Source organism: Citrus sinensis, chromosome 6, assembly GCF_022201045.2.
Source record: "Citrus sinensis cultivar Valencia sweet orange chromosome 6, DVS_A1.0, whole genome shotgun sequence".
NCBI lineage: Eukaryota > Viridiplantae > Streptophyta > Magnoliopsida > Sapindales > Rutaceae > Citrus > Citrus sinensis.
Genome location: NC_068561.1, coordinates 17,169,272 through 17,422,721, shown reverse-complemented (window position 1 = coordinate 17,422,721; position 253,450 = coordinate 17,169,272). Strand labels below are relative to the sequence as shown.

Here is a 253,450-nt window from a genome sequence, read left to right as displayed (position 1 = left end):
TTTACTCGCATGGTGTACACCCACACACGTCTAGAGAAATCATCAATAAATGTAACAAAATAATGACTTCCACCAATTGATACAGTCTTGGTTGGTCCTCATACATCACTATGAACATATTCAAAGATCTCACGAGTATCGTGATTAGCTGTACCAAACTTGACCCTTGTTTTCTTGTCTACTACACAATGCTCACAAAAATTTAATTTACAAGTTTTGGTACCTTTTAAGAGTCCATGCCTCATTAGAGTTTGCAAAGATTTCTCTCCAGTATGTCTCAGTCGTACATGTCATAACTTGGTGGTGTCACTGTGCGCATCAACAACACTTGCTTCATCAGTTGTACCTCCCTTCAAATAGTACAGATTGTGACGTCGAACCCCTTACAGAATCACCATAGCCCCATGTGTAAACTTCATTATACCATCTTCAATGATAACCTTGTAGCCTTTAATTTCCAAAGCACCCACAGAAATTAGATTTTTCTTTAAAACTGGAATAAATCTAAGCTCTTTGAGTTCTCTAACTATTCCATCAAACATTTTGAGCTGAATTGTTCGTATCCCCATTGTGCGACAAGGTTAATCATTCCCCATCACAACTGCACCGAATTTCAGATTATGAAAATCTATAAACCATTCCTTAATAAGACACAAATGATAGGTTGCTCCAGTATCAAGTATCCACTCGTTCAAACTAGCCACGTATGCTGCAGGAGTAATACTTAGTGAATAATCAGAATCTTCATCTGTCCGTGTCATGTTTGCTGTTGCTGGTTTCTTTTTATCTCTCTTTTGAGCCTTTGGACAATCTTTCCTCCAATGACCCTTTTCATGACAAAAGGCACACTCGTCTCGAGCTATATTTCTGCTTCTCGATTTGGATCGAGAATTCTTTCCACCACGCTTTTTCTTTTTCTTCATCGCCCCAATCTCTGCTCACCAAAGCTTCAGACGATGCTCGTTCAGAATTTTTATTATTATTCCGAATCTCCAAGTTAGTCAATGCTGTGCAAACATCTTTGAAGATGATCACGCTTTTCCCATATATCAAGGTAGTCACAAAATGGCTATATTCCTCTGATAGTAAGTGTAACATAATCATAGCCTTTGACTTCATCCTTAATATCTTCATCAAGATTCTTCAAATCAGCAAGTAACTTTTCAAATCTTGAGACATGATTGTGCATTGACACCCCAGGCTTCATTCGAAAGCCATATACTTGGCTCATTGCATGAAGGCGATTTTCAGGACTTTTTAGCAAGTACTTCTCCTCCAATGTATGCCACAAAGTCATCGCACACTCTTCATCTTTCACCAAGTATTTCACCTCCTTGGTCAAATAAGATCTGATCTGACCACAAGTTTTTTCATTCATACGATCCCAAATTTCTTCATCATACAAGTGTCTTTTATTTTTCAGAACAACATCGAGATCGATTTGAATAAGGGTATCCATAACTTCGCACCTCCACATGCTAAAATTGATTTTCCCATCAAACTTTTCACCATCAATCTTCTGGCCTCCTATAACAGGTGTTGAATAGCGATTTGACAAATCTCGCTTTCCACCTGAAGTGTCTCCTGAAATAGTCTCGGTAGATCTCTCCCCAATTCTGGAAGTTTCACATTTTACTATTTTCTCAACAAAATATTTCCATTTGAAAAATAATCTCTATGATGTTAATTTCGCGTGAATAAATGCACCAGGAAAGTTTCCAGGAGACTGAACGGGAACTCGGTCCTAATTAAAAACAAAAATCCTTAGACTTTTATCGCCTTTGTTGACAGAACTTTCTTAGACATACAAAAATACACACTACTTACAATAGACTGTCTCCCAAGTACAAATGGTTGTCTCCATCGTATTCGTGAATAGTACTGTATGTGAACAGTACCGTATACGTGAATAGTTGTTGTGCGCGGAATGCGGAATCAAGCGCACCAAATATTTATAGAAAAATAAAGGACACAAGAATTACGTGGTTCGGTAGTTAAACCTACATCCACGAAGGCAAGAAAGAATAATTGTTTATTTAACAATTAATAGAGTACAATATTTGAGTAACGAATCTCACTTTCCAGAAACCCAAATATACCCAGTACTCTCACACTCTACAGGAAAGATAAATTCTCCAGACACACTTCTCTCACTTCTCTCAAAACTTAGAAACTTATAAGCTTAACAATTTCAGGATGCTTAACAAATGAAAAACTTCCTCTATTTATAGGAAGTATTTTGCACTATTACAAATTCGGCCTCCACCAACAATTTGCCAAATTGTCAAAGTTGTTGTGAATTTGTCAAACTGTCAAAGTTGTTGTGAATTTGTCAAACTGTCACATGCTTCACCAACTCCTTTGGCTTCAATTTCCACGATTCCAACCACATGCTTCATCTAAATTTCTAAGGGTTTGTGCCAACTTTTCAAGCTTTGCATGCTTAGCCACATGCATGTGTTAAATTTCCAAGGTCGGTGCCAACTTTGGCCAATTTGTCACCAAGTTTTGTCAACTTTTCAACACCGTGACTATGGCAAGCTTTGGGGTCTGTATCAAGGCTTAATCCTTGCCTAGAATGCTGGCATAAGACGTCTCTTGGTGGAAGTGGATAGCCTCTGTGTTACTCAGATGATCTCTAAGCAAGTGGTTGTACTTAATGCTTTCTATGCTTTAGTTGTTGCTAATCGTGATTTATTAAACAGAAACTGACAGATTTATATCACTCACATCTATCGTGAAGCAAATTCAGCTGCGGACTTCGTGGCTAATATGGATAACTCAATTCCTTATAGTTTACATTTATTCTCTAGCCAGCAGTGTTTATTCTATTATTTCGCAAGATATGTTTGGGGTCTTTCAACCCCGTTATGATGAGCCCCTTTTAATAATTAAAAAAAAAAACTGCCAACTATCTTGAGATGCATGGCCAACATATTATAATGCTTGGGGTTTCCCTTAGGAGTTTGCCGACGGGAGGACAAAAACAACAAAAGCCATGACTTAAAATAAGCTCAGGTTTTTCAAAAAGGCATCACTTTTGGTGCCCGCTTCTGGAACTTCACTCACAAGTACAAAAACTGTTCCATATGCCGTGCTCATTAAGCAACTGTTAACGAAGAAGAGAGAACAAGGCGGCCTAGCTCTGAGTTAGGAGCTTCATATCAGTTAAAATTTCCAGGATGATAGATATCAGTTAAAATGAAGAGGAGAGAGCAAGGCGGCCCACCCCATCATATATTACAAAGATGATAGGTGTCGTATGGGCAGAGCTCAGAGATGTAAGTGCTTACTAGCATCTGTCAAACAAAAGTAACCTGCACCCCTAAAGACTGGGGAAGTAAATGAAAAGCTCTTGCGAAAAAAGAAACTAAAACAATCGGAAACAACACTTGTGTGCGATGGCAATGATATGTTTTTCCTTTGGTTATCGGACCCACCAATTTTTGTCTCTCTAGTGGTTCACAAAACCAATTAACATTCTTCGGTTGTACTTGTGCCTCCATAGACATTTCTAATTTGCCAATTTACGTGCACCATGAGGAAGAAAAGTATTGGTAGAGAAGGGTAGAAACAATTTTGTGATAACCCAAAAAAAAAAAAAAAAGAAGAATGAAATGTATGGTTATTGAACAAATTAAAGAGGAGCTATAGAGAAAAGTACGGAGTGATCAGAAATTAATCTAGCTAAATGAATAATTTGATCAAAGATATGGTATTTTGTCATTTGGCTGTTATTGTGAGGATCTTTTTGGTGTAGATTCAGTTACACTTGAAATCAAAACTTAAGGCCAGATCTATGCACCATGACTGATTAAACTTATTGTTTGATACTTTTAAATAAGAATTTCAATGTATTTTGAATTGAAATTCACAATAATTTTTTTTTAATTGTAAATTAATAACTTTATGAAATAAAAAAATTAATTCTTGAATTATTGTAATATACATCGATATTCTTGAGCCCGAAACATTGTTTTAAAATTAAAAACTTAAAATTTGTGTTAAAATTTTCAGAGAGATTAATATTTTCTCCTACATGTATGATATATATATATATTTTAGCTCATAAGTTATTCATCACTATTTTCATTATACCTTATAATTCCTTAATTAAGCATAAAATCTTAACATAATGAAGAGGTAAGTAAACAAGTGATACAACCCAAAAGCCTTAGGAAGGAAATTGCCATTTGTCCCTAAATTTTAACGGTGACTTTTGGCTTTCACATGACAGGAGCTTCCCTAGCAAGTTCAAACAGGTCTTGTCCAGTAACAAATCATTGATCTCGGCTTTATTTTTGGCAATTCGAGCCACACAAAAAATTAAGCATATTTCTATTCTCCTCGGTTAATAAAACCATACTTTCAGTTGCTTATCAAATTCTTTTTTTCTTTACCATTTTCCTTCAGCAATTGGCAAATTAACAATGGCTTCTCCGACATCAGCGAAAAATTTCACTGTTTGCCAACCATTTGCAACGATGGTGTGGGGAAGTGTAGGATTCGGATCTGAACAACCAAATTTCAATATTCCAAATTTGATTATTCCGATTACTTCAGTTACTATATTATCAGCAATTTTTTGGCTCATTCTCAGGCCTCTCGGAAATCATACCTTTGTTTCACAAATGCTAGTAAGCTCTTACATTTCTATAATTTTTATACAAAATAATCTGAAATGCAAGCGTCTACACTTTATAAAATACAAATTAAAACAGTGACTAAATTGCCGTAATTTGTATTTAAAAAAATGTGAACATTGGTAAGAGAGCGAGGAGTAATTTTAGTTTCTTTATTTATCTATTTTTTGGTTAGATATGATGAATCAAATTCTTTTCGTTTGTATGACCTGTCGTGGATGCAATAACAGGCTGGAATTTTAATGGGTCCTTCGTTTCTTGAACGTGTGAATGAAAAATTCAGCAACAAAATATTCACGCCAAAGACTATGACGGTGCTTAATGTCTTTGAATCATTAGGCATCATTTACATGGTTTTCCTGCTGAGTGTGCGGATAGATATAAGAATCATCCAAAAATCCGGTAGACTAGCAATTGTTATAGGCGTTGGATCTTTTGTGCTATCAATGATAGCAACAATACTTGCATCTTCCTTTGTAAAGGGGGCCATTCAATTAGAAGAAAATCTTGGCAATTCTCTCAAAACAGTTGCGGCACTAGAATCAACAATATCTATTCATGTGATTCTCGCCCTTTTGAGCGATCTGAAGCTTCTTAACTCAGAGCTCGGCCGCCTTGCTGTGTCTTCATCACTGATCAGTAGCGCAGTAAATTGTTTCGCTGTCACATTTACTGGCAATTCGAGCGGCCAGGCCGCACAAGCACCACCACCAGGCAGGTTTAAACATGCCGCCTTGTTGATGTTCCTGAGCCTTACATTCATTGTTGTTCTGATTGTTTTTGGCCTCCGACCCACAATGTTTTGGATGATGAGGAAAACTCCAGGTGGAAAATCACCCAAGAGGGGGCATTTATGGTTTGTAAATATAATGTTGCTTGGCTGTTCACTCCTTGCGGAAATCACAGGATTGCATGGCTATTTTGGAGCTGTAATCTTGGGAATCAACACACCTGCAACCCCTCCAATGGGAGCAAGTTTGGTTGATAAAATTGAATCGATTATTTGGGCTGTATTCATGCCCTGTTTTTTGATAAATGTTGGCAGAAGAGTCAATTTCTTTTCTGTAGGACTTAAAACTTTCTTGACTGTGGAGTTAATTATAGTAGTTGCCACATTGGTGAAATTTGTTGCAATTATAATCCCTTCACTCTATTACAAACTTCCCTTTAGAGATGCTGTCTCGCTTGGCCTTCTTTTGAACTGCCGCGGCCTCTATGATGTTCAAATTTTCAGCCGTGCGATTCAGCAACAGGTACTGTGCAATCCTAATTCACTATATAGAAAAAAGCTAATCATGATCTAAATCCTTAACCAAATAATTGGTTTTATCCAATGAGCAGATGATCACAGATGAGAGCTTTGCCATCATGGTCGCTTCGTCAGTTTTGAAGTCTGCCATCATTATACCATTAGTGAGAGTTGTTTATGATTCATCAAGAAGATATGTAGCATATAGAAGACACACTATCCAACACAATGGACGCAACTCTGAGCTTCGTATCCTTGCATGTATTAATGACCCAGACAATGTAGCAACCATTCTTAACATCATTCAAACTTCCAATTCCCCGCAAAGTCCGATAGCAGTATGTTTTATGAACTTAGAGGAGTACGTTGGACGTTACACGCCGGTTGTCATCCAACATAGATTAGACAGTTTAGAACCTTCTTCTTCTAAACCTAGCAAAATTGATCCTATGATTAACGCCTTGCGACGTTACAAGCATTACCAAAAAGGCCTTAAATCTGTGCACTGCTTCACAGCTGTTGCTCCTTTTGCTTCCATGCATGATGACATTTGTTTGATGGCATTTGAGAAGTGTACTGCTCTAGTGATTTTACCATTCAAGAGAGCAGATAGTCCTCAAATTAGGACAGTGACCAAAAATGTAATCAAATTGGCCCCATGCTCCGTAGGAATCTTGTATTATCGCGGGCTATTCATGGATCCTAAGCCAATTTTTTCACGACAATTGACGATATCTGTGTGCGTGCTCTTTATAGGAGGGCCTGATGATCGCGAGGCTCTGGCATATGGCGCGCGCATGGTAGAGAACCATAGCATCATGCTTACAATTATCCGGTTCATTGCTATGAATCATACTACAAATGACAATTTGATAGAAGAAAGTTGTGATTTAAACATGATTAATGGTTTCAGGATGACCTGTATTAACAACAGCAATGTTGAATACATAACGCGGAGTATAAAAGATGGAGCTGAGACAGCGGGAGTACTTAATGCTATTGGCGATGATTTTGACCTCATACTGGTTGGAAGAAGACACGATCGCCACTCACAAGTATTATTAGGACTATCAGAATGGAGTGAGATCGAGGAATTAGGTGTGGTTGGTGATATTTTGGCTTCTTCACATTGTGCGAGCAGGGCATCAATTATGGTGATACAACAGCAAGCTTCAATTGTAGAAGGAATGACTGGGAACTCAAAATACACTTACAATAACAACCGAATTCCATAGACGATAATGAATCCGCAGTTAGGTCCAAGTTTATGCACATGCACTTGGTGGCCACAGAAAAAGGGTGACTGGCTATCAATTTTTTGAGAGAAGTATAAATATTGGATTGAATTGGAGCATTATATTCTTATTACTTGCTGCAATGTTTCAAAAATCATATGCTTCTCTTTCAAGATCCTGTTAAATTGGAAATTGCACAACTTTTTGTGGTATTGGAGGCTATATTTTCAGCATAGTGGCTTAATTGTTATCTATATATGATCTTTCTGAATATGTGACGCCACTACAAATTAATATCCTTCAAATTTGAACAATTGTATTTACATTCACAGGAAAGCAAGCTTTTTGTACGGGATTGAATTCTGTTAATAATGAGATTAATGATGTGTTCGTAACTGTTGTGCTTCAAATTAAATTTGAAAAATACAATGTTAAAATGTTTGATTAAGACTGACACCCACTTTTATCTTTGTAATTCTTGGGGTTCTGTGTAATTTTAAAAATACAACTTTTAGAATGTCACTTTTACTTTATAGCTAATGTAATGCAACTGTCCCCTCCTATTATTCCATAATTCATGCTTCTCCAACAGATAATCATCTACCATATAAAAGTTACAAGGAAAAAAAAAAGTGTTGGCCCTCTCAATCAAATTTCAACAATAAACTATCAAATTTGTTTTTCTTAACTGACTTAGAGCACTTTAGAAATAGAATGATTTGGTTCAAGGTAAGAGAGTAGTACATGGAGATTTTCAGAGCTATGCTGCCTTAGCAATGGCGATAAAACACCAAACTTAAAAAGCGACAAAAATGGGTTATTTTTATTCATAATCATAATTCATTTGCAGAACATCACATGTTCTGTGCAACCTGGAAGAGCAAGCAATTAGTCCTCATGGTCCCAAAGATCAGCCACGCACCTGAAGGGCCCTGCGCTGCTGTTTACAAAGAGTATTTCACCATGCAATAGCCGTTTCTGAAATCATCACAACAACAATATCATATCAATCAATCTCACACTCAGGCACAGACTATAGCTATATATATAGATGCATGCACTTTTGCACAATGAGAACATTACCTGGTCAGTCATACTGCAAAGAGTTTGGAAATCGTGCTCTGGTATTTCCCAACCAAAGGCCTTAATATTCTCCTTGATCCTGTCAGGATGTGTAGATTTTGGGATCACACTTGTCCCTCTGTGAATCCCCCATTTCAGCAGAATCTGGCCGGGGCTTTTGTTCAGCTTCTTTGCTATTCTCTCCACCGTTGGATCATGGATCAGATCTCTGCCTGCTCCTTGTGAGCCCAATGGAGAGTATGCCTGCAAAAGATTCAAAATCCAAATGATCCACCAAAATTAAATATGAATAATGCGAATTATTATTTGGTCTTACAGTGACATGGATGCCATTTTTCTTGCAGGCCTCAAGTATTTTATCATTTCTCCATCCGGGATGCATTTCCATCTGAAGCCAAAAGCACCCACTAAAGGGATATCACATAATAGCTGTTAACAATTTTGTAATGACTAATAAATCTGATTCTGACCTGACAGACAGAAGGCTTTGTCTTAGCAAAGTTAAGTAGTTTATTGAGCTTCTTCAGAGTAAAATTGCAAACACCAACATCCCTAACAAGACCATCCTTCACAAGCTTCTCCATTTCTCTCCAAACACCTTCCATATCAAACTCCAAAACCTCTCCATCTTTCGGAGGTCTGCTGGCTCCTTCTTTTAGCCTAAATGGCCAATGAATCTGTAACCAACAAGAAGTGCAATTTGAAAGACACATACGTTGCTCCATTACTCGTACGCGAAAATTTTAATGAATGAGAAACAAGAACATATATAATATGCAATTACCAGATAAAGATCAAGGTAATCAAGTTGGAGTTCTTGAAGGGTATTGTTCAATGCACTCCGAACTCTATCTGGAGACAAATCTGCGCACCTATAGATTTTCTCCATGAAATATGAAAAGATATTACAACATTTGAAATTATTATATCTTACAAAGTACAAACTATTCACATTATAATCAACGTCTCCACGTAGCTCGAAAATGTGCGTCTAAAATATTGTTATAGTCTTCAACATACTTGTAGTTTTTTCAGGTTAAAATTTTGAGTCCCATTGAAATTCAAACTAAGAGTATGTTACCACCTGGTCAATGGCCTAAGCGGTGACCAGCATTAATAATTTGGTCACTTATTGATCATTAATGTGTTGTGATGTATTACCATAGCTTAGATGTGACAAAGAGATCCTTTCTCTGGATCCCTGTTTGCATGGCCTCCTTGAGTGCCAGCCCTATCTGCAAGAAAATGGAAAAATAAAATAAAATAACTTTTTTAATGGTGAATCTTGCAATATGTGAAGAGATCAAGAGTGTGAGAGACATTTTCTTGAACACCATACTGCTTGGCAGTGTCAATGTGTCTGTAGCCACCCTGCATCGAAATCAAAAGCACTTGTAACTTGAAATATTTTATAATGTAATGTGAGCAAAATATGAAATAAAATGTGATAGTACCTCAACAATGGCAGTGAATACAGACTTGAAGGCTTCATCTCCACTTTTCCAAGTGCCCAATCCAACAGCTGGAATTGTGTGGCCACTCAAAAGCTTAAACGACTCGGCTTTATGATTAGTCGGTTCGATATTTGACTGAGCCATTCTTGTTCTTGTCTTTGCAATTGTAATTTTTGTCGGTAACACTGAAGCTGTTGAATCTTATATTAGATTTATTGCAAGAATTACACAAGGGACTATAGGGACTCTGAATTAGTACATGGCTTCTTGCTTGGGAGACACGTACTGACAAAACAGTTAAAGAGGCATCCGTGCCTTACTGCTTTCTATTTCAAAGAAAATGTCAGCAAGTTTTTAGATTTGAAATTTGGCTAATTTTGGATGGGCTAAATGAATAGACTTGAGGCTTCATTTTGAGCTGTTGGTGCCATAATGGCCGAAGTATGTGTGAGCTTAAAATGAGGAATGCGTGTAACATCAGCACCATAAATTGAAACCGAATTCCCTATGTAAGAGAGAGTTTTAGCCAAAAGTTTCTCCATAATTGGATTTCTAGATTTGACTTGCCACAGTAATTCACTGTTTGTGCAATTAATGTACTAAAAATGAAATTTCCTCTATCCATTTGATCAGTGGTGTCAATCACTTGATATGATAATACGATTACACAACAGCGCAACACAACACCAAATGCAAGCCATTTTTGCATTGTCAAATAGGTTTAATTAAATACAGAGTACTGCTAAATGTAGAGATGGTAAAACCCCGGGCCGGGTTCGGGTATTGTCATGACCGGACCCTAACCGGATGTAACCGGTTTGGGTCCGGGTCTGGGCCGGGTTTTAATTCGGGTACCCGAATTTTATATTTTTTAATATTTTATTTGTATATATTTTTTATTTTTTGGTAACTTTATAAGTTTTAAATTTATTTCAATAAAATTTGACATGAAAATATAAACTTTAAGTGTTTAAAATTATATATATATATATATAATAAATGAGTCAAATAAATATAAAATATTTAAAATAATATATATTTTATAATTTTTTTAATAAAATCCGGGTTTCAGGTTTATCAAGTGATGCCCAAGACCGACCCGGCTTCATACCCGGGCCGGGTATTACCCGGCCCGCAATGCCCGGGTACGGTCCGGGTCCAGACCGGGCGGGTATTTTTGCCATCTCTAGCTAAATGGCCGTGCCCTTCTCTCTCTTGTAGCCTACAATAATTATTAAAATAATAATTCAAAAATGAGCCAACAGTAATGTTTTTAACATTATCCCCAAGCACGAGATCTGCATCGGAGCCGACGACGAGATCTGTATTCGGTGCTGACGATGAGCACTCCAACAATACGGGCAGCTTTGCAGTTAATGAAATTGTTATGGTTCATTGATAACTTTCTCTCTTCCTATTATATTCAAATAAAATTAATTTCTAGATGAGTTTTATATATTTAAATTGTTAGAATTTTTTTAATTTAAATTATTAAAATGTTAATGAATTAAATTTTTACTGAACAAAAATATAAAAAAAATAATTCAGTTACTTATTACTAATACACATGGAGAATTTAGAAAATGAGCATGCATTTGAAAAATTACAAGAAACACGGACCAACAATATAGTTAAAAATGTGCAACCGAAACAATATGAGTTAACTCTTAAAATGTTATTTAGTAATCATAAAGAAATGTTTGCATTTTACAAAGTCTATGGTAAACAAGTGAGGTTTCTTATGAAGGTGAAACTAGTATACAAGGGAGTGATGAATTGTAAAATATGCAAAATTTACATGTGACCGTAGCGCCAACCGGAAAAGTAAATTTGAATTGAAGATGAAAAATAGGTTATTTGAATTTTAAACCTTCAACACAACCAAGGATTCAGTCCAGGCAAAGCTGGATATTTCTCTTGCGATAGCAAAATTAGTGCAAGTACAAAAAATATATTAAAATGAATGATTGTGCAAGAATTATAATAGTCCAAAATTTCAATTTTATTGTTATTAAAGCTAGTGGGTATGAAAATGTCTCATTCTCATAAAAAGATTGCATAAATCTTGTTGACAAAGCAAGGCAATTACAACTTGAAGAAGGATATACTATGGTGATTTAAAGTACTTCTAGAAAAAGCAAGTAAAATGTAAGGAGTTTTTTAGCATTGATTTGGACTAGCAGGATTGATTAAAGAATGTATTGTGGGCAAATCCAAGGAGTAAAACAGCTCACAAATATTTTAGAGACGTCATAATATTTAACACTACATATCTTACCAATAAGTATGACATGTCATTTGCTCCATTTGTCAGAGTTAATTGGCCAATATTTCGTTAGGATGTGAATTGATTTCACACAAAGATATGGAGACATTTATGTAGTTATTATGTATAAATTGATCAACCTAAAGCTTAAATATTCACATATTCTTCTATTTCTAATCATTTCAAAATATAATATAAACTTTTTATTTGTTTTATTCACAGCATTTAAATTAAACATGTTACAAATAATGGAATTTATACATCAAAGGAAAGCTTTTTTCTATAGATGATATGAGAATGACAGGTTGATTGTCATTCTGAAACTACCTTACCCTTGTTGACAAAACAATGCGATTACAACTTGGAGAATGAGATGGTATGACAATTTTAAAGTACTTCCAAAAAAAGCAAGTAGAATGTAAGGAGTTTTTTTAGCATTAATTTGGACGAGCATGATTGATTGAAGAATGTATTATGGGTAAATTCGAGGAGTAAGGCAGCCCACAAATATTTTAGAGACGTCATCACATTTAACACTACATATCTTACCAATAAGTATGACATGTCATTTGCTCCCTTTGTTAGGGTTAATCATAATGGTCAGTATTTTGTTAGAATGCGGATTGATTTTACAGGAGAATATGGAGACATTTATGTGGTTATTATGTATAAATTGATCAATCTAGAACTCAAATATTCACATATTCTTCTATTTCTAATCATTTCAAAATTTAATATAAACTTTTTATTTGTTTTATTCACAGCATTTAAATTAAAATGTTACAAGTAATGAAATTTATACACCAAAGGAAAGCTTCTTATATAGATGATATGAGAATGGTGGGTTGATTGTCATTGCGAAACTACCTTACAATTGCAACATGCGAACACTGTCAAACTTAAAGTTATAAAAATTCATGGACCCATCCATATGCTTTTCTAATTATTCTATGGAGAAGGCTAAAGTTTAACGAGTGATTCTCATATTCATTGTCGCGTGATTTGAACATTTCAATGAACACTTAATTTTTCTTTTTGACAAAGCACAATAATAACTCAAAGATGTTGCAATATTGCATTCATCATTGATATTCTAAGCCAAAATTGATATTTGCATTCCTAATTATAAAGTATTGCATCAGTACAAAAAGGTAACATGTATGCAAAAATGTAAAACTGACGGGAATATGGAACTAAGGAGTGAGATAGGAAATAATTAGAGCTCATAAAAATTAAAGCATATACAAAACAAAACAAAACAAAATTAGAGACAAGATGGAAAGTGGAGAGCCAAAAATTTGGTGCATTTGAGAGTCGAAAAATGAAATACTTTTACAATTTGCAAAATTATCAAGCTTTACAATTTGGGTCAAGGCCATTAGCAAGCTTCTACAATTTGCTTTGTTACGCATCAATATAGTATTTTCCAAATCAAGTTATCATTAAAAAATTATCACAAATCACATAATTGAAATTTTTATAGACTTATCATAAATCACAGAACTATCATAAAACAAGTACAATATATTAGAACTTATTTAACTATTTATGCCTCAATGATTCCAAAAATTATCACAAATCACATAATTAATTTTTTTAAAATTATTTGACAAAAAAATTGATTATGTACACGAATGCGAGAGAGAGAGTTAAATTGGACGTTTGACAATGTTGGAATGATGGCAGTGGCTTTGTTGGCTCCGTGATACGTAGGTGTGGTGGCGGTGGCTTTGTTGACTCTGTTATAAGCCGGGGTGGTGGCAGCGGCTCTATTGACTGCAAGGTTATGACTTTTGTTTCTTCTTTTTTTTAAGAGATCGTTAACAGTAGACTGTTGGCGGACAAAATGACCCTTTTTTTTCAACAGAACGGATGTGTAAGTCTTTAGGAGAGGAGAGCTACTAAATGAAAAGAATAATGTTTAACAATAAAACTAAACAGGCTCGGTTCACTACCCATTAGTCTGGTTTTCATTATCAATCCAATAAGGTTCCTCCTAATAATGACTCCAGTTAGACTTCTTCTATGATGTTTATGAAGATAAGCATTCGGTATCCTTCCTTTATCTAGGCGGGTAGGTTAGTCAAGGTAGGCGCATTCACAGATTCTGCATGAAAGAAAGGGGCAGCCCTGGTTCCACTTGAATAAGGCAAAAACTCGTAGGTGGGACTCTGTTATTGTGGGTCACAAGTAAAAGAGAGAAGGGCACATGAAGCGACAATATTGTTCCTTCCCTCATCTTTTTGGCCATTTAGCATTTACCTCAAATACATGGGTTTTAGAGGTGTTTCAAAGTCATTTTGTTTTCAAAAACAATCTTTGTAAAAGTGATGCAAGTTCTTAAGGAATGTTTAGAGGGTTGGTCCGCATATCAATAGAGGAACAATTGACGGTTCGATAAATATTGAAAAATAATTAACAACATTCATATTCGTACCCAAAAACCGAAAGAAACAAACCAGCAGGTTGTCGAAGAAATTCAATTTCTTCAAGCCCATCATGTTACATGTGACACCACGCCCCTTCCTACCATTAACACCCCTTTCACACGTTAACATTTGTTCTGTTCTAACTTCCAACACCCGTGACAACTGTTGGATTCTCCAAATTTGCAAGATTAAAAATCCAACTCAAAACACTTACCAAATCCCTCATCATCTGCACAAAATCTTTCTCCTACTTCAGCTATTTTTTAGTTTTTTTTTTTTGCCCTCTTATTGATAAATCCAACACCCAATAATAATAATAAGGCCAAAAATAAAATAAAAGACGCCGTGACCATTAAGTAGTCCCTTTCAAATTCCAGACACATAAAAGTGACCTGCCTGTAAGGTTGATTCCAGCAGGCATCTCTCTTCTTTCAAGAGCGACACAAACGCAGTCTAAATAAAGTTAAAAGAAAAGAAAAAAAGGCTTATTACGAGTAAAACACATTGCTTCGCTTTTGTCTCATATCCACTACTGTAATTCTGAAAACTGAAGCCCAATTTCAAAAACCACTCGAGTAATCAGGACCCAATTTCAAAACAAAGTTGAAATCTTCGTTTCTTCTACTATATACTATATGAAGCCATTAGCCATACAAAGAGGCACAGAAATGCTGATACTCATCATCTGTTTTTCATTACATTACAACTACTTAATTAGACTAATAATAAGGTTCACAGCCATTACTTAATTAATCTCTCAAAAGCAGAAAAACAGAAACAAAGAGACCAAAATACCCTTTTAATATCTAGTCATCATTATTTTTGGTATTACACCTAAACCAGGGAGGATTTGCGGACAATGTAACGATAAGCAGCGACCTTTCTTCTCCGGGAAGAAGAGTTATCGACGGAAAGAACCAATTTGCCTGCTTCTTTCGATGTAAAGGAGTTGCGAATTGCTTCTTCAGAGGGTGAAATTTTTCTGGGTTTTTCAACAGCAATTGTGTAGCTGCCTTCAGCATTTGGCACAAATTCTGCACTGTACTCCAAGTCCCAGCCTCCAACAACAATGTCCCATGTAATTGTTGCACCAGCCTAATTGATTGATTACACAACATAAACCACAAGCAAAATTAGCACAAAACAAAGATTAATCAAGAAAACTAAGCAGTTAAAAAACTTCATAATTTTTATTAATGAACCTCAATGCCCTCAATCTGTATGTTAACTTTCTCTCCTCCTTTGACAGTGAACTCAGAAGCTGGTTTAGGGGGACCATGGTTTAAATCACTGGGTCGACTCAGTCCACCATACTGTACGGGAATGTCCTCTGGCCTTACAAATCTAAATCATCAGAAACACCAAATCCAGTCTCATCAGACCAACTAGAAATGACAAAGATCTCAAAGTTTAGATGTCAACAAACTCAAACCCATTCAAATAAATTGTCAAAATAAAATAAGATCCAAAAATTATATTAGAGATTATGCGAAAAGTTGCCCCCAAAAAAAAAAAAAAAATCATCCATGAAGAACGAAAAGAGCTAAAAGACTTACTTGTAAAGCGTCTCAGCAACATTCCCTTCCTTAGAAATCACAAACTTGCTCTTAGTTCGCTGAGTTAAGAATGGACTGAACATTGAATACAGCATGCTGAAGTACCATGGCACATTGATAAAAATCTAAACTCAAAACCCACCCAAAAAAACCCACAAATTAGAAAATGAAACTCTCATAATATTATCAGATTAAAGTGAAAAATTGAAGAAACGAAAAGCAAAAATATACCTTCCGGGCAACCATTTCAGGATAATTATCTTGAAAAAGAGAGAGGATCTGATTAGAGGCAACCCTAAGCTCTCTCTTGGGCATGTCTTTAAGATCAGTGACTTGAATAATGGAATTAACACCTCCAGGCTTAAAATGCAAGAGATTGATGCCTCTTTCCAAAACCTGAACTCTCCATCTCAAAAATTTTTTGAGCTTCTCATCGTCCCCAAAGATCCTTTCATACATATCCTTGTCTCTAAAGACCCCATAAGCATTGTAACACACAGGGTGGCCTTCTCTGTCGTAACCCTGCATATAAGCCACCACGCCTTCGAGTTCCTTGAACCCCAAGTCCTCCTCAACGATGCCGTCTGCTCCAAACTCTTTTCTCCAAGCCAAGCATTTCTCCAGCATGTTGAAAGAATCTAGAACCCTGAAGTCCCTTGCTCTCAGAAACTTGAGCAGAATCACATCGGCTCTTTCGTCACCGGTACCCAGAAGGGGAATCCCCCACATGGAGCATTCGTTCTCACTAGAGCCGTTGTGGGAGTCGGCAAGCCTGTTCTTGAGCTCTTGTAAGGCCTTCTTTTCGGAGGATTTGAGTTGAGAGACGAAGTAAGAGTCTTCTTTGAAGGAAGGAGAGCGAAGAGTGGCGGCTTCCATCAGAGAAGCGACGAAGGATTTCTTGGTACTGGTGTACGGTTTAGGTGAGGCCTCTGGGGGTGGGGTTTTGGGTTGTTGAAGGGACATGGGTGAGGGTGATGACTCTGGTACTGTTACTGCTTCCATTAATGGGTGCTTTGAGTGAGACCCAGATGGAATCTCTCTCTATCTCTCTGCGACTGTATGCTTTGTATGTGTTGGTAATAACAACAAAAGTGAAGCAATGCCGAAGAGAAGCGAAGTTCGTCAAAGAGAAAAAGACTAATATTCACTCTTTTGTGGTACTGAGGAAACAGAGACACTGTTTTTTTTTAAAAAAAATAATAATAGTACTGAACTTAAGAGAGATGAAGAAGTAGTGAGAGAGGAAGAGAGAGATGAGCCGCGATTTTGGTTTGAACAAACCACAGTGGCTTAAAAAGAACCGAGGTACCAAATTTGAATGTGTGGCAAGTGCAGCCACGCACTATGCAGGGCGCGTGTTGTTACGATAAACATTTGTGCCCTCAGTTTTCATTTAATAACAAATAAGCCATAGTTTGTCTTTTTGTTTCATCACAAAATTTTAATGAATCTAAAATTTAATTGACATCATACTAGCCACTCGGCCAACCCATTGCCCTCACTGTGAAGACAGTAATTCGAGATATTATGTACTCAAATTTTTTAATTAAATATTATTGAATGAAATTATTTTATAACATTTTTTTTACAAAATATAAGTGGAGAAGAGATATCCCTCGCTTGTGAAGGTCATAAAATTTAATGTAATATTATAGTCCTAGTTATATTTTTTTATTATAAATATCAATGTAATTATTTACTGTAATAGTAATTATAAATATTTGATGTAATATCAGTAATCTAATGTGTAATCAGTATTTTAAAAAAATTGATATCATAATAGTAATTGAATTGTGAGAAATATAAAAGTAAGTTACAGTTAGTCTATATAATTTTTTTAAAGTACAGTCGTTGATATAATTATTTTTATAAAATAAAGTAACTAAGAAATATGTTAAAAAATAATATCTTACTTAAATAAATATATACTAAAATTTTTTTGTAATATATGATAAAAATTATGAATAATTTTTAAGTGATTTTATATTTCAATTGATATGTTATTTATCCATTGAATAGTGAAATTATTAAATAAGTAATTTCATGTTGTTATGAAATTTCACTATCCAATGGATAACTGATAATTGAAAACATGTGAATATTTAGAAAATATAATTATAATTTAGACTTGGAACTAAAAACACAAACAACCATTGATTTGTTTCAAATTCTTTTTAAGAAAATAGCAGAAAAACTATTAATATAATTAACAAATTTGACAAATAAATTGCATAAAAATACAAATCATATCTTTATACGTAATGTTTCTGAAATGTAAGGACCAAAATATTATTATCCGAAACAAATGAAGTCAAGCTGAAAACTGAAGCCTGTACGGAGGGGAGGGGAGCGGTGGCGGTGGCTTGTAGAAGCGGTGATAATAATTGATGAATTCAGAGCTGAAACCGGGGCACGGGTTTGTTGGGTCTTTGGAGAACGGGGACCCACAAAAGCTTAAAAAGTGGTATTTTTTTCTCCTCCGTGGGGCCCAGTGTCCGTTCCCAAGCTCGAATTTCGGGAGCCGCGACCAGCAAACAAATGGTACTTTTCTTCTTGTGAAACAATTTCAAAATTGTCATTTTATTGTATCTTTGGTTGTTAGGTAATTTAATCAACGTAAAACCCAAGTAATTAACCATAATTAAGCTGGCGTACTAAATTAACTTAATACAGCAGGCGTTTGTTAAGTCAAGTGCTTTCTGGACTAGTGCTTTCTGGCCAAAGTGCTGTGTGTGGTCCTCTAAAGCAGCAGATTTGTTGTCCAAGTTTTGGGCGACTAATGACTTTTCTTCTTCTACTTTCATAATTTAGTGACTGATTTTTGGTTCAGGCCTTGATAATTAGAATCCAAGAAACAAATCATGAAAGGTGAAGGTATTTCTACCGAGCTATATAATGTGCCTTGCCGTATACAGCATCATTGGGTCAATGGGGGCACGAGTAATTAGTCAATACACAAATCATGAGTGTAAGTTTGCGACAATTGAACATCCGACGAAGCAAAAGTAAATATGGAGGAAACATCATTTGAATTTTGAAAATAGAAGATTTCATGGTTAAGACTTAAGACCTAAAATAACTTAAAATTGTTGAAATAGGTAAATATAGATGACTGGATCTCAAGATCCAGAGGTTACTGACGACTACTCATACACTGGGAGTAGGTTTTTGAACTCGTACCCGATTGATTTGTGTGTTATATGTATAATATAAATAAAGAAAAACACATTTATGTAACGCATAAAATTTAATGGACATCACAGCGATGTTAATTTCTTCAGAATATTATATAATGAATACATCCTAAATACTTACCGTGTATACATCATTTTCTCTTAAACAATAAACAATATATCACTTGACAAGAATCTAACAAATAAATCTAATAAGAGCTTACAATGAGAGAAGTCTTGCGCTTACAATGTTGAGTGTAAATGTTTGAATTTCCATAAGAGATTTATGGAGATTAATTTTAGTACTCCCTTAATTATCAACATAATTGAGTGGAGTAGGCACCCCTCGAATATTAAAGAGAATTTAAAATATATGGGCAAGTACTTCAGTGTGTCAATGTATGACGGTGGTCTCAGTTATATAGTATGATTGTAAATTTAATTATAATATCTGATGTAATGTCAGTAATATCTGTATATACAAGACTTCAACAAGAAAAGAAAAAAGAAATCTAATACACCAAAAAACAAATAAGATTTTGTTTTTCGTATATGGGATAAGCTCAACATATGCCCATATAAGAAATTCATGCTAATAATAAAATATAAAGCTAAGGAGTAATTTTGTAAATACTATAAAATAATAATAATAATTAAAAAAAAAACTAGACTGCTTCAATAGACTAGGCGTATGACTTATGGATTTCTTGCTGGATTGCCCACCTCTATATTATTGAAACAATGCAAGAAAAATAATTTTAGCTCATTATGAGACATCGTTTTCGAAGCCCTACCACCTTGCCTCCATCATTGATGCTTCAATCTAGGTGTTGAAAACGATTAGCCTGAGTTATGTCATGTCAATTTCCATTGGATCACAAGTTACAAAAATGAATTTTGCACATTATGTTTTTCGGAGGAACGATTTATTATTACGCAAAATGGCGTACATGAACATAAATTCTTTTTATATTTATTTAGCTTCTGATTTTTTCAATATTCAATCAGTAAGCAAGGCCAGCTTAAAAGTTATTAATGACCTCTATTAATGACCTTATTAGTGATTTTGGATTCCAAGGATAATCCCACATTGTCCCACTAAAGTTTATATACGTGACAACAAAAATATTTGAAAATTCAGCCAGTGTGCGATTACTCATTGGTTAGACTAAGACCCATAAAAATATTAATAAAAATATTCTTTCAAATTCAAGATTCAACTTTATATTATTTGGATATTCAATTTTCCATAAAGAAATCGATTAATTTCCCTTCAAGTTGTACTTTATTCACAGAGAACATTGGCCTTTTTCACTACGACCTTTGTATGGGCTTGTGAAAACATGAGATTGGATTAAAACGGAGATGTTTGGGCCCACTTTCGAGGGAAATTAAGGTGGAATTTTATCATCGGATTCTAAAAAGAAAAAGCCATTTATTTAGTAGGAAAGAGGGAGAATTTTAATGTGAATTTTTAGGGATCCGATTAGGTAATTAAGCTTAGGCATTGCTATTTCATTTTTCGCTTTGGACCCATTGATCATTTACCCAACCAAGTAGCCTTTAGCTTTCCACTCTCAAATTCAAAAAAAAGGGGTCTACTTTGACAAACAAGAAGGGTAGAGTGACACGTAACCATAAGATTGTCAAAAACCCTGAATCTTTATCCATATTTCATCATTTCGGGTACAGAAATATTCCTCCTTCATTTAGGAGATTAAGGCTACGTTTAGCATTAGAAAAGAAAGCTAATGGCCTATATTATGTGTACTCATTGCTGTCCATTACGCCCAGCTCTTGAAAAGGAGCTCCTCAAATCAGGAAAATTTGAAGTACAGATAAGTTTAAGGTCGCTTATACATGGGAACTCGTGAAAGGTTAATGGTAAATTCAAAATTATACAAAAGTACTCCTTTCTCCTTTAACTTTTTCTTGTTTGCACCAAAATCACTTTTGACTTGTGCATAAGCCGCACTTTTATTAATCATACCCTTTAATCATCACTCATTAGCGTCCGAAAAGTTCACTAGTGTCCTAATTTCTATTACCTAATTTTTTACTGTTATTATCATTTCACTACTTTAAAAATTATCAAATATTAAATGACTAAAATAAATATTATCTCGTATTATTTTTTTATTATATTTTTATAAAAATATCATTTAATTATTTTTTCGTTATAACCGATAGTTGACCAACAAAATACTAATTTCACCGTTCATGATTAAAAAAAATATTTAAAACTTATTTACAAAATAAACTTATAATATATTTATTAAAATGGATATAAAATACCAACATAATTCTTTTTGCTGAAATTATGATATATTGATGACAAATTTATCTTATTATTTTTTTAATCATGAAGGGTACAATTGATATTTTGTTAGTCAACTAACTGGTCAATTAACGGGTCAACTAACGACTGTAACAAAAAAGTAGTAAAATAATATTTATTGTAACGAAAAAGTAATAAAATGATATTTTTATAAAGATATAGTAGGAAAATAATATGAGACAATACTTATTGCAGTCATTTGATATTTGATAATTTTTAAAATAGTGAAATAACAATAACCCAATTTTTTAAATTAAGTAAAAAAAAAAAACCCCAAGCTTCTCAAATCAAAAACAAAATTGAGATATTTCTAGCCGAGCAACGGCTCCAATCTCTATTCATTTCATTTTTTTTTACCGAATATGTGATATTTAATTGTAATCGTTCAAACAACTAATGGTTGAATTTATTATAACACATTTCACGTCATATTTTTAACTCGTATGTATTATTTAATTATAACTGTTAAAACAATCACCTATTAGATCTAATGGCTATAACAATTACTCTTAGTATATGCTTCAACTTAACTAAACCCTTCTTGCTACCAGAAAAGCACTTTTTCCCCCCCTGTTGTGTTCAATTAAAAATCTGCAAATAGCAGATGCAATGTTGCAGCAGTTTTTGTTCTCGTATAGTCATGTTCTTACATTACTATTGGAAGCATGTGAAGCCACATTAATATAATTATTTCTTGAAATTTATATAGACGACAGCCAGTAAACCAGGTGCTTGAAAGAGAATTTCTTCTTATTTATCATGAAATGTTGTGATGCAAGCGCAAAAGAATACTAATTTTGTTTGTTTATAAATACAAAAGATCAATTTGTTGCATCTAGTGTATCTGGGGAAGATGAGTGAGCCAAAATTTCAGCTGCTAAAAGTTGTGGGTATGCTTTTAGGCCAAAAAAAAAACAGATACTCTGGCACCTGAAAAGAATATCTTCTCTGCTTAATCAAATGAAATTTTTAGAATTAACCCACATATATTCTGATCAAGATTCTTCCAAAACATGATCTTTTAATTCTTTATGTCCCACCATAACGACTTTAACTGATTAAAAGAAAAAAAAGAATAAGGATTACAGCTCATGTAGGATCCAAATTTCAACAATTAGACAAGAAAACAGGAAAGCAAACTAAGGTGTTTTTTCTTGATCATGAATATGATGGTCATTATTAAACTAGAAAACAGCAATTAACTACGTGCCATTATTTTATCAAGTTGTTTCATTTAACCATCCAACTAAGTTATTCAATTTTTATGTTTATGCCTCCGCTCTTCCCTGGCTTGAGCTTGTTTGATTAACAAGTAACCAGTATGGCTCAAACAAAAGAAACATGAACAGAGTCAAACAAACAGCTATTGAGAATCCACTGGCAGGTCAAATATGATTGTTCATTTATCATATGATCACTCTTCTTTTACTGCAAAAATTGCAGGCCCCTGTTGGGTCTTCTGAACCTTTTGATCCAATACATGCTCGCAGCCCATAACTCAATAAGACCCATATTACTATTACTCAACAGTTACCAGATTTGCTGAATTTTGCCGTGTGAGTGATTCAAACGCAGAGTCCGCTGGAATCTCTTAACATGCTTAATGAGTTATGGGGCTTTGTTTTCCAGGCAATTTCACAATCCAAAATTTGGTTTTTTTATTGCCTTGTTGTTGGCTACTTTGAAAGCATTTGGCAAAAACATGGCTGATTCTTGGGTTGCCCACGACATCTTCCATAGTTCCATTGCCTATCAGAGGGACCAAACAGTGAAGATCGGTCTACTTTCTCTAGACAAATGCAGCAGTCCTTGGACCTACTCACCTACAACCTCTGGTACCATTGCACACATTATGGCCAAATAAATAAATAAAAACTGTTTGTGTTCTTCCGTTTCTTAGGGTAAATTTTAATTCATGTACATAAAATGATAATTTTTAATTTATTTTTAGGCATTGATGATTTTTTTTATTTTCTTAACAATAAATAGAGTAAATTATTATTTTCATCTATTAAAAAATAGATTAAAGGTTATCATTCTAAACAAAAGATAAACTAAAATTTACCCTTTAAACTAGGGTTTGCTGCCAAACAGTAAATTTTTTTTAAAAATAAGATATTACAGTAATGTAGACTAATATTAAAATAAGTAAAGATAAAAAAAATGGAATTAAGCGGATGAATAAATAAATTTTGACGAACCGTAAATTAAAAAAAAAAAAAAAAATTGTAGCTCGGAGAGAACTCAGAGCTATTGCGTGTTCAGAGATGCACAATTCAGGAGATTAAATCTGATTATATTAGTCTTGTCTTAGCAGCAAAATAATTGATTGATTGATTGATTGATTTGATTGGTGAGGGGAGGCCTGCCGCCCCTGCTACAGCCAGGTCGCCTGTTTCTTTGTACAATTGCAAATTCCTTAGACGACCCACCCTCACATGCTCAGTCCTAACTCATCAACCGCTAATGCAGCTTTTCTGTTTATTAGGGCTTTTGAAAAAAAATGTACAAGGAAAGACATGCTTGAAGGGATCATCATGGAGTCATGCTACAATGTGTTCAATAAAATATGGTAAAGCACTCACCCACAAAAACAAACAAACAAACAAACAGTCATTTAAAGCAAAATGGAAACTCGAAAAAGTAAAGCAAGATTAAAGCAGCAGTTGCGGCGGACAGGAACAGGGTAGCCGCCGATTTGTTGCGGTGTGTTTGTCTGTAGCATAATCGAACAAAAAGCTCTCTATGCCATTGGGTTTGGGTGCGATCTCGGCAGGTCCAAAACATGTTTGTTCGCTTCTTTCTTTCTGAGACACAACTCTGAATGATCATTGAATAATTTGGCCAATTACTAGTGAAGGGCCCTTTTCATTAAGGATGCAAATTCAATAAGTGGGTTCACTGAGGAGTAGCCCTTTTGGCAATCCTCAAAACTCCTTGGAAAACTCGTTTCTAATTAAAATAACTTAAATTATCATATATAATTTTATTATTTTATTTTTTAAATGAAAATTTGATTAAATATTTAAATAAATTATTATCTTAGCAAAATTTGTACACCCACCCCGTTTCATTATTAAAATTTTAATAAAAATATTTTTTTAGAGAAAATCATATGATTTTAGGATTATAAAAATATAAATTATATAATAAGAAGAAAATAATTTAAGATTTTAAGATTTAAATATATTTTATAAATAAAAATCTTAATAATAAATTTTTTAGGGTAAAAAATTATGAAAAGATTATTATTTTTAATATATGAATTTGTATTTTATAAATTAAACTAAAAATAGTTTAAGAATAAAATTCAAGAAGTGTGTTATAAGGATTTTTGAGGGGTGTCAAAAGGTTAAAAGCTCCACTCTTGACTAAACTCTTTATTAAAAAGTTTCCATTATTATAATGGTGCGTTTACTAAATGAAAATCAGAACGGGTTGGAATCAGAATGAACAAGAATAAGAATGAGCTGGAATATGAATAAGAATAAATTGTTTACTTGAGTTATAAGAATCGGAATTGGAATTGGAATTGGAATGTTATTCATTTCCATTGTTGTATTTACTTTATCCTGGAATCTAAATATATTATTATTATTATTAAATGAATCGAGCCATAGTATAATTTCGAGAAGTACTTTTGGGGCCAAATTTTTATTTCAAAAAATTATGAATCAATTCCATAAAGTTAGCGGCTAACCGCTAATCTTTAAGCAGCTAACCAGCTATACAATAGTTTTGGAATATTGATTCCAAAGAGTTAGCAGTCAACTAAGTATTCCAAGCGACCAACCGCCTGTGATGCATTTCTGGCTATCAATTCCAAAGAGTTACCGGCTAACAGGCTGCGTGCCAGATTTTGAAAATCTCTCTAACAGTAACATAAGTGGCAAATCGGTAACATAATAATAGTAATAATTAATAATAATAATAATGACATTAATAAATAAATAAATTGAAGTAAAAACAAAAGAATACTTAAAATGCATATATAAATTCGAAACGATTTTCAATACAACACAAGTTCCAACAATGCTAATAAAAACATAAAAATTAAAAATCCTTACATAATACAACCAGGCAATTTTGGTTCCCAACGTAGCAACACAAGTACAAAAGTTTTGACATTATCATCGGACTACATCCCGCGATGAAGCATTTTGATGACATATCCTTTCTTAAGATGATTAAGCAAGGTAAAGAATACACATAACAAATCATATTTCGTAGCCAATATACTAGTCGCATAGATATTTCTTCATCACCCGATCCTTCAATTTTGCTCATTTCTTCATATAATTTAACTTGCAAATCAACTATATCCTAATTAAAAGTAGAAAACACATTAATCAACCTATCAAGCCTAGGTACTATTGCCACCACCAACTCAACCATTGCCCCAATATTTGAGCACACTTGATCAAATGTTTTGTCTTTACTTTTTCTTTTCCTAGACTTGTTTGTCAAACTACTTGGAGTAGAATCTAATTGCTGAAGAACAACATTCGAATCTGGAGTAGTTGACATACCATGAACAAAATCTTTAGTAAAAGGTCCATTAACTGACTCACCTTTTAAATTCACACTAATATCATCACCTTCACGTACCTCTGCTCCATAATCATCTACATTGCCAGCATTAGCTCCTATTGCTCTATCTCGACCATAAATGTCAAACAAAAGTGTAATAATGAGGAAATAGTTTGTTGAATAACTCAACTACCTCTTTTTTCTATAAAAATAATAGCAATAATAATGTGTTAATAATACAAATCCAAATTAAGTAATAAAAATAAAATCATACGATTCAAAACTTTACCTTGACATACTCATCAAAAACATTTTTTTTTTCACATATTATCAATATCCCAACCAAACCCATTAAGAGATAACATATTTGACATAGCACACTATTTTTGCTTGAACCATGTAAATCTAGACTCAATGTGAGGAGGGGATGCTTTCAGATGACATCCTGGAAATTTTACTTCCAACATATTTTTCAATTGTTGTAAATGTTGGTTAAAAAATCAGTTTTTTCAAAACAAAAACTTTTAAGACTGATCTTATACAATACATAAGAATCCGTAATCTAGAAAATCATATCTTGACAATCCGACTTTGCTTTTTCACTAAAGTAATCTAGGCTCTCAGATCCCGATCTGTTACCACCACTCTTGTTTGATCACGATCCATTACCACCAATCTTATTAGATTACGATCCGTCACCAATGATCTTCTAGGTTATAACTCAAGTTTGATATGCACTTGACGTGTGAGCGTCTTTATCACCACTAAAAGCAACTAGCAAGATAAAAATATTTCTCTCAAAATTAGAGATAAAATATTATTTTTCTCTGACCTGTATATTGTGGCTCTTCACCATTTTAGAGAAAATAAACCCTTTTTATATATCTATTTGGTGGAAACCCTAGGCTCTATATTTATATACTTTTTAATTCTATTAAATCAAATTTGATTTAAATTAAAAAACAATAAAACCAAAAGTAGCGTTACTTGTTCTTTGTTATAGGGGTCCACCTTGTAAAATAATATAAGGCCTCTTACACACAAGTATATTAAATAGAGTCTCTCACTAAATAATATATTTAGGCTTTTAACCCAAATAACTAGTTATCTTGCTTATTAATCAAGTAGCGGTGCAGTCAATTAAATGAGTTAACCCAGGGATCATACGGGTACATACAATAGTGACTAAAATAATTAGGTCTGTAATTAAACTAGCCCAATTATTTAATTCTAAATATACTCCACTAAAAGATTGGAACTGGCCTTACATAATTGTATGCTATCTAGGATAGTGTTCTTGAATAATAATTCAACCCATGCTACATTGATTTCTTTACTTCATAATCATTTGTACTACATCGTTAATTAAATCGACATCTCATCTATCCAATCAATTTAATTACATTTGTTCCTTGATACTTACTGATATTCTCTAATGATAATTTTCAACATACTAAATATGTTGACACACTCTGACTAGAGAATTCTATGATCAACTGCCGAAAACTCATCAAGAGATGTGTCGTACAAATTCTATATTGTTAATCTATAACTTCAATACTCACAATTGCTCCCATCAAGATACCGGGTAATCTTGACTATAAGTGTGTCGTGCCCATTAGTAACTCAAATAAAATAACAATTACAGTCATGAAATTATAACTAACTCAATATTAAGATTACAGTAAAATCAATGCCTATGAGATTTAATAAGTCTGTCGTTTATTACAAAGTTAATTAAATCTCATATGTGATCTTGTTCAATGTAGTCGTACTACATCAATAAATTCATACATTATTAAGACAAATCATTCATGGTGTGTTTAGTTGTGGGTTTAGGGAATGTGAATGAAACTTATGTTTACTTGACAAAATGTAATTTGGGAATGAGAATAAAATATGTGGGTCCCACGCAATTTGGGAATAAGGAATGAGAATCTCATTCCCATAGGGGGGTTGGGAATAAAAATGTAGGAATGGGAATTAAAGATAAATTTACTTTTCTATCCTTCTAATTTTTTCATATTTCCTAAATTACCCTTGTTCAAATCACAAATAATTTTATTATTTTAAATGTCATTAATAATAATAATAATAATAATTATTATTATTATTATTAAATTTTATTAACTTTATTATTTTAGTTATTATTAATTATTATTATTTTCATTAATATTATCATTATAAATAATAAAAATAGTGATAAAAATAATAATAACAATAATTAATAATAAAGTTAATAAAATTTAATCATAATAATAAATGTTAATAGTGATAATATTAAAAAAATAATATTAACAATAATTAATAATAACTAAAATAATAACAACAACAACAACAAAAACAATAATGATAATATTGTTAATAATGATAAATTAATTATTTTATTAATTACTAATACTATGTGTATTTTGGTAAATTGATTCCCATTCCCATTATTCATTCTTATTTATTTTGCCAAGTAAACACATCAATGGCATTCCAGCACATTTTCATTCCCATTTATTTTTGCCAAGTAAACATTGAAATCTCATTCTCATTCCAACTCATTCACATTCCCAGCCCATTCTCATTCCACCACATTCTCATTCCCATGAAGTAGACACACTATCAATGAATTTATTACAGTATATACCTAAATAAAATGCTCAATTTTATCTATCAATTACAAACTTAATTTATTTAATCATAATATAACTTGTATTTTATATCTTCTGTGAATCCACATGGTGATCACATAAATACATATAATATAATTAAATTGACTTTACTCAAAATATTAATGTAACTAAGATACTTAAATAAAATACCTCATTTATTTTATTAATAAAAAATTATTTATTACAATTAAATAAACACTATGCTTTTAAAGAGCATATTTTCCCAACAATAAATACCAATTTTTGAAACCACAATCTACCCGCCACATGGGATTTTGACTCAATTTCGATAATGTTTCAATCAATGCATTATCTTGAGCTGTTGTCCAGTAGTGTTGTTCATAACCCGACCTCTGATAGTTGGAGTTAGAATGGAACTCATCATATTTATTCAACTAATAGTACAATATAAAATGTTAAAGAATAATATAATATCAAATGTTAAAGAACAATACAACATCCAAATTCAAATAATATTATAGTATCTAATGGTAAATAACAATACAATATCTGAATTTAAATAACACTACAGTATCAAATGCCAAATAAATATACAACATCTAAATTCAAGTAACAATGCAGAATCCAATGCAAATAACAGTACAACAATAAATATCAAATAATAATACAACATACAATGTTAAATAAACTGAATTCCAAAAGTGCATAAACAAAGTCTTCATGAATTTCTACTTACTTGCCATGTGTTCCACATATCTTGGGCCAAATTTTGTCTATAAATATTCCACTCATTTGAAGGCTCAATGGTATCAATTACTACCGAGTCAAAATCAATATCTGGAGTGAGCTCATCAATCATTTCTATTTCTATTTCACCGAAAGGCATTTCCCTTCTTATGAAGTTATGTAGCATGCAACAAACAAATATTATATGCATTTGTGTTTTTATATTACAAAAGGTAGGACTTCTCAGTATATCCTGTCTTTCCTTCAATAACCCAAAACATCGTTCAATCTCATTGTGAGCACTAGAGTGCTTCATATTAAACAACTATTCTAGAGTAGTAGGTTGGTGTCCATCCCTAAAGTCACCCAAATTGTAACATTGACCTCTAAATGGAGAAAAAAAAAACTCATTTCATTGGTGTAGCCACAATCAACCAAGTAATGATAGAGTATTGACAGAAAAAATCATAAATAAAAGTCACAAAATCAATTACACAATCTTAAAATCTAAAGATAATTGGTTAAATTATTACCATGGGGGTTTTTTAAAAAATTTCTTCTATTTACGACATCTTTTAGTACCCATATATCATGAATTGATCTTGTGTTTTATAAATAAATTGCATATCTTGTGAACAAACCCCCAAGACATTTGTTACAATGTCACTTTTCCTAGTTCTATATCTTGGTTTATTGGCTTCTATATATATATATATATATATAATCTAATGCTCCCAAAAAATTCTAAAATATTAGATAAAATTGTGAGTCAATGTATATAACTATATAAATGAACATAGTGTGTCACTGCAATATTATATGTACCTTAAACCATTTCCATGTTGGGTTCGTTGAATTCTCTAACACAAGCTCAAGTTTTTTTCCAAAACTCTTTTTAGCATCTAATTATTGCCTTTGAACACTCATGGAAAACATTTACTAACTATCCAGCCGGATCTTTTAAAATTGAAGCTAATCACTCGATTCTTCAAATGGTGTGCTAAAATATACAAAAAAACATTGCAAGCATTTCCTCGGGCGACACATTTCTAGTGCCAACTAAACCCCTTTTCTCACAAAGAAGTATACATAATTTTTAAAAGATTTATCTATCCATTCTTAATTGTGACAAACATTTCATATCACTTTCAAAAACTAAACTATACAAAAAGTTTAGTTGTTGATAAACTCTATAGTGTGACTTAGGACTTTTCAATCTTCATTGATAAGTTAGACAAAGATGGGAACACATAGTAGCACACACAACTATAACCATTTACAACATCAGCTCCAAATTGTGTATGACTACCAAGACTTTCCTCTTTTTTGCTAATAAATGAGTAATATCTCAACAACACAAATTAAGTCAATCAGTAATAATCAAATTTCATAATCGAAAGCAAATTACGCTCACAGGATTATTGTGTATGACTACCAAGACTTTCCTCTTTCTTGCTAATAAATGAGTGATATCTCAACATCACAAATTAAGTCAATCAGGAATAATCAAATTTCATAATCGAAAGCAAATTAAGCTCACAGGTTGTAAAATCATAATCTTCACAACTATTATTAAACAACATATAAGCAAACAATGAAGATTATTAAAAAAATCATGCTAAAACATATGTTATAATTATAAAATAGAATACAAATAATGCAAATTATAATCAAACTTTGTCTATCCCAACCTTTTCAAAAATAATTTTTACTTATACCAAAAAAATTAGTTCAATTCTCAGAGTTATATATATTTGTTTTAGAAATAAATATATGGTGGTGGGGTTTTGATTGAATGATGTGTGTGTGTGTGTGTGTGTGTTTTTTTTTATCAATTAATTGCTTCATTTTCTTGTAGGCAATGATTTTGACGAAAGTAGAATCCACGGGGACTTATGCATTCAAAAAAGGAGAGCTCAAAATAATAACATGACGTGAATTTGGTTAGTATTAGAATTATTTTGGGATCAAAAGTTTTAGAAAAAAATGACGTGAATTTGGTTAGTATTAGAATTATTTTGGGATCAAAAGTTTTAGAAAAAAAATATATATATGGTGGTGGAGTTTTGATTTTATGTGCACTCTACGGATGTGCATATACATGGGCTGTTTTAGTTTGGAAAAAGGTCAAATTTCAAATTGAATTTTTCCATTTAGCAAAGTCCAGCAAAATGACTCAACCAAGAAGCAAAAGCAGAAAGAAACCCCCAGTTTAATGGGTTGCACGAATGAGCATAAATTAAATCGATAGAAAAGTGAAAACATACGTGATGATCAGAGACGCTAGAAGGTGATGACATAATCGAATGGTAATGGGGTGCAGTCAACATCGAATCCGATCAGTGATTGATGCAAGATTGATGTGAAATTCTAGTTATGTAACCCAAGAGGGGGGGTGAATTAGAATTCTAAAAATTATTCAATTTATAAAGAAAAGATTAATGCAAATATAAACCAAATTCAAAGCAATAACAAATAAGGTGATCACAATACAAAAAGATAAGGGAAGAGAGATTCAAACACAGAGATTTTTACGTGGTTCGGCCAACCTCGCCTACGTCCACGCCTCCAAGCTTTCCGGGCTTGAGGATTCTACTAAGCAAGCCTCCAAGGCTTCAAATACTTACACTTGACTTCTAATGTGTCAATAACCTTTACAACAAGAGATTATCTCAATCTCTTTAACCCAAGTGTATCCCAACACTTACAATCACTCAAAACAAAAGATTACAAATTTATTTTGCCTCTTACAATATTTAAGATTACACAATGATGCCCAATATGTGAATAGATGAAGCAAGAATGTGTTCAAAGCTCTATAAAGGTTGCATTCTCGAGTATAAGCTCAATAGTCCTGTTGTAATCAATCTTGTTCGAATTTGAATGAGCTTATTTATATTTGGAGCTGAAAAACTAGCCGTTACAAACTGTCGGTCCGAAAACGGTTCGTCGTTAACCATTAACGGTTAACTGTTTAGGCTGGTCAAAAGTTACCGTTGAGCCAAGTTTCAAATAAACGGTTTGCCGTTTAGCCTTACCCTTTCGCCATTAAATTCCAGAGACCTGCAAGATGAACATCAGTTATCCATTTACATTAAACGGTTAAGGATTTGCATGAAGTGACCTCTTTGGATAGTATCGGTTAACCGTTTGTAATAAACGGTTCGTCGTTTGTTTCCAGTAACCTGCAAAACAATTTAGTCTTATCCAATTTTGTTGAACTGTGCCAGAAGAGTACAACCTTCTATTCTGGATGTTATCGGTTAACCGTTTAAATAAACGGTTCACCGTTAAATTCCAGTAGCCTTCCCAGCCTTTTGTGTTTTCCGTTTTTCTTAATCAGTTAGAGCTTAGGCAATATGTAGCTCTCTGGTTTTAATCGATTAACCGTTTGAAGGAAAACGATTCACCGTTTATTTCCAGAATCACATTTTAAACCAGATTTTGCAGATAGTCATTTTCTAATTTGAAAGTCCATCTTTTATTAATATGATTGGAATGATTATAAGGCTTTCATTTATTAAGGAATAACTCCAACATTTTAATAAAAAACCATTTAAAGTTTCTTATTATCAAAATTAATATTATTAACATATTCATGTTAACAATCTCCTTTTTTTTTATGATGACAAACTTCATTCAATATTTTGCTCACCCTTAATATATGTTCCCTTTAAATGTATGGCCAAATTAAGAAATGTCCAATAAAAAGATTTTTGCTCAAGAAAATATTTTTAAAATCATTTTAAATCTCCCCATAATTATCTCCTCCTTCATCATCAAAAAGAAAAGAGAGAAAGGAAAACTGCAAATCCGTTAAAGAAGTTACCCGATTTGGCGAGCGAAAATTTGGGCAGAGTTTCCCCTTAAAAAGGAGCAAAACCACTAATACAAAAGGAGATGAAAACACTTCCAAAATATAATAACAACAACTCCATCATCCAACAAACCAACAACGCCATGAACAAACAAACCAACAATTTCATCAACCAATATCAAGTCATCCAAAATCAAGAACATCACACAAACATATCATCAAAATCTATAAAGAGCATATAGAGGTGGCAGTGTATATAAAAATATAAATGGCAACACACAAACAACCACAATATGAAATGTATGTGCGAAACTAGAACTCAAAAACTACGGAGGTGGAGAAGATGTGCTCTCTGGATCATAGCCGAAATAGTGGAGAAGAGTGCGTTGTCCAGCGATAAGCTTAAGCTGCTGATCAATGCTCTACTGCTGGAAGGTCTGAAAGTCAGAACGTAGCTGTTGGTGGTCACGGGAAAAAGTGTCCAACCGATCAAGAATCAGCTGCTGGTGCTCCGAAATCCGGTGAACATCAGCAATCAACTGCTGCACAACGTCTGAAGTAGGGGGCTGAACTGGAGCTGGAGGTGGCACAGAGGCAGATGGCTGCTCAGGGACAGCAGATGGCTTAGGAGCAGGAGGTTGCTCGGGAGCTAGAGGTGGCTCGGAAGAGGAGGGAATGTCAGCATCCATCGCATGCTCCTTAGAGTCAGAGTCAGCTGGAGGTCGGGGGACAAAACGGCGACGCGGAGGATGAGGATGAGCTCTTAATCGAAAATCTGAAAGCTTATCAGGAGGATAGACATCGTTGAGCATCCGATCGTCCTCCAGAGCAATCAAGGTATCCCGATTTTTGGAGTTTTTGGTCTTTATCCACTCTTCATTCTTCCTAGAAAAGCTGATACTAGTCATGGCCTCAGGACCAATCCGTTTAGTCTCTATATAACCGGTATCGAGAAGAGGCACCTCAAAGCGTCGCAGTATCTTAGTAATGATACTGCCATATGGAAGCAAGCGGTGGCTAACCGCGTGAGTACTCAACATGTGCCACACAATAACATAGCTGATAACATAGCCGAGGTTAATGGGACGGCCTGAAATAAGACTATCTAAGAGGCCAACGTCCAACCTCATAACCTCATCCGAGTGACGCTTTCTATGTGTCACTATGTGCTGTAAGATAGAGTGAATAATGCAAACTTGGAGAGGTAAAAGTTGAGACCGAAAAGGTAGAAAACAGATCTCATCAGACAAGTCTCGACGACGACAAATATTACGGACTCCATCAGTATGACAAAAACTGTCAAAGTGAAGGGTTTTCTTAGAGGTGTAAATATCATGACCCTCACTAGAAATACCAAGAAAATACTCGCACTAAGTTGGGATAAACTCGGTCATCAAAATTAATGGCAGACTCCCAAGGCTGAAGTATATCCCTAATGCTTCTACCACATACAACTAAAGTACTAAAATCATCTATTTCAACATAGGAAGAGTCAAGTACCTTTCTACCATTGAAGCGATCCTCGAACCGCTTTGCCAAGGAAGGCATGGGGAAATGAATTCTTACGAATTCAGAGACTTCCCGTAGTGGTATAGGGTTCCTTGGAGGCACAGATTTTCACCTGAGATTTCTCCGAGGGGGTTCAGCCATGGTGAAGCATAACAGAGTGTGAAAATTGCGGGAGAGATGTGATGAAAAGAAGATTAACTGATTATGTGCTTAGGAATAAATAAATGATGTGATTTTAAGGCTCAATTGAGTTGAAGAATGGCAAGAATCAGGTTAAAAAGGAAGAAAACCGAACGACTGCAGTTAGGGTTTAGATTTGGGATTTGTCAATTTTGGGCTTGATTTGATGATTTAAATCGGTGAAAGTGTTCTAAATGTGATAAGAAATGATGTTGTAGGTTTGATTTGGCAAGAAAAGCAAGAAAAATGAATGTTTGAGGACAGAGGAACCTTCAGTTGCGCAACAATGGCCGAAACGGTGAAAGGGCAACTGGAGAAGGAGAAGAAAAACCTGTGATGAACAATTTTATAATCACCAAAACGGTTAACCGTTTATTTAAACGGTTAAGGGGTAACTTCTAGAGGCTAAAGAATGAGAAACGGCGAAAGCTTAAGCTCTTAACGGCTAAGGAGTAACTGTTAGAGGACTCTCTGTTTTTAAACGGTTTACTGATTGCATCAAACGGTGAAAGAGTAAAAAAAACAGACATATAATCTAGTTTCTGGAATAAAACGGTTCACCGTTTATTGGAAACGGTTATCCGTTTATTTTATCTATGATTTCGCACATTTGATTTAATTTTTGGCCAACAAATAATACATTCCAAGATCATTTAATTGATCTAAAAATATTTTATGAGCCATTTTAATGCATGATTCATGAACATGTATTCAAGCAATTAATTCATATAATCAATCAAGAATTAACAAAGCAAATACATCATTTGAATATCAAGCTTAAGCATTTCATAAATATTAAATCACCAATAAGTCAATCAATTCAGTACACTCAATAACATGAATAGAGACGTTAATGTGAAAATTTCATCATCCCAAGTTCATGCCGAATTTTTGAAAATTGTTCTTCGCCAAGGGGTTTGGTAAAAATATCGGCGAGTTTTTTTTCTGTAGAAATAAACTCTAATGCAATATCTTCCTTTTGAACCTGATCTCTTAAGAAATGATGTATTATTTCTATATGCTTGGTTCTAGAGTGTTGAATGGGATTCTTTGAAAGATTTATAGCACTAGTATTATCACACTTAATAGGAATTTGTTCTAGGTTAATACCAAAATCTCTAAGTGTTTGTTTCATCCAAAGAGCTTGTGCACAACAATTTCTTGCAGCTATATATTCAGCCTCGATAATTGAGAGTGCAACAGAATTTTGTTTCTTGCTAAACCATGAAACAAGAGAGTGACCTAGGATATAGTATGTTCCACTAGTGCTTTTCCTATCAACTTTATAACCGGCAAAATCCGCATCCGAATAACATGTTAAATCTATATAAGTTCCCCTAGGATACCAAAGGCCAATATCTATGGTTCCACTCAAATAACGAAAAATTCTTTTAACAGCAAGCAAATGAGATTCCTTGGGACAAGATTGAAATCTTGCGCACAAGCATACACTAAACATGATATCGGGTCTACTTGCAGTTAAATAAAGTAAAGATCTGATCATACCTCGATACATTTTGATATCCACTTCCTTGCCTTTTTCATCTTTGTCAAGTTTGGTTGTTGTGCTCATTGGAGTGTTTTTGGTCTTTGAGTCATCAATGCCGAACATTTTGAGTAAATCTTTTACATACTTGGCTTGATTTATGAAAATTCCTTCCTCATTTTGTTTTATTTGCAGCCCAAGGAAGTACTTCAACTCTCCCATCATACTCATTTCAAATTCATTACTCATGCAAAATGAAAATTCTTTACACAACAATTCATTAGTAGAACCAAAAATAATATCATCAACATAAATTTGAACAAGTATGTCTTTGTCCTTATGTTTGACAAATAGAGTAGTATTCGCTTTACCTATTGAAAAATTATTTTCTAACAAGAAATTCTTAAGTCTATCATACCATACTCTAGGTGCTTGTTTTAAGCCATACAAAACTTTAAATAACTTATACACATGATTTGAAAATCTTTCATTTTCAAAACCAGGGGGTTGTTTTACATACACTTCTTTCATTATAAAACCATTCAAAAATGCACTTTTCACATCCATTTGAAATAAAATAAAATCTTTATGACATGCAAATGCCAACAACATTCTAATTGATTCTAGTCTAGCTACGGGGTGCAAATATTTCATCAAAATCAATTCTTTCTTCTTAGTTGTAACCTTGAGCCACTAATCTAGCTTTATTCCTTACAACCACACCGGATTCATCCATCTTATTTCTAAATATCCATTTAGTACCTATGACGGATTGATGTTCCAGTTTAGGAACTAATTCTCATACATTGTTTCTTTCAAATTGATTTAACTCATCTTGCATTGCCATAATCCAAGATTCATCATTTTTCGCATCCGCAAAGGATTTTGGGTTCAATTTGAGAAATAAATGCATTATGCTCACAAGTATTTCTAAGAGATGATCTAGTTGTAACACCTCGTGAGGGATCTCCTAAAATTACATCCTTAGGGTGAGAAGAAACATGCCTCCACTCCTTGGGGAGTGATTAAGATGCACCTTCATTGTGCTCTACATTCATTTCTTCATGTTGCTCATCTTGATTCCCATGAGACGCATCCTTTTGGTTATCGTTTGATGATTCTTTTTGTAAGTCTTCATCTACATCATTATCAACAACAACTTTCTCCGTAGAGGATGGGTTAGACTCATCAAAGGTAACATGCATAGATTCTTCTACAACAAATGTATTTTTGTTATAAACTCTATAAGTTTTGCTTGAGTTTGAATATCCAACAAAAATACCAACATTAGATTTTGGATCAAATTTGTCAAGATTGTCTTTCGTGTTCAAAATAAAACATTTGCATCTAAACACTTTGAAATAACGAATGTTGGGTTTTCTATGTTTCCAAAGCTCATAGGGAGTTTTGTTAAGGTTAGGTCTAATCAATATAGTCCCAATGAATTTTCATTCAATATAGTCCTAGCCATTTCTTGAATGGATCTATTTTTTCTCTCAACAACTCCATTTTGTTGTGGAGTTTTAGGTGATGAAAATTGATACTCAATGCCAAAGTCATTACAAAAAATCTCAAATGCATGATTTTTAAACTCTCCTCCATGATCACTCCTAATGCATGTAATACCATACCCTTTTTTCATTTTGTATTTTCTTACAAAGCACTTTAAAGGCATCAAGAGCATCATCCTTATTGGCTAAGAATAATACCCAAGTATATCTAGAATAATCATCCACTATCACAAATGCATAATATTTGCCATTTAAACTAGCATATCTAGAGGGCCCAAATAAATATATGTGAAGAAGTTGAAGTGGTTTTGAAGTAGAAATATGATTTTTTATTTTGAAAGATGTTTTGATTTGTTTTCCAAATTGATAAGCTTCGCAAATCTTATCTTTTTAAAAACCAATTTTCGGAAGACCTTTAACTAAATCATTTTTCAAAATTTTTGAAATCAAATCCATACTTGCATGTCCTAACCTTCTATGCCATAACCAACTATCATCATGCAATGCCGAAAAACATTTATCAAGAGTAGATGCACATTCTATGTCAATTATATAAACATTACCACATCTATTCCCAACAAATAAAATCTTACCATCACATGAATTCTCAATAACATAACTAAATTTATCAAAGATAACTTTATAACATTTGTCACATAATTGACTATTACTAATTAAGTTGTGTTTCAAGTTCTCAACCAAACATACATTCTCAATTAGAGTTTATGAAACTTTGCCAACATTTCCAATTCCAAGAATTTTTCCTTTTGAGTTGTCTCCAAAAGATTCGTCTCCACCATTTTCACTTTTGGTGAAGCTTAAGAACGATGCATAATTTTCGGTCATGTGCCTTGAACAACCACTGTCCAAGTACCATTTATTTTTCTTCTTCTTTAAGCCCGACAAGGAAAATCTCAAGTTTTAAGTACCCAAAACTTTTTGGGTCCTTAAGAGTTAGCAACGGTTCCTTTTGGAACCCAAATACATTTGATACCATAATATACATTCTTTTTTACGGGACATCTATATTTCATGTGATCATTTTTATTACAATAATGGCAAACAATCTTATGATCACTTGTAAAGGTAGCTTTAACAAAATAATTCTTATAATACTTTTACTTCAAGTTAGGCTTGTACCCAAGTCCTCCTTTATCAAAAACACATTTTTGTGAGTTAAGCATATTATCCAACATCTTTTGCCTATTTGTAAATTTCAAAACAATCTCATTCAACTCATTGCTCTTTTTCTTAAGCATTTGGTTTTCATTTTTCAAATTATCTATATGTGATTTTAAATGCTCATGTGAGATGCTATGTTTCTCTTTTGATAATGTAATTTCATCATGCAATGTTTTGTTCTCTACTTCTAGGCATGGAATTCTTGCATTTAGAGATTCATTTTCATTTTTAAGCTTTGTCATTTCCTTTTTAAGACATACATTCTTTTTACCAATTTTCATCAACTCATTATGCAATTCTTTAAAAGCATCATACAATTCATCATAGGTGGGATCACTTACCTCATTGAGATCATCATCCCCTCATATTGCCATAAGCGCTAGGTTTGATACTTCTTGTGATCCTTCTTCATCACTTGAATCTTCCTCGCTATCATCCCAAGTTGCAACCATTGCTTTCTTCTTGAGTTTGTTGATAAGTGGGCACTCCGATCTTATATGGCCAGACTTCTTGCATTTATAACATGTGATTACCTCATTTTTCTCCCTATGGTTCTTGAAGTTTCTGAAATTTCTTCGCTCTCCGGTTTTCTTGAAGAATTTTCTGAACCTCCTTGCTATCATGACTAGCTCTTCATCATCCGGTTCACTCTCCCCATCACTCTCATATTTTGAAGCTTTGAGAGCAATGCTTTTCTTCTTCTCTTCATGCCCTTTTTCTGCTGCCAAATCTTCTTCATATGAAATGAGAGAACCAATTAAATCATCAAGAGGTAAAGTATTTAAATCTTTGGCCTCTTCAATAGCGGTTCTTTTTAGTCTCCATTCTTTCGCAAGTGACCTAATGATTTTCTTAACTTTTTTGCTATTTGAGAAGGTCTTTCCTAGGGCTCCTAGAGTGTTTACTATATCCGTAAATCTCGTATACATAGAGTACACACTCTCATTTTATTCCATTTGGAACAACTCATATTGTCGAGTGTACCTACTAATTTTCGACTCTTTCACTTGATTTGTGCCTTCATAAACTACTTCAAGTTTATGCCAAATTTCATTAGCACTTTCACAACTAGATACTCGATGAAATTCTTTCTTATCAAGTGCACAAAATAAAGCATTCATAGCTTTGGAGTTTAGAGAAGCTTTTCTCTTTTCCAATTCATTCCATTCCCTTGAAGGTTTTGTAATATCTTCCCCGAATTCATTTTTAGTTAGGGGCAAAAACGGACCATCACATACAACTTCCCAAATTTCATAATCTAAAGCTTGCAAATAGATTCTCACTCTAGTTTTCCAATATGCATAGTCATTACCGTCAAAGAATGGTGGTCTAGTTGTGGATTGCCCTTCTCTAAAGGTTGAGTCATTTAGGGTTGCCATGGATCTTTTACTCTAGACGATTAAGTCCTAATAAGAGAACTAAGCTCTGATACCAAATGAAATTCTAGTTATGCAACCCAAGAGATGGATGAATTGGAATTCTAAAAATTATTCAATCTATAAAGAAAAGCTTAATGCAAATATAAACCAAATTCAAAGTAATAACAAATAAGGTGATCACAATATAAAAAGATAAGGGAAGAGAGATTCAAACACAGAGATTTTTACGTGGTTCGGTCAACCTCGCCTACGTCCACGCCTTCAAGCTTTCCGGGCTTGAGGATTCCACTAAGCAAGCCTCCAAGGCTTCAAATGCTTACATTTGACTTCCAAGGTGTCAATAACCTTTACAACAAGAGATTATCACAATCTCTTTAACGTAAGTATATCACAACACTTACAATCACTCAAAATAAAAGATTACAAATTTGTTTTGCCTCTCACAATATTTAAGATTATACAATGATGCCCAATATGTGAATAGATGAAGCAAAATTGTGTTTAAAGCTCTATGAATATTGTATTCTCGAGTATAAGCTCAATAGTCGTGTTGTGATCAATCTTGTTCGAATTTGAATGAGCTTATTTATATTTGGAGCTGAAAAACTAGCCGTTATAAACTGTAGGTCCGAAAACGGTTCGCCATTAACCATTAACGGCTAACCGTTTAGGCTGGTCAAAAGTTACCGTTGGGCCAAGTTTCAAATAAATAATTTACCGTTTAGTCTTACCCTTTCGCCGTTAAATTTCAGAGACCTGCAAGATGAACATCAATTATCCGTTTACATTAAACGGTTAAGGATTTGCATGAAGTGACCTCTCTGGATAGTATCGGTTAACCGTTTGTAATAAACGGTTCGCCGTTTGTTTCCAGTAACCTGCAAAATAATTTAGCCTTATCCGATTTTGTTGAACGGTGCCAGAAGAGTACAACCTTTTATTCTGGGTGTTATCGGTTAACCGTTTAAATAAACGGTTCACCGTTAAATTCCAGTAGCCTTCTCAACCTTTTGTGTTTTTCGTTTTTCTTAATCAGTTAGAGCTTAGGCAATATGTAGCTCTCTGGTTTTAATCGGTTAACTGTTTGAAGGAAAACGGTTTACCGTTTATTTCCAGAATCATATTTTAAACCAGATTTTGCAGAGAGTCATTTTCTAATTTGAAAGTCCATCTTTTATGAATATGATTGGAATGATTACAAGACTATCATTTATTAAGGAATAGTTCCAACATTTTAATAAAAAATCATTTAAAGTTTGTTATCATCAAAATCAATATTATTAACATATTCATGTTAACATGATGATGAGCGGTGAAATCAAGTGGTGAGCTTTTGTTTGTAGGTGGGAGAGATGAGATGGAACGATTGCTTATATTAGGAATTTTTATTTTTATTTTTGTTTTTAATTTATATTTTTCTATAACATAAGGGGCACTTTCGAAAAAAAAATTAATGAGGACATTTTTGTTATGGGGGAATGGGATTATGATTCCCAGCCCCCCCTGGATTCACATCCTGGTATTCATTCCTTAATGTTGTGTGGGTCCAATGCATTCCATTCCCATTACTATCTTTAATGTAGCAAGTAAAAATATTTTTTTTTTTGATTACTTGATTTCGATTCCCACTTCAAAAATATAAACACACCATAAGTATGGTGTAAGTTTGGTGGATCTTTCAACACCCTCCTAGTGCTTTTAAATTTTCTTTCCTAAAATTTAATTTAAAAAACTTCACCTATCGCACAAAGTTGGAGCTCTTTCTTAAAAAGTGTCCATCACCATATAAGAGAGGTGAAGCTTTCAACACCCCTCTAAAATTCTTAGAAAAACACTTTTAAATTTTCTTTCCTAGAATTTAATTTAGAAAACTTAACCTATTGCAGAAAGTGGAGCCGTTGTATTTAAATCCAAAGACCACGGTCCGAATCCTAAACTTTAATTAAAATCAGAGACTATATATAATTGCTAGTTTGCTATAGATAATGACTATAGAAATCAAATCTTGCCATTACATGTTCTTTCATCTCAGTACTGGTAGACCAACGCAGGATTCAATGGGATTATTAGTGATTAGTGAAAGGTTCCCTATTTTCTCCATTTGAGAACGATTTCAGATCTCTTTCATCATTATTTTACATTTATTTCATCAATTATATATATTATAATAGAGAATTCTCAAGTTTCGACATATGTACATTGTAAATTTTGATTTGATGCGCCTGTATATAAACGTCGTACACAAATGTTTAGGTAAATTCTGAACTTATTTTCTTGAAAACAAATAAAAATAAAAATCTATTTATGTGAGCTTGTTACTGATATTGGCAATGTAGGGTCAAGGCATAATTCTCTTATTATAATTATTATTAATATTTTATGCACAACTTTGTAAAAGTTCATACCAAGAGCAGATGTTGATTCATTTTGTGTAATATATAAATGCAAGCATGCATACTTCAGTTAAAGGACTCTAAATATCATATTAAATTTAATTCACTCCACTTTGCAAACTCCTCCCATCATTTAGTGCGATTTTATAATAATTAAAAAAAAGAATTTATTAAAAAAATACATCGTATCATAACATGTGTATCCTTGATCACTAGATGTTTACTATTCTATCTAATAATTTCTTATGAATTAAGTAATAATAATTAAAAATACTTCTTAATTTATTATGTATCTGTTTATGGGATCAAGATGTAAATTTTTTATCCCAATATGGAGTAGTTTGATGCGTTTAAAACTTTACTAAAATTGGATATTTGGAGTTATAATTGATAAATTGCTTGGTCCAAACGTCTATTCATGTTCCATTTAAAGGTGGCCAATGGGCCAGATGGCACGAGGCACGGCACGGGCACGTTTCGGTAGAGCACGCGGCACGGCACGGCACGCACGTGGGCCGTGCCGGGCTTAGATTTTAGGCACACAGGCCTTAAAAGCACGGCATGCGAAAAAATACGCAATAAGCACGTTTCATTTTTTAATAAAAGTAAACTTAAAATTTTATGATTTTATAAATAACTTGAAATTGAATCTTTTAATATCTTTTATTGGTTCAAGTTTTTTAAATTTATTTAATTCTTAGTTTCAAAAAAATTATAATTGATTTATGTTTATAATTTATTAAATAAATAATTGATATCATGATTTTAATAAATAAAATTATAAATATAATGATTTTATAAATATGTATTAATATTATTATAAATTATGATATATGACTCTACGTAATTCCAAGTTAACAATTAAGTTAACCCTTAAAAAAAATTATTATTATTCTTATTGTTATGTGCTAAAAAAGAATTCTAATACCATAGAGTCAAACTTAGCAACTAATATTATATTCTCTTATTATTATTAATTTATTATTATTGAATATGGACTTGAGTTTTGAATTTTTTATTTTATTAAATTAAAATAAAGGCATATGGATCCAAAAAAAATACATAAGCTTGAAAAAAATAAGACAACAACTTGGCATACGCTCTTAAAAAAAGAAAAAAAAACGCTTAGTGGGCTATTTTTCCTAGGCACGGCACGAGTGGGCACGAGCACGAGCACGAGCACGTGTGGGCACGGCACGTGTGCTGGGTTGGCACGACACGGCACGGCATGAAATGAATAGTGAGCATGGCACGACACGAGCACGAGCACGCGTGAGCTTCCTTTGATGGGCCTAGGCCGGCACGGCACGGCACGACACGAAATGAATAGTGAGCACGGCACAAGCACGAGCATGCATGAGCTTCCTTTGATGGGCCTGGGCTGGCACGACATGGCACGAAATGAATAATGAGCACGGCACGAGCACGAGCACGCGTGAGCTTCCTTTGATGGGCCTGGGCCGACATGGCACGGCCCGTTGGCCATCTCTAGTTCCATTATAAATACCCACTCTCAATTACATTTATTGCTTTTTCTTTGTTTGTGTATCTATAACGCAAAAGCAAGGAGATGCTGTGATTGGAAGTGGAAGTGCAAATTGCTTTTTTATTTTATTTATTTTATTTTTTTCAAAACTTTATACAAGACGACATAGTTTTAAATTTCTAAAAAGAAACACAAATATGAGAATTTTTTAAAATTAAAATAGATTAATGAAGTGCTTTTTTTTTTTTTAATAACAAACTTATATGAGTTATCACGTTGTAAATGGTCCATACCGCACTAAAATTAGTTAATTATAAAAAAACTTGGACCACATGCATCCTTTACTGTTTTTTTCTTTGGCAGGTAACCCTTTCTCTTCTTTCTAAATCGAATTTGGAATGTAGCAAATTGAATCGTTGGATCCAATTGTGAAGGGAAGTGGGCTCAATTGGCTCCTTGTTCAAATGCGCCTATTACTATAAATGTAATTTGCTGTCACTCTCAACTCTATGCTGGATGCAAAAACATTTGTTACATTCATTGTTTTGGGATAAAATACCACGCTCATTTAATTTTAACTTTCATTATTTTTTTTTTATGATACACCCATATACATTCATTCAATAAGTATCTAACTCAATTTCACATGATTTATCTACATTTTCACAAACGTTGAAGAATTGAACGATCACATTTGATCTTATCGTATGCTTCAGTAACTCACTCACAATTCACATGACATTTCTGCCATGGGCCACTTGCTAACCTCTCTGCATCACACACTCCGAACGATTTGAAAGTTTGAACCTTTGTACAATGACACATAAGTCCATGTCTTAAACATGGCGGTTTAGTCTAATTTTCATCAAGAATTTTTACAAGCTTAGAAAGGTAAAATTGAGACGAGATAAAATGAGTCATGGTGCTTGGATTCCCCTCCCCCCCAAAAAAGAAAAAAAAAATCTCTAAACAGAAGCCTTTTGTTTATATACGCTGATAGTGTACAACTAAGATTTGCTAATTTAGTCATTAAAAAAAGAAAAAGAAAAAGAGAGAGATTCTGTTAATTTAAGAAATCACGCATTTATTAATTTTAAACAATACGCATTTTTTTAATATATTTCAGCCACTAAAATGCGCGCGGTGTGCAGCCTCACAATTACCCTATTTTGATACAATTAAAAGGCCATTTAGAATTTACTATTTTTAAGAAACAGGCAATTTTATTATTAAAAAAAAAAAAGGAAAACAGCCAATTTCACATCATCAGTGTATCAACCATCAACGCGGTCCTGGTGTAATAGAACTGGTTCTTTTTTTAATTTAAAATGAAGAAAGCATTTTACATTTCGATCGACCACTAGCACGCGTCTATGGAGAGAGAGTCTCCGATTTTTTCCCATTTGGGAAAAAAAACATATTATTTTCAATTTTAGTGAATTGCTAAAATGCGCCCCACGTGCAGCGTCCCACTATCACTCTGATTTTGCTCCACTTCGCGCTTCTTGTGACTGTACTCGCCATTGCCTCTCCGTTTCCCTTCTCATAAATAAACCCCTCCCCCCGTCCCTCTCTCTCTCTCTCTCTCGTCTTCATCTTTAATCTCTTTTCATTTGTTTCTTTTCACTAAAAACCAAATATATGCACGCACACACGCACAAAATCACAAACACGAAGCACTAAGTGGCTCACACGAACCGTTTGATTCCATTAGAGCGATTTTGATGACTTTGATTCGATCAAGTTCACTGATGACTTAAGATTCTAGACATTCAGTTCATTCGGTGGCGTTAGAATTTCAAATTGATTCTGCAATGTCGGTTTGCTTTCAACTTTATTGTCATCATCATCTTTCTACTTCGAACTAGCCCTGTGTTTGCTTTTATTTTATTACTTAAATCTTTTGTCTCTGTTTTTAATCTCTGAACCGTAATCTTCTTCTTCCTCTAGGTTTGGTATCATTGTGTTTTGTCATATTTGGTTGGATAATTTTGTGACGATGTTATTATGCTGCTCTTTTAAATCACATACATTATATCTTACGGTGTTGTATTTTTATTTATTTTTAGCTATTATTCCTCTTTTGGTTTGTTAGATGGTAACTGTGAATTTCCCTTCAGATCTTAGAAGTGTAGCTATAAACGTTTATGTGTATGACTATGAGCGTGTTTGTGATTCAATTTTGCTTCTGAAATAACAGTCTGCCGTGTTTGATGTTTGTGTTGATTAACAATGCCTAGTTCTCCAACCATTTATTTTATGTTCTTGTCTTTCTAATGTTTGCTGTGATACACTGTTATCGTCAATTGAACATGCTTTTTTTATGAATTTGTTGTTTCTTGTTTATATTGTTTGTTTACTTATTTGCAGTTTTAAGATTTCGTTTGAAATTCATGATTATGAAGTTTTATGTAGTTTTTTTTCCCTGTTTTCCGATGACAGAAATGGCTGTGAGTAATAGTCATGTTTCTTCTAGAAACCTGCAAAAGAGCTACCTTGGTGGTGTCATATTTGGTTGCAAGAAGAGTACCATCAAAGAATGTTTGGCTAAACAACTATTTGGTCAGTTATTCGTGTATCCTGTGAATTTGTTTCTAGCAGTGTTTCAATTGTTGGTTTTGCATTTGTTGCTAGTATCTTGACCAATAACTTACGGGTTTTGTGTTGAATTTCAACAGGCTTACCTGCTCAACACTTCTTATACGTGAGGAAAGTTGATCCTGGCCTACCGCTGTTTCTATTCAACTACACTGATAGAAAACTTCATGGAATATTTGAAGCTGCTAGCCCCGGCATGATGAACATTAATCCATATGGTTGGACTGATGGTTCAGAGAGAACATCATACCCGGCACAGGTACTACATAAAGTTTTCTTTTCCAATCTTCCTGTTTTGTATGGTTATTTCTAACTGTCTAAGACATAATGTTTCATCAAGAGAGGTTCTTGTGCTGATATTATGCTACTTTGTTTATAAAGGTTCAGATTCGTGTGCGGATGCAGTGCCAACCTTTGAATGAAGAAAAGTTCAAACCAATAATTGCTGCTAATTATTACACTCCTCATCATTTCTGGTTCGAGCTAGATCATTCTCAAGCAAGCAAGCTGATCGCCCTTTTGTCATCTATGGCCATTGCACCAAGAGCTTGTGTACCACAGAATAGAGAAAACCAGAGAACAATTTTCTTACCTCTTCTGAAAAGGAACAGAATGGAGGAAGATAATAGGTTTAAGCTGCTTGGTTCAGAGGATGAGCTTGCTAAGCTCTCTAGTTGCACTTCAAATTCTTCGGATTCTGCTTTATCTGTAAATGGAGAAAGAGAGGAAGATGAATGGCATAGGCCATCTGCTTTGGAAATTGGGCAGTCTAATCATGGGAGTAGTAAGTCAGTTTCTAGAGATTCTGGTAGCTTAGATGGAGACGACCGACCATTGGAATCTCATTTAGATATGAAGGATGTTGATCAAGATGAGAAAAGCCTCATACTCATGGCACTTAAAGAATTGGCAATTAACCATGAACATCAAGACTTTTCTTCAACTGATTATGAAAATGAACTTGCTACTGGGGGCGATAGGCACTGTAGTTTTATTGGTGAACAGATGAGCTCAGAAGAGAAGATTGAAACTTGCTCGTCTTCTCGTTGTCAGTCCATCATAAATGAGGTAGTTGATGATATCCACCTTTATATGTCCTTTAACTTCCCATCAAAAGTCTTTTTTTATTTATTAATATTATATATCTGGTCTTAACAACATTGTCTGTTACTTTATCTAGTTGATCAAAGAGGTGGCAGAACTGAAGGCATTTAAAACAGAACAAACTCTGAAGATGAAAGAGTTGGAGCAGAAGCTGGTATTCCTTTGCCATTTCCTCAGACTTTGATCTCTGCGATCTTCCCAACTGTTTCATCCATCTTTTATAAATCATTTAAGCCATTACCAATTAGCATTTTCTTTTCACCTCATCTCTTTTTGCTGTATGTAACAGTATGCATTTACCATATGTTGGTCATCCTATGGAAATTGAATGGCTATATGTGGCTTTAATTTAAGTTTGAAGGAACAAAACCATTGTATGTGGGCTGTTTAAGTCCTTGGTGTCATCAAATTAAGTTTGGGTACAGATTCTGCTGGCAGACTTATGAAAGATGGCTTTGATTGTCGTTGCAATAGGTGATGATGCCTGGAATTTTTTTTTTTTTTTAATAATGCCCATTGTATAGACTGATATATTCAAACATATTGGAGCTATATAGTTTCCTCTGGATGTTTAAAGGATTTTGTTTTCATCATTAAAAGATATTCTTGATGTAATCCAATTTTTTTTTTTTTTTCCCTTTTTTTACCATTGAGAATTGTAAATGGTAGTGTATGATTCTTCAATGATAAATCCCATAAAATAATAAAGAAATATCTACAGGAGTCTGAGTAATGCATAGCAGAACACCTATAGTGATAAGCAATATCGAATTCAGGCCTATGAAAATTTTAGTGAGTCACCATAGGAGTGATGGTCAAAATATCATAGTCATAGATGCTTTGGTAAGGTTGATTATAAGTGGAAAGCAATAGAAACAATTGTCTGAGCAGTTGAATGATCCTTTCTTAATTCCACCCTCCCTTTTTTTCTAGGAAAATGACAAAATAAAATTCTGCGCTTCTCCATTTTTTATTTAGAGGGTTAAGTGTATGCCATTACTAATTCTTTGAACGCAATCAGTGTCATTGTAAAATCGAAGCTATTATGTATTTCTCTAATGATAAATTACAAAGGTCCTTTGCTCTTTTCTTCATTGAAGATTGATTTATTCGTTTTCTTCATGGAAGAATTCTGCAGTTAATTACTGTGTAAACAAACCTTTTGTCAATTGCCCTGTGCTTCAGTTTTGCTTTTCATCCTTTGAATATATTTTGGTGCACCTACAGTTTGTGGGAAACAGTGCATAGATTGTTTTTCATTTCTCTACTCGATGCAATTAAATGAATAAAATTGATCCTGACATTTCAGGTTGATGCAGAAGCTGAAATCCAGCGGTTGAAAGAACATTGTTTGATGGTACAATCTCCAAATAGTGATACCAAGGAGTGCATGTATGAAAAGCTTCTTGAGTCCTCAGATGAGCTGCATTTAGATCCTTCTGAGTCAATATATCTGGTAGGTGGATGTGATGGTGACTCATGGCTATCAACATTAGAGTTATATCTTCCCTCATGTGATGTGATAAAAACTTTGAAGCCAATGAGCTCTGCACGTTCATATGCTTCAGCTGCTATGTTAAATGGTGAGCTTTACATCTTTGGTGGTGGAGATGGGAATTCATGGCATAATACAGGTATTAAGTCTTACTAAACTCCTGAAAAGAGTATGGTTAGCAGGATTAATTAATCACTAATATTTTTATTATATTTTTTGTAAGTTGAATCATACAGCCCGGCGAATGATGAATGGACCTCACGCCCTTCATTGAATGGGACTAAGGGAAGCTTAGCTGGAGCTACTATAGATAACAAAATATTTGCAATTGGTGGTGGAAATGGATTAGAGTGCTTTTCGGATGTTGAAATGCTTGATTTGGACATTGGTAAATGGATTCGTACACGGTCAATGCTTCAAAAGGTAAAATTTTTTGCTTGCTTTGTATCTATCAAGTGAATCCACTTTTAAGGTTACAGTGGCTTGTGGAGGGGAAATTAATTTACATGTTGAGAGCCTCTCTTGAGTTTTTTTTCATAAAGCTGTTCCTGTTTCTGTTGGCTTTTATGTTATGCCACCTTGTGAGGTGTACATCACATGTGGGGTTACTAACACCAAGTCCATGATGTCCTTCATTTGTCTTTCAGCGATTTGCCCTTGCTGCAGCGGAACTTAATGGCGTGCTTTATGCTACCGGGGGTTATGATGGAAATGAATATATGAAGTAAGATACCTGCCATTTTGTACTCTTATGTATCTTTTCTTTATCTTTTTAGATGCAACATAGTTGCATGCACAATTAAATTTGTATGTGTCATCTGAAGAACTGGAAAAGAATTCAAAATATAGGATTATCACTTATTATAGTTTTTGGCATCTCGATATGCCTAATAGATATGATTCTGCAGACATATACATTTTTAATTATACACATGCATACCTATTTGAATAAATACGTTTGTTTATGTACAAGGAAAGATTTGACATTTTTAAATATGTTTGTTTATGAATAAATACCTATATGAATAAAAGTATGCACAAGCTCAAACTTTTTCCATGATTTTTAAGGAAATCATAGATCTTGGTGATATTTAAGCCTAGAATGGACTTGGATAGCACTTAATACCTAGACCCAGTGGTGCTGATTTTTTCATCCCTTAAGCTTTTTCGGACAAATGTTAAACTTACAGAACATAAGAGCCATCATCTGATACTAACAGAAGTCAGAAATAGTTGCTGCACGGTTGGTTTGATAGTATAGCTGATTTTACTGGCATGATACTTTTGATGATACCTTTTATTTTTCTGCTACCTCAGTTCTGCAGAAAGATTTGACCCCAGAGAGCATTATTGGACCAAAATTGCAAACATGAACAGAAGACGGGGATGCCACTCTTTGGCTGTTCTTAATGGAAAGCTGTAAGTTCATTTATTGATTTGTCTCATTTTTCCACTTCAATGTCACTTATATGACTTGTGCATGCTATCATAGAATGAGTACGATATGGTCCGTAAATTACATGTCATATATTCATTTTGATACTAGAATATCCAATATTAGGTGCATTTTCAAGTTTTATGTCTAGGAACTTGTATGGATAATTTAAGTTTTTCATGTGAAGACAGTGTTGCAATATGATCAAAGTTTAGCATAAGTCACAACGGACGAGCACAACCCTCTCCCCTACTCTTTCTCCCCCCGTGCACAATATTGGATGTGACCTAAAATTTTTGCACAAGTAAAGATGAATCTTTTTTTTTAAGTGGAGCTTCAGATTGACATGGTAATGACTGAGGGGACTAGCACAAGATTCCATTTCTTATGCTTATTTCTAACATCCAGATTCTATGCATTTATGAAGTACTTAATTTGAATTTACTTTGTAGATATGCACTGGGTGGTTTTGATGGTAGTGCAATGGTTCCAAGCATCGAGGTTTATGATCCACGTCTTGGATCGTGGATGAGTGGGGAACCAATGAAACTCTCCAGGGGCTATTTGGGTGCTGCTGTTGTCAAAGAGGCCATATATGTGATTGGTGGGGTGAAAAATGGTTCTGAGATTGTAGACACGGTACCTTATCTTTTGCCACAGTTCCCTCTTGGTGTAAAATTTAGGGGCATCAGGCTTACTCATCAATTATATGATAACAGGTGGAACGTTTTAAGGAGGGCCAAGGCTGGGAAGAAATTAACTCAAGAGCGATCGGGAAAAGATGCTTCATGTCGGTGGTGACCGTATAGTCATGGAAAGCGACTTTGATGAAGGTATGTACAGGCTGGGATGTGAATGTTTAATCTTAATCAACTAACAACTGGATAGCGAGCAAGTGAAATTTTGAAAAAAAGTTTGGTCTTAAATCGCACAGCCTTGACTAGTTATAGCTCTGTATAGAGTACGAGCCATTTTGCAGTACATTTCTGGACAAAACTCACCCTTGCAAATTTTGCTACAAGTTCTTATATTTTGATGTGGAGTGACGGTTGAGTAGGCGATCCTGGAGCAACAGGTTCTTTTTTCTTTTTTTTTTTTTGAAAAGAAAGTACTCCTTTCATTGCCTCAAGAAGAGAACAAATACAAGATTTCAACTGGAAATTCATCCAGCCATATACATGATTCCGACTTCCTAAGAGCTAACTTAGCTAGGTCATGAGCTAAATTATTACAAGTCCTCCCTACATGCTGAGCTTTGAAATTCTGGAAGCTCTTCTTGGCTTCTAGAATGTCGAAGAGCAACAGGTTCTTATTTTCTAAGAAGACGGCTTTATTTCAGCCATGTATTTAAGCAATTAAACGCACCGTTTTAACTCAAGGGCAGATCTGAGATCAAAATGCTAATTTTTATAATAATTATGCTACATTTCCGATATATAATTATCATAAGTATATTAAAAATTCTGTACGCTGTCTTTGCATCCAAAATCATCGCATGTAGTTAACTTTAAATGAGTTTTGCATGATGTAAATCAAAGGTTTACGGGTTTACTTTCATTGCTTTACGGAAAGTTATTACAATTGCAATTTCTTAAAAATTTTATTGTACTAAAATCACATGTTTCATATTCTGTCGAGTCTTGGATGGTTCAAACCTTGTTCATGGATTTGGTGGAAGCCGGGTAATAACAAAAATGGATGCGTACAAATTTGTGCTTATTTTTTATTCATTTAAAAAAGTATGCACATGATAGAGATATGATAACATATACTTGAATCTTATCATATGCAATCGTCATACAAGTTTATTTGAAGAAGAATTAGTGAAGGACGGAGGAAGTATTATTAGGCAACTCCACTTGATTAAAAAAAACAAAAAACACTAAAATTATATCTATTATTTAAGTTGCCGTCTTGTGAATTTAATTTAAATACTTCTATAGATTCATGAGTTCAAGAGTTGTAGTTCTTATTTTTATAGGCTTAATTAAAATGTCTCTCAAATTAAAGTTGTGATATTTTATTTTGAATTTATTATGAAGTTGTTCCCTCTAAACTTAATTTTGTAACCCCCTCTCTAAGAGTTACAAATAAAGTAATAAGGAAAACAGAAAAAAAAAAAAAACGAAAAGAAGGTTGTAGCAAAACTAACTAGTTCATCCGAAAAGTTTAATAAAGTGGTTGAAAAGTATATATTCAAGAAAGCTATATTTTACTAACCACTAGGAACTTTAAAAAAAAAAAAGAAGTTGAATTTTATTAATTTAAGAACAATAACCATTTAAAAGTGTAGCTACTAATTAGTGTAACATTATATGGTTAAAATTACTACCAATTCATTAAAATGGTGTTTCTTTTTAATTATAATTGTATTTTTTTTCCAACCTGAAAAATGATTTTTCAGTTGGTGTCTTGGTGATTTAATTTTGTAGCCATAAAAAGATTGGCCCTATTTTGATAATTTACAAAACATCACCATCTGCAGCCAGGCTCCACGTTGTTGTGGAATGAACGTGGGCTGCTGTGGCTGTTTTTTGTTACTTTTTTTTTTTCCATCATATTATTATTTGAACAAAAAATATTACGTTATTTGTTTCAAACAATGCTTTGATTTTGATCAAATGAGAAACGTAAGCTGAATTCAGAACGGTTGTTTTTTGGCCATTCATGAAAAATTGAAAACATGTCAAATGCGTGTTTTCACACCGTACAAGAAACAAAAAATTGACACGCCAAGAATTCTTAAAATACAGAAAAAATTCTTTTTTTTTTTTTTTGGCATGTGGTAAATCCTTTTAATTTTTAACGTTATTAGGAGGCAAAGTAGTCGTGGCTCTCCTGCAAATCTAGAACGCGTAGTTTTTTATAATCAATATATTGAAAGTCAATAATTTTGTTTATACTGCGCATATGGCTTTAGGGTTTTGGTTTCATATTTTGCAAAAGGGTGGGGTTATATGCACTCTAAAAAATATTTTGAACACTCGTAATTTTACAAAAAAATTTATATTACAAATATACCCATAATGTCATTTACTAATAAGGACAATTTAGTATAAATAAATAAAAAATTAATCTAGACAAACATATAATGCAACCCATGCAATATGTACTGTGACTATAATATTTTAAATCCTATTTTTTATTCACAACAAATGCCTTCCATCACATAAATTTATTAATTTTTAACTAGTGTTAATATTTAAAACTCAATCAAATCACTCGCCACTCTTGTCAAGGAAATCATGACTCGCAAGTTCTCCACTTTTATGATGTAGTAGAAATCATACTAATCATATTTTCTCTCTAACTCAATTTAAATTATGCCACTTAATTTCATAGTAATGTGGCATATTTATATTAAATCAATTATTAAACCCAGTTATTGGTTATTGTTTGCTAAAGGCCTGACATAAATTGCTTATTGTTTTGAATCTGAAAAGAAAAAAAAAGTGGTTTTTTGTTGTTCAAGATCTAAAAATGATAATATGCATAATTTGCAGCTCGGACAAGAATTACTGTACAATGGGTAGAGCTTTTATGAACCACAGTTAAACTAAAATTGAAAGCATATAAGAAATTCTTGACTTGGGTGTTTTAATGCTATGAATGTATGAAAAAACAACAAAGAGGAAGCTTTAAAGGTATGTTTGGAATTTTAAGAGTGTACAAAGTAAAAATATGAGTGTTCTAAGTAAATAAGTGTTCAAAATATTTTTAGAGTGCAAATAGTCTCACCCTTTACAAAATTGTCAATGTTTGTATTATAGAGGGCACCCGCCACCCAGCCAGCCAGCATTTTGGTGTAATAGATTTTAATTCCTAGTTGTTGCGGAATATATGCCATTATCCGCTGAATAAGTGGATACTTGATAATCATTAGTAGCTTGCTGAAGTGGGTATTCTTAAAATAAATAAATAATATATAATTAGCATCAGGGTTAGTTTTAGAGTATTAACGGCCTTAAACGGATTATTTTATGAATTCCAACAATAATTTTTTTTATAAAGAGCTCAAAATTCATTTCATTTTTTATTCTTGAATTCCAACAATAATCAAGAGCATTGTAAAATATTTTAAAAATAGAACCTAAAAGTTAACTTCTATTAGAATTTTTACAAAAGTAAACAAATAAATAATTAAGAACAATATTATTTTTAAATAGAATATTTAATATGGTAATACATAAAAAGTTGAGATAATGAATTGATGATCACATAATAGATATGGATTTTCTATTTTAAGAAACTAATTTTTTTCTTTTTTAAAAAAACTAATGCATATTATTTTCTTTATAAAGAAGTGAGAAAGAAATTTTTTTCACCTATTATTTTTTACATTATAAGGTTTTTAATACAAATTAAAAGGAATACTCAAATTCAAAGATTTTAATATTAAATAATTAAGTTTTTTTTAAGAAACTAAAAAGGTAAAGAAATTATCTATTTTTCTCGCAAAAACTAATAATGAATGAATCAATGGTTAAACAATATCATTAATTATATCTCTTTAACAATAAGATTACCAGATGTAGATTTTCTTAAAAAATAACTCTTAATTATATGATAATTATTAATTAAAGAGTTGTTTAATAAGTTTTCTTACAATAAATAATTTAAAAAATATTTATTAATTAAATACTAAAAAAATGAGACGACGGCCTTAAAATGAAGTTTTAAGCGACCGTCTTATTTCAACTATTCTTAAAAGCCACCCTAATTAATCCCCTTAGTTTGAGTCAAACTAAAAGCTAAAAATCTAATTTTAAAGCCTACGTTGATATATCATTAGACCAAAATTGAGATATTTTCAATATATGTGAAAAATATTTAAGGGGGATTGCCACTTTCCCCCTTACAGTAATCAACATATACTAGTTATCTTCCTACTGTTTTTATAATGGCCAAAAACCCCCGTGACAGTATAAGTTTACAATACTACCCGTATTTTCAACTACTCTTTTATTTATATTTATTATAAATTAAATAAATTACATGAATAGAAACTAAAAAAAAATTAAGTACTAAAAATAAGAAATATATGTTTTGATATGAGAAAAAATTAATAATAATTTTTTTTAATTATTTATTTTGTGAATATTTTCTTATAATAAACATGGTGTAATATTTTAAAATTAAATGTAAAAAGTATAGGCAAAATGTTTTATTATTTATCTTATAATAAATATTTATTTGTCATTCAAATTTTCTTATAATAATTTTTTTATTATTTTATAATAATTTTCTTATATATTTATTATAAGAAAATTTTCACAAAATAAATAAGTATAAGAAAAAAATTTATTATTAATTTTTTTACTCATATCAAAACATATATTTCTTATTTTTAATGCTTATTTTTTTATTTAATTTTTATTCATGTGATTTATTTAATTTATAATAAATATAAATAAAATAATAATTAAAAATAAAAATAATATTATAAATTTATAATATCAAAAAAAATTTTGATCATTATAAAAACAACAAAAAATAAATTGTATATGTTAATTACTGCGTAAGTAAATCGACAATCTCCCGATATCTAATGTGACCTTACGGAAGATTTGCAGAGCGCAGACCCACATTTGAAAACGTGTCGCCGTCAACGCAACAAATTGTCTTGTCGGCCTGTTTTAATTACAGGCTGCAAGATGATGATGTCATCATCGACGCCAAATCAAGCCAAGTTGGACTTTGTCCATCACTGTTGGTGCGTTATATAGGCCCATTTAGGCTCCAAGATTGGCGATACAGCCGCACGCAGCATCTCTATCATTGGCTCATTGCTGCCTTCGAATCGAATTCGGTTTCCCACTACCCGCTTCACCTGGATCAATTATCATATAGAACCCCCCATCAGTTCCTGTCACCACTACTTTTGGCCAAGCTTTATTGTAACCGTTTCATTTATATCTCCATTAGTGATATTATCGATTCCAGTCATTTGAATTTTGATAGCAGAACAAAAGAAGAAGAAAGAAGAAAGAAGATGCCTTGCCTTTACATCTCCACAAACGTCGGCCTTGATGGAGTTGATGTTGATCCCATTTTCGCTGATGCCACCAGAGCTGTTGCTCAGATTATCGGAAGACCTGAACACGTACGTTAATCTTCTCTTTTCTTTTTTTCCACTCTTTCTGGTTTTTTTTTTTAATTTCCATGTATAAACTTAGTTTTGGAAGCTTAATTTCTTGATCAAGTCCTATAGACCTTTTCTAGATTTGAAGACCGATTTATTGCTTCTGTTTTTTTTTTTCTTTTTTATGTCCTCTTAAAATCAAAATAAGTATTGTATCATCCATCGTGGGAAGATATGAAGGAAATATATGGGAATTTGTATTATTTTTTCTTATATAAGAGCATCATTGATTTATGCAAAAAGATTACTAATATGCACTTTTTATTATTATTATTATTATTATTCTTCATGGCAAATGCATAGTAGTTTTGGAATTATCAGATTATCTATTTACTACTAGACAGCAAAGACATCTGGTTGTTTTTTCTTTTTATAATTTTGGTTTACTTTTTTAAATTGACATTAGATAGTTACTTTAAATAATATTAAACGCCCTTCAACTTGCCCCTAAAACGTTGTCGCATTCGGTGCATTTCAAAAAATCAGAATCTATTAAATATATTTGTCAAAATCATTCGTACCAAAAACGTGACCCGAACATGTGGCCATACGTTTGTGATTCTTATCTGCAACAAACATCAGGCTAGCTTTATTCCAATTCGAACACAAAGACATATGTGTTTATTATATTTTGGCCCCCATCAACCGTACAGATTTCGACATTTACCCCCCCCCCCTTTCACATAATGAATTTCCCTTTGAATTCTATGCAGTTAGTGATGGTGATTCTTAAGGGATCAGTGGCCATATCTTTCAACGGAAACAAAGAGCCAGCTGCATATGCTGAGATCGTGTCGATGGGTGGGATCAACAGAGAAGTGAAGAGGAATTTGATTGCCACAATCGGGTCCATTCTACAAGCCCGGCTGTGTATTCGCAAGGAAAGATTCTTCCTCAAAGTGTACGACACGACTGCAGGGCAAGCAAAAGCCGCTTCCAAACTATGATCACTTGAAATTATCCCCGTGTTACGTGCATAGAACTTATAATCCTCTCACATAAATAGTGAATGAACCCACATCACTCACTATTTATATAAAAAATTATAAGTTACATTTATACAACTTATCATTAACCCTTGAAATAAATATATATAGTGACAGAACGTGGGCCGGCTTGGTGTTAATAATAGGCGCGCGCGTTGTTATATTTGATCGAGTCGTAAAAGTCAATAATGTTCATTGTTCGCGCCTTCAACTCCGAGGGTTTGTTCTACTGCCAAAACGTGAAACCCATAAGGATTCGAGATCCAATCTTTCTCACAATTCATATCTTGTATCGGGATATTGTCTCGTTTGATTCTTGCATCTATTGTCTTATTATTTGACTTAAATACCAACCCCGTATATCCACTATAATTACAACCGTGCCCACTTTCAATTTACCACAGCCACAGGACCTGTTCAAAGTTTAAATAATATGCTTTTTGAACAAACTGCATTCGTGTGGCTTCTCTTAAAGATTGAGGAGAAACAATCCAGTGTTCAAGAAAATTTATAGTTGAATGAAGAGGTAATGTTGTAAAATTAAAATGTTATAGATGCAATTATTGTCAAAGTATTGGGTGATGTTTAAGTCAATTAAAATAATGATCCAAGAGACAAAAATAGACACCTGTCGAATCTAGAATAAGTGAGTGACAGTGAGGCAGAGTCCTCTCTCCTTGTTACTTGCAGTGTAGATGAGGCCGTGCCTTGTCATGTCTCGAACTTCAAAATTTGAAGGTCGTTTTGATTTTGGTCGCTTCGCATTACTGTATTTTCCCGTCATTTCACCATCACTTTTTCATCGCAAAGCTAATTGTCTGCCGTGTGCGCTCGTGTACCCTTGGGCTGAAATTCAATTGGGCCAACACCTTGGGCTTGTTCACTCTTCATTCCAAAGCAAACAAGGGTATTTTGGGAAATTCATCAATTATGTCGTTTTGACGGACCAGTTAAATAATCTTTTAACGATTGAATAAGTAAGCCTGTGGAGTTGGTGGATAGACGCCGACTATCAGTGAAAGAAAGAAAGAAAGAAAGCGAGTGGTTAGGGAAGCTACAAGAGTAGGGTTTTCCGTCGGAAGTTTCGAGAAGATGCCTTGCTTGAACATTTCAACTAACGTCAAACTCGATGGCGTTGACACGTCATCCATCCTCTCCGAGGCCACCTCCACTGTCGCCAACATCATCGGCAAACCCGAGGCCGTTAGTACACGCAACGCTCTCTATTTCATTTTCTTTTTTTATTTATTTCAAATTTTAGGTTAATTATTATATACCATTAGTTTGCCCAAGCTACTTTTTTTTTTTTTAAATAATAATCTCCAAAATAAGTGATTAGGATTGTTCAATCGTTAACTTTGGTTGCTGTGCTTTTAATAGTTACGAACATATTCTAAGTGATTAATAGCTTTTCAGGTTTGTAAATTGAGGCGTGTCTATACTTAATGGCTATTAGAGGAAGCAACGTGTAACTTACAAGATGATGATAATGTGAGCAAATTAAGAGGATATGTTAGTGCAGAGAATGCTTTATGGATTTTATGAACCTATATGTAGTTCGGCTGCTCGTAAGTCTTAACCATCACTTGGTGAATCTGTAGTTCTATTGTTAAGCTAAAGAGGAATTGTCTGTAGTTCTGTTTATGTTTTTTACTCAGTGTTGCCGTTGTTTCATTAGTCATTATCTGACTATTTCATGTTTGTTGGTTGATATGCAGTACGTGATGATTGTGTTGAAGGGATCGGTACCTATGTCGTTTGGTGGAACTGAGGATCCGGCAGCTTATGGTGAGTTGGTGTCCATTGGTGGCCTTAACCCTGATGTGAACAAGAAGCTGAGTGCTGCAATTTCTGCAATTCTTGAAAAGAAGCTGTCGGTACCCAAGTCACGATTCTTCATCAAGTTTTATGACACAAAGGCAAGCCATTTCAACTTCCTTGTTTGTCTCTGAGGATGATTGTTGCCATGCAGTCATGACTTGTTTCATCTCATTGCATTCTTCCTGTTTGTTTAGGCCCATCAAAGTCGAGAACATGCACAGTGTTTGCATGCTGTACACCAGCACTAGATCATGTAAATAAATCTTTACTGTTTATAACTGTGAAAATGGCTCTCGTCAACTTTTCTTGAGAATCAGACTTATGCTTGTTTTCTGTTCATTCGTATACCACTGGCCTTTTGTGGGAGTTGCTGCCACTCTAAAAATTGCTTATCCTTTGTTTATTTGGCAGGGTTCAAACTTTGGATGGAATGGATCCACCTTCTAGATATTATTCTCAAAGCATGGCGCCATGAACTCTGACAATTGTCTTATCTATATGGTGATTACAATCTTTAGAACTATGTTAATAATTGGCTGAATATTGTGTAATTTCTCCTATGATGTGTTTTCTTCTCGTTGGTGCTAGCCAACAATATTGTGGAATAGGAACTGTTTGGTTTATGGAGTAATATTGCATTTGTTATCTACTGTTTGATCATCCTAGGCTAGCAACTTATTGTCAGGTTAGAAATTTTTAATGCTGCTTCTCTTGGAGGTCAGTCAGCTAATAACCATTGGAAGTTAATGTAGAGGGATTTTTTGATGACATAAAATGTTACAAAAACATCTTGCTAAGTCCCTATATCATAACAAGTCAGTCTTATGAGCTACTTGGCACGCTCACTCCTCATTGGTTTTGTCCATTTGCATTTTACTTGCGTGGTAAGAGAAAATAATGCCATGGGTCATTGGGAGTTAGTGTGACCATATATGGCCACTTCATCAAGATTCATTCTGTTTGCTATCTCAGCCCTGTGCTCTCAAACCCAGTGCATTATACAGAGACTTAAAAGAGGCCTTCACCTCTACATATATCTATTGCACTTGAGAGTTTTTGGAAAACCATGTTCAAACAAACACATTGAGCAGCAGTTCTAGAAAGCATTTTTATTACCACTTCGTCTAGATCTCGGGTCTGATGTTTGTTATTATGTGGTCGATTCTAATGCAGGAGGAGCAGTACATTCTATAATCTGGTAGTCAGTTTAGTAAATAGATATTATGACATGATCCGGTGGATAATTGGATTAGCTGAACCACATTTCTCAAAATCTAAAAGAGTAACTGGTGTGGTAATCTTGTTTTGCATAATATTATGGGAAAAGGATACAGAGACCCCTAACGTTTGAATAAGGGACATAAAATCCCCTAATGTTTCAAAAAAGACACTCAGACCCCTATTTCTTAATAGTAAATTATAATTTTACCATTATACCCTTATAGCATATTAAAAAATAATTGTTCATTATCCAATTTATTTCTATATTATTAATAAAATTACGAATATAACTTCATTACTCAATTTTTTCATTTAATTTTTATCAAATTTTATCTTCAAACTAAATAAATTTAATCCATTGCTCAAAAATAAAAATAAATTAAATTGATTATTAATATAATAAAAATAACATATATTTAATATAAAAATAACATATATTAAATTAAAATAAATTTAATTTATATATGGAGAATTTTTATTTTTAAGAAATTATCAATTTAATTTATATATAAGAAATTATAAGAAATAACATATGGAGAATTGTTATTTTTATTATATTAATAATCAATGTAATTTATTTTTATTTTTGAGCAATGGATTAAATTTATTTAGTTTGAAGATAAAATTTGATAAAAATTAAATGGAAAAATTGGGTAATGAAGTTATATTCGTAATTTTATTAATAATATAAAAATAAATTGGATAATGAACAATTATTTTTTAATATGCTATAAGTGTATAATGGTAAAATTATAATTTACTATTAAGAAATAGGGGTCTGAGTGTCTTTTTTGAAACATTAGGGGGTTTTGTATCCCTTATTCAAACGTTAGGGGTCTCTGTGTCCTTTTCCCTAATATTATTGTAAAGTGATAGATTACTTGATCTAGTTATCTAAAATGCAACAAGTTCAAAATTTATGGGGCTAAAGAATGTTGAAAATAGTGGTTTCCAGTCCCCGTTTCTTGCAGAGGCCTTGGAACAAGATTAATATTATTGTGAAACACACTTTCCTAAGACGCTGTTATGTTTAAAATTTTTATTCACGTTTTAAAAAAAAAAATAGTTGAATCGGCACAAAATAAAGAAAAGGGAAGTTGATAAATAAAAGAAAATAATAAAAAGATAATTTATATAATAGGAAATAAATGTACTTAATAAGATTACTAATGAGAGAGAATATTATGGCGCCTGTTTGTATTATTGTTTCTGGAATTTCTACCTGTCACACAGTTATTGAAGGAGGATAGACATATTGTTAGGAAAAGAACTTTGAATCCAAGAGAAAATGCATCACGATTTTAATGGTTAGAGCGGCACACCAGATCCGAGAAGCCAGAAACCTGAGGGCAATATGTTTTGGAGCAAATTAGCATGACAAGTTGGGACCTAATAAGAGTGCCTTGACGGAAGAAAATTCATGTGAGTATGATCCCAAGGAAAAACACAATCACATAATTCAGGCAATTTCATCAGAACATGAAGCTGCCGACCAGCCCCTGATGTGAATCAGAAATAATCAAATAGATTTAAGAAACAAGGAATAAAAATTCCACCAACTCCTAGATTGAACAGTCGTCGCTTTAAATCTACTGAGAACTACATTACCCAAGTACTGCTATTATAAAGAAGTGGATATTCAAGGAGCGGCATAGTAGATATTATTTTATCACCTCGGCTTAGCCAATTAGGCCAGTTAACTAAGTGTCACCTAAGAAAGACATAGCTAATTAACTAAAACAGGCTAATTTCAATTGGTCAGGAACAGCCTATAAATAGGCTTGTGAAACTTTGTATTCAATACAATTTAAAATCAATTCAGAATTTCCCTCTTTAACTTGTGCATTTAACTTCCAGATTTTCTAGAATAAATATATTACTTACTTGAGTCTTCAATTATTTCCTGTCGACATCCGTAACTAAAAGGAAAAAATTAAAAAAAAAAGAAGAAGAAAAAAAGATAAATTAAAGTTATCTCATTTTACGCATAACCTTTTGGACTTTTTATTGGACCTCTGGGAATGGCCTGGGCTTAATTCACTAGTTGAATGTTGGGCTTCACTGATTATCCAGAAAAGGTTCATCTTTTATCAGCGTTTCTTCATATTTTAAAAAATAAAATAAAATAACCAAAAATTTTCTCTCAATGCATCCCATATTATCCTTAATTTATCTTTATTATCATTTTTATTCTTTTTCAAATATGATTATTTATTATTTTAAGAAAAATTGAGGGATCAAATATCACTACTAATTAAATGAGAGTAAATATCAACCAATTCGTAAGTTCTCTTTGTTAGTGTGATTTAGTAGTTGTAACTTAAAATCCATAGCACTAAACAGTTTAATACTATTAAAATTTGAATGGACACAAATTCAAGTAAATTTTGAATAAATATTTATTTTTCTTTTTCAATATCCGAATATAAATGTTAAGTTATTTATTTTTTAAAAAAATGAATATGATAATTTATTACATATACTCTTATATATATTATGAATACTTACATTGATAATTTGTTAACCTCTCGACAAATTCTAAATAAATTATTTTATTAGTACAAAAAATTGATAACTTATCGTTTTAATAAAAGATTAAAAAAAAAAATGTGTCCAACACATACTTTTCACTTTTAATATATGATACTTGTAATATTATACAGCACCTATGACCTAACGCCTAGTATCCATCATTTACGAGTAGGACTACTGGTGTATCTAATCCCATTCACTCCCTTAGCTATCTAATCCCATTCACTCCCTTAGCTTTTGTCTCTCAGTGTCAGTGGTTAGGACTACTGGGCTAATCCCATTCACTCCCTGAGCTTTTGTCTCTCAGTGTCAGTGTCGACCAGCAGAATGCTTTCGCCGTTGGTGTTCTTTCCGATCTCTAGGCATTTCAACGATTTCGTATATAGCCAGAGCGACCATCACAAATTGCAAATACTAATTTGTTAAGAATTAATCGGATTGAGGCTATAGCGTCATTGTTTGCTGGAATCAAAATATCTACGAGATCGGGGTCACAATTTGTATCGATTAAATAAATTGTTGGAATAAGAAAGAGTCGCTTGGTTTTATCCATAATTTGTTTATTCCTTATGCCTAGTAATTAGAACATTACTTGATTTTTCTTCTTGTTAATTGCATAAGCCAACAAAGAATTGTTTAATTATTTAAATTAAAATTAATGTATTAAATACATATAGGTGAGATTTTTAAGTTAATATTTTAACATAAATTTTGATTCATTGATCTCATATAATCCGATTAAACAATATTCAAAATCTATCATAAAAATAGTAATCATAAACACAAATAGATATATCTAAGATAAACTCATAAATCTAAGATAAACTCATTAATACTATCTCGTTCAGAAACAGCAGATAATCAACCGGAGATTTCAAGATTTAACTAAAGATAATAGATCCCAATTACTAATTAAATTGAGATTAAAAAAACAAATCTGAGAACTTTGTGCATTCAAAACATGCGAAATGGGAATTGAGAATAAATCTTCTTCATATATCATCATCTATTGTATAAAGAAAACGCGATATTACAATATGTATCATGTTAATTGCACTTTCAACAAAAAGAAATTAATAGATCCATACAAGTTTCATTGATATCCACGAAGTATATTTCCAAAAATGTCCAAATTGAAATTTATTCCGGCTTTCAACAACACCCCCCCCCCCCAAAAAAAAACTAGAAATCATTCAATTAACAAATCAAACCGCTACCTCAAACGCGTGCGGAAACGGCCGGTGCGGCGGCGGCGGCGGCATTCGAGGCGGCGCCACCGATGAAGGACAAGAATCCGGTGTTGGCAGAAGGCTCTTGTTCGTCCAAGAACAGATCTTCAGGAACCCTAAACGCACCGTGAGCACAAATCAGACCAGCCCCCACCATCACAGCCGAGATCAAGATCGATCCGACACTGGTGAGGAAAAAGACGAAGATGCTCAAAACGATCAAGACACCAAGCGTCTCGCGCTCGCTGAACGTGCGGCCGAATACAACGAGCGGCTGATCGGAGGGGCGGAAGAGGTAGAGGAAGATCCAGGAGGCGAGGAGTCCGACGAGCATGAGGAGAGAGAAAGGATTGGTGATGAGAGAGAAAGCAATGACGACAGCGACGACCGTGAGGTAATTGACTCGGAAATAGGAGTAGTTCTTGCGGATGCGGAGGGTGGCTTCGGAGAACGACTCCGGTTTGGAGAAGGCGGATCGGTCGGCGAGTTCGGCCCACGGGCGGCGCTGGGCGAAGCCGTAACGGAGTGAGTCGGAGATGTGGTTGATTAGGGCGCGGAAAGCCGGGGTCGCCACTGGTGGTTGGGATTGGACCGAGGAAGCGGAGGACGCCGTGGTGGTCGGTTGGGAGTTGGAGATTGGGAGGACTGGCGGCGATGCGGAGGTCATTTTGGGAATTTTATTATTGTTACCTTTTTCTTATCGTTCTTTGGTGGCTAATGAATTGAAAGATATTGAGGCAGGGTGGGATGAAGAGGAGCGAATATAGATTATAGCGTGTGGAGTGTGCACATGGAGAGAAGGAAAGAGATGGGGGAACGAGAGCGACATTTCACGACAGTTTCTTTAGCCGGTAATAACATTCGTATCCCTGGTTTTAAATATTTTACGAACCGAGCACACAGTTTGCTCATTTGCATTAAAAATGTCCCTGACCTCTTTAGAAACGATAAAATATTTGATTACCTTAGGGAGTTTTGAATTTTGACTTTTGATAATGTGGCTATGTTATTCAACAATAAGAAGGGTATTTGTGTTATTTAGATAGATCTAGGGATTTATTTAATAATAATGAATAATTTCTGACTATTAAGTAGTTTAATGATAAATTGATATTTCCATTAATGTTAAAGATATTAATTTGACATCTATACTTTTTTTCTCGTTGTTTTTTAAACTAATTTTTATTTATTTTTAAATTATATTATAAAATATATATATTTAGAGTTCTAGCGGACCATAAATAAATTATAACACATTTTGCAGATTGTAACTGTTAAAAAGTGGATAATTTGTGTCCTTATTTGAAAAAAAAAATTGAAAAATTAGGAACCCCGGTGTAATACTCTAAATATCTTTTATTTTGTTTTTGTTTAATTTACTTCGTGGCTACGGAAGCGTGTCGCCAACAATTGGAACGTAACGTAAAAATTACAAAGGCTCAAATAATAGAGGATTTCCAGGTAACTTCCATCTTGTGACCAATTAGATTGTGGCACGTCTTCTTTCTGGATACCACGAAGTACCCAATACGTCCATTGCGGGCTACATAATTCTCTAAACTTGCATGATCGACGCGTACGGTTATAATAATAGATCAATCAAATTTGAGATTTTGCTTTCATTTTTATTTAATAACGAACTGTTGTGACCTGCAGTTTTTTTTTTTTTTAAATTAACGTTGTGGCCTGCATTTGATCACGCACCACTGCCTATTTTATACAAAATCAGATTATTCAGAGAGTATTTTTAAGAAGGAAATTATGAAAATCGATAAAATAAATAGAAGAATGTCGTTAGTGTAAAATTACCTCGGTTTATTTTGTTTATATATAAATTTTTCTTTTCCTCGAAAACAACATTGCTCTTAAAGTCAGGCAGTCCAAATAATTCAAGCAGTCAGAGCGAACCATAAATCGCCACTACTACTCTCAAAGAAATTATCAACGGAAAGAAAAAAGTTGGCCACGTGGCTTGACTGATGCTCCCCGAATAGATAATACCGTGCATGTAGCCCTACGAAAAATAGCCGTTAGCAAAACGACCGCGCTTTGGAGTTGAGACGTGGAGGCCTGACCCGGATTCTTCATAACCGTTTTTCAAGACCAGGTGTGCTCAAGTAAAACTAGCCGTTACAATTATGTAAAGTATGACGTCTCTGATACCAAACCCATGCTGACTCTGTCTCCCTTCCATAAACAAAAACAAAACAAGAGCAGCTCTACATGCCTCACTGAATCATTTTCTCTTCCTTCTTATTTAGCTTCTCTCTCTCTCACAATCTTCAACACTTAGCACTTTTCTTCTCTGAAAAACAAGAACCCAAAAAGTAGAGAAGAAGATAAACAGAAAAGAAATATCATTTACTAGCTCTTCTTCATCCTTCCCATTTCTTTCTTTCTTTCTCTTTTCTTTTTTTTTCTCTCTTCTGTTTCATCTATTTTGTGTTCATGGAAAATACTTATCGTTATCTGTACCCATTTCATAACTACAAGCATTTTTTTCTATATACACACTTGTTTTTGTGTTTGGTACTTGCTTTTACATCTCAATTTGTTGCAGGTCACTCATGGGATGGGGTAATTGTTACTCAGGCAGATTATCAGTCGCTTCGAGCAATCAAACATGATCTGATAGACCCCCATGGATTTTTGCGGAGTTGGAATGACAGTGGTGTCGGAGCTTGCTCAGGTGGGTGGGCAGGAATCAAGTGTGTTAAGGGACAGGTCATCGCTATTCAGCTTCCATGGAGGGGACTAGGAGGACGAATCTCCGAGAAAATTAGTCAGCTTCACGCTTTAAGAAAGCTTAGCCTTCACGATAATCTTCTTGCTGGACCTGTCCCATGGTCACTTGGCTTCCTTCCAAATCTCAGAGGTGTTTATCTCTTTAATAACCGGCTTTCTGGTTCTATTCCTCCCTCAATTGGTAACTGTCCTAATCTTCAAACTCTTGATCTGAGTAACAATGCACTTATTGGTGCGATTCCTCCTAGTCTTGCAAACTCCACCCGGTTATATAGACTTAATTTGAGCTATAATTCGCTTTTGGGTTCCATCCCACCGAGTCTCACTAGGCTACCTTCTCTTTCTGTCCTTGCTCTTCAACACAACAATTTATCTGGTTCTGTTCCAAATAATTGGGGTGTTTTAGCTGGAAACAAATCTTACCAACTTCAGTTCTTGAACCTTGATCATAATCTTATCGCTGGAACAATTCCAGTTTCTCTTGGCAAGTTGGGTTTGCTTCAAGAGATTTCTCTGAGTCATAACAAAATTGTTGGCCCCATACCTGATGAGCTAGGGAAACTCTCTAAGCTCCAAAAATTAGATTTATCATACAATGCCATCGGTGGAAGCTTTCCTGTTACCTTTACCAACCTAACCTCTCTTGTGTCACTTAATCTTGAGAACAATCGCCTTGGTAATAAGATCCCAGAAGGATTAGAAAGGTTACAGAACCTCACAGTGCTCAACTTGAAGAATAATCAATTTAAAGGCCACATCCCAGAAACTATTGGCAACATCTCTGGCATCAACCAACTTGATTTATCCGAAAATGATTTCACTGGTGAAATCTCACCTTCACTTGCCAGCCTAGCAAATCTCACCTCTTTCAACGTTTCTTACAATAATCTTTCTGGTTCTGTTCCACCTCTCCTTTCCAAGAAGTTCAATTCAAGCTCTTTTGTTGGGAACCTGCAGCTATGTGGCTACAGCCCTTCCACTGCATGTCCCTCCCTTGCACCTATCAGTCTTCCTCCTCCACCAGTGGAGGCACCTAAACACCATCATCACCGCAAACTCAGCACCAAAGACATTATTCTCATAGGTGTTGGTGCTCTCCTGGCAGTTCTACTTATATTATGCTGTATTTTACTCTTTTGTTTGATGAGGAAAAGATCTGCTTCAAAGGAAAAGAATGGTAAATCTACCGCTCAGAAAGTTGTTGAGAGGGCAGCTCCAAAGGCTGGCACTGAAGTTGAATCTGGTGGCGAAATGGGTGGAAAATTAGTGCATTTTGATGGGCCATTTTTGTTTACTGCCGATGATCTATTGTGTGCAACTGCAGAAATAATGGGAAAGAGTACTTATGGGACAGCATACAAGGCAACTTTAGAAGATGGTAGTGAAGTTGCTGTGAAGAGGTTGAGAGAGAAGACAACTAAGGGACAGAAAGAGTTTGAAGCTGAGGCTGCTGCTATTGGGAAGATTCACCACCCAAATCTCTTAGCTCTCAGAGCATACTACTTGGGGCCAAAAGGGGAGAAGCTTCTTGTCTTTGATTTCATGCCTAAAGGAAGTCTTGCATCTTTCCTCCATGGTAAGTACATTCAAGCTTGAAAGTAGTTTTATCCCAGGAATTACTCTCAGCAAACTATTGAGAATCACCAGCTTTGTCGCTTGTAAGTGAGTGGTTCGTGATGTTGTGGCTATTGTATAGATTTTAATATGCATTTTTTACCTCATGCAGCTCGTGGTCCAGAAACTATTGTCAATTGGGCAACGAGGATGAGCATAGCCATAGGCATTGCTCGCGGATTAAACTACCTTCATGTTGAAGAAAACATGATACATGGGAATCTCACATCTAGCAACGTACTCCTGGACGAGAAAACTAATCCTCGCATTGCAGATTTTGGCCTCTCTCGTCTCATGACTGCCGCTGCCAACACCAATGTAATTGCCACTGCCGGGACACTAGGCTACCGTGCACCGGAGCTCTCGAAGCTCAAGAATGCCAATACAAAAACTGATGTGTACAGCCTAGGAGTGATCATATTGGAACTCTTAACAGGAAAATCCCCTGGCGAGCCAATGAATGGAATGGATTTGCCTCAATGGGTGGCCTCGATTGTTAAGGAAGAGTGGACTAACGAAGTCTTTGATTTGGAGCTTATGAGGGATAACACAATCATAGGTGATGAGTTACTTAACACATTGAAATTAGCTCTGCATTGTGTCGATCCTTCACCAGCCGCACGCCCAGAAGTCCTGCAGGTGCTGCAGCAACTAGAGGAAATTAAACCGGAGCTAGCAACTGGTTCTGGTGATGATGGAGCAAAAGTCCCAAGCACAACGGAATAGAGTTACTTAACACATTGAAATTAGCTCTGCATTGTGTCGATCCTTCACCAGCCGCACGCCCAGAAGTCCTGCAGGTGCTGCAGCAACTAGAGGAAATTAAACCGGAGCTAGCAACTGGTTCTGGTGATGATGGAGCAAAAGTCCCAAGCACAACGGAATAGAGTTACATTTATTGTCATCATCAACAAGAAGATCCGAAAATTTCATCAAATGGGTTTGGTTTGTAGGATTTACAGGAGAAGCCAAGTAGGATAGAGTCATCAAATTCTTTATTATTTATTATTGTGTATATACGTATTGGTGTTGTGAGAGGTTTATTAGAAAAAAAATATTCTTTTTGTCTATGCTAATAAATGTAATCTTTTTCAATTCATGTTTCTGTTTGTAAACAGAGAATCTCTAATAAAAAAAATTATGAAATTGCATTAGCCTTTTTCTATTTCTAGCTTTGCAATGCCGTTGGCGTTGGGCCATCATCAAACCTCTTTCTTTCTATGCTGAAATTTTGAGCAATTATTAAAGCTATCGAGACTGTAGTTTTTCGAGGCTGGTATTTGTGGGGTTGGAGAGTGATTCCTATTCAAACACTTTCATATCTTCGTAGCTCTCGCTTCAGTCCACCAGGGCCTTTGCAAATTCAATGGCTTAATTGTTTATCTTTACCATTATTAGTCTCGTATTTTTTGGGAGGACAAATATAAGAATTTGTAGTTCTTTTTATGTGGTGAAATGAGTTAGCTTCTATTCACAATAGTTTCCTAAAGGATTCATGGGTCTCCAAAAATAAAAAATAAAAAATAAACTCTCGTAACTCCTTTATATTTCTTTTACGAAAATGCTAGACATCACGAGTGGTGCCGTTTCGGGTATCTTCCCCCACATGATATCCAGCATTTGCTAAAATATTAAAAAAAAAAAAAAGACCATCACGAGGAAAGCAGCGCTTTTTCTTTTATGTAACTCTTTTATTTTCCCTTCAATAAAATTTTCTATATTCATATTTTTTAAAAAAATCTTAAATCCAAATAAAATATAAGTTATAATATTTTTTTTTATAAGAAAATATAAACTTCTTATGTAGTGTTTACTTTCTGGAGTGAGAGTGTGGAGTGCGGATTCCTCCCACTCCAGTGTTTACTTATCTTGAAAAAGAGAAAGTAGGAGTGGGAATCCGTGGGTCCCACTTAATTTTGGAGTGGGGAGTGGGATTCCCACTCCCATGGGGGAAGGTGGGAGTGGGAATCCACTCCCCCCTCTTCTCATTTTATCCTTATAAAAATAAATAAATAAATAATATCATATTTATTAAAAATAATAATTATATCATATTTATTTTATTAAATTTAATAAAATAAAAATAAATAAATATTATATTTAAATTAATAATATTAAACATTAATTTTAATAAATATTAATTATTTATTTAATTAATAATAATAAATATTTTATTCTAAAAAATATTAATTTTGTACTATATTATCAATAACAATATTTTATTTGTGTTGCTATTATTAATAATTTTTATTCACATAATTTAAATTAAAATTAATAAAAAATTATTATTTACATAATTAAGAATATTAGTAATTATTATTAATTTATAAATATAATAAAATATTTATTTGATTTTTTAAATATATTTTTTATTAATTTTTTAATTACAAATTATAATTCTGTACATAAAGATAAAATTGTAATTTAAAATAATTTACTCCCAATCCAAGATAAAGTAAACAAATAATTAGAATTCTGATTGATAATCCATACTTTCATTTAATCTAAATAAATACGCTACTCTCATTCTCACTCCATACTCCTAATCCAAGGATCCCCACTCCTCAAAATTATCACTCAAATTCAAAAAGTAAACGCTGCATTAATTGTTATCTCGCCACATAAAGATTAAAGCGCGTTTTGAGAGTTTTTACCAAAATAAAGATTTGAGACTTGAGAGCATCTCAAACGTCGTCGTTTCAAGGCGAGGCAAATGCACGAAAAGAGATTTCGTAATTCCTCGGTTCATCGGCTGAGCTCATTCTCCTGCGATTCGCGCAAATGGAAGACCTTCAGTTACAAAAAATAGCGATATCAGGTCCGACACTAGCCTCAATGATCCAACGGTTCTCGTCATCACTAGGTGACGTGGACGGATTCATATTCGGTCACGTCACTCATATCACTCCCTCTACTCTCTCTGATGACTCCGCCTCCGCCTCCACCGACTCTCATCTCGTCGCCACCATCACCGGCTTCATCTGCTCCGGCGTCCCTCTCTCCTTCTACGACTCGCTTGGCCGAGTCGACTCACTCAAAATCCCCCCTCTCCAACACCACCACCAGCAACTCCTCGGCTGGTTCTCCGGTCGCCGTCACTCTCCTCTACGCCCCTCATTGCGCGAATTCTCCGTCACCGATTCCCTCTCCAAAATCCTCCAATTCCATTTCCCCGTCAAAACCCAAACCCGAACCCTAACTCTAATGCCGTGTGTTTTCATTCTCTTTACAACGCCTTTAGCCGACCAACTCATCCACACGCACCAGTACCGCGCGTACCAGTTCAACACTTTTAATCGCTCGTTCCATCCGAAGACGATCGACGTAATCAACATTGGTCCTGCATTTCGGGGCCATTACGGTAGTTTCGCTCCCAATTGCGCGCTGCCGTTTATGAACTGCTCGTCGGCGGCGATGGAGGAGGAGAGTTTGAGTGCCAAGAAAGAGAAAGTGAGCGATCAAGAGCAGTTAGATTTGTGTGCGGAAGGGTTTCAAGTTGAGAGCTTGAAACGATTAGTGGGACCAGATGCGGCCAGTTATACAGCTGGCTTGGAGGATTTGTATGAGAAAATGCTGGCTAAAGTTGAGAGCTTGGCTCGGCTGGTTGAATCCAGTTCGGCTCAGGTTCTTGAGCTGGTGAGTTTCGGTCTGATGAAAACGAAAATCTTTGCAAATTGTCGGGTGAATTGTTTTTAATGTTGTTTGTTTGTTTGGCAGGAAAATAACAATAGAAAGTTGAGGTACAAGGTTGCTAGGTCTACTGGATTAGAGTAAACGATTGTTGGTTTGTGTTCAATTGCTGGTTGATTAAAAGGTAATGTTTATAGTGTATGTTGTTTTACTTCGAATCTTACCATGTTTGGCTTATTGTTTTCTTAATAAAGGCAACCATTAATGTTCAATGATTCTTAGAATGTTAATTCATTTTTCTTTTAGGTTTTATAGTCCAAATGAGTCATTTAACTCATTGTTTTATGGAAGTGCAAGCATATTGGTCTAATTGTATTCACCTTGCTTATGGAAAGGGCTGGATGGTAGTGCAAAAGGGACTAGAAGCAATATAGGCATGAGTGTGTAATCTGAAACACGTGGGTCGTCTTGATTCTAGGAGATTATATGCCTTGGAAATATTTGCAAGTCATTGTTCAAGATTTGCTAAAGCGCAACGATATATGTGACATGCTAAGCCTGAAATTTGGTGAAACAGCGCCACTTCATTGCATTTTGTATTTGTTGAGACAAGCACCAAATGATAAAAATTGGAGTGTTTAAAATGCACATGTAAATTAGCAATTTTTTGGGGTTGGTGTTGGGTTTGCGTGGGCCATATATCATTGCTCATTATTTAGGTTCATCACTCATTCCTTGAAAGTCCCAAGCTGTTGGATGGTGTCAGCCTCTCATGTCTAGTTTGTTGACACAGAAACCTTGTCAACAGAGAAAATAACGAGTGGGGGTGATATAATATATGCGACAAAAGGAATTAATGTGGTTTGGCATTTGGCTTATGTTCATGGGTAGAGAAAATAAGCTCCTGTATTGAAAAAGCAATTGATATCAAGCTTCTATGTTTTTTTTTTTTGCCGCCTGCTCATCGTACTCAGTACCTATTCCTTTGGTAGAATTTCATGCCTACTGCTCTTCTTTTCTCCTTTTTCTTTGTCATTTTGATTTCTCATCAACCAATGCCAATTGATGAAATTGATGAGAAAGATACATGTGTGAATTGCTACAATTATTAGTATTGGTGGCATCATATTCAGGATTCCAACCATATTTAGGATTCCAAGAGCTATCATAGGGGGCTGATTTATTTGATTGCTCCTCATCTCTCTTGAGAGCGCATATACAACTGAATTTAAGATCATTATTTTGATGGTTTAACTTTTAAGGGGAAATAGATGCTTTTTATGCAGTACTTTTTGGATAACTCAAATCTTAGATAAAACTTCTTCTGATAATTTTTATCATTTGGGTTCAAAACTTTATCTTTAATCAACGCTTATCTCTTTCTCAAGTTCATATTGAGTTTTTGGATTCTTCTATTTCTATTTCTATAGCGTTGGACTTATTATTCTTATATAAACTTCCAACAGTTTTTATTTCTATAGCAGCTGGACTTATTTATCTTATATAAACTTCCAGCAGTTGGGTCTTTAACAGTTGAACTTATTTGACTTATTTAAGCTTCTAATATTTGGGTCTCCAGTAATTGAACTTATTTGACTTATCTAAGGTTTCTAGCAGCGTGAGTTATTTGACTTGTAGTAGACTTCAGCAGCTGAAACAACATCGTCCTTTTTATTTTATTCCACTGTCTATTACTTTTATTACTTTTACTTTTGTGTTAGAGCAGCTGCCTTCTAGTTCTTGAATTTGGATTATTAGAAGTTGAAAGAACTAGGATTATTTCTCTCCCATTCCCCTATAAAGGCAGATGTAAGCAGGCGTGAAGGAGATCCATGGCTCAATAAAGGGAAGGGGTTATTAATGTAATGCCCAATTCTAAATGTATTTTAGTCACTTCATTAAGTCAAAGACATTTTAGTTTTATCCCAACCTTTAACTAACCCTAGCTCTAAGTGGTATAAAGAGAAAAGTATGCCATCTCTATTTTACAAAAGAGAGATCGGCAAAGAGATGAGGAAAGAAGAAGAAAACAGAGAAGAATAAAGAAAGAAGAGGAAAGAGAGTTAAGCCATGAGTAAAATAGAAGAAAGAACCATGAGATCAAAGAGGTGAGTCTGTTTTGGTGTTTATGAATGAATACAAAAGCATGATTAGATACTAGTAGTAGAGATAATCTTAGATTTTGTAGGGAAAAATGCTGACAGTGGGTTGTTTTGAAAATCATAGTAATTTGTTCAAATTAATTTTGATTCTAGGCTTTTGTATACGGTCCTCTTCTTTCTTTCTTTTTTGTTTCTCTCTCTTTTCTTTTTCTTTCTTCATCTCTTTGCTGATCTCTCTCTTGTAAAATGAAGATGGCATATTTTTCTTTTACTAATTGCTATGCTTATCAGAATCCAATGTCTACTTCCGCTACTATATCTTATTTTTTAAGGGCTTACTCCACTCTCGACTGCATTGGCCTTCCTCTCTTTTCTAAGTGAATGAAAATATGACATAAGGTTGAGTTGATCGATCTACTGAGATAGTGTGATGGTGAATTATAGAGGAATCTGATGGTGAGTTATAGAAGAATGAGAGAAATAATCTTATCTCTTTTCAGTTTCTGATAAGTCAGCTTCAGGAGCTAAGAGGTAGCTATAGTACCATAAAAATAAAGGTAATAAACAGTGGAATGAAATAAAGTCTTGAAAGTGGGCTTTGGTCCAACTGCTGAAAGCCTTAGATAAGTCAAAGTAGTCCATTTGCTGGAGACTCAACTGTTGGAAGCTTAAATAAGTCAAATAAGTGCAGCTGCTTAGAAGCTTATAGAAGACAAATAAGTCCAGTTGCTAGAGAGATATATAGATCTAGAAGCTTAATATGAATTTGAGAAGGAAACAAGTATTGATTAGAGATAAAGTTTGGAATCTAAGTAATAAAGGTTATCAGTAAAAGTTACTTATCTTGAATTGGAGTTACCCCAAAAAGTAATATAAATAAAGTTTTTGTTTGTACTCAAAAGGAATAAGTCCTGATAGGTAGCCCAAAAGAGGGAAGAAAGGGGATACTTGATGATAATTGCTTTTATAATAGTGAAACTTATTTTTTGTAGCGATCGAGCTGCTGCAAGTTTTATTTAGCCCAGCTACTAGAAGCCTTAATTAAGCTGAGCAACCTTAATTAAGCCAGGCAGTTGGGAATCTAGCTACAGAGAGTTTTGTTTAAGTTCGAAATGTCTAGAAGCTTTTCCGAATTTGACACTGACTAGACTGATTAGAGATGAGGTTGTAAGCGTTAGTGATATCGGTTATTGGAATAATTTTTTTTTATCTAGGTTATGGGTTATCTAAAAGCACTTTATTTAGAGCGCCTCATTCTACACACACACACACTCTTTAAAAAAAAAAGAAAAAAAGGAGTACTGACAAGTAGCCAAAAAGAAAAAAATAGAAGCTCGATTGCAATTGCTATTTTTAATAGTGGAACTTATTTTTTCTTGCATGTAGATGTGGCCAAGTGCTAAACCACATTAATTTCTTGTGTTGCCGCTGTTTTTTTATTTTTTCGGTTGACCAAATTTCTGCGTCATCACAGTTGATAATCATAGTTGGTAGATAAAGATTTTAAAAATAATGCAAGATTTCAGTTAATTCTCCAAGAAGAACATTCTCCAAGAAACAGAACCTACTTTTCAGACCTAGCTCTAAATAATTAAATGTATTTTCCTTTCATATGTTGTTCAGTACAGGAATCTTATTAGAGAAATGAAGTACTTGCAGCATACTCTCTTACTGATGGACATAAATGTGGTTCATTAGAAAGGCAATCATATGCCTGTATGAGTATTTGAATGTCAAAATTTTGTTGATTTCTCTTTCAATTCTCTCTGTTGTTTATCTAGCTTAGACGTAGATAGATGTAAAATCTACTACAATCAACCTTTCTGGTTTATTATTAACCGTCTTAGTTATTTTCTGAATTTTCGATACAGAGATGTGCGCCCATCGTTTTAGCTGACATGTCAATGTTCGGGTATTCGTGAAATTTACTGTTGTAAAGATGACAGGAATCTTATTAGAGAAATGAAGTACTTGCAGCATACTCTCTTACTGATGCACATAAATGTGGTTCATTAGAAAGGCAATCATATGCCTGTATGAGTATTTGAATGTCAATATTTTGTTGATTTCTCTTTCAATTCTCTCTGTTGTTTATCTAGCTTAGACGTAGATAGATGTAAAATCTACTACAATCAACCTTTCTGGTTTATTATTAACCGTCTTAGTTATTTTCTGAATTTTCGATACAGAGATGTGCGCCCATCGTTTTAGCTGACATGTCAATGTTCGGGTATTCGTGAAATTTACTGTTGTAAAGATGACAATCCACTGTCCTCAAGACGATGTCAACGTTCTAGCTGCAAATTTTGGTGCCGTTTGAGCTCAGGCTCGGCTATTTTTCTGGAGCCCCTGATGATAATATAGGAGGCCATTGGAGCAAAGGCGAGGATCCTCCTACCTTGCTCCCAATTTGGGTATATGTACAGGACCCATATCGATCATGTTTTGTGTAGTATTGTAATATCTATTTTGTTCTGCTGCTGCTATTCAAAGTTCTAATCATTTTACAAACTCAACCTGGTTAGTAAGTCGAGAAATGAAATTGGATTGCATCAATTGGATGTTGTTTTAATCCCTTCCCCCCCTTCTCTTTTTTTATTACCTTCACAAACTCTATCTGGTTTGTACTTCAACAAATTAAATTGGATTTCATCAATTGAAAGTTGTTTTAGGTCCCAGATTTGTCTACTTTTGATTCTTTACTTTATAATACATTTCCTGATGTTGATGCTACGGATCCATACATCATTAGACAATGATGATTGTGTAAATGAACTTTCTCATCATGGCCAAATGCAGGATCCACTCTCAGCTACGACCGCAAAAAAACATCAACAATGTATGTGTAGAATGCGACAGACGGAAGAAGTTGGTGAAGCACTACTAAGTTCTAAACTACTAAACTCACCGCCAAATGCTATATTCAATAATCATTCTAACCTCATAGTTTAGCAGATAGACGACAACTTTTGTAGGCTGCTTCTGTCAACGAAAAAGCCTCTCACCAGTAATCCAAATACCCTTGATAGGATGTATCTTCAATTATGGCGGCACAAAATCTGTGCCTGGAGCACTTGTGGAGGTTGCTCTATTGGCGTTTAAACTCTTAAATACTTGAAGCACTTGGTTGTGCCATACGCTGGTGTGGCATTAAACAGTATGAGCACACGGTACAAATTCTATGCCAATAACTCTGCAACATTCATTCATCTAACTTCTCCATCTCAGACCACACCATTTTCCATGGTCCACTTTTTGTGCCCAACCTGCAGTGAATAATCATTTTAAGTGTTACTTAACGTCACCCAATTTTAACCACAAAATGCATGACTGCTTATTATTTCACTAATAGACAACCTATCACCAGTTAAATATGGTAATCAAACATTAACCTAACATTCTGAAACCTGAACTCAGCTTACCTCCAGATACCAAATAATACTCGCAAGGTCATGAAGAGAAATAGCCCTGCCCAGACTCCAGCAAGACCAAAGATGGGAGCAGTCACAAAAATGAATGCTGAAGAGGTAAGTCCAACTAGTACCTATCAATCACATATAAGCGACTGAGAAAAGAAATTGAAGTATTACACTATGCTATTGTATGATAGGAAAGAGAGGGAACCATAGAGTAGGCAGCATATTCAAAGTCAGAAACCCCGTAGTACAGCCCATCGAGGACAAATGCAAGAGCATTCATTGGTTGGGATCCAGCAACAAACTGCACAATAGAGTTAATGTCAGGTAAGCCTCAGAGATTTACGTCTACCATCACAAAGCTGCGACCGTGAATCACATGATGCGAGGGACATGAAAATGACTTCACTAATAACCTCCCAGATGAAGCATTTAATGCAATACATACCACAGGATTTATAAAGGAAAATGTATTGGTAATATAAAAAAGGACTAGACAAAAAGCCTATTCAACAGTAGAAAAGTCTTGAACTAGAAAACTGTTTACAGTGCAAGTCACTCACCAATAAGCCAGACCAGGCAATTGCCAGAACTTCAGAATCTGTGCTAAACAAGTGAGAGAATGGTCCAAATCCAAGGAATAATAAAGTAGCTAAACTAATTCCTGTTACTAAACCGATCTGCTTGCCAATCAAAATGAAATAACATGAAACTGAATCAGTTAAATGAAAAGAAACCAATCACAGGAAAGGCAAATATAGTAGTTAGGGATATTAAAAACCTGCAAGAGTCTGAAAACCACTTGGCGTGCTTGTTCATAATTTCCTTGGGAGTAACCAGCAGCAAGAAGAGCCTGTGAAAAAGACATCAAAGAATAATGTTGGAACCAAAAACGTTTGAAATAGAAAAACCAATTAGTTTCAGCATATATCTGTGTGATATGGATGCCTTCAGTTCAAACCAAGATACATAAAAGTTGCCAACATTGTCCCACCACTATCATACAGTATTTGATTGAACCCCATACATCCTAGTCGGCATTGGCATCTATAGTACATTAAACTAATATTTCCACTCTTGTTCCAAATTATCTATAAATTCTTCATCCAGATGGCCAGTGGCACAAGGACATGAAAAAAGTAAGAATGGCCTCAAACAGAAGTTAACTACGACATATATAATAGTCATGAATCACAGAAGATAGAAAACATCCCATGGTTTTTACTTTGAGTAACTCCACATAACTTCAGAAACCACTTAGTTGCTGAGTAGGTAGTGAACAAGGTACTTCTTGAAAACTTTTGGTCTATCCACTAATAAAAATTTGATATCACGTGTGAAACAACACAGCAGACTACAATGCTCAAAAGTTTTACCTGACCAGCCAATGCTAGAGCATCACTAAGCAAAGACAGTGTTAACCAAACTTCTACACAGATCTGATAACCAGCCATGGGTATTGGGCCCTCCCTCGCTGCCATGGATGTTGCTAATGTCATAGTTAGAAGCACTGCAATGGTCCTGCCAATCAGAAGACCGCCTGCAGACAAAATGAATACATCCTCTACTTAAGTGGATTGCATGCAATACACTGTTTAAGTATCAATAAGACAGATAACTTCCATTGGATTTTTCTGGTATAAAAACAAGACACCCTAAGGATTTCAACCTCTGGAACAATAAAATGTTAATTGGACAATATAAAAATAGTAAGCAAGGCATGTACCAGATTTTAGATAGTGGACAACTCTTCTCCCATCAATGTCTGGGGACATCAACAATACATTGTCACTCAATTTCCATATAAGGATAAAAGCAATCAAATATCTGTTGAAATTATACAGGGGAATCAACAAGGATTTAAACAATTGAACCAACTAATGCAATTGCAAAAATATCAGATGCAAAATACACGGACAATCAATGTTAAGTTTACCACATTAATGACGTACTCAGAAATCACAGTAGCAATTGCCGCACCGCCAATTCCGAAATGGAAGAAAAATATCAAAATTGGATCCAGTATAGCATTTATTAAGTTGCCAGCCCCTGATAATACAGAGTAGACAATTGTCACATGCACATATGACATAAGCTATCAGGAAAACAAGATAACCTTTGTGTTAAAAATCCTTTTTACCAGAGAGTTACATACAAAATTTAAGAAGGAATCATTTTATATATAAATATAATAAAACGCTTCTCTAACTCCATCCTCTCAATATATTTTCAATTAATGATGAGGTAGAGGTACTTTTGTAATAGAATTGATCAAAGATGATTACCTTGCTCATAAAAAGAGAGCACTGTAATGGGTTGGTTAGAGATACGATGCTACAGTACCTTCACTTCACAACTAGCTTGAGTGGTGGCGCACTCGGGCAAAGTTCGGGAACCTTGTGGGGACAAGGGGATTTTGGGCAAATGGGAAAGCCCGCGATTCCAGTCTCTAGTTGTATATGTGTCGATGCACGGTAAATTATTTGAATTATACGAATAATTAACTAATGGCAGGGTTAATAGTTATCGACCAATTAAAACTTAAGGTCCTGGAGCTATGGGGCTTTTAATATGCCTAGACTGATCAAAGTACCATCTCCACTAGTCAAAGAATCGAATATGAATTAAAGCCAGTACTGTTTTAGATTTACATTGGAGTAATTTTCAGAACATGAATGCTGTAAAAAAGATTCAATTGAGCATGTACATAAAACTAATCTGGACATACGATCCTGATTTGCATACAGAGAAATCCCAATGTGCATACAATTAAATTCAAAGATATAAATAGCTAGCTAGATTGATAGAGAGAAAAACAGATAAATATGAAGAGAAGAGGGTGCTGCAATACTTGCCAATAGCATATAAAGGTGTCTTTGTATCCATAAATCCACGAAAAGCACCTTGTGCAGCAAGTGCAATTACAATGGGTGGAGCACCAAAGGCCCTCAAGTTAAGAAAATTTTCAGCTGGCACTCTCATTGGTGAATCCTATAGCATGATAAATCTTATGTGATAAATCTTATATAAAGCTTCCAGAAAACATCCCCATGGAATATATGATAAGACTTAATGCGAAAGATGTAATCATAATGCATCCATGGAGTCACTGTAATATTCATGAAAGATGCCTCAAGCATGAAATGATGGTGTAAACTAGTAGAAATTCTCTTCCCAAATTTGCCATGCAAAGGTTGTATTAATTGATGTAGTGGTTGTAGTGTAGCATTCAAGAGTGGAATAATGCAAGCAACATCCTCATTAGTAGCACTTCTACATTCTAGTTCACCTGCAAACACACAACTGACACCTGATTGTTCCGCCCTGTCGTATGCATACAAGACACACTATACGAACCACAAATTACAATTGGGCACTGACTACATTTTTCATGGTTCATATACTTAAGATCAAGAAGTATGCTATTTCTGATGTACCAAAAAAAAAGTTTTGCCCTTTGCATTTATTTAAGTGACGATAGACCAAGACAAGACTTTGAAAACGATCTCTCCATACAGAAAAACCCAGAAAGATAAGCAAAATACTAAAGTGGTGAATGTATTAAAACTAGACGAGCAGGACGTACTGCAGGTATACCCATGATATTCATTAAGAAACCGGATCCAAAAGAGAGTGCCAGAGCTTCTGCAATGCCAATGCCAGCAGCAAGTGCTAAAGAAGTTGAGATTGAAGGAAGAAGTTTCTTGCCTTGTTGCTCAACTCCATGATCTTAATTGCAAGTACACAACCAAAAATTATCCAAGTAAATATAAAAGATAGTTGACAATAACACGGAAAATAAGTGCAGTAGCATTTTCATACAACAGCTTAATGCCATTACCAATTTGGCTAGAACCATCATCACTGCCCTGACTTTTCACTGCCTGCTCTTCAGCAACAAAGGATGTTGTTATGTTGAGCAAAGGAACATTGAACAATTTTGACACTAGATTAAACACAGAAACCGAAACCCCAACAGCTGCCAATTCAACAGATCCTACAAATAGAAAGGCAAATCCTTTTCGTAATTCAAAACCACCAAATAAATCATTAATCGCATCATCAACTACAATATCAGTATCACCAAGCAATGCGTTAATGGAGTAAACTTATTCGGCCTGGAAGTCAAATGCTGTTAAAACAACATCACCAACAGTTACAATATCCTAGTACGACATGCGCTTACTAGTTACAACGTATGATTCAATTATAATAAAAATCCTATGTTACAAGTTGAAACGCAGCCGTTTTTTGGTAAAATTAAGAGAAAAAAAGTTACCTAAATGACCAACAAAGGCCGTATCGATAAGTGAAGCGATAGGATCGGCAGCCAAAGCCAACGCAGCGGGCAATGCAATTGACCATATTTCCAATCCTAATTCATCAAACTTAAACCCGTCGCTACAACAAATAAATAATTATTAGTAAAAAAAAAAAACACTTTAAAACCAAATAAATAAAACAAACAAGAGTCTTAGTTTAGTTTAGTTAAATAGTACCTTAAACGGGCGATGATATTGATAAGAGAAAATGAACCGGACAAAGAGAACCGGCTCGGGTCGGGAGGTGAAGTTTGGAGTGATGTACTGGCGGTTTTTTTCTTGTGTGGTGCTGATTTTAAGCGAGCGGAGCAAGTCAAGTTTCTTCGGTTGAAAATTCTGAATTTACCCGGCGTCGACGACGATTTGGTTTGTTTAGAATTATAATAATAAGAAGAAGAAGAAGAGTGCATGCTGCAGAGAAGATGGCGCGAGAGATTAGTACTAGTACCAGCCATTGAATTGAATTTGTTTGTTAAAAAGTTATCCAAGATTCTGTTTCTGCTTCGAATCCTGGCGACGAAGCCCAACAGAAACGCAGAGCCGTTAGTTATGGTCTAGATTTCATTTGCATGCGTCTCGAAATATCTGCTTTCTCCTCATCGCGTGCGCGCATCGGTGGCATTTTTGTTGAATTTTGTTTTTGAATTTTTTGCTTCAGTTTGGATTTTTAGTCACGTGCAGGCGCGTGCGCATCCGCTGCCGCTTTTGGACCTCGGATTGTATTTAATTTGGGCTCTTATTGAGCTTGCCTGAAAAGCCCATTATAAAAAAGTGACCCAATAGAGCCCATTATTGAGCTTGCCATTTCTTTTTCGTTTTTTCCCCCCCCCCCCCCCCCCCCCCAAAAAAAAATATTTGATTTAATAAACAATTAAACATCCAATAATGCATAGCAAACCAGTACGGAAAAAAGGGATCTTTACCCTGTTGATTCCTTTTCAGATTAGATGTGAATAAAGTTAAAAGTAACAATTAGACAGCGACTAAATTGGAACATACGTAATTTTTCAATGTTGTAACAACCCAATCTTAAATAGATATTTTTCATGACGGGAAAATTTGATGTCAAAACTTCTCACACAACCACACATTTCATATACATTTACGGGTGTATTTAAATTCCGTTTTGAGCACATGACGAAAGATTTTTGTTAGCCCTCCACTTTCCTTAAAAACCTGACTAAAGAAAACCGAACTTCTTTTAATGTAGAGTCACAGACAAACAAAGCGTTCCGTCGAGAGAAAAATATTGCGCGAATTTGGAGACCTTCTGCTTGAATTGCGCCCCCTGCAACTGAAAATGTTTCCTCAACAGCCCCTGCTAAATCTGCAAGCTCGCTCTTTGTTTAAAGATTGTTTTGTAGACAATCTCTGCCTCCCAATTGCATTATATAATACCGCTCACAATTTGAAGTTTTTTTTTATTAATTGCCTTTGATATTTTTAAAGTCTGTACATAAAAAATTAAAATAAAAAGCTGGCATTATAAACTAAATACTAATGTATTATTATTCTTTATTCCAAGCTGAAATGGTTTAAATATAAAATTTTATAATTCCATATATAGAGGGTGCAGCCGTCTCACATGAACAATATTCGACTGTGGATCTCGCTTTTGCGAGAGTGCTGCACCTTAGTGATGTTGTAAGGTAGCAAGCTCCATCATTTATGATATATATGAGAGGACTTGTACTCACGTGCGCCTTGTAAGCAAATTCACCACCGGATAACTAAGTCCACTCTCTAGCTACATTTTTTCTTATGACTTTTATTTTACAATTTTAATGAAATAAAATTATCTATTTAGCAACAAGAAAATAATAATAATAATTTCACACTTAATACAAAACATTGTATTTGTAATTATTCACCAAGTATTATGAGTTTTTCAAGATTAAACTGAAGTATATAACAAACAGAATCTATATACAAATAATTATTTTATGTAATTCTTTGTTAAAGTTTTCCTTTATTATTATTATTATTATTAGCAGTAGGAGGAGATGATTTGGTTGAATAAACAGTGACTCGACCACTCTATCGCAGACAAAATATTTGGTCTGAAAAAGTAAGGTCATAGTTTACTCATCTTGGCTCACATAATTGGGTGAAGCCATAAATATGTTTGTCATACTCTTCCATATACGATATATAAAAATCAATTTTCAGGAGGAAATCATCTGCGTTTATAATTAAAATGTATAAAGAAAACAAAATTGGTAGGTCAATCAATACCCAATACCTACGAATAATGATATATATAATTTAGTGGAAGCAAGCAACGAAGCGTGGAAATACAGTCACCTGATAAGTGGAGAAAAAAAAAAAAAACAGAAACTCTTCAAAAATAAAATATCATAATTAGGTGATGTAGATTTTATGTTTTTTTTTTTTAATTTCTTATCATATTATGTATTTTTCGACTATGTTTCATAAAAATCTTTGAACTAAGTTAATCTTCAGGCTATGCTATAAAAAGAATAATTTACACTTTCAGACCCATGTTTATTTCTTTAAAAAAAAATCAAAAATCATGTGTATAAATTAGTAGTATTAATTAAAAAAAAACGTTTCAAGATATGTACTTCAAATTACTAAAACCAAAATGATACTTGTATTTTTAAGGAAATATATTTAAAAAAAAAAAAGGGGGTATGGGAGACCAACACGCAGTTGACCGTGCCTTGTTCATGAATTGGATAAGTCCCGCAATTAATATCTTTTATCTTTTTCTATAAGCTTTTGAGAGAAAAGAAAAATCAGAGGGCAAAAATCAAACGTAACTGTACGAAAAGAAAAGATAATAACTAAAGAGAAAAGAGAAAGAAAATGACCCCCAATAGAACTTATCAAAAATTGATAGAAGTTAATGAAGCAGAAAAAATGTTGAGAAGCGAAAACATTAAGTACCCAAATTAAGGAGAATCAAAAAATCAAACACCATGATCTTCTGAGCCGATCTCGAGAGAGAGAGAGTAAGAAGAAGCCATGAAACTCAGGATGGATAGCGCCAGTGCCCATTATTTATCATGAAACCCTAGATCATTCCCATATTCATGGCACCCATGGCGCTATCCCTCCTGAGCTTAACAGATTCTTCTTTACTTTTAGACAACAGTTTCTGGCAACAAAAAACCAAGAAACCGAACCAAACTAGATAGAAGACTTTGGAATTGAGTGAAATGTTTGGTTGGTTCTTCGTAATAAAGATGAACTCACAGCTGTATTTATAGCTGCTGAGGCCCCGAGTGAGAGAGAACGTGGGGATATACGGACAAACGTCACCTCTTCTGGAGCCATGAGAAAGCTTGACTCATTTTTTTTTTAATTTATTATTTTCTTTTCCTATTTTACAAATCAATTTTCTCTTATCATGCAGGGACGGATTTTATTTTGTTTGAATATTATCATTATTATTATTATTTTAAATCTTTTGTCATCATACGTACTGTCTTTTTAATTGGTGCCTCTGCCGACTACGGTACGAATTGAAGATTTTGGCTAAGAAAGTACTCTATTTTTTTTCACAAGTGCATGTGGCTTTTTCGTGTAAATTTTATACAATTTGGTGAGTGGTTATAGTTTTGAAATTTTGTTGAAAAAGAAATCCCTAATATTTTAATTTCCTCCCTTCATGATTACCACCCCTTTTCAGTTAATCTTCTCATTAATGATTACTATTAGTACATATTATGGTGTTTAAATCTCATAAGCTTAATTAAGGGTAAGGATTTGACAGGGAGTCCATATATTGGTTATAAATTTATAATAAACCCACCTACCACTTTGAGCAAATATTTTTTAATCATTAATACAGATTCTCTTATCGACTATTTATTTAAAATACCACTTAACCTACAAAAATCTAATAAAATGAAGAAGCATACACCGAGAACACTTAAGATTTTTTTTTTTAATTAGTGTCCGTGAAAATAAGAAATATTTTATTATTTTGACTACTTGAGCATAATAAAAATATTTTATTATTTTTTTCGTATTTTTCCTCTCTCAAACAAATCTTAAATCAGTTTATGTTTTGTTAATTTTGTGATAAAAGGTCACAAGTGAGATGATGTCTTGTTATTAAATATTAGAGGAGGTACATCATAATGAGCATATAGAAGAAATGAATATCGTGTAATGAGTATTCACCGTAACATTTCTCAAACTCGATGGGGTTTTCACGCCAAATGCAGAGATAATTGTATCTCCATTAAAGGGAAAAATGTGATCCCAAAGCAACAGTATTATGATGGGTGGCCCCATTTTTGCCCCAATTAAATTATTATCATGGAAAGTGATCTTTTTTCCCTAATTGTTTGGTATCGGTCTAAGGAGCTTTATTTGATTTTGGGAAGTTTCTTACTCTATGAAAATGACATTTACTTATAAAAAATAAAAAAAAAAGCTTAAATATTACCTTCTTGTACTTCCCACCATCACCACACCAAATACCAGCTCCATTTTTACAGATCATAATAACCAATATTATTAATTTATTTTGGTTGCTCCTGTTTTCAGTTGATCGTGACACATTCCTAATGTCAAAGTCTAAGCAAAAGATTAGGAGGTTTTCAGAAAAAGAAATCCCTACTTACGAATAAGTATTTCGATCATTTAAATGTAAATGATCTTATACTTTGAATATAAAAGATTGGTTAGACTTTTTTTGTAATTGAATTTTGGATTATCGTTGATACAATTAAGTGATGCTAAGGGTTCATTTGAGATTGTTTTAAGAGACTCAAGAGTGATGTAAAACATTAAAAGTTAATTTCAGTGTTTGGTGAATTTTTTTAAAAATTATTTTTGACAAAATCACCTCATCCTACAACATACTTAAAAAAGCAAGAAATGAGTAACTTTTTAAAATCTAATTTTGATAATAAGTTTTGTATTTAATATAATTTCATATATTTCCTCATATATATTATAAAAATTCAAAATTATCCATATTAATTAAAGAAATATAATTATTAACTTTACCGAGATTATCACTATTGCCAATTTTATTGAGATAATAAAATAAAAAATAAAATCAATATTATAAAATGTTTGTTCTAGCTATCGTTATTATATATACGAAATAAAAAATATTTTATAAACATATTTATAAATGTATAAATAAATTTTTTCAACAATATGTCCAATTCAGTCATTTATAATCTTACAATAGCTTAACTGTAAATTTACCAAACTCATGCGACTATTTTTAAAATTCAGAGCACTTTAAAAAAAAAACTACTAAACATTTAACAGATTCTGTTCAAAGTTGATTATTTATTTCTACCACATAATTAATAATTATTATTTTAAAAACTACAGCATCACTAAATTGGCCCTAAATGCGCGTAAAATGAAATAATTATCATAATTATTTTATGGAAGTTCATAAATCAAGATTTATTTTCTGCAGATGTGCGATATTGTTCTTAGGGTGTGTTTGGGATTAAGGTGCTGTAACTTTTAAGCTACAGCTGCTGTGAAAAAAATAAATTATAAGTATGAAATAAAAGTTAGTAATATGTAATAAATATAAATTTTAAATAATAATTTTAACAAAATTATTAAAGATATAATAAAATTTTTATTATACAACTGAAAAATCATATTAATATAACTTCTAAGTTACAGCAACTAGTGTTTACCAAACACCTTAGTGATGTAACTTTTAAGGTACAGCTACCCGACTTCAATCCTAAACGCACCTTTAATATCCCCATTCTCATCACATATATATCTGTAGTTTTGTTACTCAAATGTTATATACTTCAATGTTCATTTTCGACTAATACGAGATAAAATTAAAGAAAAAAAGAGATGATATAGACGTTGAACTTTTTTCTTTTTTCTTTTTTCGGGATTGTAATATTTGTAAGTAAAAAAAAAAAAAGAATAGTAAAACCAAGACAGACGGAGAAAGAGAGTTGTTTTGGGGGGGGGGGGGGGGGGGGGGGTGTAGTCGGGGGACTGTGAAGTGATACCACTTATGGAAAAATCCCAAAATGGGCCAAAGACCCGAGGCCACCACTGTCTCTGTTACCAAAAATAAAACCCTCCACTGACTCGGAGGGACGCCTCGGAAATTGCACCCGTTCTTTTTCTTTGTTTTTTTTCTCTTGGTCTTATTTATTATTATGCATTCGTACAATATTTTGCCCCGCCCTGCGTGGCCACACCCACTCAGTTCCCCGACTAGACACGCAGGCAGGCTTCCAGTTCCAGCTCCAGGGCCCCGGGGGCCACATTCATATCGCATTACCGTGAGAGACCACTTACGATTCCTGATTTTCTCCCCTCACTATCCACAGATGTCATATTCCTCAACTGCCCCTCCCATTTCCCTTATCCCAATCCTTAAATCAAGTGATAACCCGTAGTCATACTGTATCGACTGGCCCTGGTCTACAAGGATATTTTAGTCGGATTAACTCGTCGTGAATGATAAAGGTCTGAATCATGTGATGCGACGATGATAAAAATAATTATAGAATTATATAACATTATAAAATTATATAATTTTACAGTTGTTTTTTTTTTTTTTGGTCAAAGAGTTGTCATATTGGTCGATTCCAATATCCAGCATTCATAATAAAATATCCAAAGAGTCATGATGCCTTCGGACTAGAAATTTATGACTCGACCTGCCCACATTGCTTACCTGAGGGCTCTGCTTACCTGATGCAGAATTGAATTGAGAGCTGAGCTTGCAGCCTTGCAGGGCATTTTGAGAGGACTGAGCAGTCATGATCAGTGGACCTGTGACGCAGCAATTGCAAGGCATTTCCCCTCCGCGTGATCCAATTATAGGCTTACATCGAACGGCTCAAAAGGCATCCTGATCCTGTGTTTGCAGGTGTTTCAGTGATCATTCACTGCCCAGTCGTTCTAGATGGTGAAAAGAAACATCGCTGATCGAGTACGCAGAGTTAGCGAAGACTGGCTGGCTAGACGATTGACTCGGGACATTGTCGATCGACTATGCATACATGCCCCCACCACGTCAATACTGCTGCGCCCTCTAATAAATTTTTTTTTTTTTGGGGGTTAAATGTAAAATATAATTTGAGGAAATCTAATAGAAGACTCTGGAGCTATAAACATAAGTTTGAAAATCTTAACAAAATCAAATGATGAACTGTATAGCCATATTGGTTGCGCTGTAGTCTAATCCCTCCATTGTCTTACGACTTTACGATTTATTTTTTTTTTTAATTAACTCTTTTGAACACTACTTTATCGACATTGTTTGCCGACAGTTTGAGAAAATTATAATTATTTTAGATCTTAATATAGTCAGAAAAAAGGATGCATAAAATCAACTGGCCTGGGATATGCGTTATAGAGACTAGAATCAGCTTGTTCTGTATCTCTATTATAATAATAAAAAATCTTGCTTCTTGTCGTGTATCAACGTTGGTTTCTTTGGGTAGACTAGCTACTCGAGTTGACACTTGACAATCTTCTTTTCTCTGACTCTGACGCTTGATTAGAGCTCGATTTTGCTCAAATGTAGCAGAGGAGGGTAAGGCTGGGCGCCATTGTTATTGACATTCATTTATTTTACTTTATAAGAAGGGTTTGGTTACATGCATGTGAATTATTGGTATGGATAGAATTTTCATCAAATTAATTAGTTTGATATCTTATCTCTCACCGTCTTTATAATCTAATAAAAAAAAAAAAGTTAGTTTGACTGTAATTAAAACAAAAAGACGGGCTGATTTGTCAATGTTAATATACAAAAACTCAATTTTAGTAATTCATTAAACAAAAAAGAGACATGGAGAAAAAGGGGTTAAAAAAAGAGAGAGAGAGAAACAAAGACAAGATGTTTGTCCTTGCTTCCAACGTCGTAGTCATGTAATCTGAAACCTCAAAGAATCTGATAAATAATTTACACGAGAACGATAACATAAAATTTGTGACCATTAATGGAATGAAAGACAAAAACGGTCCTATGGGTCATCGTTGCATCAACAGTATGTATGTATGTATGTATGTATGTATGTATGTATATTTTACTTGATAAAGCTGCATGCGAAACACTGACAAAAATGATAACAATAATAATAATAAAATGGCACTAACGATAAATGATTCTCATTCTTTTTATTTCCCTTGGCTAGATGGAAATGCTACACAAAACAAAAACGCTGCTTCTCTTCAGAGACAAGTTAACAAGTTTAATTTGTTTACCACATGATTTTTGTTTGTTTGTATTTCGTTTTCTTTCAAAAGCTAGATTATAATAATAGATTATTAGGGTTATTAAAATATTCTCGAATTTGTCGATTGGGTGCATCCATATATCACAATCAAAGGAAAAATGAGGATTACTTACTATTGATTAAAGAAATTAAGTGGAATTTACTTAATATTTTAAAATACGTTTAAAGTCCCTACAATCACAGTGGTGTTACTTTTATATATTGTTTCACTATTTTAGGCAAAATGGCTTATCATACCCTTAATGATTAAATTAATTTAATAACAAATTGCAAAGTATGGAGAAAGCTACAAATTGAAAAAATGTCATAAGTACCCCTAATAATTGTACAAAGTTTTTATTTAAATGAATATAAACAATTCAATATATATTATTTATTTTTTAATCTGATACACAATCACTCGTTTTGTTGGAAATCCATAGGTTGGCCCATACCATGCACTTTTTGTTGCTTACCATCATTATTATCGTCACTTGCTTACTTGCTTATGCTAATTAAGCGATCTTAATTTACTATATATTATTTCTCATGAAATAGTAACAAGTGTATTTGATCTATTATTTGATCAGCAGTTGCTTATGTATCATATCGATCTTAATTTACTATATATTATTTCTCATGAAATAGTAACAAGTGTATTTGATCTATTATTTGATCAGCAGTTGCTTATGTATCATATCATAGAGTGATTTTTTCTCTTTTTAATTTACTATATATTATTTCACTTGTTGTGAATTGTGGGTGAACTTGTTGTGTTTAGTCCAATTATTTATTTAGCCTTTATTTGCTTGTATGTTTAGATATTTCCTTCACTTGGTTTATTTTATGTTTTGAGATATATACTTAAAATCTTAGGTTCCATACACTTATGACACGTTTTGGTACTCTACATTAGTTTATACAACTTTTAGGAATATTTATGACATTTCTTCTACTTGTAATTTTTCTTCATACTTAATAATTCGTTATTAAATTAATTTAGTCAGGGTATATAAATCATTTCCCTTAAAAAATTCTCAAAATACTTAAATTTTATAACTAACATCAAGATTATCAATAAAATAATATATATGATTAACACAGTTACAATTAAAATTTATGATAACTATCCACCAACCACCCAATATTTTGAACTTTTTCAAAAATAAACAAATCTTTTTTTTCCACTTTACAAAATTCCAGCTAAAGTTAGGCAATTGCTAAGTTACAACTACTATACCTTACACCAATTCCTGCATGATTCTTGTATGGGGTGTACGTTACAGTAGTGTAATTTAGCAATTGCCTAACTTTAGCTAGAATTTTGTAAAGAGAAAAAAAAAAGATTTGTGTATTTTTGAAATGTTATAAATATCCCTAATAATTGTATAAAGTATTTATTTAAATTAATATAAATAATTCAATATATTTTATTTATTTTTTTATCTGACACACAATCACTCGTTTAATTGGAAAAGCATAGGTTGGCCCGTACCATACACCTTTTGTTGCTTACCATCATTATTATTGTCGCTTGCTTACTTGCTTGTGCGAATTAAGCGATCTTAATTTACTATATATTATTTCTCATCAAATAGTACCAAGTGTATTTGATTATTATTTTATGAGTAGTTATTTATGTATCCCTATCATATAGTGATTTTTTCTCTTTTTAATTTACTATCTATTATTCACTCATAATTAATTGTGGGTGAACTTATTACGCTTAGTCCAATTATTTATTTAGCCTTTATTTGCTTGTATGTTTAGATATTTCCTTCACTTGTTTTATTTTATGTTTTGAGATATATATTTAAAAATCTTAGGTTCCACACACTTATGGCACATTTTGGTAATCTACGTTAGTTTATACAACTTCTAGTGATATTTATGGCATTTCTCATACTTCTAATTTTTCTTCATACTTTACAATATTATTAAATTATTTTAACTCAGGTATATAAATCATTTTGCTTAAAAAAATTTTCAAAATACATAAATTTTATAACTAACATGAAGATTATCAATAAAATAATATAGGGAAATTATCAGTCATATACCCTTAAATGACACCAGTATCAAACGTGTTACAACACTTTTCAAGTGTATCACTCGTATACCCTAAGTTGACAAAACACTTCTGCTGTCCACCGATCCGTTAACTGCCGTTTACGAGCGCTGACATCACAAGGGTAATTTAGTCTTTTTCTTAAAAACGACATGTCATCCCATTTACATAGTAAAAAATGACATGTCATATGATATATTTTGATAAAAATGACATGTCATCCCATTTACCTCATTTTGAGTTTAAAGGGTAAAATAGTCATTTTGCTCAAATTCTGTTAAGTTCTTAACAGTAGTAAACGGAAAGGTGGACGCCAGAACTCTTTTGTCAACTTAGGGTATACGAGTGATATAAGTGAAAATTGTTGTAGTATGTTTGATAACGGTGACATTTAAGGGTATACCGGTGATAATTTCCCAATAATATATAAGATTAACACAGTTACAATTAAAATTTGAGACAATTATCCATTGACCATCTAATATTTCAAATTTTTTAAAAGATACACAAATTTTTTTTTCTCTTTACAAATTTCCAGGTAAAGTTAAGCAATTATTAAGTTACAATTGTTGTAACTTACACCCATTCATGCATGATTTTTTAATGGGGTGTACGTTACAGCGGTTGTAACTTTGGCAAGAACCCTAAAGTTAACAAAATTTTCACTCATGCACCTTCCCGTTAACTTCGATAAAAAGCAAAGATGACGTCGTGCACACGGATTGAAAAGAAAAAGAAAAAAGAAAAATTGGCCAGCATTTTTTCAGTTCATCAAGCACGTCATTTTTTTCTCACCTTCGTGCCCACCCATCATTCATGAAAAAGCTTAACAATCCCACCATTTTTTTCTCCAATTTCCATCCATTTTGATCAACAAAATAAGCTTAAGTATCGAAACCTAGAAACCTGTGATTGTTGTTGAGAGTTCTTGTTGAAAAAATAGCATATCAATATGTTATTTTGAGGGCACATTTTGAGTGGGTCCCACTTAGTGAAAGTGGAAAATCTTGTGAGATTCGGATACTTCGAAAGTGTATATTTATTTACTCAAAATGGTGCTTAGGTGAATGAGAAATTATCTCTCAAAGTGCACCCTTGAAGTTGAAAATTTAAAAGGAAATGAGGTATATCCCACAAGGGAAAAATAAGCCAAGAGGTTTGTGTTTATATATAGACACTTACCCATGCATAAGCAAGAATTATAAGGATATAGGCTCTCTCCACATGCGCGTGTGCAGGGGTGTGCAAATCCAAGACCGATTTAGTTGAACTCGTGTGCGCCCGCGCGTCCTGCATACGCGAATGTCAGCCCAAAATTACCCAAGCTTGCATGGCACGTTTTTAATTTTCTTTTTAAAAAAATTTGTAACAATTTCACATTTTTAAATTCAAAGGATTTGTAACAGCTTCACAATTATTTTTGAGCTGTTATACAATTCAAATTTGAAATCAATTGACTGAATTGAATTTAAATAATTCAATTGGCTGTTATAACAATTAAATGGCATATATTGAATTCGGAAATTCAATACTATGTTGTTGTTACATCCTCATATGTGTATAAAAAGGCAGCTTCTTCTTCTGTTTTCACACACAAGAACAATCAGCACACAAAGAGCACTTCAAAATTTCTTTCCTCCTTTCTGATGTTCTGTTTTTTATCAAGCTTTGAACGCTGTTGTGGTTCGCCGGAATTATTTGTCAGTGCTTGACGGATAATTTGTACCCGTTGTATCCTGGGAAACAGTTACCAGCAAACCTAAAGCACTACAGTAGGTGGTAAATCTGTTTTAAGGAAACCGCCATGCAGGCCTCGAGTTTATTATCTTGTTCCGTTATTTTCTTTCCCCTACCTCTTCATTTCAAGTTGTTGTTCTCACTTTTTTTTTTTAAATTTCAGTTGTTGTTCTCCTATTGTTCTTAATTGTTAACTCATTGTTTTATTTGTTATTTTTTTTACAGTTCTAGCTAAAGGAGGAAAGCATGATCATAGTTGGGCACAATCGGTGAGCATTAAGTGCCACTAATAAGAACATGACCCTCATCTATCGTCGGAGGAGACTTGATTCTCTTCATTTTCTCTCCCTCTTAATCGCCAATTACAATCTTTCTCTTGCCTTTATTTTTTATAAAATCACTAAAAAAAATGGTCAATGCTGCGTCTGATATGGCTGTGCAAAATTAAAGTTTTTGGAGCTTCTAATTTTTTTCTCTTTCTGTTATCTTAAGGCTACGCTTTGATGGCCACTTGGCCAAAAGTCAAATGGTGAACCACTACCCTCAAAGTTAAGCATGATTGTGAGGGTAGTTGTTCGAGTCCCCATGGGCTCATCCTCCTCCAATTAAGTTTGACTGTGTAGAGTTTATTTATAATTCTTTTTTCTTTGCGAAACGCGAGTGGAGTTGAGACATCCCTCATCTATGAGGGTTATTTGTCTAAGCATATGCTTCATAAAATTTAATGTAATAATATAAGTCTCAATTATATATCTGATTGTAAATATTAATGTAAAGATCTGCTGTTATAACAGTTGTAAATATATGTGTAATATAGTAATCTGATGTCTAATCATAATAATAATAAAAAAAAGGGCTACGCTTTGATTGAACGCGAAGGAGTAGCTTTGAGTACAAGGGATTTTGAGGAGACAAAATAACGTGGTTCTGTTGACCATTTAAATATTAGGGGAGTAAATTAAGTTCTTCCTTTTTAATTATTAGCTAAAATATAACGGAAATGGGCAAAAAAAAAACTATTGGTTTATTGGTTCATTATTTTCAAGATCGAAGAGAAGCATAAACAAGTTGTCGTGGAGAAGCATGGTAAGCCAGCTCAAAGCTACGAGGATTTCAAATAAGGGCAAAATAGTCATTTTATGTTTCGAGACAAAAAGGTCATTTGATTGCTATTTCGTTAATTCTCCTAACCGTGTCAACGGAAAAGGGCAAAGAGTCATTAACATCAGGTGGAATACTGTTAAAAAAAAATTGTGCATTTAAAAAAAAGGGTTATTTTTAGAGACCTCCCCTGAGGTTTAGTGTATTAACACTTAGATAGAATGTATTGATATAATTACAGCAACCTCCCCTGTCATTAGTATAAAAATACGTATGGCATCAGTATAAAAGGGTAAATGTGTAAAATCATATTTAAAATTCAAAATATATTTTTACTAGATCAATGATATTTTGACCGACTAGCCCACTGTTGACCGAACTTAACCAGTTGGCCATGACTCCACCGGCAGCCAATAGCGGTGCTTTGCCACTGCCGGAGTCCCCTATTCACCCTGGCTACCAACCCCAGTCACGGAAGCCTCTGAATCAGCCGCATCTACCACCACGCATTAACCCCAAAAGATGGCTTTTGTCTCACAACAGCCCACACACCAACCTAGCCCCTTTGGCCATTACAGATGTCACCCAACCGCTATCACCCTTGAGCCATCCCGATACCATGCAGCAACCTTTGACATCCCAAAACTTAACCACACACAGCTCTCAAAACCATAGCTCACGGCTGGTCACGCCGCATACCACTGTCGTAATTTCTGCCATCAGTGATGGTTTCATTTCGTCGCCGTCTATCTCCTCAACCAACCCCCATGAAGTCCCGACCTCAATAAACATCTCAACAACCACAAAAACCCACGATTTTTTCATCCCACACTTGCAGCCACATTCAAACTCATGAGATCTCGTTGCCGCCATCTTGTCAAAGTCCGTTGATGGTCCTTCACTGCAAACAGAACCTCTTTAAGCCCAACACACCACCAATAGGCATTTGGTTGAACTGGGTTTTCAAACAATTTGTTGATTCTGACGCAGTTAATTGCTTTGTTGAACTGGGTTTTCAAACAATTTGTTAGAGTCCAAATCTAGCTATGGCTGCAAGACCGTGAAATCTCCTGAAAGCAAGAACAATTGACTGGCCTCGCATCTATTTGTCTTTTAGATAGGCACCAACTTTCAGATCCTTTGCAGCCAACTGATCAATTATTAAAAATAGTCAGAGACATAAGAAGGGAAGCCGTAAACATCTGGAGGACACGGGTTGGTTTCAAAAGCATAGAGCTGGGCAGCGGAGAAAGAAAGGAAGGGAACAAGGTAGAAAGAAAGACATGATGGCGTTGAAAGTGTATAAGCCAAGCCAAAGGACGGCGACAAGGAAGATGGCAGGCAGCAAAAGCAGTGGTTGAAGACCCGGTTAATCGGTGGAAGCAGCAGCCGGCCAAACCTATTACCCATAAATTCTCAAAACTACATTTAATAATTTATTATTTTGGTGAGAAGGATATTTTAGTAATTTTGACGGTCTACTAACAGTCAACTTAACGATTAATTAACGGTAGGGGAGGTTTCTGTAATTATATCAATACATTCTTTCTAAGTGTTAATACACTAAACTTCAGGGGAGGTCCTTAAAAATAACCCTTAAAAAAAATTAAAATATTGGGTAGTTGATAATTATCCTAAAATTTTAGATCAATTTCAAAATATGAAAAAGAAATCGTTCCACATAATCGAATCGGCTAGTGAGAGTCGGTGGTCACATCACAGCCTCCTTAATTCTGATTCGTTCCTTATGCACCACGTGGGAGCCACATCTTCACCACTGGCAGCTAGAGTGCCTGCTTTTAAAGTTTCGAGCCGTAATGTTTCGCTAACGTATTCGTTGTATCGAATAAACAAAAGAGTAGAAATAGCAATCACGTTTTAAAAAGCAACTGCTGCATTTTTGGAATTGGCACCTGCTTCACGCTTCCGCAACACGCCAGAATATAAAGATGAAAGTTTTCTTTTCTTTTCTTTTCTTTGCTATGAATTTGGTGACTAGAATAATGTGTAATAAATTAATGACAATTTTCGTATAATGTTACATTACTGGACATACAAAACTGGATATATCAAGTAATTTAAAATTGAAAATTTATTTTGTATGTATGTATACTCTAATATGCCATTTCCCATAATCTAACGTAGATTCGTGTATTTGAAGATGAGGACATTCTATCTATATCTGTTAAGGCCATGCTCGTATAAATAGCTAGAATTTTATTGTTCATTTGTTATTGAAAATGTGTGCAATTATTGTTTTGTGTAATAATAAGTATTCACACGTTTTATAGTGTAAATTTTATCCAATGCATCATTGCTTAGCACTTATACACACACAACTATTATTAGTTACTTTAAATTTTAGAAGGTAATAATATCCGCACATGATAATTTTCACTTATTTTAATTGATTATGATGTGAAATGGTCTAGTAGCTTCCCTCCTTGTCTATCTATTGCTTCCTTATCATGTATGTATGAGCATTCGTAATTTAGCGCGGTTAGTTGAAATATATACATAACAATAAATTAATTAAAAAAAAAGAGCAACACTATTAGATAGAGGTGGCACAATGGGTCACGACATAGATATGACACATTTTTTTTCATTTATTTTGATAAATATTGACACGATTAATAAATTGGTTAACACGACACAACACGATAAATAATCGTGTCGTATTCATGTTGGACCACCTCAACATAATTACACATTTATAACATAAATATTAATTAATATATAGTAATATTATTGAAAAATAAAAAAAATGTGTATATTGAACACTAAATTAATTGCTCATGGTATATCTATATTGAGTTATAAACTTATTCACCACATATTTATGTAATGCTAACTTATTTATATCTATTTTAAAGAATAATACTAACATATTTGTTACTTTTAAATTGATTATTAATTTTTTGCATTTAATATGTTAAACGAGTCAATGCAATTAACACAATTAATAAATAAGTCATATCCGTATTTTATTATTTTAACAAAATTTATAAATTAATTATAGTTATATTTTGATATTTGAACGTGATTAATAAATATGTCGTATTTATAATTTAATATTTAGACATAATTAATAAATGACATGTCATAAATAAAACAGGACACAAACATATCATAATTACACGGAGTGGACAGCCCTTCTATTCGAGAACCCCAGACATTTTCCGTAATAGGTTACACAATCCCTGCCTGCACTGGCTGCATAAACCGTGCCAAACTCACGAAAGGTCAAAAAGTCAAACCAAATAACCTGGAAGATATCACGTTAGAGCAGATACGTGATAATCATAGCGAACGTGGCCCACGTCTTGACATATCATATACTCGAGTAAAGTTTATTACTTTGATTTTGTCCTCATGTGAGTAATCCTCCGGGTGCACGCCCCGTCGTACATCCGAATTCATTTCCCCCGTAAATTATACGGCGCGGCTAGTGGCATTGAGGTTGACTACAGCTCATCACCGGCACCGTTCACGTGGCTTGTTACTTGTGGTATTTTTTGAAGGTTAATATTTTCTACTGATCTAATCATATTCTGAGTAAATAATTCAATTATTGATTGGTAATTAATAAATAAAAAAATAAAAAAAAATAAATTTTACTCATACACTATTATTAAAAAACACATGACAAAAAAATTTTAAAAATTCAGTAGAATTCAAATAAAGAGATGATTCTATTTCATATTTTGAAATTAGTCGATGATAAAAATGGTGGTAAGCTCTTCATGTTAATTTCTAGCAAGTCGTAATCTTAGGATCTTAGCCGTTGAATTTCGCAACCTAAGAGAAGGCCATCAATTTCGCAACCTAAGAGAAGGCCATTAATTTCGGTTTGTTCTTAACAAGGGGTTTGTTCATGAACGTAGTTCTCGATGCAAGAGAAGCCGTAACATGTTGTAATTTGTGATGTCTTTGTTAATGCTCATGCTTAATGTTGAAGTTATTCTTTGTCTTCTTCGCACATGGTAGAAGTTTTATTTTTTTGACGGTACAAACCATCGGGGCAATATATTTTATTGGGGGATGTATCAACGAGCCTCCATGTTCAAAGAATTGTACTTGCTTCGCATTATATTATATGCACTGGCAGTGCTTTTGGCCAACCCGCCAAAGGATTCGAAAGCTTTCTAGTCTCCATTCTCGAGAACAGAATGCAAGTCTTACACGAAACAAGAGTATATTTTGGCTCCACTTGTAAAAGATTTGAAGGTAAAAAAAGAAAAAAAAAAAAAAGGGAGAAACAAGGTAAGGAGGTTTGGCGAACTAGTGGATGATTTTCCTGTGCGGCGAGTTACTGTAAATATAATTTAGGGAGATTCATAATTATGTTAACAAGTAATTAATAATTATTCAATGCAATTATTCATTTCTCTCAAGTAAGGGCATAACAGTCTGGTCTCTGACCTCTATAGCTAAGCTTTCGAAAATCTATTTTTGAAGAAATGGTAAGCTACTTTGATTCTCATTCATGTGGTCCAGCAGGTGAGAATTTCAAACCTTCAACCACTCTTATGTATTAATTATTTTTTATTTCTTTAAATGTTGAAATATAAATTCAACCTAAAATGAGTCCAAGAGGTTCGGTGGATTCTCAAATTGTAAGTCCTAGTAAATTTTTCGTGTAAAATTTAAATAAAAAAAAAAAACACTAAAGGGACTTATTTGGTGCATTGGGCAAAACAAAACATTTCCCTAGATAATGAACAGAAAAATTCAGGGATTCAAACTTTATTACTCTTTTTATATCCGACCGAAAGTAATTGCGAATATAGAAATTGGGCTCGTAACAGCTTGGTCTCTCATACGAGCACAAAACAAGTAGGCCCATCTTGGCCCAAAACAAAATTATCCCACAAAAATGCTTTTTCCCATTTCAATTCCCCTCCATCCCTTTCAACTTTCCCGCCTTCTGAACAATAAAAAATTACCGAAAAATTAGGATGTTCCATTGATCCCAATTCAAGCGCTGAAAAGCGAAACCCTAACAATCATCACCGGAAATGTCCACGTGGCAGATATTCTCCGACGCCGATAACAATTTTAAATGGCAGGTATCCGGTAGGATACTCCAGCCGGAACCAAATGGTTCCTCAATTCAGCCGCACAGCTCGAGTTTCCGTCTCCCTTCCATGTCCGATCTCTTGCTTGAAGGTAAATTGCACTCACGAGCACGTGTATATCTATAACGTATAGTTTTTATGAATTTACATGGTTTTTATAGGGCACTCGAAGCTTCCAGAAAACGGAAACGAAGGAGCTGATAATGTTAGTACTCCGATGTTTAAAACCGGTTCGGGCAAAGTGGTGCCGTTGAAGCAGTCTTCGATTGAGAAAGCGTTATCTGTTCTCGGCACTGACAATGACTGTGGCATTTCGTTTGCTGGTGCGCTATCATTCGTTTAAATCTATTTGTTTGGTTGGTTTAACAACTTGCTAGTGAAAACATGATAGGTGGTGTTTCCGGTGCAATTGTAAAGTGCTTTTTCAGTAAAAGCATTTTTTGTAGATAGATTTTGTGCACTTTTAATTAAAATCCTATTAATTGCTTCTTCAAAATGCAATGAGAGTGCTTTCTTGCCATTTCAAAAAGTATCCATTGAGTACTTAAGCAATCACGAACATTCTTTTTCTAATTCTGAAGAAACAATTTTGTCTGTTTCCAACAAACACTGTAAATTTTCTATTAATCTTATAGACAGGATTAGAGTGTTTTTGATTCAAGATCAAGGAAATCAGTCAATTTGATGTTGACTTGGTTGAATTGATATTGTACTATAGCATAAACTACAATTTTTTTTCCACTAAATAATCAAACTTTGGTAAATGTTATAGGTGAAGAGCACCCGAGGGAAAATGGATTTGGCTTCTCCAATTCTCTTTTCCAGACAGGTTCTGGAAAAACTGTTAACATATCCTCTGCTGGTTTGGTTAGAGCAAAATCATTGTTGGGACTGGAAGAAGGGCGTAATGATTGGAGTTTTGAAGGCCTTCAACATACAAGGATGACATCAACTCCCCGTTTTGAAGTGAAAGAGGGAGTGAAGGGTAATGTATTTGAGAGTGATACATCAGTTCTAAGGCCTTCATCAATTAGTAAGGCTGGTTTTGCCGAAAGTAGATTCAAGAACAAGATAAGTTCAAACATGATGCAAACGGAAGGGCTTAATTCTGCACCCAAACCGCCTCAGATTAAGTTCCAAACTGCAGGAGGAAGATCTTTATCTGTCTCCAGTGATGCATTGCAGTATGCAAGGAACCTTCTTGGTGATCCTGAGTTAGGGACATTCTTTCACGAAGTAGATGTGGATCAATTGGATCTTACATCTTTTAAACACAGAAGATTTGATGATTCTTCTTCAAACAAGGAAAATGATGTTTTCACTTCCTTTTTCCGTCTAGGAACAGCAGGGACCAAAACAGCATCAAAAAATTTCACATCTCCTTTACGGTTGTTTTCAAACCCTGTGAGGTCGCGGATCAATTCAGAAAATATAAACACGTCTGCTAACTTGATTGAGAAATTTGATGCAGTTGACCATGATGGAGTCAGTGGGTTGAATGGTAAAATTCCTTCCGTAAAGAAGCCCATAAGAAGCACACATGGCCATAAAGCCATAATGGACAACTCAGTGGAAGATGATATTGGTTCAAAAATTAATTCACTTGGGAGGTCATCTGGTAAGCCTTTGGCTGATATTACAAATAGTACCAGCACAGCTTGTGCAAATATTAAGCAAACTTGTGAAAAGAAGAGACTATTGAGAAGTTCTATTTCTCCATTCAAGAGGCCCCGTATCTCCAAATTCTCCACCCCGTTGAGAACAAATCTTTCTTCACCTAATGGTAAATTTTTGGAGGTTTCTGAAATGACTTTCTGGTTGTTAATTATCATTCCTGGTGCTCCTTATTTAAGGTATATTTTCTGTCAGGTTTATCTACTTTATCATCAGAACAATCTGGTTGCAAAAAAAAAGTTCTCTCTAGATATCCATATCAGATTCCTAGAATGTCCATGAAGGAATATTTTGGAATGCCTCCATCAGCCCAAGGCATGGTACACAGGCTTTTGCAAGTTCTTCTTCTTCCTTTTTTTTTTTGTTTTGGCTTCATAGTGATTGATATCTTCTTACCACTGACACCCTTTTACATGCCTGAATCTAGTTGGATCATTTGCAAGATCAAGTAAGACAGATGAAATCTCATAATGCAGATAAATACATGTTTCATGATGCATCTGGCTTAAATTGCATTGGAGCAGAGGCTCTTTTCAATATGTTAGCGCAATCTGGAGCTTCTACGCAATATGCCTCTAAACTGTACACTTCTTAGCCTTGATCTGTTCTTCTTTTTTTTGCCCTCCTCAAAAATATGATTCTTGGAATTACATTGCTTCTGTATCTGCCGTATATTGTGTGGGTTGTGATAAGGATATTGGCATGTTAAAATTAACTTTTTATGATTGCTGGTTTAGAGATAGGCAGGAGCTTTAATTATTTCTATTTTGCTTGGTGACATGATATTCCTGTTAAAAGCATTTTGCATCATATTTATGGTTGAATAATGTGGATTGCGGATGTGCTACACTGACTCTAATATTTCAGTTCAGGTTCATGGTTTGGGTTCCAGTAATTTATACTGAATACTCTTTTTTTTTTCCCCTTAAAGAAAGCAAATAGTAACTTTGTATCCTTGTTTGCCTGCTTTTGACCCATTCCATTTATTTATCTTTCTAGATGGGTGTCAAATCACTATAAGTGGATAGTCTGGAAACTGGCATGCTATGAAAGATGCTACTTAGCCAAGTCTGCTGGCAAATTTTTGACTGTTTTCAATGTGCTTGAAGAATTGAAGTATAGGTAACGTAACTTTAAATTATTTGTTTAATCTTGGGTTTGTAAGACGTCCATGAGGCAACTTGTGGTCCTTTTGAACAGATATGAGAGAGAAGTAAATAATGGCCATCGATCTGCAATTAAGCGAATCCTGGAAGGGGATGCATTGCCTTCCTCAATGATGGTGCTATGCATTTCAGCCATTCACATGAATTGTGTACCGAAGATTGAGACTCATCCTGAGGCACAACATGGGGCTGAAAATAGCTATGCTGCAAAGCTGGAACTGACTGATGGGTGGTAAGGAATGTTCAAGTATTAATCCTTGCTTTACAAGCACATTTCTTTGGTATGAAATTGAATATTAGCTCTCAGGTATTCAGTTGATGCTTTTTTGGATGTATTGCTGTCGAAGCACCTTGCAGCTGGGAAACTTTTTGTGGGACAGAAACTCAGGGTAATATGTTAATATCTTTGTTTTTCATTCCTGCTTTCTGATTATATCATGTTAGGCTGCGTTGGCTTTCACTTACCGTTTAGATTTTTCTTATGAAGATCTGGGGAGCAATATTATGTGGTTGGGTTGGGCCTGTTTCTCCCCTCGAGGTTTGTGAGAGCCTTTGGTTTTCCAGTGAAGCTAAATTATTTGCATGTTATACCTTCTGTCATTAGAAGCTCTCTTCTCATATTTTGCTCAAATTTCAGGCTTCAGGATCTATTAGCTTACAGTTGAACATAAATGGGACATACAGAGCTCATTGGGCTGATCGATTGGGATTTTGTAAGCACTTTTAGTTTGTTTATCCTTTTTACCCCCTATTGATTTTTCATGCTTAGTTTTCGTATTTCCTACAGGCAAGGGTTTTGGTGCTCCTTTGGCATTTAGATGCATCAAGAGTAATGGAGGCCCAGTTCCAAGGACTTTAGTTGGGGTCACACGGATATATCCTGTTCTGTACAAGGAGAGGTCATTTGAACTATATCCTGTCTTATAATTTTTACTTGTTAAGTATCAAGTATAATATGCATGCAATTGACTTGCATTTTTTGTTTCTTTTTTGGGTTACTTTCATATAGGTTAAGTGATGGGAGATCTATTGTGAGATCAGAAAGGATGGAATGTAAAGTGATGCAATTATACCAGCACAGGTGTGCCTTTGCCTGCTTCATTTCTGCCTTTCTATTGTCCCTGTGAATAAATCAAATTACACCTTGCTGGAGTAATTGGTTGTTTTTCTTACCAGTCACAAATGAACAGTCTGAGGTGGTTGAAGTAACCTTCTATCTAGGATTCAAAGAATTGCATTGCAATTTGTTGAAAGCAGTTTGGCATATAAATGTATCACAGAAGATATGACTGCTTTCTTAATTATGGAGTAATCCAGAAGAAGTTTAGACCTCTTTGGATTTTATATTTACCAACCTGTACAGCTCTTAGTTCTATTGAGTAATTTCAGACAGTAGCACAGTATATATATATATATATATATATATATATATATATATATATATTTTGTGTCTCCCCCATCAAGTGCGCGTGCGTATCCTTTGTATTCATGTAAATTGTGCAAGTTATGATTTAATATTATTGATCATGTAACTTTAACATTAAATTCTGGAATCTGGTTGTTCTCATTCTTGATCATTTTTTATTTACTTTTTTGGGCTACAGGCAGTCTATGGTTGTAGAAGGAATTGTTTCTGAGTTCCAAAGGGGGAACAAAGATTCTCATATACTTAATGATAGCAACAGTGAAGGAGCAAAACTTTTCAAAATGCTTGAAACAGTAGCTGAACCAGAAGTTATTATGGCAGAAATGAGTCCAGAGCAACTAACTTCTTTTGCCACTTATCAAGCAAAATTAGAGGTGGAGTTTGGTTTCTTCGCTTGATATATTAGTCTATATTTAAAAAGTTATTTTAATCTTGCTATATTATCCTTAGGCAACAAGGCAATCAAATATGGAAAGATCAATTGAGAAGGCCTTGGAAAACGCTGGCTTAAGAGAGAGAGATGTCACACCATTTATGAGGGTGAGGGTGGTTGGATTAACTGGTAAAAATTATCAAGGAAAGGGCAGCTCTAGAGAAGGCATTATAACAATCTGGAACCCGGCAGAGAAACAGGTGAATCGTAGTATCTAATTGCAAGCTGTCTTTTGTCAGGTTGTGTTTGCACCTGTGTTTTATCAGGCATTTCAATTTCATGTCTTTTTGCCTGTCTATTGAATTTCTATCATAACTGATCCTTTTTTTTCCCCCTCCTGATAACTACTTATTTCTATCCAGCCTCATCTTAATCATTATGAAGACAATTTTAAATTTCTTACCACTGTTAAATTACATTTACTTGCTGTTGAACAGCAATGTGAACTGGTTGAGGGGCAGGCATATGCCATTCTAGGGCTTGTACCAATGAACTCTGATTCAAATACTCTTTATTTACAAGCAAGGGGATCTACTACAAAGTGGCAGCCTCTATCTCCTCTAGCAACTGAACATTTTAAGTAAGTCTCAGTTTGTCCTTTTTTTAGAAGTTAAATGCCCTTTTCTATGGGCTAAGCCAGCTACCTAAATCTGTCATTGCATGTAAAGTGAGGGGCCTTAATAGAATTTGAATACTGGTTTGGGTCCTTGCACAAGTTTATGTTTTTGGGAGTAGTGATTAGTCATCACCTTTTCGAGAGGTTAAAAGTCTCCATTGGGTTTTCCTCATTAACAAATTTAATCCAGTTCATACTTGTCTGTAGGCCTTTCTTCAGTCCCCGCAGATCAGTTCTAATTTCAAATTTGGGTGAAGTTCCACTTTCCAGGTGATTTGATATATCTGAACCTTTTTATATTTATACTTCTGATTTGTGCTTGCTAATGCTTGTTCTTTGATTATATAGTGAATTTGATATAGCTGCATTCGTGGTGCATGTGGGAGATGTTTATGAGGATTCTCAGCAAAAGAAACAATGGATTTTCGTCACAGATGGCTCCATGCTAGAGTTGCAATTGGAAGATCTATCAAAATCTTTACTTGCCATTAGCATCAGTTCACCATACATAGATGATGATTCATTTTCGCCAATTAACTATAACCTTGTTGGATCCACAGTGAGTATAATGTTGTTCCTTTAACTGTACCGAATTACTGATTTTATGAAAGCTACAAAACTGGAATAATGTAGAGCTCAATAGTTTTCAAAGCGAACTTCTAATTAACCATGGCTATTAATTGCAACTGAGGTACATATTATCTAATATATGGGGTTTTTGGGAAATTGACATAGTTTCTTTCTAGACAATCTAACTCTGATGAAGATATCACTTGGGGGATTATTTTGGTGAATAGACAGGCTTTTTGGTTGCTAATCTTTCATCTTTGCAGGTTGGCTTCTGTAATCTCATCAAGAGACCAAAAGACCACTTAAATCATATTTGGGTAGCAGAAGCAACTGAAAACTCATCATATTTTTTAAGTTTCGATTTCCCAACCTGTTCTCACCTTAGAAGTGCCGCTGCCTCTGCTCAAAGTTGGGCAAAGATCTCTAGCTTGGTATGACTAACTAACTAAAATCAACTTTGTCACTGTTTTTGGTTACTCATCCCTTGCTATTAAACTACATTTTCTCTTTGGTTCGATTCTCACAGATCATTGACAAGCTTAAGGAGAATGTTTTATTTATTATTGGGGATCGTAAATGTTAATTGATGAAGGGGGCTGCTATAAAAGTAACAAGTAAGCCTCAACCTCAAACCAACCTTTTGCCATTTTGATGACACATGCACAACAAATTATTAGCTGGTTAAAATTTCTGAGACATATTCCTCTTCTGGGTAGAATTTGGATCAAAAGCCAGTTAAATCACTTGGTGCTCAACGACTAGTGGGTGTTAGCAGCCTTATCCTCTGAAATGCTTAAAGCAGATTCAATTGGCAGTGGCATTTTCTCTGCAAGTCTTCTCTTTCTACTGAAAAGCTGATATTCTGATAAGAATCAGGACAAATGCATCCCATGCATTTAGGTTAGAAAGCAAAGTCACAAAAGCATCTTCACTGGAGCCAGGCACCCATTTTGGTGCCGTTTATAGACCACTTTGGATTACAGTTAAACAATTACAAAGGCGTGCACTTTAGCAACTCAACCATTTTAGAAAATGGTTCTTGTAATTTTTGTTTGGGAGTCTCTGGTGTTCTGATTTTTGTAAATAATGACTCGCAAAGAGAAAATTTTGTACAAATAATTAACGATCAAACGGTGATTGTATACGGTATGATAGCGTAAGCAGTAGAGAAGTTTTCAGTATCCAAAAGTCCTTCACCAAGCATATACGTTGTTTTTGGAATATTGGAAGCAAACTGCACGGCACGCCGTAGGTTATGGTCATACCTTCCAATGGGCAAAATCTGGCCGTTCATACATCCATTATTCCAAAAGACTTTGATCGAATATCATAAGGGCTGATTTTTTAAGGGTCTATGGAAACAATCATGAACTCTCCGCTCTGTTTCCTTCAAACAATTCGTGTCACGGCAATAAAAATAAGCCAAACTTTGAGATGTCTTCCTTTTCAAGAACATCTCGTATCACAATTTTTGTCCTAGATTGCACTTTAATCTGAAATCGAATCTCTGGCGTCGATCAGCTACTATTTGTAAGGATAGGGACAAGAAAGCCAATGTTAATCAAACGACAAAACTACCCTTACAATTGATGTGAACTGTCTTAAATTCGATGGATAAAATGGTCATATGATTATCATAGCAACTTCAACAAGTCACCACTCCCCACTTTGGTCGGTCCAAGGAGACAAGAACATTCCGAAATCTCAAGAAAAAGCTACTCTGAAAATCTGTCCTCCCTTTCAGTTTTCTCTATATCTCTCTTTCAGGAGCTTGCTACGGTACATTATCTCTTTCAAAGTTTAAAGAAAGCAAGAAAAGTGAAGGGAAAACATGGTGGATGGGAAGATAAAAAATGCGTTAAGTGGGTGCATAAAAACCACAAAGGGGCCTTGGAAAGTTCACAAAACAACAAAAGATGGAGCTAAAGTGACCAAGTATCGATTCCCAAGTGAAAAAGAGAGGCAAAGGAACAAGGAAAGGGAGCAAAGACGGCGAGCGGTGGCGAAGAATATATTTGCTGGCCTGCGGAAGTATGGCAACTACAAGCTTCCCAAGCATGCTGATAACAATGACTTATTGAAGGCTCTTTGTGTCGAAGCCGGTTGGCATGTTGAAGAAGATGGTACCACTTACAAGAAGGTACATATATATTGTTATGCATGTATTATAGCCTTCATAATTTTTATTTTTCCTGAAACACAACGAGTATCGTTTTTCACTTTTTTACAGCAGGAATTCGTGTCAGGATTGCCAAGCTTGATCAGCATTGAGTTGCCGTCTCGGACTCTGGTAACCATTGAAGATCAATCAGGAGATCAAGATTATTGTACTTGCAATAATCACATGGTTTCATTTGAAGAGTCTCAAGAAGGGTTTGGTGTTAACCTCTCACTGTACTTGCAATAATCACATGGTTTCATTTGAAGAGTCTCAAGAAGGGTTTGGTGTTAACCTCTCACTGTCATTGTCACTTGCGAGTTCATCAAGCAATCTTGTTTGAGGGAAAGTGGTCAATATGGGATTTGGCATGAGAAGAAAGGTGGTATATTCAAAAAAAAAAAGGAGAAAAAAAAGGAAAATGATAGTAGATACATATAGTGTTGTTCCTTGATGAATCTATCTTCACTTTTCAATTCTCTGTTACACCAAAATATAAATTAAAAGTTTGTGTGGAGAAATTGGGCAATATTATTTTCTCGATGCGTGTATCTGTCAAAGCACTTTGTAACTTTCAACAGCAAAGGAGAGGCCTCGGCCCTGGAGAGATTGGAGATGGCCTTCGTGCCCGAAGAGAATGATCCTTATTCGTTCAGCTGGTTTAGGCCCCTTGCATTTTCTGATTCTTTATGGGATGGGCCCAGTGCCAACCAAAAGTCCAGGATGGTTTAATTTATATTAATCTAACATTTGAAACCAATTTGTCCGAACAAACTAGCAACAATCCTCAGTTCAGTTTTTGACCCCAAAGGATTGAACATTATATTTATGATGTGTTTACTTATTAGAAATGAGAATGAGAATTAAGAAATAAAAATAATTGATGTGTTTACTTATTTAAATAAGAGTTAGAATTAACTATTGGGCTTTAACCAAGTAGTTAGAACCACTCTTGTGAGGGAAGTGGTTCAAACTCCCATAGAAGTATTGTGTGGGCTTAATTTAAATTTCCTTCCTTATCTTTTGAGTAAAAGTTGAAATCCCTCGAATATTAGAGATGATTTAAATATGAGTTGTGCTATATAAGAGTTGATATAAATTAATCACAGTTATTATGTGATTATAAATACCAGTTATAGTATCATGTAATATGTTGTATCTTGACTAACAGTCTCATGTATTAAAAAAAAAAAAGAGTTGGAGTCATAGTGGTGAGCCCCACCTAAAATTTAAAATGATTACTTAAAATTTCCACTCCCATAGAGGTGTGAATGAGATTTCCATTCCCTAAAATGATCTATTACCCCACTTAAATCTTAAAATTTTTATTTTATCCTTCCTACTACTACTATTATTATTATTATGATTTATAATTATCCATTTCAATTTCAAAATCAAATAAACACATTAATAGTAGTACAATTCATTACAATTCTGATTCCCACAACTAAAATAAATAATTTATTCTGATTCTTATTCCCCGTTCTGATTCCAATCTGATTCGATTCTAACCCATTCCAATTCGAATTACTAATTAGTTTTCAGTATCCACTGTTGTAAGATAAAAGCAGCACTAAAAGTTGAAACCTTCCACTAACACCGACATCAGCAGTAATACCATACGCTATTTGAACACCACTAACCTTAAATAAACTTTCCAATTTTCTATATGAAACCACTGAGAGACCTTTAATTGATACATTGGTTTCTAGTTTTCTACAAAAAATGAAATAGTAATTCATTCCATACGTCAGGTACACCAGGCAAACACCAATGAATGCAATCAGAGTAAGATGGCGGATTTGACAATTGTTGGGGCTTCAATGTTTCCCAGAATTTCCGGTAGATGGAAGGATGACCATCTTTTCGATACTCTGAAAGCTGAGTAATATTAAGAACTGTAACCTTTGAGCCCAACTTGCTGAGCACCTTATCCAACATGCGCATTGTAGGGAGGTCAGAACCGCTGCCCCAGTAGCCCTCCAGGTCTATGGGGATTTTTTCGTTGTAGCAGTTTCCTTCACTTCCTGGTTGCCACTCTCGACTCCTGGATAGGATAAATGTTCACATAAATCAACTGGAAGGATCACCAATCCATCAAGTAACAGAAGCACATCCCTTGTTCTGGTCTGTGAGAAACTTATCAATCATGGGGTTGCAGAATAAGTGATTGTTGATGCATATTTAATCAGTCCTTAGTTTGAATGATGCAAACAACTTTGCCAAAGGTGTTCATAAATTTTATTATAACAATCAAGATGAACAACTTGGCAATGAACAATGGTCTTTATTCTCATGTAATAAGGACATCAAGATGGGGTTCATGTCAGAAATGAGGCCAAACTGCAGAACCTAAAAGTTTGATGCTTAAAACTAACAATAAACAAGGAATTACTAAATCTGTGAACTTATTGGATGCGCAGAAAGCATTAGTTCTCAAATTACACAATTGAAGAAATGATTTTAATCAAAATTACCTACAATTTTCCATTAGTTCTCAATTTGATAATCCAAGCTGAGGATCAACAATTTCTAAATTGCACAACTAAGGTTGAATACTGACCAAGCTTGTGAAGTTGGTCACTCTATGCATAATAAAAGCCTTACCCCACATATCAACATTTCAACAAGTCTCATGGCCTTGGAACAAACTTTGCCGGCTTTTCAAGAATATATCTATATGGTAAGACAAAGAAGAATATTTCCGAGTAAGGAATATACTCACCAGAGATGTGTTGGCGACATGGTGACAAAAAATACTCGCTTCTTCAGAGGATTGAGTTTAGAAGCCACCCAGTCGGCCCAGGCACTCATTGCCAACTCCATGGCCCCCAGGCCATCTAATTCTTCACAAAGTCCATTTTCCTCAGAACTCCATCTGCAAAAAAGTTGCAGTTATAGTTATAACTATTTATAAATACCTATATAACCCATTTCTCCTAAACTAGAAACTGAATGCTAGAATACTTACAACAGCTTGACTGGGCCCTGTCTCCACCACAAGTAAGAGTTGAAAACCAGAATGTCAGCCTGTTCCCACTGTGATGAATGCTTAAGCACTGAATCCGGACAGATTATCCGCTCATCCAATCTGTGATTCACTGGATCATCAGAATTGGATTCTACAAGGAGTGGAGCCCACAAAAATTCCACAGTGGCATTGTACTCCTGTGGATGAAACAACAAAAAATAAATAAATAAATAAAACATGACAATTTCACAGATATAGTTATGTTCTATAAAGCACATAGTGGAAAGAAACAAAGTCACATTTTCCTCTAGATATTTAAGGATATTCATTTCAATTATAATTTGTACTCCAATTTCTGAGACAAGGGTTCCGGCTTACCTCTGCTCTAAAAATGGTAAGCTGCGCATTTGGCGTGATGGATCTCTTATTTTCAGGAATCACTGACTGTAACAGACACAACATCGATATCCATTGCCCCCTGTTTAGCGAATCCCCTACAAACATAAGCCTCTTCCCTCTCAACTTCTCCCACATTTCAGTTGCATTCCATCTACAGAACCATAACAACAAAATAAACACAAACACAAATGAATCCCTCAACAAGAAACTCCAAAATTTCCAAATTCATACACTCCAATATTTCCATGTTACTAGGACTGCATTTCTTCATCCACAATCAAACTTGATCACAATTTAAAAAGCTGTAGGATACATGTATCCTCATTTCACGTTAACAACTTTCGGCAAACCTCTAAAAGTAAAAATTAACACCAACATAACTAGCAATCAAGTAGCTTGGCAGAGTGCCAACCGCAAGCAAATATCAATCAAAATAACAGCATGGTTTCCCCAAAAATTCATTATTCATAGTTTTCCCGAAGAGTTTACCTCTTCAAATTGCAGTTATGGGGCTGCCATCTCCAGTACTGATACCGCACATCAGACCGTCCATGCTTGTGACATGCCAATTGGTCTGACATGTACGGACACTGAGACTCATTGTACAATGGATATGAGGCATTATCAAACACCCATTTGCCCGAAAACACATCACACCTCTCTGAACCCACCCTCCTCCGACCCGATTTCACTCTCGGGTCAGCCCACCCGATTTTCCACCCGCTGTACTCCCTCGTAGCATTGCATTTGCTAAATCTATCCAGCACCTCTAAAATCCGAAACAAAGCACAAAAATTAAACAGCCCGGATAACAAAAAAATAAAATTTAAAATTTAAAACAAATCAAGGAACAAGGCAAACTCTTTTACCTGATTTTCTATCAAAAAGATTTGGTTGAATGTAACGGACGGGAGCTTCTTGATGATCATGACGTGAGTCTTGATGGATTCGCTGAATGCTAAGTTCATTGTAGAGGATTGAACAGACTATAAAGACAAGAAAGAAAAGTGCAATCAAAGGAGAGTGGGTTCTTTTCCTGTTACATCTTTGACTTTGAGTCATGATTATTAGTTTATTTGAAGTGAAAACGGTGACTCGCGCGACTCAAGAGAAGAAGAGATACGCACGAGCACAGCTGCACAGCTGCACAGCTGCACAGTAACTGTGAGAGATGTGCAGCTGCAGCTTAGTTGTAACCTGTAATAAAAGCGGCGGGGATGTGATGATGATTTTAATCAGATTTAATTGATTAATAAATAAATAAATAAACAAAGTCGGTCAAATTATAGTTTTTTTTTTTAAAAGAACATAATTCTTAGCTGGAGTATTTTTGGTTTGACCAATCAGATTTTGCCTAAGATGGACCAATGTTGGAGGTTAGGGAGACCCTCGTCAGTCTTATTGACGAAAACAGATAATCATATAAATTTTTTCAAATATGCGGGTTGAGAGCAGTCCATCCTTGATCTTAAAAAATTTACAAGTACGGCTTCATTTTTTACAATTTTGTCACAAAGGTCCTTACCTTTGAAATCCGTTAATAGATCAACGGGAAAAGGACAAACACACCCCCAACGTTTAAGTAAAGGGACAAAAATCCTCCTAATATTTTAAAAAAGATATTTACACCATAATTTATTATAATTTTATTATTATACCCTTCTAGCATATAAAAAATTATTAGATTATCCAATTTATCTATATATTATTAATAAAATTATAAATATACCCTCATTGCCTCATTCCTCTATTTAAATTTTTATTAATAACCAATTTTCAAAAAATGCATCTACACACTTAAAAAAAATTATAAATAAATTATAATTTTAAAAATAAAATTGGTTATTAATACCATAATAAATAACATATAAAATTGGTTATAAATGTATAAGTTTAAATGATTGACATGTGGAGAATTATTAAATATATAAGTTTAAAGTTTAAATAAAATTGGTTATTAATAACTAATTTTATTTACAATTTTTTTAAGTGTATAGATGTCTTTTTTTAAAATTAGTTATTGATAAAAATTTAAATAGAGGAATTGGGCAATGAGGGTATATTTATAATTTTTTTATAATATCCAATTTGTCTATTTATAATTTTATTAACAATATATAGACAAATTAGATAATCTAATAATTTTTTTATATGTTAGAAGGGTATAATGATAAAATTATAATAAATTGGGGTGTAAATATTTTTTTTGAAATATTATAGAAGTTTTTGTCCCTTTACCTAAACGTTTGGGGTGTGTTTGTCATTTTCCCTAGATTAATAACAGACTCAAGGATATGGGGTACTTCATTGTTTCAAAATTTTAGAAATATTTCGGTCAAAAGGGTGTCTCTCATCTCTTCTTCTTCTTTTTTTAACCCTTTCTTTTAATCAAACTTGTTGAAAGGAACTTAAGTCTCTAAATTTAAAAAAATTTATGAATTAAAAACTATTCATTTCAAGTATTTTTTTTATTTACAAATTGTACTCATCATTCTTATATAAATTAAGATTTAAAGGTTATTTTTCATAAATTTTTAATTATAATACTGATAGATTGTACTATTACACTTTAAAAAAAAGTTAAATTATTATCTTTATTAGTAAGTGGCTCTCAACATAATATGATACGGCACATTCGGTTTGGCAGGCTTACCATTGTCGGGATGTGTATGAAAAGAAAACATAAACCATGTCATTGTCTGTGATTTCACTAAAAATTGGGTGTTTTAATATTTTTTTTTTTAAACTGGAAACTTCATTAAAATGCAAAGATTACAGAGAAGTAAATAACCAAGGAGGTGGAACATGACTCCACTCCTCAAAGCCTGACAAAGAACCCCTACCCGAGCGGTAACATGGGCGGCAGTGTTCGCAGACCTTCGAACAAAAGAGAACTCAATATCTCCTATAAACTTAGCTAAAGCTAGACAGTCATCAAGAATAAGACCATACCCATTCGGACAAGAATAGCTTGCTGTGAGAGCTTTAAAAACCTGAATGCAGTCCATTTCTACTACAACACAAGACAAATGCCGCTTCTTAATCGAGCTAAGGATCTCACGCACACCAAGCGCTTCAGCATCCCTTGTACCAAAACTACCCAGGACAGATGCACAACAAGCTGCCACAAAAAGCCCATCAGAGTTGCGAATGACCCCTCCATAACTTACTTTTCCCTGAGCTGAAAATGTTACGGCATTAACATTACACTTAAGCCAACCTAACTGAGGAGGTGTCCAGCAAATTGCCCCATGACAGCCTTGGAAACAAGTAGCATTATTGACATCAGATTTCTGCCTCGCAGTTTGCCATTGAAACAAATAATTTCCAGCAGAGTTGAGGACATGACGCACACTACAGACTTTGTTATTCCAAACTTTCTCATTCTTCCGGTACCAGATCCTCCAGCATATCATGGCAACAAGGTTACACATCTCTTTATTACAGCAAGAAAAAACAAGCTCCAACCAATTAAGAAAGGAAGGTTGAGGTCCAATTAAACCAAGAGAAGAAGTCAGCCAACAAGTCTGAGCAAAAACATAGTTCACCAAAGCATGCACAACAGTTTCTTTTTGCTGATTGCAAAGGGAACATATAGGCATTACCTCGACTCTCTTCCAAATAAGATTATCGGTGGTGGGAAGCACATTTTGCGCAGCTCGCCAAAGAAAAACCTTCACCTTACTAGGCACCTCCAAGCTCCAAATTTTTCTCCAAATACCAGAAGATGGGGCGTTGACATAGTTATTAAGCAGTCTATAACAACTCCGAATAGTATACAACCCATGGGGGTCAGCCATCCAGTACCAAACATCCTTGTCTCTTCGAGAACTCAGCGGGATTTGCAAAATGAGGTTTCAGTCTCAAGTGTCAAAGAGATTTGTCACTACATCATAGTCCTATCTACGCTGCCCATGGACCATCAAACTGCTAACTGGAGCTGAAGCTAAACTTTCATTTAAGCTAGTGGAAATAAACTCATTATCTACATCAGGAAGCCAAGGATCCGACCCGATGAGAGTGTTCTGACCACTGCCAACCTGGATCCTACTACTGCGAACAATAATATGCTTGGCTGCAAACAGAGATCTCCACACAAAACTTGGATTATGACCTAAGACAGCCTCTACAATAGATGTGCGAGGGAAATACCGAGCTTTGAAAATTTGGCCAATCAGAGATTCTGGATTCGTTAACAGCTTCCAAACTTGTTTCCCCAACATTGCCACATTGAAATCGTGAAGGTTTTTGAAGCCAATTCCTCCAGTGGTCTTTGGTTTACACAGCAAATTCCATTTCATCCAGCAAATACCACCTCGCCCCTCACGTCTGCTTCCCCACCAGAAAGAGTTCATCATGGTTTCTAATTCTTTGCAAAGGTCTAGAGGCAAAAGATAAACCTGCATAGCATAATTGGGAATAGCTTGAGCCACTATTTTTAACAGAATTTCCTTTCCAGCTCCTGACAAAAAATTCATACTCCAGCTGTGAAACTTCTGCCATACCCTATCTCGAATATAACTGAAGACTTCCTTTTTATTTCTGCCAATAAAAAATGGTAAGCCAAGATAAGTGCCATGGTTAGCAGTAGAGGTAACCTCTAAAATATGACAAAGCTGCTCCTTAACATCTTCTTTAACATTCGAACTAAAGGAAATTGAGGATTTGCTGAAGTTCACCATCTGGCCTGACCCCTGACCATACACCCCAAGAATACACTTAATCACATGAGCTTCACTGTTGGTAGCCTTGAAGAACAAAAAGCAGTCATCCGCAAAAAATAAATGAGATACAACATGAGCTCCTCTAGCTACCTTAACCCCATGGAGCAAACTATCACGCTCATTCTTACGGATTAAAGCACTTAAACCCTCCGCACAAAGGATGAATAAGTACGGCGACAAAGGGTCCCCTTGACGAAGCCCTCTACTAGGAACAATAAGACCAATCTCCTTCCCATCCCGAATAACATGATACCGAACTGTAAAAACACATAGCATAATCAAGGTCACCCATTTACCATCAAAACCTAGCCTAAGCAACATAGCTTCCAAGAAATCCCATTCAATACGGTCATAAGCTTTCGACATGTCGATTTTAAGAGTAGCTGCCCCAATCTTTCCCTGATGTTTCCTCTTTAAAAAATGCATGATTTCAGAGGATATAAGGATATTATCGGTGATGGCTCGACCTGGTATAAAAGCACTCTGAGATTCAGACACTACAGAGCCCAGAACAATTTCATACGATTTGAGAGCATTTTAGCGACAATTTTATATAGGACATTGCATAACGCAATAGGCCTCATGTCCGAATGAGACTCTGGTTTTGATTTCTTAGGGATCAGCACAATATATGTGTCATTTAAGCCCTCAGGAAATGAGCAAGTAGCAATGAAATTTAAACATGCCTCCGTCACATCCTCACCAACATGAAGCCAAAATTGCTGATAAAAGGCCAGGTTCATACCGTCGTGACTTGGCGATTTGTCCGGGTGCATTTCGAAAAGGGCCCCTTAACCTGAGCGGTTGAAAAAGGTTCGAGAAGCAAATTGTTCTGCTCAGCAGAAACTTTTATCTCGACACAATCTAAAGACTCTACGTTTAGACAACCATCAGAAGTAAATAAATTGGAGAAGTAGTCAGAGATCAAACCATCGATGTTAGCCGAGGTGGTACACCAGTGTCCTTGAGCATTGCGGAGAATCGTAATAGAATTCCTTCGCTTTCTTGCAGTTGCCGTAGCATAAAAGAATCGAGAATTCATATCCCCTTCCTTGAGCCAAAGCAATCTTGATCTCTGCTTCCAGAAAACCTCCTAGCTGTGGACGAGCTCATTAAACCGTTTCCTGACCTCCGAAAACTCCTCAAGACCAGCTGAATCACGACGCCCCCTCAAGAGAGTCATCCGCCTCCTACACTCGGAAATATGGTTTCTGAAGTCCTGAGCTAAGTGGCCTCCCCATTGAAGTAAAGCAGTCTCGCACTCTGAAATTTTTTGCTGAATTGGATACCCACGCGAGGAAGACCAGCTGGACCGAACCACCTCTGCACAGTTTGCCTCTCTCAGCCACATATTCTCAAACCGGAATCTTTTAAGCCTACGGGAAAGAGCTAAAGGCTTTGGGTCCATAAAAATAAGTAAATGATCTGAGGAAGAAGACTCCAAACTCCAAACCTGAGCTTCTTTGAACCGGCTTATCCACAGATCAGTGGCTAGAACTCTATCCAACCTTTCCTCCACCCAATTATCCATCCCCTGAGACCGCTCCCATGTAAATTGATAACCTTCCATGTCGATGTCAAGTAATCCGCTATCCGACACAGCTTGTTTAAAACCCTGCAGCTTTCAATTGGGATGCTTATGCGTTCCTCGCTTCTCGTTTGCACCTAAAAGGTCGTTAAAATCCCCAATGCACACCCAAGGAAGAGATGACACAGCAGATAAAGTGCGAAGGAGGTTCCAAGAATCACGCCGACGACTGGATTCCGGGAAACCATAGAAGCCCATCATCCTCCACTTACCAAGCTCCTGATACTCAACCTCCACATCTATGAAGTTTTTAGAGAACTTTATTAATCTCACTTTGCTGTTTGCTTTCCAAAAGAGGGCAATCCCTCCACTACGGCCCAAAGGCTCAACGACAAACAGCCCCTCATAGCCCAACTTCAATTTTAATCTTTCTAAAGTATTTCTATTACAAAGAGTTTCAATAAGGAAAATAAAAACTAGTTTCTTACATTTGGCCCATTCCTCCAGCATTTGAATTGTCCGTGGTTGGCCCAGCCCACAACAGTTCCAGCTTAAGACACTCATTGGTCTCGGTGGGCCTGATTTACAGGGCCCACCGCTGGTCCATTTTTTTATTCAAGAGGTAAAAGCAACACTTGGGAAGATGCCTCTCCTTCAGAGCCCGTTTTGCTGCACAATCCAGCATGTGACCTTCTCCTTTTGGAATAATTAACAATTATTCCTTCATCCATATCTTCCCTAGAATCCGAATTGGTATCAATTTCATTTATTGCCCCCGCAACTTGCTTTCCTTTCACACGTGATAGAGTCTTAGTAGACACTAAGCTGTCACCTTTCTTATTAACTACCATGCTTCCCACGTCCTCGTTCCCCTCGAGGTTCTTAAGGATGGCATACCCGGGATTTGCGGCAAGAATTCGGTCAATTGCCATGGTAACTGCAAAGTCTCCGTACCTTCATTTTTCCTCAGCAGCTTCCTCCGGTGGGATAGATCTCAGCCACCGATCGCCGGAGTTCATCGCATTTCTTCTATTTGGTGCCTTCATCCAGTGACCATAGGCTTTCACAATCTCCCCAGAAGTGCATTCATACAATTGAGGACACTGTTTTTCAGTATGGCCAAGTAATCCACAAATAAAGCAAAAGATGTTGAGGCGTTCGTATTTAAAATCCACCCAAATCCAGTCTCTGCCAGCCTTCTTTAGCTTCATCCTTAACTTCAAAGGTTTTTTAACATCGATAGCCACTCGGATGCGCATATAGTTTCGCCAAACCCCCATTAAGTTATGCTCATCGGATTCCAGAAAAGTGCCTACGTAGTTGCCAATGTCTTTTAAAATTTTCGCAGACATGAATCCTATTGGGAGGTTATAAACCTAGGTCCAAAATGAGGTAAAGTAAAGTGGAACATTCCTAGGTTGTTCGTTCTCCTCCAGCCGCTTAACAAGCAGAATATGTTGATCAAACGTCCAAGGTCCTGAGTCGAGAACCCTTTTCACATCCACTTCATGGAAGAATTGAAATAGAAAAAGCGAGGGGGATAAATCCTTAATGCAGACTCCCTTCCCTGGCCTCCATACCGAAGCCATTGTATTCTTCATGGCAGGGAAGTTAATAACTTTATCCGTAAGAAATCTGCCCACTAGACATAACTGAAAATCAATGCTCGCTGGACCACCCTCGTTGCCAACGTCTCCTTCAACAATGAGCCCCCTGTCCTCCTCCTCAGCCAAACTGATATGAGCATAACCATTATTAATCTCGATCTCCGGGTTTCCTTCAGACATCGCCACTGACGAATAGAGAGAAAGGCAAGAAAATTAGCTAGAAAATTTAAATTCTGCAGAGAAGAAACTTGTCATACAGACAAGACGAGACAAACTTGTACCAAGACAAGAAAAAAATTCTTTTTTCCTTCCTTTAAAAGTAAGAAAAAAAAAGTTTTGGTGTTTTAATATTATTATATTATTGAAAAATGATTTAATAAATAATAGATACTAAATATCAGTATATTCTAATACAATGGTTTGATTGAAATCATTTTTTAATCAAATGAAGTCATGATACCCATGTATCTTTGTTGGATTATCATCTAGACTCCATGCGAGGGAGTCAACAGATTATACATATTTTTCATAAAATATTTAAGGGAGGCATGAGAGTTATGATAATGAGTCTGGCTAATTTTGTCTTAGCATAAGAATTCCCATTTATATGAAGAGATGTAAGTGGATTTATTGATTACTCCCATTCTTTGGCATGAAAAATTTAACTTGTTTTAAAATGCTTAGTGGAATGTTTTAGCTTAGTTTACCATAAAATGATGGTGATCTTAAATTCTTAAATAAATGTATTAATCTGTTTTTATCCTCTTCAATCTGATTAGCAAACCAATTGTTACCAGTTTTAATTGTCTGACATGTGTAATATATTTAGCATAAATGCATAACAGAAGGGCCACGCGAATGTAGCTCAGATGGCCATGGATACCTTTGTGTTTGTAAGAGTATTTTGGGATCCGGATTTTCTTCTAGATATTTTCTCTCCTAATCCTCCAGTATAAGGTTTCGAAGGATCTATTAACATGTGTCATTAATAAAATTAAAAGATTAAGATTTTGTTTTAATTAATTTTTACTTAAATAAATATCTAAACTCGCGTGTGACTCTTGTTTATTTATTTTTTTAGTTATTTTTTGTAAATTCCAGATCCCACTTATAAAAACAATGCGGTTAAAGATTTTATTATTATTATTATTATTATTTATTTGTAGGGAAAGAAGAAATGCAGAACTTATTGGACGGATTATCCTTAGACCAGGTTCTAAGCCGATGAAACTTGATGAGATTCAAGCATACTTGCAAAAAGCTCGGCAGCCATCGAGAGCTTGGCACTTAATCCCATTGGTCAAAGGCTTCTTCGATATTCACTTCAATAATGAAAATGATAAGAGAAAGACTTGGGGTAGTGGAACATGTGTGCTGCCTCAAGGGCTTTTAGGTTGTATCAATGGCAAACAGAGCAATCGTTATCCTCAGCAAAACAATTAGCATCATCTTTTTAACAATTAGAAGGAAATCGGCGAGAGTTGAGAGAGAAAACATTTGTTGGAAAATTTTTGACAAGGGTCGCACATGGGTTTGAATGTCTTTTTAAGTAAAAATTAATTAAAACAAAATTTTAACAATTTAATTTTATTAATGAGACATGTCAATGGATCCTTGAAAGTTTAGGAGAATTATGAGAGAAAATGCCTAGGAGAGGATCCACATCCATTCAAGTAATATAATAAGAGATAAAAATTGGTATTTAGTGGATCAGATTACTTAATTTTATTCAAACTTTTTTTTTTTGAAAAAATTAATATTGAAACTAAAGTCTAACTTTAGTAGTAAGGAGCGGCCATATAATCTCCAAATTGGCTAGCTTTACCACTTAGGTCTGTGAAATTTTTTAAAAAAATTTACCTGAGAAGAAAATGAAACTATGATTCCTCCTGTGATATGAAAATGTGCAGATATATAAGAATTAATAAGCTTCAGTCCTATTTTGATTGAGACATGAACTTTGTTACACTTATATTTCAGTGATTTTAATTCCAACTTAGCTTCTCAATGCTGTAAAATGTAAGCATAAACAAGCTCATTCCACACATCAGGCACTCCAGGAAGGCACCAATGTATGCAATCTGCATAGCTGCTAGGGTTTGAAATTTGATCTTCTGTTAAAGCTTCCCATTGCTTTCTGTAAATCGATGGATGACCTTCTTTTCTGTACTCTGAGAGCTGAGTAATGTTAATTATTTGCACATTTAAGCCTCTTGTGATTAGTTCAGCCAGAACAGATTCAACTATGCCCATCATTTTTAAGTCTGTCTCTCTTCCCCAATATCCTTCTTGCACTATTTGTTCTGTTTCACCATAACAGTTCCCATTTTTAGCTCCTCCCCATTCTTCAGACCTATATTGGAATTGCACACATTAGAGTAGAACCCATTAGTAACCACGTTTCAGGTTAATTTTGTAAATAAACTTAAAAGGTATTAATATATATAGTTGACAAAAAGTAATTTCATTTCACTTTTACTTGACAGTTATTGATTTTATTTCACGACAATTGGGTTCAAGAATTAAGAGGATGAATGTATCGTGTATACCTTTGATGAGTAGGTGACATGCTAACAAAGAACAATTGGGTCTTGTTTCGATTGATGTTCACTTCCAGCCATTCTGACCAAGTTCTCAATGCCATCTCATAAACTCTAGGCATTAGTACATCTTTGTGAATTCCATCAGGGCTTCCAAAAGATCCCCACCTAATTAATCGTTTTGCATTACAAATATCAAATGATAGTTCAATTAATTGATTATAGTAATTTTGTAACAAGAGAAGAAGCAGAGTTAAAATAATGTTCTTACAAGACTTCCATTTGGGATCTTTTCCACCAAAGATAGGAGTTGAAAACAAGAATGTCTGCATCAGTCCAATATCTAGCATGCTTTTCAATTGCCTGAACCCTTACAATCCGATCTGGTAATCGGTGATTCACTGGATCATCTGAGTTTGATTCCACCAGCAGTGGTGTCCAGTAAAACTCAATGGTGGCATTGTATTCCTTCGATTTTATGAATCAATCATTAGAATTAAATGTGCAACATAACTTAAAATTACGAGCCAGTATTCTCTACTGAATTCAGAGATAATCACTTGAGCAAAATAATATCTGCAATTTATGGGCTGACAAAATAAATCATGACAAATAAATGGGTTTTGAGCATACTTGGGTGATTGAAGCATGGAAAGTGCTTCTGAAAAAAAACATTGAAATATCAGCCCAAGCCCATTTAGAGATTATGTTTTGTACTTGATAAGAATCCATATAAAAATGAAAATAAAGAAAATAGTTCACATCTGAACATATTCGTGCAATTAGTTGAGGTTACCTACAAAGAATAGCAATCGTACGACGATATTCAGAAACTAATATAAACTCACAGTGGCCTTGAAGATGATCAATGAGCCATTTTGCTTGTAATGCATAGATTTAAGCTTCGGAGGGATTGACGAATCGACCAAGCACACCATTGATACCCACTGACCTCTATTCAAAGAGTCTCCAACAAACACAAGCCGCTTGTTTCTCAGCTTCTCTAGCAATTTTGTGGCATTGAACCTAGCTTATTATCATAAACAACACAACACAGTCCCACAAAAACTCAAAAACACTGCAAAAACACAACCTTGATTAACTTCATCATTCACTTGTAATATCATATAATCAAAATATATTATAACTCTCAAGTTCGGACGTTTGAAGACTGATTCATTATTCATAGAAACTCCACGTGAATTAAGTTAATACGAAACATGAGTAACTGTACATTTCATAATATAAACATCCACGCCAGATACAGGTTGTATCTCTAGAGCGGACATCCGTATATTTTAAAATATAGATTTGAGGCTGAACAGACCTGGGGAGGTCACAGTGGTGAGGCTGCCACCTCCAAAACTGATAGTTCAAATCCTTTCTTCCGAATTTCTCACAAGCCAACTGATCCGACATGAACGTGCACTCCTTCTCTTTGTACAAAGGATAAGATTTGTTGTCGAACACCCATTTGCCTGAAAACAAGTTACACCGCGGCGGCGACGACAACAGCAAGTCGCGGGAACGTTTGCTTGTTATTAACCTATCTTCAACGAGCTGCACATTGTTTTGAGTTACATAAACGGCGGCAAAGAATAGGAGGGCAATGAGCAGCGCGACGAGGGATTGAAAGATGCTTCTGATTGCCCATGTTGCTGCTGGAACTATAAGCTGTCTTTTAGCTGCCATTGATATGATGATAAATGAAACTTCCTCTTTTGCTTTCGTTTGTATTCTGTTTCTTCCTTTTTGAAGTTTCGGTTGCAGTTGTCGGCTACTGTGTGTGTGAGAGCTTTTTTTTTTAATAATTTCGTTTTCAGGGATTAGGAGTAGTGGAAGTAACTGTAAGCTCTTGGTTGTTTACTGAAAGCAATTGACAGCACGAACTTGTCGTTGGTTGGGGCTGCTATGCTTTACCAAAACACTCTTTAAAATATTCGTTATATCCAATAGCTTATGAGGGTAGTTTTACGTGTATTTGCATCAAAGATACCGTACGTATTGCTTGGCCTCATGCTCACGATGATACGGCGGCTAAAAGTTAATTACTCGCAAGTGAATATAACATTTTATGAAAATAGTCTTTTTTTATCCCATTAAATATTTTATGCCAAGCGGGATATATATGGGCGTCTTTGAAGTTCTGTCAATTAAACCAATTCATAATAATATAGCGAAACAGTAATTAAACTGTTAGTATGGAATATATCAAACTAAGAGTGTTAATCATTTGTTTGTACTCCGTAAGGAGCGCAAGTGAGCGATCTATACTATAATACATATCCTGATCAATTGTATATCTACACATTTAATTAAGTTGTGAGTCTGGTAAAGTAATTATAGTAAAAAAAAAAAAAACTTAGTAATCAATATTAGAGTTCTTATTTGCTACTCCTTCGTCTTGAATTAGCTTCCTATAATGTAAAATCGAAGAGAAAGACAAGAAAAGCGTTAAAGAAAAGATATGTAAGTAATTAGAGAAGCCGACTTCAAATTAATTATGCTCCAATTCTCCAACATTATTTAGGAAGTAAAACCTCTAACGTGTGTATTGAGAATTTTAAACAAAGCTTAAAGTTGAATCTTATTGTTATTCATTTATATAATTCAGCAATTGAGGTCTTTGAGTGCCTTAAAGAATTTGGTCTAATGGATGATACGCAGTTTTACTTAATTTACTGGGTTACTTGAGTTTTAATTCTAAAGAGGTACTGAGGTAGGAGAATGAAAAAAAATCAATTTTAATATACTCCATCCACCTCCTATCCTTTTTTTTTTTTAAATGATAATAAATTGAGGTCTTTTAATTAGAGGCAATAGTTGGCAACTTAAATGAGAAAAACCGAGTCTGTTAGCTATGTATTTTTCAATATTTCAGTTATGCCTGAGCTGTTGTGATCAAATGAAATATCTGAAAATGAAAATTAGGTTAAGGTGGTTGAAATCTCCACATCCAAATATATACGTTATCGTTAAGATACCTCAAGATTTTCAAGGCTAGCTCCTCCTAGCCAGCCTTATCCGGAATTTTGATCTTTTGCCGTTTGTGTATGCAAAGCTTTTGAATGCTCATATGACCTTTCCTAATGATATAAGAAGATCGATGCACAGTCATGATCAGTAGCAACTAACAAGTCAAAATCGATGTCTATGGATAAACAGAATCTATATTGATTTAGATTTGCGAAGCACCATGAGACAGGCAAATATGTCACGAATTCAACATGTATTTTACCGGGGAAAAAACAGAAAGGATGGATATTTTATAGTGACGATACGAATTTAAGGATTAACTTTATTTTACTCTCACAAATATATAAAATTATGCCAAATCTCTAATTTTATTTGAAAACTTGTGGAGTTTTAAGTTTTTCTTACCAAAGTTAGCACGAGATATATATACACACATATATGATCATGTCATCATGACTACAATGGACCAAGATTAGGTCAATCCAAAGTATAAAACTAAAACGCAGGCTACATTTGGAATTTAAAGAATTATACAAACTTTTAATTCACATTTGGAGTTAAGGATGCTGCTATTGACGTGGAAAATCAAAGAGCAAGGCCATTATTTGTTATATATAAGAGATTTTGGTGGCAAGGTAGAGCAGCAGCTACAAACAGCTTCAAGTTTCATGAGAATGTGGCCTATGTACGTAGAAGCTGAAGCAATTGAGTGGAAAATTCAGGGAGCAAAAGATGTGGACTTATCATGTGCTATTATTCATGAAACAAATTGCCAAGAGGTTGTGGACTAGCTAAATACAGAAAGGGTAGCAAGACATATATTCTTTGATAGTTTCTCACATTCAAGATAGCAAGAAAGATTTTTAAATTGTTCAAATACAATACAATCCTAGAGTCTGTAATGTTAATGCCAATTTTTTGGCCAAGATGGCTTTAGAATTTAAAATTGATGGACAATATAGTATCAGAAGTTACATGTTTTATTTATTCTTTGAATCACTGAAACCATGACTTTTCTGCTAAAAAAAAAAATATTCACAATTGTTGTCCAATGTAATTAGTTACTCTCACGCATAAGAGACTGGGTGATTGACAAATATACCAACGAGGTATTGGTTCAGCTGGCGCCGGCTGAACCCCTTAGGTGGCTCAACTGGGTTTGCTCTCCAGTTCGAGTCCCCTGGGAGTCGTCCTCGTTGGGAGGACTTTATTGGCACCCGGCCCGAATCCGGAATGGTCAGGGTCCAATGTGGTCACCGGATATCGGATGGTTAAAGACAAAAAAAAAAGAGACTGGGTGATTGACAAATATTAAATATTTTTTAATTGTGTACAATATAATAATTGATAACTAAAATAAATATTTTATATTATTAATTTTAAATTTTATTTTGTTATCTTAATATAATTAGTAGTAATAGTAATAATAATAATAATGATTATGATGGTGATGATAATAACAATAATAATAATTTATTTAAAGTTATTGATTTTATTCTTTAATCAATAAGTATAATTTTAGATTTTTATAATATATATGGGAATATATATGAAATTGTATTAAATATAAAAGTGATTTTCAAAATTTGCAGCAGAATGGGTGATTTTACTAAAAATAATTTTTTAAAAAATTTATCAAACACAAATTTAAATTTTTAAAAACACTTTTTGAACTTCTGAAAAGGAATCCCAAACGGTCCCTTATTCCTATTCATTACATATACAATCTTTTGCCTTAGAGATGGAAAGTATTAAGTACTGCTTTTCATTAAATTTGGTTTCTCATATTCTCCTTTAGCAAATAACAGAAGAGATGTGAGATTCATATGGGCGTTGGCCCCCCAAGCTACTTGTTAGTTGTGATTATGGTCCTCGATCGAAGCCACACAAGTGACCAACTTTGGTGGATGAAGAGATAAATAATCATGCAGTCTTCTTTTTAAAGAATAAATAAACAAACAAAACGGAGTCACTGGCGCATTTAATCTTTTAGCCAATGAGCTTTGCTTTGCTTGAAGAATCAATTGATGCGATGCTCCCAACTTGGCTGAGTTTTCCAGTTAAGGTTAGATTGTGACCTGCTACCGTTTTCCTTTAGTCCAATTCAATCGACTGCTGATTATATGGGGGAGCCAGGGGGACCAAAGAAAGAATTGCTGCCCAATGAGATATTATGAGAATCGCCATCTTTCTTTTCTCGTTCAAGCCCCCATCAACATTTATGCAAAGGACTCCTCATTTTCTTTTAATTAATTTTCTCTGCGGTCTCATTTCAAGGACCCCTCCTCATCAACATTTTCTATGCAGTCTCATTTTCTTCCACAAGCCTATGGCCCATGTAGTGTCTCATTTTCATCCATGTAATGTTTGAGGAACACATGATTTTATGGGAATTCATACTTATTTCGTAATTCACGGCAGTGCTTTGTCTACCCTTACATCAAATTTCCTGTGAAAAGAAAAATTTTCAAAATATTCAAGAGCGGCTTATATTTACCAGATGGTTGCCCTCTCTCTTTAAATCCTTGTCGCTAGATAGCACCAGGATCTTAGGACAAGCTTTTGATCATGGATAAATATTTGTTGACACTGATCATACTCCAAAAGCGTTCGATCTATTTAAAAGAGAATTAATGCCCACTCTCTTTCTTTCTTTCTTTCTTTAGTTCACATACTGAATCTGTTCAGGTTCTTTAACTAGTGATCGTAGATTCATCGAAATTAAAATTAATACTATTATTATATATTGCCACTCTTTTTACTTTCTAGAAGCAGATTCTGGAACCAGTTGCAATATTTGTTTTGTTTCCCCAATTGCAAAGAAAAAGATAGGAAAGAAGAAGAAACCGGAATATATAAAAGAGCTTGGCTTTCAAATGGGAAAACCTTTGATTGAATTGATACGGTCTGGCCCTGTAACAGCATCTGCACGCACGTATAAGTTTTTTTTTCTAAATTAGTTATCCAGTCCATTTTTAATTAATTCTACACAGTAATTATAAAAATGAATTTATATTCATAATATTAATTGATGAGTGATGACGGTGCCCAAGTCGTTCGCTTCTATCTTTTTTTGCCCTTTTCAACACAAACAGTGGCCATTGAATTTAAAGGAGTCCTCGTCCCTGTTACAATTACATACATAAAGCAAACGGATTTCAACACAAACAATGGATTTCATAAGGCAAACGACATCCCGTCAAATCCGAGCTCCTTGACTTGGTGTGTCGGTTAAAGAATGAGAGTTAGAGCCGATAAAGCATTCAAAACAATTTATCAAACATTTTTATTCTAAATGAACTTGCATTTACCACGCAGCTAATGGTTCAGTTAAAATGACTCTACTCTTACATTTCGAGTGTATGTGATTTTCCCCCCCCCCCCCCCCCCCCCCCCGAAAAATAAAATAGTGGAGCTTAAATATGTCTGAAAATTTCAAAATTAGTAATAGAATCAGTAGCGACTCGACCTCTAGGCAACTTAAGCGGTTGCTTAGGGCCCTACTTTACATGAAGATCCTATAAGATGATTATTTTGTATATAACAAAGGAAAGTGAATTTAAAAGTCATTATTATGCATCTAATTTATTATTATTATTTTGTGATAATCTTTTCTCAAATAAACTACCGAGTTCCTATAAAGTTTATTTAATGTAGTACTTAATAGTTTTAATTCCTACAAAACCGATAAATTAATAGTTTCAATCCTATAAATTCGAGATTTCATTGTTAGAATTAATAATTTATAATTAAAAAGTTTTATATTCATTTTAAACCTCTATAAAAGCCCCACATTTTATTACTTATCCATTAAATTTTTCTTCTAACAATGAAGACACCATATGTTCTTCGTGTTTGAGAGAAAGAAAGAGAGAGAGGGAAAACAAAATCTTGCTTCCTCTACTTTCCACTCAAGAAAAAAAAGAAAAAATCTAATAGTTTTTTTTTTCTGTTCTCTATGGCTATTAGTCATTACTCAAATCTTCAAATAATTAATATAAAGATAAAGTTAATTTATGATTTCATCTCAAATTTCAGATTTTGTTATTCTCTTAATTAATTGTATTATTTATTTGTTCTTATTTCTTTTTAATATATTCTTTTATTCATCTACTATTTTTTTGTGTGCTTTTTTTTTCTATTTTGAAATAAATAACTATATCGAAAAACTTTAGAAAATATAAGAATAGAAAAATTAGTTTAATCTGGAAAAAAAGTAGTATAAAAGATGTAATTTGAGTTAAAAATAATATATAACTAATATACATATTTTTTGTCCTAAATTTTAAGAAGAACTAATTAAAATCATTTGCTTAAGGCCCCAAATATGGTTGAGCAGGCCGGCCCTTAATAGAATATAAAAGTACATGATAAATATTTAAATTAAAACTTGATAAAAGGTTGACAAAAACACACATGTTGTTTTTAGTGAGTTTAAATTTTTTTTTTTATTTTTTGGGAACAAATTCAAAACGACATCATTTTGGATGTATTTGCATTGGGATTTGGTTCTTCAATTATTTTTCTAATAGCAGATCTTCAAGATTGTGTGATTACATCACAACTTAACTTTTACAGTGATCGATTCCAATAGCTCTCTAGTTGAAATTTAAATTAATTAAATAAAAATAACATGGCCCTTATCAATTTGACGATGGTATGGTGTAAAAACATCCTCTTGAAAATTATGAATCATCCAAAAAGACTGGTGAGGTGGAGGTAACGCATCATATCTTTAACAAAATCTAAACGTATATGTGTTACTTTCTAACATGAATTAACTAATCAAAAAATTCACACAACACATATGTCATGAATTATTTCATTGCGGATGATATATCAAATGAAATCCCATTATATCATATTTACGCGGTAACTACAGGAAGCAAACGACATGTCATCTGGATGCAAGCCAGTACATAAACCAGCTGGTAAGCGTCGGTTAAAGAGCGAGGAAGAGGCGTACGTGACTGAGTAACCGTAACGTACGTTTTAATGGGCGGTGGTGGTGGTGGAATTATTAAAGAATATATATATTGAAGAGTCAAATTTGTAAAAAGTTAAAAAAAGAAACAAGAAGGCGGAAGCAAGAACCGCGTGCAGACGCAGACGCCAGAGCCAGAGCCGGAGACGAAGGAAGGAATGGTGAGGCAGCTTAGCCAGCGTGACACGGCGAAAGCATTCAAAAATAGACCAACAAACAAACACGCTTCACACGGGGATCATTAAAAGCCCACTTGCATTATTTTTCCCAACTTGCAACTTGCAAACCCCCCATCCCTTTTCCACTCTATTATTATTTTTATTCATTTCAAAGATCTCTTCCCCCAAAATAAAAAAAAAATAAAAAAAAAAACTGCAACTTGCACGTCTTTAACAGAAGAATAGATTATTAGGAGAAAGAGAAAGACACAAAACAGAAAAAAACAATTGCCCACTTGCACCAGCAATTGGCCATTCCGCGCTTCGCTTCTTTTCTCTTCTTTTAAAAATTACTAGCTGGCCTGGCTTTTATCAAAACCCACCAACTTGCAAGAAACCCACCAATCCATCACCTATTTGTATTGATTCCTCTATCTAAACCTCTCTTGTTTTTTTATTTTATTTTATGTGCACCATGTTTCCTGTCTCCTCAGTCTTCTCCCATCCAACAATTCCAAATCAGGACATTTCTTTTTACACCATACATACCCGGCGTCTCGAATCAAATGCACACGATACTACATACATATCCTTGTTGAATAAATTATCCACTAATTGATTTACCACACACACACTTGGTTTATTTACGTTTTAAGTATTTATTTATGGTAAGTCATTCAGTCACGTAACATTGCCTGACTAATTACAAGGCCACCACCCATCGGAATGCCGTGCGAACCACTTTGCACTAGTGGAATATTATTAGCTGAAAACAGAAAAACTTAAACCCCATGACGTCTCCTGAAGAATATTAATTAATTAATTGGTAACGTGCAACCCTTCTGCTTAATGTCGCTAATTAACTATTTATTTAAGCAAGTTTCTTTTTTTTTTGGGGGGGGGAGGGGCTAATTAAACAACCTTAATAGTAGTATAACTTTAAAAAATAATGAGTTGAAGATACCTTAGAAACCGGCTGTAATATTCCGATACATCTTCTCTTTCCCAGCAATTTGATATTATTTCTTTAATTTACAACCCAAAAAAAAAAAATTGCTTTTTGGTTGTGGAAAATTCTGATGGATTGACTGTTTCTAGATCTACTTTGTACTGAAGAAAAGCTAAATAACGGCCGCCTCAACTTGTGGATTATCAAAGAAGGCTCATTTTTTATCACATGCCAACATATCTTATAATTCTTATAGTAATATATATATATATATCCATTTAATTAACCTTCCAATTAAAATATTACAATATAAATATTGCCTATAACTCTCTACCACCGTACGATCAAAATTCAATCAACCCTATTTGTGTCATTTACCTCACTGTCACCCCGACAACTTGCATTTTTTTTTAAAATTTTTATCCTATTCTGACATTTCTTATTATAAAATACAAGAGTGTGTATTAAAAAAAACAGCAGATCGTCGGCGGTAATGACGATGATCTGATGGTGGAAGCTAACAACAGTTCCTTTTTTTTTTTTGTTTTATGGCCAATGCTGTAGGTCGACATTATTATTTATCAATTAAAAATATTTCACATTAATAATTTAAAAAAAAAAAGAAAAAAGAAAAATGCAGTAACCAAATGAACATGATGAAGTAGTAATTAACAGAAACGAGATGATTCTGTAGTTTCTTTAGGCAATCCACATCGGATACTCACAAAAACGACTGCGTATTACCAAAGACATCAACACTATTTTGTAATACTAGTAACTAGAACTATTCACTCGAGAACAGAACATGACCTGATCGGGCCGTTGTTGTTGCTGCTGATGCTGCTGTTGTTACTGCTGTGGTTGTTATTGTTTCGCCTGGTCAGATTCTCCGCGGTCTGCGCCAGCGACTGGAGGTTGCATTTAACGATGGTGTCGACGAACACGCAGGTGTCTTCGTTCGTGTTTCCGGGAGGCACGTCGACGACGTAAGACTCCACGACCACCGTCCCGTTGCCAGCGGGCGATGGGTGGAGAGTCGTCACCGACCTGTAATTCGCCAGCCTGTGGTCGCCCCCGATGACGCTGAAGCTTATGACGTGGCGCTCGTCGTCTAGGATCTCGAGCCTCTCCGTGCTGCGGCCGGCGGGGAGTCCGGAGATGACGTGGACCTCCCGGAGGGTGCCCACGTCGCCGTCGCCGTTAATGACGTGGCAGCTCTTGACGAAGTGCTTGTAAGCCTGGGGGTTGTCGAAGCGACGGACGACGGACCAGACGGTCGAGACGGGAGCGGCGATCTGCTGGACGACGGAGGAGCAGCACTGGTTGGGGCCAACGACGAGGGTGTGGTGGCGTGCCACGGCGTCGGGGACGGGGGTTGACCACGTTGCTGGGAAGCGCTTTTGGAACTGAAGCTGCTCTTTCTGGCAAAGCATGTTGGCTGTTGCTGTTGCGATCGTGTTGGTGGCTGTGTTTACGTTGTTGATTCTGTGCAGCAATAGAGATGATTTCGGTGGATTTACTGGCATTTTTTTTTTGCCCGGTTCTTTTGGACCTGAGGGTACTTCCACCTCAGGCTCTAGGGTTTCTTTTTGTATATTTTGTATGTGGTTTTTTTTTTTTTTTTTTTTTTTGGGGTTTATGTTTGTGTATACTTTATATGTTTGAGTTAGTCACTTTCTTCTTACAATCACAGAAGAATCTACTTATGGGTTATGTGAATGAAATGAATATATAGAGAAAGAGAGGAAGAAGAAAGGAGGTGGGTGGGTTGGATTTGTAAAGAAACAATAGAGAGAGAAAGAGAGAGAGAGAGAGAGAGACAGTTTTTGATGAAATTTCATGTGGAAGTATTAAAATAGCGCCCTCATGGTCTACCTCAAATGACCATCGTACCCCTTTCTTTTGAATCTTCCTTAATAGTAATGTAAAATATACCCTTTACTCTCTTAATTTAATCACAAAAGACTGATATTGTAATTAAAAAATAATTTATTAAATCAATTATATAACTATAACTTAAAAATCAAATCAAATTTTTTATATTTAATAAAAAAAGAATTTATTCTCATTTTTATACATTGATTGTTACAAGTAATTATTAATCATTAGTTTTTAGAGTTGAATTTGTGTTAATTAGTATAATATGCATTGAGGCATGACTATTGGTTGATTTAAATCTCCGCCGTAGTAGGTGTGATAGGAAAAATTAAATTGATATCAACCGTAATTTAAAAAAAAAAAAAATGCTTCCAAATCGTTTAAAATTGGTTGGTCCAATATTTGACAATTGACACTGATTTGTGGGAACAAAGATTTTCAACTCTGAATTAGAATGTGTGAAACAAAGTACAAGAAATAAATTTAAAATAAAAATAAAAATAAAACCAAAACAACAGAAAACATATAAATAGGACGGCGCAATTAATTAGTCTTCTGTAGACCCGGCGTACAAAGGGGCTGTAAAGTCATTTCGGAGGCATTACAATTTACAAGTTTACTTCGAAGAGCCTAGACTAGAGGCAGCTTGCATAAAACTGCTGTCAAGAAAAGACTGGGAGAAAGCAATCAAATGGACTCTCAACTTGTTGGAGAGTCGTAAGCCGAAGGATAAGATCAGTAAGCATTCAAAAAAAAAAAAAGTAAGCATTCAAAACTGACCCAACTGCAGACTGCAAATTCAGTTTAAAACTTTAAATTAAAAAAAAATTCTTAAAAAAAGAAAAAAGAAAAATACCCAATTCTTTATGGTTTTATTTTGAAAGAAATTAATTTGATTAGCAAGTAGCTTAATGTGGTTGCTGGGTAGCAACATTATCTGAGCGTTTACTCTTCAAAAAATTTAATTCCCCTTGAAAGCATGCGAGTCTTTATTGCGTCTTGGCTGCTTTAACGTGATTCGTTTCTTGTGTCTCGTTTTAACTTTTGGAGTGCCCTTGGACCCAAAACTTGGACCTTTTTTTTTTTTTTTTTCTCTAAATTTTGTTACGAGTTAGTAGACAACAACTTGGAGTCCGCGGGCACATGATTCTCAGGTACATTACATTTCAGCTGGCAGTTGGGTCCCAATATTCTTCATATATGACTTCCATTTTTAAGTTAAATTAATTATGAGGGGATAATTTTAAATCTCTCATCAGTTTCTTATTATCTTATATGAGATATATACAATTATTGCAACTGCTTAGCTACTTGCACTTTGTTTGTTACAAAAAGAAAAAAAGTTTTTTTTTTTTATGGGGACTTCATTAAATTAACGCATGATTTGCATATCTTGTAGATTGATTCTCTTCTTTCTCTTATCCTCTTAATAGCGGTTATAGAACGAAGAGAAAAAAAAAAAAAAAGTATAATATCACCGGCTTCCTGCAACTTGACATTTAAAACAAGCGCAACTATGGCCGTTGATTATCTAATCTTCATCGGGTAATTTTTAAAAATTTCCCCTGAAGTTTGGGCTTGTTGCAAGTAGATGGCGAAAATTTATTTATTTGTAAAAAACCTCCTACCGTCAGTTAACTTTAACATTGACCGTTAGTTGACTATGCAAAGACAATATTACCTTTAATAACAGTTTGTAGACCGAAATAACTAAAAATAAAATTGTTAGTTATTTTACCCTCTTTAAATTATTGATATTTTTTTAAAGTTCCTACAAGAAAGATAAAATTAAAATTTTGAAAAATTCTCTTTAAATTATTGATATTTTCTTAAAGTTCCTACAAAAAAGATAAAATTAAAAACTTGAAAATGAAATAGTTATAATCTTTACCTATGATAGTGTAAATCTTTGGAATTGACAAGGATAAAATTGTCAAAAAATAGGGTTTGTGCTTTTCGCGCCAATAATTTTAATTTTTTTTTTAGTTATTTTCGTCTACAAACTGTTGTTAAGGGTAATATTATCTTTACACAATCAACTAACGGTCAATATTAAAGTTAACTGACGGTAGAAAGTTTTTTACAAATAAACAAATTATCACTATCTATTTGTAACAAGTCCAAACCTCATGGGAGGTTTTTAAAAATTACTCAATCTTCATCGGCTCATATGTCTATTTTTATTGTGATAAGCATGGCCTATTTTTATGCTCTCCCACTCCCTACGGCTTATATAGACTGATATATATATATATATATTGCCAATTTGACCCGAATTCAATTGATTTTAGTACAACGTCTGTCAATGCCTATAAGCTAGCTCCATTCTAGCAAAGCCCTTGTGCCGAGGACAATAGGACATCAAATTCTATTGTCATTTTATTTTTGAAAATATGACTGTAAAAATCAGTAGGAGGAAGATTAGACTGGTCGACCGAATTTCATTCTCTTTATTTTCTTTTTCTTGTTCTTTTTTTCCCCCACGATGGCAATGCCGAAATAAAAGAAAAAGAAGAAAAATTAAGGTTTTCTTAATTTAGTGTATCTTTTGAAACAAAACTTATTTAAGTAGAATTTTTATAGGTAGAGTTTTTACTAAAAAAATATTTATTTGTTTGGTTGTAAAACTTTTTATAATAAACTGTAAAATTACTTTATAGGTGCATCTCTTAAAGTTATATTATGAAATAAACAAAATAAGATTTTCAAATAAGTAAATAAAATTTTAGACGTTGTAATACTTTTGAAAAACTTTTCAACATCTATTCAAAATGATAAAATTTGAGATTTTACTAATAGAGACAAAATAATTTATTTATACGTATTAAATAAGTTATACTAAATAGACACTAAGTGACGAATAGAAAAAGAGGGAATTGAATGTAGGAAAGTAATTTCTATACTTCAAAAAAAGGAAAAAAAAAATATAGTCGGAAGATGTACAAATATTTGTTGTTGTTTTTGGTTTGATATGTGTAATTATATATGCGAGTAATCCTGTTTAGCATTCAAGTGGACCACATTCTTGCCGACTTTACAGGAGAAAACATGTAACATATCTGTCATTTCTTTTTCTTATATTCAATCAAATCGATATTCAATTTTATTCTCCTCCTAAACGAAACACGAAAAAGAAGAAGAAGAAGCACATAAATATATGCTCGTAAGGTTAATTGCATTGTATCTAGCAGCAAAATAGAATTGCACGCCGGATTCAGAATCGAAGAATAAAGCTTAGTTTCTGTACACGACATAAATTGATGACGATCTTCTAATTAGATTCGTTGTGCATGCATGGCTTTTCTCGTATATAACTAACTGTGTGCTGCTGCGATACCATATATATACTAGCTTCTTCTTCTTCTTCTTCTTCTTCTTCTTATTATTATTTTATTTTTTTAATTGTTTTTTAATCTAAAGTGTAGCTTTTTGATCTTTCAGAAAATAAATAAATAAACGATTTGTTGGATCTCTGAAACTTGTTTAGTTGTTCCAAAGAAATTGCCTTTAAATCATAGAATGTGATGCAAGCGTGTGACCAAGTACGTATGGTGATGAACATTGACAATGTATTGGAAACCATTCTTCAATATTCATTTTATTTTCACTTTTTATTGATGATCAAATCGTACGGGCAATGTGACCTTTCGAGAATTGGAAGAGACATAGATCTTATAATGTACCTCCAAGAAGATTCAAAGTTTTGTTGTATTCATTATGTGTAGGCAAACAATTAATGGAAGCGTCTATTAAACTGAATTGAATGAGAATAGCCTGGAGTGGAAATAGGAAATAAAAATAAGAATGAGGTGTTTACTTAAACTGTAATAGTCGAAATCAAAATAAGTTGGATTATCATTAATGTGTCTACTTTATCTTAGAATCAAAATCGAAATGAGTAAGATTGTAACAAATTATCAAAAAGTAATTAATGAATTATTATCATAATTATTATTTTATATATTAATTAGAGCGATTATTTATTCAAAAATTATTATTATTAGTAATTATTGTCAATAATATATTAATAAATAGTAATAATTATATTAATTAATTATTATAATATATTAATGAATTATAAAATAAGGATAAAGTGTGTATTTTTAATTTTGGAAAAGGGCAAAATAGTTAATCTGTAGGATTCCTCATTCCCAAATTGTGGTGGGTCCTACAATTTCGATTTCCAACTCTATTTTACAAAATAAACGCTGTCAATGATTCCGATTCCCTAATTTGGGAAGTAAGCACACCATAACATTCAATTAGCAAAACCAACAAATTTATCACCTAAAGTCAAATTTCATCATTTGTATACTCTCTTAAATAAAGGTCTTCGATTAATTATTAATTATTGTTATTATTAAGCTACGATAAAAACTATAAAAATAGAATATGGTAATTTTTTGTTACAATTATTTAAAAAAATTATTTTTTTCTTACAGACCATATTAAAAAATTTAAGGGAATGAAAAAAAAGTTTTTGGTTCCGATGTTACTTGGAAGGAAAAAATTTGACAATAAAAAATGGCTGTGAAAGATATGCAATTTATCATTTTATCTTATATTACTTGCAGAGAGAAAAAAAAAAATGGCAGTTAAAACCGGCAGTAAAAAATATACAATAATTTGTATTTTATTTTGTTTTATTTATTTATTTATTTGGCGGGAAAATTTTTCAGTCATAAAGTATTTGCAGTACAAAATGTCAGCAAAAAGCTTGAGAGCTTTTGCAGAGTACTTATTGCGGACACCGTTATTCGGCCAGAAATACATAAATTTTAGTTGCAAAAGAGTATTTGCAGTCAAAACTGCCGTAGAGTACTTGAATATTAAATTTTTTATTTTAAATTTTATTTTAGATGATGTGTCATTTGGTAAATAATTAATAATTTTTTTTATAAAATTTAAATAAATAAATAATTTTATTTTCTAACTAATTGATGAATGACACGTCAATTAAGATAACTTTCTAGAATAAAAAATATAGAATGTGTAGTACTATTTATAGTTATATTTACATAAGTTTTTTGGGAGCCCCTATGTTACAATTAATGTAATATACACACTCAACAACAACCACACAAATGATGGACCCACACAATTTGTGTGGTTGTTGTTGAGTGTGTATGTTACATTAATTGTAACATAGCATTTGCCAAGTTTTTTTACTACAAAAGTAGGGGTGTTTAGAATCAAATATAATCCGTTAAATTCATCTGATCCGTAAAAATCTGATATGTACAAATTCAATCTATGAATTTGTGGATTTGATTGGATTGAAAATTTAAAAAACCGTAAAAATCCGTGAATCTGAAAATATATATATATATATAAATTGAAACTTGTTAACGTGGCGTTATTATTTACTAATAAATAAATAAGTTAAATTGTAGTTATATTAACACTATACATATCTTACCCAATAATAATATATAATAAACATAATTAAATAATGAAATAAACAAATACAACTTTCTAACACAGTTTGTTTTAGTTAATTTTTATAATTTTAGTTAATTTTCATGTATTGATTTAAACAAATGAGATTTTTTCTTTTCATTATGTTATATTTTGAGACTTTAAATGCATTATTTTAACTTTATTTAAACATTTAATTTATTTAAATCTTGTTCAATTTCGAACTTGATTGGTAATAAAATTATTTTTATATTAGATTCTTTTATCTAATTAGTTCATAGAATAAACATAATTATAAATTTTTAATCCATAAACCAATCCGTAAAATGATGAATTAGATATAGATTTGGTCAAATCCGCATCCAATCCGTAGATGTATAGATTAGATTTGGATTAAATTCGCCAATCGTGGATTAAATTGAATTGAAAATTTACAATCCGTAAAATTATAGATCGAATATTAATTAATGTCCAATCTATAAAATTCGATTCGTAAACACCCCTATACAAAAAGTGTCCTTTTTTTCTTTCAGTTAGATGTAGTTCATTTTATCTCTCATTCTATCTGAAATTTTCAAGTGCTTTAATTTGTGTAATATATAATTGATTAATATTAGAATTTCCAATCAACAATGTTTTTAATTTGTCATTAGTGCTTAGATGCCTTCTCGTTTTTCCTTTTTTTTTTTTTGTCATATTTTAAATTCTTGTGGATGGAGTTAATTATATAATTTTTTTTGGAAGCGAAATCTTGAGATTTCCAGTAAATTCTTGATTTTTTTAAGTAAAAATATGTGTGTGGACATCATTTGTACGTGTAATATCCATTAGCTCGATTGGAAAATGATGTCAAAAGTATTTTTCTTTTAAAATTTTCATTTTAATTTTAAATAATAGAGACATGATATCCCGGCATATGATTGATTGATTGGTTTGTTTGTTTAAGACAAAATTAATGGTTACTGAAGGTCAAAGGGTAAGGGATGACTTTTCTGATTGATTTTGCAAAGTACTGATTATCTTTCCATTCAGTTAAACAACAAGGATCGTATTTCAATTTACCCTTTAATAGTTTAATTTTCACCATTGTTGACATGGCATTCTCTCATTGGGCAAGATAATTATGGCCTTAGTCCAAGTAATCATACAGAATATTTTCCTCATTGACAGCAAAAATTCCACGGTCAGAATTTTAGAAAATTGTTTGTTTTGCTTTCTCTCTCTCTCTCTCTGTCCAAATTTTTATAAAATTTTGTCTTGAGAGAGGGATTTTGAAGAAACAATCCCGATGGATCAGATTATGAACAAGATGGGTTCTTATTGGATCGGCAAAAGAGCCAGCAAAGAGCTCGATTCAGTTGGTGATGATATCAACGTACGTGCGGTTTCTATCTTAAAGTTTGTTTTTTCCCCCATTGATCTGTTCATTGAGTTGCTTTCTTTATTATCAAGTCTTGATTTTTGAATGTGGGTATTGATTAATTTTGTTTAATTAGTAGATTTGGTTAAAATTTTGTTTCAATTTTGGAGTTTTGTAACGGTTTATTTGATTAATTATGATTTGTAGTGTCCATAAAAGCGTATATTAAGATACAGAAGATTATGTAATTTATTTGCAATGTGAAATTGGATGACGGGTTTTTGTTTTTAATTGTGCCATCACCATGTTTTAGACTGAATTAAATTTATAGATGGGGTAACAATAATGGACACATTTGTATAGGGACGAAGGAACACACATGCTTGACCATTTTATCTTGCTTTCGGAATTGACCTTGTTATGTGTTATAAGTAAGTCATGTTCCAAAAATATTAGTCTGAATGAGTGTATCCTCTAGAAAATATCTTACATTTAGCTCACATTTGGACAATTATTTTCAGTTATATTCTTTAGTGATTGATTGTAGATTGTACTATTCTATAATCCTAGACTAGAGAAGGTATTTTGAAGTTGCAGAACTTAATCTTGTGAAATTTCAGAAGTGAAATGTTCATTAGTTATTCATTTTCTAGTAAAATATGCATTATCATTCTGGTTTTGGGAATCACTTAAAACTGAGAGCTTATCATTTTAAGTTGTGGGTGTCTACATATGGCCGTTTGTGGATATTACCTTATGTTCACACTTAGTTGATTTCCTCTGACTAATTAACACTTTTTTTTTTTAACTGATATTTCCTTCTTTATAATCAGTCACTGGGAAGCAGTATTGAAGGAGGAACCAAATGGTTGGTTAACAAAATCAAAGGTTGGCTCAAAAACTTGAATCTAGCTATCCTACTGTAGTGATTGTTGCTGCTATAAGCATGAATCCTAGCATATGAAGTGGAAGTTTGTGGAGGAATCAAGAAAGTGTTGCTGTTATTGTGCAGTGGATTATTTATTCTGTGCTATAAACTGCACTCATGCTCTTTAGTTTCTTTTCTGAAGTAGATGCCACACATAGTGTTCTAAGAAGATTAATATCACATGTTTAGAATGATTGTTCTATCGTGAAAGCAGGCCTAATATGATTTTCCATCCTGCGACTTTTACTGGCTTGAGTTTTGAAGGCATCAGTTTCAGAAGTTAACTGGAGAATCATCACTGGAGTTACAAAGACTTGATGTCCTACAGTTTTGAGTGAAAGAAAATGAAATTCTGCTGCAAGGAAAGAAAACAGTCTGCTCTGGGACCCGTTTTGTCCGGAGAGTTTCTTTTTAACCTTTTTCCTGCGTTTTTGCTTATGTGTGCTTGTTATGTGTATTTACTTCAAATTTGAGTTTCTTCATTGCTAGCTCATCTTTCAAACTGTTGTTTTAATGTGGGCCACTGGATCTGTCATTGAGATTTGTTCATTTCTTACACTCAAAAATCAGTTTTAACAGTATCGTTGTTTCAGGAAAAATGCAAATGCCATTACCAGATCTTTTAAAGCAGTATGATTTGCCGGCAGGAATCTTCCCCCGTGATGCCACCAATTACGAGTTCAATGAAGAGACAAAAAAACTTACTGTCTTTATACCATCAATCTGTGAAGTGGGCTACAGGGACAAGTCCATATTGCGCTTTTCTACTACTGTCACTGGGTATCTGGAGAAAGGAAAGTTTGTTGATATAGTGGGTATCAAGACGAAATTTATGCTTTGGCTAAAAGTGACCACCATCGCATCTGAAGGAGCGAAGCTTCACTTCACAGTCGGAATGAGAAAGACCAGAGATAGGGCGGCTTATGAGGTACTTAGGGATGGACTAACCGTGGATAAATTCTGAAATGGTTTGAATGTTTGTGAGGTAAGTGTTAGATTGTCATGATCTGTAACTCTTATCATACCATGTGATTCCTTGTGCTAGCCTCTGTGATTAGTTGCTGTAAGTGCGCAGAACGGTTGATCAATTTATAAGTTTGGCCCTGTGAACTTTTGATTAGTTGCAATGAGGGGATTGCATATGTTGTATTGTTTGTTGCTCTTATAAACTTAATATGTTACCCTGGTGAGCATATTTCCCCTTACTGCTAATGATTTTGCAGTACTTGTATAGGTGGTTATGCCTTTGTGAATGGTGATGAATAGTGTTTGAGACTGGGAGTCTGGGAGATGGCATTGCTTGGTTGTATGGGTGGCAATTTGGATTGTGTGTTATGTTTATGCCATGACAAATTTTGGGCTGACATAGATCCAAGTCGGTCATTTGTCGTTCTTTTAACATATTTAGTAGATTTTCATATGCTTTTAACCTATTTAACATGTTTTACTAAAACATTTCTAATAATAACTATTCAAAATTCTCTTTAAGTTTAGTATAAATATATCTAAGCATTTTTAAAAAAAATTATGTAATCATGGATAACGTTGTGTAATGATAAAAAACCTTGCACCAGCCGGGAATCGAACCCGGGTCTGTACCGTGGCAGGGTACTATTCTACCACTAGACCACTGGTGCTTTTTGATAATACTAGTGGATCTTAACCTAATATGACAATTTTTTCTCGGGATCTTAAGTCAATATCGCAGTCTTTTCTCGGAATCATACATGTAATCCAAGTCCATTTTATGTTTTTATTTATTTTTCGAGAATAAATCCATTTATTTATTTTTTTTATCAATAATGGGCTCTAAAAGAGCTAAAGCACCACTAAACGGGAGGGGCAACCCCAGACATATCGTTATGAAGAATTCTCTGTAAATTAGGATGAGCAACAGTAAGTAACTGCAAGCCTAAAGGATAAGACAAACTAAAGGAGGCCAAAAAATCTGCCGCTTTTGCTTCTCGATAGATGTGGTTCACTTGCATGACCCAGTCCCTGCTGAGCAGCTCACGAATGGCAGGGATAAGAGAATGATGCTCATTAACAAGAGTGGTCGGATAAGTCCATTTATTTTTTAAAACTACTAACGAGATGCCCAGAAGGCCAGAAAACACACACTTACACCTCGAAATATCCTTGCAACTTTTCTTTCCTCCCCTCATTCATATTCCAGTAAATAAATTGGATAATATACATCATCAAACAGCCTCATTTCGCTAGCAGGCGTATTTTGAATGAGCTGACAGCAAGTTTGAGGCAATTGTTTTATTCCATTACTGCAGCTATGACCGGGAATTTCAACAAGAAATATCCAACAGGATTCAGCGGCCTGTAGCTAAAAGCTACAATTTTCATCAGAAATCCTGCTTGTTACTGTCATTGAGTCGTTGAAAGAAGGATTTTGATGCTTCGTATGTTGACCAGCAGATAGCGGCAGCCGGAGCATGAAACAGCATTCTGGGGATCCACCCTCTCATTAGCCCACGATATCCCTCTTTCCTCACGACGGTTTCAATGACATTCCCAATTGAACTGCTAGAAAATCTATCACAGCCACAGACACCCTGTACATGCAAAAACAGAGAAATATTCTGTTTGATAACGTTTGGTTTCAGCTTGCAGAAACCTCATTGGAAGCTCAATTTTGGGGAAAAAGCCATTTTCATCCATAGGTTTCATGTAATAGCTCATTTCATCCCTACTTTTTAAATAATAATTCAAAACATCCTTCTGCTAACTCATCATTGATTTTTTGCCATTAACTAACAATTCACTGAGGGCAAAATGGAATTTTTCATTAATTTGATACAAACAATATTAAAATAAAAATTTTACACAATTGAATTACACTACAAAATATGCAAAATTCATTAATTTATTCTTAAATGAAATTAACGATAAAATAGTTTGATATAACCACTAAATAATCATCATAAGTAATAAATTGTAACTAACACTATTTAAAATCTTTAAATCATTGGAAAAAAAACTCAAAACCACAACTAAATTTTGTGTGCTTGCATATGTTGAATATCTTCTTAATCTTCAACAAATTTTTATTTTGACCTTTACCGCTACTCTTCTTTGGCCATTATTGTCTCCCCAAGTCCTTCCCATTATCTGCTCAAGTCTGCTCATAGTGCAATTAGATAGTATACTTATACGAATATGAAAATTATAATTATTTTTTGTATTTAGATCTAGAGTTTATAGGACTGTTGTGCTGAAAAAATAGAGAAGAGTGTAAAACAATTGCTTGAAATATAAGTTTTTCATCTTTTCGGTATTTCCTGTTTAGTGGGATATTTCTTGTTTAGTGGGATTAGATCAAAATCATTTTTAGTTATATGTCAAATTTGATTTATTTTTTTTAATTTTCTCTTTAATGAAAATTTTTTTTTTTTAACCTCAATGAATTACTAACAAATGACATCTAACTAACGGTAAGTTAACAGAAAGATATTTTGGACTAAGAATAGAGTTAAAATAAACTATTGCATGAAACCCTAGAGATGATAAGGGTTTTTTTCCCCTCAATTTTGGGCTCAGTAAAAGACAGAATGTCAGTTACAGCATTGAAGAGCTAAATTTGGTACCATAACTGAAACGGCATCCACTAGAAACTGAAACAATAATATAATTGATGCTAAAATTGGCAAAAATTAACATTTGACACAGTCCTCACCTGGCACTGCAACTGGGTTTTAACAACATCAAGTGGCGTCGTCAAGGTAGCGGCCAGAGCTCCGGCAGCCGCACCGGCTGTTGCATGAACCACTAAACTCTCATCACTCCCACTGTTTGGGTCAAATTCCATCAAAGCTCTCTTTACTGCCTCATAAGTGGCGAAATGAACTGCTTGAAACGGCGCGTTCATGATCACCGTAGTCCTATATGAAGCGTAAAACGCGCCGATTCCTTCCTCAACTAACACTCTCTTGACACAGTCTGCGACTCCCTTGTACGGACTGCTCTTGAGCTGAAGCCTCTGCTTCACCATATCCATGGGCGTAATCACAGCATCACTCGCCACCGTCGAGAAGACACCCGACACAGCGTGAGCCATTGAGTTATTAGGGACCCCACCTGAGAAGAACTCTTTACAGAGCTCGTAAACCGAGAAGTAAACAGCGTGTGCGGGTCCTGCGCCGAGTCCCATAGCTGCAATTCCTCGGTAAAACCCTGCCGGGCCCTCCAGCTTGAGCACTGAGCTAAAGGCTTGACGGACGCCGGCGGGATGAAGCGGGCGAGACGCCCCTATGACTTGCATGCGGGTCTTGAGGGTGTCAACTGGGTACATGGCCATGTGCTCAACGGAGCCCGCGATGGACCCGGAAATCATGAACTGCCAGAACTCGAGGCCGTCGTGTATTGTTGTTTCTTTTGTTTTGGAGGGGTTTACCGAGATTTCGGGGTGGAAATCGGGGGTCCGATATTTGGGGGAGGCGTCAGTAGCCATAGTACTGGTGAAGTTTGTATAACGAGAAGTTGCTTGTGCTGTTAAGGTTTAATAGGAGTGGAGGATTTGGTGATTGGAGATCGTTTTCGGGTCGAATGGAGGTGACTTTGTCGCCATGCACTGAATTATTTTTGGCTGATAATTTTATGAAAGGAAGAATCTGAGAGTGTAGATATGGAAAAAGCAGCTTTATTGCTTTTTGTTTCTGCGATTGATGTGAAGAAAAATGATAAACCATTTGAGGAGATGCGGCGAAAAAATTATAATTATTAAATAAAAGTTAATATTACATAATAAATATAAATTTTAAAATAATAATTTTATTAAAAAAATTATAAGTTTTTTTATGTTGAAAGTATAAGATTGAATCAAGTTATTCTAAGTTATATTAATTAATATTTATTAAATATTTTAGTGTTACAATTTAAGAGTTATAGTTTCCTAATTCCAATATTAAACATAATTTTAAAAAATCAGCTTGAAGGAATATATTGTAAACAAAGGTTATATATATATTTTTAGAGTAACTTTTACATAAAAATTCTTATTCGCTATCTCCATTAATGAAAACGCTCTGTTTTAGTGCTATAAAAGTCACTTGTATTGATATAAAAAAAAATAAGTCTACATACTTTTTTACATTTACTCATAACCAATGTGCTACTTTAGCATTCTACATACTAGTGAGAAAATAGTTTGAGGGTTTAAAAATAACTTGTTTTAGATTACAAAACCCGATAAGAAAATCATGACCAGTATTCATTGACGAATCATTATTTTCACAACAATAAGAATTAGCCAGCAAATCTTGCACCCTAGCTTTTGTAGTGTGATGAATATCAGAATTCAGAAAGAATTGCCCTGTAATAAGTCCAGCTTTCGTGGGAAATGCTGATGAATAATACACCACAGAACATTGCTTCGTTTTTCAATTTTTTTTTCCCTTTACGGCTACAATTGGCGATCGATTGGACTTCATGAATTGGAGTTCAAGAGTGTCACGCAATAACAAAGGTCAAAACTGAAAGAGTTCATTTGCTTTCTCATATATAGAAGGTTTTTTTTTTTTTTAGCTTACTTTCTTTCATCCTTCAACTCTCAAGTAATTTTGAAACTTTGCTTTAATATGGAACCAATTGTCTTCATACTTTAAACAAAATGTAACCCATTTTATTATCTCCAATTGGTAATTCTGTCCCCAGTTGAAGAACAAAAAACAGAAAACTCCATTAATGGGGCACGAAAACAAATGGCAGAGAGAGGCCGTGTGTTATCCACAAGCCCCGTATCAATATGTAATACGCAGCCTATAGGTGGCAGTCTTTGCTGAAGTGAGGTTCGAAATTCCCATCACTGCTGTCGCAATTGAGACTTTCTATTCGACTACAAGATGAAAAGCAATGATAACATCCCACTCACAAGAAGATAACCAATTATGCAAACATCATGTGGCCCTCAACGACGCGTGGTATCCACAAGCCACACCGCCACATGCAGCATATATCTCTCGTCCAAAGCAGAAATTTTGTCGGCATCACTCACTCTCACGCACACATTTTCTTCATCTAAATCTATGTGTGTGTGTGTGTGTGTATATATATATATAGGACTACTCCCAAGTCCAATTCACGCCCCTTCGCTTGGCCATGAATAGATTCGTTGCGTACGCTGATTGAATCCCTTGCAAGTGATATGAAAAATTCCTTCACTTTCTTCTTTTTAATTATTAATTAATTTTTTTGTTTTACAATTAAAAAAAATTGTCAAAAAAAGAAAAATTCAAGAAACCATTTCACAAGATTAGAGAAGGAAATGAAAACTTCAAATTCACTCATAATTCGGATTCCTTCCCTCTCTTTAGGTTCAACATAGCCGGCCAACGAGGGCAAGCCACTTCACATATGCTGCACTAATCAAGATAAAAGTTACTTTATCATTGAGGATGAGGCCGAACCGCAGCCTTTTTTGTGTAAAGAAAATATCTTTGAGTTCATTTATGGAATTTACATCCCAAAAACAAAAAAAAACAAAAAAAAAATCTCTGTCATCTCTTTATCATGATTTGAACTTAATAGAATTTCAATGGACCTCGAATTACGTAACATACATATTTTATAATAATTACATAAATTGTGTGAGTTTATAATTTGTGTGGTTGTTATGGAGTGCGTATGTTACATGAAATGTAACATAGGAGTTCTCATTCGTGAAACATAATAAAAATTCGAATCATTAAAGGCGCATAAGAGAGTATATCATCAGGTAATCTTCCTAGAGTAATTTTTCAAAAGTTTTAGGACTCGAACAATACAAAATTTAATATAAACAAACACACAATTTAACATCAGCAGCTAGTGTCCATCGTCGACTAACAGCAGCTGGTGATGGCTGACAATTGTCGCTGGTGAAGTTTTTATTTTGTAACAATAAATTAAAGTATTAAATTATATGCTACAAGGCGGTATAAACAAAATATGATACTACACTAAAATCTTAATAAATTAATAATATCAATTAATTGAAACTAACTAATATACGTTAAGTTAATACGTTTTTCATGGTCTCAAAGTTATTAATTTATAGGGATGACAAATTGGTCCATTCAAATTGGATATCCATATATCTAATTCAATTGGATTGGATAATATCCATCCAAAATCTTTTTGAATATGGATGTGAATATTTTAAAAATTGTTCAATTAGATATGATATGGATATAGATATTTGATGGATATCCAAAATCCAATTCATTTATCCAATTTTAAGTTTAAAAAATTTATATTTTAAAACTGAAATGAAAAAAATAAAAATGAAAGTCATATATTATCATTTAGCAAACTCTCAGATTATCACCAGCCGCTCGTCGCTCGATGGTGCTCATTGTTCATCGGCCGCTCGTCTCTTCTCTTCTCTTTCTCTCTGTCACTGAGGAAAAGAACAAGCGGAGGCGAACCTGTAACTCAGATCTCTCTCTTTTGACATTTGTGTATGTAACTCAAATCTCACTCTTTTTCTTCACTTGCACTCCTTGAATTTTGTTTTATTTATCGTCTTTGATCTGTAGTAATAGCAGACTGCGCTTCTTTTTTTTAAAAAAAAAAAAAATCGCAACATTCATTTCTGGGAGAAGAAAAATATATGTATAATGGTAAATATTTGCCCCGTTTTCTCTGTTTATTTGTTCGGTTAACTTGTAGGGTCTTCATTATTAGTTTTTGTTTTTTCTTCTCTTTTCGTTTCTCTTCTTTCTCGGCAGCTCCCACAATGTCTCACCTTTAATTTTTCAATTGTAAGAATGTGTTCAACTTTGAGAGAGAAAAATATATGTATAATGGTAAATATTTGCCTTGTTTTCTCTGTTTATTTGCTATGTTAACTTGCAGGGTCTTCATTATTAGTTTTTATTTTTTTTTCTTCTCTCTCTTTACTTCTCTTCTTTCTTGGCAGCTCTCACAATGTCCCTCACCTTGAATTTTTCAATTGTAAATCTGTAAGAACGTGCTCAACTTGACTTGAAGCCAACAAAAATGGAAACAATTTCTCTTCTCCCCATGTGCTCATTAGTTTGTTTGTTTCCATCACTTTTTAGACCTTTTTAGATGTTTCACGGTCCATAAAAGCTGTCTTTCTCACTTTTTAGAATTACTTTTGCTCATTTTTTGTATTGAATTTTGAGGAAATTAATAAACTTCTTATGATTTATGGGTTCTGTTAATTGGGTAATTGTTTTTATTTGGTTTGTTTGATTAATCAACTTCTTTTTAATGATGAAAATTAATCAACTTCTTTTTCTGGTATGTGCCTGATGCTCGTCATGGTCATAAATAATACAAATTATTTACTTGTTTAATTCTTTATTTTAATTTGTAGATTAATGATGATGGTCAGGTTGGAGATTGAAAGCTTATAAGGTGTACAAGGCTTGTTAGAAAAATGAACTTTTTGTATTTAGTTTGAAATGAAGTTTTAATTTTGTATTATAATTTCTTTTTATGAATTTATAGTTTTGATATTTGTTATTTGAGATATTTATTATTTTTCATTTGATATTAGTATCTGATATTGGTTTAATTATTTCATATTATTATTTTTTATTTCATATTTTTGTATTATTTTGTGACTAATAAAAATTAAATATCCATGGATATCCATATCCATATGGAGAAAATCCATATCAATGTCCAATATTAAATGATGGATATGGATATGCATATATCCATCATAGATAATTGTGGATTTATACTTGGACTGTTAATATCCATCCACAATTGGATATTTGCCATCCGTATTAATTTATCAATGCTTTTTTGTATATTAAGGGATATTATCCCCCAACCATCTTAAGAATATTGAAAGTGCAACTAGCCACTATGAGTTTTTGATAATATCTCAGAACCACCTCAAGTTTTAATTTTATATCAATTAGTCACATTTCTATTAATTCTATTTACCACCATTAAATAATAATTTAAGATAAAAAAGTTATTTTGTCTTGGAGCCTCCTAAAACAATGTTTTACCTTTTAAAATGAATTCAAGGGTAAAATAATCTTTAAACTTAGATTCTTTAACGGTGGCTAACAAAGTTAACAAAAAATAATTAGTTGATATAAAACTAAGACCTAAGATGGTTTTGAGATACTTGTAGTTTTGATATATGTAAGGTGATTGGAGGATAATTTTTCTATGCTAAAATCAATAAATCCTGAAACAAAATACATTATAAATTATACCAATCTATCAAATTTCAGGTAACAGAATACACTAAAAGCGCCCTGACTTGGCTACCAATAATGATTTCCAATTAATAATCATACAAAACCTAATGCAACAAAATGACATATGTGTATTATGTTTCGCATAACCCATTTGTTGTCATGCATTTAATTTCAGTGAACAATTCAGCTTCAGTTGTGATCATCATGCCCAAGCCCAATGTCACATATGAGGCCATTATTTAGCAAGTCTTCTGAGTTCTGAGCATGGACACGCAATTACGCACAGAGTAGGCCTTTTCACACCCCTCAAAATCCCTCAATTTTTTTAATTAAAATTACTTAAATAATTAATATAAATAAAATTTCAATTACATATTTAAATAATTTTTAAAAATTTTTTTATACCCATCATATTTCATTTTTATATTTATATTTTAAACTTTGATTGGAAAAATATTTTTTTTCTTTGAGAAACTTATAATAGTTTAGCATTATAGACATAGAAATTTTATAATAAAAAGAAAATAATTTATTTTAAAAAAAATTTATGCATTTGATAAATAAAAACTTAAAAAGAAACATTATTTCTAAAGTAAATTTTTAGGAGAAGATGACTGGTTTTAATCTATGTTTAGTATTTTATATATCAAACTTAGGGTATATTTTAAAAAATAACATTTAATAGGGTGTGAAAAGAATTTTATATTGGTGTTAAAAGCTACAATCATAACGACAAACCCCATCAAACAATTTTGGATACATGCCCACTGGGCATTGGCCAATCCAATTAAAAATTACTACCTTACAACGGTGCTTACATTATTTTGTATTATTACTAATAATAATCACAAGTTCTTTTGTTACTAATCATTCCATTATTGAAGCCACGAGACTTTAGCTTAGTAGTTAGAACTCAAATCTCACAATTGTGAGGTTATAGGTTCGTCATAAATTTGAGTCCCCATAACGTATTGTAGGAATTTAATTTATTTTCTCAAGTTGAGTAAAAATAATTTTTTTCTTTTTGAAATGCAAGTAGAGTAGACGTTATTTGAATATTAAAAAAGATAAAATCTGAACTATGTTATATAAGATTTATAAATTAATTTCAGTAATTATTTGATTGTAAATATCAATGTACTAACCTCATGAAATATGAGTTGTAATCTAAGTAATTGTCTCATCTAATAAAAAAAATATTCCATTATTTAAAACTTCATCCTTACCGAAATAAGAAAATTTAGTAAATTTGCAAATTTGAAAAATCGTAATGATTCAAAAGAACCATATGAATTTGCAAATTTATTAATTAATTGAATAAATTTAAATTAAATTAACTCATACAAATGATTAAATATTATTTAAGTTATTCGATTTTATTAATTAATAAATTTAAATTAAATTAACTCATACAAATGATTAAATATTATTTAAGTTATTCGATTTATATTAATAAAATAATAATCATTCATAAATTGTGCTTAGTACGGAGAAAAAAAAAAAAAAATTTACCTTCTTCCTCTACCCATCCACTTCCACTCTCCCCCCTTCTTTATTTCTCTCATCTTTCCGTAGGCCAAGTATTTTTCTTCATTAAATAATCTAATTCAGATGCGTTGAATTTAAAAGTCATTGTGGAAAAGCAGAACAGGCCACGAGTTTATCACGGAAATTTCCAGATCATTTTGGCACTGGCCACTGAGCAACAATTATCAGAACGTGACAAATATATCCCAATCGCCTGAGACAGCAGTGAACAGCACGTATGGTTGGATACTATAAAATTGAAGCGCGTGGTGCGATATTCGTTGGAAAGTTCAGGATGTGTAGTGTGAACGGGATATGTAAAGAAAGATTCGCACGATCAATTTGGATAGACCAGCACGAGGTCGCCACACGCCCAACCACGTGTTCGAATGACGACCCTACAAATGGATTTAATCCAACGGCCGAAGGTAGAGCCCGTCCACTCTGGAACTCTCTTCGCCCCTGTATAAATGGCAGGCACACGCCCTCGGATCTTATCATCAGATCAGTCGGCTGCCATTCTTCTTCATCAAATTCATTTGCTTTCTTCCTTCAATCTCCATTACGCACTTGCTTACAGCAATGGCATTGGCAGCTTCTTCATCCTCCTCTCTTGCAGCGAAGCAACTGGCTGGTCTTACAACAGGCTCATCATGTTACTCTAAGTCTAATGCTTCTCTTGTGAAATTGGGTGGTATTTTGCCAAGAACGAAGAGGAGTCTGAAGGTTTCTGCTGCTGTGGACGCCAATAGCATGCCGCTGACCGGGGTCGTGTTTCAGCCATTCGAAGAGGTCAAGAAAGAGGTTCTTGATGTTCCTGTTTCCCCTCTGCTTTCACTAGCTCGCCAAAAGTACGAGGACGAGTGTGAGGCCGCTATCAACGAGCAGATCAAGTCAGTTTCTTTCCATTTACATCTTCTGCATCTACTTTTTTATTTTATTTTCTTCTTTTTCTTTATAAAGGTTAAAACGAGCGACGTTGCTCGTGATATTATCACGTGGGGTTCATATTATTAATCCAGTGAATTATTCATTATTGTTTAGCTGTCCATTTGATTTTTAACTTATTATGAATGTGGGTTTGTGTTTACAGTGTGGAATATAATGTCTCATACGTGTACCATGCCCTGTATGCGTACTTTGATCGGGATAATATTGCTCTGAGAGGCCTTGCCAAGTAATTTTTTTTTTTTTACAAACCCTTTTACTTTTTCCCTTTGCTTTTGAAACTAATTTAATTGCTTTTAAGCGATGAGTAATTCGTTTCTGTAATCAGATTTTTCAAGGAGTCCAGTGAAGAAGAAAGGGAACATGCTGAGAAGTTTATGGAGTATCAGGTACTTCCCTCGTTCCTAATCCTATGTCGAAAGGATAGCAAATCTTGTTACTGATTTGTCTTCAGATGATTGGAAATCTGATGCCGCTGATTCAATATTTTGATTAGAACTTGCGCGGTGGAAAAGTAAAACTGCACTCCATAATGCAGCCCCCTTCGGAGTTTGATCATGCAGAGAAAGGGGATGCCTTGTATGGTAAGTTTAGTGGTCTGACTGCGGCACTTAATCATCTAATTTATTCTATTTCCAGGCTGAAATCGTATAATGTTATTTTGCTTGTTATGGTGAGAAGTAATGTCAATCCTGATTTTGATGTTCTCTGGCTTGTTGATTCAGCAATGGAACTAGCATTGTCCCTGGAGAAGCTAACAAACGAGAAGCTTCTGAGCCTGCGCAGTGTAATATGTCTTTACCATCTTAGTTTTATTTAAGCATATGCCTTAACTGATCCTGCAAGTAAACGTAAATTTTTTTATCTTTTTCTGGTGCCTTTAGAATTGCCTTTTTCATGAGTTTACCCTGTTCTTGATGAACAATAGGTGGCGGATAGAAACAATGATCCCCAAATGGGAGATTTTGTCGAGAGTGAATTTTTGGGTGAGCAGGTGAGCTTCGATTTCGATTCTTCTTCTGTCTTGATATGTTACTCATAAGGTTGAAATTGAATGCAAGCTGATTCAAGAAAAGCTTAATATTGTCTTGTATTCTTGCATATTTCTTATGACTATATACTCATTGGGAGAAAAGTACTTCCCTTAATCGCTGTCTTCAACCAATTAAATATTTTCTCTATCTGAAGAAAAACCAATTAAATGAACTGCAGCTTCTATTTCAACACTTATCTAAATTATTTGAAAGACGCTTGACGGTTTGAGTGTGACCATTCATTTGTTTATTTTATAGGTTGAAGCAATTAACAAGATCGCTAAATATGTTTCTCAACTTAGGATGGTTGGGAAAGGCCACGGTATGATTCAAAATCCACAGTTGACTTATACCTTCATTGTCTTTTATTTCACTCAGCCTCTCCCATTGCATTCAATACTTGCAATTGTGCAGCAAACGAATTGATCTAGCTCAACTCCTAATTTTTTCTCACTCTGGGCTCTAAACCAAGTTTTTTTGGCGGGATTTTTGCAGGAGTATGGCACTTCGATCAAATGCTTCTCCACGAGGGTGATGCTGCATGATGAAGAACCATATTGTTACATTTCTTTGTGGTTTAGTCAACTCTTTGCTGCTAAATGTTCTGAAGTATCTCTGCCACAGGAGGTTGAATGTGTTGTCAAAAAATAAGCTGAAACAGTGATAAGTCCTACAAAGTCAATACTCAATAGCCTCCTTGCTTTATCATATTAGTGTGGTCGCTTTTAGATAGTCTTTTTTATGGTGCTTTTTCTTTATTTAGTAACAGACAGTGTGAAGGGATCTAATAGTTTAAGCAGAGCACCAAATCCATCTTCTGATTGTATAAATATAATTAAGTTGTTCAATAAAAGTTCTGTTTCTGCCCTGGAATAAATTCTTTAACTCACTGGCTTACTAAAGAGCAACTTTGTTTCCCTCTCTTCATTTCTTTTAAGTTTATTTTATTTTTCTTTTTTCAAGGATACTTTGTTGCCTTTCTCGCAATTATTTGGAAGTATATTCGATAAAATATGCAACGAGATTAGAGCACATCATAGTGTTTACTCAGCTGCCGATATTTACATGACAATTTGAACAAAATATATATGTAAATATATATATTTTTCCTCGGCATTTCCCATCTCCATGAGAGGAAAAATTGCAACGCAAATCAAACCTGGAAAAGAAACCAGAAGTGCCTGCCCGTCAAGTTCATCAAACGCCTTCATCCACAATAAGGGAAAACAAAAAGATTCATCTAAAACCAATTCTTTGAAAAGGAAAGGAGACATGGATTCAAGTTTGCCTAAAACAAAATCTCCAATATGAAGAAGGCCTCTTGTTTCTTCTAGTGTGGTTGCAGGTTTTTGGAGGATAAGCTGAAGAAGAATGAATCATTGCCCACATCACTTGTATATCTTCATATTCTTGGCAAGACTCCAGGTCTTTGTAAATACTAAGAAGCACGTCTCTACTTCCTGCCGTTGTCATAACAACACATGAGTGAGAAAACCAACTAAATAAATTAGTGCTGCTCTGCTTGCAATAACATTTGAAAATAAATATTTGTCACCTTTGTTCTTGTTTCTGAAACCTGAAGCGATCTTCAGAAGTATGGACTTGGTGGAAAAGAGAAATGAGCGTTTGAAGGATAGCCAGCCACCCCACCTCCCCATCTTCTCATAGCTTCAGCTCTCATTTTCTTTCTTTTTATATGCTCGTTTTTCCCTTGTGAGCCCAACCTCACTCTTCAATAATAAAATAATGCTTGAGAGCTAAACAACAAAATGCAACAGACCAAGCACAAACCAACACTCGTATAGACAGGGGGGCCTTTATTTTTACTCAAATTTGGTTTTGATGCAAAGACACTTTTGTCCTCCTGAATTAATCAAACTGATGCAATGATCACGTTTCACAAGGGTCCATTGTGTCATTTAAAAAATGATGGGGACACTCAAAACTCATTTGATGAAGTGCCAAAAACAGGAAGAGTGATAAATTGAAAGAAGTGGACATTTAAGTAGGAGAGATCATTTTGGACTTAAGCATTTCTCATTTATCTTTCTTACCAAAGATTCTCAATTCTATTGTATTCGAAGAAAGTCATATGGGTCCCCAAGTCAAACGGACGGTTGGTTTTTCTTTCAGTTACGTTGTGTTTGTGCTGCACTCCTCACTCTCTCACTATCAAACATATCTCATTAATGATTTTTTTTTAAGGATTATATTGAGTTGATTAATTATTTAAGCATATGATTAAAGATTAGTTAAGAGCGTGCTTAGGTTCTTTGGATTCTTTCGGCATCGCTTTCGAAGCTTTGCTCAATCTTACTGGGTGATGCCACTTTTAGCAAGTGAAGGCATACGCATTGAAACCATTTCCGGTAGCATCGTGCCCAACTACTGCCTCCCGCAGACGACATTGTTTACCAAACTTTAATTCTTCCACCCAAATTCAGTTTCTTTTCTGTGTCGTTTTAATGGAGTGAAGAGCATTTTGCAGAAAGCTCACCCGCATTAGGTAGTGAAGATGAGGAATTTTTTGGAATTATATAATTTATGATTTATGAGGGATGACTGATAGGTAAATGCTCATCTACTACTCGGTTCTTATCTGGAAATAGAAAGCCCGGTGGTTTTCTTATCCGGGTGATGTTAAGTTTTAACATTTGACGTGGGTGTCATCTGTGGAGAGGATAGATTTTCTTATTCAAGCTTAATAAATGAAGTAGAAGCCATTTAATCGAGATGATAAAGTTTTTTTGCATTGAAAATAAGAAGTCTGAGTTTAAACTCCAATCATATGAGTGGAGAAAAAATTGAGTTGCGACTAGACTAAACCAATTTATTTTTTATTTTTTAAAAAAGAACCAGCATGAATCATAATGCTAACAAAGTTCATTGCTCAAATTACAGTGTCACTGGGAGTATAATTTCACAAAGCCAAGGATCATCAAAAATCAACATAATATTTTTTCTATTAACATAATCTTTTTTAAATTATGTTTTTAAAGGTAGGGGGCCGACAAATTCAAATTCATTTTCTTTAACCCTTTTTTTTCCCACAATTTAAATTCAAATAACTAACTAAATAAAAATATCTAGGCCTAAACAATTTTCATATTATTTTTGTCAAGATAAAGAAATGAGCGAAGCTCAAATTTTTTTTTTAATCTCTTACCTCCTTAATCAAAGTAATTAGTCAAATATTCTTTTTTCAAGTCTCTTATCTCCCTAACCAAAGTAATTAGTTAAATAAAACTGAGCAGTCTACCATGTCAAACAAAACTATTTAGAAACCACTCAACACGCCCTCATAGTCATAACTCAATCACTAACAAGAATTCAAACGCAAGATGCATAACAAATACTTCACAACAAAGATTAAGATGAACTTTTTTTTTGTTGAGCACTGAATTAATAATCAAGATTTATTTTGAATTTTTATTTTTCTTATTTCTCGTACCTAACAATTATTAATTCAATGCGAAAAAACTCAGTTCAACACTGAATCTTTATCCTCACAACAGTGGTGATTGTGATTTGTGCAAAACCCACTGAAAGAGAGAGGAAAAGTACCCTGATCCCCATTCAGGTTTAACCAGACCCCAATGCTTAATACATTTCAAATACAAAAGTGGAAAACCATAAGCCCAAAATTACAAACAGAAACGATAAAGAGATACATGAACTTAGATTAAATAGTTGAAAATAACATCCACCAAATAGTAGCTAAAATAAAAAAGGACAAAGCAGGTTCAAAATTGTGCTGATAAAAATAAAAATAAAAATAAAGATTCATTTTTGCATCGGTCCTACTTCAGCTTTAGAGAGTGCCAATCAGCTCTAATTCAACAAGAAAAAACAAAGCAGCAAAATGCATCCAAATTCATTGTAAAAGCTTAAGCAGCAGCCTGGGCAGCCTGTCTCTTCCTAGCTTCCTCAATGATGGACAACTTAATACCCTTGCCCTTAGGAAGTGACACCCATGGTTTTGAACCCTTCCCGATGGTGAACACATTGCCTAGACGAGTTGCAAACTCATGACCAAGGGCATCTTGAATATGGATGGTCTCAAAACTTCCCTTATGCTTTTCCCTGTTCTTGATGATTCCAACTCGACCTCTGTTTCTACCCCCAGTGACCATGACAATATTCCCAACATCAAACTTGATGAAGTCAGTGATCTTGTTCTCTTCTAAGTCAAGTTTGATGGTATCATTGGCTTTGATGAGTGGGTCAGGGTAGCGGATGGTACGCCCATCATAGGTGTTGATGTATGGGATACCTTTCTGGCCAAACTGGACTGATCTAACTTTGCAAAGCTTGAACTGCATTACAGAAAATTCATATAAATTTAAAGAGACTCGAGATGTTAACATGTGATATTCATTAGTGATGAATATGCAAATAATGGAAAATATGCACTACAAGTTTGTAAGAGAATTGGAGATACCAACTACATACATGAATAATGATAAGTTATCAGCAGTAATAATTCTTGATTCAAACAAGCAATTTCACAGCAAATTAATATTAAAAAACCAAGAGAGTACAAAGAGAATCAACTATAAGTTATAGACATACTTTTGCCTCCTCATCTCTGAGGGAATGGAGACGGAAGCGACCCTTGGTGTCATAAAGGAGACGGAAGTTCTCGTTGGTCTTGGGAATTGACACAACATCTGTTAACAAAGTCCCAAAAGAGAAAAAAAAAAGGACATAACAATCTCAGTACCTCAAACCAACAATTCTGCAAAGAATAGGCCGGGCAGAAGAATGAAAAGAAACTGCTACTCCTATATAACTAATAGATCTAAAATCAAGATTACAGAATACCATTTCCAAAAAAAGGAAAAAAAATCAAGTTACTTGCAAAGAGAGAAGTTCACATACCCATGAAACCAGCAGGGTAGGTCTTATCTGTCCTAACCTTCCCATCAACAAGAACATGTCGTTGCATCAGAATAGCAATAACTTCACGATATGTGAGAGCATATTTCAAACGGTTTCGCAATACAAGGATCAATGGCAAGCATTCCCTTGACTTGTGGGGACCAGATGATGGCTTAGGTGCCTGCAGACCAAGAGAATTATAATGAGTCAGCAAAAGTAGCTGAGAAGTAGAAAAAAGAAAAGAAAGTATCAAAAAGTTTAAGAGTTTAACTTGGCAAACATACAAATGCACCACCAAGCTTGTCAAGCATCCAGTGCTTAGGGGCATTGAGCCTCTTCAAGTGCTTCTTCAATCCTCTAGCCTGTAATGCACAAAGAATATACTTGTCAAGTGACCCAGAATTTTATAGTAAGAACCCAACAGAATCCCTCTAACAACCGTAGCATAAAGAATATCCACAAAACAAGTATCGCACAAACAATAGCAAATGCATCACAATGGATAAACCAGGCACCATATAGCAAGTTAGATATGTTCAATTGGAGTACCACACAACCAACACATTGCAAATTCACTTGAAGATATATTTTAATTCCCATGGTACCATAGACATACTAAACATCCAAACTTCTTAATTACACAAGACCCACAAACTAATTAAGAAAGAAAATTCCAACCAAACATAGAAGTTGGGGGAAAAAAATTCTCTGTGAAAGTAATCCAATTTATTCACAGCACTTGCCACATCAAAGACATCTAATGGAATGAAATATGCACGCATGAATGGAAAACACGATCACGTAATTTATATATAATCGATTGCATATATTCTCTTTATCTTCACAGATAAAAATAAAATAAAATAAAATAAAATAATCAGAAGGTAACAGTCATGGTGCTGGATACTCACTGATCCAAAAAAAAAAAAGTTCTAAAATTACGGTAATGCTATATGAATCGATTACGAAGCCAAACGTTTCCCGTTCTTCTAATTTATTTAAAAACGACATAGTTTCAAGGACGCGATACTAAATTTTTCAGAGAAAATGGACTTGCGGCAACTATCACATAATGTAACTCAAATCTAAAAACCAAAACAAACGCATTCATCGGCTCATGGTAAGTTTTTTTCTGAAGACGTAATACAAGTTGTCTTAGAAACAAATTAAGAACACGCTAAGGCTGAGTTTGATAAGATTAGAGAAAGTGTACGGAAGGCTAACCATTTTTGTGAGTTTGAAGCTGCTGCCTCGCTGCGGCTGCTTGTCTGTTCTCTTTGGCTCCGCGAGAAGAGTGAGAAGGTGACTAAACCCTAGTTTCTGTATTTATAATAACTGGGGGTACTTTAGGGTTTTTATTTGTTTTGTACTTTTTACCATGAAATTGGATTACGGGTAGGTTTGTTTTATGGGCTTAATCGGGTCGAGTTTAGAAACTATCAAGACGGCCCAACCTTTTTTGCCGATTGCATTTGTTGCTGCGCAATGCTCTAAATACACCCCTCAAAATTCTTAGAAGCCCGAAAATTTTTGGTCCGATGCCTAAAATTTGTATCTGTTAGATTTAAGTCGAATGGGGTATTTTAGGACCTGTTTGTGTGCTCGACATGATAGAATGTGATAAGAGAAGATGAGACAAGATAAGATGAAATGTGATGCAATGAGATAATTATAATAATGAATAATAAATTTAATTGAACCTTAAATAATCTATTTTACCTCTACTAGTAAAAACTCAAATTTTGAGTTTTTGAAAGTAGAGGTTAATTTTTTTTTTTAAATGTCAAAATATTTCAAATATCATCTACTTATTTAATAGTCTTATTTACTATTTTCATAATATAACTTTAAAAAACCTACCTATTAAAGTAATTTCATAAATTTTTAATAAAAACTTTTATTGATAATCAAACAACTAAATTTTTTTTAGTAAAAGTTATATTTACAAAAGTTTTACTAACAAAAACTCTACTTAAATAAGCTCTATTTGAAAAACTGTACTAAACGGAGCCTTAGTCCCTCATACATTCGTTGGAAAAGATTTTCATTGGAGTTTTGAGAAGTAGATTTTGAATCAATTTCAACTTATTTGCTGTTAAAAATTTGATCTAAAAGAGCTCTAAGGATTTGTAACATTAATATGGCTAGACTGTAATTTAAAAAAAGAACAACAAAGAAAATGAGGGTAAAAATGGTTCAACTTCTCCATATTTTGTTGATATAACACTCTCTTACTTGTGAATTATTTAACACAAACTCATTCTCGTCACTTTCTTATCACATTCTTATTGTTTTCTTTTCACATGTATTTGTCACTTCTTATCACTTTTTGATCACTTTATCGACAGGTTCTCACCACTTCTCAGTCACTTCTTAACCCCTTCTTATTTACGTTGTATCACGTTCTTTCTCATTTACCCGTAATCTTTAACATAATGACTAGAGATATCAGTCTAAAGTTGGATTTTTAACTTTTCAGTCAATTTGTTTTCCAAATTTTTACTTCTATAGAATATTTAATTTTGTAATTTCATCGTGATCTTTTAAACACCGAATCAAATAATGTAATAATAGATTGTGTACAATTTATTCGTGAATCATATTTCTGCTTCTATGTCAAAAATCTACATTAAAATTCATGCTTCGCGTGGTAAAGCCAGAGTTCAAGATGGCTGGTAATGATTATTGGAGAACGATGGAACAAATTAAAACAACCCCACATTACTTGAAAAGTACAAGGTTATGATTTTTGTTTACTTCAGCTTTAAGAAAGAATCAATTACAACTTAGTTGAAAACAATACTAATGATCACAGAAACCAAACAGATTACAGAACAATGTTAAAATACATTAAAAAAAATCAGAAAACAGCCACAGCACTTGATTACAAAAATCAGTTTCTCACAGCAGTTCTCCTTAATCATGGATGATAGAATGAATTAAAATGGAGGCCTCATCAGTTGTTGGAGCCACATCACCTGTTGATTGCAAAAACACAATATTAACTAACCAATCTTTGCAGAATAAAGAAACAGTGCAGCTTATAAGAACCCAAGAAGCCCAAGTGCTATAAGTATATATATACCTGGAAGTGATGTCGGCAAGTGAGAGACAATGTTACCAATGATGCTACCACCACCACCACCACCTTCATCGTCTTTCTTCACTTCTTCATTTTCTTCAACTCTTTTCACCATCACTTCTTCATCTTTCTTCTCATTTTCTGTCACTTGAGCTTGTTCGCTTGGGCGAAAGAAGTTGGGTATCACATTCTTGATTAGTCCTCCACCACCACTATTAACATTACCCACTTCCTCCTCTGACCCAGAGCCCTCATTTTCACTTCTTGCACCAATATCCTTGCTTCCGAAAACTTCATCCTTCTTTTGGTTAACATCTCCTGCTCTGGGACTCAAAGGAGAGACCAAGTTATGAATAATGTGGTCTAAGAGCCCTCCTTTTCTCTCTTCGTCATCTTTGCCTTCAGCGTCTGTTTCTTTTCGCTTGCTACACTCTTCTTGCCTATGCAATAAGCTTTCTGCTTCGGGCACAGCATCTTCCATCGTTTTCTCTTTAGTGTTTTTTAATTTTATCACTTCCGATAATTATTTATACCAAAGCCTATCATATAGCGGCCAAGGTGACAAGCGTCCCTATTCAAAGCATTATTTAATGCAAAGCCATATAATTTTATTACACGAACTTCGTAGATATTGTCTAATATAGACAAACCTCCCTTGTATTCCCAAAAAAAGATCAAAAAGATAAATCTGCCTCTACACTGGCGACACATGTCAATCCATAGGCCCATCTGGGCAGTATATTACGATCTCAATACAGAGTCGGTGGTGTCACCGACACGGAGATCTCCTGGGTGGCTGGGCCAATCCTGTTAAGTTCTATTTCTTTTTGCCCGAAGTCCAGTGGTAAAACAGGAGAATCCACTGTTTTCTCAAAACTAGGAAGCTTTTCTTCGCACGACCCTCAATATGGTTTAAGTTTTTCTGTTTGCAACACTGGAAGAAAAATGAACCCATAACAGACATGAAAACTAAATCGTAAAGCTTTTATTTCATGTCTAATTTTATGAATTTTACCGTCTAATAAGATGTAAGAGAATTTATAACTTCACATCAGTAAAATGTTGAATACAAGTTGATCTTCTCTAGGTTTCAAACTTTCATACAAGTTACATGGAGAGGAAATATACTAATTCTTAAGATCCTGAAACCATCTCTCCTCTGAAAGATGACTTGATCGCGCAAAAGTTACCTGGAAGCAAGACAACTTAAATTGAGGCTAAAACTTGCAGAACTCTTATAAGAAGAATAGTGACTCTATGGATCTGACGGATTTGAACCATATTTGGCTTTGACCATTGCATCCATTTTCTCCTGTTTCTCTTTGATCAGTGCCTCAATCCTCTTCTCTCTTCTGGCTTCTTTCGCTTCATTTTCAGCCTTGAGTCTCTCCACTATGGTATTGAAACCAGGAACTTTCTCCAACAGACTGTTTAGAGCTCCGGTCCTTAGGTTGTCGAGAACACGGACAAATTCCTGCATGCACGCATAACATGAAGGTCATACAAGGCACAGGCATCCACTTTTTCCAAAATTTACAATGCAGAACACCTCGAGGTGATCCACAAGGAAGTCCAAAGAGTTTAGGAATTAATGTAAAGATATGGAATATCTAAAGATCTAAGTAGAATTTTTTGTCGAACATATCATCTTCTTTCTAACAAACTACTGAGCTAAAGCAATCAAAAGCTTAAAATGAAACTGGAAGAAGCAAGACCATACCAAAATGTCCACATTCCACTCCCTGATGTAAGGAGGACCTGTTGTGTGGGAACCTAGTGGCTCTCGATACCACTCTCCGCCATATGTAATCTGATCCATAGCTTGCTCAACGCTTAGAACCTCCCATGGCCTTAGCCCAGGGATAATTTTTGATAATTGCAGCCTGTCCCCAACAAAAGCAATCCAGATGCCTTGTATTAATATTAACCAATACATTAAATTGTTTCAGATAGACAAATCTTGTGAGAAGATTAAGAGACACCAGTATCACATAGTTATTAAGAAATATGAAGAATTATCTTCAATCCAATAACAAATGCAATAAACCAAAGTGGACACAGTACCTGAGATCTTTTGGAATAAATTTGTTTGGCATGTGATCAGCTTCCAACATTGTTGTCAGTTCCGAGCCGCTAGCCCAAAGAAACAGAGCATGACTTGGAATTCTAACCCCAGGCCAAACACCACCATTAGCTTGTAGTACAGCATTATCACGTCTCCTGCTCTCCATAGCTTCTTCTTGGAGCTGCTTATAGGTTTTCTTCTCATGTCCCTTAAGAGGAACCCAAGGAGGTATACCTTTTTGAAGTTTGTGAAGGAAAGCTGTTGCTGCAGCACCAAGCCTAACTGGAAGCACCAAGCCAGAAGATAAGTTTCGACTCTAAATAAAAGAATAAAAGATAAGTGCCTCAAAATCCAAAAACCACCAAAAAGATAATAGATTGAGAACAGCAATGAAAGAACAAGGGGTATATTATTATTGCATTAACAAAATACAAATCTGAATCTGTTTAAAAATATATCAGCACTCATATTGAATGGCTAAGAGTGTACATTTACAGTTTATGCATCTCCTCTTGAATATGATACTTTCAAACTTCCAAAGTCACTCAAAACACGAGGAGTTGACATTACCAAAGAAAAATAATTCGGTCTAGTAACTTTTGAGGTCAAAAGCATGATTACGTCCTAAGATTTTCAGAGGTTGGATTTATACAAGCAAATTCTATGGTTTAAGAATTCCATCCAAACTGGATAGCTTTTCCACATACAGGCAACTCCTCATTATCACATTATTAGGAAATCAAAATATATTACTTGCAGACAACCCACTACGGAAATCATAAATTATAAATACATTCTCATGCAACTACTTCTTGTAGTCTCGCATAGAGATTGCATTAAACAAAATGAATAAACATGAGAAAGAAAATCCAACAAACCTTCCCAAGTAGCAATCGCCTTTTCCAAGCCATAAACCATGTGAATGGGTACCCATTCATCCATGTCTTCCCCCCATATGAATGTATCCTTATCAATGATACCAGCACCCCAAGCTGTCTTAAGCGTAATCAACTCCAACGGCCCTCTTGTTCGACCCAACCGATCCTTATAGTACCAACCCCCACTCCTCATTATAACTATACAAGACCAAAATTAACAACAACATAATCCAGTAAAACTCACAGCATAAACAATTCATATTAAGTTTTAGCATGACTAGAACGGTACTTACAATCATAGTAACGCTTCTCAAGCCGCTTATACCCAATGGCCTGAGCAACATCAATGGGCCGGCCGGGGGGGTACGGCCGCTGCCTAAACCCCCAAAGACCGAACTGAAACTGCTTCATAAAATCCCAAAACTTGTCGTCACTCTCTTCTTTAGTCTTTATCGCCTTCCTCGGCATCGGCCTCCCGTCCAATCCAATGACGTGCGGCAAAGCCTGCCACAGCTTCTTGTCCTCCGGTCTGTACGGCTTATCATTCTTCTTCAACTCAACTTCGTTCAAATAATCCGCTATCTCCTCGGCTCGCGCCATGAACTGAACAACGGGACTTTCCCTGAACGATTTCCACCATTCCTCATTTTCTTTAATTTCTTCTTCAGATGGGTTTTCTTTCTTCTCGAAAAGCGGTTCCTCTTTCAGGATTTCTTCTACTTCCGGGGCGTGGCGGTAATCGGGTAAGTTTTCGCATTCCCAGAAGTATTGGTCCAGCATTTTCTTGTAATAACCTGGTTCTTGCCGTTCGGTTTCCGGGTCGGGTTTCTTGGGCGTTTTTCGTTTGAAGAGGGATGATGAAATTGAAGCGAAATTTGAAGTGGGTTTCCCGGGATTGAAGAAAGAGAAGGATTCGGTGAGTGAGTGAAAGTTGATGATTGGAAGTGGGTTTGTGGGTTTATTGAACCAGTTTTCGAAGGGATTAAAGTTGATGGAAGCCATTAGGGTTTAGTGTTTTTGGTTAATAAGATACTGAAATCGTTGAAAATGGAGAAAGTACTGAGAGTGAGCTGAAGTGCAAGAGAAGATTGCGTTTAGTCAAAACGAAGAGGAAGATGCCGGCCATCGTTGGGCCGCTTAGTGTGGGACTTAATAAACACGGGCTCTCGGCTTGTCAAACTTCAAGCTTTTAAGGCCCATAAGTAGTTGAAAATTGAAAAGCACTTTTGGTTTTGAGTGTGCTGATGTAATTTTTCACTCAAAATGATCTACTTGGATATTTCCGACGTCAGCTCCTATCCGGAGCAACTTCACAACTGAGCTCAAATAGTACTGGATTCTTTTAAATGCAGAAAACATTATCTTTTAGTTTTTAAATTTTTTGAAATTTCAGAAAGTTTAAGATAGGGTATGATCAATGTGCATTGGCAACACCCATGCCCTCAAGATTCTAATCCCAATAATTGTTAAGACTCATTTTTCCTTCTAATGTAATTGGGTAACATATATTGAAGTGTGGGTAGAACTTTGGGCAGTGTCATAAAAAATTATAAATTATATCAGTAGAATTCTGATTTGATCAATATACATATTAGTGTTTGAGAAAAAAGAAAAAAGAAAAAAGAGACATATATATATAGGAGGGTACACTCATAAATAGACACAAATTAGCTTGTGATTATTTGAAAGTGTTTTTAGTGATACCAAAATCACTTAAACACATTCTAAGAGACTTAAATCTGAAAAAAAGTTTCAGAGTTCAGGTGAGATTATTGAAAGGTGCTTTGGTTCAGAGATAACGTGTGATTAGACAGTTCTTGCAGGCCTTCATGGCATAAAGTACATTCTTTAGCAAGGCTTATCAAGCAATCTCTTTAAAATAAGTCCATTCTAGATATTATGCTGATTTCGATGAAAGATTGTTGCTTCTTAATTTCTATTTTGATCATATGCATCCTCATTGTGAAAATTCAGTGCTGAAAATATTATGGTTAATGATGTCACTTATTCATTCGCATGCATGATTCCGTGGTTTCTGATAAAAAGAAAAAGAAGCTGAAAAAGCAAAAGTGGAAAAGTTTAAGTTACTTTAACTGCCTTTTGCTTTCGTAACACCAGAGCAAATCAATGGGAATAAACAATATCCCGCTACTGAAAGTTGCTTGCTTCAGTGTAATTTGAACTCACAAATGGCTTCCACAAAGCTTTTAACATTCTTCTTTCCTGCTTCTCTATTGCTTCTGTCAATCTCTCCATTTGGTAGTAGTGAAAATGTTACAGTTTCTGTTTACTATGAAACCCTGTGCCCATATTGTGCAGACTTCATAGTAAACCATTTAGTGAAGCTGTTTCAAAAGGGACTTAACTCCATTGTTAATCTTCGTATGATCCCTTGGGGCAACTCTATGATGCAACCTGATGGAACTTTTGTTTGCCAGGTTACATTTCTATGTTTTTTTTTTAATTCTCCTCCCGTTTCATTGTTTTGGATTTTCTAAACAAAAAAAGCAGTTCTGTTACTTCTGTATAACCACTTTTCTTCAAGTTCAAGCCTTGTTTAGGATAAAATGCATTTTCTTTTGGTGCAAGAAACTATTTATAAAGGATAAGTATTAAAATAAGGATAATTTTAAATGGCCTCTTCAGGATCAATCTAAGGTGCCCGTAATACTCACCGAATCAAGAAAAATCTTGCCATTTCAGCATGTCAAATTTCTTACAATAGTCTTGTAATTGGAATTACTTTATTTGCAGCATGGCCCAGGTGAATGCTTACTAAATACTATTGAGGCCTGCACCATTAGCATTTATCCTGATGTGGTGAGTCTTTTCAGTGCCTAGATGACTAATTTTAGTACCAGCCAGTTCGAAATCTCTTAAGCTCATTCTTATGCAAGGATTAATGGTGGTGGTCGTATCACATGTGTACATCAAAGTTGTATGAGTTTTCTTTGTACTAATTATCAATAAAATTCAAGTGCAGGTCCAGCATTTCAGTTTTATCCACTGTGTTGAGCGTCTCGCCTTGGAGAAAAGGCAGGCTGAGTGGATTAACTGCTTTGAATTAACTAAGTTGGGTAGGGTACCGATTGATTGCTACAGAAATGGTCTCGGGAAACTGGTTAGTTTTACACATGACAATTTTGATCTGCTGCCATTATAAATTATCTTTATCAGCCAGCTCTGACATTGATTGCATAGCAACATGCAGCTGGAACAAAAATATGCAACCGAAACTGCTCAGCTAAAACCACCACATAGATTTGTGCCTTGGGTAGTTGTAAATAATCAACCACTTCAAGAGGTCATTCCCAACCTCTTTTTTTTTTTGTTTCGGCTCTATCATATCCCCAGTCTAAGTTTCAAGTTTAAAATTTGCTTTTGCGATTGCAGGACTTCATGAATTTTGCAAACCATGTCTGCAAAGCTTACAAAGGCACTCGAGTACCGGAGGCTTGCAGATCACTTCCTAATAATATTCCAGTCAATGCAGAGTCTACAAGTTCAGTGTGCTATACAGGTGAGGGGAAGAATTAGACATCATTAGACCCAAGGAAAAAAAATTCCAAGATCAAAGATTGCTTGAAAGATCATTGGATGAAGATAGTAGCTTCAGTATTTAGTTGGATGGTATTATGTGGCTGGTTAAAGTTTGTTAATAAAATAAATGTTTATTATGGTGTTCAGGTCGGCTTGTTTTGCTTTGGATTGTAGGACTAGTATGGCTAAAATAGCATAGTTCACGGACCGGTAAGGATGCTAAAATGGATCTGTGACTGTGGCAAACAAGTGTTTTGCCTACATTTTGAGACCTCTCTCTTCCTGATTTGATCAGTATAGGTGGACTGTGATTGAATGGTATGTTGTTACAGAGGGCTTGTTCAGTCTGATAGGTGATTTTGGCCATAAATAATGCAACACTCTCGTTTTTCTTTAAGTTGGACTAGCAGGTTAATTAACCTTCTCAAAGAGGTATTCTTGCTTTCTTAAGGCGATTTTAGTGAGAGCGTAGGTAAAATTTTCGCAGGGATGATGCAGCTATTCCATGCTACATAATTGCTTTCCTTTCAACTATTCCATGCTACATTCCCAGTTTATGTATCGTATCGAGTACTTTTGAACGTGCAAATCCGGTTGCAAGAATGGAATTGTTTCCGCTTCATAAACAAATGATCCTGTTTGCATCCAATGTACTTGGCACTTAAAGTGCAGTGTAAAAGCAATGCATTATCGTAATCTCATGCTGGATAGTAATGTGGTAATGTGATCAATAGAAGTTTGAACCGAATCTTTATGGATTGGAAAGAAGGCAAACGGGTCCATTCGCTGTAGAATTACTGCACGTGAATGTTTATTCTGCTTGGAGTTTGTGAAATATATAAAATGATAAAGTACTCAATGTCATGCTTTCCAATTTCTACTTCCCAATTTCCAAAGATAGTAATTAACAACTCACCAGCCGGATCACAAAAATGTACGTAATAGTGAAGGTGAATAATAGACTTGCACAGCTGGAATGCATCAAAAACATCACTTACCGTACACTCCATTTTACATCCTCTAAATTTAATGAATGAAATGCGTTATTCTTACTTCTTTCGAGCTTCCAGTAAGCACAGGAAACTGCTAGGATGAAGATTAATCAAGATTACAGGACAATTTGTCTTGAGAGTCACTGTCAGTCGCTATGGCAATTTCAATATGAAAAAGGGGGTATTGTGGTCACATTACTCATTAAAGATACAGCCCAGTGAATAGTTTCTCCAGCTACATATTCATAAATACACGTCCTGTAGACCGGCCTCTGTCCTTGCTCTCAAAAATGCCTTTTTATGAGATAGCCTTAAAAATTTTCTGCGCTTGCCTCTTGTTCTTGTTTACATCTCCATCTCATGTTGCTGCTTCTTATACGCACATAGATGGCAGTGAGGCTTCACTCCCCGCCAAGCCTGGAAATGTTAATCTCTCAGTTTACTATGAAACTCTGTCTCCAACCTGTTCAAATTTCATCGTTAAGAATCTCGAGGGTGTGTTCAACAATGATCTCATTTCCATCATCAATCTCAGGCTGGTCCCTTGGGGTGATGCAAACATCAGTAAATTTAACAATGCCTTTATTTGTAAGGTTACTCTTTTACTCAATCTTCTTTACTTGGGTTGAACTTATTTTGCATATGCGTTTCATTTAAGCGTAGTTTTCAGCTTCAACTTTAAGCCTTGCTTGCAATGCAGTTTTATTTGGCTTTCACTTTCCCCAGAAAATAGAAATTTTTAGAATCATAAAACTTTTATGGTTCAGTTTGTTTCCTTAACCAAATGTGACGAGTTTCAGCAGACAAGCTAATGCATAATGACCTGAGAAATAAACCGGGTCATATCAAAGCTAATAGATAATCTCAATTCCACAATAAAGATGCTTATTGAACCGAACAACCAAAATTTTATTGTTACCAGACCTTCACAAAGAACGGAACTGGAAATTGGCAAATGAGACTTCATTTTGGTGCTCCCCAGACATACTTCAACGCTATATTAATTTGTTCATTTATAAAGCAGGCCCACTTCCCCAACTTTTTCTTTCCCTGTCTTCCAATAAGTGAAGACAGAATAGAGGTTCTATTATTGTTCTTGCCCATTAAATATTTCTTATTGTTTCCATATACATATGTATACATGATGATAATGATCATGACATGCTACCATTATCGGTCAATGTTAATTTATCACATATTCTTCCAATATGCTTTCTTTCCACAATATAAGCATGACCCATATACTATCTTTCACCAAATTTGCAGCATGGCCCAGACGAATGCTTGTTAAATGAAGTTGAAGCCTGTGCCATCAATGTTCTGAAAAATGTGGTACAATTTGCTTTCCTTTTTAGAAAACTATACTTGAATCCTAAAGTGGATAAAAGTTAATTTATCTATATATTTCATTGTTTCTTTTTTTCTTATTTATTGATGTGCTTAATCAAACTTACTAAAATATCTAATATTGCAGAACAAGTACTATGGTTTTATTTACTGCATTGAGTTTCTAGCCATAGAGGGGAGGCACAAGGACTGGCAAACTTGTTTCAACACATTAGGATTGCCTGCAAAACCTGTTCTGGATTGCTATAAAAGTGGAAATGGAACAAAGGTCAGCTTCATCGGCTCAGTGGTTACAATAATAATAACTCTAGAGATTCCAATGGGTTCATTTTTTGTGTCTCCTGTGTCCATGTTTTCGCTGTCCGTTTAATTGATCTACTGTGGAATGAAATTGCAAGCAGCTTTTGCTACAACATGCATATGAGACTTCTCATCTTATCCCACCTCATACAATTTTACCATGGGTGCTGGTGAATAATCAAGCCATCAGAAATGTAAGTCCTTAATCAATGCCTCTCCCAGTCTTTCTCTCAAAAACTACGGAGTGAAGAACACCAACAACATTTTCCCTGCAGGACTATGAGAATTTTACAGCGTATGTGTGCAGAGCTTACAAAGGTAATGTGGTACCCAATGCGTGCAAATTGCCTTCACCAGGTATCAACTCTGCCAAGAAGGTAAATTCTCCAGCAAAAAGAATGCAAAGATTCATAGAAGCTTCCTGGAAGCCATCACTGAAGGAACCTTAATCTTGCAAATCCCCATCTTATGGTAAATACAAATTCAGGCATTGTTTTACAATGTAGCTAATCTTCATTACAACCTAATCATCAATAGACTTAACTGCTGAGACTATTCAACATCACAAAGCTAATATACGATGCCAAAAAATAAAGAAAGCATGAACAAGATTTAAATAGAATTAATTTTGCTTACATTTTCGGCTCAAGTTCACACTAAAGTTCTGTTGTTGCTTCAATATGCTTCTGTAATTTTTCTGCGTCTTTGTATTCACTTTCAAGAACTTGAAGTGGAAACATTTGAAGGTAAAATAAGTCAAGAGCACAAGCACAATTGCAAAGACAGCGATTATTTATTACTTTTTTCTGTTTGAGTGGGTGAGCATCTTAAAAATTAAATGCTATTTTAGAATTCCACTTGAGCAAACGCCTGGGTAACTCAATCTCTAAAATTTGGTATAATTAAGGTCTTATTTAGGATTAAAGTTGTATATCTGTAGTTTGAAAGTTACATTTTAAAAATATTTGATAAATACTAACTGATATAATTTGGAAAGTAAATTAATTTGATTTTATATATCTTTATTAATTTTGTCAAAATTATATTTGCTAATACTATTAATTTTTTTTTCATAATTATAGTTTTTTTTTCTACAACACCTCAATGGCCTAAGGATTAAATGGTGGGTGTTACTATGATAAATAAATGATATTATCCTATTCTAATATGGACCAAACATGGATTAGACAAAAAGTATTTTAATCTCATTCTTTGTGTTAAAAGAATTTTACAGAGAATTAAAAAGAAATGAGAAATGAGAAAGTAGCGTTATTATCTCGCTCTTATTAACTTCATGGTGAAGATCGGGTTTTGACAAGATGCTTAATCGAATTAGGCTGGTTCTGATCTGGTTTAGTGGCCAGCTAATCTAAAAGGCACAAGCAGTATTTTTTCGACTAAGGGTGGTTGGTGAAGATTCTTAGCCAAAGTTACTTTAAATTTTTCCACATTGCAATTATTTAACATGATAAATCAACTCTTTTATTCTCTTTAAAAGGCAGAAAAATTAAGAAATGCTCTTTAAAACCTACCAGCCTTCAACTACCAGCCTTCAACATTTATAAAGAACAAGTCGACAAAAAATGCCCATACTAACAGTAAGCGGTGGTGGCGGCGAATCTTGATTTAATCGTAAAAGAATATTTCTAATGTTACATTGATGTGCTCTTTAAAACAAAGATACTTTGCTCAAGCAGGACTTGGGAGCCAAAGGGTAAATTTATAAAGTGAAGCTGGGTAAATCTATAAAGTGGAGCTAAGGAGGAAAATAAATTTTTAGATTTCGAGAGGTTTTAGAATTAAAAACAAACTCTAGTACATGCATAAAGAAGAACGAAAAAGAATCATGGAATGTGCATGTTACAATCTCATGTTGAAGTCAAGAAAAGTGGCACTCACTTTCAGGCAAGCTGGGGAATTACAACACCCTCCACTTAAAATTCTGAAGAACTAGAAATATATATATATTTTTTCTGTTCATTAGAATCCTCAAGTTTTAAGAAAGGTATAAATATCTATACCTTTTATTTGAAATTGGGTTACTATAACTTTTAACCTACAACTGTTGTGGAAAAAAATTATAACTACAAATTAAACGTTAATAATATGTAGTAAATATAATTTTGATAAAATTATTAAAGATATAAAAAATTTTCTATCAAACAAGTGAAAAATTATATTAACATATCTTTCAAACTACAGTAGTTAGTGTTTACCAAACATTTTAGTGCAGTACCTTTTAAATTACAGCTGTCCAACTTCAATCTTAAACGCATTTATAGTATATGAAAATTTATGTGTTTATATAAACATATCATTTTTTGTTAGAATTGACGCTCACGATGGGGTGAAATATAAAAATAATTTAGAAGTTTTTTTTAAAATAAAGTTTCATATTACTAGTGTAAATCTAACTGGAATCTAATAGTTATGAAGATTTTTTTGTTGACTTTAATTGCCCTTATTAGCTTTTATATAAGCAGACCTATTCTATGAAAAATAAGTTTGGGATAGGCGTAAGAGACATGAAAAATACGTAGAAGCTATGAGTCATAGCTTCATATAAGCATATTGCTCTTTCAAAAAATGAACTTGAGTAATGCTCCATTTCAGAAAATGCTGTTCCAGTGGACATGGAAGGAACTCAACGAAGGTTAGTCTCGTCAAAATTGTTCACAAGTTTTGCTTGTCTTCACTCTTCATGATTTTCAATTCATGAACTGTCATTTGTATTTGCACCATGCTGTCAGCTCTAAATGTTACAATGCATTGGTATAACCTTGGAAGCAAATTGATACGAACGCAATGTGGCTTGAGCTGAAGTAAGGTAATAAAACTATACACATCTCAAGCCGCCAGATGAATTTGTACCGCAGGTAACAGTGAATGGCGAGCCACTGGGCGATGTAAGTCTCACTATCACCCTATTTCTCTCTCATTTTCTCTCTCACTCATTAATTTCTGAGTGCAGGATTTATTAAATTTTGTTAAGTATGTCTGCAAGGCTTATAAAGGCTCTTATGTGCCGGAGGCTTGCAAACCACTGCCCCCGGCAGCCAGGGCCAACAATGCTGATAAAGCAAGAAATTTAGACATCATTCGTGGCAATTGAGAGCTAGGTGCGGAACCATTTGAAGCTAAAACTATAGAAGAACACAAGAAAGAACATGGTGATTTCAAGAACTTTCTTAAAAATCTCAATTGCCGCATTATAAATCCACTTAAGATCTATTCGGTGACCAGATACCAGTTGGAACTTGAGAACACAATTGCCTTAGTGTTAAAGAATGGAGAGCATTAAAAAGAACATTGAAAAAGAGAAAGCAGCATAATTAGGTTGCTGCATTTTCTTCATGGTGAAGATCAAATTTTTTTAAGTTGCTTAAGCTTCTTCCCAGAAATTTAACCATTAGGCTTGTTCTGATCTGATCATTCTCAGCTAATGAATGAAGCATAAGCCTTCATTTTTCAACTTGGGATTTTGTGAAGACACTAAACAAGGTTGCTTAAGACTATCCCAAATTGGATTTGCTTAACACGACAGTTCAAATATATTATTCTCTTTTAGAAGAAGAAAAATTAATGAAACAAAGGTTAGAGACATAAAGTGAAGCTGAGTTGGAAAATGAATTACAAGGTTCGAGCATTTTTAGAATAAAAACAAATTATGTATGTAAGGAAGAAAAAAACAAAGGAAAAATGCAAAGTCACAATGAAAATCTCTTGAAATCAAGAAAGTGGCAGTCATTTCAAGGCTTACTGAGGAGTTATTACATAACCTTGACTCAACCCTCCATTTAAATTTCACGAGAACAGTTCAATAAGATACAGCTTACAGCCAAGTGAGTGCGTTTGAGAGCGCTATAAGTACCAACCCCATGTGGGAACTTCTATGCGTAATATTTTTCTCAAAAATGACTTTCCATCAGCTACCCTCCTCCTTTCTTTCCACTGCTCTGCTGTTCATGTTCATCTTTCCCCATTGCTCTTCTGTGGAATATGACGGTGCTAGAATTTTCCCTACTGTAAAACAGGATGAGAAAGTTAATCTATCTGTATACTATGAGAGCTTAAGTGACACTGGTGCTGAATTCATCACACATGATTTAGGGAAGGTCTTTGAGAAGGATCTCACTAGCATTGTCAATCTCAGGCTTATCCCCTGGGGCAAGGCTCAAATCGTAGAACCAAACGAGACCATAGTTTGCGAGGTCAATTATTCTGCCTTCATCTTCAATATTTGCATTTGGCTTTAACATGTATGGTCAATTTCAATTGGTTTGGATTCACCGTGACATGATCCTGCTCCCTAAATCGTTTGCAGCATGGAGAAGATGAATGCTACTTCAATGTTATACATGCCTGTGCCATCAAAGCCTGGCCTGAACAGCTGGTAAGAAATGCTAGACAATATGTTGACTCCGTGTCAGTGGCTGAATTAATGTTCTTCTTTTCCTTTTGTACACCATTATCACTAATTATGTAGAACATTTCTCATTTTTTGAACTACAAAAATATCAATTAATTTCAGAAGTTACCCCTCAAATATGTATCTAAGCTATATAATTTAGAGAAAGTTAGATGTGCATCTCCCTTGCTCTGAACCTTCTACGTTATGTAAATCTGTTGCAGCTACATTTCACTTTCATTAAATGCCTTGAAGAAACTTCTTGGGGACCAACTTTGGATAAGGAAAAAGTGTGGAGAACCTGTTGTCAAAACCTGAAGCTGAGTCCAAACTTGATTAAGGACTGCTATGATAATGGCACTGGAAGATGGGTTAGTCCCAATCTCATTTCATCAAAATTTTTGCTAATGCTCATGGTGTATATATATCTTTGGATGTTTTTGTTTGCACATTTCTCCTGTCATTCATATTAATTAAACGAAAAGGTTTTGGCCTTTAGCATTTTGCTGTTCTACTACTTTATAATGGATTTGGTCAGACCATGAAAGCAATTTACATGAATGCAGCTTGAGCTAATATACGCTGCTGAAACTGAGCGTCTTAAGCCACCAATTCAATTTGTGCCATGGTTGACGCTGAATGGTGATGCAGTTGGCCCAGTTAGTCTCTAAACCCTCTCGGCTCTCTCACTTTCTCTTGCTTTTCCTCTCTCACTCATTTTCTGTAACTTTCTGTTTGTTGCAGGATTATGGAAATTTTGTGAAGTATGTGTGTGAGGCTTACAGTGGCAGTCATGTGCCAGAGGCTTGCAAAGAAATGCCAAAATCAGCCAAGACTAGTGCTGCAGAGAAAGAAACTGCAATCCTACTGAAGCAGATGAGACCTAAATGGAATATCGGATGGTAACGTTGATAAAGCATGAATTACATACGGTTTTTGTTCTGTCCTTAATCTTGTTTGTATTGGTATAAAATATAAATAAAAAGTAACTTGAATTTTAAATAAGCCTTTTTAACCTTTTCATGATGGTTGATTGTGCAACTTGAACTAAACAGCTTTGCTCCCTGAAGCATTTCAATTCATCCACCCAATTACACAGCTCACTAATAAGCTAGTGAATGCTAAAAATGGAGGATTAAATGTCTAAGCCACAAGTTATGCTTAATATAGTAGATCAAGGTTAAAAAATGATTTGTGTTACAAGCAAAGGTTAAAAAGTGATTCCTGGGAGCACCTACTGATCTGAATTGACCATAATCAAATTTCTGCTCAAGGTTCAAGATTATACCAATGGTGGCAAAATGCTACAAGTACTGTCTGTTTTTATGCTATTTTTTTTTCTTTTATGTATTCGCCCTCAAAAAACTATTACTGAAAGCATTTGAAGGAAAAATAGTGGGTGTGCTGTTTTCATTTCCAGAAATGAGTAGGGTTTTGAGAAAACTGTGACCTTAGTGCTAAAAGATTAGAAACTAAAAGAAAGGGAAAAAAAAAAGAGAGCAGCATGATTATGTTGCTGCAATAACTTCATGCTGAATATCAATTTTTCTTAAAATGCTTATTAAGTTTTTTTCCCCCAGAAATTGCATTATAAGGCTGGCTCTGAACTGATATATGGTCGCCTCATCTACTAAGCACAAGCAGTTTTTCAATCTTTTTTCGAGAAACGGTGGTTGGAAGATGCTTAACAAAGTTGCTTGAGATTCTCCCAAATTGAGATTGTTTAACGTGATAGAACAACTCTTTTTCTCTTTTTTGTAAAAGGAGAAGTATTAATTAAAGAAAGGGTACAAACATTAAGTTAAGCTGAGTCGGAAAATGTATTGAAAGATCAGAGCAGTTTTAGAAATTTAACAAACTACGTGGGTATCAAAAAGTATACGAACAGAAAAATGAAAGTGGCAATTGCAATCTCACTAAATCAAGAAAGAGATAGTCATATTGCATGGCTTATTGGGGAGTTATAACATAAGCTCGAGTTAACACTCCATTCAAAAATTCAGAAGAATGATTCAATGAGATACAGCATACAACAGAATGAGTGTACTTAAGAGAGGTATAAATAACAGCCAAGTACGGGGATTTATATGTGCACATTGCTCTCAAAAATGACTTCTCATCAGCTCTACTTCTTCATTGTTTTCACTTCTCTGATGTTCATGTTCATCTCTTCCCCTTGCTCTTGTGTGGAATATGATGGAGCTACAAATTTTCCTCCCTCCAAACACAACGATAACGTTAATCTATCTCTATATTATGAGACCTTATGTCCAGGTTCTGCTGAATTCATCTCAGAAGGTTTAGGAAAGGTCTTCGAGAAGGGTCTCATCAGCATTGTCAACCTCAGGCTTATCCCCTGGGGCAATGCCGAAATTGTGGAACCGAACAAGACCATAGATTGCCAGGTCAATTTTTACCTCTTCATCTTCAATATTTGCTTTTAGTTATGACAATCATGGTTAAATTCAATCGGTCTGGATTCATTATAACATGTTCCGAGTTCATACGCTGTTTGCAGCATGGAGAAGATGAATGCTACTTCAATACCATAGAGGCCTGTGCCATTTTAGCCTGGCCTGATCAGCCGGTAAGACATGCTTCACAAGAGCTATTGCCTCAACCTCAATGGCTGCGTTAATGGTCTCATTCTTATTATGCACAAGCATTCGTGTTTACAGAAAGAAATTTCTTATTTGTTGAAGTGAGACTATCTCTCAATTATGTGGCTAAGCTATAAAATTTACAGAAGTACATTTCCCTTGCTCATACCCTCCTCTGTTATGTGAATTTGCTGCAGAAGAATCATTTCGATTTCATTCAATGCCTTGAGAATAGAACTTTGAGGGGACCCATTAGGGATAGAAAAGAAGCGTGGCTAACCTGTTGTAAGGATCTTGAACTGAGTCCAAACTTCATTAAGGACTGCTACGAAAGTGGAATTGGCAGACTGGTCAGTACCCGTCTAATTAAATTAAAGGCTTTATTCATATTATTTAACACAATGGTTTTGGCATTTTTCACATGAGTTGGTCTGACCATGAAAGCAAATTAATATGCATGCAGCTGGAGCTAAAATACGGTGATGAAACTCTGCACCTTAATCCGCCACTTGAATATGTACCATGGGTGACAGTGAATAACAAAGCACTTCGCGAAGTTAGTCCGTAAACTCCTTGTCGCTCTCTCATTTCCTCTCCTGTTATCTGTAACTTTTTGTTTGTTGCAGGATTATGAGAAGTTTGTGGAGTATGTGTGCGGGGCTTACAAAGGCGGTCATGTACCAGAGGCTTGCAAATCACTATCGAAACCAGCCGAGAGTGATGCTGCTGGGGTAACAGTTTCAAGCATTTCTGTCTGCTATGCTGATGAAGCAAGTGAATTAGAAATCGATCAAGCAAACTAACACAATTTCAAGCCTGTACTGGATATTTTGGATGAAAATAAAATCTTATAGAGTATGTTTTGCATTGTCATGCTTCCACATGTTTCTCCTGATATAAATGAAAAGTAACATAAATTTTGAACAATTCCTTGTAGAGTATGATATGCATAGTCCTGCTGTGTTGTCACAGCCCAAGCAATAGCAGCTCCACAAGCTGCACAAGTTGATGACTGCCATCATTTAATTAATATGCAAATGTAGGAACTGTTTGTTCGATTACATAATCCACTGAAGTCAGCTGAAGTTTATTGCACAACTTAACATTTATCTAGGTTCGTGGCTAATGTAAATGAGAGATATGAACTTTGAGAAGAAAAGGAAAAGGTATCTGGTATCCAGATAGGGAATGGAAGTCAGATTAGAAGTTTAAAAGTGCAAGCAACTTGTAAGTGGACTATAATTTATGCAATGCAATAAATTATGCAGTCAATTCACCCACCAAATTGCACAGCTCATTAATAAACTAGTGGATGCAAAAAGTGGAGGATTAACCCATTAAATGTCTAAGCCACAGGTTTTTCTTAAACATGATAGATCAAGTACTTATTGAGTGATTCCATAAACAAAAATTTTTAATGTTACCTTCATCACAGGCACTTTACCTTTATGTAATAATAATGTCTATTTGATATGACTTATCTAATAATTATAAGTATTTATTTAATTTTATAAATTCTTTTTGAAATTTTTGTTATTATCGGATTGTCTTTTTAGTATAAAAAGGGAGATTTGTGGATAATACATTCAGCATCTGCTAAGAACACATTATTTCTTTCGGCAGCTCCTATAGATGAGCAAATTTTTGAAGGTAAATTCAATCAACTTAAAGAGTTTTTGGCTTTCTGTTTATTTATTATTAACATAAGTAGAAACATTTACATATAAAGATGTAATCTGCGCATGCATGTGCGAAAAAATAATTCTGTGATATCTCATCCACAGCAAAGCAGAACCTCAAAAAGTTAAAAAGTGGTATTAAAATTAAGAAAAAGTTTTGCTTTGTTTAAAGCATGGGCATTAACAGTAACACAAGGACACTCTATTTATTGCAACATGGAAGAGTACAGTGAGTAGTTGCAAGAGCTATAAATACTGCACCCCACATAAGAAATTATTTGCACTGGCTCTCAGAAATGGCTGCTTGTCATTCGCTCCCCTTTGTTCTAAGCATTCTGCTGCTCATCTTCATCTCTCCATCTCTTTCTTTCAGTGAAGATGCTGCTGCTAAATCTCAGAAAGTGAAACTTTCTTTATACTATGAAAGTTTGTGTCCATATTGTGCCAATTTCATAGAAAATCAACTAGTTAAAGTTTTTAATACCGATCTTAGCACCATTGTCAACTTAAGGCTAGTCCCCTATGGCAATGCTCAAATCAGAGGACCTGACAAAACTATCATTTGCCAGGTAAAATTTTGGTATAAAATGTGCATCTTTTTGGCTTATATTTCTCTTATTCAATCTTGTGTATTCTTTTGCAGCATGGCCAAAATGAATGCTACTTGAATACCATACATGCCTGTGCCATTAACGCCTGGCCTGATGTCGTAAGACCTGCAATTTATTAGTCTTCTTTCACATCAGTAACTTTGTTAGCAGAGGATGGTACCTTAAGCTTAATCATATTGGCACTCTAAGCAATTGCTTGATCTTCACATTTATAAATCATGATGCAGAGAATACATTTCAAACTTATCCAGTGCATAGAAGGTCAAGCCTCTGCGAGCGAACAACCAGAAGCAGCATGGAGAAAATGTTGCAATGATCTGGGATTCAGTCAGCAACCAATTGACAATTGCTATCAAAGTGGTGAAGGAACTAAGGTTAGTTTCATCCGAAGAGAACAATTCTTTAGTGGCTACTATTTTTAATTTTCATAAGGTTCAGTATTTTTCTGTATCATTTTATGAATGTTATTTCAACACAAATTATGTGTTTTCCCCTTGTATATCAAGCTCTGAAATTGGAAACTGCAAATTGACATGCAGCTTACACTGAAATATGCTGAGGAAACAGATTCTCTAAAGCCACCGCATAGATTTGTGCCATGGGTGACTGTGAACGATCAAGCACTTGAAGAAGTAGGTCCCTCATATTCCTCTCAATTTCTCTCCCAATTAATAATTCAACTTTTCGTTTCCCTTGGTGCAGGCTTTCCAAAATTTTATAGCCTACGTCTGCAAAGCATACAAAGGCAAATTTCTACCAAATGCCTGCAAATCAAGTCAGCAAGAATCAACTCCAAGGGAAGCATCAATTCTTCCAGTCTGCTACAAATCCTCAATGTTTGCGACAGAGAGAGTCCCAACATCAGCAGAGACTTCAATGAAGATGGAACCACCAGCATGATTTATGCAGCTCAGAATCAGCTTTTGGTTGGTTCCTCATAGCTGGTCCCCTATATTATACAATAAACTGACCGGCAAATAGTTATTTCATTGGAATACTATCATAAACTTGTGGGCATGATGAAAGGAAATTCACCTTTAATCCATGGTTCGTTATAGAGATACGTGATGTAAGAATGTTTGTGTTGAGTATGAATTCAAAGTAGATTCATCTAATTTCTGTAAGATCATTGATCTTCTCATATTTTGATTTTGATGAGACAACTTCACATCTATCACCAATCAGTACTCACCCGGTAAATTAAAATTCAGGCAATAAAAGTAACTAACCCAACAAAAGTAATAATTTCTGCAGCTGCAGGCCATAACAATGCTGACAGTACGATTTTTCTCTAATGCATATGTATGAAAATCAAAATCATTTAAAACATCATGTTCTTTTATATATTCTGTGAACAGACATAGGTATGCACCAATCCAACATCCACATATGAAGACCGGAAAATTTAGAACTACAATAAATAACTTGATATGTCACATATGAAGGTTACAGCTTTACAGAAACAAACATGGCAATTCAAAATACACAAGGCAAACGAAAGGATTCACAAGAAGCATCAATCACAAACAAGTTAGATTTGTCATCTGAAGAGAAGAATACCCAATATCCATCACAAATTTATTGCCTTCCAAATGTTATGACAAATATCAGAAGCTGCCATCTTCGCTGGGTCATATTCGAACTTGTCAATCACCTTTTTGTCCCTGTCCACTATATCTGTAAGTATTATGAGTTAAGGTTAACCCACATGCCGCACTATTAAAAAACCTCATTTCTTACATAACCAAACAAATTGAAGGAAAAATGATAAAAAAACCAAAAACGAGTAATGGATCATAACAGAAGGATACAGCCGGCAATTTTTGATGGATCGTCCAAGTTGGGAATAATATTCGTGACAGATGCATACATGGAAAGTTTCATCCTGCAACATTAAGGAAAAAAATGATTCCTTTTAATTTTTTTTTTTCAAAAGAACAGATCAATCAAACAAAAAATTGATTCAAGACAGATCAAGAAGCATATTTAAACATATTAAAGGTATTCACCATCAATAACTAGTTGCTTCTTCTTTTTCCAGGACATTTAATACTACAAAATTTACTTGCTCAAGCAATTATATTCCAAAAATTAATCGGCTAATGCAGGTAAAAAATCATAATTGAGTACAGGATCCAAAAAAGAACCTTAGAAGAAAAGGGGAAAAAATTCTGAAAATACAAGCATCAAGATAATGAATATCACATACTCAGCCTTCAACTCATCTTGCTTGAATTTCTTCAGAGTTTGCTTCTGCTCTTCAATTGCAACTCTTTCACGTTCCAGATCATTAATCTCATTGGCGATAACTGTGTTGACATAAACAAGAGGAAAGTAACAAATCAGTATCATTCACACACAACAAAAACAAATTAATAGCAACTAAACACTTATCTAAGCTCCTCCTTGAGAGCACGTTCCTTTTTGAGTTCCTGTTCTAATTCAATCTGGAGATGGTCAACCTCAGCTTCTCCTGCAATATCAGATTTTGCCCGCTCGGTTTTCTGCTTGCAAGCATCTATCCTTTCCTGATAATCTGCTTCACAAATAAAACTAGTCAACCGCATGGTAATAATTAATAATTAATTAAAGTTTTTAAATTTTGACAGTTACTTGCTGGTAAATGCAGAAGCTAACTAACTTAATCAAAATACTTGTATAATTCACTTTCTATAGCTAAACAAAAATTACACACAATCTAAACTAATACTTGAGCTTTAACATGTATAAGTTTAGAATATTTATACAGATATATATAGTAAATAAAATAAAAAAAAAACACGAAATCAAGCTGAAAAGCAAAGTGAAAATGGGTAACAACCTCGAATCGCGTTCAGAGTCTCGTTGAAATCAGCGTCACAAGAGGACTCAAGCGACTCCGACTGACTCAAGCAACGAGTCAAGCTGTCAATGTCTCTTTTGTCCTTCAATACTTCCACGAGATCGTCGCTGTATGAAATCAGCTTATCCACATCGATCTTTCTAGAACTTTCGCCCATTGCAACACTATCGTTCTCTCTGTCACTCTAGGGTTTTCGGCGCTTTTTCTTTTCGTCGGAATTGAAATAAAAATTAAAAATTAAAAAAAATATAAAATAGCAGAGAGTTTGAATATTTGTAAAGTGAAAGCAAACGGTAAAGTGGAGGCAAAAATGTTTGAGTTTGATTTTAGAGATCTGAATAGCGGGGAACTGTTGTTTGAGTTTGGGAAATGGGATGCGACTCGAAAAGAGGGAAAACGCTGATGAATATGTTAATGATTGAAAAGGAGGAGCTTTAATCATCTTCCAATTTAATAAATACCTTGGCAGTAAAATGAAAGAATAGTCGATATGTCCGAGTGGTTAAGGAGACAGACTCGAAATCTGTTGGGCTTTGCCTGCGCAGGTTCGAATCCTGCTGTCGACGTTTTGTTTTGTTTTTATGGTGAAAAGGGTTCTCATATAAGCTTGCATGGTGCTATAATGTTATTATAGTCGAAGCAAATATATTTTGAATGCATTAAAAAAAAAATGAAATTTGAGAGTGCATGTGGTCCCATATAATTTATTTCACTGACTTAGTTGTTTACATTCATTTTTTTATCTTTAGTTCTGAGACTGGGAGAGCATAAAACGTAAATAACGATTAATGTAAAGAATGCATGTAACATCCTAAATTTAACACGTGCGGAGTACGTGAAGAAAAATATTACTTATAAATCGTAATCCTTATTCATAATTTTTAAATTGAAATATCTCAAATTCTTATTTAAATAAATCCATAAATTCATACATCTAACACTAAATAATCTCTCCCAAAACATAACAATAACAAAAGTCTCAAACTCCAAATTATAAGTTCATAACAGAAATAAACTAAAAAGAAACATGAGTCTATTCCTCTTCTTATTCAAATAGCAAACGAAAACGAAATCTCTAACTTCAAAGCTAAGCACACCTTTCAAAAGAAACTTAATATGCAAAAAGTAATGACGAGGGATGAGCCGTCAACTCGGTAAGTAAAATCATTCCTAACACACTAGGTCTATCGATACTAAAAATATTGCAAGCCTTCTTTTATTTAAAACATATATCATAATCCATAAATTAAAAAAGAAACAGTATATCACGATAAAATAACTTAAATTCATTGTATCTCAGAATATCAGCAGCATATTTACTTATGAAAGCAAATCATATATCACATTCACAGAAAATAAAAGGTTAGCTTATGTCACATAGTATCACCTATAGTCTCGGTGACCCGGCTAGAAACAGAATCAGAATATTGTGTGCACACTCATAATAGAAACCCAGTACTGGTCCAGAACATATATATCGTATAATACGATCAGAATCAGAATCAGAATAACTACGGACAATGAGCCAAAACATAATGACTTATATTTGGCACTTTGCACTATATGTGGCACTTTGCGACACTTTGGCCCTCAAGAGGTGACCCTCATATAGTCTCAAGAGGTAGCCCCCGTACAATAAAAAATAATTGAAATCACGCATAGACACAAAACATTCGTATCAGTTTCATAAATGTCCATAACAACAATTTAAACTTGCAAAGTATTTTATAGATAAAATCATAAAAGATAGTCATGTCATAAAATAATTTACATATTTAAAGCATTTATTAAATACTTTATTAAAAAGAATTTAGGTTTTGAAAACATTTTCATAAGCTAATTTTGTTATGAAAATCCATTAATCTTCTAAATAGTATAAAAATATTTATACTTATAATAATATCAAAATACTTACACATATCCAATATACTAGGAATGGAGTTACTTATCTCGACTAAGGAATTTGAATTAACACACCTCTAAGCCTCTAAGAGCCTCAATCACCTCCAACACCTTAAACAAATACAAGATATGACAATTAATAACTTATTCTAAGAACCTGATTTTTCTGATTCATGACCGTACATGTTAGATTCTCATAATTTTAACTCTTAATCTAGAACTCAGAATGACATACTGTTCTACAAGGCTATTATGGACATCCATGGGTACCTCATGTAAAATTTTCAATAGGATCCGATACCAAAAACATTTTCAAAACTATTTATTACTCGAAAAATTCGAAACTTTTTCACAGTAATCTTAACCAAACAGAATGGGTTCTGAGATTTTTATAAAATTCGATACTAGTTAGAAAATTATCAAATCAAAATAGAAAATACTAGACACATGTATTAACTTCTAAATAAAATTTCATAATGTTTCGAGTTCATTTGATAGTATAAATAATTTTGTGAATCTGGTCGCTGCACTGGAATCATAGTTTTCCAGTGCAGCAGTGTCTGATTCGAAAATACATATAAAATCGAAAACGAAGTCAAATTTAATGAAACGAAATTTATTCAAGAACCCTTACATGTCTAGTTTCCAGAAATATGAATTTCTTAAGAAAAATCGTTCAGAAAATAGAGGTTTAAATTCGAGATACTCATGTTATCCAAAATTATCCTGTGTGCTTAATACGTCAAGGGTTGATTAACTAAACTCATAATAAATCAAAATCCTAAAGAAAGCCTAAACACATTCTAAATCATGCATTATGATCTATAACAATCTAAAATCATGCCAATATAAACCCTAGATAGAGTGGTTGGAAATCTTGTGGGGAATGAGGGGAGTAAACTTACCAATTGCTTTGATTCTCTCATAAACAAAGGGTTGAATTTTAGGGTTTGGGTAAGAGCATAATGAGCAGCAGAGAAGAAGAAGAAACGTCGTGGATTTAGGGTTATGTAAGGGGAAAAATATAAATTTATAGGGAATCTTAAGCAACCCTATTGAATTTGGAAAAATAACCATTTCCTAAAATTATCCCATGAATAACCCTTTTTATAAGAGCAAAAACGTCATTTATAAATTTTATTAAAAAAAGAAATAAAATAATAGAAATTTGGGCGTTACAATGCACATGATTTTCATGGTTGGGCCTGTAGCCGAGGGCGAAGTCAGGAAAAAATTTTTGGGTGAGCTAAATTTGTTTTCCAAGTCCAAATATTATCCCAACTAAAAATATAAAGTTTAATGAAAATTCCATTATCGAATCTGAATTTATAGTGTCTACAAATTCTCTTTCAATGTAGATAATCATACAATTTGATAAAAACTTCTTCTCTATGTTATTTCGAAGTGGTGTCTTAATAAACTTCATAGCTGAAAATGCTCGTTCAGTCATTGTAGTCGAAACAGGAAGAGTCAACACTAAACGAGTCAATCTGTTTATCTAGAAGTAAATTTGAGATTTTCTTATCTCAACTAATTTTCGACATAATTCTGAAAGTGAAGGAAATGCACTAAAACTCAACAAGACGAAGCACATCAATCTAAAAACATTCTAATTGTCTTTTCGAAGTAAGTATCTCAAATTGAGTAAAATCTCGAGGATAAAATTTCTCTGCAAGATTACAAATATCATCAACATTAAATGATTTGAAAGAATCAACAGGATTCAAAGCAGAGCTAAGAGTAAGAAGTTCGATCGTCTGATATATAAATCTATTATTTAACTCCATCAACTGAAAATCTATTACAACATTAAACAAATCAATTTGATAATAATGCTCCACTGTGACATAATCTTTCTGCTAACAAGAATGCATCGTACCTTTCATATAGCGATTATTTATTCCAAGCACATCAATATGATAACTTTCACAAAATGATATCACACTCTTAATAAAAGTATCCCAACCACTCTCCCTTAAGCTTTGAAGAAGTAATTTTGTAGCTGATATTAAATATATAGCATTTAAAACCTTATTCATCAAATGCAAGATAAAAACTAATTTAAAGGTTGACATTGTATCATACACACCTTTAGCTTCCCCTCGTATGTCATTATTCGATCCATTGCAAATCATCTTTTCAAGATACTCATGAACAACATCAAACATACTGATCAACCTATTGACCGAAGTAAAATGAGAGCTCCGACGAGTTGCTCCAGGTCGTTGTATTGAATAAACTTGATTAGCTCATGTACTAGTTTCAAGCTCTCCATAGGCTATCAAATCAATAATTTCAGCCTCCCTAATAGATTTCAACTCAGAATGATGCTTAGGAGAGGAACCAAAAACATTAACAATGGAATTCAAAGTTGAAAAAAAATTCATACATCAGACACGTCTTTGGAAACTTTTACTAATGCAAGTTGCAGCCGATAAGTAAAACAATGTACACAATATGCATATAGACAGTCTCTTCGAAATAATGCTTGCAATCCATTCCATGCATCTCGCATATTACTAGCACCATCATATCTTTATCCTCGTAAATCTTCAACCAAAAGATTATAACGAGTAAGGACATTACCTTTTTCTTTTTTCAGAGTTGATGCATTAGTTTCTTTCACATTCACAACTTCAAAAAACCGTTCACGATCAAATCCATCACAATCAAGAAATCTCATAATAATAGCCATTTGTTTCTTTTTAGATTCATCTTGTGCTTTATTAACAAGAATACAGAATTTTGCATCTCCAATTTCTTCACGAATCTTTTGTCACACTCTATTGACAATGACATTCAAAAGCTCTTTTTGAATATCGGATGAAGTATATTTTGCATTGCCCATAGTATTTTCCAAAACAACTTCAACAATATCTTTATTCATCCTTGTTGAATACTTTATTATTTCAATAAAATTTCTAGGATTAGAGGATTTAATGGACTCATCATGGCCTCTAAAAGCACATGCTTACTTTGCAAGCCATTTAACAACTTTTATTGAGGTTTGAAGCCACAATCTATTTTGTAAAATCTGTTATGATGGTTGTGCATTCACAATCTATTCATCTTGTGCTTTATTAACAAGAATACAGAATTTTGCATCTCCAATTTCTTCACGAATCTTTTGTCACACTCTATTGACAATGACATTCAAAAGCTCTTTTTGAATATCGGATGAAGTATATTTTGCATTGCCCATAGTATTTTCCAAAACAACTTCAACAATATCTTTATTCATCCTTGTTGAATACTTTATTATTTCAATAAAATTTCTAGGATTAGAGGATTTAATGGACTCATCATGGCCTCTAAAAGCACATGCTTACTTTGCAAGCCATTTAACAACTTTTATTGAGGTTTGAAGCCACAATCTATTTTGTAAAATCTGTTATGATGGTTGTGCATTCACAATCTATTCATCTTGTGCTTTATTAACAAGAATACAGAATTTTGCATCTCCAATTTCTTCACGAATCTTTTGTCACACTCTATTGACAATGACATTCAAAAGCTCTTTTTGAATATCGGATGAAGTATATTTTGCATTGCCCATAGTATTTTCCAAAACAACTTCAACAATATCTTTATTCATCCTTGTTGAATACTTTATTATTTCAATAAAATTTCTAGGATTAGAGGATTTAATGGACTCATCATAGCCTCTAAAAGCACATGCTTACTTTGCAAGCCATTTAACAACTTTTATTGAGGTTTGAAGCCACAATCTATTTTGTAAAATCTGTTATGATGGTTGTGCATTCATGACTCTATCTATATGTTGAGGTGGATTCTTTAAACCACCCCATTTTAGCATACCCTTAGTATAATGTGAATTAAGCCCCCTTCATGATGCAAAAAAGAACATCTCTCTCCATTATTAATCATCTTTCAACTCCTAAACCCTTCAATTGTAAACTTATGATATTTTGTTTTTTTTTTCCATAAAAAAGAAAACATGGAAAACATTATGCAGCATTAATTTCTTTAGAATACTCAAGTCAAGGAAATTGTGTATACCAAATGTATTGAAATTGATGAAATTGTTGTCCATCAGATGAAGGTGGAAACTCTTCTAATTTTGGTTTATATGGACCCATGCTGATGTACGATCTCCTAACATCATCTTGTTGATTAACAAGATATGTCCATATTGGTTTACGTAACTTCGGATCTCATTCTAATGAAGCAATATTTTTACATTGAGCTTCAACTCTTCGAGACTTAGATGCGGGTTGCTCATCTAGCTTAAGATCATCAACATCACATGGAACCTCACTTGATGACTGACCACTATCTTTTTCTTAAAAAATGCAAGAAGAGTTTTTTTAGGCTTTAATGACTGATTGTTTGACATTAATTAACACCTGAAAAATAAAGAAGTAAAAACATAAAAAAATTTTAAAAAAAAAGCAATCACCAATTAGTTTAATTAACAAATTAATAAAAGTATAGAATCATCAGCCCGTCACAATATCACATTCACACTATCCAAAAGGCAAACAATAAGTTTAATTGACAAATTATCATGATATATAATATACTATATTGAATTTATGGTCTCCATTTAACCTGAAATAATTTAATATTATACAATCAATTTTTCTAATCAAGTATAGTTGTGACCCCTATATAGTTCTTCTAATTGAGATAATTTAGTCTTTACTATCTTACAATTTATAAATATATTGTAAATGATTAAACAAAAAATAAATTTATTATCTAATTCTTACCAAGAAGAAAAATAAGAATTGAAGAAGCCAAGAGGGTGCACAGCTGTTATGGAATTTAGAACCTCGAAAAAGGGAATCTTTTTTTCTAATCTATTTATATGAATGGACGCTTTTTGTTCAATAAAGGGAATTCATTTTTTTTTAATTTATTCATACGAATGAGCCTAATGGCAAAGTTGTAAATAATGGAGTGGTACATCTGTAAATAAAAGTACAAAACCATGACAATTTTGTAAACTAGATAGCATATATTTTTGTAAATTTTCTAAAATTTTGGACGAGCTGTAGCCCGCATATATCCTCGCCACTGTCTATGGCCTACATTCATGAGGAGAGTCTTAACAACATTTCCACTATGTAAATACAAGTAGTTCTTTACGTGATACGTGATAAATAATATAAAAACGATCTTCCTAGAGCTTATTCTCTTAGGCTCTTTGAAAGGAGCTCTATGTTTGTCCATGGAGAGGCTGATTGGATTTTTGACAAGGAAGCTTATATGTAGCAGTGAGCTTATAAGTAGTTTTTACCTCTTAAAAAGATGAGGATCTAGAAAAATAGCGAGGAAAATGATCTCTTAAGGAGAGGTTGTGGACATAGTTGGATAAAGTTATGAGAGTTCTAAGAATGTAAGGAAAGAAGAGTTTTAGAGAATTGAGGGAGGTTATAGACCTCTGTTTTGCGAGGAATAAAGAACTCGAAAGGAAAAAAACTTAAAAGGGAAAAAGACCTTCAAGTAAGATTCAAGCTTGATTTATATAATAAGAGTTTGAAGACATCTTTAGGTCCTTTTAGACAAGTAATAGAATTTAGTTGGCCATGACCCTTGTTTTGTAAGGGCATTTGTATATTTTCCATTCGGAGTTCAAATATTTAGAGTCTTCTAGATTTCTCTTATGAGACACATGGTAATTTTCATTTAAGTATCTTTTTGACTCAAGGACTGTAAATCCCTCTCCACATGGTGAATTTTGATTTATCTTAACATTTGAAAAAAAAGTCATGCACCTCCTAAACTTCTTGACAGTGGCATGCCTATTTGTCCCCTCGGACCTTTGTTCCATAGGAGATTGACATGAAAATGTGAGGATAAGCTTGAGACGCAAGCTAAGTTTCACGTGTCCCTTATTCTAAGTTGGTGGTAATTCATTGGTGACTCTTGAGTTTTTTGTTGAGCTAGTTAGTTCTTGTTAAAGGCTCTATCACCTCTTTTATGGTCCCACTAGATGACCAGACCAGTTGAATTAAGGAAAGGAGAGGCAATTTCTGAGATGTAAGGCATCCTAAGTAAGCTCCCTTAATCTTCACTTTGTCTTAGGTATTCTTATCGGCACTTATATACTCTTTTACAGCCTACAATTCTTACAAATGTCTCCTTCCAATGGTTTCTAACTATCCTAATAATATATTGAACATCCTCTCTATCCTTTCCAGCTGCATCTCCTACACTAGCACGTGTCCTTTCATCATTGACCCAAAATTAACCATTAACAATACTCCCTCAATCTCTTTTAGTGAGGAATAAAGTAAAAGAGACTATTCTATCTGAGGCACGTTCTTTTATTTTCTGCTAGTCCACATGGCACTCTTAAATTAGTTTAATCAAATTTATCCACCAACAGCAGCATATTTATTTTTTAGCGCTTATTGCAACTTTCCAACAGGTCAATCATTATTGAAATTCTTCACTTTTAGCGTGCTTAACTACGAAGTTTGAAGTAAAGATTGTCATTTTTCTTTGAAAACCAATTGGTCCTCAAAGAATGGATATTAAACCATTTAACTTCATCCGTCCATAGTTCTAAGGAATAATAATTCAAATAGAGATTTAAATGTTTAGTATCTTGGCATCCATCTCATTATTATTTTATTATACTAATCCATTCTACTATAGTAAGGTACATTTGCTTGAATTTTATCCGAGCATGCAAAATTTCAAAACCATGCGTTTTGGTTATTTTGAAATTTTAAAAATCTAAACAAAATTTAAGCAGTCCTACTTAAACATTTTTGGTAAGGAGTGATGTAACTTTTAAGTCACAGTTACTGTGGAAAAAAAATTATTATGAAATAAAAATTGATAGTTTATAGTAAATATGATTTCTAAATAATAATTTTGGTAAAATGATAAATATATAATAGATTTTTCATTATATAATAGCTAATTTGGGGTAGTTGCACTACCATACCTACATTTTAGGAGAAAATTTTCTCTTACAATCGGACTGTGGGGTAGCTGCATTGCAGCCTAAGTGTGGGATGAAATCAACTTAGTTTTCAAATCTTAACAACTAGTATTTACTAAATATTTTAATACTGTAATTTTTAAAATATATTTACTTAACCTTAATACCAGTCAAGGCATTAAGAAAATGGCTTTTTCTGTATTTTTATTTGTAATAGAGGTGGAGATTTTAAATGTCGTATTCTATCGTTATTATTTGCTATAAAATGTCACATTAAAGTTAAGGAAAAATATTAGTATTCCTAAGTAACGTGCCAAGCATATAATACTTCTCAAACCCACGTATTACTAAATATATATGTAGATCCAAATACTTTTCAAACACCTTAAATCAAATTCAACCACACTTCGTTTAAGGTTATAAGGTTATGGGCTTTATGGTCGTGTACGGATCGCACTAGCCACTTGTCATCACTAAACGAGAACTAATAGACGCCAAACCTCGTGCAGGGACAACATCATTCCGCTCCTGGCGCACGACAACGTATCCAACCAAACAAACACCGCCGAGTCATCATTTACCGCATCGCCCTCGCGGTGTCCTTCTGTCCTTTACTTCCACGCCGATACGCACCCGTATCACGCAGACAGACGCACAAACACATGATACAAGTAAGAGAAATGAGAATCAAATGAATTAAATGAAATGATTCCACCGAGTAGCTCCTCTCTATCGCATCTCGCCTCAACAAAACCCTAACCAAAACGCAACGTAAAGTATAATCCATTCTCTCTCTCGCTCTCTCAATTTCCCTCGCAGTTTCACTTGGTATATCTTCGCCTCTGTCGCTCTCGAATATTCTTAATTAAGTTAAATATTTGTCTGTTTATTTAAATATCTAGACGTAAAAAACTTTTATTAGTTTTGATTGGAATTACTGTTTATTGATGAAATGGAGATGAATGTGAACAGTTCAGAGCTCTATATGCTTCCTTGCAAGAGAGCGGGTGGTGGAGAGGCTGTGGTACTAGAAGTAGCAGGACCAATCCGTTCACCGGAAGCTTCGATTAAAAAACATAAAATTACCGATTTGCCCCCAATCGCTTCGGCGACTACCGCCACTACAGCTGCTAACACGGGGAACGTCAGGAGTGCTGAAAAATCCGCCGCTAGTAACAGTAACAATAGCAACGGCGCTGATTCGTCGATCATGGGACTTGGTAACGGAAATCCGTCTGATATTGATGAGGATCTCCACAGCCGCCAGCTAGCTGTGTATGGTCGCGAGACCATGAGGAGGCTATTCGCCTCAAATATCTTAATATCCGGAATGCAAGGCCTTGGTGCCGAGATTGGTACGTGAAACTCGTAAAACGCTGTAGTTTTTAATATGAAATGTTTTTGTATTATGTTTTTATGTTATTAATTTTTAGGGGATTTATGCTTGTTGCAGCAAAGAATCTTATTCTCGCTGGTGTTAAGTCTGTGACCTTGCATGATGAGGGAGTTGTGGAGTTGTGGGATTTGTCTAGCAATTTCATTTTCTCGGAAGATGATGTTGGGAAGAATCGAGCTCTTGCCTCTATTCAGAAGTTGCAAGAACTGAATAACGCTGTGGCCATTTCGGCTTTGACAACTGAATTGACTAAGGAGACACTCTCTGATTTCCAGGTAATGCTTTCATATGCTTTGTAAAAGCTGATGCATCATTTTTGAATTACAGAATTGTTTGTTGATGGTTATTTATTTGTCCCTTTTTTTTGGGGGTGACATTATGTGTTAAAGTAGAGTCAGTGTGTTTATTGTCATCTTTGGAATGTTTTGAAATTAATTTTAGCTATGATTTTGTAAACTTTTGTGTTATAATGATTTTTAGTATTTTGGCTTCTCATCAACAAAATCAATATGAAAATTTACTGATCTACTATGGTAGCGTTGGTAATTCTGTAGATGAAGACATTAGGTGCTAGAACCTTTAAACCAGAGGACCATAACTTATGTGCTAAATGGTGTCCACCATGCATTTCAGTGCTGCCTGTTTTCATTGTTCTTTGAGTAGCGGCTGGAATTATAAGTTGCAAGGGTAAGAAAGGATTTTATGTTCTTCCTTCAGTAATCTTATATGATTAATGGCTGGACTTCTGTTGTATATCCAGTTCAGGATTTTTCGTTCCTTCAGTAATTTTACTTTCTTCAATGGTTCTGCATTCTGTACTTTTTCATTTTGATCCTGTCTAACTATAGTGAAAAATGTTCATGTCTTTTTATGCTTTTATTCTATAATCTTGCTTTATTTATTAGTATTTGAGTTTATGAAATTTTCATTTGAATTGTATTCTTCAGGCTGTAGTCTTTACTGATATCAGCTTAGAGAAAGCGGTTGAATTTGATGATTACTGCCATAATCATCAGCCTCCAATTGCATTTATCAAATCTGAAGTGAGGGGTCTTTTTGGTAACATTTTCTGTGACTTTGGCCCTGAGTTCACAGTTTTCGATGTTGATGGGGAGGAACCACATACTGGTATAATCGCATCCATCAGTAATGACAACCCTCCCCTTATTTCCTGTGTTGATGATGAGAGAATTGAGTTTCAGGATGGGGATTTGGTTGTGTTTTCTGAAGTCCATGGGATGACCGAATTAAATGATGGGAAACCAAGGAAGGTTAAGAATGCTAGACCCTACTCGTTCTCTATTGATGAGGACACCACTAATTATTCTGCATATGAGAAAGGTGGTATTGTCACACAGGTGAAACAACCCAAGATAATAAATTTTAAGCCTCTGCGAGAAGCATTGAAAGATCCTGGGGATTTCCTTTTAAGTGACTTCTCCAAGTTTGATCGTCCACCAGTCCTGCACTTGGCCTTCCAGGCACTGGATAAGTCCATCCAAGAGTTAGGACGCTTCCCTGTTGCAGGGTCAGAGGAGGATGCTCAGAAAATCATCTCTCTGTTCACTAACATCAATGACAACTTAGCAGATGGAAGGGTTGAAGAAATTGACCACAAACTGCTTCGTCATTTTGCATTTGGTGCGAGGGCTGTACTAAATCCCATGGCTGCCATGTTTGGTGGTATTGTTGGACAGGAAGTTGTGAAGGCTTGCTCTGGAAAGTTTCATCCTCTCTTACAGGTTGGTATTCTTGGTCAGGACTTTGTTCTGTATGGAATGGCTGCTTGATATGGTCATGTTGCATGAATTTTGTTTTTCGGAGTTAATTGTTCAACTGTTTTGCCCATATCCATTTTGTTATATTTGAGATTGCTTATGTTTAGAGCTCTATTGACTTGAGTATTAAATTTTTTTGTGGACAGTTTTTCTACTTCGATTCTGTTGAGTCACTTCCCTCGGAACCCTTGGATCCCAGGGACTTGCAGCCCTTAAACAGTCGTTATGATGCACAGATTTCAGTGTTTGGCTCCAAGCTCCAGAAAAAGTTGGAGGAAGCTAAAGTGTTTGTTGTAGGGTCTGGTGCTCTGGGGTGTGAGTTCTTAAAAAATCTAGCATTAATGGGGGTTTCTTGTGGTAACCAAGGGAAGTTGACAATTACAGATGATGATGTCATTGAGAAGAGCAACCTTAGCAGGCAATTTCTGTTCCGGGATTGGAACATTGGGCAGGCTAAATCCTCAGTTGCTGCTTCTGCAGCTGCTTTGATAAATCCTCATCTAAATACTGAAGCCTTGCAGATCCGTGCAAACCCAGAGACTGAGAATGTGTTTAATGATACATTCTGGGAGAATCTGAACGTTGTTGTCAATGCTCTGGATAATGTCAATGCCAGGCTTTACATTGACCAGAGGTGCTTATATTTCCAAAAGCCACTTTTGGAGTCAGGAACTCTAGGTGCCAAGTGCAATACTCAGATGGTCATTCCGCACTTGACTGAAAATTATGGTGCGTCACGAGACCCACCTGAAAAACAAGCTCCCATGTGCACAGTTCATTCATTCCCACACAACATTGATCACTGCCTGACTTGGGCTCGGTCTGAGTTTGAGGGTTTGCTTGAGAAGACACCAGCAGAAGTAAATGCCTATCTGACTAGTCCCACTGAGTACGCATCTGCAATGAAGAATGCTGGTGATGCTCAGGCCAGGGACAACTTGGACCGCGTCCTTGAATGCCTTGATAAGGAGAGATGTGAAACATTCCAAGACTGTATCACCTGGGCCCGTCTAAGGTACCATGTTTAGTTATTGATTGCATGTTTTTTAAGTTGCACTCTATCTTGATCTTTTCTTAATTCAGCTTCTGATCTTTTGCTATTAACTAAACCAGGTTTGAAGACTACTTTGCTGACCGTGTGAAGCAATTGACATTTACTTTTCCTGAGAATGCTACAACCAGCAACGGGACACCCTTCTGGTCAGCCCCCAAGCGTTTCCCCCGCCCTTTGCAGTTCTCAGTTGATGATCTCAGTCACCTTCAATTTTTGATGGCAGCATCAATATTACGAGCTGAAACATATGGCATTCCTATCCCTGATTGGGTCAAGTCACCCGTAAAGCTAGCTGATGCTGTTAACAAAGTGATAGTCCCTGATTTCCAGCCCAAGGAAAATGTAAAGATTGAGACAGATGAGAAAGCCACAAGTATGTCCACTGGATCAATTGATGATGCTGTAGTAATCAATGAGTTGCTCCAAAAGTTAGAAAAATGCCAGAAGCAGCTGCCAACAGGTTACAAGATGAACCCAATCCAGTTTGAAAAGGTTAATGTTATTTGGTTTTTATTATATTTTATATGCAATATATTGTAATGCTATCATCCAGTTTTTGTTCTGTTTCTTACACCAAACTAGGAGGTCTTGGGCTGCAGTGTTGTTGTCAATCTGTAAGAACCTTTTGATGTAGTTTTGCTTGTTGGTGTCGGAGAGAACCTATGCCTCCTAAATGACTACTGTGCACTAGTTCTTGTTTGGTTTTATATATATTTAAACACATAAAACTTTCTTTTTTTTGGGGGGGGGGGGGGGGGGGGGGGGGGGGAAGGACTCATATAAAGGTTTGGTTCTTAAGAATTGGGTGCAAAGCTCTTCCCCTTCATTACAGATGAGTTTAGCAGTAACACTAGGTTTATTTATAGATTATGTTTGAGGGCGGGTCGGTTTGTTTTGGAGGACCTAAGCTATTGGAGTTTAATATTCTTCATTACAACATTGTGTTCTCTTTCTCGTACTGAGCTTGATGGTTTATGAAGTACCCGGGGAGGGTGATCCATAGTCTGGAAAATTTCACTATTGAGCTTGGTGGACTTGATCATTAACACCTTTTGAAAAATAAGTTCAATTATGTCCAAAAGAAGGAAATTGACTTGTTTCATGTGGATGTTTGGTGGTTTCTGATATATAGGATATCTATACTTGATAATCATCATTCCACTGTTCAGGCCTCATAACCTGTCATTGAGTTTCTTTTTCTTTAAATAAATATTTGCTGATTTATAGTCTAGTTTCTAGTTTCTTACTTGTATTGGATATATATCTGATTTTGCAGGATGATGATACAAACTTTCACATGGACTTAATAGCTGGCCTTGCAAACATGAGGGCAAGGAACTATGGCATCCCTGAAGTTGACAAGCTCAAGGCCAAGTTCATTGCAGGGAGGATTATCCCAGCAATCGCAACCTCTACTGCCATGGCAACTGGTCTTGTGTGCTTGGAGCTTTATAAGGTTCTAGATGGTGGGCACAAACTGGAAGACTACCGAAATACCTTTGCCAATCTGGCCCTCCCTCTGTTCTCGATGGCTGAGCCAGTTCCACCTAAGGTGTTCAAGCATCAGGATATGAGCTGGACTGTGTGGGACCGGTGGATTTTGCGGGACAACCCTACACTAAGACAACTTCTTCAGTGGTTGCAGGACAAGGGCTTGAATGCTTACAGCATCTCCTATGGGAGTTGCTTGCTTTTTAACAGCATGTTTCCGAGGCACAAAGAAAGGATGGACAAGAAGGTGGTGGATCTGGTTAGGGATGTGGCCAAGGCAGAACTGCCTCCATATCGACAACATTTTGATGTGGTAGTCGCATGCGTGGATGAAGATGACAATGATATTGATATTCCTCAAATCTCAATTTACTTTAGTTAGGTGTTTCCGTCTAGTTAATTAGTTGACATTTATTGGTAGGATGAAAAATGAATGATATGCTTTGTGAACATGAGCAGATGTACTGGATTTGTTATGGTGACTAAATATTCTCCTATCAATCAGTAGCTTATTCAGTTCCATTAGAGTAGAATGTTTGAGTTGTTTATGATTCGAGTCAGGGCATGTGCTGAATTTTCAGTCTTGATCTTTCTGTGATGCATGATTATTGTGAATTCAAGCGACGGGGAGGGCTACTGTTACAGAGTAGCATTTACGAAGTCAAATTAGAGAGAATAGACAGATGATAAATGTCTGAAAGCTGAAGTTGCAGGTAAATATCTTGTCCTTTTCCAGATTAATAGAAATATTTCTTTTAGACTCTTGGTTCTGGTTGTTATTAATTCTCAACAGTTAATAATTTTTAAATGGAAAATTACCGGAGGTAAATTATTGGGATATCTTCTATTGAGGTGTTGTCTTTAGGGCGTATAAAATGGTAGCACAATTTTGAGATGCTAGTTAATCAATGTTAAAAGGGATCACACGCTAAGATCCAACTAAAATGTGAATTCTTGGACAGATCATGTTCAGTTCTTGGTGAAATAACAACACTGGGGCCTTGAAGGACTGCTTTTTTCAGAATTCAGGATGTCTATCGTCAATCTATTGATTTAATCAAATTTTCTTGCACAATAACAACATAATTAATCTGTACATCATAAAGAAAGGGCACGGTGTGCATGCCATACATATGTACTCTCAGAATTTCATTTTTCCCTCCACCCAATCATATAGCTTTAACTTCTCCAAGCAGAGACTCTCACTAGTGGTGTTCCTCTCCACTCAAGAATAATTTCATTCTTACTCTGTCCTCCAATTGTCACTTCATATGAGCTTTCCCCTTTCATCAATTCTTTGGCTTCCATCAAAAAACCTTTACTCACTTCACATTTCTCCAATCCAAATCCTGCCTGAAGATGATACCCTTGCCTTATTTCCTCCCATTTTTGCAACCAACCATGGGAGGAGATGTAAGGTGCCACAAAAAGACACTCCATGGCCATTCTTGCTCCTGCAAGTTGTGTCGGAAAACTTGTTTTCATTGATTCTAAAACAGCTTGGTAATGCTCCAGATACCCTTCAAAAAATGACCCAAAACCTGAACTGCCAATCACTTTCTCACAAGCATCTCCATCTCCTAAAGTTACAATACCTCGGCTTCTGCATAACATTTCCTTGGCAACTTGTAGAAACTCTATAACATGCTTTCTGCTTCTGCTTCTTCCCATGTGCGGAAGCTCTACAATGCAGTTAAACACCGACCATTCTTTGCTGCAACCTTTTTTCTTCCTCTTCATCTCCCACACCAATTCCTCAAAATCCATCTCCTCCACCTTCAACTTTAGGCCAAAATCTCTTGCATAATCACATAGTTGCTTTCTTGTCTCCTCAAAACTCCATTGCCTTGGTACACGAGCAAATTCACTATCCTCTATCTTTACCGATGTCAATCTCAGTGTTCTATTTTGTCGCGCCATGGCCTCAATCATTGAAGGCCACTGAATCCCTTCTCCCATGTCAAAGTCCACTATGTGTACGTGCTCAGCATCATCCGGTATAGACTCAAGGATTGCAGAGTTTGCCGCGAAGTGAGCAAACCTTCCATATGGGAAAATTTGGTAAAATGCCTTGAAGGCCGCCTCAAAGTTTTTTCTTGATTCTTGCATCAAATAATCCCCTTTCTTTTCAAAGTCGGGGGATAAGTTGTATGCAAGGCGCTCCAAGATTTCACCTGCTGGACTAGCTTTATCGCTTAAGCATCTGATGATCACGTCCGCGAGCTCTCTCTGCTCCTTCTCTACAGCTTCTCCATAAGCCTGGAGAAGATGCAGAACCCCCAATTGATTATCAATTTCCATATCTTCTCCCAGGAAAGTCACCGTTGAGTCCATTGAAGCCTCGCTTGATTTCGTTGGTGTACTAGGAGAAGAAACTTGTGAAAGAAGGCTTAAACTTCCCTCGCTATTATCAAAACTTGTGCCAAAATCTTTGACTTTGTCACTAAAAACAGACTCGAAATTTCCCAATTCCATGGAAAATTCATTCATCATGGCTTGTAATTCATCATCACAAGGTGGAAATGGGGTCATTTCATTAGAAAACAGGTAAGAAAGATTCGATGTCAATGAATAATCTGAGGTATCATCGTCAAAGTTGAAATCACAGGTTCCCAATTCATCATCAAGAGTTGAATTGATGACTGTGTGAAACGGCCAAGAGGGCTGAAGAAACTCTTGTTGCGTCATGTTTAATTTGATGATGATGCTGAAAGAGTAACTAAGAAAGGGAATTAATGAGAATTTTGTTTGGGTTGAATTGTGATGACGAACACCCTTTACCAGTATTTATACGAAGGAAAAAATGAATATAAAAATGAATCATATTTAATTATGAGAAGCTACCGATCACCATCACCCTACTTTCATAGAGTTTTAATCAACCTAAGGTTCCCTGGTAAGCCCTCTTGCTGTTTCTTGGCAGGTTCTTGAAGATAGGGACGTTTGCATGTAAATTTCGTAAAAATATTTTTTTAATAGAGAAATTAGTTATATAACTTTTCATATCAATTCACTGTAATTACCTTTTCTGTATTTTAATGAAGGACCGGAATTCTCATTATATATATATATATATAGTGAGAGTTTCCTAATTTACGTTGGAAAATTTTAATATATGTATATAGGCTGTGCATTGATTGGTTCTTCAGTATCCCAGGGGAGAGAAATTAATCCTCTGCATAAAACGACGCCTGGCCGTTCTACCATATGAAAACAAAATAGACCTCTACGTGAAGGGGCATCGAATGTATCTAAATTATTTTTTAGCTTCTAATGAAGGACAAGCATATACATACAATAAAATATTATCCAAGGTTGCATGAAAACTTCATAAACACTACACTTAAATTGATAAGGTCAAATCATTATTATTTTCTTTTACATTTAATGTTTTTACGTCCCTTTTGAAATGTTTGATTGAATACCAAACACAATTATCTATTTTTATATAGGAATATATAAATATAATAATGATTTGATTAATTAAATTAATGTGGGTGGTGTAAATGTTCCTCTCATATTTATGAGAGTAGATATCTAAGTTGTGTTATGGTAGATTTCGTCTAAAGATGATCCTAGTAAATATTTGAGGTGAATATAAGTATGTATGTATGTGTGTGTATATGTATTAGGCGTAGTACATGAGTATTAAATTAATTAAAATTAGAATCTAATTTAATAATATGTTTATTTTTCTTTTAAAAAAATAGGAATAAGCAAAGGGCAAAACCATCAATTTACATGTCTATGACCAAGTCTGTTAGGTTTTAATGGTGTATTCTAATGGGTGCAATTTGATGACTTGCAGAAAGAATGGGTTCAAATTGATGAATGTTGATGAACATGGGGACAGGTTGAAATTATTCATTATTGTTGTTGTTGTTATTATAATTATAATAACGATGATGATGTTACGTCAATCTCTAGTAAAAATATTAATTTTCATATGTAAGAAAAAAGAAAAACAAATACATTATTATGATTTATAAATATAATAAATTAATGAAAAAATGACATCTAAGTTAAAATTAAAATGGACAACGATCCTCTCTTAGTGTTTTTTTCTCTCCTATTCTCTCCTAGTGAAAGAAATGGCCACTATTGAATTTTAAATTTTGATATTTGACAATCAAGCCATCTTTTTTTCAAATCAGGATCCTCTCATGATCTAATCTTCATCTGAGCAAATTCTGTTAATATGATTGGTGGTTAATAAATAAATAAAAACAGTTAAATCATAATCATGTACTAGCACTAAAACATAGGTGTCATAAGATCTGTAAAAGATTAGGAGTGCTTAGATCAGGAAAGGATCCTAATCCCCTTTTTTCACTTTATTTAATTTAAGACATTTTTTTTCTGTAGATTTGAAAGACTAGGAAAAAAAGAAGTAGAAGAGGATCCTAATCCTAAAAAATAAATATAAAACAAAATAAATCACTTCTAAAATTTTTACAAGTAATTTTGGACACAACATTTTGGAATAAAATTTTTATAAATATTCTTAATCTCTTTGGTAAATTTAGCATTAAGGAAATGAAAATTGAAGTCAATATTATAAACTATAGGTAAATATTCACTAACCATCTGAAGTTTCATAGTTTATAAAAAATATACAAATATTTTTTTTTTTCTTTTGTAGTTATCCACCTAAAATTTATAAAGACTGCCAATTAATTACTTTTCCGCCAGAAAAGATGGATGATATTATAGGAGTAATTTAGTTAATTAACAAAATCACAATTTGTTACAGGATTTTCAGTTTTTTTTTTGGGGGGGGGGGGGGGGGTAATGATCCAAATACTCCATTATTCATTCACTTCGAGCCCCAATTTGCATGAAGAAGAAACTCGCTTCCACTATCCAATCCCGACATTATTTTCACCAAAGTCCTTCTATTTTTTACTGCGAAACAAACTTTGAATGTTGAATATTTGTTGATTCGATTTTGATGGGGCAATTTTGGGGTTTTCAAAATCGAAGTGTGATATAAAATGAAACCGAGGGAAAAGAAACAAAGAAAAAAAATGAATGATGTGTGTTTGTTGAAGTTAATTGATAAGAATGGGTAAGAAATTGAAGCAATTTGAGAAAGAATCGAATGGCTCTAGGTTCGGTTCGGTGAGGGGTACTTTTGGCCTTTTGGGGTGTTTTCAAAATTGAATTGAAACTCTGAATGATGTATGGAAAAGTATTTGGTGAAGTCAATTTGATGAGAAGAAGTATGAAATTAAAGCAATTTGAGAGAGGATCGAGCAGCTACGGTGAGGACTGAGGACTTAGAATTATTCTTTTTATTTTATTTTGTCTTCATGTTGGTGACAAAGGATTTGTTATAAAGCCTCCAAATTTAAGGACGGAAAGGATAATGGAGAAAAATAGTTTTATTTTTTATTGTACAAAGTCACAAATGCCTTATCTTAAAGTCAAAATAGTTATCGTACTGATATTCAGTTAAGTACTCTAATGTTATTTAAAAAAAAATGTGGAGCATTGATACGTTTTATAAACTTTAGGTAAATAACTACAAAAGAATAAAATTAATTGTGAATTTTTAATCAGGAAAATTATTTTTGCACCACTTTTATTTTATCGTATGTACATCTAACTACCACAAAACTTTAACATGTTTTTTGCACTACCTTTGTTTTTAAATTTGTATCAATCGACCACTTTAACACTAAAATAACAATTTTACCCCGAAATAAATTAAAAAAACTATTTTATTCAACAAAATTTTGAAAAAAAAAAATTAAAAAAATTATGACTATAAGAACATCTCTAAATTCAACAAAACAAATAAATATCAAAATCTAAGATGATAATCTTTAAATGAAATTATAAAAAATTCACATCTTGTAATCATAATTTTTTGTAATTATAATTTCATTTAATTTTTGTAATTAAATTAAGTATAGGGAAGTTGTAAAAAAATTAACCTGAAGAGAAAAGCTCCCTATAATTATTGTAAACTTTCCTATAATTAATATTAAGAAACTTCCCTATACAAATTAAATGAAATTATAATTACAATAAATTAACATGATAATTATAAAAAAAAATAACATGTTGGATTTGAGATTTGTTTATTTTGTCAAATTTAGAGGTATTTTTGTAATTATAATTTTTTTATTTTTCAACAATTTATAAAATAAAATGGTCTTTTAATTTATTTAAGGGTAAAATAATTATTTTTAGTGTCAAAGTATTTGATTGATACACGCTTAAAAACAAAAGGTAGTGTAAAGAACATGTCAAAATTTTATAGTAATTAGATATATATATATATATGTTATTGGAAAGTAAACCTTTCATTGCTTTACAACATATCAATTACAGAATGGATTTCTGCTGGTATTAAGTCTAACCAGACAACACTAATTTTTCCTTTTAAGCCAAATTTGGTTATATTATGAGGCATGAGCATTACAGGTTTTGCGAACATGTTGGATTGTACATGGCAGAAAATATTATATTTAAAGTACAATTGTTTGAGCAAAATTCTATAAAAGGGTGATAAAAACATACTGCAAAACATCGTTTTGAGTTTTTAATTTCGAACCACATTTTGTGCACAATTTTTGTTGCTTTTTTGTCGAGGTTTGGTTCGCTTTGCATATTGCATACCACGAGCTGTGAAAAAATAGAGACTGACACACGAAAGCCAATAATTTGGGACTACTTAACTAATTGATGCAATTTACAAATTATTTTTTTTTTTGTCTTTTGTTGTTCTTTTTCACAAATTATGAAAGTGATTATAGATACTATTTGGATAATGATTTGCCATCATATCCGAATCTTTTTAAAAGCTTTGCTGTCATTAGACCCAATAAATATCCTCTATGATTTGTCTAATTACTTGCATTATAGCATAGTTTATTTCAATTAATATTAGATTATAGAAATCCATTAGAACATAGTTTATATATATAATATAGTTCTTTCGTGGGACGTATTTCTAATTGTAGAATAAAATAAAATTCGAATGTTAAAAAAAAAATGTATATTGAACCGATTCATTTAGAAGTCTGCTTTATATCCTCTTAGAGATTTTTTTTTTTTTTTTTCAATTTTCCTTATATGGATAATGCTAAAATATTGCCCCTCATTGAGTATTCGTATTCTCTCACTTGAGCGGCCGAATAATATCTTAAATATAAAATTGGCTGGAATCCTGACAAAAACAATAGGCTTTGAAATTAAAACATACATGAATGACCTGCATGATTTTGATAATAGATTCCGTATTAGCGGCCGTTAATTAATCGAATTTGTATCAAGTAGCTAACCTTGAATATTTTTTAATTAATCAAAGACCTTCTTCTAGCTAACCCACTGAAGGGTGATAAATTTTGAATTAATGTGAAAGGTAAATTAATACACTGCATGAGAATTGATGTGATATATAATCACATGGAATCCAGACACGTAAAGAAAATTGAAGTGTGGACGTCTCTTCCATCAATTAGACAATTACCGTAAGAATTCTGTTAAATTGTCAGCAAGTACCCAGAAAAGATTATTATTGTCATCACTATTTATTATTTATTTTTATCAATTTTTTTTTTTGTCCTTAAACGATAGCTGACTTAGTCAAGATTTAATTTTTTGTGAAAGAATTAAGACTTAATTAAGACTGACGGTCATTGTGGTAATTCCTTCCTACATTGGAGGCCACAAAATGGGATCTAATTCTTGATCTCCCTCCCTCAACACATAATATATCATACGTTTTAATTGTATTAATTTAAAATAATATAGGCATAGATTGTACACGTCTTGTTTGCATTATCATGAACAGATAAGGATGAAGAAAATAATAAAGATTTCGTGGAGAATTAATTGTTATGATTACAAGTACACGTTTAAGGTTCTGTCGCTTCTCTTGCTTGCCTTTCGAGTTTGCATTTTCAGCCTCTCTTTGACGGCTTTTAAGATTGAATGGCTAAATTGTAAGAAGATGATTAGTTCCATGTATTTTTGTTTATTCTAATTACATCTATCAGGAAGGTAATACTATCGCAGATATTTTGGTCAACACGGACGTCGATTGTGCTAATTCTTATTATGTTTAAATTAGCACCATTTAGAGGGGGGGAAAAAAAAGAATAGTAGATTAATTATCCTTTGCATGCAAAACTCAAAAGTTTAAATTATTAGGTATAGATTTAATTTTAGTATGAAGATAGATCTACGAAACTTTCTCATATGTAAGTTTAAACTAGATCATCCAAAAGTTGTTTAAGCTAGCTATTTGGTGATCAGGACTGAAACGTTACAATATCAATCCAACGTGACATAACAATGAAACATTTTATTAACAATTATCACGAACTGTTACTTGAAGTTTACACCTCATACTCGAGACCCTTTAATTTCTATGCGGACCAGATTATTTCAAGTACATACAAACATGTATCCGGTAAAAATACGGAGCCCATTTTCTTATTGTTCTTCATGAACTTACATGACTATAATATATGAGTTGGCAATCTAGGGGTGGCAAATTGGGTCAAGATTCATTCAATTCGATTCGATGTGAATTAAGTGGGTCTGTATTTAAAAAAATTAATTCGTTTAATAAATAGGTGAACTGATTTTATTTGCTAATTAAATGAATCAAATTAGGGTTTGAGGATATTGATTCATTTATTCGTTTAGAATTTGTTTAATAAATGAGTTATAAATGAATCAAATACGATCCGTTCGTTTAAAATTCATTTATTATTCATTTAATTAAATTACATATTTTCCTTAAATATGTATGAAATTTTTTTAAAAGTTTGAATGCTAATATAGTAATTATAAATAATAATAAGTTTGTATTTTATACGATGCTCAATTTGTGATCTTTTTAGCTTTTATTTTGCTTGATTTTTATTTTACTAATTATATTTTTTTAAATGAATTAATATTTAATTCAATTTTTCATGGATATGTTATAGGAAAAACGAATAGTAAACGAATCTAAATTCGAATGCACTATAAAGTTGTGTGATTTAATAACAATAAAATTTGATTCTATTAAACTATACGGCTTAAAAGCATGTCCACGTAAAAAAAAAAAAAAAAGACAGTATACTAAAAAAAGATTCCACACACACTACAGAGAGGCTCCAAGTGCGAAGAATACAATACAATATACAATATTATGAGCTTATCATATGGCAATAATTTTATTTATTTACTTAATTATTTCGCATACCGCCATTTGTGCCGGATTTTAATTTTATGAGAGATTCTTTTTTCTGCATGGTTTCGTAGCCATGCAAGAAAAGAACATTAGGTCAGTCAACAAATCAAATAAAATTAAGATTCCAGTTATCCATACGATTCGCTTTAGCTTGATATGGACTAATTAATTTCAACTAATAATATTAATTAATTACAGTCCCATTATCATGACACCTGAAATTCTTTGCTAAAAGGTTAAGGACTACAAATATCTCCAATTCTGGATATTATTGGGCACGTCCAGTTAATTAATTAGAAGACAAATTGTTCTGGTCATAAAGATTATTAACTGAAAATGGTGTTAAGTTGCGTTAAGTTTTCAACTTAATTTGAATAGCTTGTCTTTGTATTGTATAATTTGGTCATAATTTTTTCAATTAAGATAATGATTAATTAAGTGACTAAACCTATTGTAATATGCATGTGTAGGGTTCTTATCACACATGGATGATACTCATTTTTACCCTTTATTTCAATTTATTAATTAGTTGGTAATTAAGATCAATCGAAACAGCCAAATCACGGATCAAAGTGTCAACTTTACGTAGCATAGTTTGCATGAAAATTGAAATACCTTTTACCTACCCTTCAAATTAACAGAAGGAACGAATTCATTGGAAGTAATTAACACTAACAAACAATAGATATCAAATACTCATAATTTAAAGGCAATGATGGGAGTTTTGCCTTGAAGCTTAAGAAAATTTTCACAGAAAGTGCCAAGAATTCGTCTGGAATTAATTTTATTCCCTTGAAAATATCTAAATAAGTTTTTGGCTTTCGTTGTTCATCCAATTGCATATAAGATCATCTCCAAGTTCTTAAAGCTCAGTAAAAAATTTCAAGCCATCTTCAACACATTTGAAAATGATACAATTAGACCCATTTGATTTATCTTTATCTTTAGATGAATTTATTAGCAGTTATGGGGTAGCCATGGATGATTTAATGAATCAATTTGATTCATTCTCTCCTCCTTTAACCTCATGCAATGACTCCCTTGAAACTTCACATGCAAATTTCGATTACTTGCCCGATGGCGTCAAGAATTTTCCTGTCCATGTCAATGAAGTCCCGTTTCATGATGAGTTCCCTATGGATTGTTCATCATTTGATTTGGAGGACTTGAGAGATTTGTTTAAGGTTGACGTTTCAGCTACCCTAGTTTTACCAAGAGAAGAAATGAAGATTGATAACGAGCTCAGTGCGAGACATCTAGCCAAGGCTTACGCTGAGGCCATGGAAGCCGAAAAGAAAGAAATAGCTAAGGTGATTGCAAGGCGCATCAATGAGAAATTTTGTCCCATTGGTGATGTTCGAGAACGCCTTTTGTATCATTCATTTCAGCCCCTGAACAAGCAAGCTGAAAATAATTACCTTCACCAAGAGGCTTCCAAGGTGTTCGATGAAGCATTTGAAGCGATTTATCGAATGATTCCTAATGGAACGTTTGCTCATTTTAGAGCCAACATGGCAATTCTTGAGGCCTTGCCTTATGATGCTGAGGTTTTACATGTAGTTGATTTTGATATGGGTGATGGTGTTCAATGGCCTTCAATGATCACGGCTATTGCCCAACAACAAAGTTTGCTACATCAACATGGTGTTATTTCTCAACAAATGAAATTAAAATTAACATCTATCAAGTGGGAGGAAGATTATGAGCGTGAATCTTCACAATGGAGATTCGAGGAGACGAAGAACCGGTTTCATGATTGTGCATATTCTCATGGACTAAAGTTGAAAGTGAAGGAGATTCAGTTGCAAGATTTGGTGACGGAGGTAAAGAAAATGAAGAAAAATAGTGGAGGCAAAAGAGAATGGGTGGCCTTTAATTGCATGCATGGACTTCCTCATATGGGGAGAAGGAGAAGTAAAACACATGTTATGCAATTTCTAAATATGGCTAGAGATTATTTAGCCTATTGTGCCAATAGCAAAACTAGTAAAAATAGAGGGATTATTACTTTTGGTGACGGAGAAAATTGGGGGAAAATAAGAAATCTATCTTGTTTTGGATCATTCTTTGAAAGTTTCATGGATCATTACCAAGCTTTGTTAGAATCAATTGAATGGAATTTCCCGAAAGGGCTAGCACAAGCAAGAATAGCAATGGAGTGTCTATTTGTGGCACCATTTGTGGACTCTCTTGCTTTGTTAGAAGAGTGGAAGGAAATTAAAGAATTTGGTGATTTTCAAAGCGGATTTGGTTCATTGCAAGGGGTCGGATTTAGCAATGAAAGCTTAATGGAAGCCAAAGTAATGGTGAGTGAAGGGGCAAGTTTGTATAGTGTGAGGATAGAAGGAGAGTATGAAAACGAAATGGTGTTGGAATGGAGAGGATCTCCCTTAGTCAGAGTTTATGCATGGAGATGATGATGCATTGACATGTACACAGTACACTCATTAATTAATTTGTATCTCGTTCCTCTCGCTCGTTAATACATTAAAAAAATAAAAAGAATGAATAAAGAATTCATAAAGAAATGGGTGCGTGCAGAGGAAAATCCAACCTTATCTCCAGCCTACTTTCCTTTCTCCCTCGCGCTCCTCTCTCACGCAAATCACCATCACCTCCTCGCGCAAATCACTCAACTGGTCACGACCTCTCCTCCCTCTCCAGCCAGCAACCGGTCATGGCCTCCTCCCTCTCCGGCCAGCAACCAGTAACTGCTCACGGCCTCCTCCCTCTCCAATCAGCAACCAGCAACTGCTCATGGCCTCTCCTCCCTCTCCAGCCAGCATCCAGCAACTGCTCAAAGCCTCCTCCCTTTCCAGCCAGCCTTTCATGGCAAGCAACACTGTTTCCTCCTCTCTCTTGGCTCTCTCGGCAAACATTAAGTGAGCGGTGGCTTTTTTCAGCTTGTTCTTTTTCTTTTAATTTTCTGTTATGTGAAAGATCTGGCACGTATTGTGGAATTTAAACTTGTTCAGTTGGTGGGTGTCGTTGGAATTGTTCTTTTTCACTCTGCTTTTCTGTTATGTGAAATATCTGGCACGTCTTGTGGAATTTAAGATTGTTTTTTTGGTGGGTCTCGTTGGAATTTAAGCTTCTGAAATTGTTTTGGAATGTAATGGGAAGTTTGAATCTATTGTTAATTTGTTGGGTTTTTTTTTCCGCATTCCATGTGCTTGTTAAAAGTCTTATCTTTGCTGCTTGTGATTAACTTCCAGGATGCATGCTTGCTGTAATTTTTGCTCTCTTTTTAACTTCCAGGATTGCATGCTTGCTGTAATTTTAACTTCCAAGATGTCATCTAGTACAAATGAAACTCGAAATTCATTGCAAATATGTAACGAATGCGGTGAGCAAATGGAGTTGTTTACGTCATGTACTACAAAGAATCCAAATCGCAAATTTTGGAAATATAGAGGATGTAAGAACTTTGAATGGGCAGAAGACCGTAAATCCTGTGAAGAGAAAATTGATTTGTTAGTGGAGGAAGTTAAAAAGTTGGCATTGGAGATTGAATGCTTGTCTGTTAAGTTTTAATTATGTGAAGCGCAGAGGGGATTGTTTAATGATGAACTTCGAAGAAGACAAACACTATGTTATGTTTTCATTATAATACTTGTAATTATTTTACTATGTTTATATTGAAGATTTTTTTTTAAAGTTCTTTTAATTTGTACTATGATTTGGTTATAAATTGTTCTAATTTGGTGATACATTCATAATTAGCCACCAAAAGAAAAGCCCGTCAAAATATTGTTATAATTTCAATCTTCAAGTCCGCTTTGAGCTTGCATTCTTTGCTTTAAATCCTGAGTTAAATGTTGTGGCTCCATGGAAGGAATGCTATTGAATATGCTACAAAGCACAACGTGCCTGTTCCTGTAACAAAAAAATCCATATACAGTAGAGACCGGAATTTATGGCACTTGAGCCATGAGGTGACTATCATATGATAGATCTTCATTCATAATGTCATTGATTGAAAACGATTGTGCAGTCTTTTATACTTGTGGCATTGAATGGGGACATCTTGGAAGATCCATAAAATGAGCCGAAAAAAGAAATGTACATGATATATGTTGATCCAGAAGGTGCACCTAACATCTCTAGTTCATTATGTACATGCAAGCCATGGAATGATAGTGAAAATACTTGTAAACATTAACACAAATCTAAGTGAAATGACAGTGAAAATAATCGAAACAAGTTCAAGTCAAACATCAATTTGTCGTCTCAAGCCAAATCTAGCTGAAATAATAGTGAAAATAATCAAAACAAATACAAGTCAAACATCAATTGCGGCAATTGTTGTCTTCATTACATTGTTGATGTAACAATTGTTGAAAATTTCCACTTGCAGATCCTTCATACGTCATCGAAGGAAAAGAATAATGCGACTGCAAAGCATACAGTGGGACAAGCATGATAGCCATGCCTTAAATAGCCACGTAAATGTCTCCGTATATATCCTCGTGATAATCAATCCGCATCATAACAAAATAGATTGCCCATGATGATTAACTCCGACAAAAGGGGCAAACGGCATATCATACTTGTTTGTAAGATACGTGGTGTCAAATGTGACAACGTCCCCAAAATATTTATAAGCTACCATGCTCCTCGGATCTGCCCAAAATACATTCTTCAATCGATCCTGCTCATCCAAGTCAATGCTAAAAAAAAAACACATCGCATTCTGCTTGTTTTTTCTCGAAGTACTTTAAAATTGTCATAGCATCTCCTTCTCTAAGATGTAATCGTCTTGCTTTATCAATAAGATTTATACAATCTTTTTCTAAAAATGACACATTTTCACGCCCACCAGCTTCGACAACAATAGAATTAAAATTTTGGACAATGTTAATTCCCGCAGAATCATTCATTTCAATTCGTTTTTTTACACTTGCACTAATTCTATGGTTACAAGGGAAATATCTTTCTTTGTCCGGACTCAATCCATGATCATGCTGAAGGTTTAAAGTTCGAAGAATCCATTTTCCCTCTTCATTTACACAACCTCCGATTTTAGATTCACAACCAGTTTTCACAACAGGTTTCAGCTTCAGCAAATTAGTAGATCTACTATCTGCTTTGCCGCTACGGCCACATGCAAAGGTCGCATATTTTACAGTCTTGTCGCTTCTTTTCTTACTAGTTAGTTTCTTCACGGGAAACCCTTCTTGTCTACCGTATGCTTTGTAAAACTCAAACATTTCCTCATAACCATCAAATAACATACCAAGAGTTGGCTCAAATTTTTCCAGTCGCACATCTTCAATTGCACGCTCATTTTCAAAATTTTCCATTCCTACAAAATAATTAACATTTATATTCAGTTTTTAAAAAATTAAATTTACAAAATTTCTAAACCAAATAGAATTGAAATAAAACAAAATTCATAACATAAACCACAACAACTCCAGAAGCAGAATCATTTTCAAAATTGACATATGACAGTGCATGCAGAAATAGATAGCCAAAAATAAAGTATCCTTGTGAAACAGAAAATTTACGGAGCATTAACTGCTAATGTTGTCACTTGATAAACACACAAACTTATAGAAACACCAAAGTTGAACAAGCTCAGCAACTTAGCATATTACATTGCTTAAATTCCAACGAGACCCACCAAAAGAACAAGCTTAAATTCCACAATACGTTCCAGATCTTTCACATAACAGAAAGTTAAAAGAAAAAGAACAAGCTGAAAAAATCCACCGCTCAGTTAATGTTTGCCGAGAGAGAGGGGGAAACAGTGCTGCTTGTTGTGAAAGGCTGGCTAGAGAGGGAGGAGGCCGTGAGCAGTTGCTAGTTGCTGGCTGGAGAGGGAAGAGGCCGTGACCAATTGTTGGCTGGAGAGGGAGGAGGTCGTGACCGGTTGCTGGCTGGAGAGGGAAGCCTTGAACATTTGCTTTGGTTGGAGAGGGAGGTTGTGAATAGTTACTAAGTTGAGAAGATGGTGATTTGCGTGATTTGTGTGAGAGAGGAAAGTGAAAGCCTGCGTGAGGAAAGTGAAAGCCTGCTAGATTTCACGCGCCATTTCTTTATTCAATTTTTTTTTAATGTTTTAACGAGCAAGAGGAATGAGAGGCGAAACGGCCGTAACTACTGTCGTTTCTCTCGTCATTCTCTCGTCCCTCTCACTACCTAGTAGCACTCTATCTTTTAATATTGGACAATTTAGTCACCATAATTTTCAGATGGGCCAAGGCCCAACCTATCTTCCGTTAACCAAATGGTGCGCCTGGAAGTCAGTGTGTGTCGGGTGAGCATCTCGACGTAGGAGAATTTTGGTTGAGTCACAAAAGGGACCAATCATGCTAATTCAATTATTCAAACAAAAGAAAAAGATTGGTACGTGGTAGATGGATAGATAGATACTTGATTGGTGCTGATTAAATTAATCTACCTCGCATTAATAAGAAAAAGGAAAAAGGAAAGAGGAAAAAGGATTATTTTGGGTATCAATAATATCTTTTCTTATTTAAGCACATGGATTCATTCAATCGTATATATTAGTCTTCTGTAAAGACTTTTTCAACTTGCAAAATTGTTAGTAGAGTTGCGTATGATGCATGCATAGCAATCTTAGCAAGCGGGTCAATAAACAAAGAAAAAATCAACAGAACGTTCTCATATCTCATATCTCCCTTCGCAACACGGCAAATTTAGTAACTAGTTACTCTTAGATTCCCATTTTCATGGACTGGCTTGCTTTCTCTGAAGACTGTCACGCGCATGATGATTGACTATAGTTTCAAGTCTCATTTGTGTTGCTTAGAACCCCATAACACTTCAACTAGTTGTATTAACTCGTTTCATTAACTTTGAGGTACAAAAAAATTTCTTTTAGTTTGTTGTTTAATATGAGACGAACGTACCGCATCATTTGTGAATCCAAGACGTATAGTGCATTTTAATGCAGGTGTTTTCATTTTAAAATTCGACCAATTTGATGATGATGATGATGAAAGAGAAATATCCAAACATGTAACATAATTTTACTCATTAATGATTCTGTGAGGACCGAACGTGGTTAGGGAAATCTGCTTAACCAAACCTTAACTCTAAAATGCATGATTTGACTTGGACAACTTCAAGTCTTCAAGTCCTTTATTGTTGTGCCGTCGTCATTAATTCTTACGCATTTCTGATCTTATGATCATTTATAAAATCATGAACCCCTCTTGTGCTTTGGACTCAACACAAAATCTTCACTTTTCTCTAAATTACCCTCATGGCCTTAACAGTTTCATTCGCTTTGCGTCTCTTCTTCTTTCCTGTAATTGCTGCACTTTCCCAGCAAAAAGAAGAATTCATCTTCAATGGATTCAATGAAACTAAAACAAACCAAGGTCTGATTACTAGAGAAAGAGCTTCTATTCTCAAACCCTCTGGTGCACTCAGACTCACTGACAATGCACATAACGTTATAGGCCATGCCTTCTATAATAAACCAATTCAAATGCTTGATAAAAGTACTTCTTTGTCATCAAAACCAAATGCTTCTTCTTTCAGCACATGTTTTGTGTTTCAAATAGTGACTCCAAATTCAGGCCAAGGAGGCTTTGGCCTTGCCTTCACAGTGTCTCCTCAACCAAGCTTTCCCGGCGGCAAAGCTGAGCATTACTTGGGTATTTTAAACTCAACCAACGATCACAAGCCCTCAAACCATTTGTTTGCTATTGAGTTTGATACTGTTAATGGTTACAATGAAACCTCAGACTCTCAAGGAAACCACGTCGGCATCAATGTCAATAGCATGAAATCGATAAAATTAGAGCCTGCTGCTTATTATGAAAACGGCACAAAGGAGGATTTCACCTTGGAGAGTGGCGATCCTGTCCAGGCTTGGATAGATTATGATGGAGTGAATAGACTTGTGAACGTAACAATATGTCCTATGAATAAGAAAAATAAGCTCTCATTTCATTTTGGGAAACCATCACAGCCCCTACTGTCTCTTCCCCTCGACTTATCGCCTGCGTTCCAAGAAACCATGTATGTTGGCTTCTCAGCATCTACGGGTAGAAAAGTAAGCTCTCATTTCATTTTGGGATGGAGTTTTTCAATGAATGGAGCAGCCCCTTCTCTCAATCTTTCGCAGCTTCCATCTCTGCCAATAGAAAGAAGCTCATCTAATTCTTTTAGTCTCCAAATCAAGATTCTTATTGCCGCGTTATCTACTGTGGCTGTAATTTTGTTGGGTACGTTACTCATCTTTAAACTATATAGAAGGATAGCACAGTTCGAGATTCTTGAAGATTGGGAGCTGGATTGTCCTCACAGATTCAGATACAGTGATCTTTACACAGCTACTAAAGGTTTCAAACAGAGTGAAGTGATAGGAACTGGTGGCTTTGGTGAAGTTTACAAAGGGGTTTTGCCTACAAGTGCTACTGAAGTTGCGGTGAAGAAAATCTCGCGTAATTCAATTCAAGGAATGAGAGAATTCGCTGCAGAAATTGAAAGCTTGGGACGGTTAAGGCACAAGCATTTGGTTAATCTCCAGGGCTGGTGCAAGCGAAAACGCGATCTGCTTTTAGTCTATGATTACATCCCAAACGGAAGCCTTGATTCTCTGCTCTTTGATAACGAAAACTTTGTGTTAAGCTGGGAACAGAGGTTCAATATCATCAAAGGGATAGCAGCTGGGCTGTTATATTTGCATGAAGAGTGGGAGCAGGTTGTGATTCATCGCGACGTGAAGTCTGGCAACGTGCTAATAGATGCTGATATGAATGCAAGGCTTGGGGACTTTGGCCTTGCCAGGCTCTTTGATCATGGCAAAATTTCACACACAACAAATGTTGTGGGCACCATTGGGTACATAGCACCCGAATTAGCCCGCACAGGCAAGGCTTCTTGCAGCACCGATGTGTTTGCATATGGGGTTTTGCTTCTTGAAATTGCAACAGGGAGACGACCTATTGATTCAGATCACTTCATTTTGGTCGATTGGGTGCTGGAGTTTCAACATTTAGGTCAAGTTCTTGATGTTGTTGATCCAAATTTGGGGTCAAGTTATGTTGTTGAAGAGATGGAGTTGGTTTTGCAATTGGGTTTGCTGTGCTCACATCAGAAAGCTGAAGCTAGGCCTACAATGAGACAAGTATTGAGGTACCTCAATGGGGATGAATTGCTTCCAATAATTGATAATTGGAGCTCTCTTGATTCTCAAAGGTCTGAAATGAACTCAAGATATTTGGAAATAATTTCTACTGACAATATCACAACATCACAGCTTTCATCATCCTTTGGTGTCATCTCTTCTAATTCTATTGAAGCTGGTAGGTAATTGTACATGTCTTTGATTATTTCTTTTTCTATTTTCTTTGTTGTTGATTAGAAATTGCATAAGTCTAGTTGCATTAAAAGCAACTTGTTACTTTTTAGTCACTACAAACTTTTTTTTTTTCAATGTTGTTCTGCTTCTTATTTCTTAAAATATTTCACATGAAAAAAAAAAAACTCTAATAAATGGCAATAGAAGCTAATAAATTTTTTAAATGTTGTTTAAAATTTAATATAATCCATTTAAATTGAGAAGGGGACTACGGTGCCCATCGGTACCAACAACCCTTTGGAGATTTTAACAAATTGTATCAATTTAAACATTAAAAATCCTACTTGATAGATTTAATTGGATAATTGAAGTGGTATTGTTCTTTGCAATAATATACTTAAATTGATTTCTCAACTGATATGGTATTTTATGTGTCATCCGTTAATTGAATTGTAAGAATAATATTATAATAATTAATAATAAAATTAATTAATTTTATACCTATGATAATAAATGATTTCTATCATATTAATCTCAACTAAGTTACAATAGCATTTCTCATGTTCCAAATTACCAAAAGCTATTTCAAAAAGTTTATCCCCAACGGGGAGGCGTTACGAAATAATAATAATAATAATAATAATAATAATAATAATAATAATAATAATAATAAAAATACTTTAAAAATTGTGAATATACTCAATGGATGATACATCACACTTGGAATATATAACATTATTTTAAACATATTAGTCTAATTTATATAAATGAATGGATATATTTGAATTTTAATTTGTAACTAAAGCTAAGTACCGAGTATATAAATAGGTGCACCATTAGTTAAAAACTATATGTCAATTAGAAGTGAGAGTTTTGAAATCAAGCAGAAATTAGCATTTACAAACATCCCTTATATTAACTTGAATTCGGTTAATTCTAGTCCAAAATTGAAGATGAAAGGATATGAAAGCCTCACAAAGATGAATATTAATAATAATTAATTATTAGGTGTAAATGAGACTAAAGCGTTTGACAAAATTGATGATTCTTCATGAATAACAAACCTTACATTAATGATTCTCTAACCCAAAGTTTTGTGATCGCTTAGATGAACTTTAGGGAAACTTCTTATATGGATGTAAAGTCATAAATTATTGCTTGACTTTGAGCAAAATCTATGTGGCTAACATTTAATTCACCAATAGCGTGATAAGACAAAAATGGTCCATTTGTGTAGCTGCAATGAAAAAGATCAGAGCTTTCCTCATACCGCAAAAGCTGTTTACACCACCCATTTTCATGAACTTTCAAATCATCATTGTCACAATCACTGTTCAATTTAAATGTCATCTGACTTTGAATTTTCAAGTCTTCCATTTTCCCTATGTATTATCATTTTTCTCTTCTACAGTTTAAAAAATATTATGCCCATGTTCTCTTTCTAGTTCATAATTGTTTATACAACTTCGCTGATACAAGCAAATTAAAGCATATTTTAGTCAACCATCACATTCCCCATGGACATGGGAAATTATTCGGCACTGTTTCTCTTATTCTTCTTCTTCATCCGCCTTAATATTGTTGCTCAATCTCAAAGCAGCAGCTTCATCTTCCAAGGATTTAATGGTGGTGCGACAAATCTTAGCTTACAGGGAGCTGAAATTATCAAGCCTAGTGGTGCACTTAAGCTCACTAACAGATCGCGTTATGTTATAGGCCATGCATTCTATGTCAAACCAATACAAATGTTTGATACAAGTGCTTCTCCATCTCCAAATGCTTCTTCTTTCAGCACAACTTTTGTCTTTGAAATATCAACCCCAAGATCAGGCCGCGGTGGCCATGGACTTGCCTTCTTGTTAGCTCCCTCGACGAAGCTTCCCGGTGCACAACCTGAGCATTACCTTGGGATCTTGAACTCAACAAACAATGGTGAGCCCTCAAACCATATTCTCATTGTTGAATTTGACACGGTTAACGGGTTTAATGACAAGGCGGAGAACCAAGGAAACCATGTGGGAATTGGCATCAACACAATGTTTTCAAACAGATCAGAACCGGCTTCGTACTATATCAATGGCACAGATCATAAAGAAGAAATGACCCTCGAAAGCGGCGAGCCTATTCAAGCTTGGATTGAGTATGATGGCGAGCAAAAAGTTTTGAACGTAACAATAAGTCCTGCAGAGATAGGAAAACCAATGAGACCTCTCATATCTTTTGGAGTCAATCTCACAGGCTACATTAAAGAAACTATGTACGTTGGCTTCTCGGCGTCTACAGGTGAAAAATCAAGCTCACATTACATTTTGGGATGGAGTTTTTCATTAAATGGAGTGGCTCCAGCACTTAATGTTTCCGAACTTCCTAAGCCACCAAAAGAGAAAGAACCCTCATCTTATAATCCTAAAATTTTAGCTCTTATTGTTTCTTTGTGTCTTGTGACTTTTCTTTTGTTGGGCACGTTGGTGTTTTTCCTGATATATAGAAAATGGTCAAATTCTGAGACTCTTGAGGATTGGGAAAAAGATTGTCCTCACAGGTTCAGATATAAGGATCTTTATGCAGCAACGAAGGGGTTTAAAGAGAGTGAGGTAATTGGAATCGGAGGGTTTGGTTCAGTTTACAAAGGTGTGTTGCCAACAACAGGAGGTGAAGTTGCTGTTAAGAAGATTACGCGTAATTCCCTTCAAGGAATGAGGGAATTTGCAGCGGAAATTGAAAGCTTGGGGCGTCTAAGGCACAAGAATTTGGTTAATCTCCATGGATGGTGCAAACAAAAGAATGATCTCCTTCTAGTTTATGAATATATCCCTAATGGAAGCCTCGATACTCTTCTTTTCAAACCGAAAGACGGCTCTGTTTTAGACTGGGAGCAAAGATTCAACATTGTTAAAGGCATTGCTTCAGGGCTGCTGTACCTGCACGAAGAATGGGAGCAAGTTGTGATTCATCGAGATGTGAAGCCGAGCAATGCGCTGATAGACGCAGAAATGAACGCGAGGCTAGGAGATTTTGGTCTTGCCAGGTTGTATGACCACGGCGGAATGCCTCACACGACCAATGTTGTGGGCACTTTTGGCTACATTGCTCCAGAATTGACTCAAACTGGCAAGGCTTCTACCAGTTCAGATGTTTTTGCATATGGGATTCTGCTTCTCGAAGTCGCGACTGGTAGAAGGCCTATCGGTTCAGGTGACTTACTTCTGGTGGAATGGGTAAGGGAATGCCATCAGCTGGGTCGAATCCTCGATGTGGCTGATCCATTGTTGAATTCAAGTTACGTAGTTAAAGAGATGGAACTGGTGCTGAAATTAGGCCTCATGTGCTCCCATAAGACACAATTTAGACCTACCATGAGACAAGTCATGCGGTACCTCAGTGGCGAAAAACAACTCCGTTTCAATAATGACTGGGGCTCTATTGATTATCGACAGGGATTTGATGAATTCAGCTCGAGGACATTTGACGAGATTTCTACCGGTACATTCAAATCATCACATCGTTCATCTTCCATTGTGTGAATTTCTTTCAGTTCTATGGACAGTGGCCGATACTGTCAGCAATGACACTAACTTTGTTTTCTTTCTTCAATTTGTTAATTTGCAATTTCTGTCTACCAAAAAGTTGTAGACTGATGGACGCTAGGAGATAGCCTAACACATTTGTGATGTATTTTGATACCGATTTATGATTAATTATTTTTCCTCAATTTGTTCTCAGTTTGCATGTACGTATACTCAAGTGTGTGTTCTCATTATGATGGGGCTTGTTTGCTCCTATCATGAGCCAAGCTATGTGCAGTGTGTCACTGGAACAAGAAAATGCATTCTGTTCAACATTATCGGAAGCCATTTATACTGATGCATCAAAACTTCTCATCGCTCATCCCCACGGTTCCATTGTCTCTTCCACTTCAACAGACGCCGGTCCGCAGAATCAGTAATCAGTCTCAAACCTTGTTACAGTATTCACACTGGTCGACACTCGAACACAACCAGTCAAATTGCACATTCCCGTGACTTTGATATGTTCATAATGAATTATTGAAACGTTTAATTGATTGTTCGATGATTTGAGTTACAAAAACGTTTACAAGGATGATGTTGCATCGGCTTCCTCCGATATATTACAGGCGTTGTTACAATGCATTATGTCCTTAACAATCATAAAAAAAATCCAGAAGTAAGAAATAAAACAAATTCTCCATGCCCTGGAAAATAATACAACACAAAATCTCAAATTGCTTGCCTAGATATTCCAAAGCATTTGATTTCATTAAATTGTCCAGAATTGTAGCAGCATTCAGAAGAGTTTGGTAATTACTATCAGGAATCATAACCTGAAAGTGACTCAATAAACCACCGATTAGTGGCTGCTTTTAAACAACAAAGTTCAACAAGTAGCTGACCACCCTTTCCACAAAATGACCTCAATAATGCTAGTGCTTAACTAATTACTTCCTCCTTGTACCACAAAAAGTGGACACATAAGAACCCAGGACTAACTGCAATACGAAAGAAACATTGATACATGACATCACTGACTTGTAAGTTCCCCAGATATTTATAACCTTTATCAGAAAACTGAAGAAAGGAGAATTGACCCAGCATTAACAAAGGAAGACAATTGACCAGATATAATTATGTTCTTCATAGACGGGGGCCTTTTTGATCTCATGAAACCAGAACACGATTAATCATTCCCTGGGTCCAACCAGCAGTCTCCTTTAGCTGCTCATCATCTGATCGAAGACACTCACTCATAAAATCATTACAGAATGAGGAGTCTTTAAACAGCAGTTTTGTGTTCGGGCCCAGAGCATCGGCAAGATCACCCATCACAGCAACTGCTGCTTTTGTCACATTCTCATCCCTACAAACCATGGAAAAGATCAGGCCATGAGAACCACAACAGAAAATGAAAAGGAACCAAAATAGATTACAAATAGTGAGACTAGATGGGAGGTTGAAAAGAAGATACCTGTGGTTGTCTTTGAAGATTAATTCTATGAACTGCAAGAGATGTTGAGCATATGGCATCATCACCTCAGCCCTTGCACTCTTGAAGCCCTGGAGAATACCAGAATATGCCTCAAAGATGCTACTCCTGAGCTGGTTTCCATAATCTATTAATTCTTCATCTTCCATGTCCAACTGTGCACAAGCCTTAGCAGCTTCCTGCATCATTTGAAGTGCATGGGGGACATACTTCTCAAAATGCACTCCTATTGCAAGAGCAATGTCCCCAAAGCAAGATAAAATTGGAGGCTTAACAGAACGGTTGAGTTGACTATTTGACAGAGCATTGAGAAGAAGAGACATGATTCCATCACAAAATGGTAAGACCTTGTCATCCAAGGCACGACAGACATCACCAACTACCCCAACTGTAATGGCACAAACCTGATATTCCTCAGAGTTCTGCAACCCCATCTGCAGATACTGGTAGAACTCAGGCATATACTTCGCAAATTCTGGTCCAGTGGCATAAGCCAGAGCTCCAATTGCAAGCATTGCTTCCTCATGCACTGTAGAACTACGGCATGCAAACACCCTAAGGAACAATACCATAATTTGATCTGCCGTCTGGAGGATAAAGGATTTGGTGGCATCAGTACTACTAAATTTCTGGATAATGACCTGCAGAACACCACAAAGAGAAGCTTGCAAATCTCCTTGCTTTTCTCTATCATCTGATGACACAATCTGAAGTTCAAGAGTCTGTCCTAACCTGCCCATGATTGCTGGAAGTAGTTCTGCTATGATTTGAGATGTTTCAGTAATGTTAGAACACCTAACAACTTCATTCAAGGTTTCATAAGCAGCAGATCTGAGCTTTGAGCCACCAACATCAGTACGATCAGCAGCTCTAAGAAGTTCGGCAATGATACTTGTTAGGTAAGGTGAAAGAAGAGAAGAGCTTGGTCCAGCATCTTCATAACCCTGAGCAAGGTAATATATTGCCCCACAAACCTTCTCAGCCACATTTGGAGCATCCTTAATGCTCTCCAACAATACTGTCAAAATTCGTTGTAGATTTTCAGGGGAAATCACAGAAAATCCAGTAGCCGGGCAGTGCAATAACTCAAAAATGCGACTAAGAGTCCAGGCAGTTGTGTCCTTCACATGGTTGTTCTCATCCCTCATTGCATTAAGTAAAAAATCGAAACCAGCATGAACCAGTGGAGCAAGCTTGTCAATGGTTGGCCCTTCAAGGACAGAGCCAAATGCATAAGTCGCTGCCTCACGACAACGCCAATCTGACTTCACTATGTTAGCCTCCACAAAAGGCATAACAAGAGGCACAACCTCATCCCCAACTGTTCTAGCAACAAGACCAAGACATGTGCCACCAGCCATTGATATGTTCCAAATGCTATCATCCTGGTCCTGATCTTCTTCCTGCTTGAGCAAAGTTTCAAGCAACATAGGAACGAGAGATGACCGAGCCTTCTCTATAAAGTGGTAATTGGGAGAATCCGAGTCCCCAGTCTCTGGATTTTCAAACTCTTGAAGCTCTATCTCCTCATCACAGATGGAGCTCCAAAACTCAACCGCTTGGAGGGCAACAGCCTCTTCGTCACCCTTTACTGCATTTGATGTAAGCTCAAAGAGTGTCTGCATGTAAGGTTCAAGCACCTCATAATATGTTGACGCTATTGACACAAGACATTCAAAAGCAGCTTGTCTAATCTCCACCTCTTTGGACTTGGCAGTCTCACAAACTACCTTCATGATATAATTCCTCTCCATCTCATTTTGGAAGTTGGTCTGTGCAAAATCCAAGGCATTATATAAAGCTCTTGTTGCTGCAAGGCGAACCTCAGCACTATGTTCAGCAAGGTTCATACCTTGGACAACAGCAGTGAGAACAGCATTCACTTCATCTTGCACAAGATCCTGATGGGAGATCTCCTCACAAACATATCCAAGGGTTTCCAAAGTTGCTTGTTTCAGTGCTGCAAGACTATCTTGCTGGGTCATATTGTTAAGCAATGATCGAATAAGTTCAGGCCACTGCTTCTGTGGAATCTCAATCGAAGCAATTTTTGCGATTACTTGTGCAGAAGTGTGCCTTGCCTCTGGCACAGGTGAAGCAAGTGTTCTCAAGAGTAAGTCTTTGACTTGTGATTTGTATGAAATGTCAATTGCCAGCCATTGCTTAGCAAGATCTTCCTTTGTCGTAGCATCTTTTGCATCTAAAGAGTTTTTAAGCATAATACCAGCCAATCTACGAGATTCAGTAGGTTTCTCATTGTTTACAAGCTCAACTGACAAGGATAAAAGAAATCCAGGGAGGTTCTGCTGCTGAAGCTGTCTAAGATTAGCCTCTGCCTCATTTCGGATATTTGCATCTGCTGATTGAGCAGCCAATAGAAACTGGGTAATCTCCATTGCCATTGTCCCAAACTAACACTGAAAACAATATCCTCAATCAGATTCATGATATTGAAATAAGAGAACCAACAATAAATAACTAACAATAAACATCCGATGAAACTCCAACCTCTAAGATGGCAAAAACAGTTTGAAACCACAAGATTAAGCACCAAAAACTTGAAAAAATAATATTGAATGTAAAATTATGTATTTATAAATAAGAACATTTCACTCTATCTACAGTTGATATCATTATCATCCTCAATACCAAAATTGTATTTTAATCGAAAAACATCAGACTACTGCGACAGTAACCTCATCATATATCGTCAAACTATTTAGGTTTTCAAACGAACAAAAGCTAGCAATAAATCGAAGAAAAGCACAAACAGCAACACCCTATATAAGTTCACTTAAAAGCCCCAAAAAAAAAAAAACATTAACAACTAATCGCAAGTGAGATCCATAAAATACGAAACCCTAATCACCAAAAAAGTTCATCAAAAATACAAAAACAACTGCCCAAAAAAAAAAAAGCACTTCATAAGTAGATATTTAATCATCAAATAAACAAAGTCGAAATAAAGCTAAAAGTTTAGTTTAGATTAATAATACCTGAAGCTGATAATGAATAAATCAGCTAGAACTTTAAATTCACGACGGGAACCGGGTTTATCTCTCCTTCTCTCTCCTAAAATTCAAAAAGCCAAGAAGTTATGGGAGAGCGAAAAATTGAAAAACAACTTTAGTGTCGTTGAGAATTTGTTTTTTAAAGGTTTTATAGAAGGGCTTGAGAGAGTGAATTTGAGAGATATTTATAATGGAAAATGAATTCGAATGTTTAGAGAAGCGGGAGGAAGGGGGCATGTGAAAAGAAAAACCAACGGGCAGGGGTGGGCAGGGGGGATTTTGGCTGCCCGGAATCACCCACCACAGAAACCCTACTTTCTTTTTTTTTGGGAAAATCTCCCACGTGTGGATGGTTGGCACGTGTTGGATTTCGAACCGTTGACAGTTTTGATTTGAAAATGCTGAAATTGTCTTTTTTCTTTTTTTTGAAATCTCCCACGTGTGGATGGTTGGCATGTGTTGGATTTTAAATCGTCGACATTTTTTATTTGAAAATACTCACATTGTCTTTTTGGGCTGGGCTTTTCAACTTGGTATAAACCAATGCTTTGGACCCAAACTCCAAAAAATCTCGTAAACATTGCATGTTTTAAATTCGGATCACATAAAAATAAAATAAAAAGAATATAAACTCAGTTCTACAAAAATCAAATACAACCCAAATTCCTAAAAATCAAATACAAATTCTAAAATTTTCAATGTTTCAAAGCAATAAACCATTCACAAATACAAATCTATAACACAACATTCACAAAATACAAAATTCGTGTCTACAATTCAAACTCACGATTCACGGCTTCAGTTCATGAACTTCAAGGATCGGCATCCAGCGAAGCAACAAACGTCGGCTATTGATGATGATGATGATGTGGACGATGACGATGATGACGACCACAACGTCATAGTCGCGATTACGATTGGCAAAGGTGGACAAACGGTGACCAAATGGAGGTTGATGGTGCTGATGAACATGAACACAATGAAAGTACGACGAGTGACAGTGATGATTTGATGAAGAGAAGAGCTTAAGAGAGATGAAAAGGATGATTTTGTGAAGAAAAGTGAAGAGAAGAGTTGAAGCGGGAGGAAAAGAATGAGAAGAGAAGAGAAGAGAAGAATTGAGGTGGCGACAAGGTTGTGAAAGTGTGAAATTAGGGCAACATTTTTTTTCTATTTATATTAAAAAATAATTTTAAATTAAAGATATTCGAGTTTGGGTTTCGGATATAAGGGTTCATCTGGGTCCGGGTTTTGGATATACAGGTTCATTCGAACCCAAAACCGAACCTGGATATGTCCGGGTCAAAAAAATTTAATCCAAATACCGAATTTATTTTAATCCAGTACGGATTGAACCTAACCCGGATTATCCAGGTTCGTCCAGGTCCGGGTTAAATTGCCATCCGTAGTTTTAAGTGAGTGATGTGTCTTTAAATGAGATTTTACTATTTATTTAAAGAGTCATATCAATCAAAAAGAATTTTAAAAGACTCTTTAAATAATGTCTTTTTTAAATTATTCTCCTCTCTCGTAAATATTGGAGAGAGAAAAATACTATCTTATTTAAAGAATTTTATTTGAATTTTTTTGGAATGTTTAATGTAGTATCATATTATTTTTTTATCCTATTATTCTTGAAGAGAAAGAAGTGTTATAATTGCTATTATTCTAATAAAGGAAAAAATATTATTAAAATAATATAAACTTATTTTTAGTGGAAATTTTTAGAGGGGTGCCAATGTTGCCAATAGTTCTTCAGTGTAATTTTTAATTCAATTTGTTATTTCAAAGATTTAAAAAAATATATTTTTTTCTTAGTTTGTGACTCTTTTTACTTCGTGTTATAAAAAAAAAATTATTCCAATTTAATTGCCAAGTTTTTTTTCAAAGTATTAAGAACAATTCAATTATTAAAGGATCAATGTTATAAATCATAACATTCTGAGTCATAATATTTATTATAAGAGCTGACCAGGTTGTCTCGTCAACGCTTAGATTTGTTTTGAATGGGGGATAGCGTTGCTCGTACTTTCTCCAATAAACTAGATTCAACGACCTTAACTACCTTTGTTATCTTCTGTCTTGCACTCACAGAAATTGATCAGGGGGTGCCGGTGGTTTTTCCGACGAGAACCATCTGATGCTTAAGTCAGTATGCTAGGGTTTCGGAAAAAACTTTGGATTATCAATCTATGTAAATTAACAATTCTTATATAAAATAAATATCTTAGAATGCTAAAAGAAAAACAATTATAGATTCAAAATGGCAGAGTTTCCCCTTGATCCTTTTTTTTTTCTCTCCCCTCTCATTGTGATTTCTCGGGCTTTATAGGCGGTCACCCTTGTGTCTGGAATCCACATCCTTAATATTTGGGCCTTCGTGGGCTTAATGGGTTGCAAAAACCGTGCAGTGGTTAAAAGTGCCTTCCTCCGGACGGTTGGGAAATGGCAAAATAGTCGCTTGGATGTGGGTGTCGTGCCCGATTTTTCATGAACAACTCTCTAGTCGAGCTTTGGTCGTACCCCGAAGTGGACCCTGGTGCCGTCTTGTAATTTTCCTCTACGAGGAGGTCCAAGTGGTTAATCATTATCTTGTCTGGCATTCTCATGAGCCTGAGGAGATTGTCCCTCGACCATATAAGAAAGAACATGCGTAGCTGGTGTTCTTTTGATCACCCAAATATAAGTTATCTTCATAAATTCAATTTCTTCCCAAAAAAAGAAAGAAAAGAAATAGTGGATTTTATGAAAATGCTTTGTGAAACTGTAACTTGGCAATTAAAATAGGTTGTTTTAAAAAAATGGCAATTAAAATATCAATGAGTAAGGAGGAACCATGAATGGAAGACTATTTTAGGTATTTCTTTTTCCTTTTCCTTTTCTATTTTTATTTTTTTCTAATTTAATAGAATAAAAATTATGGAGATGAAATGTGAGCATTTTCTGCTGATATTTGAATGAAAACATTGATACAAGATACAAAATTGAGAAAGAAAAGGAGGGAGCTGCAGCTTCAATCTACAGCATCTATGCACTATACTGTAAACATTTTGGGTATATGTACACACTAACTAATGGAACCTATTTCTGCTTCTAGCACTCTGTTCATGATCTTGCTGCACATTTGCAGAACTTCTTTGCCTCACAGGGCTCTTGACACCGCAAATCCTGTGCTTAATCCGCCAAGGAAACAGCATTTCTAGGCCACAACCTTTAGGCATGCTGTACGATCTCCTCACAGCTTGTGGAACACATGCCTGTGGATGATTACAAGGAAGTTTCTTCAGGCTTTCCGAAACACTCAATACAGATGATGTAGCCAATGCAGCAGCATCTGGAAGAAACCTGTCAATGATGTAACTTGGAGAGATACATTGATTATGCCCAAGTGACTCGGAATTGAACCCATCTAACCCATGACCCTTTTCAGCTTTTTCAACAATGTCCATAGCTTCGGTTAGTGATAGTACCTCAGCAGCATCAGAAAACAAATCATCATTTTTGTCACCATAATCATCATCAACATCAGCTTCGCAGCTATTATCCTGAGAAAACTCCTGCTGAGCCTGGAAAAATTGTGAATCATTATTGCTGGATGTAATTTCTCTCCGCGGATGATGCCGTAATCTGCCTGGTGGGATTCTCAGCCGAGGGGTAACATCATCATCTTGTATGATGCTGTCACTTTTTTCTGAGTCTTTAGGCTTGCCTGCAATTCGCTCCCAAGAAAATGGAATCCTGTCACTTGTATCCTGGAACTTGCCGATGCCTCTAGAATTATTTGTGCAACAATTTTCTTCACCAATGGAGCTACCATGGCGCTTTATTGATAAAAGTGGTGCATTGAAGTCTAATTGCTTTCCAGGGCATGCGATATCCATAGCCTTTCCCTTTTCTTCTTCCATTTCTGATAATATCTTTTCAGAATTCTGCACAAAGATTACTTGAAAAAGTAGAACAGGACTTAAGATTCAGTTGAATGATCGAGGCAATTAGAGCTAAAAGTTTAATGGGTGAGTGAAACTATTAAAAAGAACAGTTGAAACAATGGGTTTCTCGTGCAGTTCATCGAACCGATTAGTTTACTTTTAAAATGCCTACACGTGAGGAGGATAGAAGCTTTCATTTGATATTGAAAGAGGGCCAAGAACTTAGCTCAACGTCGCTCGAATTGTTACCAACAACCACGGAATCTAAACGGCCATGTAATTTTTTTACCTTCCATGTGAAGCTACAGCTGTTACATTGATGTTAGACTACTGGAGCTGGCGTTATTTGGCTTGCCCATGTTGTTTATGTTGTGAGATTTTTGAACTTTTAGTCCTGAGGGAGTGTTCGCAACTTTCGAGCTTCTGCTTTACTTATGAATTTGGATTCTATGTTGAGTTTTTGTGTTACGTGTCTAGATACAATTACTTATCCAATAATAAATACACCATTGAATTTTGGTCGGTAAAATATCTAATTAGCATGAAATCTAAATCTTTTGTAACACTCAGTTATACTTCGCAACTAGTGACTAAAATAAGCACCCTCTCAAATCCCAAACGTACACCCTTTATTCATGTGTGTCTCATATCTCTGTAACTAAATACTAACAAATTTGAGAAGAGGCAAAATGCAGAGATGGGTCTGAATTGGTCTTGTCACAAGTGCGTGAGAGAATAGAGCCCTCTGTGTTTCTAGGGAAAATTTCAAATTTTGTAGAACAACCCAACATGGAGAAAAGTTGACAATACATAGTAACTGCTTAGCAAAATGTAATACATTTGTAATTTTTAATCTTCCAACGAGGGCAGATTTCATCAGAAGCTGCCCTTTCAGGTACATGAATCTTTGATCCTGGTACCACCACTTTCACCAGAGTTGTTTGTATATGCAACAGAACATAAATCATCAGTTGATAAACCAGAAGACATATTTACATGCAATCTCATAGCTGTCTTTCCATTTCTTTTTTTCTCTTCCAAGTGCCTGCTCTCTCACAGACCGTGAAAAGTTATAACTGAAAGCTCTTAATTTGATTTGCTCAGACTAGCATCGGCCTTTCTTGTAAAGGGAAAAAAGAAAAAACAGATGGCAACAATGGAATTGCCAACATAAATACAAACAAGAAAAAACATGTGCTTGGGTTCTGTCACGTTTGTTGTTCATTGACCCTTTCCGTTGCTTTATCATAGAGTTCAAGTGTATCGGTGTGATTGGGATCAAGACAGAGGGCTGCTTCACAGTCTCTTTGGGTGTGGAGATGATCGCCCATCGAGTCGTGAAATGCTGCTCGGAGATGTAGCAGTTGCAGGTCTGGCTTGAAAGCTATGGCCCTTGAAAGTTCTGCTATGGCTTCAGCTTCTTTGTGATCATCCATTAAAACTGACAAGGCAAACATTTTATTAGGCAGTGCAAGAATCCATAACCAGATAATATATGCTAGTGAAGTTCCAATAAAGCACTGTAGCAACAGTTTGATTTGTAAAATTCAAACTAAAGCAGATTTGTATCGTGGGTGAAAGTAAAGCTAAAGTAAATAAAATTAACCAATAAATTTTGGCAAATAACCCAGCATAGCGGATTCCTGACCTTGACTTCTAAAATTCCGTGGACTTACCTCAATGGAAAGTACTAAGTACGAGTGAAAATTAAGTAAAAACAACCCAAGCAAACAATTTGATACACGAGTGCTGCAAATTACTCTTTGAGCCAATTTATTAAATCATGAATGTCTTTTCCAACTTAATTCTAAACTATCCAACTCATAATTGAACCATGAGACAGATTTCAATCAATTGCTAACCATGGAAACTCCTATCATTCTTCAAATTCCTGGTTTTTATTGGCACCTTGCATAACCTCTCATAAAAACATTACCACGACACCATCCATTATTCAAATGTCACTCATCAGCATGTTGGACTTCTCAGTGGCTACATAGAAGCAATCCTGCTTAACATTGGTAATAAACAAACTAAAATGTACAAAGAGAGCCTGAATGGTAAAAAACTAAGGAATGCGGCAAAATATATGCCATCATTACTGCTTATAGCTGTCATGATAGGAGGAAATGATCAAATGATGGAGGGGCAAACAAGAAACCTAAGAGAGGCGATTCGTGTTTATCAACTCTTACTGCTGGTAATCTACACCGGCACTTGGAGTAGAAGCAGAAACAGAGGTAATAGAGTTATAAAGGTGAAAAAAATTGTGCAGTGAGAAAATGAAACTAGCTACAGTAGAGGTACATTTTCGCTAGACAAGGGAACTGTAACAGAAAAGGAGAGATTATGCAAGCAAAGACATGAAGAGGATTTTATATTTGTTCCTTAAATGTGAGATTTTGGAAGCCCATTCCTTTAATTTAATCAACCAAAAAAACCCACTTTTTCAGACAAAAACATATTCACTCTAAAATGAGGTTATTGAGGAGGTGCCATATGTAGGACCAAACATTCAGTGGACCAAGAGGCTCAGTTGATCTCATTAACACCATTAGAACCCTGACTTGAAGTATACCCAGGAAATAAGTAAACCTCCAAATATGGGTCACTAAGTAAACACATCCCATGAAAGGATCAAATAATTATTGGCCTACAGATTTTGAGTTGACGACAATCAATTTTCAAAAGCATCACAGTTGCAAAAGCATGTTTGTGGTGTCACCACAAGATCTCTGAGGTTGAAGCTGATTTGCATTATAAATAAAAAGATTGAAGGAACTAAAATAGTATCATGAAATTACCTGCTGCCCTGTATCTATATGGGTATGTCCTCATGGGATCAAGTTGTGTTGCCATACTAAGATCACTTTTTGCCATGTCACGGTCACAGTATTCCGAACGCTTCTCATAAGCTGATGCATTGTTCCTGGCCTTCTCTATCAACTTTGTCATCTCGTCGTAAGCAGCTTTCCGCTGATTTTTAAGATGATACACTCGTGCAAGGCCCTGGTGCGCTCGTGTATGCTTGATGTTGAGCGCGTTCATGTAGCAATCAGCAGCAAGATCCAGCTTTTCACAGTCAACATAGACACTACCTAAATTATTCAATGCCTGCAAAATGGAAATATCACACAGAATAAACATTTGACACAGTAGATCAAGACACTGTAATCTCTTCAAAAAGATACGCACCTGTCCTTTTCGAAGGCCATCCGAAGGACACCTAAGAGCTTCCTCTAGAAGTTGGATAACATATGCTGAAGATTCAGGATTGAGGCTTGAATCTGCTAAGGCATATGCTTTAAGGAAAAAAGCTTCAAATGATCTCTGAATAGAAATGGACTCCTCAGCCTTAGCCAGTGCTTCTTCACGATGGCCAGTGTCATACAATATCCATCCTTCATAAACTAGCTTCTCATGCTCAGAAGTAGAATAATTTCTGGCCAACCGAAGACTACGCATTGCAGCCTTTTGACTATTTAACCTAAAGCATCAAAAGACAAGAAACATGGTTGGAAAAACAATAGCACTAAAGAGGAGAAATTCTTCTTTCGTATCAGAAACTGAAAGGAAATAATTCAATTAGCAGTTCCAGCATTGAAAAGAAAGTCCAAGAAGTAGAGTTAGAGTCCCTTGTGCTTCATTACAGTACACAATCAATAAAAAGCAAGCAACTGAGAGGCATTAAAAAAGTGTAAGACTGGAATGTAATCTCTTAATGCAATCACAGAAAGATATACCAACCTAAAAATGCGACTTCATATTGACAATAACTTGAATAAATTAGAGTGGAGCTTAAAAGAATGGTCAAATGCTGGACAGAACCAGCAGCAAAAAGCCTGAAGTCACCCTTAAATATTGATAAAAGATTGATGAACCTAGAAAAAAAATTATACGAACCGCAAAAGAAGGAGAGACTGCCTAAACCGTAGGAGGCTTTTCCCAGGGTCATTTGCCAACATATGGTGAACAACAGCCAGTGAGCCGATATCATCAACTGACGACCATCGATCATATAGCTGCATCCAGCAGTCTGCCTGACTCCACTGCTGAACAAGAGGTTGAAGTGTCTCTACCAAGTTGTCACCATGCAACTGCCCGTAAAACATCATGTAAGATGGGTCCAAAGTCAACAGTGCCCGGACATCTCTGAGAGCTCCATCATAATCTTCCAGGGCAATAGAAATCCAAGCTCGCAACTCAAGGCAGTCAGGAGAGACCTTAAAACCAATAATTCTATTGATCTCTGTGATGGCAGCAGCAAGCTTGTTCTCCTCCACCAATAAAATGGCCCGATACTTGTAGGGATAAGAAAGAGTTGGATCCAATTCTGTAGCAGTGTTCAAATCCATCATCTTCTCCTTCCCCGAACAATACAGAGAGCGTTCCTGGTACATCCACCCAACTGGAGTATAATCAGAAATGAGTGAGTTCATCAGCTTGTACGCCGAATACTTGTGCCCACGTTTGAACTTAGTCCTCGCAACACCCACCAATGAATAAATATGACCAGCCTCGACAGCTGCCTTAAACCAATTCTGGGCATCTTTGTACTCCTCCCTTTCAAGCATAACTACACCTAACTGATGAAATGCAAGTTGTTTCTGCCAACTTTCAGTTGCAGACTCCACCAATCTCTCCAAAAGCATTACTGTTGTGTTTGATTTCATGTCTTCCTCCATACCAATCTGGCTTAAGAAATAATACAACACAAAAGAAGCATGACCAACCATAGCCAATCGTTCCCTAGCCTCTGCACTGCAAAAGATTCTCATCACGTTAGGATTCTGCATTGAACATGGAAGCTCTCTTAAAAGCACCTGCAAGCAAGCAGCCACAAGAAGATAGGCAGCCTCCTCCAATCCATATTCAATCAACATCACTGCATCCTCAATATCAGAAACCATAGATGCTAAATAGGAATCGCAAGCAGATTTCAGCTCCTCACAACAGAACCGGTTTGCAAAAGAAAGAAGCTCCAAAACAAGACGTGGATCAAAAGAATCTAACATTTTCGTCCTGCTAAATTCCTCAGCAGCTCTCATTGCCTCCACCGAAATCCCATTCTGTGAGAAATTTACCTTCTCCCTTCTGGACTCTATAAAACCACCATATAACATTGTTCTAAAGGGTCTTGATAATGAGGCAATTTTGTATCGCACACACCTTATCTCATCATTTCCAATACAAAATGACATATCCCAATCTTCATCAGAAGTCGAACATTCCTCATCTTCCATGGAAATATCATCACGAAACTCCTGTCTTGCAGTCCTTGAACACAAACAAGAATCATAAACTGACTCAGGATCATAACCAGATACCATAGTAGCCTTAGGGCATTCAAGATTTCTCCCGCAGCAATCCATTGCCGATGTTCCAATAAGTTCATCTTCCCTCCTCTCAAACCTCAACCAAGCAGCAAGCACAATTTTCGTGTGGACATCAACCGCATGCTTTCTAGCACAACGAAGGCTTCTCCGGAACAATTTAGGATCAGACAGTCCCCTAAATATGGCACATTGTTCTAAATACACTCCTGATTTCTCAAACTGGGGACAATCCTCAATCCTACGGTACAAATCAGCTAATGTCTCAACAAAATCAACAAATTTAAGACATGGTTCGATTTGAGGCTCAAGTAGATCAGTTATAGGTAACCCATATGGGAGGACTGATTCTATTACCACAGGGGCCTGGACTGGCATTTGATAACTTCGATTGGATTTTGATCGAATCGAATTGACCCTCAAATGGTCCTGAAGGTGATTTAATAGCTTCTCACCAACACTACTGCCACCGCCACCACCTCCTCCTCCACCACCGCCGCCGCCCCCACCGGCACTGCCTCCTCCACCGGCGGGGGGCCCAGATGGATTAATAGCAAAAACCTGGGTGCCTTTACACCCATCTATAATTTTTAAACTACGCATTGTTGTGAAAAAATTTTGCTGCATCTTTACAAACATATAATTTACCGCTCCAAAATAAAAGATTAAGAAAATATAACCAAAACGCGCGTATATGAAAGATCTGGAAGTCTCAAGAACTAAGATAATGGGATTAATCAATAAACCATTACCTTATACCCTGCAAAACGCCGCCGTTTTTGTTTTTTTTTTTGGGTTGATGAGAAGAAGAACAACCCAGATGGTGATGCAGGAAAGCTAATGAGGGAATAATAACCTCAAATGGATTCTCTCAAAATGTTTTCTTTTTGGCTTAATTTTCCTGGAAATTTTATTTTTAAAAAAAATTGAGAGGAAGCGAGAAACTGAATTGTGTTTTTGTTTGTAGAGGGAAAAGCAAATGTTTCAAGTTTGACGAATCAACAGGAATTTTGAGGTGGCCGTTGAAACGGCCACTCTCTATGGCTCCCTTTGTTCTTTTCTTTCTTTAACTCTCTGAATAAAAAAAATTTATTTTTTTAAAATTATTTTTCCTTTTACGTGAACTTTTGCCATCCAATCTATTTATCTAAAAACACACCCTCTCTTCATTTCTGTCTCCGATGAAGCCTTAAACTCTGTCTTTAGGTTTTACTTTTTGCTTCTTTCGTTTCTGATCTTGTGTTTTGGTTTTGTTTGTTAAACCGTGCTTCTGTGAAAAGCGCGCGTGTGAAAGGATGCGCGCGTGCCCAGTAGAAAAGGAGAACCGTTAAAATCTCCCTGCCTGTCTTTTACTTTTCAGACCCGCATCTATCGCGCAGATCATAGCGGGGCTGGGACGAGGATTTGCCCTTTGACATTCCCTTTCAGGCGCGTGCATGGCCGGATTATTTGCAGGCTAACGACTGTCACGTACTTCTTGAATTTGACATTCAATTAATAAACAGTTTTAGGTATTTTAATTTAAGTTTTAATTTAAATCTCATCTCATTTAGCATTTATATATTAAATAATAATTAATAAATTTTATAAGTTATAAAATTTATCCTCTAATAGATGGATTACACATAATATTAGAATTCAAATGTTGAGTTTCATAATACTATTATTAGTTAATTAATTTATCAAATTCTGAATAATTACATTTAGATCTCTAATTTAATTACTTTTATATTCTCTGAACTATCCATATATTTCTATCTATTTTTATGAAACAGATCCTCGACACGACACTTGGTATTTTTTTTATAAGACAAACATCACTCCTATTAAAACAATGCAAATAATCTATTAATACAGGGTATGACAATGATAAATAAATTAATAAATAAAAAATATTTTAGTTATTTTAAATTCATTAGAGACTTATTTGATAAAAATGGTTAATCTATATCCTTGTTTTAGAACTCTTAGAGGTATAGCCAAATGATTTCTGAGCAGATTTATTTTATTGATTACTGTAACTTGAATCATGGGAGAAGTAGGGGGTTAAAAATTAATTTAGACTTCATACACCCCTCTACTTTTATAAAATATTAAAAAAATCGTTACTACTTTAGAAACTGTAAAAAAAGTAGGTACTCGAATGATATTATAGTAATTAAATAATTAAAATTGGGGTCTCCACATTTTATTCTAGTTTTTTCATGTGTGGTTGTCTAATTCATGATTAAATAACAAATTCATTTGCGAGATCATGATGTAGAAATAAAATATGAAAATAAACTTATCACTTTTTTAAAAAAAATAGTTAATAAGTATATACTTTATATATTGAAATTTTATTGGAATATCTAATCATTTAAGACTCTCATTTTGTAAACACCATGACTTCATTGCTATTCTCATTAATATTTTGTAATGAATTTATTATTATTATTCATGAAACTTTATCCGTTCGTAAAGCTGGAGTAGGCGTACAATTGTACATAGTTGATTATTTTGTGGGGGAATCAACATAATATTTGGGAAATGTTAATAACTGCATATAGAAGTGGGGTTGAGTCCATCGGATAAAGCAGAGAGTGTAACTCAGTTGCCTTGGAGAGCGCGTGGAATTGGGATTCTCTGACAGCGAACTGAGGGAACTGGAGTTACATACGAACTAGTCCACATATGCATGAATCGCCTCATTGGTGTCATCCTTACAAGCGTCCAGCACTTCAGTTTCCATATTAGGCTGTTTCGGTATTATCAAATTATCTATTTTTTTTATCGATTATTAAATTATCTATTATCAAATAAAGGAATTGAAAATAAAATAAAATAATATTTTTATAAAATAAACAATTGAAAAATCATATTTAATTCTAAAATTGAATAGAAACAAAGATCCAATACGGTTGAGCTGAAATTAGCTGGTTAGATCGATCGAATTAATGGGACAAAATCAAAGAACTACTTATATTAATTTAATTTATCCTTTTTTATTGTGGCTTTCAATAAAAGGCATGGGACATGATGATGGCAGAAAATTAATGGCGGCAATCATCACGATGCCATACTGCCATTGGAGGAGGCAACTCAATGATCAAAGAAAGTTCTAGAGACTAAGAGCCTGATGAGCGTGCCATCCGGGTTTCGCACAAAATTAAAAATGCAATTATGTTTTTGTGTTAACTAGCTCGCATGTAAATATTTTAGAAGGGTAAAAAAATAAGATATAATAAGTTACATTTAAAAAAGAAAATTACTTAATTCATTATTAAGGCGGTAAAGTCTTTTTTCGAGCACAATTGATACTCAATCTCTCTTATAAATATTTGTTTGTCTAAAATAAATCTTTTATGAACAAGAAAAAAAAATTAGTTAATTTATTACTTAGGGTCAGTTTCATAATATTGTAACTTTTAAAATATTTATTGTTAACTTTGCTGTAAAAATAATTAGTTATCAAGATAATCTTAGTAAAATTTATTTTTTAAAAATATTGTGAGTTTTAAAAGCAGTTACCTGCGTTTGGGGAATCTAATTGTTAAACTGCTCTAAGAATGTAAATAATTGAATTAGACATAATGTTAAATAAAAGTATTTACATATTTATAAACATATATGTCTATATATAATATTTTTTTTAGTGTATATGATAATTGATAACCAAAATAAATATTTTATATTATTAATTTTATTTTTTATGTTGTTATCTTAGTATAATTGGTATTAATAAAAGTTTCTTTAAAGTTAATAATTTTAGCTAATAATTGATAAGGGTAATTTTAAATTTTTACAATATATATGAGGATATATGTATAAAATTTATTCTTAAAATCAAATTTTGAAAAGTTACTCATTTCCTACTTTTTAAAATTTATTGTAAAATTGAATGATTTTACCAAAAATTATTTCTAACAAAATTTACTAAACAACAAACTTAATTTTTAACTTTTTTTTAAAATTACTTTAAACCTCCCAATAACAATCAAAATGGGCCCTTAGTGATAATATTTTTCAAGTAATAAATTCTTTAACTGAGACCATATGAGTATTCGGGACAATCCGTTGAGTTCATGACATCTATAAAGAAATGATAAGTGATCAACTAATTTGACGGACCATTGATCATTGTCATGCCCACCTCAAGTATCGACAGCTAATAATACACTCTATAAATCTAAATAAATATATAAATATTTAATCCACTTAATAATTCACGATGAGTTGAACCCATATCTGGCACTAGATATTGTCTCTTATCATGATTAAATATCGAGTACAATCAAGGTTTTAACAAAAATTTTGTTTCACTTGCTGCTATACACACAAACAAAAAATGTTCCAGGCAGCATTTTGATTACGAGTTAGAAAAGTGTTGGCTGTTTTTAGAAAAAATATATATATTTTTTAACACATTGTTGTTTACGTGTGTGTGTGTATACATATTAATTGAAGTATATACGTGACAATGAATTAAGAGAAAATAAAAAAGTACTCTAAAAACACCAAAGACTTTCTCTTATTAACATAAGACATTCGTATATTTTGATGTTACAAAGAAAAATCTGTCTACATTTTCAAAAAAATGCGCTAAACTTTATTAGGATTTTCTTCGTTGATTTTTTTTTTATTCGACCTACCATAATTTTTAAGAACTTTCATATATATACCCATGTTTATGTGTGGTTTCGACTTGTTCTCAACAGAGATAATTGAATTGTACACAGTATAAAACTTGTATAAGTATAGTTTTAGGGAAAAAAAATGTAATAAATAAGAAAATAGAAGACATGTATTTGATCCTTCTAGCTCCTATGTGCAATACATCCAACAACAACTAAACAAATAAAAGGATGAAAGTGGTTAGAGTTGAAATTAAGTATATCTGCGTATGTATATAATAAATTGGTGTTTTTTTTTTTTTTTTTTCGTTGTGAGGATGCCGGCACAGGGCCTTGGCATCCACGTTTAGAGGCTGCCATCTGTCAACACGGTTTAACGTTTTGTGCAGTTTCAGATCTGGCTAACATGTCTTTTCCAAAAAAATTATCATGAATCATAATTTTTTTTTTTTCAAGTAAAACCAATTATTATTGTGATTTTGAGAGGAAAAAGCCACCGAGCTTTTTGGGACCATGTTACACGGATTTTGCACTTAATATCGTATACGTACAATTTTTTTTTTATTCAACAAATTAAATATGTAATTGAATTAATTCTAATAATTTGAGATTGAATTTCAACTGCATGCATTAATAATAATTTGAAACTCAACATAAGAAGTTAGAAGAAAGAGTCTAATTATGTTACAACAGTGGTACAGTATTACTGTTACTTTCAACCATTAAATTTTACTAATATAATTATAAAATTATAGATCTAATAACTGGTTGCAACATAGTTTTGCCTTAAAGGAAATATTTTATTTGAGGTGACTCAAACCTCTGTTTTAGTAGAGTCAAGAGGAGGAAGTGTCAGACAATACAACCAAAAAGTATTCGGCTATTTTATTAGTATCATTTTTTATGAGGAACTCGCATTAATAAGGTGGTTCTAAAATAATCAATAATCATGATTTTTCTCTCCTTTCACGAGGAAAATGATATAAATAAACATAAGATTTTTAATTGGGCTGGATGTTAAGATGGGCCTTTGGTATTGGGCTGGATTGGGGAACTTTGTTAGTTTGGCCATTGAAAGACCGGTAAAATACCGACTCCCTTATTTTATTTCATCATCTCTTATTTTTCAATTAACTCAATTAATAATTTTAAAATAATTTCTATCTCTAGATATACCCCAAACCTAATTTATACTTAACCACTGTTACGATTATTATCTTTTTCCATACCATACACCCCAACATCTTTCAGCATGGCGTGGTACTGCGGTTTATAAAACTTGAAATTCATGGTTTGAGACAAAATCATAATCAGTTTTCCAATTGTTTGTTATTTTCACTCAATGAATAAGGTTTCAATTCTAGTTGTCCTTTATTTTAATTGTTCGTTCTTTTTACTGAATGAATATAAACTTGGAATTTCTTCTTTGTGTTGCAATTAAAACAATGTAGTTACAAAATTTGCAGAACCCAAATAATATCTCTTCTTAGTTACCTTTGTTTGAATTCTTCATTTTTTTCCCCAATTTTTTGGGTCAATGCTCATTCATCTTTTCTCCTCGATGTACTAATTAAGCTGAATTGCATCATTTGGATAACTGCAATTTTCTTTTGAAAAAGTAAAACATGGTGGATACAAATCTTACAGCTAGAAATAAATTTTTTTGCAACATTGAACTTGAAAGCTCTTTATTATTAGAGGCAAACACTACCTTACAATCAATGTATGGTACATCCCTCACTCATGAACAGTGTATGAGTGATCCATTATTAGATACTATGAATAAAATTTTACTATCATGTGAGTGTACATAAAAGTTATTTATCTTTTTTGAGTAATTTTATATAATGACAAAATGAATACTGATATAAAAGTGATTTGTGAAGATTGATTGGGAAAATGAGGGGGTCAAATATCACTATTGCCATTGAAATAGAAAGCAACAGATAGAGATGGCAAAATTCTTCATGGGTTTGGGGCCCCATGGGGCTCCACCCCAAATGGGATGAATTTTTAATAATTTGCGGGGAATGAGAAAAAAATAATCTTCAAATTCTTAATGGGGTGGGGTTTAGTTTTGTACTTCCCACCCCACCCCCACCCCAATCCCCATTATATATAAATATTTTTTCTAATTTTTATTTAATACATTTTCTTTTTATTTTTACTTGACATAAATGAGATATATAACTAAAAGAAAACTCTACAATATAATTTTTATTCAACCTAAACATTGTTATGCTTTCTTTTCTCTTTTAAGATACTGATCTCTTCAAATATTTTTCAATTTTGATATCATTTCAAGATATTATCTCAAACATTTGGAGATTTTTTTAAAATAATTTAAGTACTTTATAATATTGTAATGATTTTATTTAATCTTTAATTTTTAATTTATTAAAACTATGTATCTATATCTACTATAAAATAAATAAATGAAGAATGAGGTGAGGATGAGAAAATCATTCTCCACGTAGGGATTTCTCATCCCCACCCCACTAAATTTATTGGAAAATAAAATAAGGAATAGAGGCGAAATTTTTAATGGGGTAAGAAATGAGATAGGCCACCCCACCCCACCCTATTTTCATCCCTAGCAACAGACCTGAATAAGTTCCTCTTATTTCTCCATGTTCACGTGGAGGGTGTAATCAGATTATGGGAGGGATGCTTTTAGTGTCACTCAAAAACAACCTGGCCATCTATTTCCTGGGCTTCTTGAAACACATTTGTTTGCTAAAAGAGACGGCCTCTATTTTACTTATATATCTCCTTTTTCAATTATACTGTATTGAATATCAAAAGTGTCATTTCTCTCTAAATTAACACTCCATTTATTTGATTCTTTAATTTTTTTTTTCAGTTTTCTCACTCCTTAAACGCTTTTACTGTGTTCTTACTCACCTTCCGCGTAAATAATTATGTGGATGATAAATTTTTTGAGATTTTGTTATCACTATTCTTTCTCCATAAAACTCAAAAATACCTGCTTTTCAAGAATAAGTAAAATTAGCTCAAAAAAATAAAGAAAAAGAGAAATGGATTATTATAGTTTTTTTTAAAAAAATTGAATATATGAGCGTCATAAATTAGAAAAAAAAAAAGATTGACGATAAATCCAAAGAGTTTGCAACAACAGAAAATAATTTCGGTGGAAGAGGGGGTTTATTAGTATATTTAAGGGATGTTAAAAGCACCACTCTTCCTAATAATATTCAAGCCCAACCATTCAATTTTTTCCTTTTTGTTTTTTGTTTTTTTGAAAAGCAACTATGAACGTTAAGAGTAGTATTAATTTCAAAACATTGGCAAAATTTGGCTATAACATAAGAAAAGAAAAATAGTTTTTTTTTTCTTCGTTTCATTTTAATATTTTTAAAAAGCTCAAAAGAATTAATGGAGAAGCGATCACACCCTTCGAACTACACATTAAAGAATGTTCTAAACTTTTTGGAGGTGTTTTGCATTAATAAACCATTACTTTTTTAAGGGTAATTAAGGCTCATGCCTACTCATATGAGTGTGATTCTAATCACAAACTCAAAGCTTAATCCTCTGTGAGCAGTCCAAGCAAGATCAGATGTGTGTTAAATTATAAATCAGAAAACTAGTTATTCATTATTTTTGGGTGCAAAAAATAATATCGAAAATAAATCAGAATTTAAGATCCGTAGCATTTTGTTTTTTTGTTTTTTTCTCCCCGTTAAGAAGCACAAAAAGAGAATGGTAGCCTTTTTCAATCAAAGTTTCTTCATTTTTATTTTTTTTATTCATTCACAGACCTATAACATTGACTTTGAAGAGAATATAAAGAATAAAGACTTCGTCACAAATCTAAGCTACCTAGTTTAATTTGGTTGAGAAAAAAGAAATTAAAACTTATGGTATTGCTAAATAGAGCAGTCAATTTATGATGTCGAAAGATAAATTAAATTAACAAGAGAATCTTTATTTAATATTTATATGAGCAAAACTGCTACATGTGAAGTTTTTTTAATTTGCAATCTTTGTGTTATTTAATTTAAGACCACCATATTCTTCAAGAAGGGAAAAAAATTACCGCAGTTTTCGTAGTATAGGGGCAAAGTAAAGGGAAAAGATTATCAAATTAAAACATCTCTCATTCGTTGATAAAATCTACAAATATTTCACAAAATACGTATTCTTTCTTTGACTTGCTACCCATATCGTAAAGTGAAAGGAAGAATAATTTAAAACATCTTTCGATAGCAAGGATCTATTGAATCTTTCATGAGATACAGACTCCTCGTCTGCCAATATTAAAAAAAAATAATTATACTGCTATATAATATAATCTTAAATAGGCTAATGATACTATTGCTTTAATTTATAGCTAGATGGATAAATGAGCCCATCATTAGTCATTAATTAAAGCATGAAATCAAACTATTATCAACTTGAAATTTAATCTTTAATTAATTCATTGATATTTATTTGTTTGTGCGGTTGAATTGACTGGCCATGCATATGTATGATATACATATATAGCACGTACTCATGAAATCATTTATAAAATTAATTAAATATCAAACAAAATATTATGGGTTTATATGAGTCTATATTCATGATATATGCTGGGAACTTGTTCATCATGTTTTAACCAATCTTTAACTCTAATGCTATGTTTATTCAGTTGAGAGACTCAATTAAGATACTACTGATGTGGCATTTTACATTTCATATGTTTGATTAGGTTGTAAAAATCATATGTTACACGACAGTAAATAATTGGTAACATATCAATGACTATTCTAATTGAGTATCCCAATTAAGTATAGAACTATTAAATGTTTAATATTATTTTAGGCATTAACTAGCAGTTTCACATTAACATGATTTTTTTTTTAAAATATGATATCAGAACTAAAGTCGGTAGGTTTGTTTGAGACATTTAAACGACTAGAAGTCTGCTAAGGATGTTCGATATTCTCCACATGTTAACATCTCAATCAAATTATATATATTTCAATTTTTGACCTTATTTGTGTTTTTCAGGCTTTAATGATCTAATTAACTGAACAAACATTTTCATATGAGGAGGTATGCTGAGACTTGTTTAAATTTTAGCTATGCACAATCTTTTATCTAATAGTTTAACCTTGGTTTAATTATCAGATTCTACTAACACATCATGTGGACTAAACTTCAGATCATTATCATGATTAAAAGATAAGTAGGAAGGTAAGATGTAACATTTCTGTGGGGCACGAGACAAGTATGAAAAGGGGGACAATTTATATAACTCTGACGTTGAAAAAGTATATAATATTTAATTTATTATATGCGCTCATCCAAGCCATGCATACGTATATAGACATGAAGACAGCTTGATATAATATTATTTTAGGGGACATAATTAATATGCGGCCATCGGCTCATACATTCCCGCATCTTAATTCTCAACATGAAAAAAGATACATTTTAATTTCTGATATTAATTTAATTGCTGATGGTGTCTAGCTAAATAATATTCTCCTTTGCATTCAAATGGATTCGTGAAAGTAAATAAATTGGAAAACGTTGAAAATTGGGTTAATGTGTGAGGGTTGTTGACGGCATGTGAAATTTAGTATCATATTGTCCCGAGTTCTTATTCAGTGCATACGTTTGCACACGTCCACAATTATTAATGGGCTAAATTTTTTGGTGATTAGCTATAATTAATTACTGCGATTTAACTCAAATTCATAATTTTAAATAGTGCAGACTAATATTTAGGGTTCGATTTGATCTCATTAGGCCAGTGGAGTGCTAGAATTATTAATTATTTATTTCTAACCAATATCTATTATTGCATTGATGAAACATAGTAAAACTTACAATTTGTTTTGAATATTAATCTTAAACTTTATCTATAAATTTAGGGTCTATTTGAAATTATCTTTGGGAGATTCAAAAGTGATTTTGAAAATCTAAAAGTTAATTTTAATATTTAATAAATTTTTTTAGAAATCATTTATGGCAAAATTATTTGATCCCATAGTAGATTTTGAAAAGTAAGAAATTTTTTTTTCAAAATCTAATTTTGAGAATCACTTTTATACTTAATATAATTCCATACATATATTATATATATTAAAAATCTAAAATTATCCTTCTTCATTAGAAAATAAATTAAAGGGATTATTATTGTTGTTGTTGATATTGTTGTCATCATTATCATCAATTATATTGAGATAGCAAAATAGAAAATAATATTAATAATATAAAATATTATTTTAGTTATCAATAATTATATGTACACAATAAAAAATATGTACATGTTTATAAATATTTAAATAAATTTTAATCAACATTGTGTCTAATTCAGTAATTTATATTGTTACAGTGATTTAACAGTAAGATATATCAAATACATAATAATAAATTTAACCAAATATTTAACTGATTCTTTTCACTTATAACAATAATTATTTAAGAAGAAAAGGTGTTACTAAACTCACACTTAATATTTTGAGTCAAAATGGTTGCACTAATATGAATTTAAAGCCCATGTTCATCACATTGTAGCTTATTTATGTTTTGCTTCAGTTCCAGCAAACCTCCATTGCAGCAGTTTCTTCATATGCTTTTTTTTTTTTTTCGGTCTCTATCTTGGTCTATCAAAGATCCACGTTTTATGTGGTGAAAATATATCTATTAAGAATTATCATTAAAACGAATATTAGACCATGTCGTATCTATCAAAACTTAAGACTTTTATTTAAAGGTAAGTAAAATAATATTTATAACAAAAAAAAAAAGCAAAATAATGTGTATAATTATCAAGCTAAAGGTCCACCCTATAATATTTTTCGTGACATTTGTCATTCTAATGCCTTTCACGTTGTCACATGTTTTTCATTTCGTTTTACTTCTGCCTTCCATTTTAAGATTATTCTACACAAGAAATAAGGAATCTACGCGGCCGGCTTTGTATTCTAAAAGAGCTGCCTCAATTTCCATTGTCATTAGGTAGAACTATGCATTATTTCAAACCAAAACAATGGACTCCCAGATACTATTAATCTCTTGCTGTTGCATGTAATTTCAGTCAAACAATAAACACTAATTACCCCCCACAAAAAAAAAAAGAAAAAAAAAAGAATGGGCAGAATATTCCATCTTTGGTGAAATGAAATATGAAAAAAATCAAAAGTCTCGGTTGCACTGACTTGTCAAACAGTGAGTGGAAACGAATGAATCGCACGGACTTAAATGAAAACATCAGTCCATCTCCTTTTATTCTTAGCTATCCTTTTCTTATATATATTTATATTTTTTTTTAAAAAAAATAAAATTTGCATGGCTTAAAAATTTGTCTAGATGGGAATACTTTCACCAACCAATTTTTTTATTTTGGATTTTTATAATCGTAGCAGTTGTGAAGCTTCTTTGAAACTTGAATGCCTCATTCTAAATTGAAAGATTATAAAATTATTATGGCACATCAACGCATGAATGCATGCAAGAATCACATCATGCATGGTGATAATTAATGTAAATAATGCATGATTCACGACCAAAGTGAGCAGAGAGGTTTGTTTAAATAAACATAAAACGACAGACATGCTCATTCTAAATATGAAAGGTAGATCCGCATTAATAGGCTCGCGTATTCTCATGCAAGATAATAATAAAAACATGGTTAGAATAAAATAGTATACAATTGTAAGAAAAGGGGTTCTAAAACACTGTTGGGGGTTGACTTCGCAGGCTAGGAGTTGGAGAGTGAATCTTTTTTCAGACTTCATTTTAATTTAATGGGGACATGTATTTGTGCCTTCCTCAGTTCAGCTCCTCATGTGCTACTTAGTCCACGTTGATGAGGGATTTGCTGATCAAATTATATATGAATCAAGCCATAATACAATTATTGTAGACCAAAAGGTGAATTTTTACTAAATATGAGTTTAAAATTCTAACAGCTAGACACCTAAATTTGGCGCAAAGGTGGGCTAAAATGGACTTATATACCTATATTGTGCTATAATAAAATTAACCTAGACCTTCGAACACAATCTAAAATATTTTGGTGTCATTTTCTCCCACTTGTTGCACACATATGCTTATTAATTTTGCGGAGGATTATCAATTACGGACTTGAATATTGTAACGGATTAGGGAGCCCTAGAGAGGAACGCAGAGAGTTGTGAAGCGTCAAATTTCACGTGCCTCTTGCAAGTTGATGATAATACTGGAAAAGGTTTGGGTTGTTTGCGAGTTGCTGTTTTCGACAGCTGGTTGCAGAGCTTCCTAATTATTTTTCTTTCACTATTTTATTGGCAAATATCATCATCGAATATTATATAGTAAAAAAAAAAAAAATGAAGGAGACTCACTGACCAACTTCAACTGAAGATTGAGATACCTTTTCATCTTCAGAAAAATATTAAAAGATCATTGATATGAAATTATACATTAATTAACTTTTGCCCATTTGGTGTACGGATCCAATGGCACTCCATCTTAAAGAATAACACGATAAAATGAGACTTCAAGCCCTCCATGAGTTGTGTTTTCAAAATAGCGGTAGGGTTAAGTTTACCGAACAAGGACTTAACTTGATTTGGTGTCAAAAGATTCTTTAAAGTTATAAATTCAAAGGAACATTTTTAATAAAGTTTCTATTGTTCCACTTAAGCTTCTTTAATATATATATATATACACACACACACATATAGAAGAGGATCCTAAATTAAGTGACCTATAACATTTTCAAATTTAGGTTCAAATTCTGTTTACCAATTTTTATGAAGCAAGCATGATTTAAACATCAGATCTCTTGTACTATCCATCCCCCACGGGCATGAAATTAATATATGTAAACAAATTAAAAGGACAAGAATAAAGCAAACGCCAACTCTAACAACGGCTGCTGCAAGATCCTTGTGATCGATAGTAACAGGGACTAACAAAAAGGGGAAAAACCCTAATTAATGTGTTGGCTTTGCGAAAATAGGTCAATCATTTCACGGCTATCCACGTGGGAAGAATGAAAAAGTTCATTTGCCATTCAACCACTTTATGCATCCCTATCAACACCAAAAAGAAAAAAAAAAAGAAAAATTATACATCAATAATTAAAACATTCAAGAAATTAATTCATCATCAATTAAAATGCAAGGATTTTAGCTTTGATTATCGGAGATTTGGATAGCTAACTAATTGAGGTTTTCAATTATTTACTTCATTAAGGGAGAAGCAAATTTGGGAAACATGCATGACGGTGACGTGGCAAGAATAAGTCAGAATGGAGCAGAGCCCGTGATTCCCGATGGAAAGTCATTTTGATAATCTTCTTTTGTGTCTGGTTCTGCATCGATTATATATCTATAGCATCACTCCACACATGCATGCTTCATTTACGTACTTAGCTGATGGCTCAGTCACTTATTGCTTCTTAATTACTTGAGCAGTTCACCTGTGCATGTCAATTTGGTTAATTAATAGCGGATTTTAGTGTCCAAATTTAATTTCATGACTTTAAACATACGCAAATGCAACATAAAACTAGAAAATGTAATGAGTCGTAATTTTTAGGTGCAAATTACATACAGAAAAAAAAAAATTATTAAGCTTAGGTTTCTTGCTATGATAGAATTTGTATTTTCATTTTTGGTTATTCTTCCTATGATAGAGTTCTTACTTTTGATTATGGCAGGGTTTCTTGAAATTGATAATTGCATCAGAAATATTTCATGTCTTTGGTATATTTTTAAGGTTAATTTATTCAGTGGAAATAAGAATATAGGAGAATGCTGTAGCGATAGAAAGTTGACAAAATACCCACAAAAATAACGATAAACTAATGTTAGTTTACTGTATTTATAATAAAGTGATTAAATCGACACTGATTTATTGTTGGTCAGCATTTTGTCTAAATATAATTGCTCAAGGACTAATATTTCGCACTTCAATTAGGCAGGAATTTCCAAGGTTTGTTCATTTTGCCAAGTGACAAATTAAGAACAAAAGTCCACTTTGAAGTTCTTTTTCAAGTTCAAATTAGCTAGGTTCCGACAGAAGGAGTTTAAATTTATTCTTTTCTGAAATATAGTAAATTGTAACGTATTTGTCTGACAAACTTTGTATATTATTTTGTCATTTTTAATTCTCTTTGGTCATGCCAAGTTAACCTATACGTTCATTTCACTGTATAATATTATTGTTGTTTTTCAAAAAAAAAAAAAAGATTTTCCCCATGATTGATATCGATGATCGGTACATCCACACACATACATACACATACATAAACACATGACATAGCATGGCATGCACAACATACAAATCAAAGTTTAGGTAAGTGATAGTTTACAAGTTCAAAGGGGAAAGGAAGGAGAAAGTAATTGGCGAAGTCTTCTATCTTCTAAGTCAAGACTCAAGATCTAGGGTTTCCATTTATCTTCTATCTCTAGAATTATTTTTCTTGTGAAGGTTTTCGCATACTGAGATCGATGTTTCTTTTTCTTTCAAACACTGGTTCTTCTCTGTTACATGCCATAGAAGCAACTAGCTTGAACAAAGTAGGTAGATGGAAAGTTTAATTTCTAAACTTGTGGAAGTGCTTCAATTTAGCCTAGCTTGTGTTAACAATATTCAGTTTCATGATCTGAAGTTTTAGAGGTGTTAATTTAAAAGAAGAATATGGAAGGGAGTGAGGGCACTGAGTGTTCAAAAACATGCCCTAGCGCTAGTGATGAAATTCCTGATGATGAGGGCGAAAGCGAGGAGAATGATGATGAAAGCAGCAAGCCTAAAAATGGAGGAAGCTCAAGCAACAGTACAGTTGAAGAGAATGATAAGAAGCCACCAGTTAGGCCTTACGTTAGATCCAAGATGCCGAGGCTCAGGTGGACACCTGATCTTCATCTTCGCTTTGTACATGCTGTTGAAAAACTCGGTGGACAAGAAAGTGAGTAGTCCACCCATGAATATACTATTGCTTTTCTTTTTCTTCAATTTTCTAGCAATTTTAGTGCTAATTTATTATTATTATTTTTTAAAATTTGATGCAGGAGCAACGCCTAAGCTAGTTCTTCAAATGATGGATATCAAAGGACTTAGTATTGCTCATGTCAAGAGCCATTTACAGGTTATATAAATGGTTGATTAATTTAGAAAACACCCACAATAATCTATAATTAATTCCTCAAATTTTGTTTCATTAATCTGTATCTTCAAATAATTTGACATCTAACAATATTTTATCTAATTTTGCATTTGTTTTTTTTTTTTTCCAGATGTATAGAAGCAAAAAGATTGATGATCCAGGTCGAGGTATACACTTAATTTCTTCATTATAATTTTAGTTTCAGAGCAAAATATTAGGGTTTCTAATCATTGATCCAAAACTAAAGCATAAAAGTGGGTCTTTTACTGACAGCCATGGCAGATCATAGGCATCTTGTGGAAAGCGGAGATCGAAATATTTATAATCTCAGCCAGCTTCCCATGCTACAGGGATACAATAATCAAAGCCAAGCTTCTGGTTTCAGGTACAAAAGTCAATTACAATCCAATTAATATGATGATACATACACATACCCTTTTTAGGTTTGATATTTATGAATTTAATTTCACTTGCTTTAATCTTTTGAAGATATGGGGAAGCTTCTTGGAGTACTGCTCGTGAGTATTTAATGCGTAACCCTTACGTGAGCCGGAGTTTAATTGATGAAACTAGATCTAGATTATATGGCACGGTGGCTGAAAAGATCTTCGATGGCACCAATTGCAACTGGCCTAGTAACAACAATTTTCGCATGAGTACTACGAGTAGTGCTCTCTCTTATGGTGCAAATTCTACTTGGAAAATGCCTGAATTGAAAGAAGAAATTCAAACATCTTTTAACCGCAATCGTCATCCATGGCAAGCACAATCAAGATTACGCCCAATTGAGCTCAACCCGGTACGCCAACAGCACACGAAAATAGAAGAACAAAAGAGTGCTACCATGAAAAGAAAAGCTACGGATTGCGGCAAGCTTGATTTGGAACTATCTTTAAGGCTGAGACCTAGTAGCAATGAGGAGGAGAGCCGGCCGCCGCGGCAAGGCTCACTGGAGGAGAAGATCAATAAAGTTGATGGTGAGTTATCTTTATCTTTGTACTCACCGTCTTCATCATCTTCAAAACATAGGAGGTTGATGAAGGAAGGAGAAGATCATAGTAATAAGGAGCGTGCAACTAAAAGGGCAAGTACTCTAGATCTCACTATATGAATTAATGAGACAATTCTAAGTGAGATCTTGAGGTACTTATCCAAATATTGATGCATGCATTATGTGATATTGTACTTGTACCGTTATACAAAAATTATAATTTTCGTCTTGTTTCTTCTGCCGTTTCATTAGCATTATTGTCTGAATGCCTGTCTGATTTTGAGTTTTTAATTTACCACACAGCTACTTATATATATCTCTATATATATGAGCCATTGGCCATATGCTCTGATTAGTTACTGCCTTGTTAATTGAAAACACCTAAACTTCCTGGCAGGCAAGTGAGGCCTAATAATTATACAATTGTGCTGGGCACATACCTAGTGATTACGAAAAAAAAAAATCATTTATATATATTTATTATCAGTTTCGCTTCACTCCATGTCAATCTACTGTTTTTAATTCCGTGTAATTGTTTGAGTTTTTTTTTCCTCGATTAACTCACGCAATATGTTGTTTTTAAGTCGGCCTAATTGTTTAAGGTTATCAAAGGATTGAATTTTAGTTGTTCACATGTTTCTAGAGGGGAATTCAGTAGTTGATGCGTGGCTAATATGAGTTTAAGTTCCCTTCATTTCATTTCTACGGTGGATATCCCATCCATGGCGATTCATAAAGAGTTAATTAATTTCTTCTTAGTTATATTATGGATTTTAAAGTTTCTTTTCCACAGCGAGACACTCCTCCTCTAGTGATTCAAATAGAGATATTTATCAATCAACATAGGTTTGGCATTCCTTTCTTTTGATAGTAAGTGTTATGATTCCTAAAATTTATATGTTTTTACGTATATACATAATAATTTTTTGATACATGAGTAACTTATAAGTACATATTATCCCTTAAAGTGCTATAAAGAAACTGTGCAACATTTAGAGCCCTTATACAACACTATAGAAGGGTGAATCCGCAATTTATAAAATGACTATATATATAGTCTCTTCCAATTTAAGAATCCCAAATATTATATAGTCTGGAAACTCATTCACAACATTGTAAATTACTTTTTTAACCATGATTCACAGGGTTGTTCAATGCATGTTCAGTTCTTGCCTCACCCCTCCATGTCAATCTATTGCTTTTATGTTGGTCTAATTATTTTCACTAAGTGTGCTATTCTTGTTATGGATCCCCTTACTCCTATTACTGATACTGTCACTCTTTAAGATGCCTCTTCTTTAGTGATTCATTTAAAATAAATAAAGGAAATGTAGTAAGTGATTAAATGAAGTTCTCCATGTTTATCAAATTTCTGGACCATGATACATGCTTTTGACAACTTATACAAAGGAAACTGGCAAACTTATTAACTTTCATTAAGCTATTGGAACAAAGATTTTGATTTCCTCAAGAGCTCAGAATCCAGATGGAGGATCTTCATTTTCCTTCTCCTAGCAACCTATAGGCCAGACCCAGGGCCTCTTTCTCTTCCATAAGAGCTTGGAATTCAGCTGCAGCCACGCATGTTTTCCAATTATATTAAATATATTTATCAAAGTCCATCAATTATATGTGTATATAATATTCTAGAGCTAACAGCTATCTCAAATTACCTTCTTTGGCAGCTGTCTCATTCTCCAGAGCTTCCATCATCTCCTTCATCTCACGGTTCATTTTTCCAAGCACCTTGCACTCAGTCTCATAGTGAGAAACTAGTGGCAGCAGCACTGATAATCTGGCCTATACATATATAAACCATAGAACAAGAAATTGATCTAAGAGCGTATTAACACTGTTTTGTGCGTGGAGAATTCAACAAGTCCTTGGTTCTAATACTGTGTTCGTTCAACAAGGTCTCTTATCAAGAGAATTTATATATAAGACAATGTCTCTACTACTATATTGAAGAAACCATTGACCCGCAAGTAACCAAGGGAATAAAGTGACTTTCAAAAACACTAATTAATTAGAGATTAAATAATAAACTAATAAATTAAGAATACATCCGATATTATTTCACCTCTTCATTGTCTATTTCTTTCTTGAGTTTTTCCATGTACGCCAATTTTCGAAGTCGAGACCTTTGAGCAGACACTCTGTTTGCAAGCAATCTGCTGAAAAAAAAACCTAAAGAATTTTAGTTAAAATTTGTATATACAGATAATAAACAAAAAAGGAAAAAAAAAATCCAACCGTTTCATCCTCTTGGGGCCCTTGCCATGGTCATTGCTAGCAACGCTTTTTTGAGGCTCAATTTTGCTAGAAGAATCAATTGGAGTTAGGGCTCTCACTTCATTATTTGCAGAGCTTGGTTTCTTGTCTGATGAATAATTAAGATGATTATTATTATTATTATCATCATCACCTTTACGAGTTTCCACGTCTCCTTCAAAGGAGAAATTATCTCCAACACCAATCTTGATCACATTGGTACTGCTCATCAGAGCTAGAGAATCACTAGCCGATCGTCGAAGCGATGCCAAATTCTCCATGCTAATGCCAGAAGATGATGAAAAGCTTCGTGTTCGATTCAACATTCTTGAATTAATGTTTTGAACCTGTAAAACAAATTGTGGCATCCCATTTAGTTATCTAAAATAATTAACGAAGAAAAAGAAAAATTCAATGAGCGACTTCACCTTCTAGCCTTACTAAATGGAAGAAGCACAAATTAGCTAAGAGCTGGCAATTCTACAGATTGCCCACAGCCGTTTATATACAAGTTTCTCAAATTTGAAAATTGAATGCCTAATTTTTTTTTTTTTTAACACAGTGGAAATTATCCATTGTCAACATTCAAAAAACGCAAAAAATACATGGTAAGTGTATCTAATATTAAATAGCAACACAACTTAGCTTTATCAAATTGTGAATTTATTGGCTATTGATTAAAGAATACATGGCAAGTGTATCTAATAAGAGACAAATTAACTCAAGCACTTACTTATACCTGTACTCTGCTGCATCCACGTTTATATGTATTAATGGGTATATATTTTTTCTGTCACACATTTTTTTGGTAAGATAATTAGCAAATTGTTGTATATAGGTAGTTGATGACAGCAAAAATTTTAATTTTCTTTACGAAGCATGAATGCCAATATCCAACTCATATTTCAATTACTATTTACCAACTAAAGAAAATAGGAGGAAAAATCCGACCATGTTG

At 34.4% G+C, this 253,450-nt stretch overlaps 39 protein-coding genes, 3 long non-coding RNA genes and 3 other non-coding genes across 63 annotated transcripts; 21 read left to right on the top strand and 24 right to left on the bottom strand.

Moving 5' to 3' along the window:
* The first annotated feature begins 4,951 nt into the window (after window positions 1-4,951).
* LOC102619016 (cation/H(+) antiporter 26) lies at window positions 4,952-7,127 on the top strand. The gene is made up of 2 exons (XM_006481361.1): window positions 4,952-5,896; window positions 5,985-7,127. Exons 1-2 carry the CDS (start codon window positions 4,952-4,954, stop codon window positions 7,125-7,127), a joined length of 2,088 nt encoding a protein of 695 aa, XP_006481424.1.
* Window positions 7,128-7,816: 689 nt separating this feature from the next.
* Window positions 7,817-9,813, bottom strand: LOC102606883 (aldose reductase). Its single transcript, XM_006481057.3, has 8 exons — window positions 9,665-9,813; window positions 9,531-9,581; window positions 9,372-9,445; window positions 8,995-9,082; window positions 8,681-8,887; window positions 8,527-8,598; window positions 8,211-8,453; window positions 7,817-8,105 (listed from the first exon to the last, which is right to left on the bottom strand). Exons 1-8 carry the CDS (start codon window positions 9,806-9,808, stop codon window positions 8,016-8,018), a joined length of 969 nt encoding a protein of 322 aa, XP_006481120.1. The 5' UTR covers window positions 9,809-9,813; the 3' UTR covers window positions 7,817-8,015.
* Window positions 9,814-14,949: 5,136 nt separating this feature from the next.
* Window positions 14,950-17,200, bottom strand: LOC102631478 (patellin-6). The gene is made up of 4 exons (XM_006481056.3): window positions 16,147-17,200; window positions 15,916-16,040; window positions 15,562-15,703; window positions 14,950-15,454 (listed from the first exon to the last, which is right to left on the bottom strand). Exons 1-4 carry the CDS (start codon window positions 16,915-16,917, stop codon window positions 15,194-15,196), a joined length of 1,299 nt encoding a protein of 432 aa, XP_006481119.1. The 5' UTR covers window positions 16,918-17,200; the 3' UTR covers window positions 14,950-15,193.
* A 28,446-nt stretch (window positions 17,201-45,646) lies between these two features.
* LOC102618718 (uncharacterized) lies at window positions 45,647-52,076 on the top strand. 3 transcript variants are annotated; one of them, XM_015531168.3, is made up of 11 exons: window positions 45,656-46,066; window positions 46,689-46,808; window positions 46,925-47,103; window positions 47,226-47,912; window positions 48,025-48,102; window positions 49,258-49,582; window positions 49,667-49,866; window positions 50,091-50,167; window positions 50,761-50,862; window positions 51,331-51,517; window positions 51,598-52,076. In XM_015531168.3, exons 2-11 carry the CDS (start codon window positions 46,691-46,693, stop codon window positions 51,685-51,687), a joined length of 2,043 nt encoding a protein of 680 aa, XP_015386654.1. In that variant the 5' UTR covers window positions 45,656-46,066; window positions 46,689-46,690; the 3' UTR covers window positions 51,688-52,076. The 3 variants fall into 3 exon arrangements, with proteins under 3 accessions (XP_024955949.1, XP_015386654.1, XP_015386653.1); XM_015531167.3 differs by having other exon boundaries at window positions 45,658-46,062; XM_025100181.2 differs by lacking the exons at window positions 51,331-51,517; window positions 51,598-52,076 and adding an exon at window positions 51,070-51,265 and having other exon boundaries at window positions 45,647-46,062.
* Window positions 52,077-56,512: 4,436 nt separating this feature from the next.
* LOC102631169 (uncharacterized) lies at window positions 56,513-58,327 on the top strand. Its single transcript, XM_006481055.4, has 2 exons — window positions 56,513-56,981; window positions 57,734-58,327. The coding sequence occupies exons 1-2, from the start codon at window positions 56,871-56,873 to the stop codon at window positions 57,965-57,967; spliced, it is 345 nt and encodes a 114-aa protein (XP_006481118.1). The 5' UTR covers window positions 56,513-56,870; the 3' UTR covers window positions 57,968-58,327.
* Window positions 58,328-58,984: 657 nt separating this feature from the next.
* On the top strand, window positions 58,985-60,472 carry LOC102630667 (uncharacterized). 2 transcript variants are annotated; one of them, XM_006481053.3, is made up of 4 exons: window positions 58,985-59,209; window positions 59,725-59,925; window positions 60,022-60,080; window positions 60,239-60,472. In XM_006481053.3, the coding sequence occupies exons 1-3, from the start codon at window positions 59,099-59,101 to the stop codon at window positions 60,073-60,075; spliced, it is 366 nt and encodes a 121-aa protein (XP_006481116.1). In that variant the 5' UTR covers window positions 58,985-59,098; the 3' UTR covers window positions 60,076-60,080; window positions 60,239-60,472. The 2 variants fall into 2 exon arrangements, with proteins under 2 accessions (XP_006481116.1, XP_006481117.1); XM_006481054.4 differs by lacking the exon at window positions 60,022-60,080 and having other exon boundaries at window positions 58,988-59,209.
* A 4,083-nt stretch (window positions 60,473-64,555) lies between these two features.
* LOC102630357 (PRA1 family protein B4) lies at window positions 64,556-65,590 on the bottom strand. Its single transcript, XM_052443486.1, has one exon. It carries the CDS (start codon window positions 65,474-65,476, stop codon window positions 64,799-64,801), a length of 678 nt encoding a protein of 225 aa, XP_052299446.1. The 5' UTR covers window positions 65,477-65,590; the 3' UTR covers window positions 64,556-64,798.
* A 1,368-nt stretch (window positions 65,591-66,958) lies between these two features.
* LOC102630058 (probably inactive leucine-rich repeat receptor-like protein kinase IMK2) lies at window positions 66,959-70,322 on the top strand. Of its 2 annotated transcripts, XM_052443485.1 has the most exons (3): window positions 66,959-69,130; window positions 69,281-69,807; window positions 69,969-70,322. In XM_052443485.1, the coding sequence occupies exons 1-3, from the start codon at window positions 67,258-67,260 to the stop codon at window positions 70,053-70,055; spliced, it is 2,487 nt and encodes an 828-aa protein (XP_052299445.1). In that variant the 5' UTR covers window positions 66,959-67,257; the 3' UTR covers window positions 70,056-70,322. The 2 variants fall into 2 exon arrangements, with proteins under 2 accessions (XP_052299445.1, XP_006481114.1); XM_006481051.4 differs by having other exon boundaries at window positions 66,961-69,130; window positions 69,281-70,322.
* Window positions 70,323-71,769: 1,447 nt separating this feature from the next.
* On the top strand, window positions 71,770-77,456 carry LOC102629480 (uncharacterized). Of its 3 annotated transcripts, none has more exons than XM_025099570.2 (3): window positions 71,770-72,804; window positions 72,886-72,982; window positions 73,194-76,758. In XM_025099570.2, the coding sequence occupies exons 1-2, from the start codon at window positions 71,950-71,952 to the stop codon at window positions 72,940-72,942; spliced, it is 912 nt and encodes a 303-aa protein (XP_024955338.1). In that variant the 5' UTR covers window positions 71,770-71,949; the 3' UTR covers window positions 72,943-72,982; window positions 73,194-76,758. The 3 variants fall into 3 exon arrangements, with proteins under 3 accessions (XP_024955338.1, XP_006481112.1, XP_052299637.1); XM_006481049.4 differs by lacking the exon at window positions 73,194-76,758 and adding an exon at window positions 76,772-77,047 and having other exon boundaries at window positions 71,771-72,804; XM_052443677.1 differs by lacking the exon at window positions 73,194-76,758 and adding an exon at window positions 77,090-77,456 and having other exon boundaries at window positions 71,772-72,804.
* A 72-nt stretch (window positions 77,457-77,528) lies between these two features.
* LOC102628844 (protein DETOXIFICATION 44, chloroplastic) lies at window positions 77,529-83,273 on the bottom strand. Of its 3 annotated transcripts, none has more exons than XM_025099569.2 (13): window positions 82,816-83,273; window positions 82,596-82,717; window positions 82,129-82,313; window positions 81,903-82,031; window positions 81,172-81,307; window positions 80,269-80,365; window positions 80,043-80,143; window positions 79,693-79,856; window positions 79,098-79,169; window positions 78,880-78,996; window positions 78,525-78,620; window positions 78,323-78,444; window positions 77,529-78,166 (listed from the first exon to the last, which is right to left on the bottom strand). In XM_025099569.2, exons 1-13 carry the CDS (start codon window positions 83,091-83,093, stop codon window positions 78,103-78,105), a joined length of 1,683 nt encoding a protein of 560 aa, XP_024955337.1. In that variant the 5' UTR covers window positions 83,094-83,273; the 3' UTR covers window positions 77,529-78,102. The 3 variants fall into 3 exon arrangements, with proteins under 3 accessions (XP_024955337.1, XP_006481109.1, XP_006481110.1); XM_006481046.4 differs by having other exon boundaries at window positions 81,903-82,045; window positions 82,158-82,313; window positions 82,816-83,271; XM_006481047.4 differs by lacking the exon at window positions 80,269-80,365 and having other exon boundaries at window positions 80,043-80,081; window positions 81,903-82,045; window positions 82,158-82,313; window positions 82,816-83,271.
* A 349-nt stretch (window positions 83,274-83,622) lies between these two features.
* On the bottom strand, window positions 83,623-86,259 carry LOC127903054 (uncharacterized). Its single transcript, XR_008055812.1, has 2 exons — window positions 85,549-86,259; window positions 83,623-84,088 (listed from the first exon to the last, which is right to left on the bottom strand). It is a non-coding gene; the product is annotated as an uncharacterized LOC127903054 (long non-coding RNA).
* Window positions 85,591-85,746, bottom strand: MIR390A (microRNA MIR390a). The gene has a single exon (NR_161478.1). It is a non-coding gene; the product is annotated as a microRNA MIR390a (primary transcript).
* A 13,405-nt stretch (window positions 86,260-99,664) lies between the features above and the next one.
* Window positions 99,665-107,851, top strand: LOC102628548 (protein BREAST CANCER SUSCEPTIBILITY 2 homolog B-like). Of its 2 annotated transcripts, XM_006481045.4 has the most exons (20): window positions 99,665-100,926; window positions 100,997-101,158; window positions 101,608-102,618; window positions 102,705-102,829; window positions 102,937-103,091; window positions 103,509-103,631; window positions 103,710-103,907; window positions 103,983-104,064; window positions 104,163-104,213; window positions 104,313-104,388; window positions 104,463-104,574; window positions 104,685-104,756; window positions 105,280-105,475; window positions 105,552-105,734; window positions 105,972-106,114; window positions 106,358-106,420; window positions 106,499-106,709; window positions 106,984-107,151; window positions 107,247-107,334; window positions 107,437-107,851. In XM_006481045.4, exons 1-19 carry the CDS (start codon window positions 100,776-100,778, stop codon window positions 107,301-107,303), a joined length of 3,339 nt encoding a protein of 1,112 aa, XP_006481108.1. In that variant the 5' UTR covers window positions 99,665-100,775; the 3' UTR covers window positions 107,304-107,334; window positions 107,437-107,851. The 2 variants fall into 2 exon arrangements, 1 of the variants encoding a protein (XP_006481108.1); XR_008055811.1 differs by lacking the exons at window positions 106,984-107,151; window positions 107,247-107,334; window positions 107,437-107,851 and having other exon boundaries at window positions 106,057-106,114; window positions 106,499-106,584.
* A 93-nt stretch (window positions 107,852-107,944) lies between these two features.
* On the top strand, window positions 107,945-109,181 carry LOC107177440 (protein BRASSINAZOLE-RESISTANT 1-like). 2 transcript variants are annotated; one of them, XM_015531213.3, is made up of 2 exons: window positions 107,945-108,860; window positions 108,954-109,181. In XM_015531213.3, the coding sequence occupies exons 1-2, from the start codon at window positions 108,552-108,554 to the stop codon at window positions 109,125-109,127; spliced, it is 483 nt and encodes a 160-aa protein (XP_015386699.2). In that variant the 5' UTR covers window positions 107,945-108,551; the 3' UTR covers window positions 109,128-109,181. The 2 variants fall into 2 exon arrangements, with proteins under 2 accessions (XP_015386699.2, XP_024956044.2); XM_025100276.2 differs by having other exon boundaries at window positions 108,951-109,181.
* A 1,267-nt stretch (window positions 109,182-110,448) lies between these two features.
* On the bottom strand, window positions 110,449-113,469 carry LOC102628252 (protein trichome birefringence-like 35). The gene is made up of 6 exons (XM_006481044.4): window positions 113,118-113,469; window positions 112,738-113,017; window positions 112,228-112,399; window positions 111,850-112,046; window positions 111,604-111,756; window positions 110,449-110,925 (listed from the first exon to the last, which is right to left on the bottom strand). Exons 1-6 carry the CDS (start codon window positions 113,308-113,310, stop codon window positions 110,595-110,597), a joined length of 1,326 nt encoding a protein of 441 aa, XP_006481107.1. The 5' UTR covers window positions 113,311-113,469; the 3' UTR covers window positions 110,449-110,594.
* Window positions 113,470-114,989: 1,520 nt separating this feature from the next.
* On the bottom strand, window positions 114,990-116,048 carry LOC107177439 (uncharacterized). The gene has a single exon (XM_015531212.1). The coding sequence runs from the start codon at window positions 116,046-116,048 to the stop codon at window positions 114,990-114,992; it is 1,059 nt and encodes a 352-aa protein (XP_015386698.1).
* Window positions 116,049-118,065: 2,017 nt separating this feature from the next.
* LOC127903122 (uncharacterized) lies at window positions 118,066-118,542 on the bottom strand. Its single transcript, XM_052443790.1, has one exon. The coding sequence runs from the start codon at window positions 118,540-118,542 to the stop codon at window positions 118,066-118,068; it is 477 nt and encodes a 158-aa protein (XP_052299750.1).
* A 3,449-nt stretch (window positions 118,543-121,991) lies between these two features.
* Window positions 121,992-124,522, bottom strand: LOC102627956 (protein trichome birefringence-like 34). The gene is made up of 5 exons (XM_006481043.4): window positions 123,975-124,522; window positions 123,496-123,673; window positions 122,919-123,115; window positions 122,657-122,815; window positions 121,992-122,460 (listed from the first exon to the last, which is right to left on the bottom strand). Exons 1-5 carry the CDS (start codon window positions 124,337-124,339, stop codon window positions 122,112-122,114), a joined length of 1,248 nt encoding a protein of 415 aa, XP_006481106.1. The 5' UTR covers window positions 124,340-124,522; the 3' UTR covers window positions 121,992-122,111.
* A 7,832-nt stretch (window positions 124,523-132,354) lies between these two features.
* LOC102618437 (abscisic acid receptor PYL4) lies at window positions 132,355-133,537 on the bottom strand. The gene has a single exon (XM_006481359.3). It carries the CDS (start codon window positions 133,238-133,240, stop codon window positions 132,503-132,505), a length of 738 nt encoding a protein of 245 aa, XP_006481422.2. The 5' UTR covers window positions 133,241-133,537; the 3' UTR covers window positions 132,355-132,502.
* A 6,647-nt stretch (window positions 133,538-140,184) lies between these two features.
* On the top strand, window positions 140,185-142,488 carry LOC102627667 (hypothetical protein). The gene is made up of 3 exons (XM_006481042.4): window positions 140,185-140,385; window positions 141,204-141,258; window positions 141,892-142,488. The coding sequence occupies exons 1-3, from the start codon at window positions 140,299-140,301 to the stop codon at window positions 142,260-142,262; spliced, it is 513 nt and encodes a 170-aa protein (XP_006481105.1). The 5' UTR covers window positions 140,185-140,298; the 3' UTR covers window positions 142,263-142,488.
* A 376-nt stretch (window positions 142,489-142,864) lies between these two features.
* Window positions 142,865-142,935, bottom strand: TRNAG-GCC (transfer RNA glycine (anticodon GCC)). Its single transcript has one exon. It is a non-coding gene; the product is annotated as a tRNA-Gly (tRNA).
* Window positions 142,936-143,354: 419 nt separating this feature from the next.
* On the bottom strand, window positions 143,355-145,994 carry LOC102627374 (uncharacterized). Its single transcript, XM_006481041.3, has 2 exons — window positions 144,987-145,994; window positions 143,355-143,865 (listed from the first exon to the last, which is right to left on the bottom strand). The coding sequence occupies exons 1-2, from the start codon at window positions 145,758-145,760 to the stop codon at window positions 143,656-143,658; spliced, it is 984 nt and encodes a 327-aa protein (XP_006481104.1). The 5' UTR covers window positions 145,761-145,994; the 3' UTR covers window positions 143,355-143,655.
* A 2,253-nt stretch (window positions 145,995-148,247) lies between these two features.
* Window positions 148,248-149,831, top strand: LOC112498558 (uncharacterized). The gene is made up of 2 exons (XR_003065857.2): window positions 148,248-148,746; window positions 149,631-149,831. It is a non-coding gene; the product is annotated as an uncharacterized LOC112498558 (long non-coding RNA).
* A 2,661-nt stretch (window positions 149,832-152,492) lies between these two features.
* On the top strand, window positions 152,493-154,871 carry LOC102626899 (ferritin-3, chloroplastic). Its single transcript, XM_006481040.4, has 8 exons — window positions 152,493-152,897; window positions 153,098-153,181; window positions 153,281-153,341; window positions 153,449-153,536; window positions 153,678-153,739; window positions 153,881-153,946; window positions 154,245-154,308; window positions 154,482-154,871. The coding sequence occupies exons 1-8, from the start codon at window positions 152,587-152,589 to the stop codon at window positions 154,529-154,531; spliced, it is 786 nt and encodes a 261-aa protein (XP_006481103.1). The 5' UTR covers window positions 152,493-152,586; the 3' UTR covers window positions 154,532-154,871.
* A 161-nt stretch (window positions 154,872-155,032) lies between these two features.
* On the bottom strand, window positions 155,033-156,351 carry LOC107177458 (uncharacterized). Its single transcript, XR_001508513.3, has 2 exons — window positions 155,542-156,351; window positions 155,033-155,446 (listed from the first exon to the last, which is right to left on the bottom strand). It is a non-coding gene; the product is annotated as an uncharacterized LOC107177458 (long non-coding RNA).
* A 1,295-nt stretch (window positions 156,352-157,646) lies between these two features.
* Window positions 157,647-160,235, bottom strand: LOC102626610 (40S ribosomal protein S4-2). The gene is made up of 5 exons (XM_006481039.4): window positions 160,092-160,235; window positions 159,152-159,229; window positions 158,868-159,048; window positions 158,559-158,656; window positions 157,647-158,302 (listed from the first exon to the last, which is right to left on the bottom strand). Exons 1-5 carry the CDS (start codon window positions 160,092-160,094, stop codon window positions 157,874-157,876), a joined length of 789 nt encoding a protein of 262 aa, XP_006481102.1. The 5' UTR covers window positions 160,095-160,235; the 3' UTR covers window positions 157,647-157,873.
* Window positions 160,236-161,571: 1,336 nt separating this feature from the next.
* LOC102618154 (hypothetical protein) lies at window positions 161,572-162,761 on the bottom strand. The gene is made up of 2 exons (XM_006481358.4): window positions 161,953-162,761; window positions 161,572-161,845 (listed from the first exon to the last, which is right to left on the bottom strand). The coding sequence occupies exons 1-2, from the start codon at window positions 162,428-162,430 to the stop codon at window positions 161,784-161,786; spliced, it is 540 nt and encodes a 179-aa protein (XP_006481421.1). The 5' UTR covers window positions 162,431-162,761; the 3' UTR covers window positions 161,572-161,783.
* A 151-nt stretch (window positions 162,762-162,912) lies between these two features.
* LOC102626315 (protein TIC 56, chloroplastic) lies at window positions 162,913-166,046 on the bottom strand. The gene is made up of 5 exons (XM_006481038.4): window positions 165,186-166,046; window positions 164,893-165,090; window positions 164,014-164,296; window positions 163,670-163,832; window positions 162,913-163,423 (listed from the first exon to the last, which is right to left on the bottom strand). The coding sequence occupies exons 1-5, from the start codon at window positions 165,892-165,894 to the stop codon at window positions 163,205-163,207; spliced, it is 1,572 nt and encodes a 523-aa protein (XP_006481101.1). The 5' UTR covers window positions 165,895-166,046; the 3' UTR covers window positions 162,913-163,204.
* A 970-nt stretch (window positions 166,047-167,016) lies between these two features.
* Window positions 167,017-169,122, top strand: LOC102617581 (gamma-interferon-responsive lysosomal thiol protein-like). Its single transcript, XM_052443047.1, has 6 exons — window positions 167,017-167,330; window positions 167,647-167,712; window positions 167,876-168,013; window positions 168,104-168,196; window positions 168,286-168,412; window positions 168,580-169,122. The coding sequence occupies exons 1-6, from the start codon at window positions 167,082-167,084 to the stop codon at window positions 168,624-168,626; spliced, it is 720 nt and encodes a 239-aa protein (XP_052299007.1). The 5' UTR covers window positions 167,017-167,081; the 3' UTR covers window positions 168,627-169,122.
* A 506-nt stretch (window positions 169,123-169,628) lies between these two features.
* Window positions 169,629-171,841, top strand: LOC102617295 (gamma-interferon-responsive lysosomal thiol protein-like). The gene is made up of 5 exons (XM_006481355.4): window positions 169,629-170,017; window positions 170,691-170,756; window positions 170,899-171,039; window positions 171,173-171,265; window positions 171,347-171,841. The coding sequence occupies exons 1-5, from the start codon at window positions 169,715-169,717 to the stop codon at window positions 171,518-171,520; spliced, it is 777 nt and encodes a 258-aa protein (XP_006481418.1). The 5' UTR covers window positions 169,629-169,714; the 3' UTR covers window positions 171,521-171,841.
* Window positions 171,842-174,906: 3,065 nt separating this feature from the next.
* Window positions 174,907-178,956, top strand: LOC107177437 (gamma-interferon-responsive lysosomal thiol protein). 3 transcript variants are annotated; one of them, XM_015531210.3, is made up of 5 exons: window positions 174,907-175,282; window positions 175,396-175,464; window positions 175,704-175,850; window positions 176,046-176,138; window positions 176,224-176,478. In XM_015531210.3, exons 1-5 carry the CDS (start codon window positions 174,950-174,952, stop codon window positions 176,383-176,385), a joined length of 804 nt encoding a protein of 267 aa, XP_015386696.2. In that variant the 5' UTR covers window positions 174,907-174,949; the 3' UTR covers window positions 176,386-176,478. The 3 variants fall into 3 exon arrangements, with proteins under 3 accessions (XP_015386696.2, XP_052299487.1, XP_006481417.2); XM_052443527.1 differs by lacking the exons at window positions 175,396-175,464; window positions 175,704-175,850; window positions 176,046-176,138; window positions 176,224-176,478 and adding exons at window positions 177,998-178,066; window positions 178,277-178,429; window positions 178,543-178,635; window positions 178,706-178,956 and having other exon boundaries at window positions 174,919-175,282; XM_006481354.4 differs by lacking the exons at window positions 174,907-175,282; window positions 175,396-175,464; window positions 175,704-175,850; window positions 176,046-176,138; window positions 176,224-176,478 and adding exons at window positions 177,481-177,884; window positions 177,998-178,066; window positions 178,277-178,429; window positions 178,543-178,635; window positions 178,706-178,956.
* A 982-nt stretch (window positions 178,957-179,938) lies between these two features.
* On the bottom strand, window positions 179,939-183,614 carry LOC102625821 (kinetochore protein SPC24 homolog). 4 transcript variants are annotated; one of them, XR_003066064.2, is made up of 7 exons: window positions 183,191-183,614; window positions 182,764-182,905; window positions 182,579-182,680; window positions 182,181-182,254; window positions 181,930-182,046; window positions 181,405-181,540; window positions 179,939-181,335 (listed from the first exon to the last, which is right to left on the bottom strand). XR_003066064.2 is itself a non-coding variant. In XM_025100227.2 (6 exons), the coding sequence occupies exons 1-5, from the start codon at window positions 183,366-183,368 to the stop codon at window positions 181,940-181,942; spliced, it is 603 nt and encodes a 200-aa protein (XP_024955995.1). In that variant the 5' UTR covers window positions 183,369-183,614; the 3' UTR covers window positions 179,939-181,540; window positions 181,930-181,939. The 4 variants fall into 4 exon arrangements, 3 of the variants coding, with proteins under 3 accessions (XP_024955995.1, XP_006481100.1, XP_006481099.1); XM_025100227.2 differs by having other exon boundaries at window positions 179,939-181,540; XM_006481037.4 differs by lacking the exon at window positions 181,405-181,540 and having other exon boundaries at window positions 183,191-183,613.
* On the top strand, window positions 180,055-181,430 carry LOC102625361 (gamma-interferon-responsive lysosomal thiol protein-like). 2 transcript variants are annotated; one of them, XM_006481035.4, is made up of 5 exons: window positions 180,055-180,327; window positions 180,402-180,467; window positions 180,597-180,743; window positions 180,909-181,001; window positions 181,072-181,430. In XM_006481035.4, exons 1-5 carry the CDS (start codon window positions 180,055-180,057, stop codon window positions 181,267-181,269), a joined length of 777 nt encoding a protein of 258 aa, XP_006481098.1. In that variant the 3' UTR covers window positions 181,270-181,430. The 2 variants fall into 2 exon arrangements, with proteins under 2 accessions (XP_006481098.1, XP_006481097.1); XM_006481034.4 differs by having other exon boundaries at window positions 180,909-181,430.
* Window positions 183,615-183,695: 81 nt separating the features above from the next.
* On the top strand, window positions 183,696-183,777 carry TRNAS-CGA (transfer RNA serine (anticodon CGA)). The gene has a single exon. It is a non-coding gene; the product is annotated as a tRNA-Ser (tRNA).
* An 8,854-nt stretch (window positions 183,778-192,631) lies between these two features.
* On the top strand, window positions 192,632-198,284 carry LOC102624699 (ubiquitin-activating enzyme E1 1-like). Of its 3 annotated transcripts, none has more exons than XM_006481032.4 (7): window positions 192,632-192,803; window positions 193,005-193,387; window positions 193,486-193,703; window positions 194,376-195,170; window positions 195,353-196,221; window positions 196,320-196,752; window positions 197,537-198,284. In XM_006481032.4, the coding sequence occupies exons 2-7, from the start codon at window positions 193,018-193,020 to the stop codon at window positions 198,131-198,133; spliced, it is 3,282 nt and encodes a 1,093-aa protein (XP_006481095.1). In that variant the 5' UTR covers window positions 192,632-192,803; window positions 193,005-193,017; the 3' UTR covers window positions 198,134-198,284. The 3 variants fall into 3 exon arrangements, with proteins under 3 accessions (XP_006481095.1, XP_006481096.1, XP_006481094.1); XM_006481033.4 differs by having other exon boundaries at window positions 192,632-192,808; XM_006481031.4 differs by having other exon boundaries at window positions 192,632-192,860.
* A 500-nt stretch (window positions 198,285-198,784) lies between these two features.
* LOC102624418 (protein NODULATION SIGNALING PATHWAY 2-like) lies at window positions 198,785-200,562 on the bottom strand. Its single transcript, XM_006481030.4, has one exon. The coding sequence runs from the start codon at window positions 200,437-200,439 to the stop codon at window positions 198,931-198,933; it is 1,509 nt and encodes a 502-aa protein (XP_006481093.1). The 5' UTR covers window positions 200,440-200,562; the 3' UTR covers window positions 198,785-198,930.
* A 7,362-nt stretch (window positions 200,563-207,924) lies between these two features.
* LOC102616691 (protein NODULATION SIGNALING PATHWAY 2-like) lies at window positions 207,925-209,364 on the top strand. Its single transcript, XM_006481353.1, has one exon. It carries the CDS (start codon window positions 207,925-207,927, stop codon window positions 209,362-209,364), a length of 1,440 nt encoding a protein of 479 aa, XP_006481416.1.
* Window positions 209,365-210,708: 1,344 nt separating this feature from the next.
* On the bottom strand, window positions 210,709-212,250 carry LOC107177436 (protein FAR1-RELATED SEQUENCE 5-like). Its single transcript, XM_015531209.1, has 2 exons — window positions 211,664-212,250; window positions 210,709-210,823 (listed from the first exon to the last, which is right to left on the bottom strand). The coding sequence occupies exons 1-2, from the start codon at window positions 212,248-212,250 to the stop codon at window positions 210,709-210,711; spliced, it is 702 nt and encodes a 233-aa protein (XP_015386695.1).
* Window positions 212,251-214,065: 1,815 nt separating this feature from the next.
* LOC102624129 (lectin-domain containing receptor kinase VI.3-like) lies at window positions 214,066-216,454 on the top strand. Its single transcript, XM_006481029.4, has one exon. It carries the CDS (start codon window positions 214,182-214,184, stop codon window positions 216,240-216,242), a length of 2,061 nt encoding a protein of 686 aa, XP_006481092.1. The 5' UTR covers window positions 214,066-214,181; the 3' UTR covers window positions 216,243-216,454.
* A 463-nt stretch (window positions 216,455-216,917) lies between these two features.
* On the top strand, window positions 216,918-220,403 carry LOC102623651 (probable L-type lectin-domain containing receptor kinase VI.1). The gene is made up of 2 exons (XM_006481027.4): window positions 216,918-219,748; window positions 219,954-220,403. The coding sequence occupies exons 1-2, from the start codon at window positions 217,748-217,750 to the stop codon at window positions 220,092-220,094; spliced, it is 2,142 nt and encodes a 713-aa protein (XP_006481090.1). The 5' UTR covers window positions 216,918-217,747; the 3' UTR covers window positions 220,095-220,403.
* Window positions 220,404-220,486: 83 nt separating this feature from the next.
* On the bottom strand, window positions 220,487-224,498 carry LOC102623348 (importin subunit beta-1-like). Its single transcript, XM_006481026.4, has 3 exons — window positions 224,228-224,498; window positions 221,214-223,648; window positions 220,487-221,105 (listed from the first exon to the last, which is right to left on the bottom strand). Exons 2-3 carry the CDS (start codon window positions 223,631-223,633, stop codon window positions 220,907-220,909), a joined length of 2,619 nt encoding a protein of 872 aa, XP_006481089.1. The 5' UTR covers window positions 223,634-223,648; window positions 224,228-224,498; the 3' UTR covers window positions 220,487-220,906.
* Window positions 224,499-227,106: 2,608 nt separating this feature from the next.
* LOC102623073 (uncharacterized) lies at window positions 227,107-228,790 on the bottom strand. The gene has a single exon (XM_006481025.4). It carries the CDS (start codon window positions 228,145-228,147, stop codon window positions 227,314-227,316), a length of 834 nt encoding a protein of 277 aa, XP_006481088.1. The 5' UTR covers window positions 228,148-228,790; the 3' UTR covers window positions 227,107-227,313.
* Window positions 228,791-229,162: 372 nt separating this feature from the next.
* On the bottom strand, window positions 229,163-234,747 carry LOC102622766 (ethylene-overproduction protein 1). Its single transcript, XM_006481024.4, has 4 exons — window positions 232,075-234,747; window positions 231,367-231,658; window positions 230,976-231,285; window positions 229,163-229,612 (listed from the first exon to the last, which is right to left on the bottom strand). Exons 1-4 carry the CDS (start codon window positions 234,141-234,143, stop codon window positions 229,380-229,382), a joined length of 2,904 nt encoding a protein of 967 aa, XP_006481087.1. The 5' UTR covers window positions 234,144-234,747; the 3' UTR covers window positions 229,163-229,379.
* A 13,704-nt stretch (window positions 234,748-248,451) lies between these two features.
* LOC102622282 (putative Myb family transcription factor At1g14600) lies at window positions 248,452-250,509 on the top strand. The gene is made up of 5 exons (XM_006481022.4): window positions 248,452-249,032; window positions 249,136-249,212; window positions 249,361-249,397; window positions 249,504-249,615; window positions 249,720-250,509. Exons 1-5 carry the CDS (start codon window positions 248,765-248,767, stop codon window positions 250,339-250,341), a joined length of 1,116 nt encoding a protein of 371 aa, XP_006481085.1. The 5' UTR covers window positions 248,452-248,764; the 3' UTR covers window positions 250,342-250,509.
* A 1,272-nt stretch (window positions 250,510-251,781) lies between these two features.
* LOC107177435 (basic leucine zipper 34-like) lies at window positions 251,782-252,835 on the bottom strand. Its single transcript, XM_052443701.1, has 3 exons — window positions 252,475-252,835; window positions 252,302-252,392; window positions 251,782-252,021 (listed from the first exon to the last, which is right to left on the bottom strand). Exons 1-3 carry the CDS (start codon window positions 252,816-252,818, stop codon window positions 251,881-251,883), a joined length of 576 nt encoding a protein of 191 aa, XP_052299661.1. The 5' UTR covers window positions 252,819-252,835; the 3' UTR covers window positions 251,782-251,880.
* Window positions 252,836-253,450: the final 615 nt, after the last annotated feature.

Excerpts from the sequence above, each read along its gene's own strand:
- LOC102626610 (XM_006481039.4), bottom strand. Across the intron at positions 158,657-158,867 it reads CTACCCTGCTGGTTTCATGG|ATGTTGTGTCAATTCCCAAG; the intron begins GTATGTGAACTT and ends CTTTGTTAACAG. Across the intron at positions 158,303-158,558 it reads TCAGAGATGAGGAGGCAAAA|TTCAAGCTTTGCAAAGTTAG; the intron begins GTATGTCTATAA and ends TCTGTAATGCAG.
- LOC102616691 (XM_006481353.1), top strand. The coding sequence starts at position 207,925 with ATGGATGATTTAATGAATCAATTTGATTCATTCTCTCCTCCTTTAACC.
- LOC102618718 (XM_015531168.3), top strand. The coding sequence starts at position 46,691 with ATGGCTGTGAGTAATAGTCATGTTTCTTCTAGAAACCTGCAAAAGAGC. Across the intron at positions 47,104-47,225 it reads GAACATCATACCCGGCACAG|GTTCAGATTCGTGTGCGGAT; the intron begins GTACTACATAAA and ends TTGTTTATAAAG. Across the intron at positions 49,583-49,666 it reads GAATTCATGGCATAATACAG|TTGAATCATACAGCCCGGCG; the intron begins GTATTAAGTCTT and ends ATTTTTTGTAAG.
- LOC102631478 (XM_006481056.3), bottom strand. The coding sequence starts at position 16,917 with ATGGAAGCAGTAACAGTACCAGAGTCATCACCCTCACCCATGTCCCTT. Across the intron at positions 16,041-16,146 it reads CTGAAATGGTTGCCCGGAAG|ATTTTTATCAATGTGCCATG; the intron begins GTATATTTTTGC and ends TTTTGAGTTTAG. Across the intron at positions 15,455-15,561 it reads TACAGATTGAGGGCATTGAG|GCTGGTGCAACAATTACATG; the intron begins GTTCATTAATAA and ends TCAATCAATTAG.
- LOC102618154 (XM_006481358.4), bottom strand. The coding sequence starts at position 162,430 with ATGGAAGATGCTGTGCCCGAAGCAGAAAGCTTATTGCATAGGCAAGAA. Across the intron at positions 161,846-161,952 it reads CTTGCCGACATCACTTCCAG|GTGATGTGGCTCCAACAACT; the intron begins GTATATATATAC and ends TGCAATCAACAG.
- LOC102628844 (XM_025099569.2), bottom strand. The coding sequence starts at position 83,093 with ATGGCTGGTACTAGTACTAATCTCTCGCGCCATCTTCTCTGCAGCATG. Across the intron at positions 82,718-82,815 it reads AATATCATCGCCCGTTTAAG|CGACGGGTTTAAGTTTGATG; the intron begins GTACTATTTAAC and ends TATTTGTTGTAG. Across the intron at positions 81,308-81,902 it reads ATATCATGGGTATACCTGCA|GATTCACCAATGAGAGTGCC; the intron begins GTACGTCCTGCT and ends ATCATGCTATAG.
- LOC102630357 (XM_052443486.1), bottom strand. The coding sequence starts at position 65,476 with ATGACCTCCGCATCGCCGCCAGTCCTCCCAATCTCCAACTCCCAACCG.
- LOC102622282 (XM_006481022.4), top strand. The coding sequence starts at position 248,765 with ATGGAAGGGAGTGAGGGCACTGAGTGTTCAAAAACATGCCCTAGCGCT. Across the intron at positions 249,213-249,360 it reads ATGTCAAGAGCCATTTACAG|ATGTATAGAAGCAAAAAGAT; the intron begins GTTATATAAATG and ends TTTTTTTTCCAG. Across the intron at positions 249,616-249,719 it reads AGCCAAGCTTCTGGTTTCAG|ATATGGGGAAGCTTCTTGGA; the intron begins GTACAAAAGTCA and ends AATCTTTTGAAG.
- LOC102627956 (XM_006481043.4), bottom strand. The coding sequence starts at position 124,339 with ATGGCAGCTAAAAGACAGCTTATAGTTCCAGCAGCAACATGGGCAATC. Across the intron at positions 123,674-123,974 it reads CACCACTGTGACCTCCCCAG|GTTCAATGCCACAAAATTGC; the intron begins GTCTGTTCAGCC and ends ATAATAAGCTAG. Across the intron at positions 122,461-122,656 it reads ATGTCACCTACTCATCAAAG|GTCTGAAGAATGGGGAGGAG; the intron begins GTATACACGATA and ends ATTCCAATATAG.
- LOC102617581 (XM_052443047.1), top strand. The coding sequence starts at position 167,082 with ATGGCTTCCACAAAGCTTTTAACATTCTTCTTTCCTGCTTCTCTATTG. Across the intron at positions 167,713-167,875 it reads TTAGCATTTATCCTGATGTG|GTCCAGCATTTCAGTTTTAT; the intron begins GTGAGTCTTTTC and ends ATTCAAGTGCAG. Across the intron at positions 168,413-168,579 it reads AAGTTCAGTGTGCTATACAG|GTCGGCTTGTTTTGCTTTGG; the intron begins GTGAGGGGAAGA and ends TATGGTGTTCAG.
- LOC102626315 (XM_006481038.4), bottom strand. The coding sequence starts at position 165,894 with ATGGCTTCCATCAACTTTAATCCCTTCGAAAACTGGTTCAATAAACCC. Across the intron at positions 165,091-165,185 it reads TGAGAAGCGTTACTATGATT|TTATAATGAGGAGTGGGGGT; the intron begins GTAAGTACCGTT and ends GGTCTTGTATAG. Across the intron at positions 164,297-164,892 it reads GGCGATTGCTACTTGGGAAG|TTAGGCTTGGTGCTGCAGCA; the intron begins GTTTGTTGGATT and ends TGGTGCTTCCAG.
- LOC102624699 (XM_006481032.4), top strand. The coding sequence starts at position 193,018 with ATGCTTCCTTGCAAGAGAGCGGGTGGTGGAGAGGCTGTGGTACTAGAA. Across the intron at positions 193,388-193,485 it reads AGGCCTTGGTGCCGAGATTG|CAAAGAATCTTATTCTCGCT; the intron begins GTACGTGAAACT and ends TGCTTGTTGCAG. Across the intron at positions 196,753-197,536 it reads ACCCAATCCAGTTTGAAAAG|GATGATGATACAAACTTTCA; the intron begins GTTAATGTTATT and ends CTGATTTTGCAG.
- LOC107177439 (XM_015531212.1), bottom strand. The coding sequence starts at position 116,048 with ATGGCTGACCCCCATGGGTTGTATACTATTCGGAGTTGTTATAGACTG.
- LOC102623651 (XM_006481027.4), top strand. The coding sequence starts at position 217,748 with ATGGACATGGGAAATTATTCGGCACTGTTTCTCTTATTCTTCTTCTTC. Across the intron at positions 219,749-219,953 it reads CACATCGTTCATCTTCCATT|TTTGCATGTACGTATACTCA; the intron begins GTGTGAATTTCT and ends ATTTGTTCTCAG.
- LOC102630667 (XM_006481053.3), top strand. The coding sequence starts at position 59,099 with ATGCCTTGCTTGAACATTTCAACTAACGTCAAACTCGATGGCGTTGAC. Across the intron at positions 59,210-59,724 it reads TCATCGGCAAACCCGAGGCC|TACGTGATGATTGTGTTGAA; the intron begins GTTAGTACACGC and ends GTTGATATGCAG. Across the intron at positions 59,926-60,021 it reads TCAAGTTTTATGACACAAAG|GCCCATCAAAGTCGAGAACA; the intron begins GCAAGCCATTTC and ends CTGTTTGTTTAG.
- LOC102631169 (XM_006481055.4), top strand. The coding sequence starts at position 56,871 with ATGCCTTGCCTTTACATCTCCACAAACGTCGGCCTTGATGGAGTTGAT. Across the intron at positions 56,982-57,733 it reads TTATCGGAAGACCTGAACAC|TTAGTGATGGTGATTCTTAA; the intron begins GTACGTTAATCT and ends AATTCTATGCAG.
- LOC102629480 (XM_052443677.1), top strand. The coding sequence starts at position 71,950 with ATGGAAGACCTTCAGTTACAAAAAATAGCGATATCAGGTCCGACACTA. Across the intron at positions 72,805-72,885 it reads CGGCTCAGGTTCTTGAGCTG|GAAAATAACAATAGAAAGTT; the intron begins GTGAGTTTCGGT and ends TTTGTTTGGCAG.
- LOC102622766 (XM_006481024.4), bottom strand. The coding sequence starts at position 234,143 with ATGTTTGTAAAGATGCAGCAAAATTTTTTCACAACAATGCGTAGTTTA. Across the intron at positions 231,659-232,074 it reads CAGTCTCTCCTTCTTTTGCG|GTTAAATAGTCAAAAGGCTG; the intron begins GTTCGTATAATT and ends TTGATGCTTTAG. Across the intron at positions 229,613-230,975 it reads ATATAGATACAGGGCAGCAG|TTTTAATGGATGATCACAAA; the intron begins GTAATTTCATGA and ends TTGCCTTGTCAG.
- LOC102630058 (XM_052443485.1), top strand. The coding sequence starts at position 67,258 with ATGGAAAATACTTATCGTTATCTGTACCCATTTCATAACTACAAGCAT. Across the intron at positions 69,131-69,280 it reads TCTTGCATCTTTCCTCCATG|CTCGTGGTCCAGAAACTATT; the intron begins GTAAGTACATTC and ends TACCTCATGCAG. Across the intron at positions 69,808-69,968 it reads CACGCCCAGAAGTCCTGCAG|GTGCTGCAGCAACTAGAGGA; the intron begins GTGCTGCAGCAA and ends GAAGTCCTGCAG.
- LOC102627374 (XM_006481041.3), bottom strand. The coding sequence starts at position 145,760 with ATGGCTACTGACGCCTCCCCCAAATATCGGACCCCCGATTTCCACCCC. Across the intron at positions 143,866-144,986 it reads AAACCCAGTTGCAGTGCCAG|GGTGTCTGTGGCTGTGATAG; the intron begins GTGAGGACTGTG and ends TTGCATGTACAG.
- LOC102623348 (XM_006481026.4), bottom strand. The coding sequence starts at position 223,633 with ATGGCAATGGAGATTACCCAGTTTCTATTGGCTGCTCAATCAGCAGAT. Across the intron at positions 221,106-221,213 it reads ATCTTCAAAGACAACCACAG|GGATGAGAATGTGACAAAAG; the intron begins GTATCTTCTTTT and ends CATGGTTTGTAG.
- LOC107177436 (XM_015531209.1), bottom strand. The coding sequence starts at position 212,250 with ATGGAAAATTTTGAAAATGAGCGTGCAATTGAAGATGTGCGACTGGAA. Across the intron at positions 210,824-211,663 it reads GATGCTATGACAATTTTAAA|GAACAGGCACGTTGTGCTTT; the intron begins GTACTTCGAGAA and ends TTTTTGTTACAG.
- LOC102619016 (XM_006481361.1), top strand. The coding sequence starts at position 4,952 with ATGACGGTGCTTAATGTCTTTGAATCATTAGGCATCATTTACATGGTT. Across the intron at positions 5,897-5,984 it reads GCCGTGCGATTCAGCAACAG|ATGATCACAGATGAGAGCTT; the intron begins GTACTGTGCAAT and ends TCCAATGAGCAG.
- LOC102623073 (XM_006481025.4), bottom strand. The coding sequence starts at position 228,147 with ATGGAAGAAGAAAAGGGAAAGGCTATGGATATCGCATGCCCTGGAAAG.
- LOC102627667 (XM_006481042.4), top strand. The coding sequence starts at position 140,299 with ATGGATCAGATTATGAACAAGATGGGTTCTTATTGGATCGGCAAAAGA. Across the intron at positions 140,386-141,203 it reads CAGTTGGTGATGATATCAAC|TCACTGGGAAGCAGTATTGA; the intron begins GTACGTGCGGTT and ends CTTTATAATCAG. Across the intron at positions 141,259-141,891 it reads GTTGGTTAACAAAATCAAAG|GAAAAATGCAAATGCCATTA; the intron begins GTTGGCTCAAAA and ends TCGTTGTTTCAG.
- LOC102624129 (XM_006481029.4), top strand. The coding sequence starts at position 214,182 with ATGGCCTTAACAGTTTCATTCGCTTTGCGTCTCTTCTTCTTTCCTGTA.
- LOC102624418 (XM_006481030.4), bottom strand. The coding sequence starts at position 200,439 with ATGACGCAACAAGAGTTTCTTCAGCCCTCTTGGCCGTTTCACACAGTC.
- LOC102628252 (XM_006481044.4), bottom strand. The coding sequence starts at position 113,310 with ATGACTCAAAGTCAAAGATGTAACAGGAAAAGAACCCACTCTCCTTTG. Across the intron at positions 112,047-112,227 it reads TTACCATTTTTAGAGCAGAG|GAGTACAATGCCACTGTGGA; the intron begins GTAAGCCGGAAC and ends TTTCATCCACAG. Across the intron at positions 110,926-111,603 it reads ATGTCGCCAACACATCTCTG|GAGTCGAGAGTGGCAACCAG; the intron begins GTGAGTATATTC and ends TATCCTATCCAG.
- LOC102626899 (XM_006481040.4), top strand. The coding sequence starts at position 152,587 with ATGGCATTGGCAGCTTCTTCATCCTCCTCTCTTGCAGCGAAGCAACTG. Across the intron at positions 152,898-153,097 it reads GCTATCAACGAGCAGATCAA|TGTGGAATATAATGTCTCAT; the intron begins GTCAGTTTCTTT and ends TTGTGTTTACAG. Across the intron at positions 153,947-154,244 it reads GTGAATTTTTGGGTGAGCAG|GTTGAAGCAATTAACAAGAT; the intron begins GTGAGCTTCGAT and ends TTTATTTTATAG.
- LOC102618437 (XM_006481359.3), bottom strand. The coding sequence starts at position 133,240 with ATGCCAGTAAATCCACCGAAATCATCTCTATTGCTGCACAGAATCAAC.
- LOC107177440 (XM_025100276.2), top strand. The coding sequence starts at position 108,552 with ATGGTGGATGGGAAGATAAAAAATGCGTTAAGTGGGTGCATAAAAACC. Across the intron at positions 108,861-108,950 it reads ATGGTACCACTTACAAGAAG|CAGGAATTCGTGTCAGGATT; the intron begins GTACATATATAT and ends ACTTTTTTACAG.
- LOC127903122 (XM_052443790.1), bottom strand. The coding sequence starts at position 118,542 with ATGGAAGGTTATCAATTTACATGGGAGCGGTCTCAGGGGATGGATAAT.
- LOC102625361 (XM_006481034.4), top strand. The coding sequence starts at position 180,055 with ATGGCTGCTTGTCATTCGCTCCCCTTTGTTCTAAGCATTCTGCTGCTC. Across the intron at positions 180,328-180,401 it reads ACAAAACTATCATTTGCCAG|CATGGCCAAAATGAATGCTA; the intron begins GTAAAATTTTGG and ends ATTCTTTTGCAG. Across the intron at positions 180,468-180,596 it reads TTAACGCCTGGCCTGATGTC|AGAATACATTTCAAACTTAT; the intron begins GTAAGACCTGCA and ends ATCATGATGCAG.
- LOC102625821 (XM_025100227.2), bottom strand. The coding sequence starts at position 183,368 with ATGGGCGAAAGTTCTAGAAAGATCGATGTGGATAAGCTGATTTCATAC. Across the intron at positions 182,906-183,190 it reads GACTCTGAACGCGATTCGAG|ATTATCAGGAAAGGATAGAT; the intron begins GTTGTTACCCAT and ends TTTGTGAAGCAG. Across the intron at positions 182,047-182,180 it reads TCCATCAAAAATTGCCGGCT|ATATAGTGGACAGGGACAAA; the intron begins GTATCCTTCTGT and ends TAATACTTACAG.
- LOC102606883 (XM_006481057.3), bottom strand. The coding sequence starts at position 9,808 with ATGGCTCAGTCAAATATCGAACCGACTAATCATAAAGCCGAGTCGTTT. Across the intron at positions 8,599-8,680 it reads CAAAGCCTTCTGTCTGTCAG|ATGGAAATGCATCCCGGATG; the intron begins GTCAGAATCAGA and ends TTTTGGCTTCAG. Across the intron at positions 8,454-8,526 it reads AAAATGGCATCCATGTCACT|GCATACTCTCCATTGGGCTC; the intron begins GTAAGACCAAAT and ends AATCTTTTGCAG.
- LOC102628548 (XM_006481045.4), top strand. The coding sequence starts at position 100,776 with ATGTCCACGTGGCAGATATTCTCCGACGCCGATAACAATTTTAAATGG. Across the intron at positions 101,159-101,607 it reads CTGTGGCATTTCGTTTGCTG|GTGAAGAGCACCCGAGGGAA; the intron begins GTGCGCTATCAT and ends TAAATGTTATAG. Across the intron at positions 103,632-103,709 it reads CTTGAAGAATTGAAGTATAG|ATATGAGAGAGAAGTAAATA; the intron begins GTAACGTAACTT and ends CCTTTTGAACAG.
- LOC107177435 (XM_052443701.1), bottom strand. The coding sequence starts at position 252,818 with ATGTTGAATCGAACACGAAGCTTTTCATCATCTTCTGGCATTAGCATG. Across the intron at positions 252,393-252,474 it reads GGCCCCAAGAGGATGAAACG|ATTGCTTGCAAACAGAGTGT; the intron begins GTTGGATTTTTT and ends TTTTTTCAGCAG. Across the intron at positions 252,022-252,301 it reads AAGAAATAGACAATGAAGAG|GCCAGATTATCAGTGCTGCT; the intron begins GTGAAATAATAT and ends ATATATGTATAG.
- LOC107177437 (XM_052443527.1), top strand. The coding sequence starts at position 174,950 with ATGTGGGAACTTCTATGCGTAATATTTTTCTCAAAAATGACTTTCCAT. Across the intron at positions 178,067-178,276 it reads TAGCCTGGCCTGATCAGCCG|AAGAATCATTTCGATTTCAT; the intron begins GTAAGACATGCT and ends AATTTGCTGCAG. Across the intron at positions 178,430-178,542 it reads AAAGTGGAATTGGCAGACTG|CTGGAGCTAAAATACGGTGA; the intron begins GTCAGTACCCGT and ends ATATGCATGCAG.
- LOC102617295 (XM_006481355.4), top strand. The coding sequence starts at position 169,715 with ATGCCTTTTTATGAGATAGCCTTAAAAATTTTCTGCGCTTGCCTCTTG. Across the intron at positions 170,757-170,898 it reads TCAATGTTCTGAAAAATGTG|AACAAGTACTATGGTTTTAT; the intron begins GTACAATTTGCT and ends CTAATATTGCAG. Across the intron at positions 171,266-171,346 it reads ATAATCAAGCCATCAGAAAT|GACTATGAGAATTTTACAGC; the intron begins GTAAGTCCTTAA and ends TTTTCCCTGCAG.